Consider the following 288,358-nt stretch of genomic DNA (forward strand, 5'->3'; position numbering starts at 1 on the left):
TAATATCATTCGCCAGGAAAAGGAGCCAGGGCTTGTTGGAGCAAAGGCTAATTCTAGTACTGGGGCAGGAAATATGCAAGATGAGACAGAAGCATCTTATAGAAGTACTCGAAAACAACAACAACAATGAAAAACAAACCCTACACTGATAGGGAATGGTGTATGTCAAAGAATAACAGTAACAAGCTAAAAGAGCTACCAAGAGCCAAAGCTGATACGATCTGAGCAACAAAATAAAGTATTTCAAACCAAAAGTATACTATAAATATCAATCATATAGAGTGATATGAATAAATGACCAAGTGTGTGAGTAAGGACAAGAGAAAAATCTCCCATTCAGAAGAATTCCAAATAATTTGTGTAGGTATTCTACCCTCAAGGAAGAAGATAACTCCTGACTCTTGTAGGCATGGCTGCACATGGTGACTTCCCTCCAAAGAGTACAATATAGAAAGTACTGGAGTGGAGCATAACTTACAGTGGAGAAAGTGGACAAACACCACCTCAACCAGTTGAAAAAGGTCAAGATTAACTATCAGAATTTCTGTTGATAGAATATACCCTTGATATGATGTGATGAAAATGATACTTTACCTCTGTAATCTTCCTTTCAATGACCTGTTAAGTCTACTCTTATCATAAGAAAAATATCAGACAAATTCCAATAATGGGGTCTCCTACAAAGTACATTTGACCTGAATAGGTCAATCAACTTCATTTAATATTTATAGGATACTCCACACAACAACAGCAGAATAAACATTCTTCTCATGTTTACATAGAACATTCATCAAGATAGACCACATTCTGGGACATAAAAAACAATATTTAAAAGAATAGAAATCATAAAATGTATGTTCTCAGACCACAATTAAGTGAACCTAGGAATCCATCACAGATAGTTTGTATATCCCCAAATATTTGTAGATCAAACAACACACATTAACACATGTGTAAAAGAAAAAGTCTCAAAATAATCTTAAGAATATTTTGATCTAAATAAAAATGAAAATATACTTAACCATAATTTATGGGATGCAGTGAAAGTAGTGCTTAGAGACATTTATAAATGTTTATATTAGAAAAGAAGAAAGTTCTAAAACCAATAACCCAAGTTTCTAATGCAGGAACTGAAAAAAGAAAAGCAAATTAAGCCTAAAAGAAGCAGAAGAAAAGAAATAATCAATTTTTTTTGCAGAAAACAGTGGAATTCAAAACACAAAACAATAGTGAAAATCAATTAAATAAAAAAACTTGTTCTTTGAAAAATCAGTAAAATTGATAAATCTCTATCCAGACTGTGGTATTGTGATTAGTAGTAAGAAATATACATTTGGTCTTCATCCCTGTTTCTGACACACAGCTCCCAAAACTGTTGAAAATAAAAAAGGTATGTTTTGTTAATGAGGTGACTGTTGGATAGCACCTGAGGATGGGATTGGTTAGTTCCCCTAGCAACCAACCCCTTTCAGTCCCATCCTTCAACTTCTGGGGAGGGGAGAGGCTGGAGGTTGAAAGGCTTGCCAGTGGTCAATGATTTAATCAATTATTGCTGTGTTATGAAGCCTCCATGAAAGGATGCAGTTTGGAGAGCTTCCCGGTTGGTGAACATGTGGAGATTGGGGAGAGTGGTGCTAGGAGGGAGCATGGAATCCTGCCACCCTCTACCCATACTTTTCCCTATGCATCTCTTCCATCTGGCTCTTCCTGAGTTACATCTTTTTATAATAAGTCAGTAATCTAGTAAGTAGAATGTTTTAAGTTTGCTGAGCTCTAGCAAATTAATTGAACCCAAGGAGGAGGTCATGGGAACCTCTTATTTATAGCAAGTTTGTCAGAAGCACACAGACTTGCCACTGGCATCTGAAATCAAAGGAGGAGGTTGTTGGGGTCTACAGTCTATAGCCAGTCAGTCAGAAACACAGATGATAATCTGTGCTTGCAACTGGCATCTGAAGGGTATGTTGGAGGAGAGGGGAGAGGGTTGGGGGTGGTGGTGGAAGCAGTGTTGCAGGACTGAGCCCTCAACCTGTGAATCTGATTCCATCTCTGAGTGGATAGTATGAGAATTGACCTGAATTGTTAGACACCCAGCTGGTGTCAAAAATGTTGCTTGTTGGTGTGGGAAAGCACCTCCCACCTTATACACACATTGGTATTTGAGTGAAGAACCCAAAATGGAGGCTAACACAGAAAGAAAGAGAGAAGACACAAATTGTCAACATAAAAAATGAAAGAATCATCATTACTACTGATCCCATGGATATTAGAATATTTTGAAAAAATACTATGGGTCTTGTCAGAGAGGAGCTTCAAGATGGTGGAAGAGTAAGAAGTGGAGATAACCTTCCTCACCAAAAATACATCAGAAATACATCTACATGTGGAAGAACTCCTACAGAACACGTACTGAATGCTGGCAGAAGACCTCAGACGTCCCAAAAGGCAAGAAACTCCCCACGTACCTCGGTAAGGCAAAAGAAAAAAGAAAAAAACAGAGACAAAAGAATAGGGACGGGACCTGCACCTCTGGGATGGAGCTGTGAAGGAGGAAAAGTTTCCACACACTAAGAAGCCCCTTCACTGGCAGAGACGGCGGGGGGCAGGGGAAAAGCTTCGGAGCTGCGGAAGAGAGCGCAGCAACAGGGGTACGGAGAGCAAAGCGGAGAGATTCCTGCACAGAGGATCAGTGCTGACCAGCACTCACCAGGCTGAGAGGCTTGTTTGCTCACCGGCCAGGGAAGGTGGGGGCTGGGACCTGAGGCTCAGGCTCCGGAGGTCAGATCCCAGGGAGAGGACTGGGGTTGGTGGTGTGAACACAGCCTGAAGGGGCTAGTGTGCCACAGCTAGCCGGGAGTGTGTCCGGGAAAATGTCTGGAACTGCCAAAGAGCAAGAGACTTTTTCTTGCCTCTTTGTTTCGCGGTGTGAGAGGAGAGGGGATTAAGAGCGCGACTTCAAGGAGCTCCAGAGAAGGGTGCGAGCCGCGGCTATCAGTGCGGACCTCAGAGATGGGCATGAGATGCTAAGGCTGCTGCTGCCATCACCAAGAAGCCTGTGTGCCAACACAGGTCACTCTCCACACCTCCCCTCCTGGGAGCCTGTGCAGCCCGCCACTGCCAGGGTCCTGGGATCCAGGGACAACTTCCCCGGGAGAACACACGGCACACCTCAGGCTGGGGCAATGTCACACCGGCCTCTGCCACCACAGGCTCGCCCTGGATCCATACCCCACCCTCCCTCCGGCCTGAGTGAGCCAGAGCCACCTAATCACCTGCTACTTTAAACCCATCCTCTCTGAGTGGGAACAGAAGCTCTCAGGCGACCCACACGCAGAGGCAGGGCCAAATCCAAAGCTGAAACCATGAGCTGTGTAAACAAAGAGAAGAAAGGGAAATTTCTCCCAGCAGCCGCAGGAGCAGCGGATTAAATCTTCACAATCAACTTGAGGTACCCTGCATCTGTGGAATACCTGAATAGAAAATGAATCATCCCAAAATTGAGCTGGTGGACTTTGGGAGCAATGATATATTTTATTTTTCCTTTTTCTCTTTTTGTAAGGGTGTATGTGTGTGTTTCTGTGTGTGATTTTGTCTGTATAGTTTTGCTTTTACCATTTGTCCTACGATTCTGTCTATCCAGTTTTTTTTTGTTTTTGTTTTTTTTCTATACTTTTTAGCACTTCTTATCATTGGTGGATTTGTTTTTTGGTTTGGTTGCTCTCTTCTTTCTTTTCTGTTTAAATTACTTCTAATTTTTTTTTATTTTAAATAATTATATTTTATTTAATGTTTATTTTCTTTCTTTTTTTCCCTTTTATTCTGAGCCGTGTGGATGACAGGGTCTTGGTGCTCCAGCTGGGCATCAGGGCTGCGCCTCTGAGGTGGGAGAGCTGAGTTCAGGACACTGCTCCACAAGAGACCTCCCAGCTCCACATAATATCAAATGGTAAAAATCTCCCAGAGATCTCCATCTCAATGCCAAGACACAGCTTCACTCAACGACCAGCAAGCTACACTGATGGACACCCTATGTCAAACAACTAGCATGACAGGAACAAAACTCCATGCATTAGCAGAGTGGCTGCCTAAAATCATAATAAGAGCACAGACACCCCAAAACACACCACCAGATGCAGACTTGTGCACCAGAAAGACAAGATCCTGCCTCATCCACCAGAACACAGGCACTAGTCCCTTCCACCAGGAAGCCTGCACAACCCACTGAATCAACATTAGCCAATGGGGGCAGATACCAAAAACAATAGAACTACGAAACAGAAGCCTGTGAAAAAGAGACCCCAAATGCAGTAATTTAAGCAAAATGAAAAGAAAGAGAAACACACAGCAGATGAAGGAGCAAGGTAAGAACCCACCAAAACACACAAATGAAGCAGAAATAGGCAGCCTACCTATAAAAGAATTCAGAGTAATGGTAGTAAAGATGATCCAAAATCTTGGAAATAGAATGGAAAAAATACAAGAAATGTTTAACAAAGACCGAGAAGAACTAAAGAGCAAATAAACAGTGATGAACAACTAAATAAATGAAATTAAAAATTCCCTAGAAGGAATCAATAGCAGAATAACTGAGGCAGAAGAACGGATAAGTGACTTGGAATACAGAAAGGTGGAAATAACTACCGCAGAGCAGAATAAAGAAAAAAGAATAAAAAAAATTAAGGACAGTCTCAGAGACCACTGGGAAAACAGTAAACAGAACAACACTCGAATTATAGGGGTAACAGAAGAAGAAGAGAAAAAGAAAGGTACTGAGAAAATATTTGAAGAGATTATAGTTCAAAACTTCCCTAACATGGGAAAGGAAATAGTCAACCAAGTCCAGGAAGCACAGAGAGCCCCATACAGGATAAATACAAGGAGAAACATGCCAAGACACATATTAATCAAGATATAAAAAATTAAATACAGAGAAAAACTATTAAAAGCAGTAGGGGAAATACAACAATAACATACAAGGGAATCCCCATAAGGTTAAGAGCTGATATTTCAGCAGTAACTTTGCATGCCAGAAGGGAGTGGCAGGAAATATTTAAAGTGATGAAAAGGAAAAATCTACAACCAAGATTACTCTACACAGCAAGGATCTCATTCAGATTCCATACAGAAATTTAAAAGTTTACAGATAAGCAAAAACTAAGAGAATTCAGCACCATCAAACCACCTTTACAACAAACGCTATAGGAACTTCTCTAGGCAGGAAACACAAGAGAAGTAAAAGACCTATGATAACAAACCCAAAACAATTAAGAAAATGGGAATACGAACATACATATTGATAATCACCTTAAATGTAAATGGATTAAATGCTCCAAACAAAAGACATAGACTAGCTCAATGGATACAAAAACAGGACCCAAATATACGCTGTCTACAAGAGACACACTTCAGAACTAGGGACACATACAAACTGAAAGTGAGGGGATGGAAAAAGATATTCCATGCAATTGGAAATCAAAAGAAAACTGGAGTAACAATTCTCATATCAGACAAAATAGACTTTAAAACAAAGACTATTACATGAGACAAAGAAGGACACTACATAATGATCAAGGGATCAATCCAAGAAGATGATATCAATTATAAATATTTATGCACACAACATAGGAGCACCTCAATACATAAGGCAAATACTAACAGCCATAAAAGGGGAAATCGACAGTAACACAATCATAGTAGGGGACTTTAACACCCCACTTTCACCAATGGACAGATCATCCAAAATGAAAATAAATAAGGAAACACATGCTTTAAATGATACATTAAAAAAAGATGGACATAATTGTTATTTATAGAACATTCCATTCACAAACAGCAGTATACACTTTCATCTCAAGTGCTCGTGGAACATTCTCCAGGAGAGATCATAACTTGGGTCACAAAATCAAGCCTTGGTAAATTTAAGAAAATTGAAATTGTATCAAGTATCTTTTCTGACCACAATGCAATTACAGGAAAAAATGTGTAAAAAATATAAATACATGGAGGCTAAACAATACACTACTTAATAACCAAAAGATCACTGAAGAAATCAAAGAGGAAATCAAAAATTACCTAGAAACAAATGACAGTGAAAACACGATAACCCAAAACGTATGGGATGCAGCAAAAGCAGTTCTAAGAGGGAAGTTTATAGCAATACAATCCTACCTTAAGAAACAAGAAACATCTCAAATAAAAACCTAACCTTACAGCTAAAGCAATTAGAGAAAGAAGAACAAGAAACCACAAAGTCAGCAGAAGGAAAGAAATCATAATTAACAGACAAGAAATAAATGTAAAAGAAATGAAGGAAACAATAACAAAGATCAATAAAACTAAAAGCTGGTTCTTTGAGAGGATAAACAAAATTGATAATCCATTAGCCAGACTCATCAAGAAAAGAAGGGAAAAGACTCAAATCAATAGAATTTAGAAATGGAAAAGGAGAAGTAACAACTGACCCTGCAGAAATACAAAGGATAATGAGAGATTACTACAAGCAACTATATGCCAATAAAATGGACACCCTGGAAGAAATGGCCAAATTCTTAGAAAAGCACAACATTCCAAGACTGAGTCAGGAAGAAATAGAAAATAAACAAACCAATCACAGGCACTGATTGAAATTGTGATTAAAAACCCTCCAACAAACAAAAGCCCAGGACCAGATGGCTTCAGAGGCGAATTCTATCAAACATTTAGAGAAGAGCTAACATCTATCCTTCTCAAACTCTTCCAAAATATAGCAGACGGGGGAAAACTCCCAAACTTATTCTATTAGGCCACCATCACCCTGATACCAAAACCAGGCAAAGATATCACAAAGAAAGAAAACTTCAGGCCAATATCACTGATGAATATAGATGCAAAAATTCTCAACAAAATACTAGCAAACAGAGTCTAACAGCACAGTAAAAGGATCATATACCATGATCAAGTGGGGTTTATTCCAGGAATGCAAGGATTCTTCAATATACGCAAATCAATCAATGTGATACACCATATAAACATATTAAAGTATAAAAACCATACGATCATCTCAATAGATGCAGAAAAAGCTTTTGATAAAATTCAACACACATTTAAGATAAAAACCCTCCAGAAAGTAGACATAGAGGCAACTTACCTCAACATAATAAAGGGCATATACGACAAACCCACAGCAAACATCATTCTCAATGGTGAAAAACTGAAACTATTTCCACTAAGATCAGGAACAGGACAAGGTTGTCCACTCTTGCCACTGTTATTCAACATGGTTTTGCAAGTTTTACCCACAGCAATTAGAGAAGAAAAAGAAATAAAAGGAATCCAAATCAGAAAAGAAGAGGTAAAGCTGTCACTATTTGCAGATGACATGATACTCTACATAGAGAATCCTAAAGATGCTACCAGAAAACTACTAGAGTTAATCAATGAATTTGGTAAAGTAGCTGTATACAAAATTATTGCACAGAAATCTGTTGCATTCCTGTACACTAATGATGAAAAATCTGAAAGTGAAATTAAGGAAACACTTCTATTTTCCATTGCAACAAAAAGAATAAAATACCTAGGAATACACCTACCTAAGGAGACAAAAGACCTGTATGCAGAATACTATAAGACACTGATGAAAGACATTAACAAGGATACAAACAGATGGAGACATAGACCATGTTCCTGGATTGGAAGAATCAACATTGTGAAAACGACTATACTACCCAATGCAATCTACAGATAAAATGCAATCCCTATCAAACTACCACTGGCATTTTCCACAGAACTAGAACAAAAAATTTCACAATTTGTATGGAAATATAAAACACCCTGAAAAGCCAAAGCAATCTTGAGAAAGGAAAACGGAGCTGGAGGAATCAGGCTCCCGGACTTCAGACTATACTACAAAGCTATAGTAATCAAGAAAGTATGGTACTGCCACAAAAACAGAAATATCAATGGAGCAGGATAGAAAACCCAGAGAGAAACCCACGGACATATGGTCACCTTATTTTTGATAAAGGAGGCTAGAATATACAATGTAGAGAAGACAGCCTCTTCAATAGTGGTGCTGGGAAAACTGGACAGCCACAGGTAAAAGAATGAAATTAGAACACTCCCTAACACCATATAGAAAAATAAACTCAAAATAGATTACAGACATAAATGTAAGGCCAGACACTACCAGACTCTTAGAGGAAAACATAGGCAGAACACTCTATGACATAAATCACAGCCAGATCCTTTTTGACCCACCTCCTAGAGAAATGGAAATAAAAATAAACAAATGCGACCTAATAAAACTTAAAAGATTTTGCACTGCAAAGGAAACCATAAACAAGACTAAAAGACAATCCTCAGGATGAGTGAAAATATTTGCAAATGAAGCAACTGACAAAGGATTAATCTCCAAAATTTACAAGCAGCTCATGCAGCTCAATTTCAAAAAAAAACAACCAAATCCAAAAATGGGTAAATCTAAATAGACATTTCTCCAAAGAAGGTATACAGATTGCCAACAAACACATGAAAGAATGCTCAACATCATTACTCATTAGAGAAATGCACATCAAAACTACAGTGAGGTGTCACCTCACACCAATCAGAATGGTGATCATCAAATAATCTACAAACAATAAATCCTGGAGAGGGTGTGGACAAAAGGGAACCCTCTTGCATTTTTGGTGGGAATGTAAATTGATATAGCCACTATGGAGAACAGTATGGAGGTTCCTTAAAAAACTACAAATAGAACTATCATATAACCCAACAATCCCACTACTGGGCATATACCCTGAGAAAAGCATAATTCTAAAAGAGTCATGTATCACAATGTCCATTTCAGCTCTATTTACAATAGCCAGGACATGGAAGCAACCTAAGTGTCCATCGATGGATGAATGGATAAAGAAGATATGGCACATATATACAATGGAATATTACTCAGCCAGAAAAAGAAACAAAATTGAATTATTTGTAGTGAGGTGGATGGAGCTATAGTCTGTCATACAGAGTGAAGTAAGTCAGAAAGAGAAGAACAAATACCGTATGCTAAGACCTATATATGGAATCTGAAAAAAAAATGGTCATGAAGAACTTAGGGGCAGGATGGGAATAAAGACGCAGACCTACTGGAGAATGGACTTGAGGACATGGGGAGGGGGCAGGGTAAGTTGGGACAAAGTGAGAGAGTGGCATGTACATATATACACTACCAAATATAAAACTGATAGCTAGTGGGAAGTAGCCCCATAGCACAGGGAGCTCAGCTCGGTGCTTTCTGACCACCTAGAGGGGTGGGATACGGAGGGAGGGAGGGAGGTAAATGCAAGAGGGGATAGATATGGGTATATATGTATATGTATAGCTAATTCACCTTGTTATAAAGCAGAAAGTAACACAGCATTGTAAAGCAATTATACTCCAATAAAGATGTTAAAAAAATACTATGAACAAGTCTATCCCTACAAATATGAAAATGTAGAGAAAATTGAACCATTCCTTGAAGTATATATCTCTATGGAAGAAATATGGACGATGCATAAGAGTTTTGATACTGAACCCAGACAAATTAATGTGGATATTATTGCTCAATCCAGGTGAGAAATGATGAGGTATTTGTGGCCGGATAAGTAGAAATTAAAAGGAGAAGGTATGAGGAGGTTTGAAGAAGAGGGAACCATCAATTCCAATGATCTTACACTTTAGCATTTCTCATCTGCTCACTCCCTTGAACATATCATTGACTGCATAATCTCAATTTTAAGCAAAATTCTCTCTAACTACAACCTCCTGTCTTCCTAGCTAATTACCTCTTTACAGTGATTTTACAGTTCTTTGAATTTCCCATCTAGACTAACAGGTCTAGGGGAAATTTTTTTTTAATTGGGATATAGTTGATTTAAAATGCTGTATTAGTTTCAGGTGTACAGCAAAATGAATCAGTTATACATATACATATATCCACTCTTTTTTAGATTCTTTTTCCTTATAGGCCATTACAGAGTATTGAGTACTTTGTACAGTAGGCTGTGCTGTACAGTAGGCTCTTATTAGTTATCTATTTTATATATAGTAGTGTGTATATGTCAATCCCAATCTGGGGGAAAATTTTTAATAACACTCATTTGAGGCTTTTTACACCCATAATTTTGTTATTCTTACAGTCAACATGTTTTTCCTTAATGTACATCTAAAATTATTGCTGGAATCTTGAGGAAGAAAAATGGATCTGAAGGAACCAGGCTCTCTGACTTCAAGCTATACTACAAAGCTGCAGTCATCAAGACAGTATTGGCAGAAAAACAGAAACATAGATCAATGGAACAGGATAGAAAGCCCAGAAATGAACCCACATATCTATGGTCAATTAATCTACAACAAAGGAGGCAAAACTATACAATGGAGGAAAGACAGTCTCTTCAATAAATGGTGCTGGGAAAACTGGATAGCTACATGTAAAAGAACGAAATTAGAACATTCTTTAACACCGCACAGAAAAATAAACTCAAAATGAATTAAAAACCTAAATGTAAGATTGGATACTATAAAACTCTTAGAGGAAACCATAGGCAAAACACTCTCACATAAATTGCAGCAATATCTTTTTCGATCCATCTCCCAGAGTAATGGAAATACAAACAAAAAATAAACAAATGGGACCTAATTAAACTCAAACGCTTTTGCACAGGAAAGGAAACCATAAACAAACCAAAAAAACAACCCACAGGATGGGAGAAAATATTTGCAAATGAAACGACTGGCAGGGGATTAGTCTCCAAAATTTACAAACAGCTCATGCAGCTCAATACCATAAAAACAAACAACCCAATCAAAAAATAAGCAGAAGACCTAAATAGACATTTCTCCAAAGAAGACATTTGGATGGCCAAGAGCCATATGAAAGCTGCTCAACATCACTAATCATTAGAGAAATGCAAACCAAAACTACAATGAGGTATCACCTCACACCGGTCAGAATGGCGATCATCAAATAATCTACAAATAATAAATGCTGGAGAGGGTGTGGAGAAAAGGGAACTCTCCTACACTGTTATTGGGAATGTAAATTTTTATAGCCACTATGGAGAACAGTATGGAAGTTCCTTAAAAAACTAAAAGATATAGCTATCATATGATACAGTAATCCCACTCCTAGGTATATATCCGGAGTAAAACTTGGTTCGAAAATATACATGCACCGCATTGTTCATTGCAGCACTGTTTACAATAGCCAAGACATGGAAGCAACCTAAATGTCCATGGACAGACGAATAGATAAAGAAGATATGGTACATATATAAAATGGAATACTACTCAGCCATTAAATTAATGAAAAAATGCCATTTGCAGCAACATGGATGGACCTGAAGATTATCATACTAGTGAAGTAAGTCAGACAGAGAAAGACAAACATATATCACTTATATGCATAATCTAAAAAAAAATGATGCAGATGAACTTATTTACAAAATAGAAACAGAATCACAGACTTAGAGAATGAATTTATTGTTACTGGGGGGAAGAGATGGGGGAGGGAAAGATTGAGAGTTTGGGATTGACATGTACACATTGCTATATTTTAAACAGATAACCAACAAGCACCTACTGTATAGCACAGGGAACTCTATTCAGTATTCTGTAATCACCTAAATGGGAAAATAATTTGAAAAAGAATAGATACATGTATATGTATAACTGAATCACTTTGCTGTATACGTGAAACTAACACTACATTGTTAATCAACTTTACTCCATTATAAAATTTTAAAAATTTAAAAATAAAAATAAATAATGAAATTATTGCTAACATTCATAAGGTGTTTCATTTCTACCAGTAGGCATCTATGTGTCAGTCTCACTGCTCTCCTAATTCCACATGCAAGTGGAAATATGCTACAAAACTTTCATTGTGCTATGTATCTTAATGCAATTACACTAATCCTCTTGTTCTTGACTTATTAGTGACTAAGTGGTAAAATGAAAAAATATTTATCTCATCTATTCCATATAAGCAAAAACTAAAAGAAGCTGATCAATATTCTTACATTCAATTCAAGTAAATTTTATCTCTAGTTAATGAAAATTGGGAATAAAAATGAAAACTTTTTTCCATGAAATCATTTTCAATTCAAAAGTGGGTATTAGCATTTGAAAAAGATACGTTTATTAAATTAAAAACATAATTCAATACGAATCTCAGGTTGATATTCATACCCCTTAGAGGTAATGAATTTCAGAAAGGAATGTTTTAAGTAGGAAATACAATTATACTGTCACATATAATACATGATTTGAAAAATATAACTAAGATGAAGTGGCCTACCAAATTGTAATTCAGAACTAATCATTCTATTTGCTTCAGTGTTTCCCTTACACATCCTTCATTCCCTACCACCTCACCCACACCATAAAAAGATGAGAATATAAATGTTTTTCTGTACTCTCTGTCCTATTTTGTAGTTTCAGATTATGATCCTTTGGCAAATGGAAAATTATCTATTATAAATTTGATGATAGCAGCTAAAAGATATTTAAGAAAAATATTGAAAAAGTAACCTGTCTTCATGAATATTTCGAGGATTTTTTTTCAAAAACAAATAAACTCTTGGGTTTGTTTTTTTTTGTTTTGTTTTTTTTTTTTTTTACTATATTTGTAATATTTCTGAGGATTCCTTCCAGGAGATTGGATGTACAAATAAAGCTATTCATAAGATTTTCCCCACGTTCCCTATCTTATGCTAAAGGGATAAGCACAATTTAATACAGTACAATGGTAAATAAGCTTTTTTTCTTTTTAAGCAATATGCTTCATCATTATTTTATAAAGTAGGAATCTAACTTTGTGCCATACAACATGGCTAGATTCAGGGGCTTATACATTTTTTAACATGATAATACTTTGATATTAATATTTGGGTAAAATTAAGTAACAGAATTATCTTATTTTAATAGGTATACTCATATTAAACATTCAGGGAAAATTCTTTAGGTGTTTATATTTCTAAATTAATAAAATTTAACCCTTTATATCAAGAATAGATTTGTTGAGGCCTAATTCTAAATATTTTTGATATGTGTTTATCATATTTAATTTAAATTTGGGATTTAATTTAAAACTTACTTTAAATTTAAGTTTGGGAACTTACTGATGCTTTCATCCACGACAGTAATCCTTTAGGGATTCAAGATTCAACGTGTATAATATGATTCATTCTGAAGAAATACGACTAGCTCTTGCAAAATTGCCTTGCAGTTTACAATTCAAAAATATTTTAACATTTTAGTGTGGGTTAATACAGTCAAATAGATTACTTTTGTGTCATCATGGTATTAAAAAGGTGGGGATTCTCATTTTTTATTGTATTCCTTTTAAATGTTAAAATGTACTATTTATCCAAATGCCTGCTGGTGGTTTGCTGTCACTTTAAAATGAAAAAATGCACTCATCTCATTCTAAATCTGTTATACGTCAATCTTGTTTATTGTTAATGGCAACATAAGTGTCCTAAATTCTGGTCTTACCCATTCCTCTCCTTCACACTATATTAAATCAATCACTAAGTCCTATAGGTTTCTGATCCAAAGTGCCATAATAATTTCTTCTTCCTGAAAATTTTTGTAACTTCATTTCCTTAGCCCAAGTCTTATTTGCATTGTAAACTAAAAACCTCTTTCTGGATGCACTGATTCTCCAATCACAGTGCAAGTCACTGCATCCTGAACTATATTCGATATTGACTGTAAAATGAAGGAAGGAGCCATATGCCAAGGAAAGTTGTGGACAGTAAAAGCTGAAAAAAACAAAGACATGGATTCTCCCTTAGAACCTCCAAAAAGGAACACAGTCCATCCATCACCTTGAATTTTGTCCCAATAGACCTCTGTCAGACTTCCGACCTACAGAATTGTAGGATGACAATTTGTATCAGAGTACTTATTTTCATAAAGTGTTCTTTGAAGATATTAAGGATGTGACAGACAGATCCCTTCAGTTAAACCGAAGAGTATCTCAGAAACTTAAGGACATTATCCCTCAGTTATCTCAGCAAAAGGCAAAAATAGAGATGAGCTAATCTAGGAAATATTTGTGAAGGAGCTTCTTGTCTAATTAGTGAACACTGGGTCGTACACAGGAGCACTGTGGAAAAGTCTAGAAAGGTGTATTTTTTAAATGTCTTAGTTCTTCTAATGGTAATTCCTTTCATATTTATGTTTCAGATTTCAGAGATAAACCTACAGCAAGGTTTCCAAATGTTTGGTTCAAGGGTCCCAAGTATCACCTGTCTAAAATTATGTAGAAAATTAATATTTATGATGAAAGTGAATATGCATTCACTATATTGCACATAAAACTATGAATATATGTTGATGAGTTATAATTTCTAAATGTCATTTGTACTCATCAAATAAATCCTTAGGCTCTGCTGATTCAAATGACAGAATAAGGCAAAAATAGCTCTGTGATGGTTATAAATGATAGAAACAGATCCACAATTATTGGTCACTAAAATCTCAGTCCTCTTGAAGACAGGTGACTTTGACAATTTAATACAACTTTTTAGGCTGATAACATTTTGTTTTTTGTCTACCCTCCATGAAAATAAAGATGGGTACCACAAGAACAAACAAGCAGAGAGTCAGCTTGTTTGTCAGAGCCTCTGGCTCTCCAGCAGATAATGCAGTCAACAACAAAGATGTCAGCGTTTTGACCTGGAGCAAAAGACAATGTTCATCTGCATGTGTTAGCTTGAAGCACAACCTGGGGATCTGGAAGATCTTCCCCATGAAAGCTGTCCTAAAATGGCTCCACATAGCATGGAGACTCTGGAAAAAATTCCTTTGGGCTAACTAGTGTTTTAATCTGTTGACAGCATTTTAATTTTCTCTTTCTGAAGAACCTCTGAAGAGGCCCCGTGGAGAAAGGAAGTGAGTCAAGAGGAAATTAAAAGTGAAGATCTTGTTTTCTCACAACTAGGATAAATCTGTTAATTAAGCCAACCCAGAAAAATGTAAGCAATTTTTAATTTACAATCTGGTGAAAGCTTGCTATCAAATAAATTGATTAGTAGTAATCATAATCAAAAGCTCTGGATTAGTAGTTAATTTGTGGAATCAATTAATAGGAACATTTATCAAATATTTTTTGCCCTGTGTTTCTGCAGATAAGAGATTCATTGCCCTGTGTTTCTGAAGATAAGAAACCCTGGATTGTGGGATATGCAATGATTCCTAGGGATATGGCTCTGATGTGAGTTTGTTTTTTCTTGATTTCTTGTTTCAAAAATGTACTCTTGAATATTGTGATTTAATTTTTCCTTTTTATAAGCATAATATTAATTGATGATGTGTAAAATTATTTATCAGGTAGAATTTTTTAGTATTAATTTATTAAAGTGGTCTGTCCAACTGTTTGTCCTGGATATTTATAACTAATTCACTTAAGGCTGGATAAGTATTTTTCCAAATTAATAAAATTAGCAGTGGCTCAAGGCTCAATTATCTGCCGTTAAACCTCAAATGAACTACATCTCTCTAATTTAGAATTTAATGTTTGCTTGAAGGGTTTTTTTTCCCCTGAATATAAAAGTTTCATATAAATGCTTAAACCATGTAATATACTACCCTAATTTATAAGACTTTTTAAATAAATATTGGGTGTGTTACTGAAGGACTGCTTTTCAAAGGAAGTTCCTTAAGGCAAAATTTTAAAGTATTTTTAAAATACGTTTTGTAAATCAGTCATTTCCTTAAATTAGATTTATCATCCAAACTAACCTTACATCATTGATTTGATTATACATTAAGAGAGAAGATAGAGCCCTATTACTTGATCTATGAGAAAAATATAACCAAATAAATAATTATTTAACTTTTATTTTTAAACTTCAGAGTAAATTTGTTTATGCTCTCTTTTCTAAAAAGAAAACATATCACCTTAGCATATCTTCTCTTATTCAGTTCTTTTCTTCAAAGATAATTTGCAGCAGTGCCTGGTTAAAGGGTCAGTTATATATGATTATACTTGGGCCAAAATTTTTTTAAAAATTATACTTCATGTGTTATAAAGCAACATAAGGAATATGATATTTCTGTTTAATGCCAAACTTTACTTTCATTTGGAATATAATTTTACATTATCATGTCTGAAAATTCTTATCACAGTTTTAGCTTTCTTTATTGTGTACTAAAAATACTCCACAGTATTGCAAAAATGCAATTGGTTATTAAGCCAGAAGAGAAGAGTCTTCAAAAAACAAAATGACCCTTTAGTCATCATCAATTCATTCTGCCTAAATAGTCTTTGGTCTCATATTAAAACATAGTGTTGGCTCAAAATGACCAATCAGAGAGTTACCACTGAAAGGGAAAAGAAGGACTTGATCATCTAAAGTCATGTTCTGCTAATTTTAAGGGAAATGTATATTAACAGAGACCTCTATATCATATTCCATATGTCATATATATTACATGAAATTAACTTACATGAAATTTTTTATTAAAAATTGGGCATTGATTTTTAACTCCCAGGCAAGCTAGAGTAACAGAGACTGACTTTACACTCCTACTTGAAACAACTGAAAAAATAGACAAAATACATAAAAGAAGAGTATAGTTTTTAAGTCTATGGACATCAGGGAATTAAGGATAGTGATCCCTGAGAGACAGGAAGCAAATGAGGTAAGCTCTATGATTGCCTACTTTCCTGTCTAAAGAAAGTTTCCAGCTGGGGCAAAGATAGGGGACCCAGGAAGAGATTAGAGTTGAGGAACTGAAGCTGAGGGTCCTGAGAAGCCAAAAAGTCTAGAGTTCACAGTGTAGAGTACCAAAGAGTGAGCTATATAGATAGAGGATTCTGAGAATCTGCAGAGTAGCCCCGTGGAGTCTTAATCTGAGTATTTATATACATTTGGGGAAAATATTGCCCAAAGAAAGAACCACTCAAAATCATTAAAGAGAAAAATTTCCAGAACTCACACAGAGCCAGAAATAATACCAGTTCCTACAAGTCAGATTGGAAAGACTTACAGGGCATTGTGTAGAGTACTCAGAAGGGTAGTGCCTTAACTATAAGGAAAATTAGTCATTAACTGCATGTTGCTCTTATCTCACAATGCCTAAAAACAAGACCTGAAAAGATCAAACTGTTTCCAAGTAACTTAACTGCATGCTAGAATGAAGCCTAAGAATATTTATTAGAGTAAAAAAAAAAAAAAAAATCCAGCAGCCAATACTTTCATATTGTCCAGGATTCAGAAATTACCCAGAATGCAAATAAGAAAATGTAACCCATAGTGAGAAGAATAATCAGTTAATTGAAACAGACCCAGAAATGACACAAATGATGGAATTAGTAGACATGGCTGTACAAAGAGTTATTATAAGTGTATACTAAATCTTTAAGAAGCTAGAGGAAGGATTAACACATGAAATAGAGAAAAGAAAGATACAAAATAGGACCCAAATCCAACTTCCAGTGATGAAAGCTACAATATCTGAGAGAAAAAAAAATTAGATGTGTTGACAGTATATAATATAGATGTGTTGACAGTATATAATATACTGCAGAAAAAAAAAAGAACAAAGATTAGTGACCCTCAACACATATGGAAAGATACTATCCAAAATAAAACAGAGAAAAAAAAGGATGACCAAAAAAAAAAAAATAAGGTGAACAGAGGAACCATGTGACAATATCAGGCAATCTAATGTACATGTAATTGGAGTCGGGTGAGGCAAAAAGGGTGGGATGATGAAAAATGAAAAAAAATATGAAGAAATTATGGCAGATTTCCCCCCAAATTTGATGAAAACTGTAAAGCTACAGATGAAGACACTAAACAAAACCAATGAAAAGAAACAAGAAGGAAACTACACTAAGGTATATGACAAGCAAAATGTTTAAAACCAGAGGAAGAAAAATAATATCTTAATAGAAGTTCAAGAAAAAAGGATATATACAGAGAATACAGATAAGGGTGACAGCAGTGTTTTGGCAGGAAAAAGTGCTAGATAGAAGATATTAAAACAACATCTTTAAATAATGGAAAGAAATCTGTCAATTTATAATTTTATAACATGAGGAAATATTTTTCAAAAATGAAGATGAAATAAATACTTTTCACACATACAAATGCTGAAGAAATTCAACACTATCAAACTTGCACTATAAAAAAAAAGTGAATGGAAGAGCTTTAGGTGGAAAAAAATGATACCATGACAATGACATAAACATTAATTATCTGATTAGATGAGAAAGCAAGACCCAACTATATGTTGCATATAAGAAAGCCAGATTAAATAGAGAAACAAATAGATTAGTGTAAAATCAGAAGTTGTGAAGGACATGATATGTTACTACTTACAAGATTATATACTAGATGGATGGATGGATGATAGATAAATAGATAGATAGATAGATAGATAGATAGATGATAGATAGATAGATGGATATAGCTAAACAGACAGACAGACAGAAAGATAGATAGATACTAGCAGAAACTGTAGGTATCTGAGTCTGAGACCAGAGCTTTATCAAGTTGATCCCTCATTCCTAGTACTAGGCAGGTGACATGGTGAGAGCCAGATGAATAATCTTACTTGAATGGTGGGATCAAAGTACAGGAAGTAGACAATGCAAATATTAATCTGGGAGTTTATATAAGAGAAGAGTAATTGTTTCCCAGTCCCCTCCTTATAAAAGAAAAGAAGACTTTGCTCCCTAATGTAAACAAAAATTCTCTTCTGGAAGAGAAAGGGGAAGATCCTGGGTTCTTACACTTTGTAATGTAGATAAATGTCTCTAAATCATCCTCTAAGCTTACAACCCAGAGTTTTATTCCCCTTTGAAATATAAACACATAAGGAGACATGTCCCTACATCCCTATGGAATTTACTTTCAAAATTTGTCCCTTAACCCAGTACTCTGGAATGTAAGCATTTGGCTACAGGGGAGGTAAGGGAAAGTGTGTGTGCATGTGTGTCTGTGTGTTTTGGGGGTGCGTGGGTTTCTTGGTTTTTTTAATCTTCCAAAAAGAAGTAAATGCCTCTATCATGAAGAAAGCAAATGGCTGCAGGTTTGATATAAATGCCCTGTGAAGAGCAAACATTACTGGGAAAATGAAAGAAAACATGCTTTGTTACAGTATATCAATTTCCATAGCTCAGAACGTCAGAATTTTCTAGGAACACTGAGAAATACAAGGAAATTTTGATTTTTCCTCAGCTAAAAGTAAAATAATGGAAAAGGATATACAAAGTTAACACTAATCAGTGATCCAAAGATAGCTAGAGTGGCTATTTTAGTATTATACAAAATAATTTCAGAGCAAAGAATATTATCAAGAATACAGGGTCATTTCATAATGACAAATGGATTGTTTTGTCTAGAGGACATAATCATCTTAAACATTTAAACACATAATAGAATATATTAAAAATGCACAAAGCAAAAGCTGATAGAACCACAGGGACACATAGATGAACTTACAATTACAGTAAAAGATTTCAACATTATCTCTCAATAACTGATTAAAAAAAAAACAGAAACTCAATAAGAATATAAAAGACTTGAACCACACTTTTCATGAACCTGACTTAATTGACCTTTATATATACTTCTCCCTAAAACAGAAATGCATTCTTTTAGCCTCCTGGGAAAGACTCAATAATTCCAAAGGATTCAAATCATACAAAATAATTCTTTAAGCAAAATGTAACTAGTAGTAAAATCAGTAACTGAAAGATCTCTGGAAATACTCAAGTATTTAGAGACAACACAATTCTAAATAGACATGTGTCAAAAAGACATTTAAATTAATATTAAAAAGTATTCTTACTGAATGAAAATGTAAGCAATGTAGCAAAAATTTCAAGATTCAGCTGTAGCAGTATCTAGAGGGAAACTCATAGCACTAAATGCCTGTATTAGTGGACCAATTCCTTAAAAGAGAGAAGCCAGCAAAATTCACTCAAGAAGAAATAGATATCTTAATAACTCTAAATTAATTAAAATTGAACTTGCAGTTAAAAACTTTCCCCAAAAGAAAAATCAAGGCCCAGATAGCCTGACTGAGGAATTTACTTCTATTGTTGAAGGTGAATTGTCTGTGCTCCTAGCAAGGGCAAAATCTCTGTTGCTGCACTAGATCCCATCTTTTTAATATATCAAGGAAATCTTTCCACCAAGATTCCTCTATTTAACCTACACCATAAGTTCTCCTATTTTACTAGATCATCCTTAAAAGCACACAGACATACTTTAAATTAAAATCTTTACATCTTTTTCTCCTGACTGCCTAACTGCTTTCCTTCTTTTCACAGAAAACCTTCTTAAAAATATTGATTTACCAGTGCTGACCAACAGAACTTTATACAATGATGGCAGTTAAGGAGTTAGATACCATTTCATTTCTACAGATTGAACATAGAAAAAAATAGTCTATTAATATCAAGTGTTGGTTACATTGTGTTATAACCTGAGTATTTTTAACATGTTGGTAGTTATGGAAATCCATACAATGCTTTGGAGAAAGAGAAAATATTTAGAAGATGTTGTGCTATTTTCCTTGGCCTTACCATTATAGTATAAGTAAGACTGGCTTTTAGCCGCAAGTCATCTGCATATTTTTAACCTGAGAGTCTTTTCTCTGCTCACACTCACCCCAGGCATGCATGCAGGGCAGGCCAGAAGTCCTAGAGAATTAATGGCTCTAGGAACAGCCCTCAATCAATAACAGGTGAGTTAATGTATAAATACTCTAGTTCCCTCACACTTAAGGTTGAATATCTCTGAGTTTCAACCACATTCTACACTGGTTATCATAGTTTCTTAGTAAAATTAAGTGCCAGTTGCCCACAATGGTAACTTGCTTGAAAATTCATGCTTTATTGGCTGTCTTCCCTTCCTTATCTCACTTCCTTCTGGGATCACCTCCCAGATAAGTTACTCATAATTGACTCCTCATCTCAGGGTCTGCTTCTCAGGAACACAAGTTATGACAGACTTTTTCAAGTAAATTTGAAGATGTGCATATTGATGAAATAGCAATTTCACCCCTAGGTATTTATCTTAGAAGATCTATTGCATATGTGCACCAGGAGACATCTACAAAAGTGTTAATAGTACTCCCTTTTATATTAGCAAATAACTGGAAACAGGAGAAAGGATAATAAATTAGTAACTTCATACAATAGAAAACTCTGCAGCAGTAAAAATGAATGGATTTTAGCTTTAAGTACCATCATGCAAAAATCTCAGAACAAATGTTTATGGAAAAAAAAAGTATGTTGAAGAATGCCTAATGATTTGCATTTTATAAAGTTAAAAGTCTGTAAAATGAAAAAAGTGTTCAGGGGCACTAATATACATGATAGTATTCTAAGGAATTGCAAAATTTAATGCAAAATTTAGGATAATGGGTACCTCTGAAGAAGAAAGGAAGTGGATTGGAATAGTGCATAAAAGGTCTTTGAAGATGATTATAACAGTATTTCAAATTAAACTGTGTGGTAAGTGTATCTCTGTTCATCATTCTTTATAAATTACACAAATCTTATAAATGACATTTTGTGTCTACTTAGTATTGAGATTAGGAAATTTTAAAAAATGAAACTTTATGATGAGAAAGGTAGTTTCCCTACAGAAAATCAGTTACACACCTACTTAAAAGTTAAATATGTATTTGGTTTTACATTATGCAGGATCAATGAAAAAATCCAGTTTTCTATGAACATTGGTAAATGTTCTGACATTAGTTCTACTTTATAGGAAGATTGGAAAATTGCTGATTTACTAATTAGTGAAGGGTAATTGCATCTGAATTTGGGACTGATATCTGGAATTATTTATATTTTTACCAACAGCATGATCAAATTGAGTCATGTCTTCTCAAATGGAAAATACTATCCAGAAACACATTGGGTTGGCCAAAAGATTCATTCAGGTTTTTCTATAAGACGTTATGGAAAAGCCCAAATGAACGTTTTGCCAACCAAATACTTTGATTGAATAGTATACAATGTATAAAGGTGCTGAAAGACTACAGAATATATCAAGTATGCAAGAGAGTTAAGTAAATCAACCCTGGCCAAGAAGGACTTCATGGATTTAAAAAAAGAGAATCATAGTGCCATGTAGTGCAAGGTGATTATGGGTAAACATAAATTTTCTTCATTTAAAGGACTGTTTTTTGCTAAACGACCTGAAACATTTCAGTAAATGTAAACACATAATGTTAAATGCTCATAGAGTCCCTAGTGACACAGCACCAACTGCTATGCTATTTTTTCCCTAGTGCTGTGAAAAAGAGATTGTATTTTTTTCTACTTCTTAAGATTGCCCTTTCTACACTTTACATATTTTGCTGATTATCAAGTCTTCTTCATCTATAAAATAAGAAAAATATTGCCTTTACTGCTAAACATATGGTTGTATTGAGCCTTAAATAAGATAATAGATGTTAAAATGTTTTATATACAGTAAAACACTCTACATACAATCAAGGTATTTTGGAGAGTATTTTACTGACTTTTGTTGAGAGTGATGTGAAGGGACATTTGTCTTCTCTGTTTAATTCTCTACTAATGGAGAAATTAATATAAAATTTAGATATTTCACCTTACAAACAAAAAGTCTCTTTTTTAAATATTAATCTGACACTTCTAAGCTCAACACCTCAAATATAGAATATAGTGAATATTTGTTGATGGATGCTACTATTGATATTTTGGTCATATAGCATTCACTCCCACTTTCTTACATCACATCTCTTTTCTAATTTTATTTTCTGGGAGTCTGGTAGCTCCATCGTTGAGATGCCTTCCCATCTGGAGACCAGGGGTAAGCACATGACATAAACTAACAAAACAGACACAATTTTTCTAGTACTCCCTTTATGGAGCTAAGTAAAACAAAATTAGAAAAGTTGATTTGGAAAATTAACAGCTGCCTAAATTCCTCAAGACACCTGTGTTCCTAACTGTCAAGTCTTCCCCAGTTGGCACCATAGTCTTTTTTTCCATCCCTTGAAGTCTCAACCCAATAACTTAAGTTTTAAAAGAGTAGGTTTTTTTTTTTTTATGTGAACATATCAAAGATTACTTTAGCTGGGAATTTTATTTTTATTTTTTAATTTATTTTTTTTCTTTCAGCTTTATTGAGATATTATTGATATATAATACAGTGTGTTTAAAGTATACAATGTGATGATTTTATATATGTATTGCAAAATGATTACCACAATATTTCTGTCACCTCACATAATTGTAATTTGTGTGTGTGTGCGTGCATGTGTGTGAGAACATTTAAGATTTACTTTCAAATATTTAATACGGTATTAACTATAGCCACCATGCTGTACATTGGATCCTCAGAACTTATTCATCTTATAACTGGAAATGTGTACACTTTGACCAACATCTTCCCATTTCCCCCACCACCATTCTACTCTATATTTCTATGAATTTGGCTTCTTTAGATTCCACATATAAGTGAAATCATATTGTATTTGTCTTTCTCTGTCTAATTTATTTCACTTAGCATAATGCCCTCAAGATCCATCCATGTTGTTGCAAACAGTATGATTACCTTCTTTCTTGTGGCTGGTTAATATTCCATTCTACAGGTATACCACCTCTTCTTTATACATTCATCCATGTATGGACACTTGTTTCCACATCATGGCTATTATGAATAATGCTACAATGAACATGGGAGTGCAGATATCACTTCAAGACCCTGATTTCATTTCTTTTGGATATATAATCAGAAGTGGGATTGTTGGATCATATGGTAGTTTTTTCATTTATTTATTTTTTTTATGGTAGTTATTTTTAATTTTTTGAGGAAACTCCATACTGCTTTACATAGTGGCTGAATAATTTACATCCCCACTAGCAATGCACAAGAGTTCCCTTTTCCCCACATCCTCATCAACACTTATCTCTTGACTTTTTGAAGACAGCCATTCTAATAGGTGTGCGGTGGTCTCATTGCAGTTTTGATTTGCATTTCCCTGATGATTAGTGATGTTGATTATCTTTTCATGCACCTGTTGGCCATTGTATGCCCTCTTTGGGAAAAAAAAAGTCTATTCAAGTCTTCTGCCCATTCTTTAATTAGATTGTTTGATTTTTTGGTATTGAATTGTATGAGTTCCTTATACATTTTGGATAATACCCCTTATCAGATACATGGTTTGCAAATATTTTCCCCCATTCCTTAGGTTGCCATTTCATGCTGTTGATTGTTTCTTTTGCTGTGTAGAAGCTTCTTATTAATGTAGTTCCACTTATTTATTTTTGGTTTTGTGACTTGTGCATTTGGTGTCATATCTAAAAATATATTTGGGTGCTCCAATGTTTAGGTGTATATGTACTTATGATTTTTATGTTCTCATGATGAATTGACTCCTTTATCATTATATAATGGCTTTCTTTATCTCTTGTTACAGCTTTTGAGTTAAAGCCTATTTTGTCTGCTATAAGTATAGTTAACCTGCTCTCTTTTGGTTCCACTTGCATGGAATATCTATTTCCATCCCTTCACTTTGAGCCTGTGTGTGTCCTTGAAGCTGAAGTGAACCTCCTGTAGGGAACATATAGTTGGATCTTGTTTTTTTATCTATTCAGCCATTCTATATCATTTGATTGGAGAATTTAACCATTTACATTTAGAGTAATTATTGATAGGTAAGGGCTTACTAATGCCATCTTATTGTTTTCTGGCTGTTTTGTAGTTCTGTTTTTCTTTTTCCCTTCCTCTCTTGCTGCCCTCCTTTGTGAATTGATGATTTTTCATAGTGGTATTATTTGATTCCCTTCTCTTTATCTTCTGTATAACTACTGTAAGTTTTTGCTTTGTGGTTACCATGTGTTGGGGGAGATCATTGAGAAGATAATGACTGCCTGTTGACCGGAGAGCTGGACCCAGGCAGTTGGAGGCTCCCACTCTCTTCCCTGTCCTTGAAATGTGCATTTCCCTTGCCTCTCCTATTCCCAGAAGCTGCCCCAAGAATATGCTGCTGAGACCACCTGGATGGTATACATGACTGAACCCAGTAAACTCTTCTATATAAACGTTTAAGATTTTCTGGGCAGGTGCAAAAACATACTAATCTTGAGGCTGCCCAAGAAAAGCCTCATAAGTAACTTCCCTTGCTTATTAAACCTGCTTATTAAACCTCCACCTATCAATCTGGAGTAGTCTGCCTCTTTCTTTTGTCTCTCCTGTCCTCCATTAGTGTGGAAGCTGGTTTCAGATTACACCCTGGAAGTTCCCAAGGACACCATGAGGTGAAAACAGTAGTTTTAAGAGATTAACATAACAATAACGATAAATTGGAGCAAGGAAAAGAGTAGATTTTCTAAAAGCGATGAAAACAAACCAAAACCTATTTGGAGACATAGAAAAGCAACTAAACCATTTGGGTCAATAATTGTTTTGAATGCTGCAGTGTCCTCACTTTTGGTGTTCCATTTGAAAGTCACAGAGACTTGGGGTTTTAATACAGTATAAACACACTTTTCAAGTGTTTTCCACATAATTTTCTTCTCTAGGGAAATTTATTTAAACATTCATTTTCACATAGAATATTTAAGAAACATTAAAGTGTACACTGACATGACTAATAAGCCACTCACTACTCATACAAATCTATTGCTTGGGCAGTCAGGATATCAGGTAGTATAAAACTGCTTTATGGGAGATTTATCTTACTAAAGATGAAAGTTTATGCAGTATTTCTAAATTTTTTTATGAAAAATGAATTTACATGTCACCATTTCCAGCTCTTACAACCAAAGTGCAATCAAAATGACCCAGAAATGCCCAAATGTTTATTAAAATTGATTTTTCTGTCATTTGATTGCCAGTGAAAACTGTATGAAATACATATATTTCATTTAGAGGGTCAGTTTTCTTCTCTTAGAATGTCTTTAATAATAAGTTTTTTAATAAGAGAATGTCTCTAAAATGGGACAGGGCAAGGGAATTCTAATTTTTCATGGAAATCAGGCAAAAACCTTTTGTACAGATGGAGAGAAATGTTTGGACTTTCAGCTTGTGAGTTCTAATCTTTCAAGAGATGTGGACTATATTCCAATGCCCAATAATTGCCTTATTTCTCTTGATTTTAAAGATAGTCAAAAGTGTAGATAGTCATAAATTAACTAATAGCTAGATGAAAAACTATGGTAGAAGAAAAGAGAAAGACTAAATGACATTCTCCTTATTATCATATGGGAGCTTAAATGTCACAGAGAAGGAAGGACAAGAGGGAAAATGAGAAAGGAGATTAACTCTCAATCCACATAAATTAATAATAATAATTTTGTATTTTTAAAACCTTGTGTACTCAGAGAAAGAGGGGCTTTACACTTCCACAATCAGAAAAGTAGGGATATCATAAAATTACTGATTGCAAAATAAACTCAGCAATTTATTTTTATACAATGTGTGAGTTCTTAGAAGTTATCCTAATTAGAGATTTAGCTTCCTTCTGATTTCCACTGTTATTTATGTACCTCAAACCAGACACAAACATTACATAGTAACTATACTGAAAAATGTTTTGCTAGATTAAAAGAAAAATGCATATAAAATTAGTCTCATTACTGGATTCAGCTATTTCTATATTGCATATAAATTGGTTCTCTTTAAACAGAGAGGAACTGCCTCCAAAATGGTCTATAGGTGAGGGGTATAATCTATTATGGCAGGAAGCTGAGAGGGCACATAAGAATAGGAGATGTTCATTTAACAAGAGAATTTGACTTGACTGATAATGGGTTTAAAGAAAACAAACTGCTTGAAGTATTTATCCCCAGAATTATAAAAGAGTAAATTCCAACTGATCTATTATGAAATTCAGTTACCGAATGTAATGCCAGAATCCTTGGGGTTTTTTTGTTTGTTTGTTTGTTTTTACTTACAAACATGATAGTATTTCTCTATTGTATTTGCTCCAGGACAGCCTGTTTCCAAACTGAAAATGGTGACATGATGCTATGGTGCACAAGCATCTTCAGCTTCATTCCACCAGCTGCTTGTTTAGAGTTTTATCCCCTGGCAGTTTGCTTTGGCAAAAAGCCTTCAAGATTGTGTCAGCCACAGAGTACAATAGGAAAGACCAACATGGTGGTTTACAGAATTAACAAGAGCAGCTATCTTCCTTGACAGATTGCTCTGTTTAACGATAGCTGTTGGGGATTGAGTCAGCTGCTTGAAAAACAGGGAAAAATCAGAAGGTCATTAAAGCAGTCTGTTAATTTTCTGTCATGAGTAGCTGTATATCCATGATCTGCATATGCAGTATGGCAGAACACTTTCCAAATTACTGGCCTTACAACCCTTACGGTATTTTTTTTTAAATCCCTGTGGTAACTTAAGGGATAAGAAAACTGTGGTGATTTTGGATACACATTTATAGTAGTTAAAATTTACCAGGTGGAAAATATTTTTGTTCCAAAATTGATCCGAAAATATTTTTTAAAGAAAAAAAAGAATATAAATTCAATGCATCACCTTCTTCTGCCAAAACTATTACTTGTTCCAACATGTAACAAATAAAAGGCACATTATAGTCATTCCTTGGCCCATATTTTTCCTTGGAAGAACAGATATCTTTAAAGATATTAAAAGAAAAACAAAACTTCTACTCTCTGTCTTTCAGGTGGGACAAAAAAAAATTAATAATAAAAGCATCCATTCCATGTCAGGAAAAATACTGGAGCTGAAGTGATATTACTTGGTAGCCATGCAGACTCCTAGAGAATGGCACGAAAGGGCAACAAGTTTATGTAATCTTTTAAGAACATCCTGCAGTGTCATCTCAGCAGCCTCAGAATGCTTTAAGTACTTCTAAGTTCTGCATACCAATATGTGAAAGGCACTGACAATTAAGGACTAACACACGTTCTAAAAGTTCTCAGCTCTTGAAATACCTGCAATACACTATTCTTAGTATCTTAACACCAGCAAAGATCACTTCAATACAGGTTGCCTTTGGAATCTAGAGTTCTCTTCACAGTTGCTGAGATTGAATAATAAGCTTTACCAGAATTGAGAATTGAGTAGGGAGGTATATATCAATTTAAGGGAACTTTCTAATCTATGTGTCTGCCTATAGATAAGAAAACACAATCACTATCATTAAACACTATGCTCCCAAGAATGTGAAAGCACTTAAATAATAACTTGATAGGAGATAAAGAGAAAATTAAGAAAAATAGCACTGTGATGGTCTCATTATATCTAGAAGAAAAGGAAGAACTAAAAAATGATCTAGGTTCCTAGAATTTAATCTGCGAATTAAGCAATACAACATTCTCTAATAAATAAAATCATACCCATTATGGTTAAGGCTTCTTAAGTATATGTTTCTTTCTTTTTTTAATTATTTATCTATTTTATACATATTAGTGTATATATGTCAATCCCAATCTCCCAATTCATCCCACCACCACCACCTCCCACTTGGTGTCCATCTGTTTGTTCTCTACATCTGTGTCTCTATTTCTGCCTTGCAAACTGGTTCATCTGTACCATTTTTCTAGGTTCCACATATATGCATTAATATATGATATTTGTTTTCCTCTTTCTGAGTTACTTCACTCTGTATGAAAATATCTAAGTCCATCCACGTCTCTACAAATGACCCAATTTTGTTCCTTTATATGGCTGAGTAATATTCCACATCTTCTTTATCAATTCATCTGTTGATGGATATTTAGGTTGCTTCGATGACCTGGCTATTATAAATAGTGCTGCAATGAACACTGGGGTGCATGTGTCTTTTTGAATATGGTTTTCTCTGGGTATATGCCAGTAGTGGGATTGCTGAGTCATATGGTAGTACTATTTTTAGTATTTTAAGGAATCTCCATACTGTTCTCCATAGTGGCTGTATCAACTTACATTCCCACCAACTGTGCAAGAGGATTCCCTTTTCTCCACACCCTCTCCAGCATTTGTTGTTTGTAGATTTTCTGATGATGCCCATTCTAACCAGTGTGAGGTGATACCTCATTGTAGTTTCGATTTGCATTTCTCTAATAATTAGTGATGTTGGGCAGCTTTTCACATGCCTCTTAGTCATCTGTGTGTCTTCTTTGGAGAAATGTCTATTTAGGTCTTCTGCCCATTTTTTGATTGGGTTGTTTTTTTTCTTTTAATATTGAGCTGCATGAGCTGTTTATATATGTTGGAGATTAATCCTTTGTTCATTGATTCATTTGCAAATATTTTCTCCCAATCTGAGGATTGTCTTTTCATCTTGATTATAGCTTCCTTTGCTGTGAAAAAGCTTTTAAGTTTCATTAAGTCCCATCTGTTTATTTTTGTTTTTATTTCCATTACTCTAGTAGGTGGGTCAAAAAAGATCTTGCTGTGATTTATGTCAAAGAGTGTTCTGCCTATGTTTTCCTCTAAGAGTTTTATAGTTTCAGGTCTTACATTTAGATCTTTAATCCATTTTGTGTTTATTTTTTGTGTATGGTGTTAGGGAGTGTTCTAATTTCATTCTTTTACATGTAGCTGCCCAGTTTTCCCAGCATTATTTATTAAAGAGACTGTCTTTTCTCCATTGTATACCCTTGTCTCCTTTGTCATAGATTAGTTGACCATAGGTGCGTGGGTTTATCTCTGGGTTTCTATCCTGTTCCATTGATCTATATTACTGTTTTTGTGCCAGTACCATACTATCTTGATTACTGTAGCTTTGTATTATAGTCTGAAGTCAGATAGTCTGATTCCTCCAGCTCCATTTTTTTCCCCTCAGGATTGCCTTGGTTATGTGGGGTCCTTTGTGTCTCATTACAAACTTTAAGATTTTTTGTTCTAGTTCTGTTAAAAATGCCATTGATAATTTGATAGGGATTGCATTGAATCGTAGATTGCTTTAGGTAGTATATCATTTTGACAATATTGATTCTTCCAATCCAAGAATGTGGTATATCTCTCCATCTGTTTGTGTCATCTTTGATTTCTTTCATCAGTGTCTTATAGTTTTCTGAGTACAGGTCTTTGACCTCCTTAGGTAGGTTTATTCCTAGGTATTTTATTCTTTTTTTGCAATGATGAATGGTTTTGTTTCCTTAATTTCTCTTTCTTATCTTTCATTGTTAGTGTATAGGAATGCAAGAGACTTCTGTTTATTAATTTTGTGTCCTGCAACTTTACCAAATTCATTGATTAGCTCTATGAGTCTTCTTGTGGCATCTTTAGGATTTTCTATGTATAGTATCAAGTCATCTGCAAACAATGACAGTTTTACTTCTTCTTTTCCAATTTTTATTCCTTTTATTTCTTTTTCTTCTCTGATTGCCATGGCTAGGACTTCCAAAACTATGTTGAGCAATAGTGGCAAGAGTGGACATCCTTGTCTTGTTCCTGATCTTAGAGGAAATGGTTTCAGTTTTTCACCATTGAGAATGATGTTGGCTGTGGGCTTGTTGTATATGGCCTTTATTATGTTGAGGTAGGTTCCCTCTATGCCCACTTTCTGGAGAGTTTTTATCATAAATTGGTGTTGAATTTTGTCAAAAGCTTTTTCTGCATCTACTGAGATGATCATATGGTTTTTATTCTTTAATTTGTTAATATGGTGTATCATATTGATTGATTTGGGTATATTGAAGAATTCTTGCTTCCCTGGGGTAAATCCCACTTGGTCATGGTGCATGAGGCTTTTAGTGTGTTGCTGGATTCTGTTTGCTAGTGTTTTGTTGAGTATTTCTGCATCTATATTCATCAGTGATATTGGCCTGTAATTTTCTTCTTTTGTAGTATCTTTGTCTGGTTTTGGTATCAGGGTGATGGTGGCCTCGTAGAACGAGTTTGGGAGTGTTCCTTCCTCTGCAATTCTTTTCAAGAGTTTGAGAAGGTTGGGTGTTAGCTCTTCTCTAAATGTTTGATAGAATTCACCTGTGAAGTCATCTGGTCCTGGACTTTTGCGTGTTGGAAGATTTTTAGTCACAGTTTCAATTTCATTCATTGTGATTGGTCTGTTCATATTTTCTATTTCTTCCTGGTTCAGTCTTGGACTGTTATACCTTTCTAAGAATTTGTTCATTTCTTCCAGTTGTACATTTTTTGGCATAGAGTTGCTTGTAGTAGTCTCTTATGATGCTTTGTATTTCTGTGATGTCTGTTGTAGCTTACCCTTTTTCATTTCTAATTTTATTGATTTGATTCCTCTCCCTCTTTTTCTTGATTGGTCTGGCTAAAGTTTTATCAATTTTAGTTACCTTCTGAAAGAACCAGCTCTTAGTTATATTGATCTTTGCTATTGTTTTCTTTGTCTCTATTTCATTTATTTTGCTCTGATCTTTATGATTTCTTTTCTTCTACTAACTTTGGGTTTTGTTTGTTCTTCTCCTCTAGTTCCTTTAGGTGTAAGGTTAGATGGTTTATTTGAGACTTTTTTTGTCTCCTGAGGTAGGATTGTATTGCTATAAACTTCCCTCTTAGAACTGCTTTTGCTGCATCCCATAGGTTTTGGATCATCATGTTTTTGTTGTCATTTGTCTCTAGGTATATTTTGATTTCCTTTTTGATTTCTTCAGTGATCTCTTGGCTATGGAGTAACGTATTGTTTTGCCTCCATGTGTTTGTGTTTTTTACATTTTTTCCCCTGTAATTGATTTCTGATCTCATAGCATTGTGGTCAGAAAAGATGCTTGATATGATTTCAATTTTTTTTTTTTAATTTATCAAGGCTTGATTTGTGACCCAAGATATGATCTATCCTGGAGAATGTTCCATGTGCAGTTGAGAAGAAAGTGTAATCTGCTGTTTTGGATGGAATGTCCTATAAATATCAATTAAATCTATCTGGTCTATTGTGTCATTTAAAGCTTGTGTTTCTTTATCAATTTTCTATTTGGATGATCTGTCCATTGGTGAAAGAGAGGTTTTAAAGTCCCCCACTATTATTCTGTTACTGTTGATCTCTTCTTTTATAGCTGTTAGGATTTGCCTTATGTAATGAGGTGCTCCTATGTTGGGTGTATATATATTTATAATTGCTATATCTTCTTGTTGGATGATCCCTTGATCATTATGTAGTGTCTTTCCTTGTCTCTTGTAACATTCTTCATTTTAAAGTCTATTTTATCTGATATGAGTACTGCTACTCCAGCTTTCTTTTGATTTCCATTTGCATGGAATATCTGTTTTCCATCCCCTCATTTTCAGTCTGTATGTGTCCTTAGGTCTGAAGTGGGTCTCTTGTAGACAGAATATATATGGGTCTTGTTTTTGTATCCATTCAGCGAGCCTGTGTCTTTTGGTTGGAGCTTTTTATCCATTCACATTTAAGTTAACTATCGATATGTATGTTTCTATTACCATTTTCTTAATTGTTTTGGATTTCTTTTTGTACATCCTTTTCTTCTCCTGTGTTTCCCACTTAGAGAAGTTCCTTCAGCATTTCTTGTAGAGGTGGTTTGATGATACTAAGTTGTCTTAGCTTTTGCTTGTCTATAAACTTTTAATTTCTCCATTGAATCTGAATGAGATCCTTGCTGGCTAGAGTAAACTTGATTGTAAGTTTCCCTTTCATCACTTTAAATATATTGTGTCACTCCATTCTGTCTTGCAGAGTTTCTGCTGAGAAATCAGCTGTTAACCTTATGGGAGTTCCCTTGTATGTTATTTGTCTTTTCTCCTTGTTGCTTTTAATAATTTTTCTTTCTCTTTAATTTTTGTCAATTTGATCACTATGTGTCTTGGCATGTTTCTCCTTGTGTTTATCCTGCCTGGGACTCTCTGCACTTCCTGGACTTAGGTGGCTAGTTCTTTTCCCATGTTAGGGAAGTTTTCATCTATTATCTCTTCAAATATTTTCCTGGGTCCTTTCTCTCTCTCTTCACCTTCTGGGACCCCTATAAGGTGAACGTTGGTGCATTTAATGTTGTCCCAGATGTCTGTTAGGCTGTCTTAATTTATTTTCATTCTTTTTTCTTTATTCTGTCCCATGACAATGAATTCCACCATTCTGTCTTCCAGGTCACTTATCCGTTCTTCTGCTTCAATTATTCTGCTATTGATTCCTTCTAGTGTATTTTTCATTTCAGTTATTGTATTGTCCCTCTCTGTTTGTTTGTTCTTTAATTCTTCTAGGTCTTTGTTAAACATTTCTTGTATCGATCTTTGCCTCCATTCTTTTTCTGAGGTCCTGGATCATCTTCATTATTATTATTCTGAATTCTTTTTCTGAAAGGTTGCCTATCTCTACCTGCATTTAGTTGTTTTCCTGGGTTTTTATTTTGTTCCTTCATCTGATACATAGCCCTCTGCCTTTTCATTTTGTCTATCTTTCTGTGAATGTGGTTTTCATTCCACAAGCTGCAGGATTGTCATATGTTTCATTGAAACTCATTGAAACTGGACTGACCATGCATTAAATTGATCTCAAGGAAACCTATACTTTTCAAAATGGGTCTAATTTGCTATTTATATTCCATACTTAAATGATGAGTTCTTCCTTATTGAAAATATCTCCAAAGTGAATTCTAATCACATTGCTTCCTTTCTTCTTTTTATACAGTCACAATGGAAATTATTTATCTTCATTAATGGGTTAACCCTCCATGAACTGAAAGTAATAAATAACCCAAACACTTTAATTCTAAACACCTAAAGAGGTGTAGATTTTGAACACAGATATTTATACATGTGTTTAGTAACTTGATGCAACTCCATGCTATGAAGTTATTAAAAACTGAAATTTAGAATATTTTTGATGATATCCATGGTTAAATCAAGATTAGAATGAAGAAAGATGAACTCAGAGGTTCTAAAGTCTTATGGCTTTCCCCTCTCAGAAGGTTAGGAAGGAACTTGTTCAGGAACCTGAGTTATATCAGTAAAAGACAGGTTGGTACAAAATTCCCTTCTCTAACGAGTCGACTTTCTCAACTAAGAAGTTCCCAGTCTCCCAGATATCTCCTTCCCTGATGTTCCTATAAATATGCAGAATTTTATGTGGATTCATTCCTTCTTCTGGAGTCTTCTCCATGGTGTGTCCAGTTCAGTAATGCCTGGTTCAAGTATATGTCTCTGTATACTTAATAGGAAATAATTTGTTTTCTGCTCTTTTATTGTTTTAAATCTCCAATAAACCCTAATTCACCTTTACAACACATGGCTCCAATTGCTCCTTTGTGTATGGCACAGAAATATTGAAAACATGCTTCTGATGTAACTCCCTAAATCATTTGACATAATAAAGTATTAAGGACATAAATTTTCTACTATATATTCTGAAATTAGCTTCATTTTGGCTGAAAATTTTCATTTATCAGAATCTTAATCCACAGAACTCACTTTATTAAGGACAGAGACATTTGTATTGCAAATAATATTTGATTTTATAGACACATATGATACTTAAAACAAGGAATGTTATTACCCTGGTAGTAAATGATCTGGTCCTTAAATTAATAGGTAAAAACCTTTGCAAATAAGTTTCAGAATAAAAAGTAATAATCCATATGTTAATTAACGATGAGGTGTTTTTGCCTGAGAAGCTACTATTAAGTACAACTGGCATCTCAATAGAAGCATCTATTTAAGTATATGGTTACAAATAAATATTTTACATTAATATGTTAAGAAGAGAAAACATAATTTTTAATATCTATGGCAATTTTTCATGCCTTACTAAGTGTGACTTGAACTACTTTATACCAAAAACATAAAGGGTTTAACTAATACTTGTTAAAAATATGATCCCCAATTACTCCTTCAGAATCTATTTATTGTATGGAATTTGATGTAAATTACAAACTGTTATCTATCTATCTATATATATATATTAGAGAATAATTATATATATATAGTAGAAAATAATTATTTAGGATTTTCAGACTAATCAGTCTAAAATTTTTGTGAGAAGTCAAATATATTTTGAAAGAAGGCATTTTCCCTAATCAGCATACAGAGGGATGAGAAGAAGGAAGCGATATGGTTTAGAGATGTGTTCATTGAGTTGGCAACTGTGCAGAATATTTAAGAAGATTAAGTGTTATATATAAGTGGGGAAAGATGTTCCATATATAAAAAGAAGTAAGGGCAAAATAACCTTAGTACCTTTTGAAAACAAATATATAATTTTAGATCATGGTATTTTGAGGAATGAGGAGTAGTCATGGTGAAAGTAATGTTGATCGTAGTGAGAATAGCGATACGTGATGTTTATGTACATAGAATACAGGGACTATGTCTCACTCATATTTGCACCTTTCCTAGGTACTGAAGTCAATGACTAGAAAAGTGTCATCATTGTTAAATAATATTTTTGAAACATGAATTTTTTAAACTGTATAACTATAAAAAAGAGTGACATGAATAGATTTAATTTTAAAGAATTTCATGCAAAGGGAAGTGAAAAGGAGGATCGAAAAATATTGGATGTAAACCTAGATCAGAGCTGGGCCACAGGCCCTGACAGTGGTTCCAAGTGATGGTATATATTCATTAAAAATAGTACCAACAGATTTCTATTTCCTGATTGAATGGCAGTATTCAGCAAACACACTAGAAAAGGCCAAGATAGATTTGCTTTTAAAGTGTCTGTTTAAAGGCATCAAAGATTTTTGAAGCAATGAGGGATAAAAAAGACTAAAATTCCTGGTGAGTGTGAATCACAGTTCAATAGTTTCTCTTTCCTTGGAAGCATTTCTAGTTCTGATGAGGGCAAATGGATGAGAATCTAGCTTCATCTGGAGAGAGTGTCACAGCCGGGAACGAGCAGAACCAGGGGAACATTTAATGGTCCTGTAGAGCTGGAGTGACAAAATTGGTATGATAAAATGATAGGCTTCAAACACACCATCAGTTTACACCTCAAGACATTTACCAAATTCTAAAGCTGCAGAGCACAGAAGGTCAAAGAGCTACCTCAAACCTCTGAAAATTAGAGTTTTCCAGTAGGCAAAGATTTGAGTTTAGGTCCTATGTAAGGGAGTGGCACCTTGGTGAACATACCATGATATCACTTGAATGCCCTGATGTTCTATACCATAAGCAATGGGGAAATTTAGTGGTAGAGTAGTTCTTACCAAATTGAACCCAAGTCTTATCTCAGCTCCATACCTGATTGAATTAACCTGAAAAGCTTTCCCTCTATCAGCCTCAAAAAAATAAGAGAATAAATACTCACTAGAGAAAAATAACATCACCAATAAATAATTATTTCTAGTATTGAATCATGCATTACTAGGCATTTCAAAAGAGAGTACCATATGGTGGAAAACCAAGACAAAAACTGACTGAAACTACATACATGTAAGCCACATATTACAGTCATCAGACAGGATTGTGAAGAAAACAGAAGAATACAGAGGGAAAATATGGAAAAATATTAATTTCATAAGAAAATTATTTCTAAACAAAATATCAAACACTTTATAGTACAAAATACATACTTTATATAAAATTCAAAAACTGGATTTAAAAACAAACAGAGTGGGCTTCCCTGGTGGCGCAGTGGTTGACAGTCCCCCTACTGATGCAGGAGACATGGGTTTGTGCCCCGGTCTGGGAGGATCCCACATGCCGCGGAGCGGCTGGGCCCGTGAGCCATGGCCGCTGAGCCTGCGCGTCCAGAGCCTGTGCTCCACAACGGGAATGGCCACAACAGTGAGAGGCCCGTGTACCGCAACAACAACAACAAAAAAAAAAAACAGAGTACAAGGCACTATTAATGAACTAAAAAATAGATCAATAGATCACATATAAACCGACCCACAGAGACGGTCAAACTGGAAAAATGTGAAAAGGATGTAAAGACATGAGTGATGTAATTTAAAAATGTTTATACATATGTTTATTGGGGGTCCCAGAAAGAGAGGAAAGAATTGGATAGAAGTAATATTTGAAAAGATAATGAACAAAGATTTTCCACAATGGATGAAATATATTAAGCATAGATTTTAAAAATCTCCGTATACTCAAGGAATGATAAATGTGGCCCAAATAGAAAAAAAGTATAATATAAATATAATAAATACTTCAAAGAAGAGGCTAAGACTATGAGAATTGATTAAAACAAATTAAGAAACCAAAACAAAATCCAAAACACTCAACTAATATTTTACAAGGGAGCTAAGAATACTCAATAGGGAACAGATAGTCTTTATAATAAATGATGCTGGGAAAATTGGATATTCACAGACAAAAGAATGAAATTGGACCACTATCTTGCACCACTCACAAAATCTAACTTGACATGGATTAAACACTTAAATGTAAGAACTGAAACCAAAAAACCATAAAACCAAAAAACATTGGTCTTGACAACAAATTTTTAGATTTGACACCAAATGCACAAACCACAAAGCAAAAATAAGTGGAACTACATCAAATAAAAGGCTTCTGCACAGCAAAGAGAAACAATCAATGAAATGAAAAGAAAAGGCAACCTTAGGAATGGGAGAAAATATTTGCAAATCATGTACCTGATAAGGGATAATATCTAAAATATATAAGCAACTCATAAAACTCAACAGAAAAAAAACAATCCAATTAAAAAATGGAGAGAGGACTTGAATAGACATTTTTCCAAAGAAAACACACAAATGGCCAACAGGTGCATGAAAAGATAATCAACATCACTAATCATCAGGGAATTGCAAGTCAAAACCACAGTGAGATATCACCTCACACCTATTAGAATGGCTATTATCAAAAAGACAAGAGGTAACAAGTGTTGGTGAGGATGCTGAGATGTTGGTCAATAGGTACAAACTTTCAGTTATAAGGTGATTAAGTTCTGGGGATCTAAGATACAGCAAGGTTACTATAGTTAACAATACTGTATTATATACTTAAAGGTTGCTAAGAGGGTGGATCTTAAATGTTCTTACCACCCACCCCCCACCCCCAAAATTGTAATTATGCTGAGTGATAAATGTTAACTAACCTTTCTGTGATACTCATTTCACAATATATATGTGTATCAAATCATCATGTTATATACCTTAAACTTATACAGTGTTATTTTTCAATTATAGCACAATAAAGCTGGAAAAAATCCAACTGCATTTTGCTTATATATATAAAGACAAATAAAGACTAAAAGTAAAAAAGATGGAAAAACCTATACCATGCCAACAACCAACCTGAAGAAGGTGTGAGTAGCTATATAAATATCAAAGGAGATTTTTAAATCAAAAATCATTAATAGAGGTAAAGAGCCATTTCATAAGGATGAAAGTTTGGTGTAACAGGAATATGTATGTAATAATTGCACATCTGTATATAAAATAAAATGGCTTAAATATAGATAGTAAAATAGAAATCATCAATTTCATAAACTTTGTGTGAGATTTAGCACATTTCTCTCAGTGATAGACTAAGTAGACAAAGCTCTTGTAAAGATTTAGGAAATTTGAACAATACAATTAACAATTTGATCTAATTTACACTGTACCTTCAAACTGCAGAATGTAAAATATGCATTCTTTGCAAATACCTGAAATGAACACAAGCTGATTTGAAAGTCAAACATCAACGAAAAAATTGGTTTGGGTTGATGAAGTTTTCCATTGACTTTAATCACAGGGAATGATAGTACTAAGAGATGCCCTAATGGACCTCTTATATTCTAGACATACTCTTCCTTACCTCCATTGTGAAATAGCAGTGAATTTTTTCTTGGTAATCAGAGGAATCACCCCAGGAAGCAAATAGGAAAGACTATGTGAGGACAAGGCAAGAAGGCAGTCATCTGCAAGCCAAAGACAGAGGTCTCAGAAGAAACTAAGCCAGCTGATATGTTGAGCTTGGACTTCTAGCCTCCACAATTGTGAGAAAATAAATTTCTGTTGCTTATGCCTCTCAGGCTCTAACTTTTTGTTAAGGTAGCCCCAGAAAACAAATATGGATTTTGGTATAGTCTCCATTGGAAAAAGTAAACAACATTCAAGAATTGATGAGTAATATAAGGAGAGGGATATAACCTCTAAGAATCATTAAGAAATGTCTGATTTTTTTTTAAAGGTAACAAAAATGAAGAATACCTTTAGCATGCTTACCAATAGACTGGACACAGAATTAGTGAGCTTGAAATTATGTCAATAGAAACTTCCAAAACAAAAATGCAAAGAGAAAAATGAATTAAAAAAAAAATGCAACAGACCATCCAAGAACAATTACAAAAGCTATAACATATGGGCAATGGGAATACCAGAAGGAGAACAAAAGAGTGAATGAAGCAGAAGAAATATGTCAGTAATAATGGCTAAGGATATTTCAAAACTAATGACAGACACCAAACCTAGATCAGAGACGTCAGAGAACAATAAACAGAATAAATATCAAAAAATCTACACCTAGGAATATCATATAAAAACTGCAGAAAACTGAAGACAAAACAAAAGAATCTTGAAAGAAGCCAAATGGTTCAGGGAGACCAACAAAAACCTTACTTATAAAGAAATAAGTATGTACAAGATGTCAAAAAGACATAGGAGCCAACTGACAGAATTTTCAATGGCCCAAACTGAAACAATTTGAGCAACAAAATACATAAATAGCCAAAGTATAAAGTAGATATCCAAATCCCATACTGATAGAAATAAGTGATTAATGATATAAATAAATAAATGGGAGAGAATAGACAAATCTCTTGCACAGAAGAATCCTGAATAATTGATGTAGATATTCTTCCCTCAAGAGGTAGATCATAACTTCCTACTCCTCATGTGTGGACTACACATAGTGACTTTCTTTAAAAGAATATAGAATGGAAAGGGGAGAAAAAAAGGAATAATTTTATACATGGGAAACCCAGCAAACACTACCTCAGCCAGGTGGTCAAGGTTAGCATCAACACTGTTGCAATAAGAAAAGCATTTTATTTCTATGGCTTTCCTCCCCAAACTCCATAACCCTAGTGTAGTCATGAAAATTTCATCAGATAAATCCCAGTTTAAAACACCTGACCAGTACCCTTCAAAATGGTCAAGGTCATCAAAGTCAAGGAAAGTTTGAGGAAATGTCACAGACAGTAGGGAAATAATGAAACATGACCATGAAATATGATATATTCTGGACGAGATACTGGTATGAAAATATGACAGTACATAAAAACAAATAAAATATGAATAAACTATGGACTTATAGTAATGCTTTTTTAAAAAAAAATTTTTAACATCTTTAGTAATGCTTTTTTAACATAATAATTTTGAAAAAACCTGTTGCAAGATCATTCAAGAAAAAAGAGAGAAACACAAATGACCAAAAGAGAAATTTAAAAATATTTAAAAGACATTAAGAAGATATTACTTACAATTATATGTCAATAATTTTGCCAATTTGGATGAAATCAATAAATTCTTGAAATTATACAACTGATGAAATCCTGACACAAGAAGACATAGAAATTCTGATTCTATTGAAGAGATTGAATCAGCTATTAAAATATAACCTTCAATGAAAATTCCAGGCTCTTAAAATCCCCACATGGAAAGATAGAAGGGCAGTCAAGGGAAATAGTTGTGTCAGGCAGATGTTAAAATGTTTCCACTGAGAAGCTTTTTATATGTTAATGAGTTATTTAAACCAATAGATGAATATATCGTTAATTGCTTACTCATGTCTTAGTTTCAAGTACAAATATTCAAAGACATTTGTTCCAAAGGAATAAACTAACAAATGTCTACTCAAATCACCACTAGTAGGTAAAATTAAGGAGCTGACAAAAAAATAGAGTAAGAAGAAAAGATAAGGCTAAATTTATTCCCTCAACCCCTAATGACACCCACAGAAGGCATCCCAGTCCAAATCTGTAGGAAAACAATTATAATGGACTAAGCTAATCACCAGCATTCCTGTTTTGGGGGAGAGCTTTGTATCCAGGTCACCTCATCAGTCTTTGACAATGCCTGTCCTTAGTAAATATCTCTATACCTTGATCATGTAACTGCCCCTGGGGAGAGTTACATTACAGAACATATTTGCTTTAGCATGATCCTTCAGAAAAGAAGGGCAACTGGCAGGAAAGTTTTCTGTGAAGGAAGGCCATTTACATGTCAGGTACTAAAATTGGTAAATCCTATAAAAATGCATAGCAGATAAGGAAATAAAAAGTCCATGCTGTCAATAAACTCACAATCTGCTGAGGGAAAAGATACCACAAATTCTGTAATACAAGACCTCACATAAGGCTGCCTTAGAGTTGTTCATTACTGAGAGTTCAGAAGGACTTGTGTCTTCCTTGAATTTTTAATACAACTAAAATAGCTTTCAAAATTTTTATTGAACATAATAACATATATCAGAAGGATTTTTTTTGGTGGCCCTAATTTTTAAATACTACTAAGAAAACAGAAGAAAAAGAAAATCAGCATAACTTGAATGGATAGTAAGAGCAACCAATTGTATTTATTTTGTGACAAGCTTCCTTTTAAGTACTTTATAGATATTGATTCAGTTAACTTTCATAAAATCATATTAAGTATGTTTTATTATTTATGCCCAGTTTTACAGATGAGTAAACCTGAGAAAAGTGACGTTAAGTAATATGACCAATTTCATGTAACTACTGACATGGCGAGAAGTTGAACCAGGCAGTTTGGTTCCAGATCACAAGCTCTTAACCACTTTTTTAGTCTTACATTTATGCAAAGTTAATCTACAAAATAACTCAACGATTTTCCTTATAAGAGAGCCATTTATGTCTTGGGCTAGACATTACTAACAACCTTTCTGGTTGCAAAGAATAACCGAAAGAAATGAAAAGTAATAATCTTAAAGAGACCAAGACATGCCAAGTTGAATGCATCATATTCTATGTCAAGCAGGTGGCAGGCTAAGTAATCCATTTCAGGAAAAATTTGGATACAAAATGTTTGAGAAGTGTTGATTTTAGTAGAACAGTTCTGCAGTGAGATCCTACTGAATGAAATAAAGGAAGATGAGTATGTAGGACAAGGTGGCCCTTGTCCTATGTATCCAGGCCTTCACCACAAGTTCTAGAACATTCTGTCCAGAAGTTTCATAATAAGCTCTTAAAAGAAATATTGGGGGCTTTTTGCCCCTCATCAATTGTTTTCTAAATACACATTCTTTTCTGATATAATTCAAGACAACATAGGATGCTCAATAGGTGGCTATGCTAACAAATGTTCCCAGACAAAGCTTGACAGTACTGTAAGGTCAGTACATTTCTTTACACAAAATAACTCAAGACAAATTGAATGGCAAGTTCACTAGAAATGATTGTTATAAATGCAAAGACAAAAAATTGGAAAGATTTAAGTTATAAAAATAACAGCTGAAATCACCTGTTTTCTGCTTTTCTATTATGTTGGCTCATCTTTATTTTAAAAATCTTCTAGAAGGTTCAGATACTAATCATTTTTTAAAATTCTATAAGGATGGAGGTTTGTATCACATTGTTGAATGAAATTTAGAAAAAAACGTTCTTGAACTATTCCACCAAATTATTTGCTTCACTTTCTCCCACACTGAGCCCTTCAGGAATACCTTGCTTTTAATTCTTCTAACCATATGGTCATTAAGGTTATGGTCTTCATCAACCAGTTTCTGAATCTTTATTGTCTTGCCTTCATGCCACTCACATTGCTCTGTGACCTACAGGGACAGATACAGTGGCTTTTCCAATTGGAAATAGAACATATTTGTTTGTTGAATGTGCTCACAAAGTTAAAACTTATCTGCTTCATTCCTAAAGGAACATAAATTCCTCTGGATTTATTCTTAGATATATTTTTAATTAACCACCTTGTGATTTTGTGTTACAAAGGACATTCAAAATATATTTGCTGATTTATGTTAATCTGTTAAGGGTTTTATTTTGTTTTGTTTTTTTTAAGTCTGATTAACTAATTTGTAGAAGATTTTATGTTAAACTGTTACCAGCATTAAGAGACATTTATATTGATACACAGTATTGATATTTTATATTCATCAGTTGCTTAAAAGAATAACACTAATAAATAAAGTCTCATCTATCTCATGGCAATTAAAATCTTTAGGTGGTGTAGATTTTAGCAGGCGAGTTTGAAATTTTGTTCACAATAAGAACACTAAAAATAAAAGAAGAAAAAAATTATTCCTGGTGACTGTTGGTTGAGACATTGGTTGACAGGAGGACTGAGAGATCTACAACCTAATTTTAACTTATTGCACTGCAGTCTTCCCAGTGTTCCTAGGTACAAGTACTATATTTAGAAAAGCAGATTAACTCAAGATAACTTGGAACAGCACTCATATGTAGATAGCAAGAACCATAATGCTTCAGATATGAAAGTCACCTTTAGAGGACACTCTAGCCCACCCCCAATTTTACAGATAAGGAAACAGTAGTATAAAGAATCTAGCTAATTTGTAAAAAGTTACACATCAATTAGTGAAGGATCAAATGATGGTCTCCTGAATTAGTATTGCCCTGTTTTTACAGTACTGAGGCACAAGAAAGAGGAAGTAGGAGAAGCAGTAATTTAACTGAAGAAAGATAGCTTCTGTATTTTTTTTTCTTCCAAGGTTTCAGGCTCAAATTGCTATAGGCCTCACAGGTCTGTGCTGATCTTGTAGCTTGATGGGGTGTAAGGGAGTATGTAGAAGGCTTAAGGAGACATCAGGAACTTGGTCAGATTTTTTTAAGCCATTAGTTTTTTTGTTTTGTTTTGGTTTTTGTTTGTTTGTTTTTTAGTTTAATCCTTTTTTCTCCTCTTCTTTTAAGAAGGGAAGGTGTAATATTCAGCTGTAGGAAGAAACTTGTCTTGTATCCTCTCCTATCAGTTTGCCCTTGGCCCAGTGTAACTAAATGTTTTGTTCTGTTTGCATAATCTGTTGTCTATTGCTTGCCTGTTTCTCTCATGGCCTCTGTGTCCTGGATGTTAGTCTGGTTACATCTTGGTCTCACACATTTTGAATGAATCAATACTACCTCCTTCATTTTTTTCTATTGCTTTTTCCTCCCCCTTATTTACTTGCTCGTCCATCATTTCCTAGGGCCTCTTAACCCTACTCCATCCATTCAACACTTCTCCAGGTCCAAAATTCTCTCTCTCCTTTCCACTTTAAAACTCCTTTGTCTCTTAATGCATTAGCTCAGGAGTTAGGAAATAGTTTATTGAACTTAGGTCACATTTCAGTCTATATCACTGTTGAGCTAAAATTATTGTCAGGCTCATCACTGTTAACTTCCTCTGTTTCCTGCCTTGATGCATAAAATGGACTATCTTGGCACAAGTTCTCACTCTTTTCCCCACAAATATAAAGAAAGAAATAGTTCTTTTCCTGCCAAGTCTTAACCACTACCCCATCTGCTTTCTCTGAAAACTCACTCAAGTGAACCCCCCACTGAGGTTCTTTGCCCTTAGTTTAAAATGTCTCATCTTAGGGCACATGCACACACTGACCAAGACAGCTTTAACGTTCCCCTCAGCTTGATTAAACATTAGACAAGTTTCTTCCCAACTATAGGCACCTGATCATCATTTTCTTAGAACACATACTTTAGAAAACTTGCAAGCAAGCCAGGAATGCCTCTCTGGAGAACGTGCAGTCATCCTTTTGAAATGTAATCATCAAGAAAGATAGAGCCTCTATCTCCCAGTCTCTGTGAGAGGACAGAAGCCTAACTAAGTGACAATCAGCCAAAGCAGATATCTTTTTTTTTTTTTTTTAATGGTACGACAACCTTTATTGTTTGCAACCAGGAAGTGGAAGAAGAGGGGATACAACAGCTCCGGCTCCTGGGGCGGCTCCACAGACTCCTGTGCTGTCCTCCAAAAGGCAAAGCAGATATCTTAATGACATTGACTAATCTCTTTCCTAAAGTCATTCAGTACTTTTTCATTAGCCCAATCTTTAAGTCTTTCTGCCTTTTTTTCCTGCAGAGTTCAGTTCTTTCTCCCCTATTGCAATAGTCTTGAAGAAAATTTCCCCTGCCTGTATAATTTGGTCCAGTGCAATTTTTCTTTGAAAACACATACAGACACACACACTTTCTTAACATTCTAAATGTTCCTCTAGTTGCTATCCTATTTTTATAGCTAACATTCATTGTCGCAACTTTCTCACCTTCCAGTCACTCCTTAATTTACTACAATATAGCATCTGTCATTCCACTGACACTAAAGATACCAAGGTCACAAAAACTTCCTAGTTACTATAGACATTGGCTATTTTCAGTTTATATCCTACCTGAAATCAACACTAGACTCAAATTCAGCACCGCGCTTAACCTCTTTTTTAAATGCTCTCTTAATCCCTTTGTCTTTATAAAATTTTCATGGGGTCTTCTGTCGTTACTTCAGACATGTTGGTGTTTCACAGTTTTCAAACATCTTTCTTAATATTCTATAAATTATCTATGGGTAATTTAATTTTCATCCCTGTCATCATCTACCACATCCCTGCTGTGGATTCTCATACTGGTTAGTCAACTAGACATTTCCTCTGAGTTCCACACATTTATATTAAATGTTCCACTAGATATGTCTATTTGAAAATACCAGAGGAAATTTAATTTTAACATTTAAATTTAACTGATCATTGTCTCTCTCTAATTGGTCTTTATATATTAGTTAATCATCAGAGTGCAGGCTGCCAACATCTAGCTAGCTGCCCACTCCAGACATCTCAGGATTTCCTTCTTGATAACTTTTTATCTTTACCTCTTGAACCCAGTCAGACATCTTACCTATACTAACTCTTTAGTAACCCCAGAATATGAGTTCTTTCCTCAATCCACTGTCAATACATTTGTGCCAGGTTTATTGTATTATACTAGGATTACTGCAATAACTGCCTAATTGGCATCCCTCTTATCCCTTGGCCTCTTGTCTCTCCTTGTTTCAAGTCATTCTTCAAAAAGCTCCCACCTTTGTAAAACAAAAATTCACCTGTCATTTTCACTGCACTGCAGGATAGAATCCAATTCCATTACTGTAAAATATTGAGCCCTATACCAAGATTTGTTTTTTATTAGGTATAAGATGTTGGGTTGAGCAAGCTATTTACCATCTCCCTTTTCCATTTTCCTCATCGCAGTAATAAGTAACAATAATAATGACACCTTCCTCATAGTACTATTATTAAAACTGCTTAGCAAAGAATCTGTTACACAGTTACTGTCATTAATGGAAATGGTATGAGTTTTGTCCAAGAAATTGTAGATCACTTAAACTTTAAATGTATAATGTATCAGAATACAAATAGAGCACATCACTTTTTAGGTAAGGAATGATTTCTAAACCAGCAGATTTTACAGAAAATGGATGGAATTATCAACATATCTTAAAAAATAAAGAATGCATCAATAAGAAGTGGTTTTGATCATAAATGGAAGCAAAAAAGAAAAGAAAACAAAAAGAGAAAGAAAGGAAGGAAAGAAAGCAGGGAGGAAGGAGGAGAGAGATTCAAGAAAAATGTTTGTGCAGCAGATCTAAACATTTCCAATAGAGTATGATCAAGAAAAAATATATAACTCAGCCCCAGTGGCAGGAATATTCCCATGATGAAGACTGACACCACTAAATATCTGACTCTCATAACTAACTTTCCTTGTCAAGATTTCTTCTACATTTCAAAAGTTTTCAGATTTTTTCTCTCATATATTTTGTTTAAAGGGATAAAATAGTTTGGATTTTGGACAAGAAAAATAACTACCTCATGACAGTTTTATTTCTCAGTCTCTGGGAACTTGGTTAAAGGAAATCCACACTTTAGAAATGGATCCATTCTTAGCTTGCTAACAAGTCATGACTTTAAGTCTACAAGGTTAGGAATCAAATGTTGAACTATAGTGTATTTATCAAAGTCATACGACCTGTAAAGCTTTATCTAGGCAGCCACTAGGCCTTCCCAAGGTGACCCTTAGTCTCAGTGTAGATGTTTTACTCAATATTTCTACATAAACATAAAATACACATTGTCGCTGTTGTTTGAAATCACTAAGTAGTAAAATTTTCTAGGTTCCCTGCTTAAAGGGTAAGGTGTTTTTAATTGACCATTTTCTTTCTTTGCCTTTCTAGTTAAAATGTTTTATAGTTAAGAAGGGCTTCTGCACATGATGAGCTTTTCTGTTAAGGAAAAATTGGAGGCATTTTGGTCAAAGCCAAAGAGTACATGGTTCTATTACGTGTTATAAAAAAAATACATGTGATTTTGGATTTTTAAAAATCTTATTTTTGATAATACTGGGAGTCATTTTTCATTTACCATTTATTGAATTCTTACTATGTCAGGCATAGTTTTAAGTACTTTACATGGATTAATTTATTGGGAAAATGAAATAAAACTATCATAGGGTATCTGTAACTGAAAATTTGTGGATTTCAATTCTGAGAATTTACAGCCTAAATTGATGGTAGTGTATAGAATATCAATAAAATTAAATAAAATAAAAGTCTTGGAGGAGCAAACAGAGGAAGTCTAACTCCTAACTCCTAAGGGTGTGTCCTGTTGTGCTGATGAGAGGGGGATGGGAGTGAGAGCAGACTGGACAAAATATTCTACTAGTGGGGAGAATGACATCTAGAAAATCTTTTTGACAAGTTTTGCCAAGATCATGTATTCAATAAAACCACTTAAGAAACTGCCATTCAGTGTAGTCCTTTTTTGTTATTGTTTTAAATTCCTTCTGTTACCCTTACCTCTGAAGAATGGTCTAAATGTTAGGGTATACTTCACTAGAGGTATTTGTGAAATTAAATCAAAATGATATAATAGTTAAGAAAATAAGTTTGGAATCTGATAAAACAATTCCATATTAATATTTAAATTTACTAGCTGTTTTTCTTTGGGCAAATTACTTGATAAGAGAGGTAGTTCTACAAATTCATGTTTGTAAATTCTTTGATAATCCCCTTGATAATGGGATGGTTTTAGTGACTCATTTCTAATGACCACAGTGCCATAGATTTGACACAGTGATTTTCAAGGCTAGGTCATAAAAGGCAATACAGCATCCCCCTGGCTCTCTCTCTGTGGACTCCAGACACCATACAGCAAGGAATCCCAGACTAAATGGAAGGGCTTGGTGTGTGTGCCCCAGCCAACAACACTCTACTGAGATCTCAGCCTACAGCTGGCATCAATTGCTAGACATGGGAGAAAGTCTTTAGTATGACTCCATCCCAACCACCATGTGCCTTCAACTTCATAATGAGAACTACCCCACTGAGCCCAGTCAACTGCTAGAACCATGACAATGAATGATTGTTTCATTCCACTAAGGTGGGTTTATTATGCCACATAGAAAACTGGAATAATTTGTGAGCTGCAATTTTGTCATCTAAAAATATAAGTAACAGTACCTCCTTCAAAAATTTGCTTTGAGAATTAAGTGGGATACTCTTCGTTAAGGAGCAATAATGGCACCTGGCATATAAATTAGTGTAGTAAATGGTAACTTTCGCTCTTAATGATAATTTTGTTTAGAAGTAGTATCTTAGTCTGTTCAAGCTGCTGTATCAAAAATATCATAACAATAATAAACAAAATAAACATTTATGTCTCACAGTTCAGGAGGCTGGGAAGTCCAAGATCAAGGTGTCAGCAGACTGGGTGTCCCATGAGAACTCACTTCCTGGTTCATAGACGACCATCTTCCCTGAATCCTTACATAGTGGACAGGGTGAGGTAGCTCCATGGGGGGTTCTTTTATAAAGATACTAATCCCATCAGAAGGGCTCTGTCTTCATCACCTAATCACCTCCCAGAAGCATCACCTCCAAATACTATCACATTGGAGATTAGGTTTCAACATACGAAATTTGAGAGGGTGCAAATATTTAGCCTATTGGACTCTGCCCCACACCCCAAAATTTATGTCCTTCTCACAAAATTTATTCAATCCACCCCAATAACCCCAAAAGTATTAACTCATTCCAGCATCAACCTTAAAGTCTAAGTCTAAAGTTTCATCTAAATCAGATGTGGAGACTCAAGGTACTATTCATCCTGAGGCAAATTCCTCTCCAGCTGTGAATCTATGAAATCAAACAAGTTATGTGCTTCAAAAATACAATGGTGGGGCAGGTTTAAGATATACATTCCATTCCAAAAGGGAAAAATAGAAAAGAAGAAAGGAGTGACAGGTTCCTGGTAAATCCAGAACCTAACAGGGAATGTTCTATTTAACCTTAAGCCTCGAGAATAAGCTTTGGCTCAAGGCTCTGCCTTCCGGGCCAACTGGGGTGGCAACACCACCCCTACAGCTCAGCGGAAGACCCTGCAGTAGCTCTGTGCCTGGGCTACCTCCCTACAGTGTGCTCTGGCTGGGGTCACATGCCTGCAGCTCCAGGCAACTCCCTCCTTTGAAACCTAGCTATAAGTAATCATTTTGGAGGGAGACAAACATTCAGTCTATAGCAGATAGTTATAATAAAACATTATAAATAATTTGCATAAGAAAAAGAATTGTCAACCTTTTTGAATAAGTGTGACAAGAATTTGTTTGATTCCCTTAGAGCTAAATTTAAGCTCCTTGAGACAGGTAGCATGTCTTGTTTGTAATTTTATACTTCATAACAGGATAGTAGTCATTCTTGAAAGGTACAATAATTCAGTAATTACTTGTTAAATTCTATCATATGTTTACACACACACACATACTCACACACACACGGGCACATGAATACTTTAGTTCCTGATCTTTGGAAGAACAAAATGCTATGCAAACAAGATAATAGTTACAATGGGTACTTACATTAGGGACTTAATATAACTAGTTATAATGGGTACTTACATTAGGGACTTTATATATAGTGGTTGGATTGAGTTGAGATAGGTCCATGGTTTCTCTTTCTTGCTCATACAGTTTTCTGAAATTCATAACTCTACCTCATTGTATAACCACAGAATCAACCCCAAACTGTTCCTATACTGTCTCTAACAACACACTGAGTTGTTTTTTTGAGACAACAGAGTAAAACAGCAAGTCATGCAGCCCAAGCATATGCAGAGGAGAAGATTTTTACCACAAACAACACCCGGAACCCAAGGACAAGGACATGACTGGAACCTGAATGCTGGAACCCTTTCAGATGCAAGGGGTCCACTGTCCAGGAAGATCGATCCTGAAGCTCCCTTTACCATGCCTTACTATATAAATTGCCAAGCTCCAAAGCCCTCCAGTGGAAACCTGTCCCACCAGTGTTTCCACACACCATCATAAGAGTTTGACCCAACCCCAGATCAACCCCAGACTGGGGAGAAAGAGTTGAGCCCTGCCTCCTGTCTCCTTGCCAGTTGACTTCACAATAAAGCATTCTCTTTTCTCAAAAGCCAGTGCCATAGCATTGGCTTCTATGTGCATGGGGCAGTAAGCGCTTTGTTAGGTAACAATGGCATATAATAGATGTGGCAGTGAAGCCAGAAGAGTAGGAATAAATTTACTCTACTGCCCCTTTCATGGCTCCCTTCTTTTTGAATGTATTCTATTTTATTTCTACAGGTTGTTGGCATTTAAATACTCACGATATATTAGCCTGTTGCTTTACAAAGTGTGGCCCAATAGACCAACACCATTGCCATCACCTGGGAGATTATTAGAGATGACAAATTTGAAGCCCTTCTCCCAAACTGCTGAAACAGATTCTGTATCTTAAGCGATTTTTGAGGTGATTTATACTCACATTGAAATTTGCCAAACCCTGCCTACAGAATTTTGCAAACTTCTTATTATTTTATATTTTCAAAAAAGCAAAAACAACCACCATATTCTTCTTAAGTAAAATATTTAGTATTTTGAACTTAAGCTTCATTTGCTACAACAGAGGTATAAACTGTCAAATGAATATAAAGGCTCTAAACATTTGGTAACCTATTTAATTCTCATCATGAACACTGTTCTTATCACTTCTGCACAGTTATCAAGACCTGCACAAGAACAGAATCCAGAGGCTAATCACTTTTCTGATGACATAAAGAGTTCTATTCCTGGTGAGGTTAATAGTTTCCCTCTTAAACAAGCTTCATAAATTGTAGCTTTGGAAGAGAATTAAAAATGATCCCTGACCAGCCATTTATTGTTATTTCAGGTATTTGGTCCTACCAATGACAAGTAGGTAAAGAGCCATGACTTTGATTCAACTTCAGGCATCCTCAGGGACAATTTTGGATAGTAATGTTCAATCCAGTAATTAGTTGTAGATAGAGGATGAGATTTGTGTTACAGTATTATTAAAGGAATTTTCGAGAATAGGGAAACAAACATCCCTACTCCTTTTATATTTATCAAAATATTTCTTGTGCACCTAAAATTTATCAGCTACCCTTCGAGGCACTGAAGTAAAAATAGTGAATAAAACAAAGTTGTTTACTTATACTTTATCTCATTACCATTTTAGATCAAAAATTATGGACACATTTCTTTGTATGTGGAAATTGTCTTTGGTATTTAATCATCTTTAAGTCAGAGTCTGGTTTCATTTCACATACTATGTCTACTGGTAATTTCACTTTTGGAAGATGTTTTCACTGGATGTAGAAATCTGAATTGACAGTTTTAGTACTTTAGTAATTCTCTATTGTTTTGCTTTTATCAAATTCATTGATTTCTTATGTTTAAAATATCTTTCCTTCTACCTTCTTTGGTTTTGGTTTGCTTTTTTTTTTTTTTAAGATTGTTAAGGTGGAATCAGATCATTGATTTGAGAACTTTCTTGTTTTCTTTTATAAGCATTAAATATATAAATTTCCCTCTAAGTACTGATTAAGTAGCATAATAATACAACTTTTAAAATGCTGTACTTAAATTTTATTAAAATAAAACTTTTTTGTAATAGTCTTTGAAATATGCTCATTCCCCATGGGATTAGAAGTGTTTGGGTAAAATTTTAAATATTTGGAATCTTCCAGATATCTTCCTTTTTTTTTTTTTGGTATGGCATTCAATGTCTCTCTCCCACTTTATTCTGCCACATGTAAGCCACGGTTTTCTTCATCCCATCTCTCATTAGAAATAACTGTCTTTTCTAGATTTCAGGGTACTTACTTGATAGATTTCCTTAGCTCTTTGATGGTGTCAAGAAAAGTTAGGATTTTGTAGATTATCCAGCAGTTTGATTGTTGTAGAAGTATACTGAGACTCCTTCTGGCTTTCCATATCCTAGGCAGGAGTGAAAACCTTTTTAAGTTATTTTTTTAATTGAAATACACATAATGTAAAATTTACCATCTTAACCATTTTTACCTTTTCAATTATTTCTAACCTGGCCCTAATCATAGTGTGGATCAAATGTTTCCAGCTTTTCTTTTAAATTTATGTTATAAATGTATGTATTAAATATGAAATTGCAACATATTTCTCAAAATTATCATTTTTATTTCCTACAAATTAATATAAGTAGATGTATTACTGTCTCTAATGATTTTTTCTATTTTTAAACTTAAAAGCTATTCATAATGTATTTTAAATTTTAAATGAAACCATACTAAACATCTTTTTATATGATGTTTTGAGTTACTTCCTGAACGGCATGATAGAAATAAGAGTGATAATGCCTAGGATCAAAGTGGTATATGCCAATATTTAATGAAAACTATATTTCAAATTATATGCATTTTTATATGATGAAAAGTTGTGGAATTTTTGAAAAATATAGTGCTTGGGTATATGTTTGATTCATTATATTTGGTATTTGAATAATTAATTTTAATATTCATATTTGATAATTTGAGTAATCAATAGAATCTGTTTAAAAGTCCAAATTTGTGCTTTAATAATGCAAAATATACTTCTCCTATTTAAGAATTTTTACATTCCATTAGTAACCTTAAAGTGAGTGGTGTTAAAAACACAGTACATGCATATTGTCATTATTTTAGATATTCCCATAAAATAAATTGAATTACTGTATTATGGAACCTCAGAATCAGTTAATCCATAAAAAAGTTGGCTCAGCATTTTTTGGATTATGGTAGGATTGCAAACCTGTATATTTGAACTCTTGCTCTGAGGAAATATTTTTTTTCACCTTAAGGAGAAGATGAAATAGTTTGAAAATAATAAAGAGGACTTACAATTAATTCCTTAGGCATGAAATTTTGTCTACATATATTATAGGATTCCAACTAGGGTTGGAATTATTAATAATGAATACTATGATGCATTTATCTATAGATTTCAGATTTATAATTTAATTTAGTCCTTAAAACAATCTTAGGAGTTAGATGCTATTGTTATCCACATCTTACATAAAAAAGAATTGAAGCACAAAGATTTTATATTATTTGCCCAAGATCACAGAATTAATAAGGTGCAGAGTCAAATGGAAATCTAGATATAATCTAAAGTCCAAGCTTGTAACCATTTGCTTAATGGAGAAAACAATGTTAATTCTTGATTCCAATATATTTTAAATGAAAAACAGTATTCTTATGCATGTATTCACATGTTTTTAAAATGTTATATTTTATTTCCTAAGGAAATTTAATACTGGGAGAGGACACATTTGGAACTTACCACAAAAGAAGTTATTAGCTACTTTCCTAAAGCCACCTATAACAACTTCACAGGTAATAGAAAGGACTGACAAGATTTCTCAGGGTGTCAAGGGAGTAAACACGGTGTAGCAGTAGAAAGAAAGCACAGGTAAGCATCTGGAGCCCAACAAATTTCCATACACAGTTACATAGGCTACTGTCTTAGTTTCACAGGACATATTTTGCCTCAGGAGTATGAACCATGAAGATCCATGTAAGAAATCTTGGTTTTAGGAGAGCTTGAGCAAGAGTTTCCAGGGGGATCATTTATGTCCCATTGGTTATATAGCCAAGAGAGAATTTGTAACTGACTAAACCAGGTCTAAGTCATCAATCTACATATCTCTAACTCTAAACAAACTAGCCCTGGGGACTGTCTTCTAGTTTCAAACTTTAAACAGCACTTTATAAATTGTTAGATAGCCCATATTAACCTTATCTTGGACAAAATTCCATACCACGGCATTCCTGAAAATAAGTATGTCCAGCTGTAAGATAACTCTATCTTACACACCATCAAAATCTACATTCTATTATAAATGTTTTTATTTAAAGTGTAGCAAATGTATTTTCAATAGCTGAAAAACATTTTTGATTAAGACATTAATACAGAAAGTGATATCTAAGAGATACTAATGTGGAAGATATGCCATTCAAGTCAGAAATCTGAAACCTCAAATGGCATCTGGAACACAGCGAAAAAATAATCATGTGAAGTATTTAGCTAAAAGATCTCCATGACTAAATGAGGTAAATAGTTATATCAGAGGAAATAAGACTTGCTGTATGGCTGATTGGAATTCACCCCTGCAATTAGTTTTCATGACTTCCCTAACACAGTGTTCAAATAAGCATAATGTCATAAAACTACATTGATCACAGAGTAGAAAGGAAAAAAGTAAAGGAATTAGACGAACATACACACTTAAATCAGCTCAAATTCTGCATTATATTATTGTAGTCTGAATAGTGATGTTTATTGAAAAGCATCCATTTTGCATGTTTAATTCATAATGGAATCCAGCACATGAGCAATGACATATTTGAAAAGCAGGTAGTTGGAAGAAAACAAGTGTTCCAAACATACAATTAATATTCCATTCTTCATACTGCAGAGAGAATAGAACAGCTTTAAATACTGTTCATCTAAATTAGATTTTTAAATAGGTAGAAGAATTGGTTTTTTAGACAATATATATTTTTTTAAACCATGATCCTTGATGACACTACCAGCTAATTCACTGCCAGTCTTTTTATGAACAGCCTATTTTTTTGAAGGGTCTTTTATATAAAATGGCTTAAATCAAGAAGAACCTGCTGTATAAAAAATAAATTAAATAAATAAAATGTTTAAAAAACAGCTTACACCACCAGATGTGGACCTGCCCACCAGAAAGATAAGATCCAGCCTCATCCACAAGAACACAGGCACTAGTCCCCTCCATCAGGAAGCCTACACAGCCCACTGAACCAACTTTAGCCACTGGGGACAGACACCAAAAACAACGGAAACTACGAACCTGTAGCCCACAAAAATGAGTCCCCAAACACAGTAGGATAAGCAAAATGAGAAGACAGAAAAACACACAGCAGATGAAGGAGCAAGATAAAAACCCACCAGACTTAACAAATGAAGAGGAAATAGGCAGTCTACCTGAAAAAGAATTCAGAATAATGATAGTAAAGATGATCCAAAATCTTGGAAATAGAATAGACAAAATGCAGGAAACAGTTAACAAGGACATAGAAGAACTAAAGATGAAACAAGCAATGATGAACAACACAATAAATGAAATTTAAAATACTCTAGAAGGGATCACTAGCAGAATGACTGAGGCAAAAGAACAGATAAGTGACCTGGAAGATAAAGTAGTGGAAATAACTACTGCAGAGCAGAATAAAGAAAAAAGAATGAAAAGAACTGAGGACAGTCTCAGAGACCTCTGGGAAAACATTAAGTGCAGCAACATTCGAATTATAGGGGTTCCAGAAGAAGAAGAGAAAAAGAAAGGGACTGAGAAAATATTTGAAGAGATTATAGTTGAAAACTTCCCTAATATGGGAAAGGAAATAGTTAATCAAGTCCAGGAAGCACAGAGAGTCCCATACAGGATAAATCCAAGGAGAAACACACCAACACACATATTAATTAAACTATCAAAAATTAAATACAAAGAAAACATATTAAAAGCAGCAAGGGAAAAACAACAAATAACACACAAGAGAATCCCCATAAGGTTAACAGCTGATTTTTTAGCAGAAACTCTGCAAGCCAGAAGGGAGTGGCAGGACATATTTAAAGTGATGAAGGAGAAAAACCTACAACAAAGATTACTGAACCCAGCAAGGATCTCATTCAGATTTGATGGAGAAATTAAAACCTTTACAGACAAGCAAACCTGAGAGAGTTCAACACCACCAAACCAGGTTTACAACAAATGCTAAAGGATCTTCTCTAGGAAAGAAACACAAGAGAAGGAAAAGACCTACAATAACAAACCCAAAACAATTAAGAAAATGGGAATAGGAACATACATATCGATAATTACCTTAAATGTAAATGGATTAAATGCTCCCACCAAAAGACACAGACTGGCTGAATGGATACAAAAACGAGACCCATATATATGCTGTCTACAAGAGACCAACTTCAGACCTAGAGACACATACAGACTGAAAATGAGGGGATGGAAAAAGATATTCCATGCAAATGGAAACCAAAAGAAAGCTGGAGTAGCAATTCTCATATCAGACAAAATGACATTAAAATAAAGACTATTAGAAGAGACAAAGAAGGACACTACATAATGATCAAGGGATCGATCCAAGAAGAAGATATAAAAATTGTAAATATTTATGCACCCAACATAGGAGCACCTCAATACATAAGGCAAATAATAAGAGCCATAAAAGGGGAAATCAACAGTAACACAGTCATAGTAGGGGACTTTAAGACTCAACTTTCAGCAATGGACAGATCATCCAAAATGAAAATAAATAAAGAAACACAAGCTTTAAATGATACATTAAACAAGATGGACTTAATTGATATTTATAGGACATTCCATCCAAAAACAACAGAATACACATTTTTCTCAAGTGCTCATGGAACATTCTCCAGGATAGATCATATCTTGGGTCACAAATCAAGCCTTGGTAAATTTAAGAAAATTGAAATTGTATCAAGTATCTTTTCTGACCACAATGCTATGAAACTGGATATCAATTACAGGAAAAGATCTGTAAAAAACTACAAACACATGGAGGCTAAACAATACATTACTTAATAATGAAGTAATCACTGAAAAAATCAAAGAGGAAATCAAAAAATACCTAGAAACGAATGACAATGGAGACATGATGACCCAAAACCTATGGGATGCAGCAAAAGCAGTTCTAAGAGGGAAGTTTATAGCAATACAATCCTACCTCAAGAAACAGGAAACATCTCGAATAAACAACCTAATCTTGCACCTAAAGCAATTAGAGAAAGAAGAAAAAAAAATACCCCAAAGTTAGCATAGGGAAAGAAATCATAAAGATCAGATCAGAAATGAATGAAAAAGAAATGAAGGAAATGATAGCAAAGATCAATAAAACTAAAAGCTGTTTCTTTGAGAAGATAAACAAAATTGATAAACCACTAGCCAGACTCATCAAGAAAAAAAGGGAGAAGACTCAAATTAATAGAATTAGAAATGAAAAAGGAGAAGTAACAACTGACACTGCAGAAATACAAAGATCATGAGAGGTTACTACAAGCAACTCTATGCAATAAAATGGACAACCTGGAAAAATGGACAAATTCTTAGAAAAGCACAACCTGCCAAGACTGAATCAGGAAGAAATAGAAAACATGAACAGACCAATCACAAGCACTGAAATTGAAACTGTGATGAAAAATCTTCCAACAAACAAAAGCCCAGGACCAGATGGTTTCACAGGTGAATTCTATCAAATATTTAGAGAAGAGCTCACACCTATCCTTCTCAAACTCTTCCAAAATATAGCAGAGGGAGGAACACTCCCAAACTCATTTTATGAGGCCACCTTCACCCTGATACCAAAACCAGACAAGGATGCCACAAAGAAAGAAACCAAAAGGCCAATATCACTGATGAACATAGATGCAAAAATCATCAACAAAATACTAACAAACAGAATCCAACAGCACATTAAAATGATCATACACCATGATCAAGAGGGGTTTATTCCAGGAATGCAAGGATTCTTCAATACATGCAAAACAATCAATGTGATACACCATTTCAAAAAATTGAAGGATAAAAACCAAATGGTCATCTCAATAGATGCAGAGAAAGATTTCGACAAAATTCAAAACCATTTATGATAAAAACCCTCCAGAAAGTAGGCATAGAGGGAACTTTACTCAACATAATAAAGGTCATATATGACAAACCCACAGCCAACATCATCCTCAATGGGGAAAAACTGAAAGCATTTCCCCTAAGATCAGGGACAAGGTTGCCTACTCTCACCACTCTTATTCAACATAGTTTTGGAAGTTTAGCCTAAGCAATCAGAGAAGAAAAGGAAATAAAAGCAATCCAAATCAGAAAAGAAGAAGTAAAGATATCACTGTTTGCAGATGACATGATACTATACATAAAGAATCGTAAAGATGCTACCAGAAAACTACTAGATCTAGTCAATGAATTTGGTAAAGTAGCAGGATACAAAATTCATGCACAGAAATCTCTGGCATTCCTATACACTAATGATGCAAAATCTGAAAGTGAAATCAAGAAAACACTCCCATTTACAATTGCAACAAAAAGAATAAAATATCTAGGAATAAACCTACCTAAGGAGACAAAAGACCTGTATGCAGAAAATTATAAGACACTGATGAAATAAATTAAAGATGATACAAATAGATGGAGAGATATACCATGTTATTGGATAGGAAGAATCAACATTGTGAAAATGACTCTACTACCCAAAGCAATCTACAGATTCAATGCAATCTCTATCAAACTACCACTGGCATTTTTCACAGAACTAGAACAAAAAATTTCACAATTTGTATGGAAACACAAAAGACCCTGAATAACAAACACAATCTTGAGAATGAAAAATGGAGCTGGAGGAATCAGGCTCCCTGACTTCAGACTACTCTACAAAGCTACAGTAATCAAGACAGTATGGTACTGGCACAAAAACAGAAATATAGATCAATGGAACAGGATAGAAAGCCCAGAGATAAACCCACGCACATATGGTCACCTTATCTTTGATAAAGGAGGCAGGAATGTACAGTGGAGAAAGGACAGCCTCTTCAATAAGTGGTGCTGGGGAAACTGGGCAGGTACATGTAAAAGTATGAGATTAGATCACTCCCTAACACCATACACAAAAATAAGCTCAAAATGGATTAAAGACCTAAATGTATGGCCAGAAACTATCAAACTCTTAGAGGAAAACATTGTAAGAACACTCTATGACATAAATCACACCAATATCCTTTTTGACCCACCTCCTAGAGAAATGGGAATAAAAACAAAAATAAACAAATGGGACCTAATGAAACTTCAAAGCTTTTGCACAGCAAAGGAAACCATAAACAAGACAAAAAGACAACCCTTAGAATGGGAGAACATATTTGTAAATGAAGCAACTGACAAAGGATTATTCTCCAAAATTTACAAGCAGCTCATGCAGCTTAATAACAAAAAAACAAGCAACCCAATCCAAAAATGGGCAGAAGTCCTAAATAGAAATTTCTCCAAAGAAGATATACAGACTGCCAACAAACACATGAAAGAATGTTCAACATCATTAATCATTAGAGAAATGCAAATCAAAACTAAAATGAGATATCATCTCACACCAGTCAGAATGGCCATCATCAAAAAATCTAGAAACAATAAATGCTGGAGAGGGTGTGGAGAAAAGGGAACACTCTTGCACTGCTGGTGGGAATGTGAATTGGTACAGCCACTATGGAGAACAGTATGGAGGTTCCTTAAAAAACTAAAATTAGAACTACCATATGACCCAGCAATCCCACTAATGGGCATATACCCTGAGAAAACCATAATTCAAAAAGAGTCATGTACCAAAATGTTCATTGCAACTCTATTTACAATGGCCAGGAGATGGAAACAACCTAAGTGTCCATGGACAGATGAATGGATAAAGAAGATGTGGCACATATATACTATGGAATATTACTCAGCCATACAAAGAAATGAAATTGAGCTATTTGTAATGAGGTGGATGGACCTAGAGTGTGTCATACAGAGTGAAGTAAGTCAGAAAGAGAAAGACAAATATATATATATCAAATCTAAGAAAAAGAAATGTCATGAAGAACCTAGGGGTAAGACAGGAATAAAGACACAGACCTACTAGAGAATGGACTTGAGGATATGGGGAGGGGGAAGGGTAAGATGTGACAAAGTGAGAGAGTGGCATGGACATATATACACTACCAAACATAAAATAGATAGCTAGTGGGAAGCAGCCGCATAGCACAGGGAGATCCGTCAGTTCTTTGTGACTACCTAGAGGGCTGGGATATGGAAGAGATATGGGAACATATGTATATGTATAACTGATTCATTTTATTATAAAGCAGAAACTAACACACCATTGTAAAGCAATTATACTCCAATAAAGATGTAAAAAAAAGAACAAAGTCACTCTCCCGGAGCTCTGGGGACTCGTGGATACAGAGGCTTAGCCTGATGGCCCCCTGCAGTGCTCGGCCATCTTAAAAAAAAAATAGCTTAAATCAGTCTAACTATGATTTGTGTATTTAAATCTTAGTTTACTGGAAAATTGTCTTTATTGATTCATTTTTAAAAAAAATAACTTTAATGTTTAAAGCAGTTTTAGTTTCACAGCAAAACTGAGTGGAAAGAACAGAAAGTTCCCATATATCCCCTTTTCCCATACATGCACAGTCTCCCCTACTATCAACATCCTGCACCAGAATGGTACATTAGTTAACACAAATGTATAGGATGAACCTATACTGACACAAAATGATCACTCAAAGTCCATATTTTATATCAGGGTTCATTTTTAACCTGATACATTCTATAGGTTTGGACAAATGCATAAGACATATATGCGCCATTATAGTGTTATACCCAAATCTTCTGTGCTCTGCCTATTCATACCTCCCTTCTTCTCCCAACTGCTGGCAACTACTGATCTTGCTACTGTCTTCATAGTTTTGCCTTTTCCAGAATGTCATGTAGTTAGAATCCTACAGTATATATAGAGATAGCCCTTACAGATTGGCTTCTTACACTTAGTAATATGCACTTTAGATTCCTCCATGTCTTCTTGTTTTGATAGCTCATTTCTTATTAATGCTGAACAATATTCCATTGTCGTACCACTGTTTATATATTTATCTATTTCATGTATTGAAGCACATTTTGGTTGCTTCCAAGTTTGGGTAATTATTAATAAAACTGCTATAAACAACAACGTATAGGATTTTGTGGGGACATAAGTTTTCAAATCCTTTGAGTAAAAACCAAGGAGCGCAACTGCTAGATCTTATGGTAAGTTTTGTAGAAACTGCCAAACTGTCTTCCAAAGTGACTGTACCATTTTGCATTCCTACCAGCAATGAATAAGACTTCCTGTTGCTCCCCATCCTGACCAGCAATTGGTGTTGTCAGTGATTTAGATTTTAGTCATTCTAATAGGTGTGTAGTGGTATCTCATTGTTGTTTTAATTTTCAATACCCTAATGACATGATGTTGAACATTTTTTGAATTCTTATATGACATCTGTATATCTTCCTTGATGAGGTACCTCTTCAGGTGTTTTGCTCATTTTTTAATAGGGTTGTTTGTTTCCTTACTCTTGAACTTTAAAAGTTCTTTGTGATTTTGGATAATAGTCCTTTATTAGATGTGTTCCAGCAAATAATTTCTCTGGCAATTCATTTTGTTTCATGAATTATATTTTCTCATGTCTATTTTATTTGTGACCATGATGACTTTTTTATTCTATACTTTCAAAGAGGTCTTTTTTTACATGAAGAAACACATAAAATATATACTTTTATGAGAATGTATTATATGTTAATTTTTGACTGTGTTTGCTTTAGTTTTCATGACCTTCTTATATGAAATGTGTTTTTACAATTACAAGTGTTCTAAACTAGGACTCTAATACATGATTTAGCAAAAAATAGTATTGTAAGTATCATTTGACTTTCATGGCAGATTTCACATGCATATTTACTGAACATCACTTCAACAAATTTAGTTAAATTTTTGAGGAAAAAACAAAAATTTTACTACTTCAATACTAGAAATACTTAAAAACTGTATTTAAATATGGTAGTATACAGGATAAAAATTACAAAGGGATGAAATGTGATCAAAAATGTAAGGGTAATGTGCCATGCAAAATATACCCAACGTTAAAATTTAATGACACCATGGTCTCCTGGATTTTTTTTTTTTACTCAACTTTGTCTTAGACCTTTTGCGAATTCCTGCTATTGTCCTCAACCTCTTAAAAATGAAGTGCCCTGGGGTTTAGTCCTAGGTGCTTATCTATTCTCAAGCTCCACTCACTTCCTTGATGAACTAATTCATTATCATAATATGAAATGCCATCTATAGGCCAGTGATTACACCCATTTTTTCCAGCTCATACTTCATCCCATGCCCTGACCTCATAAATCCAACTGCTTTCAGGATATCTCCAATTGGATATTTAGAAGATAATTCAAATCATCTCATGTTGAACTGAACTCCTGATCTTCCTGATCAAACTTTCTCCTCTGTTAACAATCATCATCTCATTTGACAGTATCTTCATTCTTTCAGTTTATAGGCCAAAAAAATGAAGTTCTCCTTAATGCCTCTTTTCTCTCACACCTCATATCCAGTCCATTAGGAAATTCTGCTGGCTCTGACCTAAAAATACTATATGTAGAATGTAACAATGTGTCATCACCTCTATTGCTACCTATCCTTCTCTGAGCCATTGTCTTTATCCTTACTTGCCTGGATTATTGAAATAGTCTTTCTACAGCTCCTTCTGTTTTTGCCCTTCCCTTCTTACTTTCTTTGAAGCACAACAGCTACAGTGATCTTTTTCAAATGGAAGTCTATTTACCTCCCTCCTTTGCTCAAAACATAGCAATATTTTAACTCAGTATAAAAGACAGTTTCTAATAATGGCCTGTAATGGCCTCAGGTACTCTCTAACCTCATATTATACTACTCTCCCTCAACCACTCTGCTTTATACAAAAGAGCATCATTGTTGTCCTTCCTTTTAACATATCAGGAATACTCCAGCCTTGCAGGAATCTGTACTGTTTTCTTCAACTGGATTCTTCTTCACTCAGTCACTTTTGTGTCTACCTAAGTTTTTTAAGTCTTAGTTCAAATGCTGTATTTCCAATAGGGGTTATCCTGATCACTCTGTTGAAAATTTCAGTCTGCTCCCTCTCCAGCATTCCTAAATGCACTCTACACTAGTCTACTCTTTCCTTTGTCTACAGCATTTGTTGATGTGTTTACCTCAGTAATTTTTATTTTGTACTAATCTTATTTTTTAACATCTGCCTTCTTCCACTGGAATGCACACTCTACAAGAACAGGAATATTTTTGCTTTTTGTTCACTATTCTATCCTAGAGATCTAGCTAAGTACCTGGATGTATTAGTTGCTTAACAAATATTTGCTGAATTAATTAATTATAGAAAGTTTAAGAGTAATGTATCTTTGGCCCTGGATCAGAATCACAGATACAAATGTAAGTTTCCTTAAATTATATTTTAAGTTATGTTAATACATCATCACACAACAACACTGAAATTATTTTAACTGTGTAATGAATTAATTACCCACCTGTAATGACCCAATTGGTAATCTCTCAATTGAATCAAGACTAGTTCTGTGTATAGCAGAGTCTGTGCTGATTGAATAAAGTAGCAAATATGTATGAGATAAAAAGATAGTCAAATGGAACCAAGTTAGCTGATAGCAAAGGCATTAATCTCTATAGCTGTAAAATTATTACAAATAAAATCTTCTACAAGCAGGACAGTAGAATTTCATTGCAGAAATACAAGCACTTTTTCATTCAAACATATGTGTTAATACATTTCTTAAGTCTTCCAAGAAGAATTGTTGAAACAAAGACAGAAGGAATCATGTCAGGAGTGTGCCATTTTATAAAAAGAGAATAGTAAAGGGTGAGTGCTCATAAATCAGCTCATCTTTCCAAGATGTATCTTATGACTTTTGTCTCCAGAGCAAAGCTAAAAGTGACTTATTACAAAACTGTACATAAGAGCAAATTTTTAAAAGTTTGCTCTTGTGAAAACCCATTCCAGTGTGCTTTCCTTATTAACAGAACCTTAATATTGCTTATGTATCATCCAGCCATATTCCCCAGGGGATGAATTTTGATTAGCTCAAGCTAATCTGGTAAACCTATTTCCTTGACAGGGCTAGTAATGTTCATGAAAAACCATTCTGGTCAATTATAAAGGAGAGTAATTCTATTGGAATCTTCTGATAAATTTCTCTCACTCTAAAAGTAGAATTTATAAATTTCAAAAATTTGTATATTAACATAGATAAATAGGTAGATAATTGACATCTTTACAATATTGATTGTTCCAGTATATAAATACAATATATCACTCCAATACTCTCCAGAGGATATTTTACAATAATTCATTAAGCATAATGTTTGCTACAGATTTTTTTAGATATTCGTAATCAGGTTAAAGGAGTTTCTGTTCATAGTTTGCTGTGTTTTCAATCATGAATGGATATTCTGCATTTATTGTATCTATCATTTGATTTTTCTTATATTCTGTTATTATAATGAATACAAACCTTGTATTTCCAAAATAATTATAATGCATTATCAATTTTATACATCAATGTCTTTCATTTGCTAATCATTTGGTTAGATTTTTATATCAAGATTTTTCAGGGAGACTGGCATACATATTTTGCTATCAAGTTTATTCAAACTGCATCAAATCAATCACAAGGATTTTTTTTCCCTTTCTGAAAGATTTCTTTGACTTTGGTGTTATGGGTTTTTTTGTTTTTTTGTTTTTTTTTTTGTTCACATTTTTGGGATCCAGCAGTGAAGATGTGAGGTCTTGGAACTAAGTTTATGGAAAAGTTTTTAAGCATGGATTCAATTTATATAAGAGAGAGAAGATTTTTTTCAATGAATTTATCAATTTTAGTTAAAATTTAATATTTATTGGCATGATGTTGTCCATGGTATTATCTTTAGAATCAACAGTGCTTTTCTGTGTAATCCTATTACTGGAAATTGGTGTCTTTGTTAGCCTGAGTCCTGGGACAAACAACCACTAAGACAGGATTCTATGTTGAAATAGAATGACTCACTTATCATATTGATAATATTTAGTATACAGACTTTTAACAGTAATGGACTGACAACTGTCTCATTTGAATTTATTTTGAAATCTAAGGCTAATATTCTTAGAGACATCTCCTTTCCTCCTGTGACCAAACAGAACACTTATTTTCCCAGCCACTCATATTTACCATACCCTTGCAGATGCCAGCTCCTGCAGAGAAAATGATACCTCACTCCACAACAAACAGCAGGACTTCCTTCTCAGAATGCAATGTATCATAAACACAAACCCTCCAAGACGTCATCAAGAAGAAATCTACCAGGACTCTAATGCATCTATCATGAGTCAGTGACTAATGTGGTAATACTCCCTCCTGCTATTTATATTCTAGTCTACAGTTCTTTAGAATGGTTTGATATTTCTCATTTTGTATCCAGGTTCTGTATATTCCCCCATCCTAGCTAAATCTTTCTTTGTGTCTTTCAGAATTTCTGCTGTAAAAAACTTTTTAAATTCTCTTGTTTCTTTACCTCTGAATTTTATTTCCATCTCTGAGCCTGAAATGACAATTGGCTTTCAATAACACCATTTACTTTGTGCTTCCTCAAGTGTAAGCAGTGCATTCTTTCACATCTCATATACATCAAGATCTTGATTCCAATGTCATTCCAATTATATTGATGTCTCTTTCCCTGCTCCACTGAGATTCATGGTTATACAATTACATTCTCCCTTTTACTTCTGTCATTTACATAGTTTCTTGTCACTTTTCCTCACTGTATAAAAACTTCCGTAACAGACTCAAATTCTCTTCCTCCCCACCACAATTTTTCGGCCATAATCCTAGATGTATTCCAATTTCACACTGATGATCTATCCAATTCAAATCTCTCATTTCCTTGACCATTTTATCTCAATGAAATTATCCTTCCTTACAGCTTGGACCCTACCAACAGTCAAAACTTATCACCACAAAATCACTAATTAAAATAGCCCATTCTCTGGAAATGGTCTCTTATTCTTCAAATTCTCAAGGCATTGTTTGAACCCTTCAAGGCCTTCTTCTCACTCAAGAAAGAATATTAAGTTCTAAAGAAATCCATTTCTCTGAGAAATTACACTTGCATAGGTTTCAGATATTTTCTCTGGGCCTCAGTTCTCATAATCGGATATCCTAGTTTATCTTCAGGCTTAACTGATTCAAGGACTCAGTAATGTTATCAAAGACCCAGGTTCTTTTCATTCCTTTGGGCCACCATCCTTGGTGTGGCTTCACCCTCAGGCTGGTTGCAAGATGGCTGATGGCTGCAACTGTTTCAGGCGTCGCATTCTGCACACAAGGGGGAAAATGGAACATCTTTACCTGCACTCGCTCTAAGGAATTCATCATCATTTTTTATTTGGAGTATTGCAATAACCTACTAACTAGTTTCTACCTATGTAATGTTGGCTTCTCCACTCCAATAACTGTACATGGAACAGTAGATGAAGTTGCAAACATGCAGATATTTCCATCTGACTCACTTGCCTGCAGACTTAAATGATTTCTCATCACAGCTTCCAAATTCTTAAAAGGTCTAAAGATACCTTTAAAACATGCCTCCTACTAAACATCCTAGTCTTGTCACAAAACAATCTTCCTATTGCTTACTACCTTCACAAGCCTTCCTTGTTTGTTTGTTTACTTGCTTGCAAACAAACTTCTTTCTATCTCCAGTGCCTTCATACATGCTAGGCTTTATTGCTGAAATATTCTTTTATCCTTCCCATGGTATTTTTTTTTAAACTGGCAACTTTTTCACATCAGTTTTCAGAAAATTACTCTAGGATAGGTCAAATATATATACTTCATGCTCTCACTGTGCCTTCAGACTTTCCTTTGAGGCACTTATCACAACTATAAGTGAATAAGAAGTTGTATAATTCCTATCCTTAAAAATATCTATTTCTCACTGTAAATTCTAAGCTTCTTGAGCACAAATGCCATCTATCTTTTTCTGCTGTGTTTTCAGAAAATAGCAATATATGGTACATAGTAAAACACAAATATACACATATATGCTGAAAATAGAGGTAAAGGAGTTAAAGATAATTTCTACTTTCTATAGTACTAAAAAGATAATTTCTATTTTTGCCATATACACTTTATGTTTATCACACTTCTCACACTCTTTCTACTTTTACAGCATATAATTTGGCCCTACTTCACATAGAAATGAATGGGCAACAGGCAAGATTATTTGTTTTTATATCTCTTCTTTATTAGTTTCCTCTTTAGGGTTAGAAATCCTATTTTTTATAACACCAAGTAAGGATATTGTGTAATTTTCTCCAGCTGCATTTAGCATTCATGTGTAAAAGTTGAAGTGATGAAACTTGAGTCAATCAGGGAAAAAGTTTTCCTTGATGAAATAATGGCAGTCCAGAGAGTTAAGGAGAATAGGTTATTAGCAAAACAGCCTTTGGATTGACAGTACATGGAGGCTTTTGCAGATAGGGAAAAAAAAAACAGTACATCAGTAGAATGTAGGAGATAGTGTACAAATATAACTGGAATGAGGATAAGACTGATAGATATAATGAAATGGCCAGAGAAAAGAAAAGTTGTAGAAATGGATGTTAAGAATGGAAAAATTCTGGTTGATAACAGGATCTATAATTCTAAAATTGATGTGTAGGCCAGAGGGGAGTGCAGTTAATTGACCAAATGGTTAAAATACATATAAAATTTATTTATAATATGCATAACATTATATTAAATATAATATATAAATATATAATGAATATATATTAATTGTGTGTGCATGTACGATGGGCCTAGAATATGAAAAAATTGCCAAGTTTTAAAAATAATACTGGAAATTGACCAATCTGACCGCATGGTGGTATGGAAACTTTATTCTATACTTAGGATAATATTATCTTCTATAATTACTAAAGTTTTTATTGTATGTAGAAAGAAAAACTCTCTAGAGACTTCTCTTTTACCAGTATAAAAGAAGAAAAATGTCTTTGGGGGTTTTAGGGATGTGCGACTGAGGATCCTACATTAATGTTGCAACACTCTTCCTCTACAGTGACATATTTCCCTAGAAGTCACCAAGAGAGTGAGTTGGTTTCTTTGTGTTGAATAATGCTCCCTTTTACCTAACTGTCATTGAATTGACCCTATTGTGTTGTGATATGAGCTGTCCCCATAGCAGTAGAGGAAATTGGAAAGATAATTTGTATATCAAGACATCAGTATGAAAAAGTATGAGTTACATTCTGTACTTAAATTAATACTGTGTGGTTGGAAATACCTGCCTCATAATAAACAGATTTCATTTAGCTACCTCGCAGTCATGTACAACAACTATCTGAAATCCTCCTTTATGGAAGAACCTCTCAACTACCATGCCAAAACACCAAAAGATTTGTAAATATCAATAGCAGTGGGGTAAGTGGAGGACCCATCTTCCACTGTTAGGTCCTAAAGTGAATGGGTTGTGGGAAAGTGCATCATACAAGGAAGTAGTGACTCAGCATACAGTCAGGGTCCAATTAGACCCCAAAGTGAAGGAAACTTTCAGAAAAGAAATTGAAGACACATGGTGCCTTTAATGATGACAGACTATGAGCTTCAGAGGCCAGTGTGAGTAGATTTGCCCTGACTGGAAATTAAGTTTAATAGGGCTAAATTAGATAATATGTGAAACTGTTTGTCGATAAGTGTCTCTGTGATAATGAGTGATCTAGGAAACCTGGGCTTCTGATTAAAACAAAAGCAAACAGAAATGTAAGAAAACAAAGACAGCCTTATAGATCTCAAAGGTAAAAGGTTTTTTTTGTTTTTTTTCTAAAATCTTTATTGGAGTATAACTGCTTTACAATGTTGTGTTAGTTTCTGCTGTATAACAAAGTGAATCAGCTATATGCATACATACATCCCCATACACATCCTCTCTTGCATCTCCCTCCCACCATCCCTAACCCAGCCCTCTAGGTAGTCACAGAACACCAAGCTGATCTCCCTGTGCTTTGTGGCTGCTACCCACTAGCTGTATTTGGTTCTGTATATATGTCAATGCCACTTTCTCACATAGCCCCAGCTTACCCTTCCCCCTCCCCATGTCCTCAAGTCCATTCTCTACGTCTGCATCTTTATTCTTCTCTGGCCCCTAGGTTCATCAGAACCATTTTCTTTTTTTTTTTAGATCCCATATATATGTGTTAGCATATGGTTTTTCTATTTCTCTTTCTGACTTACTTCACTCTATATGACACACTCTAGGTCTATCCGCCTCACCACAAATAACCCAATTTCATTTCTTTTTATGGCTTAGTAATATTCCATTGTATATATGTGCCACGTCTTCTTTATCCATTCATCTGTCATTGGACATTTAGTTTGCTTCCATGTCCAGGCTATTGTAAATAGTGCTGGAATGAACACTGTGGTTACATGACTCTTTTTGAATTATGGTTTTCTCAGGGTATAGTTCCAGTAGTGGGAATGCTGGGTCACATGGTAATTCTATTTTTAGATTTTTAAAGAGCCTCCATACTGTCCTCCATAGTAGCTGTATCAATTTACATTCCCACCAATAGTGCAAAAGGGTTCTCTTTTCTCCACACCCTCTGCAGCATTTATTTTTTGTAGATTTTTGACGATGGCCATTCTGACTTCTGTCAGGAGATACCTCATTGTAGTTTTGATTTTCATTTATCTAATGATTAGTGATACTGAGCATCCTTTCATGTATTTGTTGGCAATCTGTATATTGCCAACTTTGGAGAAATGTCTGTTTAGATCTTCTGCTCATTTTTGGATTCAGTCATTTATTTTTATGATATTGAGCTGCATGAGCTGCTTCTATATTTTAGAGATTAATCCTTTGTCAGTTTCTTCATTTGCAAATATTTTCTCCCATTCTAGGAGTTGTCTTTTCATCATGATTATGGTTTCTGTTGCTGTGCAAAACCTTTTAAGTTTCATTAGATCCCATTTTTTTATTTTTGCTTTTATTTCCATTTCTCTGGGAGGGGGGTCAAAAAGGATCTTGCTGTGATTTATGTTATAGAGCGTTCTTCCTATGTTTTCCTCTAAGTTTGATAGTTTCTGGCCTTGCATTTAGGTCTTTAATCCATTTTGAGTTTATTTTTGTGTATGGTGTTAGAGAGTGTTCCAATTTCATTCTTTTACATGCAACTGTCCAGTTTTCCCAGCAGCACTTACTGAAGAGGCTGTCTTTTCTCCATTGTATATTCTTGCCTCCTCTATCAAAGATAAGGTGAACATATGTGCGTGGGTTTATCTCTGGGCTTTCTATCCTGTTCCATTGATCTGTATTTCTGTTTTGTGCTGGAACCATACTCTCTTGATTACTGTAGCTTTGTAGTATATTCTGAAGTCAGGGAGCATGATTCCTTCAGCTTCGTTTTTCTTTCTCAAGATTGCCTAGGCTGGGAGCTTCCCTGGTGGTGCAGTGGTTGAGAGTCCGCCTGCCGATGCAGGGGACACAGGTTCGTGCCCCGGTCCGGGAAGATCCCACATGCCGCAGGGTGGCTGGGCCCGTGAGCCCTGGCCACTGAGCCTGCACATCCGGAGCCTGTGCTCCACAATGGGAGAGGCCACAACAGTGAGAGGCTCGCGTACAGCAAAAAAAAAAAAAAAAAAAGATTGCCTAGGCTATTTGGGTTTTTTTGTGTTTCCATACAAATTGTGAAATTTTTTGTTCCAGTTCTGTGAAAAATGCCAGTGGTAGTTTGATAGAGATTGCATTGAATCTGTAGATTGCTTTGGGTAGTAGAGTCATTTTCACAATGTTGATTCTTCCAATCCAAGAACATGGTATATCTCTCCATCTGTTTGTATCATCTTTAATTTCTTTCATCAGTGTCTTATTGTTTTCTGCATACAGGTCTTTTGCCTCCTTAGGTAGGTGTATTCCTAGGTATTTCATTCTTTTTCTTTCAATGGTGAATGGGATTGTATCTGTAATTTCACTTTCAGATTCTTCATCATTAGTATATAGGAGTGCATGAGATTTCTGTGCATTAATTGTGTATCCTGCTACATTACCAAATTCATTGATTAGCTCTTGTAGTTTGCTGGTAGCATCTTTACTATTTTTTATGTATAGTATCATGTCATCTGCAAACAGTGACAGCTTTACGGCTTCTTTTCCAATTTGGATTCCTTTAATTTCCTTTATTTCTCTGATTGCTGTGGCTAAAACTTCCAAAACTATGTTGAATAAGAGTGGTGAGAGTGGGCAACCTTGTCTTGTTCCTGATCTTAGAGGAAATGGATTCAGTTTTTCACCATTGAGAACAATGTTGGCTGTGGGTTTGTCATATATGGCATTTATTTTGTTGAGGTAAGTTCCCTCTATGCCTACTTTCTGGAGGGTTTTTATCATAAATCGTTGTTGAATTTTGTCAAAAGCGTTTTCTTCATCTATTCAGATTATCAAATGGTTTTTATCTTTCAATTTGTTAATATTGTGTATCACATTGATTGATTTGCATATATTGAAGAATCCTTGCATTCTTGGGATAAACCCAACTTGATCATGGTGTATGATCCTTTTAATGTGCTGTTGGATTCTGTTTGCTAGTATTTTGTTGAGGATTTTTGCATCTATGTACGTCAGAGATATTGGCTTGTAGTTTTCTTTTTTTGTGACATCCTTGTCTGGTTTTGGTATCAGGGTGATGGTGGCCTCGTAGAATAAGTTTTGGAGTGTTCCTCACTCTGCTATATTTTCGAAGAGTTTGAGAAGGATAGATGTTAGCTCTTCTCTAAATGTTCGATAGAATTCACCTGTGAAGCCATCTGGTCCTGGGCTTTTGTTTGTTGGAAGATTTTTATTTTTATTTATTTATTTATTTTTCTGGTACGTGGGTCTCTCACTGTTGTGGCCTCTCCCGTTGCGGAGCACAGGCTCTGGATGCACAGGCTCAGCAGCCATGGCTCACGGGCCCAGCTGCTCCGTGGCATGTGGGATCTTCTTGGACCGGGGCACGAACCTGTGTCCCTTGCATCGGCAGGTGGACTCTCAACCACTGCGCCACCAGGGAAGACCTGTTGGAAGATTTTTAATCACAGTTTCAATTTCAGTACTTGTGATTGGTCTGCTTATATTTTCTATTTCTGATTCAGTCTCGGGAGGTTGTGCTTTCCTAAGAACTTGTCCATTTCTTCCACGTTGTCCACTTTATTGGCATAGTGTTTCTTGTAGTAATCCCTCATGATCCTTTGTATTTCTGCAGTGTCAGTAGTTACTTCTCCTTTTTCACTTCTAATTCTGTTGATTTGAGTCTTCTCCCTTTTTTTTCTTGATGAGTCTGGCTATTTGTTTATCAATTTTGTTTATTTTCTCAAAGAACCAGATTTTAGTTTTATTGATCTTTATTATTGTTTCCTTCATTCCTTTTTCATTTATTTCTGATCTGATCTTTATGATTTCTTTCCTTCTGCTAACTTTGGTGATTTTTGGTCTTTTTTCCCTAGTTGCTTTAAGTGTAAGTTTAGGTTGTTTATTTGAGATTTTTCTTGTTTCTTGAGGTAGGATTGTATTGCTATAAACTTCCCTCTTAGAACTGCTTTTGCTGCATCCCATAGGTTTGGGGTCATCATGTTTTCAATGTTATTTTTTTCTATGTACTTTTTATTTCCTTTTTAGATTTCTTTAGTGATTTCTTCGTTATATAGCAGTGTATTGTTCAGCCTCCATGTGTTTATATTTCTTAAAGATGTTTTCCTGTAATTGATATCTAGTCTCATAGTGTTGTGGTCAGAAAAGATACGTGATATGATTTCAATTTTCTTAACTTAACCTAAACTTGATTTGTGACCCAAGATATGATTTATCCTGGAGAATGTTCCATGAGCACTTGTGAAGAAAGTGTATTCTGTTGTTTTTGGATGGAATGTCCTATAAATATCTATTAAGTCCATCGTGTTTAATGTGTCATTTAAAGCTTGTGTTTTCTTATTCATTTTCAGTTTTGATGATCTGTTCATTGGTGAAAGCAGGGTGTTAAAGTCCCCTACTATGATTGTGTTACTGTTGATTTCCCCTTTCATGGCTGTTATCATTTGCCTTATGTATTGAGGTCCTCCTATGTTGGGTGCATAAATATTTAAAATGTTATATCTTCTTCTTGGATTGATCCCTTGATCATTGTGTAGTGTCCTTCTTTGTCTCTTTTAATAGTCTTTGTTTTAAAGTCTATTTTGCCTGATATGAGACTTGCTACTCCAGCTTTCTTTTGATCTCCATTTTTTGTGTGTGTGTGAATTAAGTACGTGTTTGTTCTTTTTTTTTTTTTTAACATCTTTATTGGAGTATAATTGCTTTACAATGGTATGTTAGTTTCAGCTTCACAACAAAATGAATCAGTTATATATATACATATATTCCCATATCTCTTCCCGCTTGCGTCTCCCTCCCTCCCACCCTCCCTATCCCACCCCTCCAGGCGGTCACAAAGCACCGAGCTGATCTCCCTGTGTTATGCGGCTGCTTCCCACTAGCTATCTACCTTACGTTTGGTAGTGTATATATGTCCATGCCTCTTTATCGCTTTGTCACCGTTTACCCTTCCCCCTCCCCATAGTCTCAAGTCCATTCTCTAGTAAGTCTGTGTCTTTATTGCTGTTTCACCCTTAGGTTTTTCATGACATTTTTTTTTAATTCCATGTATATGTGTTAGCATACGGTATTTGTCTCTCTCTTTCTGACTTACTTCACTCTGTATGACAGACTCTAGGTCTATCCACCTCATTACAAATAGCTCAATTTGCATGGAATATCTTTTTCCATCCCCTCACTTTCAGTCTGTATGTGTCCCTAGATCCAAAGTGGGTCTCTTGTAGGCAGCATATATATGAGTCTTGTTTTTGTTTCCATTCAGTCCGTCTATGTGTTTTGGTTGGAGCATTTAATCCATTTACCTCTAAGGTAATTATTGATACATATGTTCCTATTACCATTTTCTTAATTGTTTTGCGTTTGTTTTTGTAGGTCTTTTTCTTCTGTTGTGTTTCCCACCTAGGGAAGTTCCTTTAGTATTTGTTGTAAAGCTGGTTTTGTGGTGCTGAATTCTCTTAGCTTTTGCTTGTCTGTAAAGGTTTTAATTTCTCTGTCAAATCTGAATGAGATCCTTCCTGAGTAGAGTAATCTTAGTTGTAGGTTTTTCCCTTTCATCACTTTAAATACGTCCTGCCTCTCCCTTCTGGCTTGCAGAGTTTCTGCTGAAAGATCAGGTGTTAAACTTATGGGAATTCCCTTGTATGAAATTGTCGTATTTCCCCTACTGCTTTTCATAGTTTTTCTTTGTATTTAATTTTTTATAGTTTGATTAATATGTGTTTTTGCATGTTTCTCCTTGGATTTATCCTGTATGGGACTCTCTGTGCTTCCTGGACTTGATTAACTATTTCCTTTCCCATGTTAGGGAAGTTTTCAACTATAATGTCTTCAAATATTTTCTCAGATGCTTTCTTTTTCTCTTCTTATTCTGTTACCCCTATAATTTGAATGTTGTGTTTAATGTTGTCTCAGAGGTCTCTGAGACTGTCCTCAATTATTTTCATTCCTTTTTCTTTATTCTGCTGTGTGGCAGTTATTTCCACTATTTTATCTTCCTGGTCACTTTTCCGTTCTTCTGCCTTAGTTATTCTGCTATTGATTCCTTGTAGAGAATTTTTTATTTCATTTATTGTGTTGTTCATCATTGTTTGTTTGCTCTTTAGTTCTTCTGGGTCCTTGTTAAACATTTCTTGTATTTTCTCCATTCTATTTCCAAGATTTTGGATCATCTTTACTATCATTACTCTGAATTCATTTTCAGGTAGACTGCCTATTTCCTCTTCATTTGTTTGGTCTGGTGGGTTTTTACCTTGCTCCTTCATCTGCTGCATATTTCTATGTCTTCTCATTTTGCTTAACTTTCTGTGTTTGGGGTCTCCTTTTCACAGGCTGCAGGTTTGTAATTCCCATTGATTTTGGTGTCTGCCCTCCATGGGTAATGTTGGTTCAGTGGCTTCTGTAGGCTTCTTTTTGGAGGGAACTGGTGCTTGTGTTCTGGTGAGTGGGACTGGATCTTGTTTTTCTGGTGGGCACGTCTGTGTCCAGTGGTGTATTTTAGGGTGTCTGTGAACTTAGTATGATTTTAGGCAGCCTCTCTGCTAATGGATGGGGTTGTGTTCCTGTCTTCCTAGTTATTTGGCATGGGGCATCTAGCACTGGAGCTTGCTGGCCATTGGGTGGAGCTTGGTTTTAGCGTTGAGATAGAGATCACTGGGAGAGCTCTCACCAATTGATATTACATTGGGCTGGGCGGTCTCTGGTTTTCCAATGTCCTGAACTCAGCACTCTCACCTCAGAGACTCAAGCCTCACATCAGGCTGGAGCACCAAGACCCTGTCAGCCACACAGCTCAGAAGAAAAGGGAGGAAAATAAGAAAGAAAAAAATTTAAAAATAAATTAATTAAAATTTAACAATTATTAAAAACAAAAAAGTGTTTTAAAAAGTAATAAAAAAAGAAGAGAGCATCTAAACCAATAAAGAAATCCACCAATGATAACAAGCACTGAAAACTATACTAAGATAAAGATCAAAATCAGAAACAAGTCAGTCGCAGACATCAAACCCCAAGTCTACAGTTGCTCCCTAAGTCCATCGCCTCAATTTTGGGTTGATTCATTGTCTATTCAGGTATTCCACACATGCAGCATACTTCAAGTTGCTTGTGGGGATTTAATCCTCTGCTCCTGAGGTTGCACAGAGAAATTTCCTTTTCTCTTCTTTGTTCACACAGCTCCTGGGGTTCAGCTTTGGTTTTGGCCACACCTCTGTGTGTAGGTTGCCCTCTGGCTTCTGTTCCTGCCCAGACAGTACTGGGTTAAAGCAGTGGCTGATTAGGGAGCTCTGGCTCACTCAGGCCAGGGGGAGGAAGGCGTAGGGTAGTTATAATTGGAATGCAGGATGAGCCTGCAGTGGCAGAAGCCAGCCTGACTTTGCAACAGCCTGAGGCACACTGTGTGTTCTCCTACGGAAGTTGTCTTTGGATCACGGGACCCTGGTAGTGGTGGGCTGCACAGGCTCCTGGGGGTGTCAGGGGGGTGTGTGGTTAGTGACCTGTGCTTGCACACAGGATTCTTGATGGCTGCAGCAGCAGTGTTAGCATTTCATGCCCGTCTTTATGGTCTGAGCTGATAGCCTGGCTTGCTCTGTCTCTGGAACTCATTTAGGTGGTGCTCTGCCTTATGTGGGCAGACAGGGAAGGAATCCCCTCTCCTCGCGCACCCTGAAACAATGGTCTCTTGCCTCTTAGGCAGGTCCAGACTTTTTCTCGGACTCCCTCCTGGCTAGCTGTGGTGCACTAGCCCCCTTCAGTCTGTGTTCATGCAGCCAACCCCAGTCTTCTCCCTGGAGTCTGACTCTGAAGCCTGAGCTGCAGCTCCCAGCCCCCACCTGCCCCAGTGGGTGAGCAGACAAGCCTCTCAGGCTGGTGAGTGCTGGTAGGCACCGATCCTCTGTGCAGGAATCTCTCTGCTTTGCCCTCTACACCCCTGTTGCTGCACCCTCCTCTGTGGCTCCAAAGCTTCTCCCCCTCCACCAACCCCCCTGTCTTGGCCAGTGAAGGGCCTTCCTAATGTGTGGAAACTTTTCCTCCATCACAGCTCTCTCCCAGAGGTGCAGGTCCCATCCCTATTCTTTTTTCTGTGTTTTTTCATTTTTCTTTTGCCCTACCCATGTACGTTGGGAGTTTCTTGCCTTTTGAGAAGTCGGAGGTCTTCTGCCAGTGTTCAGTAGGTGTTCTGTAGGAGTTGTTCCACACGTAGATGTATTTTTGATGTATTTGTGGGGGGGAAGGTGATATCCACCTCTTACTCCTCCGCCATCTTGAAGGTCTCCTAACTGTTTCTTAATCAGTCCATTCTACTTTAAGTCATTTCTGCCTTGGGTCCTGTGTACTGTGTCCAGATGGTCTCAACACCACTGTGCTCTCTCAGGGCTGCCTCCTTGAAGTAGCTCCCACTGTGGAAACTGGGCAAAATGTCTAAAAGCTGTTAATCAATAAAAATGAGAAGTCCCAGTTTTCGTAAAGAGTTCAGATTCCACATCTCCTCTTGAGAAAGATTGCTGTCCTTAAAATCCTGTTCTTCAAGTACTCAGGCATAACCAATGAGCTTCAATTAAATATATTCCTCTCATATTTAAAGTGATACCTGGAATGAGTTTGATAAATAGACCCAAATTTTAATCTCTCTCTCTCTCTTTTTCACACACACACACACACACACACACACACACACACACACACACTACAACTTCACTTTTACTCATGTACACTCACATACGCTTTTGTAAGTGGAATAGCAATGGTTATAACTGAGGAATACAGTATCACTAATGCTCTATTATGCTCATGTAAAGGGGTTTAATTGTTGTAAGAGAGCCCACTGGACCTAGAACACTAGAATACCTGAGTTCAAATCCTGTTTCTGCTGCTTAATAGCTGCATAAATTGGTAACCAGTTAGAACCTTTCGATGACTGAGTTTCCTCTCTTGTAAAAGAGTGATGGTATTGTCAACATGTTAGTACTGTTGCTAGGACTAAATAACATGAAACATATAAAGCATCTTGAACAGTGTCTTGAATATGTTGACATTCAATAAATATTATCTCTTAATTGTTCTATATTAGAAAAGATTGAGATCTTCTCTCATTGACATTTTCAGTGACATGGAGGGAAGCTGTATAAAAATTATAGAGGTTAAAGAGTCTAGAAAGGTATTTAGCCTATTTTTAGCTTGATTTCTTCAGTTACATAAGGAGCTGTGATAGATAACTTCTTTCAGCTCTAAGATTCTATTATTCCATCACTACGTTTTTGTCTACAGGCAAAACAGAGAAGTGATTCTAGACAAATTACTGGTTTATTATTCAGTATTTGAATATACTGATTCAAAAAAAAAAAAAAAACTAAAGCAAAAAGGCAAATTACTTAACAGACACAGATGTCTTTTCCAGAATCATGTGAATAACTTTTTCAATGATCACTTTTTTTTACAGGCATAATAAATGTCATACTATTATATTAAGTTGTAAAACTTAGGAGAAAGTGCAGAGCATATTAATGCATTTATCAGACATAAGAACACCTTGTTTTTATAAGTTGCATGTTAAGCAAATCTTGAGGCATGCCTTATGCTAGCCCAGATCTTTCATCATCAATTGAGGTGAAGTAGGTTAATGTTTTCCTAGTATTATTTTGCATTCCTTCTCTCTAAGCTATGTATTAGCTACCATTAATAAATTAGTTTTCATTTCCTTTTTATATATAATAGTTAAGCATTTATTTCCAATTTGTCTGTAAGATGAGTGTTATTGTCCTTAAGCTATGCCTCTGGCTTGATCTTTTAATATTTTAAAAAATATAATCTTCACAATATTTTTACTTCCTTGGGAGGTATCTTAGGTATTCCTTTATTAAATATTAATGAGTAAAAATATATATGTATATATTCACACATATACATATATATAATTTTTAAAGTGTATCACTGTTAAATCTTATCTAATAAACAGATGTCAAGGGACTATGATAAATATCTTTTAAAAATAAATCACTACTGGGACTTCCCTGGGTCCAGTGGTTAAGACTCCATGCTCCTAATGCAGAAGGCATGGATTCGATCCCTGGTAGGGGAATTAAGATCCTGCATGCTGCATGTCCCCCCCCCAAAAAAAATCACTATTGTATAATGCAATGAAATGAATTAATCACATATAAATTTATATTATCTTTTACATGGTAAACCAGTTTTTCAGCTGGCCTACAGCAGTGCTTCCCAAACTTTTGTACTTTATGGCACACGGAGAAAATGACCAAGATTTTTTAACCCTGGATTGAACTGTAAGAGTTGTCTACATGTTGTTGAACATTAAAGTTCATTTTCTTTTGAGTATATTAAATGTTTCCAAGAAAATGAAATATAAAAATTATTATTGGGATAGCTGAGTATGTGCCATGAACATAAACATAAACCTTTACATCTGATTTTATGCTTAAGATGGCTATATTCAATGTTTACCCAGATCTTTAAGTGATATATTCAGTCTTATTGGTAACTATCTTCAAGAAACTCTGCATACGTAGATGATAAAAAAAATTATAAACCGATATGTACCGCCATCCAAAAATATATGAGGAAAAGTGATAGTTAAAGAATCCATATTTTTTTCTTAGTCTTCAGTTAGATAAGAAATGTTAAATATTGATAGCATGATTAGACTTTGAATGCAATTGAAGTATTGCCCTAATTTAAGGAACTGACATGTAGTTGTAGAGTAATACCCTTAAGTATCTGCCTGTTCCCTTTCTCTCTAGTCCCCCCTCAATCCCACTGGCAGTCAGTTGGACAGTTCACCATGTATTTAATATTTTTAGGACCCGGAATACCCTCTGGCAGCAGTATAGACTCCTTGCTATGAGAAGCAAGGGAACATCTGCAGTTGTTTAATGAGGTAGGTGTTCAGTTCATAGATTCTCCTTGGCCATGCATCAAAATGGTGGGTACTGGTTTGCTGCTCTTTGTATTTTCAGCCTACAGGTGATGTGTGTGGCAAATTCTGCTTGAGCTTCCCTCTTTGAAGCTCCTTATGAAGCTAGAAGAAGCTGGCTAAGGTCTGAGCTGACCCCTGAAGAGAGGCAACCCTGTAACATATTTGTGGCATATTACTGGGGAAGCTCATGTCCATTGTAAGTCAATCATGGAAGAGAATAAAACTTCTACAAAATGAATGATGATTTTAGTTACACTTTATCCGTAGAACATATGCTTTCCTTTTTTTTTTTTTGTCGATTAAAATAGAATAGTCTTAGAGCAGAAAACTTTCCTATTTTACTAATCTTCAACATTCATCAAGTATCTGACTCCTTACATGCTATATGCTAGGACCTATGCTAGTCACTGAAGTTAAAATGGTAAACAGAAATAGTTATGACAGTGATGAATTTACAAGGTGTTGTTCTAGCTTATTTATAGCATGTGACCATTAGACTATCATAAAGCTAACAGGTGCATAAAGAAATAAACTCTTAGTCTCATTGGATGGCAGTAGAACCAACTAAATTAAATAGCACAGAGACAGTTTGATTGAAAAGCTAATATATGACTTTACATTTATCACAGCACAAATATCTTCTGTATCAAACAGGAAAACAATTTATTTGGTTAAAATTTTGTATGAGTGGATAAAATACTGCAAGGTAATTCAATTCTGACACTGATCACCAAGGATTAATACCAGACTCCACAGGTTAAAAAACAAGGGTCCCTAATCAAACTTACAAGCTTTTGCACAGCAAAGGAAACCGGAAACAAACAAAAAAAAACCACTACAGAATGGGAAAAAATATTTGCAAATGATGCAAGTGACAAGGGATTAATCTCCAAAATATACAAATAGCTCATACAACTCAACAACAAAAAAACCAAACAACTCAATCAAAAAGTGAAAGTGGGCAGAAGAACTAAATAGACATATCTCCAAAGAAGACATACAGATGGCCAACAGGCACATGAAAAGATGCTCAACTTTGCTAATTATTAGAGAAATGCAAATCAAAACTACAATGAAGTACCACCTAACACTGGTCAGAATGGCCATGATTAAAAAGTCTGCAAATAACAAATGTTAGAGAGGGTGTGGAGAAAAGGGAACTCTCCTACACTATTCGTGAGAATGTAAGTTGGTGCAGCTATTATGGAAAACAGTAAGGAGGTTCCTCAAAAGACTAAAAATAGAGTTGCCATATGATCCAGCAATCCCACTCCTGGGCATATATCCAGACAAAACTATAATTCAAAAAGATACATGCACTCCAATGTTCATAGCAGTACTATTCACAATAGCCAAGACACGGAAACAACCTAAATGTCCATCAACAGATGAATGGACAAAGAAGATGTGGTGTATATATATATATACAATTGAATACTACTCAGCCATAAAAAAGAACAAAATAATGTCATTTGCAGTAACATGGATGGACTTAGAGATTATCATACTAAGTGAAGTAAGTCAGAAAAAGACAAATACCATATGATATCACTTATATGTGGAATCTAAAATATGACACAAGTGAACTTGTCTACAAAACAGAAACAGACTCATAGACATGGAAAACAAGCTTGTGGTTGCCAAAGGGGAGGAGGTTTAGGGGAGAGATGGAGTGGGAGTTTGGGGTTAGCAGATGCAAACTATTATATATAGAACAGATAAACAACAAGGTCCTACTGAATAGCACAGGGAACTATATTCAATATCCTGTGATAAACCATAATGGAAAAGAGTGTTAAAAAATATATATATATGGGCAGGCACTGGCCATGAGGACCAACTGTGCACCGGGCTCCAGCAGATTGGAGTGGTGACAGTGGAGGGGACCTGCAGGCTGGCAGACCCCTGCACCTGCTGAACTGGAACACCCGAGGATGTCTGCACTGAGAGAGGCCTGCCCACCAACCAAGGCCCTGCCGTAGCAGCCCGTTTACCAGCAGCTTCCCGTGAACACCCAGCCTGCACTGGCTCTGCCACCATGGGGCCAGCTCAGGTTTTGCCCTGCAGTCTGCAGAAGCATTGCTGTATCTTACCAGACATGAACACAGCTCACTTATAGTAAGACAATTTTCTTAATTTGTCACTGCATTCATCTCCATACCTGGAAACTGAAAATATTCACAACAATGGCAGAAGACCACAAGAAGTTCTGTTACTATTTACATATTTACTTTGTCATTTTGAATCAAAAATATTGAAAAATGAAATTAAACACATATAAAATTTTTAAAATATATATATATATATATGTATAACTGAGTCACTTTGCTGTATAGCAGAAATTAACACAACATTGTAAATCACCTATAGTTCAATTAAAAAAAAGCAAGTGTCCCAGGGAGACTGCCCTCACTCCAGATGCTAGGTGCAAGTTCAGAGGTCCCCAGGCCACCTGAACTTCTAACCAACTGGCTACAAATCTTGGAGGTTCCCACAACCCCCTCAGGTTCTATAGTTCACTAGAACAACTCCAGAACTAGGAAAGTGCTTTAGTTATCATTACAGTTTTATTTTAAAGAATGCAAATCAGGACCAGCCAGGTGAAGAGACACAAAGAGCAGATTTGGGAGGGTCCTGAACACACAGCTTCCATGCTCTTTCCCTGTGCAGTCAGAGTATATTAACCTCTGGGCACACTGTTGTGTTCACCCTCAGGAAGCACCAACAAGCTTCAGTGTCTAGAGATTTTATTGAGGTTTCATTACCCAAGTATTATTGATTGAAACACTGACCACATGTTTGAACTCAACCTCTAGCCTATACTCTCCCTCCCCCAAGGGAGGTATCACATAGACTGATATCACATAGCTGAGAGCCCACCCTTCTTTGTGACATGACCTGCCTCAGTCTTTGACATAAATATCTAAAGGCCCACCAAGAATCACATCATAGTATAAACTATCAGGGCCCACCATGAATAACAAAGGCACTCCTATCACTCATGGAAGTCCAAGGTTTCAGTTTCCCGCCCAGGAACCCAGGACAAAGACTAGACAAATTTTATTATACCAAGTAAACTTTAGCAGTAGGGAAGCAAAACAAAACTGTTTCCTTCCAATACAACTCCAACACCAACGTATTCATCCATCATGAATAAAAGAGCTTTTGGGCTTGTAAAGTAGCATGTGCCACTTGGTACAGGTAGAGAACTATTACAAGATGTTTCCTGCAGTGGGTCGGACAAGAGTCCAGGAGGCATTATAAAGGGACTGGGGGATGTGTGTCATGAAGTTCATGATTAGGACCTGAACATGGTGGATTCTAAGAACTCAGCCCTGAAAAATTCCTGGGGAAAATAAAGATTGTCTTCAGGGAGCAACTCTACTTTTTCTTGCTCCAACTAGCTGAGGAAAAGCTAAATATGTTGGTTGAGTCTATTTCAGCCCAGAGGAGATTAGGGAAGCTGAGAGGTTTCCTTCTGGTGCCTGAGTAGGAACCTGACAACCTGATTCTGTTGATTTGCTCCAATAAGATTAATACATCTGGGACACAGCTGAAATTGGATTCATCAACACATGATTAAGTTTTCAACAGTCAATATTATTGTCCAAGAAACATCTGTCTCTTTTAAGCATAAATTTGGTACTTAAATATGGATATGATAAGAATCACTACACCTGCATGTTCAAGTGCTTTAGTGGTGATCCCAATCTCTCCCATTCTCCAACAGAACATGATATATCTTCTGAAAGATCATTATGATAAGAAGAGAATGATCCAGGGATTTCCACTTGAGTTTTCCTATCCTGATGACCCTCACTCCATGATTCAGGGGTAAGGGGTGAGGACTCTGCCATTCATTGTAAATCTGTATGCACTATGCTAGTTACTGAGGTAATAACTCAGTAAGAGGATGAACAGGGTGGATTCATAGTCTCATCTATGCCACTGGAACCAACGTGAGACAACTTGGACCAAAACTACACTTATTACTTAAATTCCATAAGTCTCCTCTCTGATAAGTGTACCAACATGGCATTCAGAATCTCTCTAATCATCCCCTAAATTTTTCTTATTTCTCTTACATCAGTGCATAGTTATCTTGATAAAGACCACAGCTTCCTTTGAAGATGAGTAAAAGGAATATTTACAGAATGCAGGTATGATGTTATTAAGGCCACATCTCAAGTGTAATTGGCCTCCCCTTCACTCAAAGGGATCTTGATATCTTAAGAGCTGATGGTGTCCTACACTGCATCTTTTGTCCAAGTTGAAATCAGTAAATCAACTGCAATGGCAGCGTCTTCCATCTTTATCCTCAGACTATAGAGGATGAATACTCTTTTCCATGTCACTGAAGATATTTTCAAGGATGCTTATACTCACTTCTCCAGTATATTTCTCAAGGGTTTTTTAAAAAAACTTTTCCAGAGACCACAGTTAACTGGTGGATAAGAGGGTACTCCTTAAACTCAGTGTAACATTCCCATGGACATACTTTTGCAAATCCATTCTTTAACTGGCACTTCATGAACTTTGTCACAACATGACAGCACAAATAGAAAGTGATAATATTCTTTGTAACACAGGGCATCCAGCCACCTCAAATCTCACATTCTCTCCCATCTCACGGCCTGAGAGGACAAATATCTTTGTATACTTATATTTTAACTGGAGCAGATTTGTGTTTTACACTAAAACAAAATCAAATAATTCTGTAATCTCAAATTCATTCTTCATAGACCACCATAAGTCTAGACTTGACCACTCAACAAAATAAAAAATGAGATGCATTCTTACCACCTAGGTTAATCCAGAGTCTTGGGTAAGAAATTCAGTCTCAATTAGGATTTGTCCCATCTTCTTTTTTTCAAGTAAATTCAAAATTCATATTTGTACATCTTCTTCAAGTTCAGTGATTTAGTTACCAAATTCTCAGTTTCATTCCTCTCAAGGGAGTATACCAAGTTTGTCCCTTGGGTATGCAATCATCTGACTTCAGTTATAGGTCTGGAGGTAATGGTAAGTGGCAGTGGTGGGGCATAAAGGAAGTTGGTATCTTCTTGCAAGGTTACTGAGTTAGGTGTGGTTGTTACATGATATTCCATCAAGACAGGACCAGCATCCTCAGACAGGTGAGAAAGGGCCAATTCTGTCACTAATGGGGGCTCAGGGGCATCTGGGAATATGGGGTACCTGTAGTTGTCTCAATTCTTCTAAATGTCACAATTCTTCCTAGTGGGTTCCAATGTTTCTTATTCATTTTCTGTTTTTTTACATAAGGAAACCGAAAATGATAATTAAACTTTATGCATGGAAGATACAAACCTTTTCTAATATTAGTTCCAGTACCTCTGAAACAAGTGATGAGTTTCATTCAGGGTAAAAAACAACCAAAAAAAAAACCCTCCATTGTTCTATGACCCAGTAAGCTAAGAAATTAAAACCCTGAGCCTAGTAATTTCCTCATATAACTTGCTCAATGCAGGTAGTAGTACAAACACTCCCACCATGGCCAATTTCAATCCACCAACATGATAAAGTACAGAAGAAATATGCACAATAAGCCCTGATCAGCTGACGTGAGGTGGCTTCAGCACATCACTGAGTGTTTCCCAAAACCATGCTATTCAACTGGCAAGACAGGAGAGCCGTGATCAAGAACTTGAGGAATCAGGAAGGTGCTGTCAAAGCTGCAAACTCCAAAATCTTACTGCATCTGCAAAATCTTATGCCAGCAAAATGGATGCTATGCATACAATCTATCTCCCAAATCAGAATACTAGTTACAGATGAGTCAGGAAAATGTACTGTTAGCTCTTTATCTTCTTCATTATAAGAAATTATGCTTGACCTGTGTTAGAATTATTATGGAGCTAACCAATGTAAATTATATATCACACTCATTAATAGGGGCTTAGACTGTTTTACATAGATATTGTACAGTGAAGATAAGAATTATGTATTTGTATCTATGTGTGTAGATATATGAGCATGTTAAAAATACCAAAGAATATACACTGGGTTGTTAACTCAGGTTATATGGCTTGAAGGAAGATCAAGAAGGAGAGAAGCAGGGAAGTCATTTTAAAAAGTAAAACAGGGGACTTCCCAGGTGGTCCAGTGGTAAAGAATCTGCCTTCCAATGCAGGAGACACGGGTTGGATCCCTGGTCAGGGAATTAAGATCCCTTGTGCCACAGGGCAACTAAGCCCATACTCCACAACTACTGAGCTCGTGTGCCTCAGTGAGAGAGCCCACGTGCTGCAAACTACAGAGCCCACACGCTCTGGAGGTCACGCACCACAACTAGAGAGAGAAAACCCGCATGTCACAACTAGAGGGAAGCCTGTGCACAGCAACAAAAGAGCCCACATGCCACAAAGAAAGATCCTGCATGCCTCAAGGAAGATCCTGCGTGTTGCAACTAAGACCCAACAAAGAGAAAGAAAGAAAGAAAGAAAGAAAGAAAGAAAGAAAGAAAGAAAGAAAGAAAGAAAGAAAGAAAGAAAGAAAGAAAGAAAGAAAGAAAAAGGAGGGAGGGAGGGAGGGAGGGAGAGAGGGAGGGAAGGAGGGAGGGAGGGAGAGAGGGAGGGAGAGAGGGAGGGAGGGAGGGAGGGAGGGAGGGAGGGAGAGAAAGAAAGAAAGAGAGAAAGAGAGGAAGGAAGGAAGGAAGGAAGAAAGAAAGAAAGAAAGAAAGAAAGAAAGAAAGAAAGAAAGAAAGAAAGAAAGAAAGAAAGAAAGAAAGAAAGAAAGAAAGAAAGAAAAAGAAAGAAAGAAAGAAAGAAAGAAAAAAAGATTTAAAAAGAAAAACAGAAACAGCAACAACAAAAATCTAAATTAATCAACATAGGCAATCCTATAAATACCTAATTATGCACAAAAGGAAATAGAAAATACTGTGTTACATCTTTATCTACTAACTTGTAAGAATATTCATGAAAACATGATCAGATAAAAAGTAGTATTCAGAAATAGTTGTAGTATAATTCAATTTTGTAAAAAATCCACAAACAAACCACCCAGGTAAGAATACATGGTGTGAGTATGTTTGTATGATTAAAAGAAAGACATGAAAGGACATAAACTAAGCCCTTATTGTTAGTTGAACTGTGTGTTTTATTTTTACTATAATAATATACTAATTTTATAATTAAAAAATTAAAATATAGATAATTCAAAATTCTCTTATGAGATTCCATCTCCATGATTGGTTGAGTCACATAAATGAAATGAAAATTAATATTGTTCTACTATTTTGTGAATGAAGTTTCAATAGTATATGCATTTTCACAAGAATGAATCTTATTTGAGCCCCCAGAGAGCAAAAACAAATTGTAAATAGTAAGAAGCAAATAGAATAAATTGCTCCAAGAGAGTTTTGATTAGATAGTGAATGAACATTCTCAGGGTAAGGGAGGTCAACAGCTTCTATTAATGCATATGAAATATATTCAGCAAATGACACAATCGGAGAAGAACAAAAATTGTTTTGCAGGAAGCCATGGTGACATGAGCAATCTTTTCTTTAACTGACTATGTATTGTATTACGTTACATCTTCACTCTTCAGTGTTACAAGTATTGATGGAAATGTTTTTTTCTGGACTAGTATTATCCTGCTGAGATTTCTGAATAAAGAAATAAGTAAAATGCTTATAACTAAAATATATCAGATCCTCTTTTCCATTATTTAGAGAAGATACTATTCTAACAAGGAAGCCCATTGTATTTTTATCTGCATTTCCTGGCATGGTATGGAAAAAATGTCAACTTCTTCACCAGTTTCCTTCTTCTCACCTCTTTATTGCAGATGTTTGAAGTTTAAAACCTTAGATATGCTGAGGAAAGAGTACATTACACTGAATACACCATCTCAACAGGACAACTAGTGTGTCCTTTGGATATAGGACCTGTCCTCACCTCTATGGCAGTCACTTAATGATTCCTACAGTATCAGAACCAGAAGGTAGAAGATAATCCCATTTTATAAGATATACTTGGGATTCTTTAAGTTTTAGAATAGCAGGCCATATGGCATTCTCTGGTTTGATTTAAAATCATGAACAAAACATATATCCTTTATTTCATTTTATTATTTTTTAATACTTTTAATTTGATGCTGGTGTATTAGGAATGTCTGTGATGCCTCAAAATTTTTGAGGTAAATATGTAATAACCAAAAAATATTTATAGCCATAATAATGATAAATAGAAGTGCTACAACAGATTGTATTCGGGAATAATAAAGATAGGCATATGTCTTACAAATTGCGGGAAAAATACATAAACACCCTGTAGCATATTGTTTTTCAGCAAATACGGGAAATAGCACAATATTAATAGAAGACGCTTATCAAGGCAGAAACCAAACTGTCATTTGTTCCAGCTCAGGATACCACCAGTTGGTACATTTTTTAGGTGGGAAATAGCTGTTCAGGTACGTCAAACAGGCTGTGAGGCAAAAGTAGATTATGAGGTTTTTTATTCATATGTCGTTATAATTTTAATTCCTTCATCCTCTTTTAGTGTTTTGGAGTCTCCTCTGCTTTAAGTGCACATTTTATGTCTATCTATCTATCTATCTGGGTTTGGAGTCTTTTCTGTATCTCTTACCTAATATGAATACATAGGTAGATGATAGAGAGATAGAAAGAAAATTTGAGATTCTTTTGGTCTCATATGTATTAGTAAATTAGCCATATATAAATAAAAAGTAGGCCCATAACAGATGCATTGAGAAAAATGAGAGCAATTTAGACTAAGGAAGTACTTTTCTCTAAGAATAGAAGTTGCCACCAATGTATGTGCTGATTTGTGAGGTTGGAGAAGGGGCTCTTTTTTGGAGGCTATAGATAAAAGTTTGAATTATCTCCTGTCAAATGGAGTTCCTGCCTTGACAGAAGAGATGGACCAAATAACCTCTAAACCTAACCCCTGCATCAGACTCTATGGTTGTACTTTCTATTCAAATTATCATAATTCAAAATCTATTATTATAAGCCCAATGAGCTAAAATTTATGTGAGAAATGAATACATCATGGTGTACCATACAGAGAAATGCAGTGTTAAAGCACAAAGAAATACACCTGAATCCTACTCTTAGATTCTTAATTTTTCTGCCACCAAAATTCTATGAGTGTAGGGAAGTTTCTTAAGTATTCTGAGGATTATTTTAACACACACACAACATAAATGCATATACACATAAATAAATTCTAGGTTAGTCTAGGCAAACATCCAGGATCCAATCAAAATCCATGCATGACATTTGGTTTTAATGTCTCGTTTGCTTATTTTGATTTAGAAAGGTCCAAGCACAACTTTTTTTTTTTTTTTACATCTAAGACAATGATGATATTGACATTTTTAGAGTCTAACCCAGGTATCTTATAGAATGTTCCACAGTCTGGATTTGATGGATTGCTAATAATTTGCTTCAGATTAAATATTTTGGCAAGAATTCCATATAGGTAATGTCTTATACTTCATATTACATTCTACCAGGAGACACACAATATTAGTTTGTCCCATTTTGATGATGCTAAATGGGATCCCTTGGTTTAGGTGGCATGCACCAAAGATAAGGTTCATTTTTGGTTCTACAATTAATTAATGATCCATAAGTGATAGTTGAGACCATGTGAATATACTTGGCCTTAACAGCTTTTAATCAAGAGTCTACTGACTATCCTTATTTGTATCCTTAAGAGTATCAATTATTATACTGGTGAATGTAAAATAGTGATTTTCTAGTTCCATAATTCCCTGTGCCTTTGTTGGTATTGTTCTGAAAAAAGGGTCCCTCCAACTTTAATTCTGAGAATTGTAATGGATTCATGAATTATTATAGTGTTAACTATCCATTACCATCATTTATTCTTTTGGATACTCTCCTTGCACAGATTTGGCCAGTGGGAGCCCTTCAAGCCAGTTCATCTGAACGTTTTGACATGGCTCTGCCAGTTTTTAAGAATTCTTTTGATTATTCTCAAAAGATATACCCAACAAGGACTCACCTTGTTTTTTCCCTATCTCAGACCTGGTATTAGTCATTTCTTCAAGGAGTCCTGGTTCCTTTTCAGTAGGGAATTGTATTTAGGAATATCTAAGCACTAGTTATGGCTGTTGCTATTGTGGTGTCTTTGCATTTAAATTTTGAGATACTTTTGGTGAAATAAGCTAGGATTTATATATATTGATATAATCATATTGCTACAGTATTGTATGTATATACGAAGACATTGCTAGAGTATTGTATATATATATATACAAAGACCTATCTAATAAAATGTTTCAGAAAAACTGACTATAGAGAAAATAATGAGCTTTGCTTTTCTGAGCCAATCTGAGAATCTGTTTCTTTAATATGTGAATAAAACCCATTCACATTAATGGATAGGACTGAAATAGTTGCTTGAAACTCTACCATATTATTCTATATTACTCTGATTCTTTCTCTGTGTGTTCTTTTTTGTTTTGTTTTGTTTCTTGTTTTTTGAAAGTGTTTCTAGTTTTATCCTGGTTGTTACCTTTACATTTTTATAATGCTCTCAGTTTACCCCTTCCTTATTTTGGCTTCTACAAATTGGATTGCCATATTTAAATGGTATCCTTTGGCTCCCACCTATTACCTAGTTATGTTGTTTTATTTTTTTCAGAATATATAGTATTTACATAGTATTTTTCTGCCCTTGTTCCCATCTTAGTGTTAGCCTTGAATCTCCAATTGAATGTATTTAATTCTCACTAGGAATACCTTTGCTGAAGTTTCCCCAGTCTTGTCTTGGTTGGATAAAACTCATCCTACAAAATATTCTTCAGGAAGGCTTCAAGAATACAGTATTCTTTGAGTTCTTGTACATTATTTTTTTCCTTAGTCTCAGGTAAAAGCCCAGCCTCACATACATTGATATACTTTTAATTTTAGCCATATGTACAATGGACAGGTGCACACAAGCTCAGAGTCACCTTACACTGAGAATTTGGTCCCAAAGCGCAAACAATGTATGTATTTTCATCTTCTCCCCCAGACTTTCCTTGATGTTGCAGTCAGCATACAAGTACAACCAAATGGCAAAAGAAATAATACCTTCTCCAGCTAAAGCTCTACCAAAGGACAATGGAAGCAGTGGATATATTTTCCACCCTCCCCTCCTCAGAATACCTCTGGGAGGTATTCTGCACACCCCTCAGCAAATGTGGTGAATTACGTGCTCACTGCTCATAGAAGTACTTCCCTATTGCACACTTAGTCTTTAACTACTTCCCTAGTTATTCTCCCAACTCCCTCCCTCCAACTTTATGGAGTCACTTCCCAAATAATTAAAACTGCACTTAAGTGCTTATCTCAGGTTCTGTTTTCAGGAAAACTCAAGCTAAGAAAGTTGGTACAAGAAATTATTCTAAAAAGCACACTCTATGATGGGGTTCTAGAAAAGAATCACTCATCAGTCATGTGACAATAAATACTGCCTTGTTTGTAGTGATAATCCCTAGTGTGTTATTAAAGGGATCTAAAGCCTCAAGGTGGTGAGGTTGTTAAACTGCTTTTTTATTCGAGACCAAAGAATTAACCTACTGTATTCATTAAGAGGTCTCAGAGGACATTCCTTTTATCAAATCAATAATGAAGGAATTAATGTGACAGCATATTTGAGAAGCACTGTGGTGGCTGCCACCTATAACTCAAAATTGACAGAAAGAGATGATACCTTGGAACTGATCTCATTAGTTTAATGTGAGTCATAGAACTCTGGATAAGAAAAGTGAAAGCACTTAAACTACTCATGTGTCTGAGGCAAGGTGGATATAATTGACATCATGAGTAGTAAGGTTGAAATAGAAACCAAGGATCCATTAATAAACATGGTACACAATGAGTGGATAGTCAACAAGGGTAACTTTAATTGTTTTTCCCGGAAAAAAAAACTAGTGAATGGAAGTTCCATCTAGTTTCTAACTCTTGGTAAGTACTGAGTCAGAGGATATGAACTGAAAAGGAAGTTGATTTCCCTTGAAAAAGAGCCCTGTAATATCACCACAAGTAAGTATTCTCAATCCTTCTCCAAACGTACTTGCTGACATTTATCAAACTAGCTGTATATACTGGGGAAGGGAGATCTAGATTATATCTAGATTATTATTATATATATATAATCTAGATTATATAAAACACTATGGTGACCACTAAGTTAGACTGGCACATATGAAGTACAGTTGATAAATGTACTGTTGCCAAATTTGTCTGACAGAGAGTCCAATGAATCTGTAGTTTGTGGTTATTTACCTAAGTTCTGAGTATGGAATTAGTATAGATACACCTTTCAGCTAACAGAACCCTCACTTTGGTTCCTGGACCTATAGAAGAAAAACATTAGTAACAGTCAAATGGAAATGCCTTAAACTGGTCTCTCCCTAGCCAAAAGAAGCTATACTATATCAGGGTGGCATTGTAGAGAGTAGAACTACTTTCAGTAGTTTGGATACAGGATGGTGGTTCCCAGAATATTCCTGTTCATTTTACCTGCATAACCTCTGTAAAAATAGATGGATCATAATAGACTAAAAGGGACTATGATGTTAATTAATTAAATGGCAGCCCCAATAGTGGATATTGCACTGGTTATAGTTTCTTTGTTGAAACAGATAAACACAACCTCTGGCTCTTTTAATAAGGCTATTGATTGGAGAAATTACCCGCACCTGACCGAAGAAAGAGACATCCATCCAATAGCCCAGAGAACTTTTTAAGTGGTTTGAATGAAGAGTGGGGGCTCATCTACTTACGATATTAGTGGAAGCAAAAAAGAAAGCTTTTATATCTGATGTATTTTGGCTAGATGAACCCAATTTTGGACATCCCACCAAGATGGAAGAATTTTGGAACACGCATATTTTCACAGCATCTATCTGTTTCGTTGCCAAGATTCAATAAATAGTTTGAATTCTAAATGAATAAATTTAAAAATAAATAACATCAAAAATATAAATTAGTTATGAAAAGAGATGTGGCATCATAAATACTTAAAGAAAAACAAAACTAACCAATTACCGTTGTTGAATAAGAAGCAGCCTGCTTTTCAGCATCTATTAAAATGTCATACTATAATGAAAGCTAGCAGAGCCCAAAGGAAGGTGTAACACACAGTATAAATTAAGAAATTTGTCTCCGTGTTGAACATAGAGCCTTCTGTTCAATCAACAATCATCATTCATTAAAGAGTAAACTACATCACACTGCATGGGAAAGGCAGTGTTATTCATGAAGGATTCCCAAACCATGTGAACTGTCATTTTACATATAACCTCATTAGTAAGGAAATCTAATTATATTATTCACTTGACCAAATTAGGCCAGACGCTTGGAGAATAAGATTGGTACATATATCCAGAATCATAAGATAATCTTCAGAGCCCCAAACAAAAAATAACAACTGTTTTCCAAAGAGTAACATCTGGGGTGCCTCATAGCAAAATCCCCATAACAGTGAAAATGGGTACAATGTCCAATTTTCATCTGTTGTATGTGCTAATTCTGAAAATACACGTGGCCTAATTTGCTATTCCAAATAAAAGTACTAGAGCATCTGTTCAGGTAAATCCATATTCAGGGAAGTTAACTGTGTTCCTTGGAGCCAGATTTTATGTTCTTTAAATAAATATGATTTCTACTTTAGAGAGTCTTTTATCAACAGTATTGGAAGATTTTGCTTTGCTAAGAAATTTTTCCTAAGGATTATGTCCTATGAATCTTTCAATACTGACAACATAAGGAAGGTCTGTTCACAGTGATATTCTGATTATAAATAGTGTGACTTTATATTAGTGTGAGTTTTATTATAAATTGTGTGACTTCACATTTTTCCATGTGAATAAAGACAATATGGGCGACTTCAACTCTCTTCCATACTTCCTAGTTGCTTGTTCTTTTTGTTCTTTCCCTAGGCTTTAATAATTCTCAGGTCCCTCCTTTCATTATAACCATACTTACTCTTGATCCCTCTTTCTCAACAGACATCAGAAACTAAATCTCAAGACTAATAAAACATAGTGAAGCCAGTCAATTAATAGTTAAGCATTTTTACATTTGCTTATTTTTGTCATCATAGATTATATCATAGGACAATAGCTCAACTTCTCAATTACTGGACCTCCTAACTCCCAATGACCTTGTCTCTACCCCATCTTAACTACCATTCACTAGATCATGTCACTGCTGTATCACTTCAATCTCCTAGCTGCTTCCTAGGATTCTTCAAAAATAGTTTTTATTATAGCTCATCTCATAGTCTACAATTTTGTCAGACAAAGCTCCCAAATACTCTTCATATTTGGAAAGATTTTAAACTCAGTTTTTTGTGAAATACAGGAACAAAAAGTACAAATAAATATAATTAGTGACCATTTATTAGAGACTTCATTTAAGCCAAGCTTTGCATGTTGAATGCAGAAAAATAAAACTATAGTACAGTGTCTTCATACAGTAATTTTTATTTATTATTATTATCTTTAGCCTTATGATATGCAGTCACAACACTGTTTTCTAAAGTTACTTAGGTCACTGCCTACTTTCTTCCACATTCACTTCAATGTTGTTATGTGATTCATCGGTAATACAGTTAGATACATATGTCACAGTCTACATTTGATCTTTTGCCTTATGACCTGGTATATTTTTATTGTTTTTGTTGTTATTTGAATGTGTTAAAAATTATTCTGTGACATGCAGTTCGATGGGTTTTGACAAATGAATGGAATCCTGTATCACCAACTAAGTAACTTTGAAAACAGTTCCATCATAAAGCCTGCCTTTATGAACAATTCTATCCCCCACTCCTAACATTTTTTCAGTATTTTAAAGGTATTTCATCACTATTTCCTTGCTCTGTTGTTTGCCATGAGAAATACTTACTGATCTGCACCTTAGTTCCTCTGTGTACATCTTTTTATTTTTCCTGGCTGCTTTAAGATTTTCTTTTCATCACTGGTTTTGAGCAATTTGATTGTGACATACCTTGGTATAGTTTTCTTCATTTTTCTTGTGCTTTGGGTTTATTGAGGTTCTTGGATATTTGGGTCTATCATTTCCATCATGTTTGGAAATGTACCGGCCATCATTTCAATTTTTTTTTCTGTCTAATCCCTCCCCACTGAAAGTCTACAGTTACATATACAGCAGTGTGCTTGAAGTTGACCTACAAACTACTGATGCTCTTTTCATTTCTTTAAAGTTTTTTCTCTCTAATTTTATTTTGCATAGTTTCTATTGTTATATCCTTACAGTCCTTAATATCTTTATCTGTAATATCTGATATGACATCTATACTATTCAGAATTTTTTACCTCAGATATTATGGTTTTTACATTTCAAAGTCTGATTTTTTTATTTTTTAATTTATTTTTTTATATTAAAATGTTTTTAAAAAATTTTTATTGGAGTCTATTTGAGGAAGCTTGATTTTGATCTTTTTAAAATATCTTCTATGTCTCTACTTTTTATTATAATTTTGACAATTGTTTTAATGACTTTTTTGATAATTCAGACATCTGTGTCAGTTCTGGGTCTTGATTGACTTTTCTCCTAATTTTGGGTCTCTTTTCCTGGCTCTTTGTATGCCCAGTAATCTTTGATAGATTCCTGACATTGTGAATTTGACTTTATTCTATAACGGATAATTTTTTTATTCCTAAAATTCATCTTGAACTTTGTTCTAAAGTGCAATTAAGTTACTTGGAAATGGCTTGTTCTTTTGGACCTTGTTTTTATGATTTGTTATGTAGATCTAGAGCAGTGCTCAGTCTAAGGTTTGTTATTCCCTACTTCTGAATCAAGACCTTCCTGGATACTCTGTTCAATGTTCCATGAATTCATCAATTTTTCCAGTTTATTTGGTAGGAAAAGACACTGTTCACGGTATCTTGCTAGAACATCAGGTACTATTCTCCTTTTTTTATTATTATTATTACATGGTTATTTCCCTGACCTCAGGTAATTTCCTCACATGCATATGCTGAACAGTAATTTGCTGGACAATTTAGATGGACATTCTGCAAGTCTCCTGTAGTCTCTCTCTATGGTGTTCTCTCCTATGACTCTATCCTGTGAACACTGGGTTTCTTGGTCTCTCCAGACCCTCAGCTCTGTCCCCTCAACTTAGGGAATGTGCTAGGGCTCTACTTCAGTTTCCACTCCCTGCACTGTAGCTTGGAAACTCTTTCAAAGCAGTAAGCTGGGCAGTAGTAGGGCTAGCCTTATTTGTTTCCCATCTCCCTTTTCTTCATTGCTTGGTGTCCACTGTTTTGAAAACCATTGTTTCATTTTTTTTCTGTTTTATTGTTCTTGCTGTTGTCGTTGTTTCAGGCAGAGTAAATTCAGTCCCTGTTACTCCATCTCGGTCAAAAGAAGAATTTTCTGGTCATGACTTGAGATACGAGAAGGAATCCATTTTGGCCACGGGCAGAGTATTCTCAAATTCAATTTACTATCTTAGTATTTGGGTCATTCAACATCCCCTGAGGTAAAATTCTAAGCTGTCTCTTATTTTTTCTTGCATAATACATACAAGAGGCTGTGGTTGTTGCTAGAGATTGGCCTCTTGAAGGAAGGAAGTTCTTATGAGGCATTAACCATATATCCCCAGTTCATCACAGGCTTGATGGCTAAGCTCTAAAGGATTAAGAATGGAAAAGTCAGGGGATTTTATTTCTATCATCATATATTCTTTTTTTTTTTTTTTTTATGTGGAGGGCTCTCCAACAGGATAGAACTACTTGTCATTCTTTCCAGCTCTGTCTCCTCCTCAAGACACAAGGGATCATTATTTGATTGATGAGTTTAGGTGCCAGAACTCAAACCTCTTTTCTCCTATTCTTTTCCTATTAGCTTATCTTTGGAGCATACTCATATGCTTGGATTCTCTGTGAAGTAAGCTTTACAAAGACATCTCTGCTCTTTATTTTTCCTGAGTTTTCACTACATGATGTGTTATGCAAATCTGTGGAGCAAATCTTCTTAAAGGAAAACCAACCAACCAACCAAATTCTCTACCTGTATATTGTTTTATTCCATTGATCTTTTTCCTCAACACACTTTAAAAATTTGTATAAATAGAGATCAATGCTCTGGGCAGAAAATTCTGTAAACAAGATAATTGGGTGAAAAAAATAGGGGAAGGAGAACTTAACTCAGTCCTTTGCTACCCCTTGGCCTCTCTAATATCTATTGCTAGAGCATTTCAAATTCTTCTGAGCCTCTGGAGCATAGAGGCTAGAGGCAGTCCAAATAGAGACGTAACCAAATTTTAGTTAGAGACACACTTATAAAATTAGTTTTAAAGCCTGTTCTGAGATTTTTGTCTTATTTCAGAGAGCCTGGGGACAACCAGTGAGTACAGTCATTTTTTACAACAGGCAATGAGGAATTCCTACATCCATTCATGGCTAACAAAAGAGCGTTTCAAAATTTGAGATAAAGAGTACAGATGCTGACAATGTTTGGAAATCCAAACAGGGATGGATGGTGATGAGTGGGCAGTTTCCAAGATGCTACACTCATATTAAGCAGTAAAAAATTTAGCTTCTGGCAAGAGTAAGGAAGGGCACTGTAACAGTGGTGTTCACCAAACCTCCCATTTCCTCCCTTACCAACCCCAGCCTCCCTGGCAGTTAGATTGAGGTCATGTGGCTGGTTCTGGCCAATGACACATGAGTAGCAGTGATTTGACACTTCCTGGTTAAGGCACTGAAAGACCTGTCTCTGATTCCCTAGGTTTATCTTTCCACACCTACATGATGGAGAAAGCTACTTATTCCATAATCACCCATGTACAGGGTAGTGGTGCTAATTCACTGAGGATCTGAGTACTCTGTAGACCGAAGCACCACATGACCCATGTGGAACTCATGGTGTATAGCTGAGCAAACTTTCATAGCACTGAGCCACTGATATTTTGGATTTGTTTATTTTCACAGCATAAATTAGGCTATACTGACTAATACAGGCCTCAAACCTAGAGAGTCAGAGGGTATAAAACAGATAAATAGCAAGAAGTACACTTTAGAAAAAAAAAGGATAAAGCTAACAAAACTTGTATATAAGATCAGGATTGAACTTAATATTTTATCCCAGAATTGTAGATGCAAGCTTTGTATATATTTCTTGTCTATATTCAATATCATTTTAATCAAAATATTAAATTAAGGTTCAAAGGACCCCAAACTGTGAGGGTAGGAACATTATATAAATTTAGTTCTAAGTAAAGTCTGGTTAAGAATAGTGTGCTAGGGCTTCCCTGGTGGTGCAGTGGTTGAGAGTCCGCCTGCCAATGCAGGGGACGCGGGTTCGTGCCCCGGTCTGGGAAGATCCCACATGCTGCAGAGGGGCTGGGCCCATGAGCCATGGCCGCTGAGCCTGCACGTCTGCAGCCTGTGCTCCGCAACGGGAGAGGCCACAACAATGAGAGGCCCACGCACCAAAAAAGGAAAAAAAAAAAAAAAAGAATAGTGTGCTATAATAACTATAATATTATATGATATTATATTAATAATCAAAACATGTTTTTAGAGTGTGTGATTAAAATGCAAGGAAACCCATTTTTATGATGAATTTTGCAATAAACATGGTTTGTTTTGCTAAAACATTAATGTGCATACACTTCTCGAAAATTAAGATTAGATATTCCTTTTATTGTAACTCACTTAAGTTAAACTTTTAAACAATTCATGACTATCTTCTTCTTGAAGAAAGACCTGCAATACTTTCAGTTCCAACTGTCCTAGAAAACCAGGGTTTCAGCACTATTGTTATTTGCTTTCTTAATCTGTAGGATAGTGGTAGGATAGGATACTAACCTTGTCAGTTTTCATTTATTTTTTAGAAAAAAATGAGTTGAATACTGGAATCTTAATGCACTCACTTTCATTAAAAGTAGCTTAGAATAATTATATTTCTGTAATCTTTAAGCTACACTTAACATTCTCCTTCAGATTTATTCATTATAAAATTAACCATTAATCAGTAGAAAAAATGTGGTATGGGTAAATTAAACTCTTTGTAATAATGAATCTCACAAAGTAGACAGTACTAAGGCATTAATTCATATCTCTTAACTGCCTTAAAGAATATAGTAGTATCACATAGGAGGGAAATTACCCTGGGATTAAAATAGCCAAAAGAAACAAAACTTTCTGAGTACGTTTCCTATCACTGTAAATACACTAAAGACAAAATAAGGACTCAAATATTTAGTCTTCTCCATCCCTAAATTCACCTGGGTATTCTCATCCCTTCCTAACTTCTAAATAGTTATCTAAGAGAATCTTGCCTGAGTTCAGGGAACTGGTCCACACCATAGTGTCTGAACATCACTGTCTTTCTTCCCACTCTTGTTGGTTAACATGAAATCTATGGTTTCTGCTAATATTAAAGCTATATTATATGTGAGACAGCTGCTGTGGACATACAAGCTGAGGAGGTTGATCCCCAGGATCATAGACACAGACCAAGGGTACAAGTGTTCAATGGCAAGGTCTTGAAAGAGCAGTGGTAATAGCACCCTGCCTGCCACTGTGCTTCTGACCGACATTGTAACCAGTCAGACTGACAACACTACTAAACAGCCATCCTGGGTACTAGTCATTCTGTGCTATCGTAGATAAGTACTTTAGCTCATCCTGTAAGTATTTTAGATTGTCTATGCATTACTACTGTGAAATTCTTGCTGTGGCACACAAGTATGGACTTATCGAATAAAGTGAGCAAATAGTCAGTGATAGACACTAATAATGTATCTAAATTACTTCCCTTTTTTTCTCTTGATTCAGTCTTTAGTTTCAAAAAAGCAATTTAAAGAGATGCTTTACTTTTTGCAGATTATATTCTAATTCAGTAAAAGTTTCCATGTAACCTAAAATTTGTGTCTATCAAACAAAAATATTACATCTTATAGTTTGTACTCTTTTAAATTTGTACTTTTATATTTTAAAATACAAGTAAAATTTCTGAGTGATTGTATTGAGTGATAGAATTGAAGTAAGCTTGGTTTATTTGTCTTGAAAAACACTGTACTACCACTTTTTTAAATCCAAAACTACTGATTAACTTTAGCAAATTGTAGAACTACAGGAGTTGGATATATAAACTGTATCAGTATGAAGATGGAGTAATTTCAAATCATTACAAATATGCTCTAGAAATGAACACAGGTAACTGAATCTGTGCATGTCAGGGATTGAATATACTTTTAACCAGGCGTTCTCCATATTAACTTTCACGTTACATACAATGTTTCTATTCAGTGCTAATGGGTAACGAATGAAAGTAAGTACAAAATAAAATACAAAGCAATAATAGATAATAAAATTAAGTTTTAAGAATTTCAAAAGCTGATTTGATATTACATATGGCACAAACTGCAGCAGTTGTCTTTATAATTTGAATAAAAATTTATTTTTCAAGGAGGAATAATTTCTTATGTATGATGTTTAGAATTTCCAGTGCATGGGCCATAATAAAAACCAGAGTGGGTAATAGTTGATTTAAGTATTTTCAAATTTTCCACAGATGAGGAACCACCTTTTCAACTGCACTAAGATACATTAATTTGACTGCCTTGTCCTTGGCACAAAACTGAGTTTTATAAAGTGAGAAAAAAATGCAATATTGTTATTGGCTATAAAACAAGAAAACTGGGCTTCTCTGGTGGCACAGTGGTTGAGAGTCCGCCTGCCGATGCAGGAGACACAGGTTCGTGCCCCGGTCCGGGAAGATCCCACATGCCGCAGAGCAGCTAGGCCTGTGAGCCATGGCCGCTGAGCCTGTGCATCCGGAGCCTGCGCTCCACAACGGGAGAGGCCACATCAGTGAGAGGCCCACGTACCGCAAAAAAAATAATAATAATAAATAAAAATAATAAAACAAGAAAACTTTTGAAAACAGCAGAAATGCCAACAAAATTGTAAATGCTTTTATATTGAAACTCAACAACAGCAAATATTATCACCAATGGTTCTTTGAATTCTGAAGCTCCATATATTGCATTTTTCAGCCAATTTGCAGTAATATAACTGGGAATATTGGACAATTGAATTATCCATGCATGAGTACCTCATTTGGTTTTGCTGGTGGTAGACTTCAGGAAAGTGTCCAAGTGATGGGCCATGGGGGATGAAATCCAGCCTACCCTATGCTTGCTAAGCTGCAAACTCAGACATATGAACGCATCTGCCCAGAGAAAATGGCACATTGTACTAATTAGCATAAAGACATCTATTTTCTTAAGGTGCACCCCATGGGGCTGCATTTATCCAGAGGGTGTACCATTTCTGCTTTGTACAAACATTCCCTTTAGACTACTGAAATATCTGTAACTAAGAGACTATTTTAACCTCTAATTTTCTCCAGATCAATTTCTTAGATAGAAATTCACCCAGTATTTTATTAAAAATCCTTTCAACTTTTTGTTTCCTATGTAAATCATATAATAAAGAATCAAATAATTCATGCCTCTTGTCCATCCCTCCAATTATGGAGAACCAGTTTTAAATCACTATTTTTTGACACTTCTAATGAATAACTTCATATCAATAATATTTCTTTATATTTTCACATTTCCCATTACTCACTGCATGCTAGAGGAGAATGTACTTTCTAACACATTAATATTTTCTAATAAATTTATTTATTTATTTTTGGCTGTGTTGTGTCTTCATTGCTGTGCTCAGGCATTCTCTAGTTGCAGCGAGCAGAGGCTACTCTTCGTTGCGGTGAGCTGGCTTCTCATTGTGGTGGCTTCTCTTGTTGCAGAACACAGGCTCTAGGTATGTGGGCTTCAGTAGTTGCAGCATGCGGGCTCAGTAGTTGTGGCTCATGGGCTCTAGAGCACAGGCTCAGTAGTTGTGGCTCACAGACTTAGTTGCTCTGTGACATGTGGGATCTTCCTGGACCAGGGATCAAACCCATGTCCCCTGCATTGGCAGGCGGATTCTTAACCACTGTGCCACCAGGGAAGCCCCACATTGATATTTTGATTGTCATCTTTGTACAGTTCTTCTTCGCCTCTTGAGTATCTGATCTTCTCCCTACTGAGAGACATCTATCTGGCTTAGAGAACATAAAAATTTGTTGCAGAAATAAAAAAGAAAAAAAGAAAGAATAAGGTAATACTCACCTTCTTATATGCTAAATAGGATTATCCAAAAAGACTGCCACCTTGAGATCCATGCAATTGTCTTTTAAAAAAACTTCTAAATTGATTTCACCTCTTCGTTGTCCTACCCTTGCATTCTTTCTTTATCATGTCAATATAGAGTTCTCCAAATGTATAGAAAAAAAATATGCCTGCTTCTAATAATGGCTCAACAATAAAGGTGAAGGCAGGAAGGAGAGAATGGCATACAGGAAATCTCTCTATTGGATTCTGGGAGTTAAAGGGAGGGGAAATAGTGAGAGAGGGATAGGAAAGCAAGGCTGTCAGACAACTATGCTTCCCGGAAAGGAATTACATTAGAAATGTAGTGGAGACAATTAGCACAGAATGGAATTTTAGCCTTGGCTCCTGTAGTAGGAAGAATGGTCTCCCAAATATGTCCACATCCTCATCCCTGGAACCTGTGATGATGTTACCTTACTTTGCCAATGTGACTAAATTAAAGATTTTGAGATGGGGAAATTATCCTGGATTACCTTTGTGGACCCAGTATAATTACAAGGGTCCTTACAATTAGAGGGAGAAAAAAGAGAGCAAGAGATGTGAAAATGTTATTCTGTTGGTTTTGAAGATGGAGGAAGAAGCCAAGAGCTAAGTAATGCGGGTGGCCTCAAGCATGCAGCAAAGGTAACAAAACAGATTTTCCTGAGAATCTCCAAAAGATATGCAAACCTGCTGACACCCTGATTTTAGTAAAGTGAAACCTATTTCAGACATCTGACTTCTAGAATTATAAGATAATAACCTCATGTTGTTTTAAACCACTAAGTGCCTGGTAATTTGTTACAGTAGCAATAGGGTACCAATACAGTTCCCCTCAGAACTCAGGCAATGACTGCAGGGCCACCCTCCCACCATATTATTTTAACACTGCACCATCTTATTCAGGCAAACAGAGTCTAAAATTAGGCTTTGCAAGCCCCCTGCATTTTAACTGTGGAATGGATGCTAAATAGATAAGTAATGGATTGGCAATGAGGACTCCCAGATGAGATATTCCACATCAGAGCCTGGGCATGGGGTGCCAGATTAGCAGAAAGGATACACAATGTGGCTGCAGCTCACAGTTTTCAGCCAGAGGGACCCAGAGTGAGGCCATATCAATCAGGAAGAGGTATCAGGCTCTGAACAAGCTGAGAGAGAAAAAGCAGACTCTGCATTTAATCAGCCATAGAATCAGAACAGCAATCAGAAACTAGGTGGGAGGCCCAGGAGTGAAAAAAGAATAGTTTAAGACATAAAGGTTTTTTTTCTTCTGTACATATGAGTCGTGATGCAGATGTGTTTATGACAAAAGTACAGCTACTTAAATTAAACTCCATCTCTCTCTATTCCTACCTCCCCTAACAGTTATATTGGCATCCATATTCTTTCTTCTAATTACCTCTGCTTCTTCAAACAACTTCAAACATTTCTTGCTCTATAAACTGCAGACATTATCTTTTGACTCTCTACATTATTAGATGAGAACCTTAGCATCTTCCTCATTCCTTTCACTTCTCCTCACATCCTTTCATCTTCTAAATTCTTTACTTTCATATCTTCTTCTAGTAAACATAGTTTTCTGAAATTGATTCTAGAAACTTAAAACTAATAACATTATTCAGATAACGTAGATGACATAAATAAGATTTTTTAATGCAGTGCCAAGTTAAAATATAATCCTATTGCATCTTAATGTGACCCTAATTCTGAACTCTCAGATTATCCAACAGATAATGTACATAGCATCAAGTTCAAGTGAATGTCCATTTTCACCATCTATCAATTGCCTTCATCCTAAGTTGAGGCTTTTCAAAATTCTCATTCTGCTATTTCTTTTCAAAGGCTGCTGTTTATATATGGTTTTATAATACCTCTTCATTTTCTTCTAGGTTAGATCTAACATTTATTTTCATATCTTCTTTCTTGGTTTATTGTCTTGTTTTGTTGGAAATAAATTTTCCACTGAATTCCTTAGTAAAACAACATTCAACATAAATGTAATGAATATCACATGACTGATAATGCCTTTATTCTTTCCTTACATTAACTGTTTCATTTGGAACAGAATTCTAGGTAGAAAATAATTTTCTTACTAAAAGCTAAATGCGTCAATCCATTGTTTTCTAATGTCCAATGCTACTGATGAGATATCTGATACTATTCTTACTCCAGTTCACTTGTATTTAAATTTTTGATTTGTTACTGTTTTAGTTTACTTAGTTTTAGTACTTTTAATGCCCTCAAAGAAGCTTTTAGGTGTTCCCTTTAACTTTTTGTTGTTGTTTTAATTTTGCATAACGTACATTCATTGCACACAAGGTTCTAAGTTGACTCTTTTAATTTGAAGATTGTTTTCCTTCAGATCCAGAAATTTCTCCTTCTGTAATCTCTTCGACAATATTACCTCCTCAAGTTTTTCTGTCCTTTCCAGAATTTCGATTAATCTGATTTTTTAAATCCTAGATTGATTCCTTATATCTCTTTCCTCTCTTCTGTTTCATCTATTTTTTCCTACTTAGCTTAGGTTTCCTCAACTTCATGTTCCAATTTTCTCTTGATTTAATACCTTATTTATAAAGTATACCACAAATAAGAATAGTTTATAAATCATAAGTGTATAGCTTAGTGAATCTTCACAAAAATACCTGTGCAACTATCATGCTGGTGAATAAATAGAATATATCTCCCAACTCAGTAGTCCTGGCCGTGTCCCCTATCAATCACTAGCCTTTCATATGTAAACAGTATTATGATGTTTTTTTGAATTTCTGAATTTTAGTTAATTTTTTATACAGCAGGTTCTTATTAGTTATCCATTTTATACATATTAGTGTATATATGTCAATCCCAATCTCCCAATTCATCCCACCACCACCCCTCCCCCACCACCTTCCCCCCTTGGTGTCCATAATTGTAAACAGTATTATGATTTTTAACAGCAAATATTACCTAGATCTGGTACAGAAATTAATAAATTTGAGTATTATAAATGTATTCTTTTCTGTCTGGTTTATTTCACTCAACATAATTTTTGTGAAATTTACCCATTTTATTACATATAGCTGTAGTTTATTGTATTGTAAAATTGTAATTTTCTGATAATAAACTACTTTGCTTAATTCTGTGATCAGCATGTGCATGTGAAGAAAGTACCTAAGGCCAAGGAAAGAGTCATCCCAAAAGCACTGAGGGAATATTTGCAAACAGGCTCTGAACAGTGCCTGTCCCTTCTGTACACTGCCAAGCATGTGACAGGCACTTCATACATATCTATTGAAAGAGTCACAAATTTTACATCAACAATATTGGAAAGTAAAAATGAGTTATTTTTAGAAAACATTAAATAAGAGCAAATATAATTCAAAAGAAATAGGTTACTGTGAAGATAAATAACCATCAATGAAATCACATTTGTAGACAGAAATAAAAATTCTCTTAACCCAAAAAACTTCTGCTAGAATATGGGAAATAAGAATTTCCTTAATCAACTTGTAGAAAGTAAATTGGAACCTCTACTTTGAAGAATAAATTGACATCATCTAATAGGCTTGAAATAGCCAAGGACTGAGCGATACTGATCTTAAGTATAAAACTTAGAGGAACTCTGGGTCTTCTAACATGTGTCATCATCAGGAAACAAATCTAACTTAGGTCAATGCAGAATTGTTTCTAATAGAGCAAAATGAGAACAATTCAAAGGTCTACTTTAGGTAAATAGATTAAAACTTATGATGTAATCAAATAATAAAATAATATAGAGAAGTTAGGTTTATATGTACCCACTTGGATAATTCTTGAAAATATTCTGTTAAATGAAAAATATGAAAGAAGGATGTTTCACCCGATTCTTTGTACAATGCATTTGAGTAAATTAAATAAACATATGCAACACTATATATTGGCATGGATTCATTTATATGAAGTAAAATTTATAAAAAGGACTGAAAAATAAATGGCAAATATATGATATTTGAGATATGATATGATCTTCTACAGAAAAAGGAAAGTGAATGCCTTGGGGAGGATGGCAAGTAAAAATTAGGTCTTCAACTTTATCAGTAATGTTTTATTTCTATCACATAAAAACAATCAAAGAAATACTTATAAGGAAAACTGGCAAACTCTTACTGTTTGTTAATGATGTTTGTATACATAGATATTTGTTGTTTCATATTTATTTATTTTTCTGAATTTAATCTATTATCCTAAATTTTATTACTTAAAATTAAAAAAATAAAAATATATAATGTTCAAATGTCCTGTATGTTTTTATTTATCATTTATATTTTTAATAATCTTAACCATATAGAACCAACCTTAATATGCAAAAATAAGATTTGTTTGAAGTACGGTACAGTCATGCAAAGGTAAATAGTTGTGTTTTTTTTTGGGTTTTTTGCGGTACGTGGGCCTCTCACTGTTGTGGCCTCTCTTGCGGAGCACAGCCTCCGGACAAGCAGGCTCAACGGCCATGGCTCACAGGCCCAGCATGTGGGATCTTCCCAGACCAGGGCACGAACCCATGTCCCCCTGCATTGGCAGGCGGACTGTCAACCACTGCACCACCAGGGAAGTCCAGGTAAATAGTTTTTAAATGATATTATAAGGAATCACTTAACAGCACTGAAACGTTTCCACAGTATATCGTATAGCTGGTCACCCCTCCAAAACTTAACTAGCAGCAAGAGCACTGAAAATTTTAATTTACTCTTGTTGATGTTGTTGACAGTTACTATGAAAAAGAGATGTGTGTGGGAAGTAGGCGTTAGAAGGTAGGTGTTGGAGGATTGAATCAAAAGGAAGTTATATAGTTATTTTCCACATATTTCCAGAAATGGAAAATCTGTCCTTGAGTTTGTAATGACTGTGTTCTTTCCCTGCCTGGAAAGATTATACTTTTGTTTTTTCTAAAGCTCTTGATAGACTTTCCAGTTCTATTGTGAAAGATTATTAGAGGAATAGGATTTTTACAAAGGAGGTGAGTACCCTGAAGAGAGACTAGGATGAAGGGGAGTCCGGTTTAGGATTGTTCTAACACATTGTTCCATTGTGAAGATAGAAGAGCTTATCTATGGCCAGAGAAGCATCAAGGTTAGTGGGGAATATCATAAATTGTCACTCAAGACTCAAGGTTCTCTGCCTGGAGGATCCAGGCAGATGTACCAGGGCAGGTGATACACACATAAAGGTGGTTTGATGCTCTCAGTGATTTAAAACCTAGACTGCAGATTACCTGGTTATCACATGAATTGCTTCAATTTCCAGATTGTTATTTGAGACTCCACATGTCACTCATCATGCTTCATAGGAAAGGTCTACTAATTAAACCTCAGGATACTTTTAAATTCTGGGAAACCACTGTGCACCACTCCATGAATTATTTTTGGAGGAAGAGAAACTGCCTGCTGCAAAACAAGTCCCTTCTTTGAAGAGTCATCTTTATACTCACCTGGAAATTTTTTGAACTAAATAAAATCAGGATTTTTAAAAAATCCTACCTTTCACATGCTGAAAATTTGCAAAAGTTATGCATTTTATACTTTAAGAATTCTCTTCTCTCCTGTTAGTCTGATGATCAATTCAAATTCAGTATCTTAATTGAACTGTGGTTCTGCTACTGGAAATGTGATATGATTCAATACAGAAACTTCAAAATAGAAGATTATGTTGACTCCTATGGATGCAGGTTTATCTAACATACCAGTGGAAAGAAAGCCTTATTCAAACCAAACATAATTTAGCGTACATGATAGGCTTTCAATATATAAAGAACTCTATGAAAAAGAAAACATTTGAACTGAATCAGAAAGGATGCTAGAGCATAGGCATAGGCATCACTGGAACAAAGGCAAGAAGGAAGAAAAGCATGTTTGTGAAATCAACAGTTCCAATTATTCTGAACTCAAACAAGAATAAGTTCCTATTTCCTTGTGTATAACTGTGGGATTTTAAAGTCTTTCTAATAGTTCTAAAAATCTTTAGAATAGTACATTTAGTAGATTCATCTTAAGCATATATAGCCTTTCTAAACATATATTCATTTATTTGGAAAATAATCACTTTACGTTTGTCTAATTGAGTGCTCTATGATTTTTGCAATGTCTCATTAATGATTGTATTTGTGCAATGTTATTATTTATTTTATATGTGAGGAAATTGACATTAAAATATAGAGATGTATATGTTATTCTCTATATTTCATTTGATTCTTATTGTTGTGTAGAATTCCATTGGAGAACTGTGCATCAATACTTTATTCTGTTGGCATAAGGATAGTTTCAAGTTTGGGGCAATTATGAACACCACTGATATCAACACTCTTATATCTGCATCCCAGTGTACAATATTACCTAAGAATGAGATCAGTGGGCCTTAGGGTATTCATATTTTTAACTTTATGAAAAAAAGGTACAATTAAAAATGTTTAAAAGGAAAATAAAAGAAAGACTATCTTTATAATTTCAAAACTAAGCCAGGAATTTATGTCAGAGTATCAGTGTGTTGAAAATTTTAATAATAATTGAGAAAGTGACTTTCCTAAGTCACATGACTAACAACTGTCAAAGACACAACTTGGGACTTTTTATTCCAAGCCCAATAGTAGAATTGGGTCCAATTACCCTTTAATCAATAAGTTGAATGAAAACCACATCAGGATATAAGGAAAATGAAAAGTTACCTATTAATTCAGTGTGGTATTGAGCCAGCTACAATTCATTTGAATCAGTATTTTTAACCTAAATGCAGATGTACATTCTTTTGGAAAAACAGCATTTAACTATCAGATTAGTTTCTTTATCTTCATAATCATATTTCCTAGGTTGGTAAACATATTTAGAACAACAAAATAATGAATCGTTATATTATAGAAAGCAATTCTCATTACTTATTGACCACTGGAGAAAAATAAAGCTACTAGAGGATTATAAAACCTGATTCATTTTTGATAATTTCTATTTAAAACCACTAAGCTTATAAAATTACAGGGTAAAAATAATATAAGGATATTTTACTTGTGACTGAATTACCAAATAATAGAATACCACAGAAAATAAAGCCACATTTTTGGTAGGTGAATCAATGAAATACAGATTTTTTTAAAATCAGAGTACATCATTTCACTAATGCGATTCTTGGTTTTTCCAAGCAAGATTGAATTTAAGAAACTAGGAAAAACATGTCACTAGCTTTTTTATTTAAAAGACATATTTTAGTCGTTACTTACTCTCTGTGTCCTTCTATCTTTGCAGAAGATGGGCTTTCTGGAGAGCTGGAAAGCTAACATCAGATATATTGCTCAGGAAGGGCAAAGGCCTGACAATGCTTTCTCCCCTCATCCAGCCTTGTTGGTACCATTTGTTCAAGATTAAGAGGGCCTGATGTCTGTAAACATTTCTATAAAAGAAAAAGCAAGGAATTTAAGTTATTTGCAGAGCCTTGGATAAATATATTGGGACTAGAATCTAATTTTACTGGGGATAGATAATAGATATCTACAGTCCCTTCTTACCAAACTCTTACCCATTCAGACTGCTATTTTCTGTTTAAATTTTTAAGTGTTTAGTTTTAAATGTCTTAACTTTCTCCATTAAACAGAAATATTATAAATGCTTGTGAAAAAAATCACAAAGCTTTTTGTTAGGGGGGAGATTTACACATGAATTTTAGTAGATTTAGGCATTTGACTAAAATTCTATCTGTTTTCTCAGCAATGTTCTGAATATTTCCAAATTCTCATTAATAGTTTTTCTTCAGTTATTGCTCCCAATTAACCTTTACAGCTTCTTTAATACAAAAACACTGCATTTTCTATCATTTGCATTTATATCTTGCTAATAACCTTCTCCATCTCCATCTTTTGATTTCACATCTAATTATTTTGAGATTTCTATCACCTAAGTGTTGTAAAACCACTGTTATCATAACTTCTTTTCATTAAAAAATTCAAATTTACCTTATCATTGTTCATTGCTCAACATCCTGCTATATGCTGTGACCCTGAGTGGCTTTATAAACTTGTCTGTTATTTCCGAAGCCTTAGCCCATGATGCTCTAACTATATCCTGATAGCGCTAGATGAGTTTTGATTTAATCAAGCTGAAGAGTTTTACGCCCATCAATATGCACCCAGAATTTAAGTTTTTCCATTTAAATAGTCTATAAATACACATGTCAAAACAAAGCACTAGCATTCCCATGTTTGTAAACACATACACACACACACACACACACACGCACACACATACACAAAGTAAACATTTAAAGAATAATAATAATCATATCTAGTTATTTTCCAGGAATTATGCTAAGCTCTTTGAAGTAAAGAGGATTACTTTATTTAATCTTTACAAGACTCCATGCAGTAGGCATTATGATTTATCCCATTTTACAAATAAACTAACTCTTTACGTTATCTGTGTTCACCACCCCCACTCAGTTACTTCTCTAAATTTATCTCCTTCTACTTTCCTTTCTTCCTGCAGTCCATACTCCCCAGCTTTCCTCCATCACCCTAACCCAAGCACCAGCACGCAGTTCTGCAAACTATCTAACCATGCTCCCACCTCAAGGCCATTGCACACTTATTCCATTACTTCAAAATTTAAACATCTGTAACAGAATCCACTTCACAACTGTTTTTATTGACAATATTCTTATCGGTCCAGAGTTTGAAAAAAGATATGCCACTGTCAACATACTGTTTTTGAAATACAATAAAGTAGATCTCAGGGATATCTCCCCACAAAAAGCAAGAGGGTCATTTACCATCACAAAAAATCATGAAAAAGAAGAAATTCAAATTGAATACAGTCGACCCATTAAACAGAATTTTATCCCCTGACAATTATTGGGACTTGACCAATAAAAGCAAATTTAATTTTCCTATCTAGGAAATGGGTCACTTAGTGTTATTTTTTAATAAAAATGACAATAAAATTGGCGAAACCAATTACTGATCTACATATGATTTGGCTCTATGATAAAAATAGGATAATTTTATAAGTGCACCAACAATGATAAATCAGAAAATCAATTGTATGCAATTTAATTTAATATATTACTATATCTACAATTTTAGAAATATCATCTACATAATTCCTACATTATTTTTACAGAAAAGTTAGAAATGAAGAAACCTCTTTGTCAAAATCATGGACGGGTTTCTTTGTGCAATATTTAACTGCTCTCTTCAAGGATATTTGAAAAAAACAATTTGGGTTAACTGATGGCTACTTTAGAAACAGTTTCATGGTTTTCTGTTGATTTCTCTTCTCTTTTAGTGAATTTCTGCTGTGATTGCACAGGCACTAGAGTTTAATTTATTCGTTGTTATAATGACTGGTGCAGAACAAATATATTTTTTCCTTCTTGAGGCACTATCTTATAATGGTAGAGGAAAAACGTTTACATGCTGTTAAAATGTATAAACTTATCCGTACTTCCCCTAAAGGTCTGTTCATTTGATCTTAGATAAAATTATTTTATTGTGAAAACATCTCATATTTATTTCTAATGCTGGTTAAATAATTCAAAATCAACTAAGTCAATTTCAATCAGAAGTATATTTAAAATATATTAAGAATATATGTTGATATTTTTAATAAAATAACCCAATCATTTCTATGACACTTTTTTTCTTTGTGATAACTAAGATTAATAAATACTGAATTGGAGGGCTTCCCTGGTGGCGCAGTGGTTGAGAGTCTGCCTGCCGATGCAGGGGACACGGGTTCGTGCCCCGGTCTGGGAGGATCCCACATGCTGCGGAGCGGCTGGGCCCGTGAGCCATGGCCGCTGAGCCTGTGCGTCCGGAGCCTGTGCTCCGCAATGGGAGAGGCCACGACAGTGAGAGGCCCGTGTACCGCAAAATATATATATATATATATATATAAATAAATAAATAAATACTGAATTGGAGTTTCTTTTTTAATAATAATTTCAAAATGTATCCATCCAATTCAGAATTGTCATTTATAGATTCACTCAGAAAACTGGAAATCCTATTCAAACAATATCGCTAAATCTTAGTACATTTCAGAAGTGTTCTTGTGGATTTATCACCAGAGCTATAAACTTAAACACAGAAACAAAACCAATCCTCTATTTTAAAGTACAAATACAGCTTTCATTGTTCTTTTTTATTTTCTCCTTTCTTCCTACCATTTAATTGAGTTCATCTCCATCCACCCCATTTCCTTAAATTCTTCCAGCCTCAGACTTAAAAGAGTTTACACTGTGGAGTTATATGAACTACATGAAATAGAATGACTGAAGAAAGTTAATAAACATATGGTAGTTACATGATAAATGTGGTTAGTGATAACATGGTTGTAAAAAGTAATATAATTAAATTTCCAGAGTCAAAGGCAGCTTGTGTAGTCTATACAAGGGCAGTGTAATGTAGTGAATGAATCTTGCTTTTATTTGAAATAGTTTGATTGATTTTCAAATATTTTTTAAAGCAAAATTAGAAAATGTTAAGTCAAAGTACTCTGCAAATGATAAAAGACAATTATCAAAGATAACAGCAATAAAAAGGCAGTACTTAAACTTAGAACTTCATGTTGAAAGCTGTGATCTCACCATGTGAAATATTTTAGAAAATGTCATCAAAACCTGCTACCTTAAAAGGTGAGCAGACTTTGAAGAAAATGAATGCAAAATAACATTTAGACGAACAGTACAGCAGCATAGGGAAACTGATTTCAAAAGACAGAAAAAACAAAACAGACAATCCTCGATCAAGTATGTATTAGAGTTCATGAGACTAGAAGAGCAAAAATTGGCATGCACTGTTTGTAACATACAAACCATTCTAGATGAAGCAATTTAGATCTCTGATTTCTTGAACCAATTGAATTTTTTAAAGAATTATTTATTTTATATTTATTAGCCTCATCTTGTTTAGTCGTAGCTTCATTTTAGAAATTCTTTCCTCTTCAAAAGAAATGTTTTTCCACCTTCAAGATGGCAGAGGACTAAGTTGTGGAAATCACCTTCCTCCCCACAAATACATCAAAAATACATCTACATGTGGAACCACTCCTACAGAACACTTTATGAATGTTGGCAGAACACCTCAGACTTACCAAAAGGAAAGAAACTTCCCACATACCTCGGTCGAGCAAAAGAAAAAAGAGACAAAGGAATAGGGATAGGACCTGCACCTCTGGGAGGGAGCTGTGAAGGAGGAAAGGGGAAGCTTCAGAGCAACAGAGGAGAGTGCAGCAACAGGGGGTCAGAGGGCAAAGCAGAGAGATTCCTGCACAGAGGATGGGTGCCGACCAGCACTCACCAGCCTGAGAGGCTTGTCTGCTCACCCACTGGGGCAGGTTGGGGCTGGGAGCTGAGTGAGGCTCGGGCTTCAGAGGAGTTCAGATCCAGGGAGAGGACTGAGGTTGGCTGCGTGAACACAGCCTGCAGGGGCCTAGTGTGCCACAGCTAGCCAGGAGAGAGTCCAGGAAGAAGTCTGGACCTGCCTAAGGGGCAAGAGACCATTGTTTTGGGGTGCACGAGGAGAAGAGATTCAGAGCACCACCTAAATGAGCTCCAGAGATGGGCTTGGGCCGTGGCTATCAGCACTACACCAGAGAAGGACATGAGATGCTAAGGCTGCTGCTGCAGCCACAAAGACCTGTGCACAAGCACAGATCACTATCCACACCGCCCCTCCCTGGAGCCTTTGCAGCCCGCCACTACCAGGGTTCCATGATCCAGGGACAACTTCCCTGTGAGAACACACGGCTTGCATCAGGCTGTTGTAACGTCACGCTGGCCTCTGCCGCCGCAGGCTCGCCCCACATTCCATAACCCTCCATCCCCTGGGCCAGAGTGAGCCAGAGCCCCCTAATCAGCTGATACTTTAACCCCATCCTGTCTGAGTGAAGAACAGATGCCCTCAGGCCACCTACACGCAGAGGCAAGGCCAAATCCAAAGCTGAGCCCCAGGAGCTGTGCGAACAAAGAAGAGAAAGGGAAATCTCTCCCAGCAGCCTCAGGAGCAGCGGATTAAATCTCCTCAATCAACTTGATGTACCTTGCAACTGTGGAATACCTAAATAGACAACAAATCATCCCATAATTGAGGCGGTGGACTTGGGGAGCAACTGTAGACTTGGGATTTGCTATATGCAACTGACTGATTTCTGGTTTATGTTTATCTTAGTTTAGTATTTAGAGTTTAATATAATCTGTAGATTCATTTATTGATTTGATTGCTCTCTTCCTTTTATTTTTAACATAGATATATTTTTTTCCCTTTTCTCTTTTTCTGAGTGTGTATGTGTATGCTTCTTTTTGTGACTTTGTCTGTATGGCTTGGCTTTTACCATTTGTCCTAGGGTTTTGTCTATCCATTTTTTTTGTTGTTGTTTTTAGTATAGTTTTTAGTGCTTGTTATCATTGGTGGATTTGTTTTTTGGCTTGGTTGCTCTCTTCATTCTTTCATTTATTTGTTACTTTTTAATTTTTAATAATTTCTTTTAATTTTATTAACTTTATTTCTTTTTATTTATTATTTTCTTTCTTTCTTTCATTGTTTCTCCCTTTTCTTCTGAGCCATGTGGCTGACAGGGTCTTCGTGCCCTGGCATGGTGTCAGGCCTGTGCCTCTGAGGTGGGAGGACTGAGTTCAAGACACTGGTCCACCACAGACCCCCCAGCTCCCCATAATATCAAATGGTGAAAGCTCTCCCAGAGATCTCCATCTCAATACTAAGATCCAGCTCTACTCAACAACCAGCAGGCTACAGTGCTGGACCCCCTATGCCAAACAACTAGCAAGACAGGAACACAACCCCATACCTTAGCACAGAGGCTGCCTAAAATCATAATAAGGCCACAGATACACCAAAACACACCACCAGACATGGACCTGCCCACCAGAAAGACAAGATCCAAACTCATCCACCAGAACACAGGCACTAGAGGCCTCCACCAGGAAGCCTACACAACCTTCTGAACCAACCTTAGCCACTGGGGGCAGACACCAAAAACAATGGGAACTACAAACCTGCAGCCTGCAAAAAGGAGACCCCAAACACAGTAAGTTAAGCAAAATGAGAAGACAGAGAAATGCACAGCAGATGAAGGAGCAAGGTAAAAACCCACCAGATTAAACAAATGAAGAGGAAATAGGCAGTCTTCCTGAAAAAGAATTCAGAGTAATGAAAGTAAAGATGATCCAAAATCTTGGAATTAGAATGGAGAATAAAGAAAAAACAATGAAAAGAATTGAGGACAGTCTTAGAGACCTCTGGGACAACATTAAATGCACCAACATTTGAATTATAGGGGTCCAAGAAGAAGGAGAGAAAAAGAAAGGGACTGAGAAAATATTTGAAGAGATTATATTTGAAAACTTCCCTAATATGGGAAAGGGAATAGTCAATCAAGTCCAGGAAGCACAGAGAATCCCATACAGGATAAATGCAAGGAGAAACATGCCAAGACATACTAATCAAACTGACAAAAATTAAATACAAAGAAAAAATATTAAAAGCAGCAATGGAAAAACAACAAATAACATACAAGGGAATCCCTATAAGGTAAACAGCTGAAATTCTGCAAGCCAGAAGGGAGTGGCAAGACATATATAAAGTGATGAAAGGGAAAAACCTAAAACCAAGATTACTCTATTCAGCAACGATCTCATTCAGATTTGACAGAGAAATTAAAACCTTTACAGGCAAGCAAAAGCTAAGAGAATTCAGCACCACCAAACCAGCTTTACAACAAATACTAAAGGAACTTCCCTAAGTGGGAAACACAACAGAAGAAAAAGACCTACAAAAACAAACGCAAAACAATTAAGAAAATGGTAATAGAAACATACGTATCAATAATTACCTTAAAGGTAAATGGATTAAATGCTCCAACCAAAAGACATAGACGGACTGAATGGAGACAAAAACAAGACTCATATATATGCTGCCTACAAGAGACCCACTTCAGATCTAGGGACACATACAGACTGAAAGTGAGGGGATGGAAAAAGATATTCCATGCAAATGGAGATCAAAAGAAAGCTGGAGTAGCAAGTCTCATATCAGGCAAAATAGACTTTAAAACAAAGACTATTAAAAGAGACAAAGAAGGACACTACACAATGATCAAGGGATCAATCCAAGAAGAAGATATAACATTTTAAATATTTATGCACCCAACATAGAAGGACCTCAATACATAAGGCAAATGATAACAGCCATGAAAGGGGAAATCAACAGTAACACAATCATAGTAGGGGACTTTAACACCCTGCTTTCACCAATGAACAGATCATCAAAACTGAAAATGAATAAGAAAACACAAGCTTTAAATGACACATTAAACACGATGGACTTAATAGATATTTATAGGACATTCCATCCAAAAACAACAGAATACACTTTCTTCACAAGTGCTCATGGAACATTCTCCAGGACAGATCATATCTTGGGTCACAAATCAAGCTTAGGTTAAGTTAAGAAAATTGAAATCATATCACGTATCTTTTCTGACCATAACACTATGAGACTAGATATCAATTACAGGAAAACATCTTTAAGAAATATAAACACATGGAGGCTGAACAATACACTACTAAATAACGAAGAAGAAATAGAAAACATGAACAGACCAATCACAAGCACTGAAATTGAAACTGTGATTAAAAATCTTCCAACAAACAATCGCCCAGGACCAGATTACTTCACAGGCAAATTCTATCAAACATTTAGAGAAGAGCTAACACCTATCCTTCTCAAACTCTTCCAAAATACAGCAGACAGAGGAACACTCCCAAACTCATTCTACGAGGCCACCATCACCCTGATACCAAAACCAGACAAGGATGTCACAAAGAAAGAAAACTACCATCCAATATCACTGATGAACATAAATGTAAAAATCCTGAACAAAATACTAGCAAACAGAATCCAACAGCACATTAAAAGGATCATACACCATGATCAAGTGGGGTTTATCCCAGGAAGCAAGGATTCTTCAATATACGCAAATCAACCAATGTGATACACCATAATAACAATTTGGAGGAGAAAAACCATATGATCATCTCAATAGATGCAGAAGAAGCTTCCAACAAAATTCCATACCCATTTGTGATACAAACCCTCCAGAAAGGAGGCACAGAGGGAACTAACCTCAACGTAATAAAGACCATATATGAAAAACCCACAGCCAACATCATTCTCAATGGGGAAAAACTGAAACCATTTCCTCCTATGTCAGGAACAAGGCAAGGTGTCCACTCTCACCACAATTATTTAAAATAGTTTTGGAAGTTTTCATCACAGGAATTACAGAAGAAAAAGAAATAAAAGGAATCCAAATCAGAAAAGAAGTAAAACAGTCACTGTTTGCAGATGACATAATTCTATACATAGAGAATCCTAAAGATGCAACCAGAAAACTACTAGAGCTAATCAATGAATTTGGTAGAGTAGCAGGATACAAAATAATGCACAGAATCTCTTGCATTCCTATACGCTAATGATGAAAAATCTGAAAGAGAAATTAAGGAAGCACTCCCATTTACCACTGCATCAAAAAGAATAAAATATCTAGGAATAAACCTACCTAAGGAGAAAAATAACCTGTATGCAGAGAATTATAAGACACTGATGAAAGAAATTAAAGATGATACAAACAGATGGAGAGAAATACCATGTTCTTGGATTGGAAGAATCAACAATGTGAAAATGACTACACTACCCAAAGAAATCTACAGATTCAATGCAATCCCTATCAAACTACCTGTGGCATTTTTCACAGAACTAGAACAAAAAATTTCACAATTTATATGGAAACACAAGTGACTCCAAATAGCCAAAGCAATCTTGAGAAAGAAAAATGGAGCTGGAGGAATCATGCTCCAGGCTTCAGACTATACTACAAAGCCACAGTAATTACGACAGTATGGTAGTGGCACAAAAACAGCAATATAGATCAATGGAAGAGGATAGAAAGGCCAGAGACAAACCCATGCACATATGGTCACCTTATTTTTGATAAAGGAGGCAAGAATATACAACAGAGAAAAGACAGCCTCTTCAATAATTGGTGCTGGGAAAACTGGACAGCTACATGTAAAAGAATGAAATTAGAACACTCTCTAACACCATACACAAAAATAAACTCCAAATGGATTAAAGACCTAAATGTAAGGCCAGACACTATAATACTCTTAAAGGAAAACATGGGCAGAACACTCTATGACATAAATCACAGCAAGATCCTTTTCGACCCACCTCCTAGAGAAATGGAAATAAAAACAAAAATAAACAAATGGGACCTAATGAATATTAAAAGCTTTTGCACAGCAAGGAAACCATAAACAAGATGTAAAGACAACCCTCAGATTGGGAGAAAGTATTTGCAAATGAAGCAACTGATGAAGGATTAATCTGCAAAATTTACAAGCAGCTCATGCAGCTCAATATCAAAAAATAACAAACAATCCAATCCAAAAATGGGCAGAAGACCTAAATAGACATTTCTGCAGAAAAGATATGCAGATGGTCAACAAACACATGAAAGGATGCTCAACATCACTAATCATTAAAGAATGCAAATCAAAACTACAATGATGTATCACCTCACACTGGTCAGAATGGCCGTCATCAAAATATCTACAAACAGTAACTGCTGGAGAGGGTGTGGAGAAAAGGGAACCCTCTTGCACTGTTGGTGGGAATGTAAATTGACACAGCACTATGCAGAACAGTATGGAGGTTCCTTAAAAAACTAAAAATAGAACTACCATACGACCCAGCAATCCCACTACTGGGCATATACCCTGAGAAAACCATAATTCAAAAAGAGTCATGTACCACAATGTTCATTGCAGCATTATTTACAATCGCCAGGACATGGAAGCCACCTAAGTGTCCATCGACATTTGAATGGATAAAGAAGATGTGGCACATATATACAATGGAACATTACTCAGCCATAAAAAGAAATGAAACTGAGTTATTTGTAGTGAGGTGGATGGACCTACAGACCGTCGTACAGAGTGAAGTAAGTCATAAAGAGAAAAACATATACTTTATGCTAACACATATATATGGAATCTAAAAATAATAATAATAAATAAAAAAGGTTCTGAAGAACCTAGGGGCAGGACAGGAGTAAAGACGTCGACATATAGGATGGACTTGAGGACACACGGAGGGGAAAGGGGAAGCTGACACGAAGTGAGAGAGTGGCATGTACTTATATATACACTACCAAATGTAAAATAGATAGCTAGTGGGAAGCAGTCACATAGCACAGGGAGATCAACTCATTGTTTTTTGACCACCTATAGGGGTGGGATAAGGAGGGTGGGTGGGAGACACAAGAGCGAGGATATATTGCGATATATGTATACGTATAGCTGATTCACTTTGTTATAAAGCAGAAACACACCGTTATAAAGCAATTATACTCCAATAAAGCTGTTAAAAAATGTTTTTCCCCTCTAAACCTTTTTTTACATTAGTTTATTTTCTTTCCCTTCAATTTTGCTTACTTTAATGCCCTTTCTGGCTGACTCCAGTGCTTCACATATGTTATTAATTTGTCTGACTTGTTATCTAAATATAAGAGAAATTAAAGAATGAGAAAATAATTTTGCTGCTGAGTTCTTGGACAAAATATAAATCTATTAAGCCTTTCCCTGCTCTCTAGCCTAATTGTGACAAGATACACCAGGACACTTTGCATTGCTTTTCCTGCAGAATACACATGTGATGTCCATGTGATGTTTAACTGATTTGTAGTAACATAGGTGTTCCACTAACGTATTTGTGAAGAAATATCAATTTGTTTTTTGTGTCTACTGCAGAAAGTTATGATCTACTTGCCTAAGATTAAGGTTTATAGACTTCAGTTAAGAATGGGTTATACTTATTGGCATGTTGGTACACATGCATCCTATGAGATTGAGCATGGCAGAATTAATAAAGCACATAAATTGATACAGAATTTGCAAATTATCATACTTAATTTAAATTTTTTTACTGTAAAATAACATATGCTTTTAAATTCATTTTAGTTTAAGAAGTGAATAAAAGTTTTTCAGAAAATGGATACATTTAAGTTTCAGCTTAGGTTTTATCACCCTCAGAAAAGTTTCCTGACTCCCACAGAAGGCTTCTCTGTATTTCAGTAAGGTTTTCTGTATAATTAGAATTTTGTAATGACTCTTGCATATATAGATTATCTCATTTCTTTTAATTTTCATTAGTAGACTTTGAGCTTCTTTAATATGGAGACTGTTTTATTCATCTTTGCATCCCCAGTGTTTGACATGGTGCCTGGTACATAGGAAATGTTCTGCTGATGCTTAGTAAGTGTTGAGAAAATTAAAAATAGACATCTCTGAAAAGAAAAAAAATTATAGTCACATATTTCTTTTATAAATTAGATTAATGCTAAGAATTAAACTGAAGATAATTTATAAGGTGATATTTAACTTATTTCCCAGTAACAAAATAACAATAACAAAACTGTGGAGCAGTTATGAGAAATCAGTTTAACATCACATGGCCATTTTTAAAAAGAACGTGTTTTTTTCCTCAACATGAAGAAATGGTGCCGATTCCAAAGAAAAAACAAACTCTGTCATAAGGTTTTTACATGAGCACTATAGAGACTCTTCTGCTATCCCATAAACACCAGATAATTTGGAAATATAGAAACATCATATCTCCAGTTGTCACAAGGCATTTGAAAGTAACAGAGCACTTCAGGGCAAGTTTTACGGAATGAAAGATAATATACATGCCCTATCATTACCACAGAAATGAATCTAAGTAAGGTGCTTATCTACAGAACCATATTTAGGAAAATCACATAGAAAATTGTGGTGTATGATGAGCTCATTTCACCATGAAAACTAATGAATCTATGATTATGACTAAAATCAGGGGTAAGCTTGTGTCTATTTCCCAAATATCAAAAAAAAGTTAAAATGGAAAGTAGGAAACTATTTCCTTCATTTAGCATATGTCCATGAAATAGCTATTATTATTGCTAAGTACTGAAAGATACTAACAAATATGAAACAGTTCTTACCTTTAAGGGTAAGCTTTGTTTCCACTGGAAGAGAACACAGGAGCATGCACCAAGATACTTTTGATATCCGATAGCGAATGATAAAGTTTAGGGAAGCAATGCAACAGCTCAACACAGTCTGTGTTCCTCCCTTTTTTATGGTAACAATGGGTTTGATGTTATAAATTCTGATTAGTGAAAGCCATCATTAGTAATCCTAGATTCACTGCTAGTCCAGGAATCTAGGGTTGGACCAGTACATGGACTCAGTACAAGGATTTCCCCTCAGTGCTGGTTTCTGGTTCAGTAGGGCATGTGAGCTAGGCTGGCATAACTACACTAATGGGAAGGGATGGGAAAGAGGTGTTCTCACTTTCCCTACTGACAGAGGTGAACTAGGCAACCTGTAATCCCATGGCAAGTGACAGCCTTTCTACAAACAGCCAAAGAAATAAGCTGTGGAAATTTACTATACAAACAGCAGACAGAGCAACTGACAGAATTTGGGCCTTTGATACTCTTCTTGAGAGCCACTAGATCAATAAGCCAAGTCTTCCCTACATGTTATATGAAACAATACATTATATCGTTGTTTAAGCAATTTGAGTTTTCTTTTACTCACAGTCAGAGACATCCTAATGAAAAAAAATCATTGGTTCATTTCTGGCATCACATTTTGTGATTATTTTTCATCCCTCTCAAGTACTATATAATGACCACAATAACTCAGCAAAATAACTGACCAAGAAATAGTTTGAACTTATGAAAAATTTAAAATAAAATACCCCCATTGTTTTCTCTCTACCCATATAAAACTGTAAGTAGATAATGGGAAAATTAATTCCAAAAGGAAAAAAATAATCAAAATTATTCTGTGAGAGTACTCAAGTGCCATTGGAAAAAATACATGTTTATATTCAGAAAAACAGTGGTCCTTTTCCATAATCTGAGGGAATTTTCACTAACTCCAAACTCAATGGTAGTGGAGGAAAAATACTCTTGTAGGCTACATGTGCTATAAAACAGAAAAGAGCATGCTTGAAAATAAACAAAACAATCCCTTCTCCCGGCTCAGTGTCTGTTAGTTAGTTTAGACATTGAAGGTCTGTATCACCCAGAAAATGCATGAGTGGCCCTCTATCCTGGGTCCAACTTTATGTGAGCCAGAATCTGGAAACAGAATAAGATTTGTTAACAGAATATTGTAATTCCTTAGAAAATCAATCTATCCAGAAAACACGTTACAATGTTTGCAGAGCAATACCATTTTAGATGAAGGTTAGACAGATGATTGGCAGAAACGTGGAAATACATATTTACTAAAAAAGTAAATCCATTTCTGATAAAAAGCAAAATAATAAAATACCCAGTAATAGGAGGAGAAAGATGCTTTTTGGAAATAATACACCTCAATAAATATCAATAATATGAATAGGGAATAAGAAATATTTCATTCAAGTTAGGGGCATAAAATTACACTATTACAAGAAACAATACCCATTGTACTATGACAAAACACAACAATAAAATGAATAGCTATTGGAAAATATGAGACAGAACCAGGTTAATATAATTGTCTTTTAGTAATACTGAAGAGAATCACTATAAATGAAACCAAAGTTTAGTTGGTCATTTACTTAGAAATACCGATTGCTTTCAAATATACCAGTAAAAAAAAGTTATAAAATAAAGTAAATCTGTTATTTATTATAATAAGTGATGTACTTGATATAAATAAACTTAAGTCAGATCAAGGATCTAAATGAAAAACATCAAACTTTACAGAGAGATATTATAGAAGATTGGAATGAGTACAAAGATGTTTCTGGATGGTAAGATTGAAATTTCATTATTCTTAATATAAATTATATGTCAAATTCATTTACAAACAACATATTTAATGTTTGTTGATTTTTTCAACTTAATTAAAGAAGTGTTTATAAAAATTCATAAGTAATAATTTAGAAATACTTGGAAAAAATATTGTTGATAAAATTTGTCTTTACAACATAAGGCTTACACCAGATGGGCTCGAAATGTGTTGGTCATGCTTTAGTTCTTATGTTAGGTGATGGTTAGTTACTAATTATATTACACATTATGCCTGTTATTTATACTGTACTATACATTATTTTGTATGTGTGTATATAAGCACTGAAAAAAATTGCTATCTAAGCAAATGGACAAATGGCATGGTTAAGAGAAGACAGACATCTGGTAAACATATGCAAAGAAGATCAATCTCGCTAGTGATTAAATCCATGTAAATTAAAACATAAAGACAATCTATTGTTAACTCATTGAATCTTCAAAAGAGAAACAATGAAATATTGGAGACTAGGGTTTAGTGAGAGGTGCACTTTTGAGGATGGCTGGTGGATTATAAAAATGAGTCCAATTTTTCTGAAAAATCACCTTTCAATATGTCTTATGAGTTTTTTAAATGTCCATTGTCTTCCAGGGCAGTGACGCTTTGTTTATGAGTCTACTTTCAAGGGGAGAAAAAAAATACAACAACACTAACAAGTTAAAGGTACAGGCAAATATTTATGGACCAGCATGTTAGAAGTGGATGTTTTCTGTTCAATTTCCTTCTGAGACATTTAAGATAATAGATGCCAGGTTTCAAAGAGAGATATTAGATCTCTATACATATCTGAAAAGAATGTTGTAGAAAAAAAATGTTGTACATGTTTAGCTGACCTCCTGCTTTCACTCAAAAAGTGGTTTTGAAGGGCTGAAAAAAGAGGGCTTGGAGATCAAAAGACAACAGGTAGCACCTAAAATGTCATTTTTCATCATCTGCTAAGATCAAAGGGCACTAACGTCAATCACCTTGACACATTCATCAGGAAGAACAATCCTGCTCCCATACTCCTTCCCCCACATGCTTTCCTTCTTTAAGTCATCACAGGTCTAAACACTAGAGAATGAACACCTTAAAAATCAACCATGTGCTTCTCCCAACTATAGTTTTCTGGCCTACGACAATTCCACATGGAGGGATAGGGAGGCCTCCAATTTTTTTTTATTTTATTTTATTTTTATCTTTGGCCGCGTTGGGTCTTCATTGCCGTGCACAGGCTTTCTCTATTTGTGTGGAGTGGGGGCTACTCTTCGCTGTGGTGCACAGGCTTCTCATTGTGGTGGCTTCTCTTGTTGCAGAGCACAGGCTCTAGGCACATGGTCTCAGTAGTTGTGTCTCACAAGCTCTAGAGCACAGGCTCAATAGTTGTGACACATGGGTTTAGTGGCTCTGTGGCATATGGGATCTTCCCGGACCAGGGCTCAAACCTGTGTCCCCTGCATTGGCAGGCGGATTCTTAACCACTGCACCACCAGAGAAGCCCGAGGCCTCCACTTTAAATCAAGAGGGAGTTTTGATTAATACTTGGGAGTAGAAATTTTAATTATTGAACTGAATATTTGTGTTCCGATTTGAAATGAAGTACAACTTTTTATTACTGAAGAGCGATTAGCAAGTCATCATGGACTTGTGGCAGGGAAAGAACTATTTACTCAAATTCAAAAGGAAAGTCAAAGACTAAAATAAAGTTACCTCATTATATCACCTTTTAATATCATTATATTAAAACCTTTACATTATTGCAGTCTTATTATTAATATATAGGAAAAATATTAAATATTGTACAATAGAAAAATTGTAAATAAATTATACCTTTTCATATGAATATAATACCAATTTAGCCATCTATAGAGGATTTGGAATTCTGTTAATTCCTTAAGTTTTAAACACATCCTTTTTTATATAATACTATTATTTGATAGTAGTGAGCAAAGTTGAAAGACTACAATAGTAAATCCTGATAAAGAATAAGAGGTTTGATATTTCAGCATTCTCAAAGATACTCAACATTAAATAAGTGGTAAATGCATTAGTCAACCCTGCTTTAAACATTTTAAAATATTTGTAACTTCTAAAGGGTAGGAAGGAGCAAGAAAAGTGAACCAAAGCAAGATAACACAGACAAGAAATGAGATTGAGACCAACATTATATCACAGAAAATTATTCTCTATAAAAATTAGGATGGCAATTTACCCAAGCATATTTAATAGGCAAAAACAAACATATCCACTCTCTATGGGAATCAATCATAAATCTGCTCATCAAGAAAAATTATCATTCAAATACCCCCCAATGCCAAAGAAATGTATGCTGAAGGGAAGAAGAGACATGTTGATGGCTAATAATAGAAACAGCCCTCTAGGATGCTTATCTTTAAAATAATGAAAGAAGAGCATAATTAAATAAAAGATATTAGCAGTAACTCAATTAGAGCAAAACATAGCTAAATAATATATGTGTGCTTTAATTAACAATTTACTTGACAAAACGTTATCAAAGCATCAGTAATAAATATAGAAACTATTAAGTAATTTAAGTCAAAACTGAATTTATTCAGAAACACATAAACAAATGAGAAAAATACATTGGGCCCTTTAATTATCCCAACACCCAACCCTTCTATACAATGGCTATTTATAAAAACAATACACTTTTAATCTTATGGGAATTTTTGATTACTGCAAAATGTCAGTAGAGAAAATACCTGGAGTGTTTATAATGGAAAAGCAATGCTCCAAGTACACGAGCATTTCCCCTTGCTGCAGCCCTCCAGAGCTTTACTTGGGCAAGCTTAGGCATTAGGTCCACATGTCAGGAAGCCATCAATGGCATAATTAAGGGAAGCTCAGCATTTCCAGCTTTATTCCACAAAGCCAAATTAAGCTATATAACTAAGCTACACAAACTTTAATGAGGAGAATGCTTCAGTCTTATCCAATTTGTGGCATTTTACAGGCTCAGTCATATATGTTAGTACACGCCATAAAAGACAAATGACTCCAATAGCAAGTAAAAGAGAGGTAGGGAAGTTGTTGTTTTATATCAGAATACTGTAGGAGAGAAAACTCAGTGACAGCATTGTTAGAATTTCTTCATGTTCTGGCTTGGTATGATTTATTTCTGAACTGACTCTTTTTATTACTTTATATGAATAAATGGAACAACATAATTATTTACAAGTATTGCTGATAGAACTCTCTTTGTATGCAAATTCTATTTGTTAAAGCAGCAACCTTCAGAGTCTTCTACACTAAAGACGGCGAAGTGAGCAGAATCAAATTTCTGAACTTAATGACAATGTCAGTGTAGCTTATGAAACCATAACAGTGTGAGAAGAGACATCTGGTGTGCACCATGCATGTAATGTATGGTTAGCCTCAGTGACTCTTCTGAGTTCCCTCGTGCTGTAATATACATGTGGCACTCTGCCACTCAAACTAAGTAGAATCATTCAACTGTCTTGAATATAAAGAATACAATGCTTGACTAGGTAGGCTAGTTGCACATGACTTTTGATGCAGATGCCCAGTAAAAATGTTTCTGATAACTTTCAGTAGAGAATATCTGAAAGAATCAACAAAGAAAGGTTTATTTCTAGAGAACATACAACTGTGTTTATGATAAAATCATTTCAAACCCAAGCACAAATTTTATGTTACATTCCATCAGTACACGGGGACTGATGGCTACAAGGGGCATGGTAACTGATACAACCAAAATAAGATGGGAAGTGGCATATATGTGTGTGTATAGAGAGAGACAAAAATATGAATTTTACCTGTGTGTATACATATTTGCATGTATGCTTTGAAATAACATCACCATAGTTATACAGTCCCCAAAGAGAAAAAAGACACATGTCTGGACTTTAAATAAAATGCTATGATTTTTAAAATATCACTTGATTTTAACCTGTAGTTTTTCCTCTCTTATTTTTTCTTCCTAATTAATGGACTCATGGGTGAGAATCTTTGAGACAATAGTGAACTTGAATTTTTCTCACTTCCCTCCCTCCCTAATCTGAATTCCTCTCTAGAGCAAAGAAGCTACTGGTCCTGTTTGTTGACTACTGATTGATAATAATAGGTCTCTATGGGAATCCCATTACTTTCCTCCCTTTAAGTCAGCAGATAATGAATCAGAGAACTTTCCATTACTAATGAAATCTGAGGCAACGATTAGAATGCTGGGGATTCTGGAAAGAGTTTGGCCTATAAAACCATCATCCTTTGCGGGTAAAGTTGGCACTGCCCAACATGAATGGGTCTGGCCTCACAGGCCACCAAGAGCCCAAGGAAAGACTAAGAGAAGGGGCTAGATCCTTGCTGCTCCTGGGGAAAGTCCTAGAAGACTGGGGAGTAGTATGACTTCTTCCTGGTACCTTCAGGGAAGAATAGAAGCCTGCCTATGGATTCCCTTCATTTTGAGTCATCAACCCCAACTGACTAAATAAGTAGTGTTGACATAATTGACCACTCCTTTGGGGGAAAAAGTTGGGTTCACTTCTCACATGATGTATAAAGATAACTTCAACATTAATAAGATAATCTTTGGAAGACAGTAGGAAACTACATGAAAAATAATTGAGGTATACAAGGTTTGATGTATTTTGAGTAAGGAAAAACAAGATCTAGAATAACTCATACAAGTAACTTATTTTTGTCATACATTGACACCTAAATCCACTATATTTATAAAAGCCTTAATAAGATTATACTGACAAGTAGAAAAATACATAGGGAAGCATACTAGATTACTAACATGGGTTACTTGATGTGAGAGGAGGAAAAATCGAAGGTAAGAGAGAAAGAAAAAAGACTGCTTTAACAACATTACCTCACATCTGTTATAGACTTTCATATAATATACTTAAAATCTAAAATATATTACTGAAATAAATTACTTAAAATGGTTATCCTAAATGAAATATTACAGTGCATTTGTAAAATATAATATATTTATATAAAATATAATATATATTTATATATAATTATAAATATATATTTAAAATATAATATATATTTATATAAAATATAAGATTTTAAGTATATTCATATAATATACTTAAAATCTAAAATATATTGATATTGAAATAAATTACTTAAAATGGTTATCCTAGATGAAATATTACAGTGCATTTGTGATTTTTTTAATTACTAAGAAAAAATAACATGCATAACTAAGATTTACTAAGGAAAATATTCATCAAATCACAACATTGAAAAAAATAGGACCTCTATAGACATTCATAATACTGATGAATACACAAGGTAATATCTAAAATCTTTTCAAGGTGCATAATGGGTATTAATTTCAGAGCCCAAAATCTTGACAGAGTAACTCCAACATAAGCATTATGAAAATATTACATGGACAAAAGAGCTATAAAGATAAAAACATGAAAGCAGTCAGAGAGATTTTAAAGATCCATTTTATTGCCACATTTATACCTCTTAATGTGGGTAGCATATTGTAGTTCTTTGAAAGTCTCCTACACCTTCTCCAGCTCCTTTAGCAGTGCCAATATTGTTAGATATAAAAAGAAATTTGCCTCTCCATCCTTTATTCTACCTCCACATTTCAAAATAATTATTTTGAAAATGCACACTCAAGAATCACTTGCTGACTACTCTCTGGACAGTCACCTATATGGTTGATATTTTAGGTATAATTAAAATGAACTTTCAGAAATGTGTGTGCTTGTTTTTCCCTAACAAAGAAAATGCTAGCTTCTTTGTTACATTTAAATTATTGTAACAACAGAATAATTTCCATTACTGATTTTGAAAAAAAGCTTAGTCTCTTTACTTATTTTTGCAGAAGTTTGCAACAAGTTTAAATAAAGGTAATCATGACTAATAGTTTCTAAGTCTAAACACAAAACAGTGTTGTTCATAATTCAACTAAACTCTACAGCTGTAAGAGTGAATAAGATAGGTTATTACAATACATTGGATATAATCCACCCACAAAAAAACTTAATCACTACACTGTACATCTGAAACTAATGCAATATTGTAAATCAACTATACTTCAATTAAAAAAAAAAGAATGGATAAGATAGATATGCCTTTGGGCTCAGAGAGTTTAGAGAGCCATTCACAGTTAAAAAATAAAGAAGCTATGGTCACAATGATAATTCCTATGAAAGTTGGGGGAAAAAAACAAGTGTTGTGATGAAATATAATGAGATGTATGCGAGTGAACCTCATTTAACTGGGGTGTCCATTAGCGTAATATCAAATGTATCAGGGTAGGGAATGTCAAAAGTGATAAAATTACTTAGTAATATCATTAAAATAAAGTTGTTGTGGCAAGATTAAATGATAGTGTAAGCACCAAACTGCAATTCAAGTCCCTTAATCTCTAACCTCAGAAAATTAAAGGGTTTGTAGTCAAGAATATGACTAATTTCCATATTAAATGGGATATTATCTATGAATCTCAAATTAACATGGTATCACAAAAATATAATAACAATTTGTTAAATTACATTTGATATCTAAAAGCCAATTCTTTTAGTTATTTGTGTAAGCTTGAACTCTGTTAAATCCTAAGAAAAAATATTAAAAAATTTTGACACCTCTCTAAAGTTAACCTCATTTTATAATAATCTTCATACACAAACCACTTTTTTTCTTAAATTAAATGAAATGTTTATTTGATTTGGCTTAATTCAAATGCTAAAAAATAGGAAGCATTTTCAATTATTTGGCTTAAAATATACTTCTTTATTTTAGCCATTATTAAGTAGGCTCTAATTTATTTGTATAAGGAAACCAATAATTCTTAAAATCTTAAAATTAATCATTTACCAAAAAAAAAGTCAAAGAAATATCTCATAGATTCATGACAGAAAAAAGAAACATACTTATGAATCAAATATATTTAAAACATATTTCAGAGGGAAAAAATATTTCAGAGGATGGCAGTATATTTCTGCCATCTATCACTAATAATTTATTACCTTGCAATATAAAGCTATTTTATTCATTAAGGAAATTTTCCCATTTAGTTAGTTGTGCAATAATAATAAAAATGATACCTATTTATCCATATATATATATATATATATACACACACACACACACACACATATAATTCTTACAGTTTCAGTTTCAAGAATAAAAACCTAAATATTCACAGGAGTACAGAGATATAGAGATTTCTTAAATGGCTTTCAGGAGTATGATTTAGTCCAACTTTAGCAAATTGTTTTAAAAATCCTTAAAAGTATTCATTTCCTTCACTCCAGTAATACCATTTCTGAAAATGAATCCCAAGAAAATAATGTAGGATGGTAACTGTAATTATGTGATTAAAAAAAACAATGTAAATGTGCAAATTAATCATCACACTGTGGATACTTTTCACCTATTAAAAATTATTTTGGTCACTAATATTCATTAATATAAAAAGACCTTCATGACCTGCCTTTCCATATATATAGGATGATCTGTAATTATACATAACAACTGTGATTACCTCTGCACTGGGAATTTAAAGGATTTTTCACTGTTTTTAAATAATCTATCTGTATCTCTTAATTTTTGATAAAATGAACATGTACTGTTTTTGTAATGAGGAAGCCATTCTTAACTATACCAGAAATAATTGATGATTTCTGATGGTAGTAAACACCACTATCCTCCTCTTAGATGTATGGATAATGTTATATAGTTTCATTGCTTTATGATGATGAAAATATTTATCAATAAATTGATAATGGCAATTATTTAAAAGCCTAGAAAATAAGCTAAATATAAAGGAATCTTCTATATTAACTTTTTCTTTAGGAGTGGGGAGAGTTGTGGTGTTTGCTTTGCAAAATTTTAAACAAAGGAATTTCCTACTTTTTATTTATTTTTGTCAATTGCTTTTCCTCTCTAATTTCCAAGGGAAAGATTTTACTATGTTATCATTTGTGGGTTTTTTGGCACCTGACTTCCTTTCAAACGTTTAAACAATTGTTCAGAATAATCAAGAATTTCCTCAAGGGCTTCCCTGGTGGCGCAGTGGTTGGGAGTCCACCTGCCAATGCAGGGGACATGGGTTCATGCCCCGGTCCAGGAAGATCCCACATGCCACGGAGCAGCTGGGCCCGTGAGCCATGGCCGCTGAGCCTGCATGTCCGGAGCCTGTGCTCCGCAGCGGGAGAGGCCACAACAGTAAGATGCCCGCGTACCGCAAAAAAAAAAAAAAAAAAAAAAGAATTTCCTCAAAAAACTTTGCTAAAGGGCCACAGGCTTTAATCATTCTCTCTGAGAATAATCTTATTTTTTACTCTGTCTCTTGCTTCTTCTCTTGACTCTTAGATACATAGTTCAGAGAGACAATCTTACCCTGCAATCTACCCCTCAGTTTATCTGTTTGGGTGAGTTACTATTCCCATTTTATTATTTTTTTAATTTAAATCTTTTCATTGTTAATTTCTACTCCTCTTGCTTATATCCACTGTATTTGTAAAAGTCTTGAAATATGTATGTATTTTTCAAAAAAATATAAAATTGAATTATGTTTGTTTTTTTCTTTTTTTCTTGAATTTATTTTGAATTATATCATACATATAAAATGACTAAAAAGCACAATTCATTAGGCCAATGTAACAACTATAAAATTGTGTTCATGAAATAAACGGTCTAAATATGTATTACAAAATTTACGGAAATATAATGACTAATCAACAAATCTGTCATCATTCTGAGGGTTTTTGACACAATTGTTTCAATTATTGTTCCTTTAAGCATAAAGAAGTAAACATACAGAGAATTTGAAACATGTAATTAAGCAATTTAATAGGCATGTTAAAATTATGCATCCAGGCATTAGACAATATAACCTTGTCCAAAAGCACTTGGAACATTTAAAACTATTCATGATATGAGAAGTCATGGCTTCTGATCTTGAAATATAGGGACATGAAAGGTTTAATGCAATTCCCTTAAATGGAAACTGATTTAAGACCCAGTACACACACATTAAGAAGATGACAAGGGGACCTTCAAGATGGCAGAGGAGTAAGACGTGGAGATCACCTTCCTCCCCACAAATACAACAGAAATACATCTACACGTGGAACAACTCCTACTGAACACATACTGAACGCTGGCAGAAGACCTCAGACTTCCCAAAAGGCAAGACAATCCCCATGTACCTGGGTAGGGCACAAGGAAAAAGAATAAACAGAGACAAAAGGATAGGGATGGGGCCTGCACCTCTGGGAGGGAGCTGTGAAGGAGGAAAGGTTTCCACACACTAGAAGCCCCTTCACTGGCAGAGACGGGGGTACGGGGGAGAGCTTCAGAGCCACAGAGGAGAGTGCAGCAACAGGAGTGTGGAGGGCAAAGTGGAGAGATTCCTGCACAGAGGATTGCTGCCGACCAGCACTCACCAGCCTGAGAGGCTTGTCTGCTCACCTGCCAAGGCGGGTGGGGCCTGGGACCTGAGGCTTGGACTTCGGAGGTCAGATCCCAGGGAGAGGACTGGGGTTGGTGGCATGAACACAGTCTGAAGGGGCTATTGTGCCACAGCTAGCCAGGAGGGAGTCTGGGAGAAATTCTGGACCTGCCTAAGAGGCAAGAGATCATTGTTTCAGAGTGAGTGAGGAGAGGGGATTCCTTCCCTGTCTGCCCACAGAAGACAGACCACCGCCTAAATGAGCTCCAGAGAGGGGCGCAAGCCAAAGCTATCAGTGCAGACTGTAGAGATAGGCATGAACTGCAAACACTGCTGCTGCAGCCACCAAGAAGCTTGTGTGCAAGCACAGATCACTATCCACACCTCCCCTCCCAGGAGCCTGGGCATCCTGCTACTGCCAGTGCCCCATGATCCAGGGACAACTTGCCTGGGAGAACACACAGCACACCTCAAGCTGCTGCAAAATCATGCTGGCTTCTGCTACTGCATGCTCGTACTGCATTCCAATTACAGCTACCGTACCCCTCGCACTCCCCGGCCTGAGTGAGCTAGAGCCCCCTAATCAGCCGCTGCTTTAACCCCATCCTGTCTGGGTGAGAACAGAAGCCTGAGGGCAACCTAGATGCAGAGGTTGGGCCAAAACCAAAGAGGAGCTGTGCGAACATAGAAGAGAAAGGTAAATTTCTCCGTGCCGCCTCAGGAGCAGTGGATTAAATCTCAACAATCAACTTGATGTACCCTGCATCTGTGAAATACCTGATTATACAACAAATCAACCCAAAATTGAGGCAGTGGACTTTGGGAGCAACTGTAGTCTTGGGGTTTGCTGTCTGCGACTGACTAGTTTTTTATATTTACGTTTATCTTACTATAGCTTTTAACGCTTGTTATCATTGGTGGATTTGTTTTATTGGTTTGGTTGATATCTACTTTTTATTTTGCTATATACTTTTTTTATTTTAATTATTTATTTTATTATATATTTTTTTCTTTCTCTTATTCTCCCTTTTCTTCTGAGCCATGTGGCTGAGAGGGTCTTGGTCTCCAGCCTGGTGTCAGGCCTGACAGCCTGAGGTGGGAGAGCCAAGTTCAGGACATTGGACCACCAGAGAACTCCTGGCCCTAAGTACTATCAATTGGCAAGAGCTCTCCGAGAGATCTCTGCTGCAACGCTAAGATCGAGCTCCACCCAAGCTCCAGTGCTGGATGCCCCATGCCAAACAACTAGGAAGACAGGAACACAACACAACCCATTAGAAGAGAGGTTGCCTAAAATCATACTAAGTTCACAAACACCACAAAACACATCACCGGACAGAGCCATGCCCACTAGAAAGACAAGATCCAGCTCCACCCACCAGAACATAGGCACCAGTCCCCTCCATCAGGAAGCCAACACAAAACACTGAACCAACCTACCCCCTGGGGGCAGACACCAAACAGAATGGGAACTACAAACACGCAGCCTGCGAAAAGGGGACACCAAACACAGTAAGTTAAGCAAAATGAGAAGACAGAGAAACACACAGCAGATGAAGGAGCAAAGTACAAACCCACCAGAAGAAACAAATGAAGAGGAAACAGGCAGTCTACCTGAAAAAGAATTCAGAGTAATGATAGTAAAGATGATCCAAAATCTTGGAAATAGAATGGAGAAAATACAAGAAATGTTTAACAAGGACCCAGAAGAACTAAAGAGCAAACAAACAATGATGAACAACACAATAAATGAAATAAAAAATTCTCTACAAGGAATCAATAGCAGAATAACTAAGGCAGAAGAACGGAAAAGTGACCAGGAAGACAAAATAGTGGAAATAACTGCCACACAGCAGAATAAAGAAAAAGGAATGAAAATAATTGAGGACAGTCTCAGAGAGTTCTGGGACAACATTAAACACACCAACATGCAAATTATAGGGGTCTCAGAAGAAAAGAAAAAGAAAGGGTCTGAGAAAATATTTGAAGAGATTATAGTTGAAAACTTACCTAATATGGGAAAAGAAATAATCCAGTCCAGGAAGGGCAGAGAGTCCCATACAGGATAAATCGAAGGAGAAACACGCCAAGACACATATTAATCAAACTATCAGAAATTAAATACAAAGAAAAAATATTAAAAACAGCAAGGGAAAAGCAACAAATAACATACAAGGGAAACCCCATAAGGTTAACAGCTGATCTTTCATCAGAAGCTCTGCAAGCCAGAAGGGAGTGGCAGGACATATTAAAGTGATGAAAGGGAAAAATCTACAACAAAAATTACTCTACTCAGCAAGGATCTAATTCAGATTAGACAGGGAAATTAAAACTTTACAGACAAGCAAAAGCAAAGAGAATTCAGAACCACCAAACCAGCTTTACAACAAATGCTAAAGGAACTTCTCAAGGCAGGAAACACAAGAGAAGGAAAAGACCTACAAAAACAAACGCAAAACAATTAAGAAAATGGTAATAGGAACATACATATCGAAAATTACCTTCAATATAAATGGATTAAATGCTCCAACCAAAAGACGTAGACAGGCTAAATAGATACAAAAACAAGACCTGTAGATATGCTGTCTACAAGAGACCCACTTCAGACCTAGGGACACATACAGACTGAAAGTGAGGGGATGGAAAAAGATATTCCATGCAAATGGAAATCAAAAGAAAGCTGGAGTAGCAATTCTCATGTCAGACAAAATAGATTTTAAAATAAAAACTATTACAAGAGACAAAGAAGGACACTACATAAAGATCAAGGAATCAATCCAAAAAGAAGGTATAATAATTGTAAATATTTATGCACCCAACATAGAAACACCTCAGTACAAAAGGCAAATGCTAACAGCCATAAAAGGGGAAATTGACAGTAACACAATCATAGTAGGGGATTTTAACACCCACTTGCACCAATGGACAGATCATGCAAAATTAAAATAAATAAGGAAACACAACCTCTAAATGATACATTAAACAAGATGGACTTAATTGATATGTATAGGACATTCCACACAAAAACAGCAAAATACACTTTCTTCTCAAGTACTCATGGAATATTCTCCAGGATAGATCATATCTTGGGTCACAAATCAAGCCTCATTAAATTTAAGAAGACTGAAATTGTATCAAGTATCTTTTCTGGCCACAATGCTATGAGACTAGATATCAATTACAGGAAAAAAATCTGAAAAAATACAAACACATGGAGGCTAAACAATACACTACTAACTAACCAAGAGATCACTGAAGAAATTAAAGAGAAATCAAAACATACCTAGAAACAAATGACAATGAAAATATGATGACCCAAAACCTATGGGATGCAGCAAAAGCAGTTCTAAGAGGGAAGTTTATAGCAGTACAGTCCTACCTTAAGAGCAAGAAACATCTCAAACAACCTAACCTTACACCTAAAGCAATTAGAGAAAGAAGAACAAGAAACCCCAGAGTCAGCAGAAAGAAAGAAATAATAATGATCAGGTAAGAAATAAATGAAAAAGAAGTGAAGGAGACAGTAGCAAAGATCAATAAAACTAAAAGCTGGTTCTTTGAGGAGATAAACAAAATTGATAAACCATTAGCCAGATTCATCAAGAAAACGAGGGAGATAACTCAAATCAATAAAATTAGAAATGAAAAAGGAGAAGTTACAACAGACACTGCAGAAATACAAAGCATCCTAAGAGACTACTAAAAGCAACTCTATGCCAATAAAATGGGCAAACTGGAAGAAATGGACAAGTTCTTAGAAAGCTATAACCTTCCCAGACTGAACCAGGAAGCAATAGAAAATATGAACAGACCAATCATAAGTAATGAAAGTGAAACTGTGATTAAAAATCTTCCAACAAACAAAAGTCCAGGACCAGATGGCATCACAGGTGAGTTCTATCAAACATTTAGAGAAGAGTTAACACCCATCCTTCTCAAACTCTTCCAAAAATTGCAGAGGAGTGAACACTCCCAAACTCATTCTATGAGGCCACGATCACCCAGATACCAAAACCAGACAAAGATACTACAAAAAAAGAAAATTACAGACCAATATCACTGATGAATATAGATGCAGAAATACTCAACAAAATACTAGCAAACAGAATCCAACAACATATTAAAAGGATCATACACCATGATCAAGTGGGATTTATCCCAGGGATGCAAGGAGTCTTCAATATACGCAAATCAATCAATGTGATAAATCATATTAACAAATTGAAAAACAACCATATGATCATCTCAATAGATGCAGAAAAAGCTTTTGACAAAATTCAACACTGATTTATGATAAAAACTCTCCAGAAAGTGGGCATAGAGGGAACCTACCTCAACATAATAAAGGCCATATATGACAAACCCACAGCCAACATTGTTCCCAATGGTGAAAAACTGAAAACATTTCCTCTAAGATCAGGAAGAAAACAAGGATGTCCACTCTCACCACCATTATTCAATATAGTTTTGGAAGTCCTAGCCACAGCAATCAGAGAAGAAAAAGAAATAAAAGGAATACAAATTGGAAATGAAGAAGTAAAACTGTCATTGTTTGCAGATGACTTGATACTATACATAGAAAATCCTAAAGATGCCACCAGAAGACTACTAGAGCTAATCAATGAATTTGGTAAAGTTGCAGGATACAAAATTAATGCACAGAAGTCTCCTGCATTCCTATACACTAACAAGGGAAGATAAGAAAGAGAAATTAAGGCAACAATCCCATTCACCATTGCAACAAAAAGAATAAAATACCTACGAATAAACCTACCAAACGAGGACAAAGACCTGCACTCAGAAAGCTATACAACACTGATGAAAGAAATCAAAGATGACTCAAACAGATGGAGAGATAAACCATGTTCTTGGATTGGAAGAATCAATATTGTGAAAATAATATACTACCTAAAGCAATCTACAGATTCAATGCAATCTCTTTCAAATTATCAGTGGCATTTTTAACAGAACTAGAACAAAACATCTTAAAATTTGTATGGAGGCACAAAAGACCCCACATAGCCAAAGCAATCTTGAGGAAAAAAAACGGAGCTGGAGGAATCAGACTACCTGACTTCAGACTATACTACAAAGCTACAGTAATCAAGACAGTATGGTACTGGCACAAAAACAGTAATATAGATCAATGGAACAGGATAGAAACCCAGAGATAAACCCATGCACCTATGGTGAATTAAACTATGACAAAGGAGGCAAGGGTATAGAATGGAGAAAAGACAGTCTCTTCAATAAGTAGTGCTGGGAAAACTGGGCAGCTACATGTAAAAGAATGAAATTAGAACAGAGGGAAGAACACTCCCAAACTCATTCTGTGAGGCCACCATCACCCTAACACCAAAGTCAAAGTTGTCACAATAAAATAAAACTACAGGCCAATATCACCGATGAACATAGATGCAAAAATCCTCAACAAACTAGCAAACAGAATCCAACAGGACACTAAAAGGATCATACACCATGATCAAGTAAGATTTATCTCAGGAATTCAAGGATTCTTCAATATATGCAAATCAATCAATGTAATAACCATATTAACAAATTGAAGGATAAAAGCCATATGATAATCTCAATAGATGCAGAAAAAGCTTTTGACAGTATTCCACACACAATTATGATAACATCCTAAAGATGCTACTGGAAAAGTACTAGACCTAATCAATGAATTTGCTAAAGTAGCAGGATACAAAATTAATGCACAGAAATCTCTGGCATTCCTATATGCTAATGATGAGAAATCTGAAAGAGAAATTAAGGAAACACTCCCATTTACCACTGCAACAAAAAGAATAAAATACATAGGAATACACCTACCTAAGGAGACAAAAGACCTGTATGCAGAAAACTATAAGACACTGATGAGAAGAATTAAAGATGATACAAACAGATGGAGAGACATAGCATGTCCCTGCATTGGAAGAATCAACATTCTGAAAATGACTATACTACCCAAAGCAATCAACAGATTCAGTGTAATCCCTAACAAAATACCACTGGCATTTTTCACAGAACTAGGACCAAAAATTTCACAATTTGTGTGGAAACACTAAAGACTCCGAATAGCCAAAGCAATCTTGAGAAAGAAAAATGGAGCTGGAGGAATCAGGCTCCCTGACTTAGGATTATACTACAAAGCTACAGTAATCAAGACAGTATGGTACTGGCACAAGTACAGAAATATAGATCAATGTAACAGGATAGAAAGCCCAGTGATAAACCCATGCACATATGGTCACCTTATCTTTGATAAAGGAGGCAAGAATATACAATGGAGAAAGGACAGCCTCTTCAATAAGTGGTGATGGGAAAACTGGACAGCTACATGTAAAAGAATGCAATTAGAATACTTCCTAACACCATACATAAAAATAAACTCAAAATGGATTAAAGACCTAAATGTAATGTCAGAGGCTCTAGCACTCTTAGAGGAAAACATAGGAAGAATACTCTATGACATAAATCACAGCAAGATCCTTTTTGAAACATCTCCTAGAGAAATGGAAATCAAAACAAAAATAAACAACTGGAACCTAATGAAGCTTAAAATCTTTTGTACAGAAAAGGAAACCATAAACAAGATGAAAAGACAACCCTCAGATTAGGAGAAAATATTTGCAAATGAAGTAACTGATAACGGATTAATCTACAAAATATACAAGCAGCTTATGCAGGTCAATATCAACAAAAACAAACAACCCAATCCAAAAATGGGCAGAAGACCTAAATAGACATTTCTCCAATGAAGATATACAGATGTCCAACAAACACATGAAAGGATGCTCAACATCACTAATCATTAGAGAAATGCAAATCAAAACTACATTGAGGCATCACCTCACACCAGTCAGAATGGCCATCATTAAAAAATCTACAAACAGTAAATGTTGGAGAGGGTGTGGACAAAAGGGAACCCTACTGCACTGTTGGTGAGAATGTAAATCGATACAGCCACTATGGTGAACAGTATGGATGTTCCTTAAAAAACTAAAAATAGCACTACCATATGACCCAACAATCCCACTACTGGGCATATACCCTGAGAAAACCATAATCCAAAAAGAGTCATGTACCATATATTCATTGCAGCACTATTTAAAATAGCCAGGACGTGGAAGCATCCTAGGTGTCCATCGACAGATGCATGGATAAAGAAGATGTGGCACATATATACAATGGAATATTACTCAGCCATATAAAAAAACAAATTTTCTGTAGTGAGGGTGATGGACCTAGAGTTTGCCATACAGAATGAAGTAAGTTAGAAAGAGAAAAACAAATACCATATGCTAACACATATATATGGAATCTAAAAAAAAAAAAAAAAGGTTCTGATGAACCTAGTGGCAGGACAGGAATAAAGATGCAGACATAGAGAATGGCCTTGAGGACACAGGGAGGGGAAAGGGTAAGTTAAGACGAAGTGGGAGAGTAGCATTGACATATATACTCTATGAAAAGTAAAATAAATAGCTAGTGGGAAGCAGCTACATAGCACAGGGAGATCATCTCAGTGCTTTGTGACCACCTAGAGGGGTGGGGGGTGGGATGGTGGGGGTGGAGGGATACACAAGAGGGAGGGGATATGGGGATATATGTATATGTATAGCTGATTCACTTTGTTACACAGCAGAAACTAACACAACATTGTAAAGCAATTATACTCCAATAAAATGTTTTAAAAAAAAATAAAGCATTAAAATCTAAAATAAAAAATGTTTTGTCATAATTAACACAAATTCACAAGTTGTCTTAAAACTCTGGCCTTATTGATCCTAAGGGTTTCCAAAATAAATGAGAAAACAAATCATAAAGAAAATCTCAACAAATTTTAAAAATTTGTGTCATACACACTGTTCTCTGACTATAATGACATCAATTTAATATCAATAATTGAAAGGCACAAAAAGATAAGCATAGTTTTCTAAATTTAACAATAATATTTAAATAGCTCATGTGTTGAATATTTTGAGCTGAATAAAAATTTTAATATTCTATATCAAAATTAAAAATTATGAATAAGTGATATTTTGAGGAGAAACTATGTCCTTGCATTGTTACGTTAGAAAAGAAAAAGCCTGATAATTAGTTGAGTATATAAATAAAGAAATAAGGAAGAAGTTGAACCATTACATGCTTTAAGGCTTAAAGGCTTAAAGGCTTAAAGGCTTTAAGTATGACTTTGGGTGGAAAAATTAAAGAATGGAGCAGAAATTAATGGAAAAAAATGTTACAGTAGAGATGATCAAAATATACATAGTTTCTTTTTCTTAAAGACTAGTAGTAAAGTCCAGTATCTGGTGTTATTGGTGAATGATTGAAGGCACAAATAAATCAAGTTGAAAAAGTTATCAAAGATGAAAACTATATGATGGATAATATTATGAAACAATTTGTTCCAATACTTTTAAAAACATATAAAAATCTTACAAAGAATTAGAAATCAAATAATCACAGAGACATTAATGAATTGAAGAAAACAGTTAAGAATATCAACTGAAGTTGGTTTGAAGGTGAATTCTAGCAAAATAGCAAACAGATAATTCTGGTCTTACACAATCTCTTCCTGATAGGAAAGAGAAATAGGAACTCCATCTTGAGTCTTTCTGAGTTAAAAATAATCTTGTTTGCAAAAGCAAACTAAATTATAAAGTAATTTCACTAATGAAGATAGATGGAAAACTTTTAACAAATATTAGTCCACCCCACCTACGATTACTTTCAAAAAACAATGAAACCATTAAAAAGTTTGTTACTGATTATATGACAAGCTTAAGGAGAAAACAAATCATTTTGATAGATTTAGAAAACATATTTGATAAATTTCACCATTCTTTCTTAAAAATAAGCAGACAAATGAAAACTTAGAAAACAGTAATAAAAGGTGACATTCTTAGTCTGATAAAGAGTAGCTACCAAAACCTACAACAATTACTACCCTTAATAAATAATATCTGAAGTTTTTCTTTAAAAACAGGAAAAGTCAATATCTGACATAGATTTTATAGAACATGCATTGGTGGACCTAGCCAAGTAATAATAGGAAAATTAAATAAAAGGTATAAAGTTTGGAAAGGAAGTAACAAAACTGTCACTATTCACAGATTAAGTCATTTTCTAAATAGAAAACCTCAAGGGAATTATGGATTTTATTACTAAATTATGGATTTTATTACTAAAAATCCATATTACTAATAAATCCATATTTATTACTAAATTATGGATTTATTACTAAAATTTCTCAGTAATTTTATAAATTATTGAAGAAAAGATCAATATATCTATTTACATTTCTAAACATTAACAAAGACATTTAAAAACATAATTAAGAATATACTACTTAAAATATCAATGGAATTTTGGCAGTATTCTTAGACATGTTTCTCAATTAATAGTCCTCTTCAAATTTGTCTAGAAATTGATTCAAATATTTACTTCTTCCAAACTAAAACCCAGATAGAACCTACTATTAAGATTTTGAACAAGGTCCTTATATGATATATCCCCTCCCAACAGGATAATTATATCACCCTCTCCCCATGATCAAGTCCACCTGTGAAAGCCCTCCCATAAATTTCACTTCACCTCTATGGAAATTATAATATCAACAATCTTTTTCCTAAAATGTTAAATAGGATGATAAAACTTTTTGACAGCCAGTAACTCTAGGTATATAAAACTCTACCCCTTCTAGGGGCACAAGCCTATCACCAGAACATTTTGAGAGAGAACCATTTGCTGAGGAGCCCATTCCAGTATTGGATCATGTCACTTTAATCCATTCCAAGTATCCTAGATTATCAATCCCAATTTCAGAGCTCATGGTTACCCTCAAGTATATTTAGCCTGTACTTCACTGTTCTCTTCTGAACCCAGATTTTATGATTCCCTGTTTTGACAATCCTGTCTTGACAATCAATATTAAAAATAAAAAAGAACTAGAATACTCCATATGGGTGGTTCTTGCCTCATGTTACCACAGATGTCAGTCCAATTCCAGCATCAAGGAGAGCTGACATTTCATTCTTTGAGGGTGTTTAACTGTACCAGTGTTCCATGGAGCACGTTTAGAGGAGTCTCATAAAAAAGAATTTTAGTGAACTCAGACCCACTCCAACTCAATGTTTAAATAGCTGTACTGATCCATCCACAACGAAACTCAGTGTGTGGGCACCATATAAAAAGCTATCCTATGATGTATCTCTTTTGGATGAATGACTCAATCTGCTCTGTCAGATTCATACTTCACCTTGTTTCTATGTTCTTAGATTTCCAATGCACTGGCTTCACTGCTTATTCTGCTGTTTGCCTTCCCTCCAGACCTCTTCTGATTGTGAACACAGCTATTCTCTTGAATAAAGCCTTGTGTCTTTGTTTCAGAAATATACTCTTGATTTTCTTTTGGAATGCTACTCCACATGTGACTATCCCCTGTAAACTTCCAAATAGCAAGTGACCCTGAGGTCCACTCAACTGGTCTTTTTGTCTCAGAGACAAATCCTAAGTAGTGAAGAACATTACTGCCAGAGTGAACAAACTTAACAACTAATCAGGAAGAAGAGTTAGTGGGAAAGAGAATCAACTTTGATGTTCATTTCTTGTCTTTCGAAGTAACTTGAGGTTTAACCCTGATACTCAAAGAGAATAATGAGGGTTTTGAAAGAGGAGAGTTTCTGACTGAGACATTTTACAAAACAAGTCAATCTAGAGTGATGCAGAATATAAATTAGAAGAGAAAGTTGGAGGAAAATGAAATCAGAAAGACTAGTACTTACCAAAGAAATGCTTCTGCTTATGAAGGAAGTGTTAGACTTAACAGCTCATTGAATGATGACAAAGAATTAGGAAAATTGTAACTTTTCCAAATCATGTTTTAGAGAAATTCTATAGTGAGTAATGTGTTTCTGTGGACTACACAGGCCATTGCTTTGGAAAATACAGATTGTGCCTGACATTTCCACTAATTAAAAATATGTGAAAATAATATGAAAATGAATCTTAAGATTTGTGATAATTTTGAGTATTTAAAAATAATACAGAAGTGTTATTTAGTGTATGATCTCCCACTGAACGAAGTGATTTTTTTATTGTCAAGACAATGATTATATTAACCAACTCATCCTTGGTATCTAAAAAATGGTAAATAGAGCTGCATCGTCGGAAGAAAAAGGTGAAACAAATACTGTCATGCCAGCTGATGGCTGAAAGAGATTCCTGTCACAGAGAAGGTGGTAAGTCAGCAATTACGGCCTTCACTTATCCACCAAAGTGTACTCGGGCTCTAAAATTATGTTCTAAAACACAATTTTTCCTTTCATGGAAGAGACAGAAGTAAGAAAATCTATTACCAGAAAAAAGACAGTATAATTCAGCTTTTTTGTCATTGCAACAATGTGTAAAATCCCTCTAAGCAAATACATTTTCATCTATATGTATATATCCATATATGTATGTATGTACATGAACGTCATGTGTAGGTGTATACATTTTTATATGTGTAATTCTGAGAAGTCTTCTAATTTTAAGTCTCAATCCAGCTAATCAACACATTTGTATTAGGATATGATCAACAAACATGTCTTTAAAAGTCAATTTTTACAACACCAAGAATGAACGATAATGTAAACTATGTACTTGGGGTGATTATTATGTGTCAACGTAGGGGATGTAACAAATGTGCCACTCTGGTAGGGGATGTTGATAATGCAGGAGGCTATGGCAGAAAAGGCTATATGGGAAATCTCTGTACTTTCTCCCCAATTTTACTGTGAACCTTAAATCACTCTAAAAAATTAAGTCTTAATAAAAAAATAAATAGAAAGTCAATATTTCCCAGAATATCACATATATCAGCTACTCAGCAATCAGTAGATCATTTGCTTAATCCTTCAATCATTTAAGCATATTGAATGGCTATTTTATTTAAGCACTATATTAGGTATCTGGATTACAGAAATCAATGATAATTGTCCCTTTATTTGATGCCCTTATGGTCTATTCTATAAAGTAGTTCTCTGTTCAGTGAATAACACTGATGTCATGTCTTTGAGTGAATGTATTCAAAGAGAAAACACAGCAGATTGTTTATGAATTCTGAAGTCAGACTGCCTGGATCAGAAGCCCACCAGCATGATCAACTAATTTTACACTTTTATTTTCTCAGTGAAATATGAATGTAATATTACTATTTCTTCAGCTTGTTAATTTAATTACCCAGTCTAAAACTGGGTAAAACTTTTAGAATAAAAGTTTTTATTCTAGTAAATAAAGTAAAACTCTTAGAATAATACCTGGTGCATTCTAGTAAAGAATGTTTATTATAACTATTAGTAAGAACTATTAGTGTTCTGTTTTAGATATATTTTTCCCAAATGTTTAACTAATAATGATAATGTAAATAGATATCCTTCTACTGATGAATATCCATATTGTGATTAATATTTTTAAAATAATTCTCATAGCATACTTCTGAAGAATATCCCAAGCGGTCATCAGATATACTCAAATTCATAGCTCCATAACCCGTCTGCTTTGGTGTTTATTACTTAATACTAACTACAATGTGCTCAAGATCCAAGACAGAATATTACACATTTGCATCTGCTTGTTTACACAAATGCAAAATATGTTTGATTGGCAGCATATGTTAGAGTGAACACCAATCTGTTATGGTAATAATTTCATTGTTGGCTGTATTGCAGAGGCCTGGTCTACAATGTATTTTATTAAGATGGATGTGCTTTAGTTTGTTCAACCAGTCATAGTAAAATATTTGGCTAATGTTTTTATTGCATGCCATCTGTGTGGGCAGTAAGGTTGTCTAATAACACATGAAATGTCACTGTTTTGAATAGGCATTTAATTGAGATTTAATCAGACGGATATTTTACATTAATCAAATGCCAGCTTATTAATGAAAGTGTATTTTTGATATTTAATAACTATGTAAAAATGACACATGATTAGCTCAGAATTCCATGCATTATGCACAAAATGTAGACATTCTCATGAATACGTGCATGCAGAACAGTATGGTAGAATCTTGATGCATTTAAACAGCATTAAAATAAATGTCACCCTAATTTTTAAGAAATAGCAAGCACTATGTGTTTGGAAATGATTCTCTCTAATATCTGGATCTCTTTGACCCCTCCTTGTACTGTCATAAAGCAGCACATTTTTTTTTCTCCACAGCCAGGAAGAAATTTAAGTGTACCCACTTGCACTGAGATAAATAATCAGTTCCATATATGCAAACCTAGAAGCAGTATTAACTATCAAAATGATTGTAAGAATCATAGGAGAACAAAATCGGGCAGATGTTTTGAAAAGAAAACAACTTGCTGAAATTTAGCTTCTCTCAGGAAAATTCAGAGAACTGAATAAGCTTCACTCTCTATTTGTCTTCTCTTGTCATTTTCCATCTTATCTCCTGGAAAAGCCATTTTGTTCAGTCTTGCTATATTTCACTGTAGGTCCCCATCTCAAGTTTATCAAAAAACAATTGTGTATGTGCATTCTCCCTTTCCCATGAAAGATGTTTCCTTCCTTGAAACTACAAAGAAAATTCTGCTCAGAAGAGAAGACAGTTCTTACATGCCATTCTCTCATCGTTTATATCAACAAAAGTCACTTCTCCCCTCTTTGCTGGTGTTTTCCCTTCAGATTAAAGAGAAATCAAGGTATAGAATTAAGAATTGGATACATGTTAGACAGAATCAGGCCCAGGACTTTCCCTAGAGTGGAGTCAGATTGCCAGTGCCTCAGAACACTCTTTTCTTCTAGGTAACACTAGGTAAAGGGAAGTTTGGATTTTCACGTTTAGTATCTGTAGGCCCTGCTCATCGTTGAAGCCATGAATAAAGACAGAGATGTTATATACACCTGAGCATTTGTCCCACTTAATGTCTGTGTGACACTTGAGGGCCAGAGCTTTTTCTTATTTTCTGTCTTCAGTGACTAATGCACTATCATTTAAATACTCCATATTATCTCAAACCTTTAAGATGGATTTCCCTTTCCACATATTTGTAATGAGATGATAAAATTAGACAAATGTATCATATGACCACAGTATAAATAAATTAGCTTATGGCATTCTGTTTCTAATCAATATTCCATCTAGCCCAGGAAATTTGCAAGGTTTAAGAATTTTCAAGCATCCTCAACTTTGTGCAAAAACTGGCTAATTTGTGAATTAATTTTAATATTTTTGAGTCTATACTTTTAGCCTTCAATAGCACTTTGGTTAATGATAGTATTAAGTTTGCCACCTGCTGTAGTTTTATTTGACTAAAAACTACTTATTTTAGTGCGAGCTTTTAGTTCTGTTATTCTTCATTTTGTGTGAGTGTGTGTGTGTGTGTGTGTGTGTGTGTGTGTGTTTGTATAGGTAAATCCATTTGACAATGACTTTTATGACCTTAAATGTGTCATCTAACCTCCAATATTTTTAAATTATTATACCTAGGATTTTACTATTTGTACTCTATTTTTCTATCAACGTTTAAAAATACAGATAAGGCCAAAAAAAACGTGGCTTATCACCATAAGCATTGCCATTGACATTTTGACATCTAGATGTAGGGACTCTTTTTAATTCCTGTCTCTAAGGAGTACACATGATAAAAAGAATCCTACCAAATAGAAATATTTCATAAGCTTTGGCAGAAGAGCAATGTCAACAAGACTTTTGGAAATTCTCGATAAATTAATTTAAAAATAAAAAGCTTAGTAAGGTTTACTTTTTCTTATAAAATTCAAGTTGCTGTTTCAAAATAAAAAACGATCTATAATCCACTCTTTTTTATGTATCCCACCAGCTTAGGCACCAAAGAATCAACGCTCAACACGTGTTTAAAGAGTGTCTTCTAGATGTCTGGCACACTGGCAGGCTTTTTGCACCCTGACACTGCAGCTTTTGTTCCAACAGGTAATGCACTTTGGCTAACAATTTCACCGTTTCACCGTTGAGTTCTTTCAAAACCAGTAGGGAAATTCCATCTGGTCCTGGGGATTTATTTATATCCAGATTCCAGATTTTCTTGTGATTTTATTACTTTTTAACTAATTATTTTCTCATGTTATTTTTTTCTGTATTTAATATATATTTATTGGAAAGCAACACTAAAAAACAGAAGATGATGGCATCAAAATGATAATTTGCAAAACATAATTTATCATAGCTGCACAAAACTCTTCAAACTTATAAAATATTACTAATATGTTTTCAAATTTTGGAATTTTTCAAGTGGAAATGGAAAATGCATTCATATTTTCAGGGAAAAAAGAATCCCTTTCCCCCCCATATAGACATGAGCACATTGCAGATAAATATCCATAAATTTAAGGCAGTTTTCTATAGAAAGTATATAATAGAGATTATTAAAAGAAACTTGAATTAATAACGCTCCAATTTTTAAGCAATTTTCTACTACTTACTCCGTACTTCTCAACACAGTACACATCAAGCTCACTTATGTATTAAGCCTAGTTAATTATTCTTAAAATAAAAGTTAAAAATAATTTTAACTGTTGGACATTTCAGATCTAGAGTGATTTGGGCCCTAAATAATCTTATTGATACTTCCTTTAACAATTTCCCTTTAAGCTCCTAACTCTGTGATTATCCAAATGTGGCATTTAAAGTAAGATTCTAAACTAAGAAAATTATGCTTTACATAAAAAGGTATGAATTAAGTAAAAACATTTAATGATATTAACATTTTGATAAAGTTTCAAAACATTGACCTAGAGAGCATTTGTGTTAGACCAATCATTTCATAAATGTTCCAAGTATATTAATTTTCATTTCAATATCATTAAAGACATGTATTTAACTTCACCAGCCCACTAATTCTATTTATTATGCAATCTGATTTCCATTTTACACATAAGAAAACTAAAGTTGATATGTGATCAGCATCACACAGCCACAGATATCCAGGGTCTAGGTCTGAACCCAGAACTGAACACTCTTTCCATCATGCTGCATTCCCTCCCTCTATTAATCTCACGTTTCCTTTGTAGCTATTTACTACACTAGAGGCCCCTTATCTCCAGGTGTGCATGGAACATGTGATTGGGAGGCAGCAAGAGAGAAATTAGGTAAGATGGAACTTTTTTTTTTTTCCACGAGCAGAATTAGAACAACCACCTTTGTTTTTGCATAGGGTGGGTGTGAGTGTGGATTAAGGGGGATAGTCTAAGTATCCTGGAAAAAACACTAAAAGGCCTCCATCAGAATGTGGTTCTTTAGGAAGGGAGACAAACTGGTAACTAGGATGCACATCCAATCTCATCAACTCTTTAACTTTTCAATATGTTCTGGACATTTTATTTCATGTATCATTTTCAATCCTGTGTTTCTGGTTATCAGATTCCCTCCACAGATTAGAGCCAAGCAAAACTGAAAGACTGATGACTTGCCTCTAGAAAATTTATTTTAGTTATAGGGCCTCCTTGAAATGTTGAACAAGAGGCTATCATACAGAGCCTGGTTATATTATTCAAGTCATCAGCTGTGAAATTAGTGTATTTTGTTTAAATCACTCAGTTCTCCTCAGAGGCTCTCTCTTTCATTCATGGAGATTTCTGTAAAGCATGAATACAACATCACAAGTCCCTTACAGATCTAAATTGACTGGCTCTATTGGACAAGTGTAACACATATAAGAACATTATTTTAGAAAAAAAATGTAAGTAAAGACATCAGACTGGGATTACTAATTTGTTAAGTAATTAAGGAAAATGTTCTGTTTCTGTTCCTCCTCTTGTATTTTCCATTTCAGTGAATCACAAAACCATTCAGCCCACAGAAATAAACCTGTGAATCTGATCACATCTCTCCCATGTCTTGTCTTCCTACATTTAAACATCAAGTCCAGTAGTGTAAATTTCTTAATATTCCCCAAATCTTCATCATTTCCCACTTTTTTCAACTATTATTGATTTAGTCTCTTTCTTGCTTGGCTTTCTGCTGTGGCATGCTATTTCATCTTCAAGTACTGTACAATCTAAACTATCTTCAACAGTCTAGCCAGTGAGTTTTTAAATTACTGGTAACATCAAATTTAAAATATTTCCATTGTTTCTTATGATTTTTTGGATAAATTGCAAGTTTCTAAACATTTTTCATAAAGTATAGCATGATCTGGTGCCATTATCTGGTGCCTAGTATCGTATGTTTGAACTTTCTCCTGTTTTATCCACTTCCCCTCAGCCTCTGCCTCACTTCATTTGAGGCATATAGAACTTGCTATTTCATGAATCTGTGCCATGCCATGTCTTCCTGTTAATTAGCAATAGAGCAAAGATTATTAAACAAAACACTAACTTTCCTTTATTTTTTTAATTGTATAGTTGACATACAAGATTATGTTAGTTTCAGGTGTACTGCATATGATTTGATATTTGCATACCTTATGCAATGATTACCTCGATAAGTACAGTAGCCAACTGTCCCCATATGAAGTCATTGCAATATTGTTGACCATATTCCTTATGCTGTATATCACATTCCTGTGACTTGCTTATTATATAACTGGAAGTTTGTACCTCTTAATACCCATTATTTACTTCAGCCAGCCCCTCCCTTCTGGCAACTATCCATTTGTTCTCTGTATCTATGAATCTGTTTTAATTTGTTTTGTTTGCTCTGATTTTTAGATTCCATGTATGAGTGAGATCATGTGCCATTTCTCTCTCTGTCTGACTTATTTCACTTAGCACAGTACCCTCTAGATCCATTCATGTTGTCACAAATGGCAAGATTTCATTCTTCTTTATGGCTGGGCAATATTCCATTGTATATATGTGCCACATCTTCTTTATTCATTTGTCTATTGATAGACAATTAGGTTGCATCCATATTTTGGCTATTGTAAATAATGCTGCAGTGAACGTTGGAATGCATATATCTTTTTATTATTTTTTTTTACTTATTTTTTTAATAAATTTATTTTATTTTATTTATTTTTAGCTGTGTTCAGTCTTCGTTGCTGTGCACAGGCTTTCTCTAGTTGCAGCGAGCGGGGGCCACTCCTCATTGCAGCGCATGGGCCTCTCATTACCGTGGCCTCTCCTGTTGTGGAGCATGGGCTCTAGAGCACGGGCCCCAGTAGCTGTGGCACACAGGCTCAGTAGTTGTGGCACACAGCCCTAGTCGCTCCATGGCATGTGGGATCCTCCCAGGCCAGGGCTCGAACCCGTGTCCCCTGCATTGGCAGGCAGACTCCCAACCACTGCACCACCAGGGAAGCCCTCTGGAATGCATATGTCTTTTAAATTACTATTTTTGTTTTCTTTGGGTAAATACTCAGAAGTGAAATTGCTGAATCAAGTAGCAGTTCTATTTTTTATTTTTTGAGGAAACTCCATACTGTTTTCCTTAGTGGCTACACCAATTTACAATACCACCAGTAGTGCATGAGAGTTCACCAACACTTGTTATTTGTTATCTTTTTGATAATAGCCATTCTGACAAGTGTGAAGTTATATCTCATTGTGGTTTTGATTTGCATTTCCCTGATGATTAGTTATCTTGAGTATCTTTTCATGTGTGTGTTGGCCATCTGTATCTCTTCTTTGGAAAAATATCTGTTCCAATCCTCTGCCCATTTTTTAATTGGGTGGGGTTTTTTCTGATGTTGTATGAATTCTTTGTACATTTTAGATATTAGCCCCTTGTCAGATATATCATTTGTAAATATCTTCTGCCATTCAGTAGGCTGCCTTTCTGGTTTGTTGAGTTTCCTTTGCTGTGCAAAGCTTTCTAGTTTGATGTAGTCCTATTTATTTACTTTTGCCTTTGTTTCCCTTGCCTGAGGAGACATTCCAAAAAATCACTGCTAAGATGATGTTAAAGAGCATACTGCCTATGTTTTTTCTAGGGGTTTTATGGTTTCAGGTCTTATATTTAAGTTTTTGGTCCATTTTGAGTTTGTTTTTGTATATGGTATGAGAAAGTAGTCCAATTTGATTCTTTTGCATGTAGCTGTGCAGTTTTCCCAGCACCATTTATTGAAGAGACTGTCATTTCCCCCATTGTGTATTCTTGCCTCCTTTGTCATACATTAATTCTCCATATAACTGTGGGTTTATTTCTGGGCTTTCTATTCTGTTCCATTGAACTATGTGTCTGTTTTGTGCCAGTACCATACTGTTTTGAGTACAATAGCCTTGTAGTAGTTTGAAACCAGGGTTTGTGATACCTCCAGTTTTGTTCTTCTGTGTCAAATATGTTTTGGCTATTTGAGGTATTTGGTGTTTCCATATAAATTTTAGAATTATTTGTTCTAGTTCTGTGAAAAATGCCATCGGTATTTTGATAGAGATTGCATTGCATATGTAGATTGTTTTGGGTAGCATGGACATTTAACAATATTAATTCTCACAATCCACAAACATCAACTTTTAAATTCCATTTCTTTCCTGAACTCAAGGGCCAAGATATAGGGAAGCTATGGAGAGAAGTGTTTGAGACATTTTCAAATTTGTAAACATACAAGTTTTGTTTTTTGTCATAAACAGCATTCCTTTTTCAGCAAATAGAGTTGTGAGTAATTGGGAACATTTTTGTTCATATTGGCATATTGAAAAAAATTAGTCCACATGGTCAGGTGGTGAGTGAGGGAGTATAAGTCTAATATGAAGACTGGGGCCTAATTCCTAAGATCTCAGCAGGAGATCTTTGTTTGTTTGAGTGCAGAATCTTCTAGAAATTGTAATTAAATATAACAGATCATAATGGATCATAAATTCTAGAGTTAGAATGTTGTCTCCAATAAAGCACATGGTACCTGTGCATGTGCAGCCTGCTAACACCTCGGCGGTTTGCCCTGAGGAGTAATTCTCTGCCTCAGGGCAGTTCCAAGACTCTCTTGGTAAAATCATACAGATATGAGTACAAGCCTATGACAGATGAAAGAAGGACAGTCACCAATGTGCTAATGGTATCATCTCTGAGATATGGGATTTCAGCACACAGAACTATACTTGGAGTGGAGACAAGATGGCAGAGTAGAAGGATGTGATCTCACCCCTCTCATGAAAACACTAAAATCACAACTAACTGCTGAACAGCCATCAACAAAAAAAATGCTGGAACCTACCAAAAAATATATCCTACATCCAAAGACAAAGAAGATACCACAACAAGATGGGGGCAGAGAGCAGAAGCAAGAAGTACAACCCTGCAGCCTGCATAACGGAAACCTGCATAACAGAAACCACAATCACAGAAAGTTAGACAAAATGACACAGCATAGGAATATGTCCCAGATGAAGGAACAAGGTAAAACCCTAGAAGAACAACTAAGTGAAGTTGAGATAAGCAATCTACCTGAAGAAGAATTCAGAGTAACGATAGCATGTGGAATAGTTCAGTCCTCTCTCGGCCTTTTCTTAATGTGGTAGAAACTGATAGGTAGACAACCACAGTAAACAGTGATAGGATTAGTAGGGGTGAATGTAATGGAAATACCTTCAGCTACAGTTACAACTACGCTTGATCCTATTTATTTTATGACTACTATATGTATATATGTATAAATACATAAATACACACACATACATAAATACATATGTGTGTGTATCTCAAATATTTTTCCCTATGCATATATAGTTCCCACTATAAAGATGAGGAGCCTACAAGTCAGAGAGGTTAACTAATTTCCCTAGGCTAATAGACACCCATTAAACAGCTAAATATCAAAAATGTAAGGATTTAAGCACATATTTTACTGCCCCAAATTTACTACTACTTCCACCATTTAATATATTACCTAGCATTTTAATTCTCACAATATTTCATAAAAATTGTTCTTTCCTACATATTATATATTTCTCATTCTAGCATTTCCTGAATTATTAATTCCCCCAGACTTTGTCTGGAATCAATTCAAACATTTTCACTGTCTGGTTTATTTTAGTCATTGTTGGGCCCTGATGGCCAGGGTGATCCTCATGCAAGTGGAAAGCTGTCATTTCTCATTAGCCCCTGCTGTTTATCACAAAATCAGCTACAAGGTTAAGCAGTGTACACAGTGATCACTGAGGTTTGTCCTTGCTTTTTGCATTTGATGGAACATTTATGAACATGAACCAAAGCTAGGCATTCACTATTATTTTACTATTCTTAACTACAGGAAGAGTATAATTTAATACAACCAGTAAAGTAATATATTTCAGGTACACATACCATTATGATAACAATCACACTTCATTAGTTGCTTCTAATTAGAAAATAAAGGGAACTCCTGTTTCTTTACAGGGAAAATCAGATTTGTTATAAATCTATTTGCAAGCCTGATATAATGAGCATGTTACAGTTAAGCAGTCTGTTTAATCAGGTGTAACAAAATATGGTAAGCCTCAGGAAATCAAGATGATTGCCTTAGGAAGGATGTTGATGGTGAAACACAGGAAAAAGCATTAAATCTGAGATTACTCCTAATGCATACAAAGGCCAAGTGGTTATCAATAATAAAAGATCAAAGCAGGCTGCTTTGGGTCTATAAAAAGGAGCAATAGAGACTGTAGTGAAGTGAGGAGCTCGTGTCCTTATTAATGGGGCAGTCATAGTTCATGTGCAAATGTTGCTAGTATTGTGAAAACTTGAAATTTTGTGGGAGAAACCAGAAATTCATATTTTTTTAAGTCTCCCAATTTTTGAATGTTGGAAGTGGATTCGATTTCTTTTGGAAAATAGAGACCAAGTCTGACATTTGTGATCTTTATAACAGTGTAGCTTTTTAAAGTTGTCAAAAAGTGTAGAATACGGCCAGTTTCCTTTCAAAAGCCCACAAATATCTATAAGCACAGTAGCCAAGATTTGTATATCATATATAAGCTTGAAGTAACTCATAAGGTGTCAAGTCACCTCTGATTTTCCTCATTGTAAAAATTTGTGCAACAGGAATTATAAATTAAAGTAACGATTGTATGCATGGTAAACATAATGGGATACGTTTTTTAAATAGAAGAGATATTAGAAAATTCTTTAAGATAATTTAAGCACTTATATTAAAATCAACCATAGCAATATGACCAGCAGAAAACAAAAGCAAAGGATAAAAGATTCCAATATAAGAACCTCAGCTATCTATATAATATATAAAACCTATACTATATATGAAACCTTTATATTCAAGAACCTATGTCTTTAAAGTAATGTTTTATATTACATGAAAAATAATCTGAAATGATATACACCAATTTTTACAATCTCTGTATTTAGCATTTGGTGTGTGCCCTTGAATTATTTTTCTTATCTGTATTTACTATTTTTTCTAGCTACATTGAAAAGATTTTCAAATTATTAAATTGTTTTATTTTCTATTTTTATTCTGATTATATGTATTTTAAAAGAGAGAGCTGCCTGATTGAAATTATACCAAGTGCTTCCAAACTCTGAAAATAAATACTTAGAATGAGACAAAACCTAACCATTTGGGAGAAATTTTTTTACTTTAAATACAGTGAATTATACAAACAAAGTTATCTCATATCATGAAAGACACTTCATAAATACTAAGGCAGAATTTTGCATTCAGCATAAAAGGGAACTGAATTGAAGTCATTAATGCAAGACAATTTATCAGTGCTTTCTCTCAGGTTACCAGAGATCACAGTAAAAATGGTAAGAAGCATTGCATAGAAAATATCTGAAGAACCAGACTCTCAGCCAGAGCTCAGCTATGGGAAATTTTACAATTAAAGGCTAGGAGGAAAATATCATTGGAATGATTATGACATAATAGGACAAGTGTTCCCTTCGTTCCTCATGGGGCAAGAGATGAAGCCTGTCTTCTTCTAACCACATTTTGAGAGTCCTTTCATAGTTATGGACCTGTTGTCAAAGGGTGGACACCCATTCTTCATTAGTTGTGGAATTCTAATGAACTCAGTGATTCTGGGAATCATCTGGAAAAGCATAGATGTTGCACTTTTCTTTTCCAGATTCTAAACATGCTTTCTAATGAGGGAAGACACCAAGCACAACATGCTCAAAATTTATGGCCTTTATATACCAGTCAGTTTTCAAAGCACAGAGCTACCCATAAAGATACTGGAAGGAATGTGATATCAAGACAACACTGTAGACATTCAAGTGGGCCAGCTACACTGAGTGTACCATGAATCATCAGAAAAGACTTTGAAGTAACTAGCAAATTTTCTATGTACTCCAGGGAAGTATTACTTTATTTGTTTTGTTTGCTTTTGCACAAGAGATTTATTGCCAAGCCCTAGATATAGAGCTGTAGGGATTCAACAGGATGGGAGAAATTTGCCATTAAAATTAACCACTCCTAAATCTATTGTTCCTAAATCTCTGTTGATGAGATTCCGTTAAATTTTAATAAGAAAAATTATTAAGTTCAAAGGTATTTATAGTGAAAAATAAATAAGGTAAAATGAAATATAAAACAAAAATTAAAAACTAAAAAGTTAAAAAAATACATTACCCAAAAAGGGAAAATTTAAGCTTAAATCCAAAATAGTTAATGAAAGTTTTTTAAAGGAAATAAGAGAAATGAAATGTTAGTGTTACAGAAGAAATAAAAATTAAAAATAAAGAAAATGATCTAAAATATTAGGAAAAATTGAAACTAAAATAATTGACTAAAAACATTTTAAAAATAATTTTTAATAAGAATGAAGGACAAAGAAATACAATAGTTTATAAACTTTAAACAAGTGCTAGGAAAAAGTAATGCAAGCTTAAAATCATGTGACCTTACAAAATGATAAGAGAATTTTTAAAGTTTTATAAAATAAATAATATTAGCTAACATTTATTGTGTGCTCATTTTGTGTCTGGTTTTGTAAGCATTTTACATAATTTATATAGCTTCTGGCTAACAAAAGTTCCTAATAATATTGGAACATTTTACCCATTTTTTTTTTTTGATTTAGCAGTAGACTCAGACTGTGAGCCAAGGTCATAAAGTAAATAAATGGCAGAGCCAATACAGTCTAGTCTCTCTTCCTCCAGATCATGGACTCTATTCACAACAGTATGGTAAAAAAAAAAAAAAAAGATGGGGGGAAGGCTTGGCTATAAAGAAAACAATGATAGTGTATAGCAATCATACTGTATGTAGAACAGGATGGCACTGGCAATTAGCTATTTATGTATGCTTAAGTTTATTGTTAAGTTTCCTGTAAGTCGACTTTCTTAATTTGCAGCACTTATAAATTTCAGTATAACAAAAACAATGACATTGACATTGCAGACACTGCCTTGGTGCCCTACTTTCTTCAAGATAGTCTCAAATTGCCTTCTGGATTCACAGTCCATTCTTAGCACACCTCATTTCAATGGCACATATTTGTAATCATTTTGCTTTTGTGCACATTTCCTACTCATTTCACAGTTATCTCGAGGCTTATTCCACCATAACTTTTAGCTGACTCCGACAACAAGTTTCATAGCCCCTTCACATGTGTGTGTATATGTGTACACATTACATGTATATTTATAAACCCTCAGAGGGTCCCTGTTCAGGTTTATACAAATGTGTAAGACAACTGTTGAATCCACCTGCTCCCTAAAACCATTTCAAATTATAGTTGGTGAGGTAAAACCATTTTTCCTGTTCTGGGGAAGAAAAATGTGGCATAAGAGAGCACCATTCTTATATTCAGCTTCATAATAGATATTTGGAATGGAATTCCATTTAGTAAAATTTTGAATATTCAGTTTTTAAAAAGAGATTTTATATTAATTATAACAGTGACAATACATTAGAAATATGATATGATACTTTTCACTAGAGGCTGATTTGTTTTTGACCCCATTTGAAGAAGTTTTACCCATTAATCCACAACAGAAATATCAAAAAATATGATTACTTAGTAACAGGTTCTGTATATTTGTTTGTGTCCAAGGAAACCACAAGAAAGGTTTGTGAAAGAGAGTATCTAGCAATCTTAATTTCTCACAGCTCCTGGAAGAAAAGAGATCTAGTGGATCAGGGGAGACATCTTGACACGGGAAGAGCAGCAATACCTCACATAGAGTCCAGGGCTGGACTGAAATGAAAATTTGGATTTTTTGAATTCCACCAAGTCTCTGGATTGGTCTCTGTTTACCATAGAGCAGTCATATGGGCTTTCACATTAATGACTAGATGTTCCTGAGCCATTTATTTTCACTTCTTTTGAACTCAGACTATACGTAGATGTGTTTTTTCTTTCTACACATGTACATCAGTGTTAAGACCCAAAAGATGAGTTTACCCTTACACATACGGTCTCTTTGATGTTAGAATTTTACATTTTGTTTTGTTTTTGCCTCATTACTTCAGTTATGTGAGGGAAGGAAGCAAGATATTGGGAAAAGAGTACCTCTTTTTATATTCAATAGGAACTCTTTCTCTCTCTCTCTTTTTTTTTTTTGCCTAGCCTCTTCTCTACCACACAAATATCATTTTCTTTCCTCCTGAAGCACAAATCTCTGTGCTCCTCTGTTCATTAATTCATTATCTACTGAATAACACTGTGGGGCGCAACACATTGCTCCCCATGGTGCTTTTCAATAAATAATGAAAGTAACCAGATGACTGGGGCTTGCTAACACCCCAGAGGAGTGAGGAGCTGAGCATCTGTGAAAGTCACAGAATTATTTTTTGAAAGGAAAATTTTTTTCATTGGTTCAGTGCTGCAGCTTTGGGCTCCCTTATTTTCCCTCATGGGGTTCCATAAGATTTTAGCTCTAAAGTTTTATTGAGGAACACAACTGGGGACTTCTACGGGAACCACACTGATCTTTTCAACTGCCTGTGTTGTGAAATTGGTGAGGGAGTAAGCCCAGGAGGGCTGTCAGCAGCCACAGCATCAGCTGAAAACAAAGCCAACAGACATGTCTGTATCAAAGGAGTCACGTTTGTGACTGATAATAACCTTAGACTGATTTTCTAATGTCTTATTCATAGCACTACAATGAGGAAGAGGTGTTTATGTTGACTGGGCTCCATTTGCAATTTGTTTGGCAAGAGCCTGATTTGTTGGTGAACATTTCGACACTAATCATATGATTCTGCTGATTTAAAAGATGACATCATAATTTGTACCAGCTTAATCAGAAAATATTCTACTATGTTAAACTCGATATATAAAAGATGTATTCACCACACTTTATATCTCTAGAATTTCACCAGAAATTAAATAACAATAAAGTAAATAACTTGATAAGAAATTAGATTAAAGAAGGAGCATCTGTATTTGCAAATTCCTCTCTCTATGCTCAACATCTACTCACCTTTTCATGTTTTGTTTATCATGTTTTATTCATCAAGAGATAAAAGGAAAAACACAATAGGAAATTTTAGAATAAGCCTAGAGGAGTTGCAAATATACACCTTTGTTTTAAAATAAGACTGCACTCAAAACTTCCTGAGGGAAAAGATAGCCTCCCACTTTTGTTCTGAAAAATAAGAAGCAATTTAAGTCACACCCATAATTTCCTTTTGCTACTTATCTTAGCATTGTACAGCCCTTAAAATCATGGTTTGCTTCCTGAAACTTACAAAGAAACTGATGAGTTAAATAAAGTATCTACTTTTCTTGTCTTGGGTTTTGGTTGAATTAAAATAGCAACCAATAGGTTCCCACATAAGATCAAATTATGTAAGTCCAGATAGATCCTCCTGGGACCATCATCACTACCATCACCATCACCTTCTACTCCTCACCCCTATAACTTGTGCCTTTAATTTCCCTAGAAAGAAATCTCGGGAAGAATAGAAGTCACAAATCAGTATAACCTAGGGAGTTTAGAACATCTTCTGAATATACAACATATTGAAATTTTGCCCTGAGAATTCTGTTCTTGTTTCTGATCAAAAGCCCAATGTACCCATGTTTAAAAAGGTTTGATTTATCTCAGTCTCAGCAATTATTTTCCAAAGTTGATGTGGATGGGGAGAGTATGGGAGGAAGGAAAATATAGGTGTGACTATTCTGTTTAATTATGTTTTAATGTCATCTGAGATTATACAATGATTAAAAACATGGGCTTTTAAGAAGGCTGACTTGAGTTTGAATTCAACTTTGCTGTATACCTTGAATAAATTACTTAAATTTCAATTTTAAATTCCCACAATTTAAATGGAGCTAAATCCATCTATCTGTATGATTCCTGTTAGGATTAAGAATAATTCACACAAAGCACCTAGCACAGATCTTGGCATCTAGGAAATGTTCAATAAACTGTAGCTAACCTTATTATTCTTTTTATCATCCCTTTAGAATGTTATTAATCACCTAATTTCAGCTACCAATATGAAATATAAAGACACTTTTCTTTTTAAATACGAGCTTTAAAATTATTTATTATATATGTATGCATTTTAGAAATAACTGAAACAGTGATTTCTTTATTCTTAAAATGTCTGCCTCCTTGTCAAATAGCAATTTACAAAAACAGAAGTAAGATACTTCTGCCTTTTCTCCAAGCATTTATTACATTTGTCCTTTTCAGCATTTAGCTATAAAAGTGATTTATGTGAGTTGAAAGTTAAAAGCGATAGCTTAATTTCTCAAACAATCACTCAAATCTATGCAAATTGAAATGTCCAAATGTGATGGGAGATGTAAAATGCTAACTACAAGTGATATTAAGGAGGCTATTCTTTTAATAAAGACTGATGCTATCAGCATTGCTAACAAAAGACATTTAAGAACAGATTCTTCCACACTTTGTTTATCTAATCCTACATAAAGTATGGCAAGAGACTAGCCCAGCCTCAGCTCTCACCACATTGCTTCAAATGGCAGTCCCCAATTTAAGAAAAGAGACCCTACAAAAAAGTAACAAATGTTACAGTCATCTGCATATTCCTGTCTTTTTAAATATGATGTTAAAATGTACTTCTGGTTTTCATTTGTTCATCTCATGCACATAACATAAAGATTTTACATAACAGTATTGTAACAACATTGCACTAGAGACAGTTTTATTCATTTCAGTAGCTTATACTGACACTCCTTTTAGAAAAACAGCCATTTTGATGGTTAAAGTAAAAAAAAAAAAATCACATATTGAATATGAACATATGAGCAGCTGAGAGCAAATTCCTTGTCATGTTTGTCAGGAACTGAGAGGTACAGTCAGAGTTCTTGGAGCGAAGGGCAGATGGAAATGTGTGGTTTCTCGGTGAGAGACGTCATTAATATTCAAACTTGTAGTGGATGTTAAAAGACACTACAATCTAAGATCTGGGCCATTTGTACCAGAATTCGTTTAGATTTTTTTTGAATATTGTCACCAAGGAAATGTAGAATATTTTTCTTTTGAGAATCTTGAAAGAATTCATGGGGAGAAAATACCAAAAAATAAGTTTTGAGTTTTACATGTTAAACTTGCTCCTCCTTTTTCACAGAAAATTTGCAGCAATTAATCAGTAGATTTTTAAGAGTTGCCAATAGCCTGAGAGATAGGAACTGAGGAATTGTAGCAGCTCTCTTGTGTTTGAGATGAACTGTCACATACTGCTTTACAGAGGCTTATCTTTTTACCAGAAGGTTCTGTTTCTTAGGTAACTTGAATACAGTTTTACAGAGGTTAGCCCAATGCAGAAGTCAACCAGGCTGAGAAATGAGATCATATATGAGAATACACAAATACACACACACACACACACACATACACACTTTTGTAGTAATTTAGGATGATTGTTTTGGTGTGTCTCTTCCTAACTCTTATCATCAACCTCACTGAATGAACATTCAAGTAAAATCTAGGAATTTTCCATTGTACTATACGTAATGCCTAAGAACAAAGGTGTCAAGGTTTCTTCTTCAGTGTACATATGTTTAAAAAACCACTGGCATTCACAAGACATCATCAAAGTGATCATAAGAACAAATGTGGGAATTCTTAATTTGTTTTAAAAAGTAAATTTTTTAACATGGTCAATATAATTGCAACAAAAATTAAAACAAAGCTTGTATAGGTTAAGTGCCATAGAAAAAAATTTCAAAATACTTACAAGTCATAATTTTCACAACCATCATTCCAAATTCAACCATCATTGAAAGACATTGCCTGAAAGACACAAGTATGTGAGAGTTTTTCCAGCTTATTGACAAAATAATGTTAACAGTCCCATACATTCTCATAAAGAAAGAAAACACTCACAGGAAGACATGAGTTGAATGAGGCAAAGTTATAACTGACTATATATATATCTTAACTATTTGCACAGTAGACACATTTTTAAAATGTTTTTCATATTCAAGTTTTAAAAGAATTAAGATCTAATAATGGATTTCTACTCACATTTAAATTAACTGAACCTGCATTCTAAGTTAACATCACTATAAGATAAAATGCTTTATGTTATTTGAGGAGATATTTGGTGGGAGGGGAGAGGTGGGGAGAGAAGGAAGGAAGGAAGAAAAGAAGAAGAAAAAAATGAAAGTTATCTCTTGACCAGGTATGTCTGATGAAGAAAGAAAAACATGTATCAGGGAAAGAAAATGTTAGCTTTAGGTTTTACAAGATGATTCAAGGAGAGAATAACCTAGAATTTTGAAAAATTGCTCAGTAGGATGTTACCTTTTAGCCCCCTTCTGTATATTTAAAAGAAAAATAGGTACACAAAAATCTTATTTTATAACATTCTTAAAAATAAATACCTGATATTTTAAAATATTTGTATCCTACTTTCTTAATCTCACCTGATTGCCAATAATTAACATTAAAATCATGTACTTTCTCTCATTTCCCCATAATTTTGTATTGTTTCCATGAAATAAAACTATGGATACACATAAACCAGCTGTGCTCTCTTTAATAGCCCATATGTTATACAAGAGAATTGATCCTGACAGGTTATTTATTGTTGGCTTTACTCCAAGGATGCAAAATATTATAACACTGCAAAAAAATAATATATTGGGAAAGGAACACTAAAGTAAAGAAAAAATAGAAAATAATTATACTGTAATTGTATTGTCTTTTATAATGTGCATAGAACATTCTTTGCTAAAGTAAATACAACTCATGATACCAGAAGTTTGTTGGAATTTATATTTTGAACTTTTCTTCTAAAAATTTAAATTTTGGTTATGAGATAAATTTCATTCATATTCTAATTATTTGGATTAAGTCAAGAGACTATTACTATCTATATTTCAGTAAACAGAATGATTTCCCACAGATTTAAGTAAACAACTTTGTTTCTCTCTAATTGAAATTTTAAAATAAATATCTTGCCTATCTAACAATGAATGACAAATAACATGAATTATTTTTATTAATTCTGACTTTGCTCCTGTAATCCAAATTGGTTCTAACAGGTTAACCAAGATGAATGCTTTCTAAAGTTTTCTATAGCATGGTTTCTTAAGCCTTTGATAAACTTGGATTCCTGTCTGTTCTAGTAATTAATGGGAAGAGAGATTGCTATCGTAATAGAAAAATCAAGAAGTATGCCAGATTACACACATTTTAAAAAATCTTCTGCAGTTATTCTTCTCTAGTTGTAATTTTAGATGAATGAAATCATATGAATTCTTTTGTCTTTTTTCTTCAAAAAATGTTGTTCCTGAAGTTCAACTATAGTTTAGCCTATGTTGCTTATTAATTTTTTGCTTACTTTTGCACTGAATGAACATATCATAGTTATCCATTTTACTGATGATATATGTGTGTATTATCAAATTTGAATATAATAAACAAATATGCAAAGAAAATACTTATTCATATATCTTGAGGAACATGTACAGAAGATTTGTATTTATGCTTAGGAAAAGCATTGCAAGATGAGAGAACTTGTGTGTCTTAAAATTTGCTAAATATGCCAAACTGTGTTCTAAGGTGATTGAAGCAATGTACATTCTTAGTAATAGAATATGAAGATACTAGATGCCTACAGCCTTGCCAATAGTTATCATCACACTTTTCTGATTGGTGAGTAATGATAACAATACTGTCTTCTTTAATCTGCATTTTCCTTATCAAAATTGAAAATCTTTTCATGTATTTATCAGCCATTTGCATTTCCTCACACATGAAGTATTTATTCTAGTCCTACTTACTTCTCTTTTTCTCATTGATGTAGGCATTCCTTATATATCCTAGGTATTAATTCATTGTCTGTTGTACACATACAAGTCCTTCCCCCACTTGGAATCTTGCCCTTTCTGTTTGTAGTCTCCTTTGGCATTTTGCAGTTTTAGTAAAAGTTATTATTATTTTAATTTATATTTAGTGTATTTTTTGCCTCCTCTCAGAAATCATTCTTTGCAATAGATTATTGGAGATGATTTTCTACAGCACATTTTAGAATATGTTCAGTTTTGAATTTCACATTCAAGTCTTTGATCTGGCAAGAGTTTACTTATTTTGTGTGAGGTAGGGGTCCAATTACATTATTTTTTCCATATGGATATCCATTTAGATGAGCTTTTTTTTTGTTAAAATGTTATCATTGGCCCACTGCTTTGCAGTACCATCTCATTATATTTCAATTATCTGTGTATGGGTGGATCTACTTCTGAGCTCTCTACTATATATTCTATCAGTCTATATATCTATCCTCAAACAAAAACTATGCTGTCTTCATTACTATAGAGATATCTTTAGTGTTTATATTTGATAATGTAAATATTCTTTTGTCTTCTTTATGACTAACTTGGCATTATTTGTCCATTGCTTTTCCATATGAATTTTAGAATCAGCCTGTCAATTCCACAAAAACATGTTGGGATTTTGAGTAGTGCTCTATTAAATCTAGAATTAAATTATAGAAAATTAGATTTTTTGAAAACTAAAAATTCTAATATATAAACATACTACATCTATTTGGTCTGCTTTATGTCTCTCAGTAATTTATTATTTTTCTTTTGCACACATTTCTTTAAATTAATTCCTAGGTAATTTGTATATTTGATGTTATTAAAAGTGATATTTTAAAACTTTACACTAAAAACCGATATATAAAGTTTAAAATATCTAAAAATAAAGATAATTTGAAGGGCAAAAACTTTCTAGGACCAGTAACAGATGCTTGCTCTCTCTCTTCTCTTTCTCTCTCTGAATTTGAACTAATATCCATGATAGAAAAGAAATTATTGTGTTATTTCAATTCTCAGGCAATTCTATTTCTCAGCACCTGAGTAATTTCTTTGGAACTTCTGGCTTAGTTTGAGAAATGGAACTACAGTGACATATGTAAGAAACAATGATATAATCTGAAAGTAAAAATGGATAATTTTGATTATGATGAAGTTGATGGGCTAACTTTAATAGTCTCTGGGGTTGTCAATTTACAATAGATGTGGTCATATTATATTATTAACTTACAAACCTCATATTGCATATTCATTGTCTAATTACATATGTGTATATGTATTATATATGTATATATGTGGGTATCAACACAGATTTGCTATGGTTGTTTGGTTAATTCTGAGTATCTAACTGCTTACAATCAATTTATAATCTCAATCTTCTGTTCCTAACATAGGGACCTCTTAAACTCAGTTATCATTTATTTAATAAAAATATATTCTTTTATTGAGGAGGAAAACATTTCAGGCATACACCTGAAACAAAAAGAAACAAAACAAAAATATATGACAAAGGTTTATAAGACACTGGACGTTGTGCAACAAAGGATAGTAGGAGATAGGAAAAAAATGAGGTTAGCCCTAGGAAAGTCCCAGCTTCCGGACTTGAAAAGTTTATAGGTCCTGGCACAAGGGAGAGCAATCAAGGTGGAGCTCAGCTCACTCCTTGAGTTGAGGAGATGGAAATTAGAGTCCTCATAGACCAAGGTGGCCAGAATTTATAAGACAGAATACTGGAGAGGAGAAAACTTCACAGAGAATCTAATATCTGCAGAGATTGTCCCTTGATTATTCAGCAGAGTATTGATGTGTATGTGAATATGAGGAAATTACTCAAGGCCAGGGAGAGAAGCATCCAAAAGGATTAGAAGGAACAGTACTCAGGGATCAAACAGAGACAAGAATAGTATCTATTTCTCCCAGCCAGAGTAGACAATCTAAAAATTTAGTGTTGCGCAGAGTATTTAGAAGGGTATTGCCTCAGCAGTGGTGTATACTTAACCTTAGACTAAATGCTCCTTTGGTACTGTCCTGCCTAACAAATTTTAACAACATCATACTGTTTACAAAACAACTAAACAAAAGGACCATACTATTTTCAAATGCTAAATTGATTCCAGAATAAAGCTCAAGACTTTTTATAAAAATACAAAAATATCCAGCATACAACAATGTAAAATATACAATATCTGGATCAAATAAAAGATTACCAGGAATACAAAAGAGAAGGAAAATATCTCCCAAAGGGAAAAGAAAATCAATAGTTTAGAATAGATAAGGGTTGATCCAAATATTAAATTTAGCAAACAAGGGCACTTAAAAAGTTATTGAACTAAATTCCATATGTTCAGAAAGTTAGGTAAAGACATATAAAAAGACCCATATCAGGGCTTCCCTGGTGGCACAGTGGTTGAGGGTCCGCCTGCAGATGCAGGGGACATGGATTCATGCCTTGGTCCGGGAAGATCCCACATGCCGCGGAGTGGCTGGGCCTGTGAGCCATGGCCGCTGAGCCTGCGCGTCCAGAGCCTGTGCTCCGCGACGGGAGAGGCCACAAGAGTGAGAGGCCTGTGTACCGCAAAAAAAAAAAAAAAAAAAAAAGCGACCCATATCAAACTTCTAGAGTTGCAAATTACAGTCTGAAAAAATATAGTGGATGAGATTAATTACAATTCAACAGTGGATTAATTGGTAACTTTAACAACAGTAATACAAACTAGAAAAATTAAATTCTGAGAGAATTTTAAAGTGAAATAAGCAATAGTAAGTTTTGGAGCTATTTTAATCACCCTAATATATGAAGGAGGAGCAAAAATATTTAAAGAAATAAAGGTTGAAATGAGTCCAAATTTGATGAAAACTGTAAACCCAAGAGGCTCAACAAAAGTCAATCATGAGAGATATGAAGAGAGACATATCATAGTCAAATTGCTCAAAACCAGAGACAAGAAGAAAATCTGTAAAGCAGCACGAGACAGACATGTTATTTACAAGGGAATAAAGACATGGATGACAGCAGATTTCTCTTTGGAAACAATGTAAGTGAGAAGCAGTGAAGCCTCATCTTTAAATTATTGCAAAGAAATTCAATTTAGGATTCCATATCCAGAGAAAGTATCTTTCAAAAATTTGAGGTACAAACTTACAAGCTTCTGTACTTCAAAGGAAACAATAAATAAAATGAAAAGACAACTTATGGACTGGGAGAAAATATTTGCAAATGATGCGACTGACAAGGACCTAATTTCCAAAATATACAAACAGCTCATACAACTCAGCAACAAAAATCAACCCAATCAAAAAATAGGCAGAATAACCAAAGAAGACATACAGGTGGCCAATAGGCACATGAAAAGATGCTCATCATCACTAATTATTAGAGTTATGCAAATCAAAACTACAGTAAGGTACTACGTCACAATGGTCAGAATGGCCATCATTAAAAAGTCTACAAATAATAAATGTTGGAGAGGGTGTGGAGAAAAGGGAAACCCTCTTACACTGTTGGTAGGAATGTAAATCGGTGCAGCCATTATGGAAAACAGTACAGAGTTTCCTCAAAAAACTAAAAATAGAGTTGCCATATGATCCAGCAATCCCAATCCTGGGCATATATCTAGACAAAATTATAATTCAAAAAGATACACTTCTATGTTTATAGCAGCAGTATTTACAATAGCCAGGACATGGAAAAAAATGTCCATCAAAAGATGAATGAATAGGGCTTCCCTGGTGGCACAGTGGTTGGGAGTCCACCTGCCGGTGCAGGGGATGCGGTTTTGTGCCCCTGTCCAGGAAGATCCCACATGCCGCGGAGCAGCTGGGCCCGTGAGCCATGGCCACTGAGCCTGTGCGTCCGGAGCCTGTGCTCTGCAACAGGAGAGGCCACAACAGTGAGAGGCTTGAGTACCACAAAAAAAAAAAAAAAAAAAGATGAATGAATAAAGATGTTGTGTGTATATGTACACACATATACACACACTGGAATATTACTCAGCCATAAAAAAGAATGAAATAATGTAACTTGCAGCAACATGGATGGACCTAGAGATTATCATACTAAGCAAAGTCAGAAGGAGAAAGACAAATACCAAATGATATCATTTATATGTGGAATCTAAAATATGACACAAGTGAACTCATCTATGGAACAGAAACAGACCCACAGACATAGAGAACAGACCTGTGGTTGCCAATGAGGGGTGGAGGGGGAAGGGAAGGATTGGGAGTTTGGAATTAGCAGATGCAAACTAGTATTTATAGGATGGATAAACAACAAGATCCTACTGTATAGCACAGAGAACTATATTTAATATCCTGTGCTACACCATAATGGAAAAGAATATGAAAAAGAATATATATATATATATAATGTATAACTGAGTCACTTTGCTGTTCAGCAGAGATTAACACAACATTGTAAATCAACTATACTTCAATAAAAGTTTTAAAAATTTTGTGGGGTAAAATAGACTTTTTCAAACACACAAAATTTGAAAGAATTCATCACCTGCAAACCAACATAACAAAAAATGTTAGAGTAAATCTTTCAGGCAGAATGAAATGAGAGCAGATTAAAATATAGATCTCTACAATGAAATAAAAGCACAAAAAAGGATAACTATATGAATATATGTATAGGATATTTTTATCATTAATTAAATCTTTTAAAAATATAATTGATTAAACAAAAATAATAATATCCAATGGAGTTTATAACATATGTATGTATGACAACAATAATGCCAAAAATCCCCATGAAATATTATAAATACTCTTTTTGCTTTGAGTAGTTCCTGTATTCAATATAGATGAGAAATCATTATTTCCTGAAGTAATTCAGTATAAAGACACTCCTGTATAATACATTTATAATAACTAAATGGTAACTAATAACTAATTGGTAATAAACCAATATTAAATGCTTACTGCAAAATTTATCCTATGACATTTGAAATTGAAACTGAAATTGAAACTGAAAATGGAAATTCATTAATGAGAACTGAATATTAAACCATGTTACTTCAAATGTTTCTCAAACAATATGAATAAATTAGAAATTGACATAGAAAAATGATGAATATTGGTAAGATATATCTATTGTGTTTTCTTAGTATGATGGGGAAATTATTCTACTGTTAAGTGTACATAAACATAAGGTCTTAGTGAAGATGGTAATGATGGCATTTTACATACAGGTGATAAAATCATTGTTGGTGATATGGTGAAAATGCATATTCTGTTAATTGCTCCCCTCAAACAGCCTGCCTTTATCAGTGAGCAAGAGATTCATGGCCTTTTACACAACTAAAGAGGGATTACTTAGTCAGAAAACTAGGTTAATGGGCCAAAAAACAATGGAATACTCTTTTAAAGGTTTTTAAAATGACTATTGTAATACTATTTTATCCCTAAGAATGGGTTCCATCATTATCATGAGATGTCCAACTCCAGTTTGATGAAAACAGCAGTAATATTGCTTCATCTCCAAGATCTTCAAACAACTGTAATAAATGCATACTGCATATATATATGTACAGATATAATGTAGCTTAGATTCTATATGTTTAGAAGTTCTACTAAACATATTTCTTAAAAATAAGAGTTCTAGTATTTAAGGTTTATATTTATCCCACTATTTCACTTATCAATTTAGCAAAATATATGAATAAATAGTAACATATATAATAGACTTTATCAACAGTGTTAATAGTTACACATCTTGCTAGGAAATATTAATGTTTATTCATACAAACAAGCTGTTTATTAATAGAGTGCTACACTAGACATTATTGAGAATATTACATAATTTGAAAATATATACTCATTAAAACTCTAAAAACAAAGCAAATGATAAATTCTAAACCATATCTGGCCTGAAAGACTTCAGATTTGATACTCTAGGACTATAATTTTTTATCATAATTTGTATGGTCCATCTTGGGCTGTCATTTTGTTCTTCTAGTCTCTGGAAGAATATCTATATGAAAGAGTTTGTTCTCTGAGGAGTTTGTTGATCTTTATCTGTATCTTGAGGGTTTCATTTTTCTTTCATTATTATAGATCTAAAATTTTCCTTTGATCTTCTTGAAATTTTTATGGTAATTTACGAATACTAGTAGAAAAATATTTATTTCATCTATCTTTTTTTAACTTAAAAACGTAATGCTGTTCTGAATTTTTTCCCCTCTCCCCTCTCCTTTCTCTCTCTCTAATTTCTACTGTATCTATAGTTAGAGAAAACTCAATCAAGCCCTTCTATTTTGACATATTTTACCCTTCTTATTGTGTCTTCCATATGTCTTAATCTTTCTTGAGTACATTTTATCTCTTCATCTCTCTGTTCTAGACACAGTAAGTCCCCTACATAGGAACCTTCAAGTTTCGAACTTTCAAAGATGTGAATGTGTGTTTGCATGTCCAATCACTTAGTCCATGTGTCTGGCATACATTGTCACATACGTGCATCCTCTACAAGTGGTTGTGCTTTTGTATACTTTACTGTACAGTACTGTATAGATTACAGTAGTACAGTACCTTTATTTCAAACCCAGTATGTCCGGAAGCAAGCGTAAAAGCAGCAGTGATGTAGCTCGTACTGCTAAGAAGTGCCAAGCAATAATGATGGAAACAAAAGTGAAAATAATTGAGAGAGTGGAGCAAGGTGAAAAGATGGTAGATGTTACTCATTCTTATAACATGAATCGTTCAACCATCAGCACGACTCTAAAGAACAAGGACAAGATCATGGAACATGCGACATCAGCTGTGCCAATGATGTCCATAATAATATCAAAGAAGTTTGGAAAAGTGATGGAGGAGATGGAGAAAATTCTCAGTGTGTGGATGTAGGATCAGCATCAGCTTCAAGTTCTGCTCAGTCTGATTTAAGAGAAAGCTAAAAGCCTTTATGAAGACTTGAAGAAAAAGCACGGTGAAGAATCAGAGGGCACATCTTTTAATGCCAGCCATGGCTGGTTTCATCAGTTCAAGGCTAGAGCCAACCTTCACAATGTAAAAGTAAGTGGCGAGCCAGCGAGAACAGATACAGTAGCTGCCAGGGAATTTCCTGAAATGCTTCTTCAAGAAATTATTGATGAAGGCGCATATTTACCTGAGCAGGTTTTTAATGTGGATGAGACAGGACTATACTGGAAGAGGATGCCAGACTGAAGTTACATCAGTAAGGAGGAAAAGTTGATGCCAGGCTATAAAGCAGCAAAGGATGGCTAACTCTGCTGTTACTGTACTGTAATATCAAAAATGTTTTCTTTATTTTTTGTGTTTGGTTTTATGTATTATTTGTGTAAAAATTATAATAAACCTATTACAGTACAGTACTATATAGCCGATCATGTTAGTTGGGTACCTAGGTTAACTTTGTTGGACTTACAAATAAATTGGTCTTACAAACATGCTCTCAGAATGGAACTTGTTTGTATATAGGGGACTTACTGTATTTTGAATAACTAATTTTCTCTTAAACAATGTCTAGTATTCTGCACATTTCATTTTAATGTCTATATTTTCTAGAATTCTCATTGTCATTTTTCTAAAGTTTACCAGTTTTTTTCTTAATAGGTTGTTCTTTTAAAAAACAGATATAATACTATTATAAATTGTTTATAAACTATTAGATATAAACAGATATTAGTATTATAAAAAATAGCAATGACAGATTTCTTTCTGTCCCATGACACAATAGTATATTTTAATTCTTTCTGTTGCTTAGTCCAGTAATACTTCTCTGGTTGCCTGCAACATTTAGGACTTCCTACTTTTCTTTCACTTAGAGGTAAAACTGCAGCAGTCAAACGTAAAATTTACTTGCAGCTCTGCTGTTATCAAGACCACATTACACTGATTCTTGGTATCAGTCCAATAAAGTGTTTGAGCATGAGGCATTTAGGATTTTAACTTACTAGGAACAGCAAATGTTTAGATTTTTAGAAATTAGTTTACAACTCTTCAAAAATGTCCACCCACTTTGTATCCATAGGCTTATTTTGGTGGACCAGCTATTTACAAATCAGGTCCTTAACAATGATAAACCATCCCACAGACTATCCATGTCTAAAATGTCCATCATTTATAAATTCTTATAAACATACTACATGTCATAATAAGTTTAACCCTTCTTTCTCAGGGAAAATGGTTCTAAAGCACAGAGAATTATTTGAATTTAGGAAAATTGAAATTGGATTCCAAATAAATGTTTCTTTTCTAATGGGCTCTCTAAAGTGTCTTTTAGATGACTCTGTTATGTGTTCCCAATTATTTTGTTTGTTGTGACAGGTGACTTTCCCTTTTAGTGATTCATTTCTTTCTCTACATTACAATTCTGTTTCCTTGAGCTTATCTTCAACATGGGCTATATAAATTTTTTTAAGGAAACCCACATGACCTTAACTGAAAATCTCTTATCCTGAAGAGTTTTGCAACAGATTTTTCCAGGGTTCAAGCAGCTTGCAAGGTCTGGGACAAATTGCTATTTAATTTCTCAGTTGAATATTTTTATACCATATGAACAATGTAAATATAGACTCTAAAATGATACTTAAGATTTTAAGTCTCATTAAAATGATACTTAAGTTTTTTTCTTTTTACAAGTGATTTTTATTTTTCTTTCAATCCAAGGCTTGGGGAAGAAGACAACGTACTTTATGATATACCTGAACAAGTGAGCAAAGATTTTTTATTTTTTAACATCTTTATTGGAGTATAATTGCTTTACAACGGTGTGCTAGTTTCTGCTTTATAACAAAGTGAATCAGCTATACATATACATATACCCCATATCTCCTCCCTCTTGCATCTCCCTCCCACCCTCACTATCCCACCCCTCTAGGTGGTCACAAGGCACCGAGCTGATCTTTCTGTGCTATGTGGCTGCTTCCCACTAGCCATCTATTTTACATTTGGTAGTGTCTCTATGTCCATGCCACTCTCTCACTAAGTCCCATCTTACCCGTCCCCCTCCCTGTATATTCAAATCCATTCTCTACATGTGCATCTTTATTAATGTCCTGCCCCTAGGTTTTTCAGAACCTTTTTTTTTTTTTTAGATTCCATATATATGCGTTAGCGTATGGTATTTGTTTTTCTCTCTCTGACTTACTTCACTCTGTATAACAGTCTCTAGGTCCATCCACCTCACTACAAATAAATCAATTTTGCTTCTTTTTATGTCTGAGTAATATTCCATTGTATATATGTGCCACATCTTCTTTATCCATTCATCTGTCGATGGAAACTTAGGTTGTTTCCATGTCCTGGCTATTGTAAATAGAGCTGCAATGAATATTGTAGTACATGACTCTTTTTGAATTATGGTTTTCTCAGGGTATATGCCCAGTAGTAGGATTGTTGGGTCATATGGTAATTCTATTTTTAGTTTTTCAAGGAACATCCATACTGTTCTCCATAGTGGCTGTATCAATTTACATTCCCACCAACAGGGCAAGAGGGTTCTCTTATCTCCACACCCTCTCCAGCATTTATTTGTAGATTTTTTGATGATGGCCATTCTAACTGGTGTGAGGTGATACCTGGTTGTCGTTTTGATTTGCGTTTCTCTAATGATTACTGTTGTTGAGCATCTTTTCATGTGTTTGTGGCCATCTGTATATCTTCTTTGGAGAAATGTCTATTTAGGTCTTCTGCCCACTTTTGAATTGGGTTGTTTTTTTGATATTGAGCTGCATGTGCTGCTTGTAAATTTTGGAGAACAATCCTTTGTCTGTTGCTTCATTTGCAAATGTTTACTCCCATTCTGAGGGCTGTCTTTTCGTCTTGTTTATGGTTTCCTTTGCTGTGCTAAAGCTTTGAAGTTTCATTAGGTCCCATTTGTTTATTTTTGTTTTTATTTCCATTTCTCTAGGAGGTGGGTCAGAAAGGATCTTGCTGTGATATATGTCATACAGAGTTCTGCCTATGTTTTCCTCTAAGGCTTTTATAGTGTCTGGACTTACATTTAGGTCTTTAATCCATTTGGAGTTCATTTTTGTGTATGGTGTTAGGGAGTGTTCTAATTTCTTTCTTTTACATGTAGCTGTCCAGTTACCCTAGAACCACTTATTGAAGAGGCTGTTATTTTTCCATCGTATATTCTTGCCTCCTTTATCAAAAATAAGGTGACCATATGTGTGTGGGTTTATCTCTGGGCTGTCTATCCTGTTCCATTGATCTATATTTCTGTTTTTGTGCCAGTATCATACTATCTTGCTTACTGTAGCTTTGTAGTATAGTCTGAAGTCAGGGAGCTTGACTCCTCCAGCTCCATGTTTCTTTCTCAAGATTGCTTTGGCTATTGGAGGTCCTTTGTATTTCCATACAAATTGTGAAATTTTTTGTTCTAGTTCTGAAAAATGCCATTGGTAGTTTGATAGGGATTGCATAGAATCGGTAGACTATTGTGGGTAGTATAGTGATTTTCGAAATTTTGATTCTTCCAATCCAAAAACATGGTATATCTCTCCATCTATTTGTATCATCTTTCATTTCTTTCATCAGTGTCTTATAGTTTTCTGCATACAGGTCTTTTGTCTCCCTAGGTAGGTTTATTCCTAGGTATTTTATTCTTTTTGTTGCAAAGGTAAATGGGAGTGTTTCCTTAATTTCTCTTTCACATTTTTCATCATTAGTGTAGAGGAATGTAAGAGATTTCTGTGCATTAATTTTGTATCCTGCTACTTTACCAAATTCATTGATTAGCTCTAGTAGTTTTCTGGTAGCATCTTTAGGATTCTCTATGGATAGTATCATGTCATCTGCAAACAGTGACAGCTTTACTTCTTCTTTTCCGATTTGGCTTCCTTTTATTTCTTTTTCTTCTCTCATTGCTGTGGCTAAAACTTCCAAAACTATGTTGAATAATAGAGGTGAGAGTGGGCAACCTTGTCTTGTTCCTGATCTTAGAGGAAATGGTTTCAGTTTTTCCCCATTGAGGATGATGTTGGCTGTGGGTTTGTCATATATGGCCTTTATTATGTTGAGGTTAGTTCCCTCTGTGCCTCCTTTCTGGAGGGTTTTTATCACAAATGGGTATGGAATTTTGTCGGAAGCTTCTTCTGCATCTATTGCGATGATCATATGGTTTTTCTCCTTCAATTTGTTAATATGGTTTACCACATTGACTGATTTGCATATATTGAAGAATCCTTGCATTCCTGGGATAAACCCCGCTTGATCAAGGTGTATGATCCTTTTAATGTGCTGTTGGATTCTGTTTGCTAGTATTTTGTTGAGGATTTTTGCATCTATGTTCATCAGTGATATTGGTTCGTAGCATTCTATTTTTGTAACATCTGTGCCTGGTTTTGGTATCAAGGTGACGGTGGCCTCGTACAATGAGTTTGTGAGTGTTCTTCCCTCTGCTGTATTTTGGAAGAATTTGATAAGGATAGGTGTTAGCTCTTCTCTAAATGTTTGATAGAATTTGCCTCTGAAGCCATCTGGTCCTGGGCTTTTGTTTGTTGGAAGATGTTTAATCAGAGTTTCAATTTCAGTGCATGTGATTGGTCTGTTTATATTTTCTCTTTCTTCCTGGCTCAGTCGTGGAAAGTTGCACTTTGCTAAGAATTTGCACATTTCTTTCATGTTGTCCATTTTATTGGCATAGAGTTGCTTGCAGTAATCTCTCATGATCCTTTGTATTTCTGTAGTGTCAGTTGCTACTTCTCCTTTTTCATTTCTAATTCTATTGATTTGAGTCTTCTCTCCTTTTTTCTTGATGAGTCTAGCTAATGGTTTATCAATTTTGTTTATCTTCTCAAAGAACCAGCTTTTAGTTTTATTTATCTTTGCTACTGTTTCCTTCATTTCTTTTTCATTTATTTCCTTTTGGACCTTATGATTTTTTCCTTCTGCTAACTTTGGGGTCTTTTGTTCTTCTTTCTCTAATTGTTTTAGGTGGAAGGTTAGGTTGTTTATTTGAGATGTTTCTTGTTTCTTGAGGTAGGAGTGTATTGCTATAAACTTCCCTCTTAGAACTGCTTTTGCTGCATCCCATAGGTTTTGGGTCATCATGTTTTCATTGTCATTTGTCTCTAGATATTTTTTGATTTCCTCTGATTTCTTCAGTGATCTCTTGGTTATTTAGTAGTGTATTGTTTAGCCTCCATGTGTTTGTATTTTTTTACAGATATTTTCCTGTAATTGATATCTAGTCTCATGGCATTTTGGTCAGAAAAGATACTTGATACGATTTCAATTTTCTTAAATTTACCAAGGCTTGATTTGTGACCCATGACATGATCTATCCTGGAGAATGTTCCATGAGAAATTGAAAAGAAAGTGTATTCTGTTGTTTTTCAATGCAATGTCCTATACATATCAATTAAGTCCATCTTTTTTAATGTATCATTTAAAGCTTGTGTTTCCTTATTTATTTTAGTTTTGGATTATCTGTCCATTTGTGAAAGTGGGGTGTTAAAGTCCCCTGCTATGATTATGTTACTGTCGATTTCCCCTTTTATGGCTGTTAGCATTTGCCTTATGTATTGAGGTGCTGCTATGTTGGGTGCATATATATTTACAATTGTTATGTCTTCTTCTTGGATCGATCCCTTGATCATTATGTAGTGTCCTTCTTTCTCTCTTGCAATAGTCTTTATTTTAAAGTCTATTTTGTCTGATATGAGACTTGCTACTCCAGCTTTCTTTTGATCTCCATTTGCATGGAATATCTTTTTCCATCCCCTCACTTTCAGTCTGTATGTGTCCCTTGGTCTGAATTGGGTCTCTTATAGACAGCATATATATGGGTCTTGTTTTTGTATCCATTCAGCCAGTCTATGTCTTTTGGTGGGAGCTTTTAATCCATTTACCTTTAAGGTAATTATTGATACATATGTTTCTATTACCATATTCTTAATTGTTTGGGGTTTCTTATTGTAGGTCTTTTCCTTCTCTTGCGTTTTCTGCCTAGAGAAGTTCCTTTAGCATTTGTTATAAAGCTGGTTTGGTGGTACTGAATTTTCTTAGGTTTTGCTTGTCTGTAAAGATTTTAATTTCTCTGTCAAATCTGAATGAGATCCTTGCTGGGTAGAGTAACCTTGGTTGTAGGTTTTTTCTTTCATCACTTAAAATATGTCCTGCCACTCCCTTCTGGTTTGCTGAGTTTCTGCAAAGGATCAGCTGTTAACATTATGGAGAGTCCCTTGTACGTTATTTGTTGTTTTTCCCTTGTTGCTTTTAATATATTTTCTTTGTGTTTAATTTTTGATAGTTTAATTAATATGTGTCTTGGTGTGTTTCTCCTTGCATTTATCCTGTATGGGACTCTCTGTGCTTCCTAGACCTGACTATTTCCTTTCCCATATAGGGAAGTTTTCAACTATAATCTCTTCAAATATTTTCTCAGTACCTTTCTTTTTCTCTTCTTCTTCTGGGACACCAATAATTCGAATGTTGGTGCATTTAATGTTGTCCCAGTGGTCTCTGAGACTGTCCTCAATTCTTTTCATTCTTTTTTCTTTATTCTTCTCTGCTGTAGTTATTTCCACCTTTCTGTCTTCCAGGTCACTTATCTGTTCTTCTGCCTCAGTTATTCTGCTATTGGTTCCTTCTAGAGAATTTTTAATTTCATTTATTGTGGTGTTCATCATTGTTTGTTTGCTCTTTGGTTCTTCTAGGTCCTTGTTAAACGTTTTTTGTATTTTCTCCATTCTATTTCCAAGATTTTGGATCATCTTTACTCATTATTCTGAATTGTTTTTCAGGTAGACTGCCTATTTCCTCTTCATTTGTTTGGTCTGGTGGGTTTTTACCTTGCTCCTTCATCTGCTGTGTGTTTCTCTGTCTTCTCATTTTACTTAACTGACTGTGTTTGGGACCTCCTTTTTGCAGGCTGCAGGTTTGTAGTTCCCATTGTTTTTGGTGTCTGCCCCCAGCAGCTACGGTTGGTTCAGTGGGTTGTGTAGGCTTCCTGGTGGAGGGGACTAGTGCCTGTGTTCTGGTGGATGAGGCTGGATCTTGTCTTTCTGGTGGGCAGGTCCATGGCTGGTGGTGTGTTTTGGGGTGTCTGTGGCCTTATTATGATTTTAGGCAGCCTCTCTGCTAATGGATGGGGTTCCTGTCTTGCTAGTTGTTTGTCATAGGGTGTCTAGCACTGTAGCTTGCTGGTCATTGAGTGGAGCTGGTCTTAGCCTTGATGTGGAGATCTCTGGGAAAGCTTTCAACGTTTGATATTATGTGGAGCCAGGAGGTCTCTGGTTGGCCAATGTCCTGAACTCAGCTCTCCCACCTCCAAGGCTCAGGCCTGACATCCGGCTGGAGCACCAAGACCATGTCAACCACATGGCTTTTGGGAAGTCTGAGGTCTTCTGCCAGCGTTCAGTAGGTGTTCTGTAGTAGTTGTTCCACATGTAGATGTATTTCTGATGTATTTGTGGGGAGGCAGTTGATCTCCACATCTTACTCCTCCACCATCTTGAAGGTCTTTCTCGTGAGCAAAGATTTTAAACTTTTTTTCTTTTCATAAGTGTCATAGTCTTTGAAAGTTCTTGATTTATGAAAGCTTCTAATTCTAGCCCCACTTTGTATAGGTGCAAAGCCATATCTTGTACTTAACAGTTGGGTATTTAAACTCTAATTCCATATTCTAAAACCCTATATCCTAATTTTCTCCCCACACCATCCTTAGCCACATTGTATTTGTTTATGCAAAGCACTCACATCAAATTCCCTCCTTTTTGGGGAATGTAAGGGATGTCTTTTTTGTCTTTTGTTTACTTTGTAGCTACAGCCACATTTCCTTATATAGGCTGACTAGTAGATTGGACTTTTGCGTATTGTCGCCAGCTTAACTCTGAAGCCATGAACGGTTTTATTTCTGTTTTATAATGTTAGATATTATTGAACATTTCATGTCAGCCCAGGATGCCATCTTTCCAACTACTGACATTGTTATTCTACTATATCATAAATTTTCAGTTTATCTGTTCTTGTTTGGAATAAGTAAAGATTTAAAAATGGGATCCTTAGGATTTTTCTTGAAATCAATTTTTGTCTTATTATTCTCTTTTTTCTATTGTATGCATGAAATATTTGGGCTGATTTTCCTCTATATAGCTACCAATGCTTACTCCAATCCTTATAGATTTTTTATTAAAACTGGATACAAAATAAGATACTCTTTCTACCTCATCTTTTCTTTGGTATAACTGAACACAAACATATGAATCCTTACATGTTAATAATTTTACCAGTTATTATTACAAGGAAATAAAACAGGAATAGTTATATAATAAACAGGAGAAATTGACAAAACTTAATATACCCAAAATGTTCTTACAATCATGGTCTCTGACCTCTATTTCCTCACTTCCTTCTCTGATTTCACTTTTGTACTTATTTATAGATGTAGTATTAATAATATCTCAATCCTTATTTATTCCATGAAATTCCTTCTTCTAAACTTAAAGCCTCAACATTTAAATTTATTTAAAACAGCAGTTTATCCCTTATCTCAGTTGTGTAATTTGGAATTTTAAGAATTCAAAATTAAACCTAAATTTTTATATTAGAAATTATTATCTCTTGACACTTTTTCAAAAATTCCTAGAGAGACTGAAAGATAAACCAATCTACATGGACCTTACTTCTGCTAGCAAAAACTTTTCTTTAAAAGTCAGTAAGGTAGTAGGCAAGCCATTTCAAAACACATGATCAGAGATATGGGAACATATGTATATGTATAACTGATTCACTTTGTTATAAAGCAGAAACTAACACACCATTGTAAAGCAATTATACTCCAATAAAGATGTAAAAAATAATAATAATAAAAAAACATTAAAAAAAAAACAAACACATGATCACTTTTTGGAGTAGGATAAAGCCAGTACCAGAAATTTCCAGGAGAGACAAGTAAACCTATCATAAAACTCTTCCAAAATTCTGACCCACAATATAGTGATCTATACAACCCCCTATAGTAACATTTATGCAATTTCCAAAGTTGTCAAAAGTTAGTGTTTAACTACGGCAGGCATTAGGGTTTTAGTCAGTCATGTCCCTAGTCAAGGAGCTCTTAAAAACTCTTAGATCATACTTGGGTACTGTATCAGCATGTTCCTGATTCTATTTTAATTTTATCATAGATACTTTATTCTTTGCTCATTTTGTTCTTACTCCTGAATTATACTTAGTTCAAAAAAGCCTTTGTCTAGATTTTACTTTACCTCCTCCAACTCTATCCTCAGCATTCCCAAGTCAGGCTAAGAATACCTGATGCCCTATCTTTTTCAGGATCATGGTTTTGCTATGCTTCACTTAACCTCAGACTTCAATCTTCACTATTGTTTACTTTCTACAGCTGCATTTCCTGACATATGTTGATAGGTTGGGTTTCTGTGTATTGTTCTTGCTTGACTCTGAAACCATGACCCCTTTATGTTTCAAGATTTGAAAACTGTCACCTATATCTAGACATCATAATTATTATATTAGTAATAATCATGACAATAGTAATAACTAAAATATACTTTGTCAGCTATGTGCCAGTCAGTATGCTGGATTCTTTGGATGCCTTTTCTCATTTAACCCTCATAAACCTGTGAGTTGTGTATTCTAGTGCTCATTTTCTGTGAGAACGTGCAGTTTCAGACAGTAAGTAGTTTTTTTTTTTATTTATTTTTTGCGGTACGCGGGCCTCCCACCGCTGCAGCCCCTCCCACTGCGGAGCACATGCTCCGGAAGCGCAAGCCCAGCGGCCACGGCCCACAGGCCCAGCCGCTCCATGGCACACAGGAACCTCCCGGACCAGGGCACGAACCAGTGTCCCCTGCCTTGGCAGGCGGACTCTCAACCACTGCACCACCAGGGAAGCCCAGAAAGTAAGTAGTTTAAATAAGGTCATACAGCTAATAACACTGGAAAACAATTTGAATCCAGCTGTTTTGGACTCCAAATCTCAATCATATCACTTTTATCATTTTTCTGATTGGGTTTTCACCATAAGTGATTTTTTTAAACCCCTAGTCATAAATCCTAACTCACCACTTCACAATCTTGCTTCTGACCATATGTTGGGTATCAAATGTCTTATTTATCAAGTAGAGTTACACTGGGAGTTTTTTTCAGTTCTGATGAACATTAGGGGGTCAATGAAATAGCAGGGCCAGAATCCTTATCTTGATTTGTTTTTAAAGTGATTCCTCTTAGCCTAGCTACTGTTTCTGGGGGATAAATTTAGTGAAGCTATGGTATAAGCTCAATGCCATGTTTAAAAATTATAGGATCTTTCTACCAAGAATATATTTTCTATGCCTCTATTTTCTATGCCATTCTTAAAATAATAAGCAGCCAAAATCTAAAAGAGTGTTCTTAAACTTAGATCTTCACCTAGATCTTAGTCCAAGTGATTAGTCTGCATGCACATTCCCCCATTCTCCCTCATTTTCTTCTTTCCTTAATCCATCCAGAACTAGCCTCTGCCCTCTCTTTTTCAAATCGAAATAACTTTAAGGAGTTTCTTTCATCACTATGTCAGTGGAAGTTCTACCAACCTGCACACTCCCAGATGGCTAAGAGATACTTTCAGATCATTTTAATCATCTGCTTTTCATATCCCCAATGACTCTGAGTTTATAAGAAGATTATATTTCATGAATTGATTGTGTTAAATGCGAAGAAGTTATTATAATTACATTTTTTTCTTTCAACCGGTTCTCATAACTATGGCTACATTTAGAATAAAATGATTTGTTTCTATACAGTTTATGCATGAAACCAGGTTAAGGAAGAGAAGGGGAACAGTAATTATTGCCTATTGCAAAATGGAATGATGCTAACACGGTCAAAATACGATCAGCTTTAGGAGGCATGACTTCAATTCTATTGAATTAATCAGCAAGGGCATGGGTGAATGTAGTCAGTAGTATCTACCACTCAATAAGATTCATATTCAAAGTTCCAATCTCAATGGACTTGAGGATATGGGGAGGGGGAAGGGTAAGCTATGACAAAGTGAGAGAGTGGCATGGACATATATACACTACCAAACGTAAAATAACTAGCTAGTGGGAAGCAGTCGCATAGTACAGGGAGATCAGCTCGGTGCTTTGTGACCACGTAGAGGGGTGGGACAGGGAGGGTGGGAGGGAGGGAGACACAAGAGGGAAGAGATATGGGAACATATATATATGTATAACTGATTCACTTTGTTATAAAGCAGAAACTAACACATCACTGTAAAGCAATTATACTCCAATAAAGATGAAAAAAAAGAAAAAAAAAAAGACCAAGCCATGATCAGCTTGGAAATTTCATCCCCCGTCTCCATCCCTGAGAGAAGGGAGAGGGGCTGGAAATGGAGTTACCTGCCTACGTGAAGAAACCTCCATAAAATCCCAATAGTGCAGTGTTCTGGAAGCTTCCAGGTGGGTGAACACATCCACACTGGGAGGTGACTGCACTCCAGTTCCATGGGGACAGAAGCTCCTGCGCCTGGAACCCTTCCAGACCTCGCCCTCTGTATCCCTTCATTTGGCTGTTCATCTGTGTACCTTATCATATCTTTTAATAAACTGGTGAATGTAAATGTTAAAAAAAAAATGTTCCAATCTCAGACTTTATACTCTGTGATCTGAAATATGCAAATGGAATGATTTTAGCTTACACTTTATGTGATAAAATGACAAATTCAAGGATATGGCATCATATAAAAGGTCAAAAGTAAAGAACACAATTTTCAAATTAATCAAATTCCTAACAAAATAGAGATTGTTATGATGCATGACATTTTAAATTTTGATAGAGGATCGTTGGATAAAAAATCATTTAAAGGGCTCCCCTGGTGGCGCAATGGTTGAGAGTCCGCCTGCCGAGGCAGGGGACACGGGTTCATGCCGCGGTCCGGGAGGATCCCACATGCCGCGGAGCGGCTAGTCCCGTGAGCCATGGCTGCTGAGCCTGCGCATCCGGAGCCTGTGCTCCGCAACGCGAGAGGCCACAGCAGTGAGAGGCCCGCGTACCGCAAAAAAAAAAAAAAAAAAAAATCATTTAAAATAATAGATACAAGACTATTCAATAGTCTGCAACACTATGACTATTGGTAACTAAGGTAGCCAACAAAAAGATGCAGGAGAAAATTAATTTTATGTAATATCAGTGTTCAATAAAGATCATTTAATAAGATATTTGTGTTGCAATTTTATAACCAAAGCATTTAAACTTGTTAACTCTCTGTCTCTGACTGTCCTGTCAAAATTTAAATGTCTGAACATTTTCTGCAAAGTTTTATGAAATAAAACTATAAGCCAACTCTGAAAAGAAATTGCAGTATATATTTAAATATCCAGTTCCCATCTGGTGTCTCACAGCTTGGCTTTTGTTTCAAGGTGATTTTTTTTAAAGTTTATGTTACATAGAAATGTCAACGAGTAATGATCCATAACCACATGTTGACTATGCCACAGTGTGTGTTTATGCTGCAAACACTCATTTGAGAAAGCAAGAGAGAAACATTACTTTATGTTCACTTGTTACAGAATCAAATACTCTATAGCTACAGCATTATGTCCATTGAGTCAAAGTAACACACAATAAAATGATCTTTTAAACATTTAATGAGAATATAGTCAGTGAAATCATATATTTAGAGATAATTATTTTTAGAAACTTATTATAACATGGCAAATCAGAAAAACACTGCTAAATCAGCTATAAAATCTAGAATTGTTGCCTAGCTCATGATTCTTTAATCACCTCTCATATCTTACATATTTAATTTTAGCACACACACAAATTGTTATCTACATATGCATACATGTATATGTGTATGTGCAATACATCCATTGCATTATTTTATTATCCCTGTTTTCATAAATAAGGAAATTTAACATAGAAATCATTATAAAATACAAGTAGAGAAGACTTGATCTGCTAATCCTATGAGTTAGCATATTCTAACTTAGAAAACATATCTGAAAAAATTTAAAACAACATTTAAATTATTAAAGATGGTAGCACAGCTTTTAAATATATAGATTATCTAAAAATTCCAAGACACTTTATACTTATCCTCCTTAATGTGAAACAAGGATGGATACAGTTTTTTCCCCTTAATAAAATAAAATGGCTATTCTTTACTTGAATACAGCAATCAACAGCTTTTAAAAAAGCTTTTTATAAACACTGTGTTTTATAAACACTTCCAGAACACTGCAGGATATTTGCTTAATATATTAATGTATTTTTCTTTCCTATTAAAACCAAGATCAAATTTAACAGTAAAATGTCCGACATTCCTAACAATGGTTTATATAGAAAATTTGTCAACCTGACTTTTAAGCAAACAATTAAAAATTAATATTTAGAAATGACAGATTCTGACATTTTAATTGTGAAAGATAACTTCTGTTTAAATGTGTGTTATATACAGTTTATGGTGGTGAAAATTGAAAAATTTTATGTGGAAAAGACAGCCTCTTCAATAAATGGTATTGGAAAAACAGGACAGCTACATGTTAAAGAATCAAATTAGACTACTCTCTCATGCCATGCACAAAAATAAATTCAAAATGGAATAAAGACTTAAATGTAAGACTTGAAACCTTAAAACTTCTAGAAAAAAAACACAGGCAGTACACTCTTTGACACTGGTCTTAGTAATATTTTTTGGATATGTCTTCTCAGACAAGGGAAACAAAACTAAACAAGTGGGATAACATCAAACTAAAAAGCTTTTGCACAGCAAAGGAAACTATCAACAAAATGAAAATGCCACCTACTGAATGGAGGAAGATATTTGTGAAAAATACAACCAATAATGGGTTAACATCCAAAATACACAAAGAACTCATACAACTTTACATCAAATAAGCAACCCAATTAAAAAATGGGCAGAGGAACTAAATAGACCTGTTTGCAAAGAAGACATACAGATGGGCAACAGGCACATGAAAAGATGCTCAACATCACTAACCATCAGGAAAATGCAAATCAAAACCACAAGATATCACCTCACACCTTATCAAAAAGACAACAAATAACAAGTATTGGCGAGGATATGGAGAAAAGGGAACCCTCGTGTACTGCTGGTAGGAATGTAAACTGGGGCAGCCACTATGGAAAATAGCATGGAGATTCCTCAAAAAATTAAAAATAGAACTACCATATGGTCCAGCAATTCCACTTCTGAGTGTTTATCCAAAGAAAACAAAAACACTAATTAGAAAAGATATATGCATCCTAATGTTCACTGCAGCATTTATGCAATAGCCAAGATATAGAAGGAACCTAAGTGTCCAACAACAAATGAATGAAGAAATTGTGGTATGTGTATACAGACACATACATACACACGCAAAGAAATATCACTCAGCCATAAAAAGAATGAAATTTTGCCATTTGCAATAACATGGATAGACCAAGAGGGTATTACACTAAATGAAATTAGAGAAAATATTGTATGATTTCACTTATATGTGGAATCTAGAAAACAAAACAAATGAACAAACATAACAAAACAAAAACAAAGTTATAGATACAGAGAACAAACAGGTGTTTGCCAGAGGGGCGGGTGGTAGGGAGAGGAAAGAAATAGGTGGAGGAGATTAAGAGGTACAAACTTCCAGTTGCAAAATAAATGAGTCATGGTTATAAAATGTACAGTGTGGGGAATATAGTCAATAACTATAACATCTTTGTATGGTGACATATCATATCTAGACTTAACCTGGTGATATTTTGAAATGTACAGAAATACTGAATCACTGTGTTTTATAATAGGAACTAACGTAGTGTTGTAGGTCAATTATACTTCCAAAACAAACAAACAAACTCACAGAAAAAGAAATCAGATTTGTTACCAGAGATGGGAGCAGGGGGAGGGAGAACTTGATGAAGGCCGTCAAAAGGTGCAACCTTCCAGTTATAAATAAATAAGTACTCAGGATGTAATATACAACATGATAAATATAATTTACACTGTGGTATGTTATATACGAAGGTTGTTAAGAGAGTAAACCCCAAGAGTTTTCATCACAAGGAAAAATGTTTTCCATTTCTTTAATTGTGTATCTATGTGAAATGATGGATGTTAACTTAAACTTACTGTGGTAATCATTTCATGATGTATCTAAATCAAATCATAATGCTGTACACCTTAAACTTATACAGTGCTGTATGTCAAATATCTCTCAATAAAACTGGAAGGAAAAAAAGAAAGTTTTGAAAGATTTTTTTTTAAAAAAGAAAGAAAACTGAACAACTTTGGAGGAAACCATTTGGCATTAAAAATTAAGAGCCTTAAAACAATTTGTTCCTGGGCTTCTCTGGTGGCGCAGTGGTTGAGAGTCCACCTGCTGATGCAGGGGACACGGGTTCGTGCCCCGGTCCGGGAGGATCCCACATGCCGCGGAGCGGCTAGGCTCATGAGCCACCGTTGAGCCTGCGCGTCCGGAGACTGTGCTCCGCAACAGGAGAGGCCAGAACAGTGAAAGGCCCACTTATCGCAAAAAAAAAAAAAAAATTTGTTCCTTTTACCCATTAATTTCAATTCTGAAAAACCAGTCTAAGAAAATATATATAACCACCTCTCCAAAGTTTAATGCACAAAGATGCTCAATTTCATAAAAATAAATAATAAAAAAGCATAAAGCTCTAATTGTCAAACAGTTGGGGAAATGCTAAAGGAGCTAAAGTATTTTCTTCTTTTGTTTGATGATATAAAAATCACAGAACATATCAACCAAGAACAAGGGAGAGACTCTTATCCTTAATCTTTGGTGAGTGAAGCTACTGTTGCTCCTTCCCTGTGCCCACATGATCCCAAGAGATGGGCATCTCCACTGGTGGCCTCTTTCCCTTTTTATAAAACTTGATTCTCAGGACCTTGAGTGAAGCTCCCAAAAGGAATAGGAATCTGTATTAACTAAGGATGGAATCCACAATCACTGTCTCACCCATACCCCTGTCTACCACCTCTATCCTAAGTCCTATTAGAATCCAAGGAAACTGTGAGTAAACAGGATATTCTCCCTCCTTCCAAATCTCAATATACTTGGCCTATTCCCATTCTTCTTTAGGAAAAAAAAAATCAATTTAGTTTACTTAATGAACTTAGACATCTAAAAGAGGTCTCCTTAATGCCCAATTATACCAATGAAATTTATGGTTTTATTATTAAATGGCAACTCTCCATTCAATGGTCTCAGATTTATGGACCTAAAAGAGGAAAGGAAGAATATAATTCATTAAACAAATTTCTTTTTGTGGGTGATAGATGTCAAATACTGTTTTAGACATTGAAATTACAATGCTGAACCAAAAAGGTGTTTACTCAAGGATTTTATTCTAATGCTGGAAGACATTTAATTAGCAAGTAAAGTAAATGCCTAATATTAGAAGGGGATGTTTTTATTTCCCTTGTGATGAGCCTAGAACTGAAAAAAACTAAGACATTTAATTTCACAAATGGTTCTTCTATATAAAATTCTAAAATGGCCTAAGAGTAAAATATTAAGAATAAAAATTTATACACAATTTTTATAATCCTATTAAAATTATAGAAATATCTTCTTGTTTAAAATGATATCTAGCATTTCCTATGTCAAGTTCCAATTAAAATAGTTTTGAAGACAGAAGAAACTATATATATATTTGTGTGTATATATATATATACTGGTAGTCACCTTATAGCTGGAGGAAGCCATAATAACATCAAGAACAATGGAATAAAATGAAAAATTACAATCTAATTGCTGGTATACTAGTCAATCTAAAATTCAATCTTCCTGATAAAAGAAATGCAAGAGATTTTACTCCTTTCTCTGTTGCTTGAACTTTTGCTCAGAGAACCAGTCATATAACAACCACAAAACTAGACTGTAAACCTGAGAATATTGCATCTTGTATAAGGATGGTTTTTGAGGTGGTCTGTCAATATTACACTTTCTATAGACATTTGTAGATTGATATTCCTGGAAAACAACTGAACACCAAATGCGGGGGGCAGGGAATGCCTGGTTTTGGGGAGGTGGGTAGCTGAAGAGAAGGGGAATTATTACTGCTAGCAAATCTTTATCTGGGATTTTTAGTTCACATAAATTAAGCACTCAATATAGAATAAAAACAGGAAGAGCCTTTGTGGCATTCATGCTAATAGCTCTCATTTTTTTTTTTAATGTCCTTACAGTTTAGTGTCTTAGAATCAGGAGTGAAGGTTAAGGAATAGCCCATTTCAACTCCTTTCAGTAAAGCTATGCTAGATGAATGCCTGCTAGGTATGGGGCATGGATAAAACTTTGAAATATCACTTGATACTTTAATTTTAGTTTTAATAAAGATTTTTATCTAAGTTAAAAATGGAACATAAGCAAGGCAAATCACCTACTGGCAAATTCCTGGTCTAGATAAATCTCTTTTCATCACAGAATAATTAAGTAAAAGAAAAATCTAAGATTTTATTGTTAAAAACTCACTAAAGGGCATGGAAATTGGAATGGTTTCCTAATGTCTCAAAGGAAGATCTTAACTGAGATAAAACAGTTAACTAAAAGAACTTTTCAATAACTCTTTGGAATTCTTAACATGGAGACATGGGATTCAAGAAAGATAATCAAAGCCACAGCAAAATATAAGCTGAGATTTAAATATGAATATATATGACAAATAAGTATGTCAAATTAAAAAATGGTTTAAGAAAATTAAATCCTAACTGCAGAATTCACCTTTTAGTAAAGTATATTACTGGCATAGAAGAAAAGTTGAGAAATTCTTCTCAAAATTCAAAGTGAAGGAATAGAAAAATGAAAAAATAAATTTTAAAGGAGAAGATATAGGGAATACATAAGAGAAGTTCAAAATTTAACAATTTTGCCTAAATACAAGAGACCAGAAATAAAAATGATAGAGAAGCAAAAGTAAAAGCTTCTAAAATATCCAAAGCAAGAAATCTGAATGTGTGTATTGAGAGGGTATTAGTGATTGCTAGGGGAAAAAAAAATGATAAGAAAAGAAAAACTAAAATCTTGTGAATTACAAAGATTAAAAACAAAATCTTTAAGCATCCAACTACAAAATAAAGCAGGATGCCCTAATTTTCTTCTGTAAGATTACTTTTTTATAAAGCAATAGAGCAAGAAATTTGGGGCATAAGAGTTGCTAATCTAAAAACACTCCAGTGAAAATTTAATCAACCAATAACAACTATTTCATTTGTTTTAAATAATAACTTTTGCTCCCAGGTGTGATGGAGTAGTTTGTGGTACATCAATGCTCCTTTTGAGAGCAACTAAAATGGATAAATATACAAATGTATGTCTTTATAGGCTTTGGAGAGCTAATGAATCAACCTGGGATAGAGGAAATGAGATTCCCCTCAGGGGAGCAGCTTTTTCCCCTTTAGGTATTTTCTGATTCTGGCCACTAGGCAAGAGTTGGACAATCTGGATTTTGCCTGGGCAGAGTTCACTGTTGGGAAGCAGAGGTAGAATAGAGTTTTTAGTTCACTCTGGGGGATATAAAGATTTGAGAAGCAACAGAGAGGAATAAGACTTTAGCCTAGTGAGAAGTGAGGAATGAGAGCTGAGCCATCACTAAACCTGTTTTCCCCTCAACATTTGCTGAAAAGTAGAGGTGTGAAGTTAACTAAGTAGCCTCTGGAAAGCAAAGCAGTGAGTTTTTCAGTACCATCAGACTAAGACAAGGATTAGAGTTGAGAACTTTTCATGTGAAGAGCCCCTGGTGAAACCAGATGGAAGTCCTGCAAGGTTTGGCCCATACATGAAAGCAAGTCAGACAGGATGGTTGTGGGGACTATAATTCACAGGAGGGTGAGAGCAGCATTCACAATGGTTGATGTTTCTCGGGTTGAAATAGATGTGCAGTCTAATAACATTTTACTTGAAGTGTAACTGACAAAAACAAACAAACAAAAAACCTTTATAGAGGCATTGTTACCCAAAAACTCGATTTGCTTCTTGGTGGGTATTGAGCCAAATGACACAACCAAGTCAAAGCGTGGAAGAAGGAAGGATTAACTACTTACAGCAAGTAAGGAGAACACCGAAGATCTTTCCCAAAGCAGAGTCTCCCTGAACAGCAAAATTGGGGAAGTTTTATGCTAAGGATACATGCATATTTATGAAGGGGCTTGGGCAGTGTATGCATATTCATGAAGGGGCTTGAGTAAAGTAGAATTCAGCATAGAATTGGGGCAAAGGTTGACAGAGTCCAAGGTTTAGTTGATTGAAGTCAGCAGGGTCAGAAAAGGTCAACATCATTATTCCTTTAGTTCTGACCAGTTTGGGGTCTCAGCATGATCCTCCACCTGGGTGGGGCCTTAGTTCCTGCAGAACTCAAAAGTATGTATCAGGTTGTTATGCATATCCCTTGGGGAGGAATTAGTACTCTGTTTTATTGCCGAACTATTGTTGGTTTCTAGATTGCTTTTCCGTTGTTCCTGACTTCGTTTGTTCCTTAAGATAATTAATCACGGAGTCCTGTTCAAGCACAAGCATTGTGGCCAGGCTTACATCACAGAATGACTTAGGCCTAAAATGGCTTATCTTATATCAAGAAAGCCATGCCTGCTTCTCTTTCTCTGGGGATCCCCTACCCAATCTGCTTATAGCATTTTGTTTTGTTTTGTTTCTGCAAACTGAGAACCTGAATCACCACAAATGTAGTCACAGCAGGATGTCTGTGCATTAAGAAAAGGGAAATGCCCAGACTTTTCAGAAATTACTAGACTCTGAACTGACAATTCCTTAGAACCCAAAATGTTATTTTGGTTTGCCATTCAAGTAGGCACTAGTGGGTTCAGTTTATTAATGAAGTTTTGGCTTAGGTTCATCTCACGGTAGGCTTAGTGAGATTCCAAATACATCTGTGGTTATTTTCTCAGTTCTAGAATGCACAGTGGCTATATACCTATTTAATAACTAGAAGAATCCCCTTGCTGGTTCCCTGGCATATGGAACAAGAGCTCTTATGGTAGAATTTGCCAATGGAAATGTCACTATAACTGCTTTCCCTATAAAAGTAGTAAACCCATACCGAAACTAACCCCCTAGAAAATTGGCAGAGTTGTGTGCCACCATCCAAGACTTAAAGGAGAAAGCGAGGCTGAGTCCTACCACAGCCCCACTTAACTTGCATGTTTGACTGTGAAGGAGACAGTTGGATATTGCAGAATGACAGTGGATTACTATAAAGTGAATCATGTTTTGACTCTATTTGCAGTTCCTTTGCCAGGTACAATATCTTTACTGGAGCAAATCAAATTAGTCCTGATACCTGGTATGTAGCTATTAATCAAGCAAACACACACACACACACACACACACACACACACACACACACACACACATATATGATCTGTTAGTAAAGACAACCAGAATTAGTTTGCTTTCGCCTGACAAAGGTAACAATATACATCAATATATATATTTATTACCTTTCCTCAGAGCTATACAAATTCATGTCTAGCTTTGTCATAATTTACTCAAGGAATTTTGCACACCATTCTGATACATTTCATTGATATCATTTATTCTGATGTACAAGGTAAGCAAGAAGTAATGAATGCTGATACACCTTCACATAATACATATGCCAGGGCAGGGACCAAGGTAAGACAAGGGAGGGACTCTCCAAAGAAGCAAAATTAAAGAGGTCACCAAAATGCTCAGTAATTGAAATAAAGACTATCTTAAAGCAATATTTAAAGAAATCAAATTGATTTTTTAAATCCATGACAAAAAAACTAAAATTCTGAATAAAGGCAGGCTCAGTACTAATGATTTTTCCTTTTGACTAATACTCTGCTATGGCGTGTCATGGTACTGTTATTGATCCTGAGCAGTAAAACAGGGCCAACCAAAATTACTACAGTCAAAGAGCTTTATTATGGGAATTTGAGTTTGCACAGATATGGGAGAGACTGGAGGAATAAAGACTTAGAAGACTGAAACTCAAGGATTATAAAAACATAGTCCTCTACATCAGCCTGAAGCACTAAGTAGGGTAAGAAGTCACTGCAGAGTATACTGGGACTTCTGGTTTCCAAATCTACAAGTAAGGAACTTGAAATTTGCCACTCTGTCCTAACAACACACAAAAAGCTCAACAAACTGAAAAATCAACAAATCCTCTTAAATTTCTAAGAGAAATTAGGTCACAGGGAAAACCACTGCCCACAGAATTAGAGAGACAGATAGGCAGATACAGAGAACAACTTACCAAAGCAGAGACCTCTGTGGGAATTAGTGCTGGGGTAGGTAAACTTAACTGTATTTGATGAATTGTCAAAGGCTAGGTGTGGACAAGTTAAAAACTCTGGGGGACCCAGTCATAGAAGTGCTCCCATGCTTTTTTGAGTTTTACTTATATGAGCTAGAACAAGTTCTCATGATAAATATTAGGGAAAAATCTTCTCCTCCTTCCAGCATGGGGAGGGGAAAAGGAATGATTATGAAATAAGTCAAAGCACTCTGCTCTACATAACAAGGGCTGTTCTCAGGGGGAAACTAGTCAACCAGACCCTATCATTCTGGGGTATTCTCAGCTCCTAAATGACGTGGGGGAAGGGAGATACTCAACTGCAGTCCACATTAGCCCTCCATGTGAGAGATGGGAAATACCTAACTGCACACTATCTAACCATCCTGTCCCACCTAAGGGAAGAGAAAAACAAAACTGAGAAACACTTGTGAAGTTCACAGTCCAGAGGCATAAACTCACTAAAAGACTGAGACCTAATCATAGGACTATAGAATTCTTCCCCTCCCCACACACTACATTCACCACCACATTACTAAAAACCTATTTACAGCAGTCTGTTTTACTCAGACATCATATCCAGTCATCAAGGAAAAAATTACAAGGCACACCAAAAGGCAAAAACACAGTTTGAAGAGAGAAAGAGAGCAAGCCTCAGAATCGGACATGGCAGATATAATTATCAGACAGGAAATTTAACACAACTATATCTATTATGCTAAGGCTTCTAATGGATAAAGTAGACAGCATGCAAGATGGGTAATGTACATAGAGAGATGGAAATCCTAAGAAAGAATTAAAAACAAATGCTACACAATTTTTTCTTAAAGTAAAAGAAATGAAGAATGCCTTTGATGGGCCCATTAGTAGACTGGACATGCTGAGGAAAAATCTCTGAGCTTAAGCATATACCAACAGAAAACTTCAAAACTTAAAAGCAAAGAGAAAAAGACTGAACAAATATAACAGAATATCCCAGAACTGTGGGAAAGCTACAAAAGGTGTAACATATGTGCAATGAGAATATCAGAAGAAGAAAAAAGAGAGAAAGAAACAGAAGAATGACTGAGATTTTCCCAAAACTAATGACTTAGAAAGATCAGAGAATACCAAGCAGGATAAATGCAAAAACCCAAAAAACAAAAACTATACCTAGGTATATCATTTTCAAATTACAGAAAATCAAAGATAAATAAAAAGTCCTGAAAGAAGCTACAGGGAAAAAAATACTTAAAGAGGAGCAAAGATGAGAATTACATCTGACTTATCTTCGGAAACAATGCAAGCAAAAGAAAGTAGAGTAATATGTTTAAATTATTATTTATAAATATTAACAAATTAATACTTTTTAGAGAAAAACCCACCAGTTTAGAATTCTGTACCTGAGAAATTATCCTTCAAAACTGAAGGAGAAAAAAAGACTTTCTCAAACAAAAATTGAGCGACTCTGTGGCCAGTAGACCTGCCTTGCAAGAAATGTCAAAAGAAGGGTTTTTATTCTACCATGAATGGGTATTGGATATTGTCAAATACTTTCTCTGTATTTATTGATATTATCATGTGATGGCTTACATTAATTGATTTTTGAATGTTGAACCAGCCTTACATACCTGAGGAAAATCCCACTTGGTCATGGTGTATAATTCTTTTTATACATTATTGAATTTTACTTGCTACTATCTTGTTGAAGATTTTTATATCTATGTTCAACAGATATATTGGTCTGTAGTTTTCTTCCTTGTAATCTCTCCTTACCCCAAGTCCTTGGTTCTGTATATGTATCCTGGAATTGTAGCATGGTTTTGGTAGGTATTTTGACTATTCACTTCATATGGTTTACTTATACCTTCATACTTTCTTCTAAATTCTCAATTTTCCTCATTAAATAAAAGTTTCTTTCTCTTTTTTTCTTTTGAAGCATTCCCCCCTTTTTTGCCTTTTCGTAGAAGTATCTCAACTGTTTCACTTTTATGGCATAGTCTTTTATATCTCTAGACTACCTTATATTTGCATTATATACTATGTCAACTCTGTACTTACTTTTTTCTTATAAACTATTTTTTCTGAGATCATACATAATATTTCATTAAATAACTTTCCTTCAACCTAAGAATCAATTAATGCTGAGAAAAATAATATAATTAGCTTGTTTTTCCTAATTACCCTTATAGCAGAATATTTATAACAATTTTAAATATTTCCAATTAAGTGTTTATTGTCAGCTACTCTATTAAAAAAAAGTCATTTTTGTCAAAAACAATGCTTTTTCCTTCTTAAACCATTTCTAAAAGTAGACGTTATCTTTTGACCATATGTTATCACTATATAACAAATACTAGTCATAGCCTGAGATGGCTATTTTCCTATGTCGTGTTTATAATGAAAAGATATTTATTTACAGGTAGTTCAAATCTCTGAATGCACACAGCTATTTACTGTTGTGTTTTTGTATTTGGCAATACACTAGGTTAAACTACATTTTATTAGTTTAAAGAAATTAAGTATTATATAAAATAATAGGATAAGTAATATGTATCTAATGTGTCTATAGGATACATCTAATATTAAATATGAAAATTAAAATATGACAGTGTAAGTCATAACAAAAAAGATGCTGAAGCAAACTTAGCTGGTCATTATCCTTTGCCAGGAACATCTGAAACATTTAATTACTGATGGAAAGTTTACGGTGAGTCAGAGTTGAGGGGGACATCTTTTCCTTCTAATAAAAGACAACTTAAACACCAGCAATTTCAACTGAATTGCTATGACTGGGAAAATATATCAGTACTGACAACCTCCATAAACACATTCTCTCAAGAGATGTTACAAAGTATTATAAGTGTTATCATCTTCCTTCTTTCCTGTCTTCCTTCTTTCCTGTCTTCCTTCTTTCCTGTCTCTTTTCTTTATTTGGTGTCTCTCTTCTTTATTTGGGGCTTATGCATAGCTTAAAAATCTGTGTTTCTCAGGAATGTTTTCCAGTTGACTTGCTCTCTATTTTGACATATGGTTTCAAATCAACTCCTCCAACCTCCACAAGGTCTTTTTAAGTACCTAGTAGAATGGACCAACAGGTCTGCTTCTTAGTTGGAGTTACAAACTCTCATCCACTTTCCTCAACATGTGTTCTCCCAAATTCTAGGTGGTTTCCCAGGTCCTTCAAGTCTTCACTTTTCCCATAAATTCCAGCTTTCTGCTGCCCTCTCCTGGCCTGCGATGGCATATAAGCACTTACAGATCCCGAGTTTTACATTAGAAGGAAGTAAAACAGTGATTCTAAAAATTTACCCACCAAAATCTTTTGCAGGTTTGCATTTAAGCCTTTATTTAAAGTCCATTTTTAATTGATAGAGATCAATTTAAGAAGAAATTTGGACTTCCTTTTAAATAAAGTCAAAATCTGGCTCTAAGAAGCCCTTGTGGTAAATCCAGTGCCGGATCCTTTCTAGAGCAGAATGTACGCAAATGTAATGAGTTACAAAATGGTTATACTCTTACACCCTCTCTATTAGGGAGAACAAACCCACATTTGTTAGAAAAGTTTTCAAAAAGCACTTTTGTCTCGAGACCATTGGAAAAGTAAGCTTGTTAAAGCCAGAGTCAGGGATCTATGAAGAGGAAAATGAAGTATATTAAGGTAAAATAAAAGGAGATAGTGGGAGGTTATTATTTCCAGAAAACTATTACAATCATAAAATTATTGGTTCAAGGAATCTTTTCTGGAAAACAGTGAAGAAGCTGCTTATTTCCACAGGCTAGGAGAGAGCAGCATGGTGACAGTGGACAACATAGGCATGCTAACTATAGACAATTTTCCTGAAATTACAAGGTGACCTTAAGATCCTTGAAGATTAAAAAACAAGTTTAAATAGATCTCTGAATCTCAAGGGGCTCCAGTTTACAACTGGTTTACTGACAAATTACCATAGAATTTTTAGATTTCATTAAATTCATTTACTTCTATTTTGTTATACAGCACTGTCACTGGTAGAGTATAATTCACTGAAACAATTCCTCACACACACACGTTCTAAAGAAGTGTATTTTTAAAGTGGCCTTAACTCCCTAATGAAGGCTTGGGAAAGGAGTTTTGTTGAACCTTGATATTATAATCTGCAGATGCTAGATCACCAAGTTCCAAAACCTCTAGTTTAAATTAGTGAGTGCAAAATGGAGTAGGGAGCTTGAAGTAGGGAGTAGAAACATGGGACTATATAGAATCTTGATATAAATGAAGATTATAAATGAAGATTATAAATGAAAAGATATAAATGAAATGTTTGTCCATTTTATAACCACTTTACATCCACTTTCAGAAAACTCTTCCCTTTCCAGGTGTATTTTATCTCTGTCCTCCTCTTCACATCTAATTTTTATAAAAGATTTATATGTATTTATAGTGTCCATTTTTCCCTTTTCTATTCTTTATTCAACCCATTGCATTTCTTCACTCCCCATTAAAATAAATTTTAACAAGGTGATCAATGACTACCATGTGGCTAAATCCAATGTTTTTTTAAAAAAATTTATAATGTTTTTCTTTATTTTAGAATTGAGGTTGTAACACTCAACCTCAATTGACTTTTTTTTCTACCTCCTCCTATTTCTTTTTCTACTTTGCCAATTCATTTTCACTTACATTATATTTAGATTCAGGACCCTAGTTCATAGGTCTGCACATTATGGCCCATGAGTCAATCCAGCTTGCTTCCTGATTTTGTGAATAAAGTTTTATCAAATCACAGCCACGCTCATTCATTTATGTATTGTCTATAGCCAGTTTTGCACAACAATGGCAAAGTGCGTAGTTTTGACAGAGATCATAGACCCTGCAAAGCCTGAAATATTTACTGTGTAGATGGCCAGTCACAGAAAAAAATTATTGACCCCAGTCCTAGGTAATACATCTTAGGTCATTTTCTAATAATTTTTTATAGATTACACTGACTGCCCTGCCCTGACTCCAATTTGTACCTATAAACAGGATGACTTTCAAATTTGTATCTTCAATCTAGACAATACTTTAGAATTGCAAACCTTTATATCCATCTGCATATTTACTAGTTCTAATGAAATGTCTCACAAATATCTCAATCTCAGATTCAAAACTGAATTTATAATCTTATATGTACATGTAACCCTGTCCTCATCAGCTCCCTTTCCTAGTGAAAGGTACCACCATTGATTCAATTGTTTAAATCAGAAGCCTGATATCCATAACACCTTCCTCTCTTCACTCCATGCTTAAGGTAGCCCATACGAAGTCTAATCAGTTCTACTTTTTGATATTCTCAAAGTCATCTAATTGTATTCATACCTATTAACTCCAACTTCATATAAGCACCTGGACAATTGCAATAACCTCCTGACTGGTCTCCCTGCATCATCCACTTGTATTTCTACTACTCTATCTTCTCTATAAAGAATACAGGGATTTTTTTTTTTTGAAATGCAACCCTAAGCCTTAACTGCATTCTATAAGATGTGATTATAGTTAACATATTTCCTAACATATTTATGGCAGCTGACCCACATGCATTCCAATTTGATTTTTTTTTTTTTGCTTCCACTGTGGAGGAATATATATGGCTTATATTACTTAGCTATATAGGCAATCTCTAAAATAATTACACACTGATAATAAACCTTTTAAATCACTACCTAAATGATCTAGTGATATACTGAACTGTAAGTTCCATGTATAGCTTACATCCCATTCATGGTAGAATGCTTCATTTATAAAGCCAAAATACCACTGCAAACTATTCTAACAGGCATTATAAATTCCCCAAATTAAACCCTTCTGGATTAACCTTAGCAACCTTACTCTTTCAGACTTGTATTTTTGTAATAAGCTATTATATATCAAGTGCAAATGTAAAGGACTTAAAGGTGCTCTGCCCAGGATTCTGTCCACAGTGTTGGGACACAGTTTTAAGTAGACTAAATCTTTGTATTTGTCAGTCCAGCCACCCCCTCATTTCCCCCAAATCTTGACATATAATTTTATCTGTGTCAGCCTGTTTCTGAACTCCCACATCATTTTCAGAAAATAGCAGCTTCTAAATCATACACTGAGATCTGGGTAAGTCTCTTCAATAATGCCACAAAATAGCATGCCATTCAATGTTTAAAATGCAAAGTAAACAATTTGTCAGTTACATAATGAGTTTAAACATTTATCCCTTGTGACCTGCTATGCAGCACCACCTAACACCAATTCTCTTCTAGCTTTGCCTCTAAATTTATCCTAGCTCTCACCAATCCCCTAGGGACAAGCATTGTAATATTTAAATGGAATGAGTCTATTCCTATGCCTTCAGCAATCAAGTCACCTGCCTCTCCAAATGCTGACTTAAAACATATGCCTGATGCTTGGAAAATCTATAGCAGCTACAGGAAAGGGACGGAGACCAATTGAACCCCCCCATATCAATAGTGGATCTAAGCCTCTATATTAGTTTAACTCCTTAATTATTCATTCACATATATAGTATGTTGAGTTATACTATGTGCCAAACACTTTTCTAAATTTGAGTGTAGAGCAATGAAAAGGAAAATAGGGAGAAAGAAAAAAATCCCTAATTTCATGATGACACTGTGAAGAGAATGAAGAGACAAAACAAAGACTTGGAGAAAATACTTGCAAAATACATATCTGATAAAGGACCTGTATCGAAATATATAAAGAACTCTTAAAAGTTGACAACAAGAAAGCAAATAATCCAGTATCTTTCAGAGCACAGGAATTTATCATTTTAGTAAAGTCCAGTTTATCAGTTTTTTCTTTCATGAACCATGTTGTTGGTATTGTATCTAAAACCTCATCAATCAAACCCAAGATCTCTTAGAAGTTTCATAGTTTTGATTTTATACTTAGGTCTATAATCTATTTTAAGTTAATTTTTTTGAAAGGTGTAAGATCTGTGTCTAGGTTCAGTTTTTACAAATGGATGTCCATTTGCTCTAATACTGTATGTTGAAAAGATTTTCCTTTCTCTAATTTTCAAGGAAATTTCAATATTCTTGAATTGATTTTACACTTTTTTGAAAATCAGTTGAATATATTTGATTAAGTCTATTTCAGAGCTCTCTATTCTAGTGCATTGATCTATACATTAATTATTTTGCCAGTATCTTGAACATTCTATACTGGCCTTGAAATCAGGTAGTATGACTCCTGTTTTCTGCAGCACTGTGTCTTTTGGTTTCCATGTAAACTTTAAAATCAGTGTGTTATTATCTACAATATAGCTTGCTGGCGTTTTGATTGGAAATGTATTGAGATTGTAGATAAAATTGGGAAAAATTGATATTAACAACATTGAGTCTTCCAATCCATTGGAATTATTTATTTGAATCATCTTTGATTTCTTTTATCAGTATTTTGTAGTTTTCCATATTCAAGTCCTGTACTTATTTTGTTAGATTTACACCTTAGTATTTCATTTTTTTGGTGTTATTATGTGGTATTTTTAAAATTTCATTTCAAATTATAATTATCAATGCTGGTGTACAAGAAAGCAATTGACTTTTATATATTATCTTTGTATCCTTCAGGCTTGTTATACTTATTAGTTCCAGGAGTTTTTGGTGCATACTTTGATATTTCTAGATAGACAATGAATAAAGAGTTCCATTTCTTCCTTTCCAATCTGCACACCTTTTTTTTTCCTTATCTTTGCACTCTAGCTATTACTTTCAATAAGGTGTTTAACAGGAGTGGTCAGAAGGAAAATGCTGACCTTGTTATTGATCTTTGGGGGAAAGCATCCAGCCTCTCACCATTAAATATGATATCATCTATAATTTTTTTTACATGTTCTTTATCAAGATGAGAAAGTTTTTCTTTTTTCTAGTTTGCTGAGGTTTTGTTTTGCTTTTTATTATGAAACGGTGTTAGATTTTATCAAATTAGTTTTCTTTGTCACTTGATATAATAATATGATATTATTCTTTGGCTTCTGTACATGGTAAATTACTTTAATTGATTTTCAAATGCTGAACTTCTGGCCTTACATATGTAAACCTTATTCATTGTGTATAATTCTTTTTAATATGATGTTGGATTCAATTTAGTAATATTTTGTTGAGGAATGTTACATCTATGGTCATGAGAGATATTGGTATATAGTTTTCCTTTATCTGCTTTTGATATTGTAAGCTACTCTCATAGAATAAGTTAGGAAATGATCCCTCAGTTTCTATTTTCTGGAAGAGATTGTGGAGAATTGAAATATTTCTTCGTTAAATGTTTGGTAGGATACACAGCTGAAAGCATCTGGACCTGAAACATTCCTTTTTGGAAAGTTATTAATTATTGATTCAATTTCTTTAATAGACACAGGGATATTTATGTTATCTACTTCTCCTATGTCAAATTGTGGGTTATCAAATTTGTGGGCATAGAGGTGTTCCTACTATTCCTTTATTATCCTCTTAATTTCCATAGGATTAGTAGTGATGACCCTCTTTCATTTAGGATATTGGAAATTTTTGTCTCCCTTCATTTTTTAGGTTTATCAGTTTTACTGATCTTTTAAAACACTAGTTAGTGGCTTTGTTGATATTCTCTCATTTCTTTGTTGATTTCTGTTCAAACTATTATATTCTACTTCTGCTTGATTTAAGCTTAAATTTCTCTTTTTTCCTCTAGTTTCCTAAGAAGAATGGTAAGGTTGTTTATTTTATAGCCTTCTCTTTGTAATATATTCATTTAATACTATAAACTTCCCTCTAAACACTGCTTTCTCTGCATCCCACAAACTTTAATAAGTTATATATTCAAAATATTTAAAAATTTCCCTTGAAATATCTTCTTTGACCCATGGGCTATTTAGAAGTGTATTATTAATTTCCAAATATTTGAGGATCTTCCAGTTATCTTATTGCTATTGATTTCTAGTCTAATTCTATTGTGATCTATGAACATACTTTGTATGAATTTTATTATTTTAAACGTGTCAAGGTGTTATGGCCCAGAATGTGGTCTGTCATGGTAAATCTTCCAAGGGAACTTAATATTATTGTATTATGCTCTTATTTAATGAAGTATTTTACAGACATCATTTAGATCACATTAATTGATAATTCTGTTAATGACATTTATATCCTTACTAATTTTCTTCCTGCTTGATCTATCAATTACTGACAGAAGAGCATTGGAGTCTCCAACTATAATAGTGGATTTGTTTACTTCTTTCAGTTCTATCAATTTTGCTTTATATATTTTGAGTTGTGGTTATTATATTTATGCACATTAAGGGTTGTTATTTCTTTTTTGAGAATTGACCCCTTTATGTAATACCCCTCTTTATCTCTGATAATATTCTTTGTTCTTAAGTCTACTATGTCTGAAATTAATATAGCTACTTCAGTTTTCTTTTGATTAGTGTTAGCATGGTATATCTTTATCCTTTTACTTTTAACGTATTTCTGGTTTTATGTTTAAATTCTTTTTTTTTATATAACATTCAATTGAGGCATTGTCTTTTTTTTAACTCTGCTTAGTCTCTGTCTTTATTTGATATATTTATACCATTCACATTTAAAGTGATTGGTGATATATATTTTGATTAATATGTGCCATTTTTGTAGTTGTTTTCTATTTGCTGTATTTGTTTTTTCTTTCTTTATCCCTCTATTTTTCTGCCCTCTCTAGCTTTAATAGAGTATTTTATATGATACTATTTTATCTCCTCTTTGGTCATATCAATTATACTTTCTTTTACAAATAATTAGTGGTTTCCTTAGATTTTACAATACACATTTTAATTTAATCTAAGTTCACCTTCAGTTAACATTATACCACTTCAGGTGTTGTACAAGTGCCTTATAACAAAGTTTTCACAATTTCTCCCATCCATCAATTCTAACATTGTTTACATTCATTTCACTTGTCCATGTGCTATAATCACCCAATAAATTCTCACTATCATTATATTAAACAGTTATCTTTTAGATCAAAAAAAAGAGGAAAGGAAAGATTTTATTTTACTTTCATTTATTCCTTGTCCAAAGTATTTCTTCTCTTTCTAAATCCAAATTTCTGAACTGTATAATTTTCCTTCTGCCTAAATAACTTAACATTCATTTCAGGGAAAGTCTGTTGGACATGACTTCCTTCAGTTTTTATTTATCTGAAAAAAAATATATTTCTCTTTAACATTTGAAAATAATTTCACTAAGTATAGAATTCTAGATTGCTGTTTAAAAAATAATTTTAAATATATTACTCCATTCTCTTCTTTCTTGCATTGTTTCTCATGAGAAATCTGCTCTAAGTCTTTTTCTTTTTCTTTTATTGGTAATATTCCCTACCACTCATCTTCCTGGCTTCTTCCAAGAATTATCTGTTGGAATATGATATGCCTATGTGTGGATTTTTAGGTATTTAACCCACTTGGTCTATTATGACCTTCCTAGATCTGTGGTTTTATGCCTTTCATTACTTTTGGAAAGTTTTATGCCATTATTACTTTGAGTATTTCTTCTGCTTCATTTTCTATTGTCTTTCTGGTAATCTGATTATGTGCCTGTTACATATTTTGAAATTGTCCTAAAATTCTTTTTTTCATTCTTTTTTCTCTTTATGTTCAGTTTGAAAAATTTCTATTCACCTGTCTTTAAGCTCACAAATTCTTTTCTAATCTATGTCGAGTTTACTGATAAACCCATAAGACATGTTTCATTTCTCTTGCAGTGTTTCTGATTTCTAACATTTCATTTTTATTATTTTTTAGAGTTCCTCTCTCTCTTCTCACATCACCCATTTCTTCTTGCATATTATATAATCTTTCCATTGGAGCCCATTTTTTGATATTCAAAAATATTTCTCCAGTGGTGTAGCTTTCTCCCCTTTGTTCTCTACTTCCTTCTGTGACTGTAGCATTCCCAATCTTTCCTTGAAGCCCTGATATCTCTTGACTATGTTCCCCCTGCCACCTGTTAGGTAAGACAAAAAGGCTAGAGGAGACTGAAGTGGGAGTCATTCCCTTCCTCCTGCTGAGATAAGGCTCTAACAAAGTCTTTTCTTCTGGACAGTAGTCTTTAGTTAAGGAGAAGTCTCCAGGATATTTAACAAGATATCTCTTTCCATCTCTGAGATCTTTCTTGAACCTTCACCATGAGAATCTGGTGAGGTTCTTTGAAATAAAACTAATGAGACTGTAGAGGCCACCCCAAAACTGAAGTCCATGGGAGCTTCTCACTCCCATTATAGTCTACATTCAGTCTCCAGCACATCACTAAAATTACATTTAAGTGCTAATAAAAGTTTATGGCACCAGTGGGATATGTTCCAGGTAAGCAGGTCCTGATGGTGATTTTCTGGATATGCCTGTCTTTTCAGATTCTGTGGTGGCAGTCTTACCTGCAAACTAAGTTCTCTTATGTGTCCAAAAAATATTGCTTTTCAGTTGTCCAGGTTTTTCTTGTTTTAAGGATGGAAATGAAGACTTCTAAGCTTTTTACATGTTAGAAATGAAACTAGAATTTGTACTCTTTTTAATTAAATAAAATATGTCCACATATTAAGTAGCTCTTTAGTGATAGACTTCATGGATTTTTTTACTTGGTTATATACATGTTTAAATACATTCCCAATTTCCTTCATTGAGCATCTAAAAGCATTAACAACAATGGGGCAAATAGTACACATTTATCAAAATAATATAATATGAAAGTATCTCTGGGAAAGTGTATTTAGAGCAAATCAACACATAAAAAATAATAGTATGCATTTTAAGGGCAAGATGTTTTTATCTCTTACATAAAAATGAAAGATTTTATACCTTAATTTATCTCTGTTTTTTGATAAAAAGAGACTATTATTCATGTGTCTTTAGAGTTTGTTTCTACCATATTACTGCCCAGTTAAAATGTTAGTTAGTTTTATCCATAGATTTTGTTTCTTTTTAAACTATTGTTTCCCAGAAAATAAAACTGAGGTCAAAGTTACTGCATGTACCCAACTCAATGGAAAATACATAAGTACTGAGCAGAAAGTGGAAATCTTATAAACTAGCCTATATACATTCTGAAGTCTGATGCACATCTTGGTTTCTGACTATCACTCTTTTCCTTTCCCATTGCCTTTGGAGATTTTTTTATATGATCATGGCACTTCCATATGAATACCTGATTCCAGACTTTACTAGCTGTTTCAGATTCTCTTTACTAAATTAATGACTCTCTTTACTTATTTTGCACTGGTGATAATATGATCATCGACACTCCCCAATTACTAATTCATTACAGGGCTTCTTTTGAACCAGAGTGGAAAATTATGAACAACCATTTGTTTTGTCATTAGGTGTCATAAGCAGAGTGAGTCTTCTAAGTATGTATTATATCTTGTCATGTGGTCTATAATCCAAAAGAAGTTTACTCAAAGGGAATTTAGATTTCATATTAAGAATAGATTATTTCTGGGCTTCCCTCGTGGTGCAGTGGTTGAGAATCTGCCTGCTAATACAGGGGACAAGAGCTCGAGCCCTGGTCTGGGAGGATCCCACATGCCGCGGAGCAACTAGGCCCGTGAGCCACAACTACTGAGCCTGCGCGTCTGGAGCTTGTGCTCCGCAGCAAGAGAGGCCGTGATAGTGAGAGGCCTGCAAACCGCGATGAAGAGTGGCCCCGCTTGCCACAACTAGATAAAGCCCTTGCACAGAAACGAAGACCCAACACAGCAAAAATAAATAAATTAATAAACTCCTACCCCCAACATCTTCTTTAAAATAAAAAAAAGAATAGATTATTTCTATGTCTACAATTTATAAAATAATGCAGTGACCTTAGATAAACCAAATAAGACATTTTAGTCTAAATCTTAGTGAGGTGAGTCTGCTGAATCAAGCACTATTGTTTCATTTGTCATTACCTCAGCTAATCAGCAGTATGAGATTTTGTGAAAGTGAGGATTGTTCAATATTTCAAATCTTAACAGAAGTTTAACAAGTTGTAATATTAAAGGTATATGTATAACAACAGACTTTACTGGTTTTATATTTGTCCCAATAATTGCTTTAAGTTGAAAGTCTTACCATTTGTTGTTTCATTTAATAAACATTGATCATCTAGTAAGTACCAGGTAATATAAAGTATTAGGAACACAATACTTGTCAAAACCAATATGACCTCTTCCCTCAAATTTTACAGTCTAGGTTGAAAACATATACAAAGGAAATAAGCAATTAAAATTACTCTAAGTGCTTTTACAGGAGAGATAAGAGCTCATTTACATATGATTTTCATTTTATAAAACATTCCTAATGATAAAGACTATGTAAATAAAAGTCACAGAAAACCATATGGAAAAATCTCCTTTTCATTTGCAAAAGTGAAGATATATGTCCTATATTATATTACACTGAAATACAAAATATATTTTAGCAAGCCAATATAGATTAAAATGATATGCTATCATCCCACTAGATCTTATTTAATTACATAGAGATGTTTTAAAGTAGCCAGATAAAATAATTACATGAATACATAATCTAGATATATGAACATATTTTCTGTTCTGAATTCTGTTAGCTAATACGAAACAGAAGTCAAAACTAGTTACATAATTTACATTATTAGAAAGGCAAAAACTAGCCAATTCTATAGAAAAAGAACGTTATATTCTAGGGCTAATGATAATGTATCATATATTTTTAGAGGAAAAATTTTTGTGGGGAAAACACTGCAGTGAATTTTATATGTTTAATGTTTGAACTATATTTATTGCACATTGGTAAATAATGGAAATAAACTTTAAAATAAAAAAAATTTGAGATATTTTGTATGTTCATAAATATTAAAATTAGCATAGATATAGACTGTGATGAGCTGATGGAAAGAAGTAAATATTGGACCATAACTGAGAATGATAGGAATATGTGGTTGTTTTAGGCTTCTCCATGGAAGTGAATTTTAAACAGAAATTCAAAGAATGAGAATAAACTTGTCATTGGGACAAACGCAAAGGAAAACATCAACAAAACTAAAAGACAACCTACAGAATGGGAGAAGATATTTGCAAATGATATATCCACTAAGAGGTTTTTATTTAAAATATATTTTTAAAAAACACATACAATTCAACAACAACAAAACAAAAATCCCAATAAAAATTGGGCATAGGAGCTGAATGGACATTTTTCCAAAGACAACATACAGATAGTCAACAGGCACATGAAAAGATGCTCAATATCACTAATTGTTGGGGAAATGTAAATCAAAACCACAATGAGATAACACCTCACACCTGTTAGAATGGGTATTATCCAAAAGGCAGGAGATAACAAGTGTTGGTGAGGATGTGGGGAAAAGGGAATCTTCATATACTGTTGGTGGGAATGTAAATTGGTGAATTCACTATGGAAAACAGTGGAGATTCCTCCAAAAATCAAGAATAGAACTACCATGTGATCCAACTATCTCACTTCCAGGTATTTATCCTGGAAGAATATAAAAACACTAATTCAAAAAGATATATGCACTCCTATGTTTATAGCAGCATTATTTACAATAGCCAAGATATGGAAACAACCTAAGTGTTCATCAACAGATGATGTGGCATATATATATATATATATATATATATATATATATACACATACAAACAGACACATATACATACAATGGAATACTAGTCAGCCATAAAAAGATGAAATCTTCCCATTTGCAACAACATGGAAGGACCGTGAGAGTACTGTTCTAAGTGAAATAAGTCAGAAAAAGACACTCTTCTATGGCATATAAAAAACAAACAAGCAAATTTTAAAAAAGAAAAGAAATGAACAAACCAAACAGAAACAAACATGTAGATACAGAGCTTAAAAATAGTTTACTTGAACAGATAAAATGACCTAAGATAAGCAGCCAATGTAACAAAATACTAGTAATAAAAAAGCAAGCAAGTAAGCCATAAAAGTTAAAAATCATTGAGTGATTACTGTATAAAAAAAAACTGTGATAAGGTATCTTATTTAAATTAGTACAATCATATGTCTAATGTTCCAGGCACACTCCTGGGTTTTATGTGTTGCTCTAGCATAATAATAGTACCTACATACACTGTCAAATTTGTCATGGCTTAGGTGATAAACTATGTTTACCAAATTATATTTAATCCATATCTGACAGGTATCGTTATAATCATTCTCTTTTTTTTATAGGAAGTAATTGAGGCATAGAGAGAACTTATCCAATGTCCACACAAGTGGTAAAGCTGAGCTTCAAACATATGGAGAAATAAAGCTTTCCTAGGTTTCTCAGTGTTCCTATAAAAAGCCCTAGCCTACTGAGACACTGAAATGTACATAATATAAAGATAGAGAATATCCTTAGTAGAAAAGTAGGAAGAAAATGAATAAGACTCTCAATGTGATTCATCTGTAGGTATATTATCACTTCTGATAACATCAGAAGTGATGATACCCCTATTTCATAGGGGTATTTTTTTTTCTTTCCTGGAAGAAAAGTAAGAAGATACCAGTGAAAATTTCCAGAGAGAAGCGTTGAAACTGAGACCTAAGGTAATCAGAGTTAAATTTCCAGGCATAGAAAAGGGCATAGGAGAAGATCCAGATGTGAAAGAGCATGAAGACCTTCAAAAATTAAATAAACAAAACCATGAGGTTGGCTTACAGACTTGTGTGGGGGAGGGTAGAGGCTTCCAGGAGATGGGTCTGAAAAGAAAAATGGTTCAAGATAGGTCTTATATGTTTTGACATCTGTGATATCTTTAGACTTTTATTCTCTTACCTTTTATCTATTTTATTTATTCTCTTACCTTTTATCTGGCATTTATGTGATGAACTTCTTGATGTAATCACATATGTTTCTTATTATTTATCTTAAAATTTTCAAAAATCTGTTCTATCTTTTGGGAGATTTTCAAGGTTTTATCACTTAAGTTCTGTTATGAGTATTATCATATTTTTAATTTCTAAGAGTTCTTTTTAATCTCTAAATGCTTGTTTTCCATTAAATATGCTGTAAATTTTTATACCTTTGGTTTTATTTTTATCAAAGTAACATGTAAACATAGTTTTATGAATTGATAGAAATAAAAGACAAAAAATGGATGTCCCCTTGTGACCTCTTTCCACCTTTTCCCCCACATTATCTGGAACACTGACTCACAAATTTTTTGTTATTTTTCTACTTTCATATATGAATAACATGCATATACTATTATCTTTTGATTTATCAATTTTAGAAAAATATATTGACTTCCTGTTATATTAGATGAGATTTAGACTTTTGGCAGTGCTATTCTTTTTGCTTTTATTTTCCCATTATCCTACTGTGATCATATTAAGTTTCTATTAATTCAATATTGAATGCTTATGTTATTATGTCCATTCAAATATTATTCATAGCTAAACATTTTAGTGTGCTGTGATTACAATTTTTTATTACATTTTTTTGGTTTAGCTAATAATTACTTTATTTTATAATTTATTCAATTTTCTTTGTACTCATTGTTGACTTCTTACATATTTTCTAATAGTTCCTTAGTATAATTTTTCTATGTTCTATTCCAATCACGTAATTGATGGATGTATTAATTTCCTAGAGCTGCCATAACAAATTACCACAATCCACGTGGCTTAAAACAGGAGAAATTTATTGTCTTATTGTTCTGTAGTCTGTAAGTCAGAAATCAGGGTGTCAGCAGGGCCATGCTCCCTCTGAAACCTGTAGGGGAGAATCTTCCTCACCTCTACCCGCTTTTGGTAGTCGGCCAGCAATCTTTGGTTTCTTGGCTTGTTGTAGCACTTCAGTCTCTACCTCCTTTGTCACATGTGTTCACTGCCCTGCCCCCACCCCACCCTCTGCCATGTGCCTATGTCTCTGTGTCTCTACTCCTCTTCTTATAATAACACCAGTCATATTGGAGTAAGAGCCCATCCTACTTTGGTATGACCTTATCTTACTAATTATATCTGCAACAACTCTCTTTCCAAATAAGGTCATATTCTGAGGTCCTGGGGGTTAGGACTTTAACATAATTTTTTTGGAGAGGGAGGTGTCACAATTCATCTTATGATAGTGGATCTCCTTCCCCTCTCCCACCCCCACCCTTGGAAACATTCCCTTTGGGAATCTCAGTTTCCTTCTGTCTGAATTACTTTCTTTCAGATCTATTATACAGCTATCATCCTGGGACATTTTTCTCCTGTCATCCTAGAGAATTCTCCTTTGTCCTTCTCCTGGGTTGGATTATAGAGCTCTCACGACTGCTTCCAGTGCCTTCATCAGGTCTGCCCCATGATTCACATTTGCTCTAATTAAGTAGCAACAGCAATAGCAGCAGTACAGATAGCTCAGTAGCACAATTGGCACAGATGAAAAGAAAATTAACAGTAATGTCAAAAGGAAAAAATCTTCCCAAGAGTCAACAATTGGAGAAAATAAAATAGAAAGCATGGGAGAAAAGTTAAGAACCTGGGAAACTGTTCCAGAAATGACAATATCTAGTAAATAGAGCTTTCAGAAAGATAGAATAGGAAATGAAGCTAGGTTAAAACTCAAGGAAACAATAGAGGGAAAGTGTCTAAAACTGAACAAGACACATCCTCAAATTAGAAGAACCCTCCTAACTTATAAGAAATGTTAAAAAACAAACACATTCTTTGGTGAAATATCACAACACCAGGAAGTAATGAGAATATCTAAATTGTTTCTAAACATTTGTCATAATATATATTTGTCAAATAATACCTATTTGGAGAATGAGAATTCTCCAAAAATAAGAATAAAGTAAGAATTCTCCTATAAGGAGTATAGTAAAGGGCATAAGAGAAGATCCAGATCCCCTATAAACATCATAGTAGAAGAATTTAATATATGTCCCTCAGAAATTGGGAGATCAAAATGACAAAAAATTAATGTATGGAAGACATGAATACACATTAATAAAATTGATCTGACTGTAGATATGTAATTCTGTATCCCAAAGAATACACATCCTTTCAAAAGCACATGAAATATTTATTAAAAATGGCCATATATTAGATCACAAAGTTAACATCAGTAAATATCAAATAAGCTTGTGTAATAAGGACATATAATTTTAGAATTTAAGTTCTAATATTTTTGATCTATTGTTCTATTGGAGAAACAAAAATTGCTAGTTTAAATTTTATGGATATTTTAGTTGTTTTTGAAAAGACTATATTTATACATATTTCTATAAGTATCAATGTAATTTTATTGTGACTTTTGAAAATTTTGGGTCTATCCTTTTTGTATTTGCTATGCAATAGTCAGTATTATTGCATTGTTATTTTAATTTGCATGTAACACACCTTGTACATTTTACCAATTTCTAAAGTATGTTATTTCTTATTCTGTGGACTGCTTTTCTTAAAATGTTTTTCTATTGTTTGCATAGGCATTATTTAATATTACTCTCTTACTTGGCATTATATCAAGTATTTACTATATCTTTACTTCATAATATATATTTTTTTGCTGTCAAATTTATCATTTTTCATCTTTACAATTTATTTTATACTTCTTAAACTTAAAATTTACTCCTTCCTATTTAATGACTATTCAACTCAGTTGCCCTAAATCTTTTTCTGTGGTTTAATTCATTAAAAATATTATAAAATAATATACAAGGTGAGTATCGAATTGATATTTTCAAAAATGTTGAATAGTTAATACAAATAGTATTTTAAAATTCTGCCAATTTAAAATGAATCACTCATTTTTAAAATTCTCTTATACTAATATCTATTTCTTGTTCATGTATTGGCTTGGCCAAAAAGTTCGTTCGGATTTTTCCATAAGCTATTACAGAAAAACCTGAACAAACCTTTTGACCAACCCAATGTTTTGTTCAATTAATCTCCCTTATTTTTGTTAAATTACCATACTAATTTTTTATTGCAGCTTTGTGATATTTTTAGTATTTTGTAAGAGAGGAATGTGGTTTGACAGATTCTAGAATTGCACCATTTGGATTTGTTGAGTTTTTAATAGTCATCTTTATTAATTTTATCTTAAATGTGCACATGAGATGTTCTGTCTAAGAGACTCATTAGTTATTATAATTATGTAAATAATAATGTGTCAGTTTCCTTTACTCTAATCCTTACCTCTAGGGTGATGTGATGAAAGCCAGATGGAACAAGTCCCTACATAAGTGAAAGTCATTCCATAGGCAAAGGATGGAGAAAACTGGATTTTCTCTACTTACCAAGGAGAGAGGCAAGTTCATCCTCCTCCCCTTTCCTCCTTGGAGATAGGATGGAAAGAATCCTGGTTTTCGCTTTAACCTTTTGGAATGTAAATACATCCTTCCAAGGTCCAGATAAGCTCTAGTGTCTCTCTGGCTTTTCTGACCTAGAGATGTCTCCAAGGTCCTGAAAGTCATTCCTTTTTGCAATTTAAATAACTAAGGTGATAGTGCTCCCAAGTTTCTGAAACTTGAGAGCTTAACTTAAGGGTCTAGTCTAGGATGTAACCATTTGGCTTTCTTGGGGAAATAATAGAAATTTTACTATCCTTTTGAATCAACATAATTAACTAAACAAATGGCTACAGATCTAATCCTCACAGTATGTTAAAAATAAAATCTTTCTAGGTGATACCCCTATTTGAGCACTTATTAAGCTGTCTTGTTCATTCTAGTTTATATCCCAACCTCTGACTGTAATCCTCACAAAGACAAGGAATGTGTCCATATTCTATGTCATGCTGGGTTCTACATATTTTGTTTTCATTTAATAAATGAATATTCTAGCTGTAACTGTGGAGCAAACTTCTCTTAGACACTGAAATGATAGACATAAAACAAAAAAACAAACAAAATACTTATATATTGCTGTTCTAATTTAGTCATACTTTGCTTTCAGTTTCAGATGTGAGAAGATCATGGATTTTTTTTTTTTTTTTTTTTTGCGTATCTTCATAGCATTGTCAGATGGCCTGATATCTTATTTGAAATTTAATATCCAGTGATAAGCTTAATTTTCATATTACTTCCATTATCCTAATTTTCTCAATTTCTTACATAGATATTATCATAATCGTAAGCATTCCTTGTCCCTACAAGCTTATTTTTTCCATAATATGAAATAATTTGTTTAAAACTAAATTTTTAAAAATGCTTTCAGAAATTTTTCACTTTCATCATGTTTGCCTCAAAGCAGTAGGTTCTTTGTGCTATATAAATAAAAAGTAGACTACAATATTAATGAAAGTTGATTATATATGTGATATCTGTCTAGTGTTTATCGACTGTAGGCATATTTTAGGTGGTTTTTACAGAACTGCTAAAGGGTATATTTCCTATATCATTCTTTAATTTTCAAATCAGTAGTTCATGACCATTTGCCTACATTTGAAAATAACATACATTTTGTTTTCTGATTTTAAAAGTATAATACTCATGTCCAATTACTGAGAAAAAAATCAGAAGTGATAATATCATCTACAGATGAACAATATTTAGAGTCTTATTCTTCAAATCATAGGGTAAAATAATTTTAGAATTTTTCTTGTAATCTACACCCAAAGTATTTTTGTTAATTATTCAGAAACTATACAAAAACTTTTAAAAATACATATAGGAAATTCATTATAATTTTTCTTTTAGCTGATAATCGTTAATATTTTTGTATGTATTAATTTCTTTGAACAAAAAGATAGGTAACAAGAAAAGTATTATGTTTTTGCACCTCTGTCAAAGCTTTTGCAGTCTAGTAAATCAGATTTAAATTCAGATCAAGTTCTTAGAATGTCTGCTTGCCACTTGGGAATGGTATCCCTCGGGATTCTGCAGACAGATGGAGAGACTGATATAATGATAAAGTGTTCTCAGGATCTCAGTAAACATTCTTGGATGGAAACAAAAAGAAAAAGATAAATAAATAGTACCTGTTTTGAAAAGAAAAAGAAAGAAGCAGTACTGAAAGTGCATGTATATCTAAGCAAGTAAAATATACCCCAATTATCTAGCATTCTTTAGAATCACTATTTCAACAGTTGAAAAAGAACTCAAAAGTGAATTTCAGGGATTATTCTTCATTAATACCTTTTTTAAGTAATTACCATCTTCATTTACCTCAACAGTCTGAAAATTTGTTGTTCACAGTTCAATGTGGTTCCTAACATGGACATAACACGAAAAAAAAAGTTCAGAAATTGAATATCTTTTCAATGTTATCATTTTAAGATTTCTATCAGAAGACTCAAGAGTTTATTCAATTTAGTCATGAAATTAGTTTTCTATAGATTTGTAGGTAATGTTGATATAGTGGGCTTACATATTAGGTGTATTATATTCTAAACATTTTAGTTTATGTTTTAAATATATTCAGGTGAAACATTTATTTCCAGGATAAGACACACATTCAATATGTCTTAAAATATATTTTTATTAATTATTACTAATTTTTACTAAAAATAAATCTATACCACTCTTTATGCCTAATAAATGCTGTGGACCACAGTTAACGTTATGATATTTTCCTACTTTAAATAGAAATATATTAAATAATTTTGTAAGCTCTCTCTTTTAGGAAATTCTGGCTAAAACAAGCCATTTAAAATCTTATATATTTTTAGCTTACCAGAGCCTATCACAGCTCTTTTCTACTGCCATATTTTATCTTATGGTATTAAAAAAAAAAAGCATAAAGAAAATTCCAGATTCCTGGGTCTTCCCTGGTGGTCCAGTGGTTAAGACTGCGCTTCCAATACAGGGGGTGCAGGTTCCATCCCTGATAGGGGAACTAAGATTCCACATACCATGAGGTGCAGCCAAAAAAAAAGAAAAAAGAAAACTCCAGATTCTTAAATGTGCTTCTAGCCCTTGTGTATTTACTTGAAATGCAGGGCAATTTAAATTGACTCCTTTAAATGAACCACTTGGGAAAGTAACAAGGACTAACTCCAAATAATAAGAGGTCAAATTCTGTCAGGAAAAAGTGTTTGCTATCTTATGTTTTTAAAACTCTCTTTTTAGAAAAGTCTGTTAGATAGGGGAGCAAGTTAAGTGACATGTCAAAAGTGGAATAGGAGAGCTTCTGTCAGAGGCACAGTGGTAAACTCTGACTTCAACTGAATCCATGTATGAAAGGAAGCTGGCATCACAACCTGTATCCTCTGCCCTGACAGGATGCAACCTTTTGAAAATGCTTGAAATGCCCAGTGCAACATTTATATCAGTGAGGAATGCTGAATTGTTAGAAAACTTCATTTGCTTATTACAGTGGGACTTCAGTTAAACGCCCATTAATTCTCAAGATTTTACTTATTAGATTGTCTCTGAGTTTAAACAAAATCTCAAACTTAAAAATGCAGGTCCACTCATATCTGATTAATTACTCTACAGTTAGGATAGAATTTCTCATTTTCAAAGTTACCATTTGTTTGTTTATTTCCACATATTTTGCTTTCCTCAAGATCTATAATATTATAATGTTTCCAAAAGTGCTTAGTATTCATGTATATGAAAGCAATGTAATTTAAGGGCTGAAATCCCATCTCCAGCCAGTTCTGCCATATTTTTGCACATTCACATATGCAACCTTTCAATGGGCTATATTCAGAATGACACTCACTACCAGATAGATTTCCAATATTATTTTGCTCTTTAGCCAATTGTTTTGTTAATATTGACATTAACCAGGTTCATATCAAAACATAAATGCATTATACAACACTGTAAATCAATTCTACTTCAATAAAATAAAAAACAAAAAAAATAAATGCCTTTAGCAAATTAATTGAGCTACAATTGTTTGTGTTTATACAGTTAAGGATAATCCCTTATTTAATGAAGGTTATCTATTGATCACACACATCAAGAATGTGAATGTGCTGGTTGATCCTAGTTCTTCTCTACTATGAGACGCAAATCATGAGTAGCCCAAATGTTGAGGCCTCACCAACATATGAGTAAATATAAAGTCATGCTTTCATATTATAAAATTTGTGTTTCCCCCTCATAATGCTGCATCTCAAACTAAGCAAAATAGAATGCTCTCTTGTTATTTACTGGGAGTCTAAAAAAGGAGAGTATCACTTGTTCTCATAATGTAATGAGTCCCCTGTAGTTGCAACTCAGGGTCTGCCTTTCTTTGCTGCTTCCCCAGCTCCCCCTGTGCATTGTCATTGCCCCTTAAATCATCCCAAAGGGATGACCTATTTCCACCTGTCAATGGAGTTTCTTAAGGAATAAGTAATGTCCTTTCCAGGGATGTTTTTCCTGGTACTCCAAAAATGTCCCACTCTCTGGTATAAGAATAGGGCCGGTTCTGAGTGCAGGCAGAAAAAAAATGGCTATCTTTTCAACTCTGAGCTAAAATTTTCAAATGTGTCTCAAACCACAGTATTTGGGTCCAAAATTTCAACAAAATTCTTATGAAAGTTTTTTTGCCTCTTCTCTCAATTATTCATCTCTGGCAAGTAACTCTCAAAAATAAAAATGAACAACACAAAAACCACCCAGGAATAAAAATCAACAGCAAAAACCACTCATGTCCTCACCAAGAAAATAACTCTCTCCATTCAGCGCACACAAAAATGTATTTTTCCATTTTCTCACTTCACCTCACAAACAAATAAAGCAAACATCCTTAGACATATTACTCCAGTACATCTACACCTACCAATATATATTACCTCTGGTATAGCTCTTGGTTAACAATTTTCCTAACAACTGGCTAAATCCAAAGTTCATTGAGGTGATTTGCCTAAAATAAGGAAGCACCCTGACCCCAATGTAAACTGAAATCTCTACCTCTAGAGACAAAAGAAAATACAACTTTTAAATGATTATTTTTCCTACCCTTTGTATCAAAAATAATAGGCTACAGTTTCATCCAGAGTGCCCCATTGCATCTGAAATCCAAATGCCCTTGTGAAATGTAAAACAATTTCATTGGCTATGACTACTCCTGGTTAACTCTAGAAGTCTGCCAAACACATGTTTACCCTTGAATTAGTAAAACACCAGTTCAAATCATGTGTTATAAATTGTTGTATTGCAGTACAATATACCTAACAACTTGATTATTTTTTTCAGGAGGATTGTACTAAAGACATTAAATGGCATTCATCAAATATGTAAGCATGTGTCAAACACTGTATAATGGCTTTACAATATTATGAAAAATCTTGAGCATAATGAAAATGAGGATTTGCAGAACCCGGAATGTAGAGGGTATGAGAAATTGGAAGTTCTTAGCACACAAGAAGGAGAAAAAATGCACACAGAGTAACCACAGAAATCAACAGAAAAACAGCATGAATGTGAACTTATGATTGTTGCCTCTAACACAACTGCACCAACAGCAAACTTGGAAAGCCTAATATAGGCTATGGACTTTTTGTGATTGTTTTTGACTTAATAAATTCCGAACCAGTTCCCTTCCTTGAAGCACCATCTCACAGAACCTCACCTTGAAACACTGCTTTCAGTTTGTCCCACAGCTCTCTGATGTGCTGGTCTTTTATTTAAGTCCTTTTTCTCTCTGCGTTTCATTTTAGATAAGTTCTATCACGGTTTTCAACTTCACTTGCCATATTTTTCTTCAATGTCTGGTTTGCCATTAATCGTACCCAGTGTATGTTTTATCTCACCCATTGTCGTTTCCCTCTTTAAAAGTTCAACTTAAATAGTGTTTAAATCTTCCATTTCTCTTCTTAACATGTTCAATCATTCCTCAAACATCTTGAATGTATAAAACACAGTCATACTCTTTTAAAGGCCTTTTCTACTAATGCTATTATTGTTATCAATGTCAGTTGACAGATGTGAGGGTTATTTCTTTGGTTTGTTTTTTTGCACGCCTATAACTTTTTGTTGGATCTGACATTAAAAATTTTGCTTTGTTAGATGCTGAACATTTCTGTATTTCTATAAATATTTTTGAGCTTTATTCTGGGATATAGTTAAGTTTCTTGGAAACAGTGTAATCTTTGGGGGGCTTGCTTTTAAACTTTTTTGGATGGCAATATAGCAGCATTTATTCAAGGTTTCATTTTTTTTCTCACTACTGAGTGCTCTACAGTATGCCCCATGAGTTATGAAGTTCCCCACTTTGACTGATGGAAAAATGAACTATTTCTGGCCATGTGTGAGCTCTGGGGATTATTCTTCTAATCCTTTCTGGCAATTCTTTTCCAGGTTTGGGTAGTTTCTTCATACTTGTGTCCTGAGCAGTGCTCAGCTGAATACTCATGGGGTATTTGCAACTCCAGAGTTTTCTCTCTGTGCCTTTCTCCTCCTTCTGGTACTCTGAAAGAAACTCTAGCCATCTTGGTCTTCCCAGACCCCCAGTTCTATCTCTTATACTTAAGGAGACTTATCAGGCCTCATCTTGCTTACTTTCCCTATTCCAACATCTGATACTTGCTTCAGGAAGTAAACTGGAGCAACTGTAGATTTCATCTCATTTTCTTCCCATCTCTGAGAGATCATGGTTCTTTTTTGCCTATTTTCAAAGTCTTGGGAACCATTCTTTCATATACTTTTATTGTTTTTGAAATTGTTTTAGCTAGTGTCGTAGACTGAATGTTCCCCCCAAATTCATATGTTGAGGTCCTAACCCTTAATGTGGCTGTATTTGGTCATGTGATCTCTAAGGAAATATTTAAGATTAAATGAGTTCCTGAGGGTGGGGTCCTGAGCCAATAGGAATAGTGTCCTTATAAGAAGAAACACCAAAGTGCCCTCTCTCTCTCTCTCTCTCCACCCCACAGAAGCACAACAGAGACATCACATGAGGACACAGAAAGAAAGCAACAACTTGCAAGCCAGAAAGACATACCTCACCAGAAACCAAATTTGCTGGTCCCTTGATCTTGAACTTCTGGTCTCCAGAACTTGGAAGAAATAAATTTCTGATGTTTAAAGCACTCAGTTTGTGGTATTTTGTTATAACAGCACAAACAGATTAATACAAGCAGATAGATAAATCCCATCCCTGTCACTCTATCTTGGCTGAAACAGAAGCTGCAGTTAACCTTGCACCCAGGACACAAAATTCAGAGGTTATCGTGATACAGAGAACATGGAAGTGAAAGCACAGAGCTCATATCAGCAAGGTCCAGTAATATTAGTATTAGTAACATTCATCAAGTACTTAATATGTGTGAAGTACAGTGCTAAGGGCTTTAATTTTATTATATCATTTATTTCTCTTCAAAAACCTCGAGAGAAGTCTAGAACTTCTTCTACTCAGAATAACACCAATTCTCCCTACACCCTAAACCACCATAGGCAGTAGTGAGGAGGAATCTTGACAGTTCTGTGTACCCCAGTCACCTGGCAAGATCCTTATGCCTGTTTTTCTCTCTCATTCTTAACACCAAAATTCTGCCTTGAGAATAGTAAACTAGATGTCAGATCAATAGAAAATATTGAAACAGGAGTAAAGAGAGAAAAAGAATGGAAAATATAGAAAAAGTCATAAGAGACTGGTAGGACATAGTAAAAGTTCTATATATATGTATGCAGATGGAGAGGTGGAAGTGAGTGAATCAAAAGAATTATATGAAGAGAAAATGTCTGAAAATATTCTCCAAATCATGAACACATCAAGCCACAGATTCAAGAAATTCTGTAAGTCCCAAGAAGATAAAGAAAACCACTCTAATATGCATCATAGTAAAACTGCTGGAAACCACAAGCTAAAAGAAAAATGTTAAAGCACCAAGAAAAATGGGTATTTTATCTTCAAAGGAGCAGCAATGACAGCACGTTTCTCAATATAAATTATGATAGCCAAAAGATAATAGAATGACACTTTACAATGCAGAAAGAAAATAACTGCCAGTCTAAAAAGCCCATGATTGTATTCACCATTACAGTAACATACAAAACAGGTTCACTTCCCTAAAGTTCCCTTTGGTCCTCCTATTCATCTCTCCTCTCTCTGCCACTCCCCTAAACTCCTGGCAACCACTGTTCTTTTTACTGTGTCTAGACTTTTGCCTTTTCCAGAATGACATGTATTGGAATCATACAGTATGTAGCCTTTTCAGATTGGCTTTTTCCACTGAGAAATATGCATCTAAGTTTCGTCCATGTCTTTTTATGGATTTATAGCTCATTTCATTGTCATTGAATGATATTCCATTGTATGGATGTGTCACAGTTTGTCCATTCAACTACTGAGGGACAGCTTATTTGCTTCCAAGTTTTGGCAATTATAAATAAAGCTGCTATAAACGTTCAAAACAAATAAAAATAAAAAGCACATGATCCGGCTTCCCTGGTGGCGCAGGTTGAGAGTCCGCCTGCCGATGCAGCGGACACGGGTTCATGCCCCGGTCCGGGAAGATCCCACATGCCACAGGGCAGCTGGGCCCATGAACCATGGCCGCTGAGCCTGCGCATCCGGAGCCTGTGCTCCGCGACAGGAGAGGCCACAGCAGTGAGAGGCCCGTGTACCGCAAAAAAAAAAAAAAAAAAAAAAAAAAAAAAGCGCATGATCAATAAAACAATGGATAGCTGGTGGGAACCTGCTGTATAGCGACAGGGAGCTCAGCCTGGTGCTCTCTGGTGACCTAGATGGGTGGGATGGAGGTGGGGTGGGAGGGAGGTCCAAAAGGGAGGGGATATATGTATACATATAACTGATTTGCATTGTCGTACAGCAGAAACTAACACAATATTGTAAAGCAACTATCCCCCAATTTAAATAAATCAATAAATAAAACAATCTTCAAAACTACAGGTGAGATAAATGTTTTCAGGCCAACAGAAGGTAAAATAACTTTTGCCAGAAAAATTGCACTTGAAAACAAACAGACAAAAACCCATTGAAGTGAGTTCTGTAAGCAGGAAGAAAACGATCCAGAAGGAAATGAGGAAATGAAAGAAGGAATGAAGAGCATAAATAATAAGTAAATACAGAAAAATATTAATAGGCATGTATTGGTCACATTTATTTAAATATATGACATCTCCTCTGGAATGAGCACCCATACATCAAATTTTTGTCTCAACATCTCCTAAGTTTAATATACTTCTCAAACTTAATATGTATAAAATAGAAATCATGGCCATCCTTCCAAAACTACTGCTGCTTCTATAATTGTCAATATCTTGGTAAATGGCAACTCCATCTTTCCAATTATTCAGGAAAAATAGCTTGGAGTCAACTTTACTCCTGTAATTTTTTTTCCACATATATATCCAAACTTTCAATAAATTCTATCTTTATGCTATTTCTGGAACCAAATGATACCACTTCCACTATTACCATTATGGTCCATCTTTTACTTGCATAATCCTAATAGTATCCTAAATAGTTTCCCTGCTTCTCCTTTCCCTCCACACATAGTTTATTCTCAAAACAACAGCTACAGACATCTTTTCCCAAACCTAAATCAGATCTTGTCACTGCTAAAATTACCTCCAGTAATTTTCCATTGCATTCAAAGTAGAAGTAAAGTTTTTCAGTGGCATACAAGGTTCCCTTACATATGCTTATTATCCTGTTACCTATCTGGCTCTATCTCAAAATATATCTATCTTTTGCTAACTGCTCCAGCCACAATGTTCTCTCTGCTTTTTTTCTCAAAACTCTAAGACCATGTCTGACTCAGAGTTTTTTTTTTTTTTTTTAACATCTTTATTGGGGTATAATTGCTTTACAATGGTGTGTTAGTTTCTGCTTTATAACAAAGTGAATCAGTTATACATATACATATGTTCCCATATCTCTTCCCTCTTGCGTCTCCCACCCTCCCTATCCCACCCCTCCAGGCTGTCACAAAGCACCAAGCCAATATCCCTGTGCCATGCGGCTGCTTCCCACTAGCTATCTACCTGACTCAGAGTTTTTGCAACTGCTATTTCCTCTGCCTAGAATGTTCTTCAACCATATAAATGTGCAGCTACCTGCTTCACCTCCTCCAACTTTTGAAAATCTATTCTCAGATGTCTTCCTATTGGTCAGGCCTTCTGACCACACCATTTTTAACAGCAACCACACTCAGCACTCCCTATCTTTCTTTGCTGTCTTATTTATACCCCAACACATCACTATCTGAGAATCTATGTATTCTACTTGTTTTGTTCTTATTTGTTTTTCCCAAATGAAACCCAAGTTCCATGTAGGCAGGTATTTGACATATATCTTATTGCAAGTAGTGTACCCATATCATGGAAATAGAGCCAGGGAAATTTCAACCCCCAACCATATTTGTTCAATGAAAAGAAAGCCCTTGCAATACTTGAAAGTATTATTCTTATAATACATATTTTACCAATGTGAAAAACAAAGTAAATAGTTTTGTCAGGTTCACCAGCAAAGAAGAACTGAAATCAGGAGTAATACCCAAAATATCACAGTTCATAATCCTTTCTTTTTACAACTGGACTATATTATCTCTCCAAACCTCACTTCAAATTTCTGATAAAAAGGATTTAATCAGTCCTTGTTTTCCAACTGAGGAGAATCTAAGCTAATGCACACAGGGAGCTTTTAAGACAGCAATGTAGTACCCATACATTTCTTTTAATACACTTAATCCTACAGAGCTGTTCTCTTAGAATACCTCTGCTGAAGTCAATGTCTACTCATTGGGACCTTTTAAGAAGAGAAGCAATAAAAGTTACTTGAGGGACTTCCTGGCCTTTAGCTGAATTAATCAGAAAACTTCACTAGGATTTTTTAACTTCAGATGTAATTAATGGAGTCTAAAATTTTAAGGGTTATATCTTGAAAGAGATAGTAGCCAGGTTCCCCACAAGAGAAGCAAAGATGGTCTTTAGAAAGAAAGCTAAAGATGAAGACGAACCAAGGGAACAGAGTGAGAGTCCTTTGATCATGTTTCCAGTGCATTATTTTTCTTATTGATTTTTAACAAAACGTCATAAAGATTTTCCCATAAGATAACCTAAACGTTTTCAAGCTTCTTTACTTTTTAAGTTTGTCTTGAGATCTATTTCTTTCCATTGCGTAAGGGAATATATAATTCTATATATATATGAAAGTCAATTGGCAAAATATCATTCATTAACTTGTTTATATTTTAACAGTATGATTTGAGGTGACTCCTTAAGCAAACAATCTGTATAATACAATAAGTTTTAGACATTTTAGTGTGATATGCTTTCTAGATTAGAGTTGAGGTATTGGTTAGGAAGAAGCATACTAAAGTTTTTCCTTATCTTTGGGCATACCCATGGCTGTTTTTTGCCCTAAGAACTTCAAAAAACGTGTATCAGGGAAAAACGTATTTTGAAATTACTGGACGATAATCTTACACATTATAAAGGACAAGCCATTTTAACTTTTGACCTGTTTAATAAGTACATTATATGATTGAATTTATCCAAAAATAGTAAAATGAATATTTTATTTTAAATAAATTGCATTGTAACATTTATGATATATTCTCACAATAAATAGGTTAAAACTTAATACTTACTAAAAATGTAAATTAGTCAATAATTATATAGTAGTGACAGGCTTGTTTCTATGTGTGAGATTTCTGATAAAATCTATATTTTCTTCCACTGAAAAAATTATCTGATTTCTTATTAACCCAGGTATGACATTTTAAAAGTAATAATCAGGGCTTCCCTGGTGGCGCAGTGGTTGGGAGTCTGCCTGCCGATGCGGGGGACGTGGGTTCGTGCCCCGGTCCGGGAAGATCCCGCATGCCGTGGAGCGGCTGGGCCTGTGGGCCATGGCCGCTGGGCCTGCACATCCGGAGCCTGTGCTCCGCAACGAGAAGGGCCACAGCAGTGGGGAGCCCGCGTACGGCAAAAAATAAATAAATAATAAAAGTAATAATCATAGAGGGAAATAGTATAGAGTTGCATATTTCTACAGTTTTTCAGTATATATCTTATGATTTGGGAGAGAATAGTTAGAATATTGTTGTAAGTTATATGAATATTCCCTTATTCGATAACAACTGTTCTCTATTTGGAACAGTATTTCTTAGTGTTTAAAAAGAATACCACTTACTAAGAAGGAACAGTTTTTCTACAAATAATATTGCTTCCTAGACATCATTCAGGAAAGTATTATTTGAGTATACACACAATAAATAGATGATAACAATCTGTGGTACAAAATGGAATATGACATCTCATCTGTAGATTATTTCCATCTCTCTTTACTTTATACTGTTGTCTATCTATATTTTATTTTAAACATTGTAGAAGTGTATGTCAATGTTCTTAATACGAAGAACAATTGATAGCCATTCTTGTGTGATGCTTCTTTTCCTTTCTTTCTTTATTCATTCTTTATTTTATTTCTCAAAGATTCACACTTTTTCTTGTTTTTATATCAATAAATATATCACTTATTACCTGAAGATTTAATTAATTTCCATTTGCATCACTTTGCAGATCATTAATAAAGCTAATGTTAAGAATGATCTATATATCAGGTCCCTTCAACTTGACAGTCTGCTATTTTTTATTATTCTTTGTTTACTGTCCTTCAGAATATTGTCAGTCTTGCTGACAACCCTCATAGGGCAGGTATGAGTTAATTTTTCAAGCAAGATAATATGAAAAATAAGAAACAACTTTAAGTGCCTTCTGATAATTGGACTCTCCTAAAGCAAAATTCTACCACTGTTTACAAAATTTATTTATAGAATTATTTATCATTAATATGAAGAGATTATAATCATAATTATTAATCTAATATATTTTAGTATTTTCTGATCTAATAGATATATAGTAAAATAAGTTGGAATGTGATTATAAATTCCATCAAGCCATTTAAAACATTTTATGAAAAGTCTTTACTCTTATTCCTTTGTAGTTATTCCAGAATAAAAACTGGTTCTATTTTTTTGAGTTCCAGTTACAAACTAGCCCCAACTAGTTCAATATGATTGTTCAATCCATCCAAAATATTTGCCAATTTGCTAATTGTGTATAAAAAATTGTACAGCTCATTTCATAGAAAGACTCACAGAGTACTCTAAACATAGGAGAAATCTTTTATTTAGTTTAGAGGAGGGGAAATATTTAATGATTAATGTACTGTCAGTTTCCTCTGGACACTTCCTATAGACTTTAATCAATATTCATTAGGTTTATTGGTCAACCAATTTTGTTTAATTGATAAAATTTTTCCTAATATCCCTGTAACCATCTGTCTTTTCAAAGATAAGTTTTGTTAATATAAAAATAGGTCTTTCTTTTTCTCTTTTAGTGATATAAGGTTTTATGAATTTCTTTTTTTTATTTTTTTCAGATAGATATTTCTACTTTAATTTACCAAAGAGAAGAAACACTGGTTTTATATGATTTAACTGTATTTGAATAACAATGTATATAATATTATGGTAATATTGATTCACAATTATACAACAATTCCGAAATCTAAATTAATGATATTAGTCCAGGCATTGACAAATATTTTTAAGACATAGAACATATTTTTCAAATGATATCACAGGAATACCTCAAGCTATATGACAGATAAAGCAGAACATCTCTGTAAAATAGATTCAAGGGAATGGATGTCTGGGGGTCTGCCTCTGTCGGTGTATCCAGACTTCTATGCTTCCCCACCTCACACAACCTCAGGCACCTCCAGAAGAAGCTAATATGGTGAGAAAATCAACTCAATTCCTTGGGAAAATGGGCATGGAGATGTATGGATTAAGAGATACACATTCAGAGGTATTGAATGGCCAACACAAAGTGTTAGTAGAATGGTGGTTAAACACCCACGTGCTAGCGCACACACACACACACACACACACACACACACACACACACATTTATTCTTAAAATCTGAGAGTATTCTACAGATATAGAGCTGCTTCTATGGAAGATTCTACTCTATTAGCTGGGATATACCAAATGTACTTTTCTAAGGGATCTGAAAATCTTCTTTTATAAAGCCTACTTGTAATTAATTTCATATTGTGGTTTACATATGACATACGAATCATTTTTGTGTTGCATTTATTTTCCAATTGAATTTAATGTGCTTGACATGATAATAGGTTTCATATATCATTGGAATAAACTGTTACTCTAAGATACTTTGTGAACAAAATGTATTTTCCTCATTTTTCAAGTAGCGGTACTAGAAAATCTTAAGCTATCCTTGAGCTAATGCAAATAAAGAAATAAAGCACTCAAGAAAAGGACATTTGTGAGGTAACTTCTCTGGTTCTTTTGAAACTAGAAATATGGAAAACAAATTAATTCTTCATTAAAGTAAAATTAAATCAGAAAAGGTATTTATATAATGAGGTTATATAAAATATGGTTCATTCTCATATAAAAGTAAAATTATATACTTATTAAGTAGTGGTATATTCAAAGCCTCTTTCAAAATATTTCAGCAATTTCCAGATCATATAGCTTTGCAAATTTAGGTTGTTGAAAAACTATATTTCAATTTTCACGGAAAGTTAAACACAGCAAACTTGGCAAACTAAAAATGTTCTATTACAACTCATGTCATTTGGTATGTTTCTTTCCTGGACACTTGCTTATTATTTATATTTGACAAAGGTTTAAAACTTGGTGTACTGTTTGTATAAATGCACATATTAGGCTAACGATTTTAATTACTCAGAAAGAAAGGTGAAAATTTCTTTCCACTTAATCATGGTTATAATTTAGAAGTAGAACAAATAATCAGTCATTTGATTGAGGGCTACTTGACAATATTGTTAAGTCTGAGATTTTTAGGCTTATTACAATCTGTGCCTCCTTTGAACCCAGAGAAGATAGATGCCTGGTTGCCCTAGGACTGGTGCTTTAGAGGGCCCAGATCTGGCTCTCCCATGACTCTTACTATGTCCCTCTCTACAGTGTAAAGAGTCTTAAGTGTCAAGGAGATGACACTCCTACCTGAGGTCCTAGTTCCTCCTGTCAATCCATTCTGTGGATATCCAAAAACCTGGAATTTCCTGTCCCAAAGGACTGTTGCCAGGGCACTCTAACTACTACAAAGGTTTGCACACCTCTAAACCTGAAGGTAGGTAGAAGGCAACTGCTGTAGGGTCAGGGTGGTGGTGTAAAGCCCTGGGAGGATAGAAAAGTGAAAAGGACACGGTAGAAGATCAGAGAATTTCAGAAGCATTACTTCCCTTAACATTACATTTCACCATAGAACTCTGAGGAATCCAAGAAGTATAAATTCAAATCTGAACCTCTAGGTTTTTATGAAGATATTTATCAATGTAAAAGTATAAAACATATTTTATATTGTAAATTGTTGCTTTAATTTGTAACTTTCAAATGTTTATAAATATATTATGTGAACATCTATCTGTACTCTGGCCCTACAACATAGGCATCTCAATATTGGACATGCACCTAATTACGATGACAGTTTCTACACATCAAGTAAAAGAAGAAACACATTAAGAAAAAGTCATCTTAAGTGACAACAAATTTGAATAATTTAGTTTCCAAATATTTGGTTTTAGCTTGTTTTCCCATTCTGGGTGAGCCAAATTGGCAGTCCACATGGTCTAATGCAATGACAAAAATGGATCATTGCTCAACCTCCCATTCTATTTGGGGATGGATGACAATTAAATGAATAATAAAAAATTATTCTTTTTTGTTTTTTATAATAATATATCATAGCATACATATATCATTGAAAAAGTACAAATATACATGTATGTAATAATAGTTAATATATTAGTTAGTGGTATATTTTAGAATAGTATATTTTAAAAAAAATTTAAATATACTAGTATATTTTAACATATAGTATATTTAAATATAAATATACTAGTATTTTATTTTTAAATAAATTTTTCATAAACTTTAGTTTAAAATTCTAAATAAAATTACCTTGATCCAAATGGTACATGACACTGAGGAAGAAAATCACACTTTACATGAAGTCTTATGTATGAAAATAGAAGACTCATAATAAATTACTTATATGTGCCCCAGCAGATATTGAGTTACTCAGAAACTTTAAAAATTTTTCTTATAAATTACTCATGAGGTAAATATATTTTCTTAACATAAGAACTCTGAATGATGATATAAATACTTCTAGTCTCAAAGAGTATAGAATAATAGGATTTTGATGATCATGAATTATATATATTTTCATGCGTATTGTCTGAGCACCAATTTCATGTATGATTGATTCTTAAAATATGTTGAATGGAATATATTTTCAAGGTTCATTTATTCAAGATGAGGTTCAAGTCACATAAATAAAATTTCTTATAAATTGTAAAGACAAAACAGTCCCCTAAAACACCAGAGTTTACATGGATTCCTATAGTAGAGTTCTTTTATATTTTTAATCAGTTCTTTTTACAGAGGCTAATTAAGAAAAAAGTATACTCTATAATCTGATCATTCAACTTAATGTCCTCAACCAGCATTCAAGGGAGGACACTTTTTCTCCTGAACTTTTCTGCACTGAATGGGTGTAGCAAGCCCTCTCCATCTCACTCATTCATTTATTCACGTACATATTCATGTATTCAACCACCACTTACTAGACATTATGCTAGGTACTGAGATAGAAACACATGTATAGCTTCGGAGCAACTAAGCCCGTGAGCCACAACTACTGAGCCCACGTGCCACAACTACTGAAGCCCACGTGCCTAGAGTCCATGCTCCACAACAAGAGAAGCCACGGCAGTGAGAAGCCCATGTACCACAACAAAAAATAGCCCCCACTCGCCGCAACTAGGGAAAGCCTGCACACAGCAACAGAGACTCAATGCAGTCAAAAATTAATTAATTAATTAATTATAAAAAGCAAAGGTACATTGTACAGCACAGGGAATATAGCCAATATTTTATAATAACTATAAATGGAGTATAATCTTTAAAAATTATGAATCACTATGTTGTACACCTGAAACTTATGTAATATTGTAAATCAACTATACCTCCAATTTTAAAAAAAGAAAGAAAAAAGGAAAAAGGGGGAAAATAGGCAAAAGATCTGAATAGACACACCTTGCCAAAGTAAAATATACCAATGACAGCTAAGCATATGAAAAGGTGCTCAACATTATGTCATTAGGGAAATACAAATTAAAACAACAATGAGATACCACTGCACACCTAGTAGAATGGCCAAAATTCAAAACACTGACAACACCATATCATCGTGAGGATGTGCAGCAATGGAAACCTCATGCATTGCTGGTGGGAATGCAAAATGGTACAACCACTTGGAAGACAGCTTGGCAGTTTCTCATAAAACTAAACATAGATCTATATTTCTGGTTTTGTGCCAGCACCATACTGTCTTGACTGTAAGTCAGAAAGAGAAAAACGAATACCATATGCTAAAGCATATATATGGAATCTAAAAAAAAAAAAGAAATGGTACTGATGAACCTAGTGGCAGAGCAGGAATAAAGACGTAGACATAGAGAATGGACTTGAGGACATGGAAGGGAGGGGGAAGCTGGTGCGAAGTGAGAGTAGCATCGACATATATACTGTACCAAATGTAAAATAGATAGCTAGTGGGAAGCAGCAGCATAGCACAGGGAGATCTGCTCCATGCTTTGTGTCCACCTAGAGGGGTGGGATGGGGGGAGGGAGGTGCAAGGGGGAGGGGATATGGGGATGTATGTATGCACGTGGCTGATTCACTTTGTTGTGCAACAGAGACTAGCACAGTATTGTGAAGCAGTTATACTCCAATAAAGATCTATTTAAAAAAACCTAAAAATACACTTATCTTGTAATCTAGAAGTCACATCCCTGGTATTTACCCAAATGAGTTGAAAACTTATGTTCACACAAAACCCGTACACAAATGTTTATAGCAGCTTTGTCCATAATTGCTAGAATTTGTAAGCCACCAAGATGTCCTTCAGTAGGTGAATGGGTAAATAAATATCCAAACAATGGAACATTATTCAATGATTAAAAGAAATGAGTTATCAAGTTACAAAAAGACATAGAGGAACCTTAAATGCATTTTGCTAAGTGAAAGAAGCCAATCTGAAAAGGCTGCATACTGTATGATTCCAACTCTATGGAGATAGTAAAAAGATTTGGGGAAAGTAGGGAGGGCTAAATATATGGAGCACAGGGGATTTTTATGTTAGTGGAACTATTCTGTGTGCTACTGTAATGGTGGATACATGTGTCAAAACCCATAGAAAGTACAACAAAGAGAGTGAACCCTAGTACAAACTAAAACTTATATCTATACTGGTTTGTTAATTGTAACAAATGTACAACAGTAATGCAGGGTGTTAATAATCGGGGACACTGTAGGAGAGGGATAGGAAGTATATAGGGACTCTGCTTTCAGCTCAATTTTTCTGTTAACCTAAAATTGCTCTATAAATAAAGTCTATTAATTAAAAAAAAAACACATGCACATACACGTATAAATGCACACACACCAGATTATTATATGAAGAAGTTAAGAATATAAAGAGGAAGACAGATAAGTAATTGAATTTAATATGGATTGTTAAGCCTTGTGATAGAATAAAGTTCCTGTGTGAATATCTCTATCTACTAAAATAACCCAGGTAACCTCACGTTCTCTTCAACATAGACAATATGATATCTTTCAGTATATTAAAGTTACTTTACAGTTGTATATATTCTATACTTAAATTCTGTACTTACATTTACACACCACAACCCCAAAACAAATGAATCAACTGAAATCAACTGATTCAGAATTGACAAGTTAAAAATTAATGACAAGGACAGTAAAACAGTTATAATAATTCCATTCCCTATTGTCAGAAGTTTAGTAGAAACATGGAAGTTTTTTTTTAAAAACTTGTAAAGATGAAAATTTCAATATCTGATATAAAACATATTATTAAATGGGATTAATAGTGGATTAGACATTGTAGAAGCAAAGATAAATGAACTTGAAGACATAGTAGTCCAAAATGAAACACAGATAGAAAAAATACTGAAGGAAAAATAAATACAGCATTTGTGAGTTGTGGGACAAATTTAAATGGCTTAAAAACTGTGTAATTGGAGTCTCTAAGGGAGACGGTTCGGGCGGGAGGGGGGGAAGTGTCAGGGAAAAAAAAATACATGAACATTCTTTTAATATAAAGAAATTTATAGATTTAAGGATTTAAAAAATCCCCAAGCACCATGAATAGGAAGAAAACTATACCAAGGCACATCATAATCAAATTACTCAAAACTGATAATTTTGGGAAAATCCTAAGACAGGAAGAGAGAAATAAACAAAAGTACATATAGAAAAACAAAGATAAGGATGACAGCAGATTTCTTGTGAGAAACATTGCAAGTGGGTAGACAATGAAACAGCATTTTTAAAGTACTGAAACAAACAATCCCCATAAACCTGGAATTCTATATCCAGTGAAAATATCCTTCAGAAACAAAGGTGAACTAAAGACTTTTTCAATATTCCAAGGCTGAAAGAATTTCTCTCTAGCAGGTGTGCACTAGAAGAAATATTAAAGGAAGTCCTTCATACAGAAAGAAAGTTATAGCAGATAGAAATATATATATAAACAAAAATGAATAAAGAACCCTGAACATGGTAACTATATAGATAAGCATGTACGTTTTTTCCTACTATTTAAAAATCTTTAAAAGATGATTATTTAACAAAAATAATAACAATATATTGTGGGACTTATATGTTGGATTTAAATGTATGATGACAAGAGCAAAAAGGCTGGGAGAGAAGGAATGGAATTATATTGTTGGGAGGCTTTATAATATATATGAAGTAGAATAATATCATTTGAAGGTAGACTCCAATAAATTAAAGATATATAGGATAAACCTTAAAGCAACCACTAAAATAACAAAATAAGCATTATAGCTAATGTGCTAACAAAGGAGGTGGTTGGAATCATAAAATGTATTCAATTGAACCAGAAAAATAAGGAGGGGAAGAGGAAGAGTGAAAAGCAAACAAAGAATAGATAGGGTAAATAGAAAATAAATAGCAAGATGAGTTAAATATAATTATATTGATAAGTACTTTAAAGGAAAAAATTATCAAACCATCACACTTGAAAGGCAGATATGATCAGATTGGATAAAAAAGGTAAGACCCAACTATATGCTGCCTAGAAAAAAAAGCACTTTAAAGACAGGTAAAGAGCAAAAGTGACATATATTGCTGGCTCCTCTGAAATGCAAATGTTTAATAAAACTTGCCCTTTTTTAACAGGAAAGATAGAATCTGCAGTTCACTCTAGAACACATTCCCAGGGGTGAATGTCAAGCACATAACTGGCAATTAGATAACATGGGCCCTTTTCTGATAGTTCCAAGTGGATTTAAATGGATTTATGCATAATCAGGGTTTGGCTCTTCATACTTAGTGATTGAAGCCAATGCTTCATATACTATAAAGGACTGAAACCAAAAGTATTATGCCAGTTTGGAACTCTTGGGTCCATTTCATCAGATCAAGGCACTCACTTCACTGCCTACTCAGCACAATGGGAGAAGAAATACTACAGTCAGTGGACTAATCATATTCCTCATCACTCTCAAAGCAATGGCTTAATAGCGAATTGGAATAGACAAGTGAAAATCTGCTATTAAAGATAGTGGGGGATGGTAGGGAGAGACAAAGAATCAAAGAGCTTGTCTATAACCCTCTAGTGTTGTGCTTTCCAACTTAACATGAGAGCAACTACATTGTGTAAATGATAAGATAGATTTACATTATATAACTTGTTATTCTATTTGGTGAAATGGGGGAACATGGGGTTAGAAGGTGATATAGGAACTTAGTAGAAAACTTTCCTACAGTACTACATCTTCCTTTTTCAATGCCAGATCCAATAGTCCCTGGACCAAGATACTGTTAAGGATCCTAGAGGCTAGCAATTTTTCAAAATAAAATACTTTGTCTATAACTAGCACTCTAGTTTTATCTGAATTTATAAAATAAGGCTTTTTTTCATTTTTGAATTTAAGTATATACAACACAGTCAATTAATACCAAGTAAAAAAATATGAATCTATCCCACTAAAAGTATGACAAAAGTCATAACACTGAAAATTTATATGAAAATTGGTCTGTGTGTATGACACAAATTAAGCATTTAATAAAGTAAAAGAACATAAGCTTTGGGATGCAAAAAGCACTAGTGATGGTCCCAAGTCCATTACTCAGTAGCTCTTTTAATTTATAAAAATTAAGATTATGATATTTTATTCAGCCAATTTTACATTCCAAATGCAGTCACAACTGAATCCCACATTGTACATGCTCTTTTGCAATGGGACTTTGCTATTCTACCTTTGAGAGGTGAATATGGGCTCTCCCATGAATACAGCCTGGCCTTAGTGACTTGCTTGTAACCAATATCAGGCAGCAGAAGTAATAGTACATGACTCTTGAGACTAGGTCACGAAGAGGCTTATGGCTTCTGCCTAGGTTCCTCGGAAAGCTTGTTCCATGCTTGAGAAGCCTGAACCTCATGAAGAAGGCACACATGAGATCTCCAGTTGACAGCCCAACCAGCCTACACTCCAACTCATCCCAGCCCAGGTGCCAGACATTTGAGTGAAGTCCCTAGAGGTTTACCACCCCCACCAGTTCAAATCACTCCTCCTATTCAAGTGGGAAGCCATCCATCGAGGCCTCAAACATCATAGTACAGAGACAAACCCCCATCTGTGCCCAGTCTGAATTCCTTTTTTTTTTTTTTTTTTTTGCAGTACGCAGCCCTCTCACTGTTGTGGCCTCTCCCGTTGAGGAACACAGGCTCCAGACGCACAGGCTCAGCGGCCATGGCTCACGGGCCCAGCCGCTCCACGGTATGTGGGATCTTCCCAGACCGGGGCACGAACCCGTGCCTCCTGAATCAGCAGGCAGACTCTCAACCACTGCGCCACCAGGGAAGCCCTCCCGGTCTGAATTCTTGATCCAGAAAACTTGTAAACATAATATAATGGTTGTGGTTTTGTATCATTAAGTTTCAGGTAGTTTTGAAGATGGAAGAATTTATAATAAGGTATGAAGAATAAACCCAATTGTCAGCCTCAGTAAGGGTTCATTTCTTCCTTCTATTTCTCCTTAGCGCAAGAGTTCAGAGAGTCAAATTAGAGTTGCTAATATACCAAAACTGTGAAAAGTCCAAAAGAGAAATGGTAAGATGATAAAATATCTTATCATCTTTACCTTTGAATAAAGCACTTCACATTTTACCTTTGGATAAAGCACTGTGCATTTTTTTAATTACTGTTTTAATAGTTTATAAGCCTGTTATTTTAAAGTATATAGAGTGAATGAAATAAAAATTCAACTTAATATATTCAATTTTTCTATGTGGTTTTGTTCCTTTTTTTTTTTTTTTTTTTTAAGGAAAGACTTGTTTTCTTTTGACTGTTAGCACCCAGTAATAATGAAGACTTTATTAGTTCCACAGTGAGGGAAGTAAGCCTTGATTCATAGGAACATAAGTCGGGAACCTGCAGCTTTCTCAGCATGATCTTCGTGTAGTGAACTCTTCAGGACAACATGCAATTTCATTAAATCATTCCTCTTCCGACCAGCTTAACTACTACTTCATCACACAGCTTTCCCTAAAAATGTAATCATTCAGTTACTTTCTATTATATATACTTCCAAATAATGTGTTGAGCTTTCCTAAAAAATCAAATTAGGTAGCACCAGTTTTGTTCAGGATGGTACAGTAGTTCTAGGACAAACATGGACTGTTCGTCTATAAAATAGGACATGATAGCCTGTCTTTTACTCCACTCATATTCTGGAGCCACAATTAAGTTTGCACTCCCCAGAAGCATGTTATAGCAGATGTGAAATTACTGCTGTTTATTACATTTGAAGTTTAACATTTTATGCATAATGAAAAGGTTTTAATTTCCTAAACATGGATAAAATGAAATGGTAAAAAGATTAAAACTTACAATGAAGTATATAATGATTGTTAATAAACATTTCCTAGCCCACCCCATCTTAGGAATAAAAATCAAACCACCATAATGTTTTTTAAAAGTATATCTCAAAAAATTGTGGGAACACTAGTTACCTTAAAATTCTTCCAAATGATCCAGAATGATATAAAGGCTTCCTGGCTATGATGTGATATTTAACTTTTCTCCTTAATCATGTTGGCTGTAATTGTGACATTTAATTACACTTTTTCCCCCCAACAGGCCTAGATTTTGCAACAAAATGTTTTTCAACATATCTAAAAGATAATTTTGGGGGGGAGTATATCACATTCCTCCATTGGACCAGTAGAAAATTAACCTTTTCTTCAAAAATTTGAAATAGATTCTTATTTAATTACATTTTTTCTACATTTATAAGCTTCTTTAAAACACTTTAAATATGTATGAAATACTTTATCAGGCTGAAGCTCACTTGGAGAATTTGTATCTGCTTCCTTAGAGAGACTTCCTTTTAGTCTTTTCACATGTTCAATAAGCTTCATTTATTTTGCTTTCTGAGTGTGTGTAATGTCTGGAGGGAGTAAAACAGTTTTTGTCCAAGTTGTACTGGTTTATATTAAAAACTTCTAGGTCCTAGTAAATGGGAAAGGAGAGAGACTTCATTTTCTATAATTTCTTTTGCCAGTTAAGAGGTATAGCTGTCTGTAAGAAACAGGAATTAACCACAGTTAGAGAGTTTTCTTAGCAGGCAGTTTCACAATATAATGAAAATATCCATATTTTTTTTTGTTTGCTTGCATGCTTTTCTGTTTTATTATAGGCTCACATTACTTGAGGCATTAGCTCCTTTCTATATTTTGCACAACTGACCCTATTAGGAATCATTGCACCAGCCCTCACCATGCCTTCCACCTCACTCCCACGTACAGTTAAATTATCCTGCAACTTATGCTCTGCTGGAAATTGAAACTGAGTCCTTTGACCACTCACAGTTTCTTTGCTGTTCTGTTTCAGGCTATTAGCGAATTTCTGCTAGTAAAATTATAGCTTCAAATGCTCAAATTAGAAGAGCAGAAATATCTAAAATAGAGTATCTTTGTTTTAGTCAGTCTGGGTGACTACATCAAATTACCAACATTTATTTCTGACAGTCCTGGAGGCCGACCAGTCCAAAATCAAGGCACTAGTAGATTCAGTTCCTGGCGAGGACCTGCTTCTTGGGTCACAAATGGCCATCTTCTACCTCCATCCTCACATGGTGGAGACAGAGCGGAAAGAGAGGAGTAAGTTCTCATGTCTCCTCTTATAAGGGCACTAATCTTGAGGGCTCCACCCTCATGACCTAATTACCTTCCAAAGGCCCTCCTAATACCATCCTAACACCATGCTATTATCTCCTAATGCCATCACATTGGAGGTTAGGATTTCAACATATGAATTTTGGGGGCATACAAATATTAAGTCCACAATATATTATAATTTAAGCAATTTTAAAAAGAACAAAATTAGTAAGTGGAAATAAAAAAGAGTAAAGATGAGAGTGAAAAATCAAAGAAATAGAAAACAAAAAAGCATAGAGAAAAGCAATAAAATTGCTCTCTTTGAAAAGACTAATAAAATTGATAAATCATTAAAAATACTAATAAGGAAGAACAGAGAAAAGACTTTTTTAATAATATCAAGATTGAGAGTTATTACAGTTTCTTTAGACATCAATAATGTGTTAATATTATGAACAAATTTATGCCAATAAATTCGGAATTTTTGATGGATTGGATGAATTTCTTGAAAGACACAAACTATGATGGTTCAAAAGAATCAGAAAATCTGAATAACTCTATCAATTAAAAACATTGAATTCATGATTTAAAACTTTCCCACAAACAAGGCATGGATGTCTGCTCATATTATTTCTATTCTGCATTGTATTAGAGATTCTAGTCAGTATAAACAATGAATAAAGTACACAAAGGAAATAAAAGTCATGCAGAATGGAAAAGAAGTAGATAAACTGCCTTTTTCACAGGTACATGGTTAACTATAAAATCCCAAAGAATCTACAAAAGAAGCTTCCACCATTAAGGCATGAATTTAGGAAGGTCACAGTGTACATGATCACTGTGTGTTTGTGTACTAGTAGAAAAACTGAAATATGATATTTAGGAAAAAACAGTACTTAAACAGTAACATCAAAAATACACATTGGAGGGGACTTCCCTGGTGGTGCAGTGGTTAAATGTCTGCCTGCCAATGCAGGGGACACAGGTTCGAGCCCTGGTCCATGAAGATTCCACATGCTGCAGAGCAACTAAGCCTGTGCACCACAACTACTGACCCTGCACTCTAGAGCTCAAGTGCCACAATTACTGAAACCCGTGAACCTAGAGCCCATGCTCCACAACAAGAGAAGTCACTGCAATGAGAAGCCTGTGCACCAAAACAAAGAGTAGCCCCCACTTGCCACAATTAGAGAAAGCCCGCGGACAGCAACAAAGACCCAACGCAGTCAAAAATAAATTAATTAATTAATTAAAAAAATATATATATATATATACACACTGGAATAAATTTAACAAAAGGCTTGTGAGCCCCCAAACTGAAAATACAGACAATTTTGCTATGAGAAATTAAAGAACATTTAAATGAATGGAAGGTTATACTATGTTCATGGATTGGAAGGCTCAATCAATAGTATGTAAATTCTTTGCAAATAGTTCTATAGTTTCAACATAATCTTGATTAAAATATTAATAGGCGTATTTATAGATAAGTTGATTCTAAAATGTATTTGCCTGTGACAAGGACCTAGAATAGTCAAAATAATCTTAAAAAATAACACTGTTGGAAGACTTACACTATCCTATTTCAAAAGTTAATTAAAGCTACAATATTCAAGACAGTGCATTGGTGTAAGGATAGATAAATAGATCAATTGAAGAGAACATTAAATCCCTAAAAGAACCTACACATATAAAATAAGTAGATTTTTGACAAAGATTCCAAAACAATTGGAAAGAAGCTGGGGAAAGACACTCTTTTCAACAAATGTTGCTGGACTTCCTGCATAAAGATAAGGTCATAAACTTCTGCTCATCAAAGTCACCATAAAGGAAATTTTTAAAAAAGAAGTGACAGACAGAAATATTTACAATACATATATTTGACAAAAGACTTTTATCCAACATGTAAAGGATTCCAATAAATCATTTTTTTAAATCAAGCAATTTTGGATAAAAAGTTAAAAAGATATTTTACAAGAAATATATTTAAATGGGGAATAAGTACATGAAAAGCTGCTCTACATCTTTAGTCATCAATGAAATGACATTAAAAATACAATGTCATACCATTTTACTCCTACTAGAATAGTTAAAATTAAATGTCAACAACAATCTTGGCAATTCTGTGGAGCAATTCACACATTGCTGGAGCAAGGTAAAATTGTAAAATCATGTTGGAAAATTGGTGGCTTTTTACTAAGCCAAACAAATTGACCCAGCAATTCCCCTTGTTGGCTTTATCCCTGACCCAAAATAAAACATACATAAGTAAAATAATTACATATAAAATATTCTAGTAGCTTTATTATTAATTGGCATAAAAACAAATATCAATCAACACAAATGGATAAAAAATAATATTCACAGGGGAATATATTTTAGAAAAAAATCTGCTGAATCATGCACCAATAGGTCTAAATCTCAACATTATGTTAACATTATGTTAAGCAGGAGAAGCTTAACACACAAATAAAAAACACATATAGCATAATTACAGTTATATGAATATTGAGAAATGGCAAAATTAATATATTTAATAGAATCAGAAGTGTGATTGTTTATAGAGGTTGAGATTAATTTGTAGAGAAAAGGAACTTCTGGGGTTGATAGAAATATTCTATGTTGTAATACTTATCAAATCACATCAAATTATACAATGAAAATATGAGTTATCATTGTATACTAATCTAACCTCAAAAATAAAATTATACTAAAAGTCCCAGTGTTGGTGAGGATGGAGGGTAACTGTACTTCTATACACTGCTGATGGAAGTGTAAAATGGAACAACTACTTTGGGACACTCTTTGCCAGTATCTACTAAAACTGAACATACTTACCCTATTACTTAGCATTTCCACACCTAATTATTTATCCAAAAAATATAAATTCAGATGTCTCCAAAAGAGATATAAAAAATACTCAAACTATGTTATTTATAATTGACATAAAAATGAAACAAGCAAAATATCTACCCAAAGGAGATTACAATATAGTTTCTCAAGAGTGGCAATTCTGACATTTTAGATCAAATAATTATTTTGGGGGGGAACTATCAAGTGCACTGTAGGATGTTTAGCAGCATCTTTGGCCTCTGTCCAACAGGTGTCACTAGTAAACACACAGTTATGACAATCAGAAATATCTCCAGACGTTGCCATAGGTACCCTAAGGAAGGAACCTTATCCCCAATTGAGAACAACTGAAATAAACAAATATGGTATATATTCAGTGGAATATTACTCAGCAATATAAAGGAGCAAACTATTAATAAACATGCACAAATGTTAGACAAAGTAGTATGTTGGTAAACATTAATAGCTGCTCCCTGAGATGGGGTGAGGGAGGCTGATAGGTAGCATTTGCCGATTTCTACTATTTCTACAACTATTTCAAAAGATAGCCTTTGGGGCTTCCCTGGTGGCACAGTGGTTGAGAGTCCGCCTGCCAATGTAGGGGACACGGGTTCGTGCCCTGGTCCGGGAAGATCCCACATGCCACGGAGCGGCTGGGCCCGTGAGCCATGGCCACTGAGCCTGCACATCCGGAGCCTGTGCTCTGCAACGGGAGAGGCCACAACAGTGAGAGGCCTGTGTACCGCAACAACAACAACAAAAAAGATAGCCTTTGAGTGCTTTTAGATTTATGTTTTTAGGGAGAACATTTCTATTTAGACTGTCACAAAATAGTTGGAAATGTGAAATACTTCTATTAGTGAGTTTACAGATACCATTTGACTATTTATTGAGGATATTTTATAAAATCTTATGAATCCATAAACATTGGGGTTGTGTAATTTTGAGATTTTGTAATACTAACATTTCTCCTCAGTATTTATTGCTTTTTTCCTGTTTAATTTAGGTCCATTCCTAAATGGATCTCAACTTTCAGTATTTATATTTTTAAATATGTTCCATTTATATTTATTTACAGATTTAAAATGTATCATTTTATCTAAGAAGAAATTACTTTATATTTTCATAAAATAACTATATTTAAATACCTATATGTGTATAAAAAGAGGTTTTTTGTCCTTACAAGTAAGTAAATGTCACACACAAAAGTCTCAATTAGAATTCAAAGATAATACCGGGACCAGAGTAATTATTTTCCTTGAGGCTATGGTGCTGGATTGCTGATAATAAGGATATAAAATCTGACACCAGATTCTTCTACTCTTTAGAGATGTACCAACAATAGTAATGAAGAAGGATTCAAGAAAGTTACCAAGACTTTTGACTCCAGAAGGAAAGATTTGGCATCAATTTGTAGCTCAAGTTGAAGCACCAGCAAGCCACTGCAAATTCCATAACATGGCTATAATATTTAGATTTTAAGTAAATATCACATGTGAATTCTTGACATTTGACTTTTCTTTTTCATCCCTAGTTCACTATTATTTTTCCCTGAAGACCCAAGATGGATGCTGATTATAAGCTATGCTTAATGACTAAAGAATTATTCAGCAGTCCCTAGATTGAGTCTTTAGTATGTCATATAGTAATACAGTCATTGAAGTTACCAATATTAATTTGAAAACTTAGGAGTACTTGGTTTTAGCACTCCAAATCAATGCCATTCAGTAATTAGGGGGAAACTACTCTCTGTAAACTGCATTCACTCACATCACATTATGTACAATTTCTTAGAAAAAGAAGGAAAGTAAATACTGGTCTCTACTCTTTTCCTCATGTTAGTTGGAGAATGTAAATTAAATTAATATTGGTAAAATGGAAATTTACTTGTAGATGACACTTGAACATCTACTCTACATCCTTCAGTAAAGTTCAAAAATATTTAATTTCAAAAGCATTTCACAAAAGTTCTTTACACTTTCAATGATGGTTTAGGCAGTGGTTATATCTAGTCTCATATATGTTAATTTTAAAATTCCAACTCCTCACCAGCCTCCCCTTTACAGTTAGCCTCTTGGGCACTAAATAACAATCCAAAATGTTTTAGGAAGCAAGGAAATTGACATTGTTCTGGAAGCAACACAATATATGTGATGTATGGAGTTACAGCAAAGCTGTTTGTTGTGAGAGCAAATCAGCTGCCCTTTTCAAATAAGGGAAGATAAATTATTACACTTGGTTATAGATATAACAGTATGCATTTGTTAAATAACATGAGTTCTCTATGGAGAACAGTATGGTGATTCCTTAAAAAACTAAAAATAGAGCTACCATATGATCTTACAATCCCACTCCTGGGTATATATCCAGAGAAAACCATAATTCAAAAACATACATGCAGCCAATGTTTATTGCAGCACTATTTACAATAGCCAGGACATGAAAGCAACCTAAATGTCCATGGACAGAAGAATGGATAAAGAAGATGTGGTACATATATACAATGGAATACTACTCAGCCATAAAAAAGAATGAAATAATGCCATTTGCAGCAACATGGATGGACCTAGAGATTATTGTACTAAGTGAAGTAAGCCAGACAGAGAAAGACAAATATCATATGATACACCTTATATGTGGAATCTAAAAAAATGATACAAATGAACTTATTTACAAAACAGAAATAGACCCACAGACATAGAAAACAAACTTTTGGTTACCAAGGGAGAAAACGGAGGAGGAATAAATTAGGAGTTTGGAATTAACATATACACACTTGTATATATAAAGTAGATAAACAACAAGGACTTACTGTATAGCACAGAGAACTATACTCAATATTTTGTAATAACCTATAAGGGAAAATAATCTGAAAAAAAAGATATATATGTATGTATAATTAAATCACTTTGCTGTACACCTAAAACTAATGCAACATTGTAAATCAACTATACTTCAATAAATAAGAGAAGCAAATAAATGTGTTCAATACCTTACTTAAATCTACAATGAGTAGGTTGATTTCTTTAAAAAATTATGCCAGGTAATAAGAAATCTTATTTCATGTAACTATGAATTATAAATATGTATTAATTTGCACTTCTGTCATTGCATGCCTAACACAATTATTTAGCATTTCCTAAAAGTTTATAAAATTCACAACCATTTCAAAATATTCCCAAAGATATGAAATGCATTGAACTGTTTTATAATTCAGAGCTAAATGTAATTTGCTTTATTCAGGGTCTTTCTGCCTCAGTTATTCAAAATATGACCATAATCTCCTATAATTATGAAGTACTTCATACGTTGAGCAAGTTTTACAGCCCACTAAAAAGCTAGTTAATGTTAAGTTCAAACTGGTTCTCTCACACTGACATTGCTGTGAGAAGTTGGCTTGGCTTAAATATAAAGTGTGCTTTCCTTTGACCTTATGTAACCAAATGCAAGGGTAGCTCATTAAGAGAATTTTAGCATTTCTCTTCCATGGATATTTTAGTCATGCTTGGCTTTCAAAAGCAAAAAAGAAAAGTGGAGGGAGGGGGTGCAAACTAGTGAAAGTTCAGCCAAGGTCAAATACCACATGCAGTTTAATGCCTCTCTTAGTTTGCTCTTGACCTTGGGCGGGAAGCAAATCTCTAGAAGTCAGATGTCATAAGAAAAGTGCTTATGCTTTCTTCCCTCTAGTAATCTTTCTAATATTGGTTTTAGGGCATTCAACCTATGGTTATTTAACCTTATTGAGAATTCACACAAAGCAATATTCTTGCCATGTCTTCCAAAGAAATGCATTTAAGTATGCGTATAAGATTCATTTTATGGTCACTTCAAATCCTCCTGGCCCCACCTCTTCCTCCTGTCAAAGTTCTGGTCATCATTTCCTCACAGACTTTGACCAGTTTTGTGAAAATGCACTTGACAGCACCTTGCTTCATGCCAGTGCCCTGTGCTTCTTCTTTCCTACTCTAGGATGCTTGGGTTACATAGAAGTGTGGAGAGTTAACCTCCACGAAACCACTCTTCCTAATGATAAAGTCTTCACCCTTTCTTCCAAGTGTAAGGAGTCATGAACTAATTTCATAAGACTCCTTAGGAGGTCCACTGGATAGAGCTCAGGTGGCCAGTAACAAATGCCAACTTAATATTGCATCCTTGGATGGTTTTCTCACTTCCTGTTTTACTTCTCTACTGCTCCCTGGGATCATTTTCCAAATAAAATACCTACATGCCAAACTTTCCTTCCGTTATGGCTTTCAGGAACTTCAGACAAGATATAAGCAATGGACACATAGAGAGTTTTTATTAAACATAATTGTCTCATGCTTTATGATATGATAAATATTCTGAGAGTAATTTTTAAGTTTCTTGTTTCACTAAATGGGATTTTTTTTTTACATACAGGACTAACATAGTACTGTCAACTTTTTAAAATAGGTATGGATATTTAAAAACAAAACAAATATCTTCTTAACATACTAGGTTCCAAAATTTTGCCTACACCTGAATCTAAGAAATCCTGCTTGTTCAGGGTATGACTTTGGCAAGCTGTTAACATCCCTGAATCTCAGTTTCCTCATCTTTAAAATGGGGATAATAACAGCATGCTAGAAAGTTGTGATAGTGACATAATAGGTAATGGAGTGTATTAGATATATCTTGTTGCATAACATGCCAATCCCAAAGTAAGTGACTTAAAATATTAACCATTTAACTTGCTCAGGATTCTGCAGTCTGGGCAGGGATCAGCAGAACAGTTCTTCTGGTGCTCTCTCCCCTGGGATTGTTCATAAACTTATCATCTGGAAGTTTCACTAGAGCTAGGTAGTTCAGGTTGGCCATCTTCATATACCTGGTGGTTAGCTGGGGTACTTTGATCTATCTCCCTCCTGTGGCCTCTTTGGAGGACCCCTGATGTTTTTTACATTGAGGTAAACAGCATTCCAAGTGGGAGAGAGTGGAATCTATACAAGCACTTTAAGGCTGAGGCTGGAGAGTAACAAAAAAAAACTTCTCTCACTTTCTATTGGTCATAGCAAAACCCAGGGATTGGAAAGAAAAGGAATAAACTCCACATCTTAGTGAGAGAAGCAAGAAATGATATGTGGCCCTTTTTAAAGGTAGTCACCACAGGAGTAGTATTTGTAAGTAGTTTAAAACAGTGCCTGGTACATAGTCTCTGCCAGTTTAAAAAAATAGATATTTTCACTACATATTATTTCCTTTACTACTATTTTGTAAAAGAACAATTTATTTTTCTTAAAACTGTATGAAATTCATGATCTGAAAATAAAGAATTCTTCATATTTAATAAATGTAGTATAATTAAAATAGTATATATTTTCACATTTCCCACAAAATATTAAGTACATATTTAAATATACATATGTGTGCATACACACACACACACACACACACACACACACACACACACAAAACTAACCCTAGTCCCAGCACTAGCAGCACCAGTGTTTAGTAATTACTGGTCAAAAGCATCAGTTTTCCTTTTAAAATTCAGTCATAAGGGGTCTAGTTTACCTACTTTTTGAAAAAAAAGTTTTTATCACAACATGGCCATCCCAGGATTTCCATATAATTTTCTACGTTGAGAAGCCAAATACAAGGAGAGCACATCTATTCTGTTTGAGAATTGAATACAATTACAGGTTGAAATTATGTGGTTTCCTGTTCCACAAATGTTCCTAAGCTTCATGTGTGAGTTCAGGCATTAACTTAATTCTAGTAACGAGCACAAGACCAGTATGAATCTTCTTCCTCAGAACACACGGCCAAGTGTCAACCTCCATTCTTATCGTGACTTCTTATTACTTCCTTCAATGTAAGAATGACATTTTCCTTGGGTGGTTTTAAATATTATATGAAATAATCAGGGTGTGTGATGGCTTTGGACACATTTTATTATTTATAAAGTGATTATAGAAAAGTCGAAGTTATTTTTACTCTGCAACTATAATATACTCCATGCCTAACCAGAAACTGCTGACTACTCAGACTCCTGACAGGAGACTTTGACTGAACAGGGAATGTTGGTTCACCAATGCCTTCCATGGGCATTTGATTTCTGCATCACTTGGTTTGCTGAATTTCACATTTCATCTCTGTGTGCCTGACTGCTTCTTGTGATGTAGAACTGACCTGTAGCCAAGATAACCTATTTTATCTGCTACCTTCCCCTCCCCTTCCTGACTTTCCCACTTCCACCATGTGACCTATCATTGTTGATCTATGCTGAAAGGATTACAGTGACTGTGACAATCAGGGTAGTTGAACTTGCTGCTCTACTACTTACCTACAAATATCTGTTTGAGGTGAATAGGATCAACTACACAAAGATTGTCTCTAAACAGCAATAAAATCCAGCAGACACTCTAATTCCTACCCTAACATCATGTACATTGTGATCTTGGTAGGATGCAGCTAAAAGCTTCTATAACATGAAGAAACCACCTTACAATTATTTATGATCAGAATTTTTCCAGGACATCTGTACCTGCTTTCCAGAATTGATATAAAGCTGATAATGTATAAACTCCAAATTATGTGTGCCTAATCCACCTGGGTCTTGCAAAAAAAAAAAAAAAATGAAAGAGCCATGTGACTCTAAGTCCAAATCAGCTACAGTATTTCGGAAGGTACTATGCACTTTCTACTTTGAGTGGTTACTTGGCAGGATTTGCTTATTCAAAAAGTTGAACTTCGTGAAAAGAGTTTAGAATTCCTACAGTTTTCAATGATTCTTATTTTATCTGGTATATATTTTCAAACTTCATAGAAATCATATGGATCAGATTTTCTAAGTATAATTTGTGTTGATAAGGGAATTTTTAATATTTAGGGAATACTAATTGAATAATACCTATTGTAGTGTCTTTACAAAGAACAAATGAGGAAAGAGATGAAAGAGCTAGCACTTCAAATCATTTAAACACTCAGGTTAAGAAATCTAACTATTTACAAATTATTCTTAGTTATCAATAGCTAGGTCTTAAATGGGTTTTAGTTATTGAAGGCAAATTTATTTAAAAGCTTTGTATTATTTTCCAAGCAACATTATCAAGGAAAATAAATAATTTATATCATGAATAGTCATATAGTCTTATGTAAGAAAGGTAAACAAATGTAAATGCAGGTGGATAGCAGAAGATTAAAAAGCGAATTCAGCAATTCACCATGTAGGCATTTCTGTCTAACAACCTTTGAACTGTCACTTACGTAAATGTTTCTGGAGCAGAAGGTGGTTTAAATTTGAGATATAAAAAAAGCCACATGAGAACATTTGCGTTGTTTTTGAGAGAATTTGTTTTCCCTTGTTGGGCTTACTCAGGAATAAAATGTGTTCTTCTAAATACAAAAGTTTTTAAAGGAAAAGAAAGGATCTTTTACAGGATAACTGGAAACAGAAAATAAAATTCCACTACAGAAATCAAGGTTACAGAAGGAGCAGATGACTGTAGAATGGAAAAGAAAGGATTAAAGTAAATTTTAAGTTGCTTGGGAGAAAAACAAAGCAGCATGGAAGAGAAGATTGTGCAGAAGTAAAAATTCGGAAAAAGTGAGTCTGGAAAACTATGTTGCAATTGTTAGAAAACCTTACAAATAGTGGTGATAACAGAGCACTGAGGTATTTGTTGAAGCAGCATTTCAGCCCTCTGAAATAAGACAAGAGGAAAGACTACAAATAAATCAAGACCGTTCTTGAGGGACCGTTATCACACTCCCAGCGAGCAGCGTTTGGAGGCCAAAATTTAACTCACCCTTCAGTACCTCTGTAATTGGATTTGGAACATCTGAAGTGATAAATAGTCTAGTAAAAAATATTGATTGGAAGAACAGTGCAAAATGGAAAGATCTAGGAATGTCAATGCGACCAAAAACCTGGGGTTTAAATTCCAGCTCCAGTTCTTAATAGCAATGTGACCCTGAGCAATTATTGAATTCCATGCACCTCAATTTCCTTATCTGTGAAGTGACATTTTAACTGTCTTATTCTGTTGTGAGTAAAATTATTAAGTCTTATAAATTGTAATAATTAGAAATGCCCTATCTGGGCACTGCTTGGAGGAGAAATACTTATTCTTGAAGGTCTATAATATTCCTCTAAATCAGTGCTGTGGTGTCCATCACTGTAGAGCTTCTCTTCCCTCTTATTTCTTAAAATTAGGAAAGTTTGAATAAAAGTGATGGAAATGACTGAACCTAATATCGCTAACATCGTTACAGTATTTAAATTTGTAGAATGATAATTTTATTATAGAATTTAAAAGAGATTTTAGGAATACTAGGCAAGAAACTACTTAAGTCTTTATTCCTTTTATAGTTTAGCCTGTAATGCAGCAATTTCCTATTTTATTTTCTCTGTTTTATGCAATATTCTTAAAAGATAATTGAGCATTAAAAATTCTATTAAATAGTTGAATAATTAATTTTTGAAGGTTATAGTCCCACTCTCTACTGTAAAACTTTCAGAATCATAGCAACTTAAATTAAGTAGAAAAAGGCATGTTTTTTCAAATTCATAAACCAGATGTTAACCTTATGGAGAGTTTCTTAGAGTTTTTCTTTTAACTCATCAGTATAAATTAACCAAACAGCCCAGAGATTTTCCTCTAAGAGAACGTACTTTTTGTTCTTTAGTCACCACCCACTCACCAGCACTTCCAGTTGAGAAAATAAGAACCATTAACTTGAGAACTACTTCCATACTGTTTATTCATCACCATAATGGAATTTTGGTGATTCAGGAAAGGCTCATGTAAAGATTATTAGGATGTGACATGATCAGATCTATATTTTTGTCTTTTAACTGGGGGCAGTCTTCAGGGCTAATTAGACTGGCATGAAAATGGGTAAAACGAGGCCAGAAAGGAGATGACACTATAATCCGGGAGGGAGGCAGACTAAACTATGAGATGATTCACAGCATAAGCAGCATACTACTCAGCCTTGTGTTTCCCTATACACATTCAATATAGCAGTTTTACACTAATGTAAGAAAAGACTGAGCTAGGATTACTTGAGTGGGATTGGTAGGAGATTTAAGAAATGGTAGAATGCTTGCCAGCAGCATCTGAAAAATGGTTGGCTATAGAGACTCATCAAATGGGAAAGACAGAACTATGAAGGTTCAGGAACATATAACTAGGAGAATCAAGTGAATTAAGAGATTGACATTAAGAAAAAAAGAAGTAGGAGTAAATTTGGGAATGGAGGATGAACTATTTTTACTGGTTGAATTTGAGGCACTGTCAAGACATTGGGCAAAAGTGCCCTGCATGGAGTTGGAAAAAGTTTAAGACTGCAGAAATGTCCTTACAAAGTTAATTTATCTAGTGCTAGTGATTTAAGCTCCTTTAATATGATTCAGTGCTCTTGAACAATCTCCTCAATGGTCCTGGGATTAATTTCCCTGTTATCATGATTAGTTTCAGACTACCAGTTCCTAGTGGAAAAGTTGGAAGGAAAATGAGAACTTATTCTAAAACAATATAATGTGGTTGGCTCAAGCCACAGTTTTCCCTTCTTGAACCATGTCCAAAGGATAAACATGACTTTCTTTTTCAGTTTAGCACTATCAGTGTCTCACTCAAATATAAAGTACCTTATATTAACCAAAGCAAACACTCTTTTTTCAATATTATATAATATTTATGTCTATCTGTCAATACTGCTCCCATTATCCTTCTTTCTAATAATTTCCAGATTTATTGAGGTATAATTAACAAAACTGTAAGATATTTGAAGTATCTATTGTAGTGATTTGAAGTACATATATATTGTGAAAGGATACCCACCACATAATTAACATATCCATCACCTCATATATTTGTCTTTTTTGTTGTTGATGACAACATTCAGTTCTATTTATCCCCTTTCCATTTATCCGTAACTTACTTTGTACTCAGAGAGGCCTACTTATATGAACCAAACCATTGAGCTCTCTTGCCTTTTATCATCACATTGAACCAGAGATGGGGATGGTAGGGCATGAAGGGTATTTATTCTTTCTTCTTGCCAAGTTACTGTAGATTGGCTACATCTACCTATCAAAGACCACGGCTCTGGTTGGCAATTCTTCATATAGTTACATACACTAGGTCCTAGTAACTCCATTTCCCCCTTCAAGCTTAGGGCTGGTAAAGACCCCCTGCTATGCTAGCCCTATGCTATAAATACCCCTTACTTAAGTATTTTCAGCTCTCCTTATATTACTTGTCTTGAATATGTCATTACTTTCCTGTTGGCACACAGAGAGTAACTGATGGATTAAATGAAGTAATATATGTCAAGTGCCTGGCACAAAGTAAGTTCTACAAAAAGTGTTAGCTATTATTAATATTCCTATATATTTGAAGTGCTTCTATGACATAATTACAGCTGATAAGAAATAAGTTCTAAATGATTAACATAAAATGACTAATTTAATACCATAATCCTAAGAGGTAGCTTCTTTTATACTTTACCAAAGAGTAAACTGAGTAACAGAGACACTAAGTAACTTGCCAAAGAACGTACCTCTAAGTAAGTGGCAAAACCAGAATTTAACCTGCCAGTCAGCCTCCAAAATATTTGCTCATAACACTGCCTATATTGTTTCATCTATGCCCTCTAGTGAGCCAGTCATTCTGCCAAGATACCAGTGCTGGTTACTGCGAGCCCCTACCCCGCTTCTCTTTCACAGCCACCTTCCCAGGGATCAGGCCCAGCAGATTCCCCTGTGATCCCCGTAGGGCGAGAGTGAGCGGGGACTCCCAAGAAGTGACCCACAACGCTGAGGGAGCTGGATGTCCACTCTAGGCTCTCTTTTCCCATTGGAGGAACTGTAAGCTCAGGGGAGACCTCCATCACAGTATGGTGCTAGCCTGGGGGAGGGACAAATGCAGTCAGTGTGTAGCTGCTCCTCTTACCTTTAGAATGCCATCTGCCTTCATCTTTGTAGTTCAAAGGGTGCTTCAGCCTCGCCTTGTGTTCTAGGATTTTCTCAGTGGCATCTTGTCTATGAATAGTTAGCTGTTGGTCATTCTCCTTGTAAGGAGAGCAAATTCAGGAATGACCTACGGCACCATCTTGGTGATGTTGAAACTGTGGGTTATCATTAGTGAAATCCGTTTTACCTGTAACCTGCCTTCACTAATCAAGGTTGTTTTAATTGCTGCTATAAAAGACTTGCCTGTCCTTCAGGCAGCACATAGCCTAAACAGTAAGATGTTTGCCTGAGTTGTTTTCCAGGAACTTGGAGTCAGCTGTGTCTGGTTTGAGCTACAGAAACTAGACACAGCTTACTATAATAGTTACACAATTATTGCTCCCTTTTCCAACACGTTTCCACATGCTCCCCACACCTCAACCTGATTCTTTATCCTCAAAATACCCCGAGCCCCTTGCCTTCAGGGAGGCTGATTTGAGGCTTATTCTCCAGTTTCTTTGCTTGGTTGCTTTAGGAATCAAGCCTCTCTTTGCAGTAAACCTCAGCGTCCCAGCGTTTTGGCTTGCTGTGCATTGGGCAAAATGAACCTAATTTGTTAACAGTATCACTCTCCTCTGAGCCAGTCATTTTGAAGTCTATTTTCATTCTGATGTGTTTTTAGTTCAATACAACTCTGTTCCTCTCTTCACTTATCTATACACACACACACACACACACACACACACACACACACATCTATCTTGTTTCCATCCACCCTCATAGTTGATTTTTGGACTGATGTAAAATTTCTTGACCAAACACTAGATTGTCTTACCTCCTAAAAAATCACTTCACATGAATGTACATAGGCATGCACAATGCACCAAAGAATAAAAGCAAACTTAAGAACTTAAATGCTCATGTTTTAGTGATGCAACTTGAATAAAACAAAAATTGATATAACCTTAAGTGATGCTAGTACAGAGGAAAAGGGATAGTTACTGAGTTAAATCAAGCATCTTAGAGAAAAGTATTAGGAAAAAAAATCTCCAAATACAAAGCATCTCTTGCCATTTCAAAATATTAAACACAATAACATAATTGTAAACATAATCCCCAAACTCAATTCTAATACCTTACTGTTTTGAAATAAGGATATTTTTTAAATTTTTCTTGGATTTAGCTTAAATAAGATATAATTATCAAGTAACAATATGTTTATAGTACATATTCAGCATTATTAATTTAAAAATATAATCCTTTAACTTTCTATGTTAATTTGTACTATGTTTGTGTCTCCTAACAATGGTGCTTTTTGTTTTTATCAGGAGGAAACAACTTGACATTTTGGATATTAAGAAATACTTGCTCTTATGAAATAACACTTTACTAAAAATATAATTAATTAATTTTTAATTTAATAGTCAAAACATATAAATATATATCATTATAATCTTTAATGAAAATCAATGTATATTAAAGACCTACTATGAGCCAGATATTTTGCTAGTTACTGTGATAAGAAAAAATGAGATCCAGGATCTGCTTCACAAAGCTTAACACCCAGTAGGGAAACTTAGATATAAGAATAAAACATTTCAATAAAGGAAGAATGAGACATCCTGAGGGATCCCCCAAAGTGAGAGACATGAATAGTGATTGGAAATTATCCTGGAAAGTTTAAAGAAGAATTAATCATTTGAGCTGTGTTTTAAAGTTTAAAAAGTTTTCAAAAAGGAGAGAGCATAAAAGGGAAGAGAGAAACATGTCTAGTGGAAAGAACTGCTTAACCTCAAGGACAATGACAAGGAAATGAAGGGCATGTGCAGCTTCACCAAGCTCACCTTCCTCTAGGGCATGACGCATACCAAGTATGACAGTGGAGAGCAAGCCATGAATGGTAAGGCGGTGACAAACTGAGTAGATTCTTGAATGCCAGGCAAGGAGTTTAGATTTCCTTGCCTGGCATTCAAGAATGCCAAGTGTTTCTGCTTTAGAAAATGTAAAATGTCATCAGTGTGTGGAATAAATTGAAGGTATGAGAAAATAATGGCAGAGAGACCAGTAAGAAGACAACTGCAATAGTCAATGCAGGGAGCAATAAGCACTTGAATTCTTATGATGTCTTTGTGAATTTAAAGTAGGAGAAATACGTAAGAAACACTTGGTATGTCCAGATCAAAATCGTCCATAGAGCCTACATAGAATAGACTAGCAAATTTCTTCCCAATAAAGAAGTTTATTGTTTGACTAGGTGACTTTCTACTTTTTATTTGAGAACTTTTATGAGTAAATAGTTTGTATTTACTAAGACACAAGTAAACAAAAACTGGATAAGATGTAGAGAGCAAAGTTTTGGAGACAAGAAACAGGCTTAAGTAAAGGGGCAGTTATTACAAAGAAGAATTCTAACGTACTTACCCAAGAACTGAAGAGCTCCCTGCAAAGAAGGGAAGACTATGCTGTAGGAAGGGCTGTGCATTTACAGACACTGACTTGGGTGCCTTGAGAGCACTCAGGCCTTGAGAGCACAGCAGCTGGGAAGTTGCCACTCAGGCTCCCTGTACTTCTGTAGGATTGGCCCCTCACCTGTTGACAACCACAGTGATCCTGACCCACATGTTCTGCATGAGCCCCACTGCTGGCTTCAGCACTGTATGCCTACTCTCAATACCCATCCAAAGTGATTTTCCCAGACTTCCATTATCTTCCAGCATTTAAGGAGTTGGGGTTCTGTTTATACCAGTAGATTGTTCCGGTGGTGAATGCTTTGCTCTAGACCAGGCCTAAGACACTTAGAGCAGAGCAACCCCACATCCATTAAAACACAGAAGGCAGATAAAAATTGTAGTGTGATTGATGAGCAAGAGCATTCTTGACATCCAAACAAGTTTGTATTTCTTAGGAGGGAAGTAGGCTGTGGGAGTTTAAATACCTACATTAAAAAAAATTCCACCAAGATATGGTGTTATCATCTTCGTGTGCAAATTTTTTAAATCACCCAGAAGTTTAATGTTTATGGAAAATTTATTCTCATTTCTTTATATTCATAATAATACGATGTATCAGCTGTTCATTCATTACAGACAGTTGGTTCATGATCAGTTTGGAAATAAATTTGAAAAATCATGGTGCTGGTTAACAACAATAACAAAAAAAGAATATAACACATAAACTAAATTTCTGATAAATGCATACTGTTTTTTCTTAAATAATTTATTTTAATTAGTCATTCATAATGAAAGAATATTTAAGTTTCCTTTATTATGGAAATATTCAATCAGAATATTTTCCATAATTTTGTAAGTACTTAACTTCTTAAGTTTTATAATCCCCAATTGAGCTGTTGTTTTAATACAGTTTAAAATTCAAACAACACTTTAAAGATGACCTTATTCCTCAAAAAGCAGTTGTAATAATATTTTATTATTACCACCATTATCAAGATTGAATTCAACACATCGGGACAGATGAAAATAATTTGTCCCAAAAGATAATTCATTTTGAGCCAAAGAGTAGACCTCATTTGAAATGAAAGATTAAAGCAAGGATTTCTACCCACCAAAAGGGATGTATTTGCTAAAATAATAGAAGTGAAAGAACAATAACTTTTACATCGATTTTCATTCATAATTCTCAAATTTACAGGAATTGGAGGGTGGAAAATGGAAGGTAGTTGTACATAATTCTTATGTATAGACATATGAAAAAACAATAAAATAATATGTTTCTTAAAAGAGATTAATATACATTAGAGTAGAACCTACTACCATTTCCCTCAGAATCTTACACACATAGTATAATCATCAATAGTTACAGTAGAAACATAAAAATAAAGTGATTCTTCAAGACTGGTATACAAAAACTAAAAATCTTAATATTTTGTATTTCCAATTTTCTAGTAATATATTCTAGGACTTATGAATATAAAAAGTTTACTAAAATTCTTTGAAAATTAAAAGGGATCACATTATTAAATAGGGGACAGATTTTCAGTGTAAAAATTTCATTTATTTCCCACTTTCTAATATAAATATTCTGAGGAAATCCATTAATTCTAAATGTCCTTGTATGAGTTTGTCTAATGTGCAAGATTTATATAATTTCACTCTCTAGAAATAAGCTAGGAAGAAGAAAGTAATATATGGTTTTAATTTTATAGTGAAAAAAATTCAGGAAAATAGTTTAAATAATGATATTTTAAAATAGCATAATATAGCCACTAATAGAATACCTTACAAATTATTGAAGGGTAAAATAGAAAAGAAAATTAATACTTATAGTCAAAGAGAAGAAATACAAGAAAATTAAAAACTCAAATACGTAAAATGACAGACCAACATCAGTTACATCAGTGCATGTAAATATGTAAGAATCCCTTATTTATAAAGAAGCTCTCAGATTGATCTAAATAATAAAGCTATACACATTATATAAGAGGCAGATCTAAACAGTACAGGATTATATCACTATGAAAGAAGAGGAAATGAAATATCTAATAAAAAGGGATCAGTTGAATTCATTATACCTCCACAAGATATACTCATTAAAATCATGTCCTTGAAGAAAATATAAGGTTATAGGAAAATGTCCCAAATATAATGGATAAAAAAGATATTCTAATATCATAATGGATATTCTAAATATAATACATATAAATATGTCTTGATATTAAAAATAGCTCAATATTTAGATATTAGCTATTATAGCTAGATATTATAGGTAGCTCAGTATATAGAGATATAGAGATTATAAATAGTACAATATAGAGAGATATATTATATATTTACATAACAAGGAAAACAACAAGGATACACACCAAAATATTAATAATAATTAAAATTAAAAAATAATTAAATTTAAAAATTAAAAAATAATTAATATGATATTGCCATCATATCTGCATAATGTGATTGGTGGTAGTCTTCAAATTTTTGGTATTTTCCAAATTATGCTTCCACCAGATTTTGTTTTTATAATAGACTAAAGGGTGAGGAAGGTAAGATACATTTGCTTTGTTTCTATTTAAAAAAAATGGGTAATCATATAAAGAAAGAATTTTAGTCACCTCCTAGACTCAAAATTCATTGACACTATTTTGTTTTGTAGGAAAGCATTAGTTAATGTTTAAAAATAATTAGAAAGAAACAAATTACATGTTATTTTGCCCCAGATTTTTATTTGTTAATATTTGGCAATGTTAGATTCCATTATATAATTACAACATTCTAGATTTCTTGTGTTAGAACATTACTTCAGTCTAAGAAGATCAAATTTAACTATAACAGTTTAACTATCATATGCTTACTAAAGGATCATTTGGTAATGTTTTATACTTCATGTTGCACCCTTAGGTTTATGTAGAGTTATTCCAGCTTATAAATATCACCTTACACCAGGGTTTTCCAACACTGACACTATTGACTTTAGACTGGATAATTCTTTGTTGTGGGGTGCATTTCAGACTTGCCAGTCCTCACAAGCCCCAATCATGTGAACCAATTCTCTCTCTCCCTCTGTGAGAGTGTGTGTCTCCTATTGATTTTGTTTCTTTAGAGAATGCTGACTTATACAGAGCTTGGTACCAAGAACAGTGGTTCTAGAGGAACAGAATCTTAAGAATGAGTTTTTAAAAATTGGTTCTGTGATTTCTGGAATTGGTTCTCTAATCAGATTAGATTTAAAGGCACTGATGACTATATTTCCAGTGGTAAAGAGACCAGTGATTAGAGAGATAGAGACAGAGGCAGAGATAGAGTTATTATAGATATATCTTATTTTTTCTCTTTCTCTGGAGAACACTGACTGTTACAGTAGCCTAAAATCAAGATTGCAATCAAGTTGGGATGGGAAATGGAAAAAATGGTGCAGGAAGATCCAGTTGCCTTTGATATTCTCTCCACAGCCCCCTCTAGACTCTAAGATCTGAATAATTAAAACCCTGGGAATTAACCCTTAGAGAAAAGGAATTTCAGAGAATGATGGGAAATTCCACTAGAGACACAGTCATGTGGATTGTCAAAAATGGAAGTATATATTCCTATTTCAGATTCTCACCATCCTAATATGCCTTCCTCATTCATCCCCCACTCTAAACTTATGCAGAAATGCACCAACCAAGGATCAAACTTTAATCCACCTTTGCTCTTTTCCTAAAAGGAATATAATCTAACCAGAAAAACTAATGGGACCTCCAAAGAACACAAACCCTAGAGAAGAAAGACAACAAACTGAGTAATAATAAAAGATGAAGAAAAATTAATGAACCTGAGAGAATAAGAAATTAAAATAAGCAAAATAAATCTCTTCCTTGAAGAGATCAGGAAGGCTACTGTAACATGGAGTGAAGTCAGATCTTTATAAAAAAAGATAGTCCAACTGTTATATATAAAATACAGAATATCTAAAATGAAAATATCAAGTATGAATTTAGTGGCAAAAAAGCAAGTCACTAAGTTAAAAGATCAGGTCAAGAAATTCTCCTAGAAAGTATTAGAAACAGATAAATAATGTGAAAAAAAGTTAAAGATATAAGTGGTAGAAGTAGATGCAGCAATATTGAAATGATAGATGTCCTAGTATGTGAAGAAAAAACATAAAAAGAAGGAAATATTTTAAATAATAAAAATTCACAGTTCCTAAGAATTAAGGAAAGATAAAAACTTCAAAAGAATCTCTCAGTCATGCACACACACACACACACACACACACACACAATCTAGATAAATTAGAGTGAAATTCAAGAATATCTAAAATAGTGTGGCAATTCTCCAAGCTTAGAGAGTGGATCTGACTTAAAAGCAAGCATCAGATTGATAGGATGAATCACTGACACTGTAGGCAAGAAAACAGTGATACATCATTTTCAAGTTACTGGGGAAAAATAAAAATAAGTTAATGGCATAGTTTTATACTAGCAAATTCTCATTTAGAGAAATAGACAAAATAAAACTATTTTCAATCACACAAAGTCTCAAAAGTTTTAAAATAAAAAAAAAACTACATGAAATTATATATGGAGGAAATAGCCAAATAAGGACAGAAATAAATCCAAAAGGATGCTAATTAATAAAAGTTTATTAACATTATTAATGATGTAAGGGTGAGAAAATAACTTACTAAATTGACTACTATCTAAATATGCAGTAAACAAAAACGGTTCAAAAGAACACATAACTAAACTCAAAATAATACCAAAATTGTGCTTTGGGAGGTTGGGGTAGAGAATAAATAATCAGGAAATACCTGCATGCCAGGTATATGGAGAAGGAAGAACATTTTATATCAAGAATGTTATAAAGAAAAAATATTTAAATGACCTTAATAAATTAGATACCAAGTGAAGCACAAAAAGTAGAATTTATAAATTCTATATACCTGCCAAAGAAAATTGTATCTATTCATTTATTAAAATAAATATAAATGAGTTAAGGTAACTTACCAAAATAGAAATTCTCAGACTGAATTTATAAAACCAAGATCCAGCATTATGTAGTAAACAAAAAACTTTGAAGGAAGTGGGATTTTAAAAAGCTTGATAGTTAAGGAACGGAAGAAGATATGCAGAGAAATAAACCAAAGGAAGGCAAGAGTAGAAATTTTAACACTAAGCCATCATGAATGACCAATAATAGAAGGAGCTCTTAAATATAAAGCACCTGTAAATAAATTGGAGAAAATCTTTATGACCTTGGGGGTCACAGTTTTCTTTGACAAGCCACAAAAAAATCACTAATCATTAAATTAACATTTAGACTATATAAAGAACTTTTACAATTCACTACTTAAGACAAACCCAATTAAAACAAATGGGCAAATTCTTGAATGGACACTTCAAAAAAGAATATATAAGAATGGCCCGTAAGCATATGAAGTATGCTAAATATCATTAGTAATCAGGGAAATCAGTTAAAACTACAAAAAGATGCTACTTCAGACGCAGTAGAATGACTAAAATTTTAAAAACTTGACAACACCAATTGTTGGCAAAGATTTGAACCAACCAGACTCTTGAATTGCTATAAATTGTACAACTATTCTGTAAAATTCTTTGGCAGTTAAGCACCTATTATATGACCAAGCAATTCCACTCCTAGATATTTACACAAGACAAATAAAAACATATGTCAAAAGAAGACTTCAAAAAATGTTCATAGCAGGTTTATTCATATTTTCCCAAACTGAAAATAGCCCAAATGTCCATCAACAGGAAATGGATAAGCAAATTGTGGTATACTTATTTTATGGAATATTATTCAGCAATAAATGGGATCAATTACTAACACATGCAGCAATATAGATGATTCTCAAAAATATTATGTTGAATAAGAAGTCAGATACAATAAAGAACATACTGTGTAATATCGCATTATGCATCAACTGCCTCAAGTGACAACAACTTCAGACAAGGAAGGGGCAACACTATCAGATAGGGAGGGGTTGCCTCTCCTGCCAAGAGAGGCTCAGTGACATTCAGACTTCAGGCACTAAGATGTATCTGGATCCCCCAGAGTACCCCATTTCAATTCTTAGAGTCCCACTGTTTCCCAACAGACGCCCCACACTTAAATAAGACATTTAGGGGGGCTATGAATTCATCTAACTTTGTATCGATAATTTGGCAACTCAAAGGATCAGACTGTTTCTGGTTTTTGTATGTTAATATTATGCCTTCAAGGATCGGATTCTATTAGGGGCACCATAGAAGACCTCTTATCTTCTGATAATTCAATGAGCAAGGATTTTTAAAGCTCTAAGCTTATCATTTTATTTTTCCTATAAATCCTCTAAGGAAGCTAAAAATATCCAGCTCAACCCACAGTCTTAATAATAACTTAATAAGCGCTTCATTCTAAGTGACTTCAGGCAATAATATAAGTAGAATTTTCACAAATATGTACCATATACTACCATTGCATAATTCTCTGGTCTTAAATTCAAGTATCTGGAGGGATATTTACTATTTTTAAGCCCTGCTAGCAATCTCAGCCTTCTATTTTCTTTAGAGTCTGACCTTTAGCTAATATTTACTCTATCTATATTTAGTGCAAGAAGAAAGAATCCATTCTAGCTAATTAAACAGAAAGGGTTTTATTGCAGGGTATTAAATGGCTTAGAGAATTTTTGGAAGGGCTGATGAGACAGATTTGGGCCTGAGGAAGGAATGGGCCAAAAGCCACCCCAAAGAATCAGGCCTCCAACTGCTACTCTAGCCAAGATCAGGTGGCTGCCTATCGAATTGGAAAGCTGCCACAACAGTATCCCCTGCTACAATGCATATTACCATTGCATGAATGAGCTTAAATAAGATAATAAGAAAAGTATAGTATAAAAACTGCATTAGTTTATAAGAATTTTTCCGTTTGTCAATCCTTCACACCAAATGGTAACTGAAGGCAAAGTATATGAATACAGTCTAGTGCAGCAAGTACCAATAGGTGGCACTCTTTCCCTGAACATAATACCATTCACTCCCACCTTTCTCCTGGGCTCAGTCTGCCAGGTATTGGAAAGGCTTAATGTGTGATTTTCTCCTATCTTTGTATATGTTGCCCTTACCTCAATAAAATAGCATAACACATGATTTTGAGGAACACATCCATCACCTTATATCAAAAAATTCTGTCCAACGGCCCCTGTTAGAAACTGCATTTTTAAAATGCATGTCACAAGACCAACCATTCTATTCATTGCATGATATGCTTCTTATCGCAAGAACCTAAATCATATCCAGAACATGAAAAGCAAAACAGCTGGGCTAAAGTAATTTTAGGTTTTCTTAGTTTAGAAAGCAGTGGGAATAGTTGTAGAATCAACCAGGCTAAAATATCTATCAAAGAAGAGGCTCTTGGCAGCTCAACCAAAGATATATAAAGTTACAAGGAGAGAACTCTAAAAAAAAAAAAAACAGAAATAAACAAACAAAAATCCTCACCAAATGCTTCACAATAAAAAAAAAAAAAAAAGCAGGAAATTCTCCACTTGCCTTGCAAATGAATCCGATGCCATGTTACCATTAACTGGTCATTTAAGATGTTTCCTGGCCTTTTACTTCCCTTCCACCACTTCTATCAATTCTGAAAGAGCCCTCCCAAACCACCCAACCCACTAATAAAGCAGCTAGAGAGTAAGAGAACAAATGTGGCAAGAAAGAGAGATGTCAAACATTAACTGCTCCTTCTATTGAAGATGTCTAAGTCCAGGGTAGGCTTTCCCCACTAAGCAGGGGGAAAGATTTGAATTATGTAAAGGTTTAAGTTTCCTATTTTATTATCTCAAGTTGGCCAAAAAAGTATGGGATATGTCTGATATTTCACCCTGAGCCAAGAAAGAGGTTTCTACATAAAGAAATCACAACACCTGAAGTAGGAAAAAAAAAATTGTCTTTTGTTTGAATTCTACTGTGTACATCTCATTTAACAAACCGCTTACCTTACCCTAGGTGATACTTATCTTAGATGCTAGGCTGTTTCCAATTCTTCACTTTTCAATGATATGATCACACAACTATGGCCATGGTATAGCTTTATTATGGGCAAAATATACTTGCCCTCATCTTGACATTGACTTGAACATGGAATTTCTTCAGCCAATGGGATGTTAGTGGAAGTTGTAAGTAGAGGCTTGAAATGTGATTGTGGAGTTTGGCTTGGCTTCCTTAACCCTAGTCATTTACCATGAGATGAAAATGCCCTCAGCAAGCCACTGTCTCTCAAGCTGGATTGCACAATAAGATACATGGAGGTGGCCACATGCACTGGGTAATTGCTGGACCCAAAAGATTGAGCATGATAAGGTACAGACCTGAACCTGAGCCCAATCTATAATCTAGAATTGGGCGCCTGGAGCCTACTTTCTAAAATACAGCCTAGACCAGCCATGATGCAGTCACTCAATGACTCATGAATATGAAAATTAATTTTTTTAATTTTTAAACCACTGAATTTGTGAGTGGTTTGTTATACAGCATTATTGCAGCACTAGCTGACTGATACACACCTAAATTTCAATTAAACAATTTTATTCCTGACTATAATACATTGCTATGTCTCATCTAGCTTAGCAAAATTAACAATGTATTGATATTTCGGGTGAGGGGTTGTTGAAAAATGTTAAAACCACTGTGAGAGAAATAATTAGAAAATGATGATTTTCATAATTAAAATAAAATATGGAATAAGATTTTAGCATACCTGACAATACATTTTCTAACCTTGCACAAATCTATCTTGCTTTTGCACAGTTTTTCCCTTTTTTGTTTTTTTGAAAGCTAGGTGAAAATGTCTTCATGAATATAAAAAATCTAAACTATTAGTAAATTTATAGGGCGAATTCATCATTTGCTAGAATTAATTTTATCAAAAATAGTCTTTAGGGCTTCCCTGGTGGCGCAGTGGTTGAGAGTCCGCCTGCCGATGCAGGGGACACGGGTTCGTGCCCCGGTCTGGGAAGATCCCACATGCCGCGGAGCGGCTGGGCCCGTGAGCCATGGCCGCTGAGCCTGCGCGTCCAGAGCCTGTGCTCCGCAATGGGAGAGGCCACAACAGTGAGAGGCCCGCATACCGCAAAAAAAAAAAAAAAAAAATAGTCTTTAACTAGAACTCATATTAATTATACCAATCATCAAAAATATTTATGAAATAACATACATGCAAATTTCATGTATAAACTGTTTAATATATGATTTCTTTTGACCCTTATTACAATGCTGAGAAGTTCCTATTTTAATAATTATTTCTTTTTTACAGATAAGAAGACTGAGGTTAAGATTTTGCTAAAAATGTTAACACTCAAAATTTATTTGTTTACTATTTAAGTAAAATATGCTTTTAATATATTTAATAGATATAACTGAAAACATTTAAAAGTTTTAGAACGGATAATATTATTTTCCCTCACTATTTTAAAACCACCTATCTCAGCCACTTTCCTAAACATCAGTACTCTACATGTGTCAAGGTGATGGTGGGTAAAATGCAAGGCTAAAATTGCCATCAAAGAATTCCTTAGAAAAATCCTTCAAAGTAAGAATATAAACCCTATTCTTTAAAATGGAGACTACAAGAAGAGCAGTCTATTAAAATTGGTCCCCTAGAAAACATGTGTCCCCTAATGTACAGAGAACATTTTAAGGAAATAAATACTGCTAACACCTTTGTTAAACGTAACAAGCAGATTACTCCATGTACTAACAGCAAAGTAACAGCAAAGGGAAACAAGAATGGCAAATTATGTAGGACCAGTGTAATTGCTGTGTGTGAGCTGAGAACAGTAAGGTCCTTTGCCTTTGAAATGTAACTACAACACTGTCTTGCTCTAATACCCCATAGGCAGCAGAATGATTGGAGCCAATATTAACTTAGACAGTTCTGGGGAGTCTCTGTTTAGCAACAGCTGTATGACTAGCACAAACCTAATATTGTAGAACTAGATAGATAGTGAAACAACACATAATCTTTTCGTCACAGGGCACTATTACATAAATGCATCTGTGTTGTTCATCTGAATGCTGCCAGCAATGGTTTGTTAGATTAAAACAAAAGGACTAAAGTAAAAACTACACAACATGCAATTGTAATGATCTTACACTCTACACAGGTGTGTTAGTGTGGAGCTTTCATCCACTAAAAGCCCGCTTCTATTTCCTTGTGAGGCAATAGATCATAGTGCTTAGGATTTGGGGAATTAAAAATCTGAGTGCAATTCTCAACTCAACTACTTACTACTGGTCTGACCAAAGGCAAATATCAACTTCCTCAATAGTAAAAGGAGAAAAACAATTGTGCATTCTTCAAAGAGTGCTTTGAGATATATCAACTAATATATGTTAAGCCTTTAACACAATAACTAAGACATGGTAAGTACTTGAATATACTTTGCCTTATTATTTTATAACCAATATCATCACTAACCCATTTTCTTATGCTTTTTCTCAGTGTTTGATGTTCCTCTCACTTCATGCACTAGACCACTTAATTAGAATACACGTATATCTAATGTGCTTAGGAAAAATGTGAGATGGACAGAAACGATGAGAAGAGGAGAGAGATATAGAAGAATCCAATAAAGAAGAAAGGTTAGTGTAAGGGCCAGTAAGGTTTTGCTGAGTTCAGAAAGTTGAGCTGGTATAGTAGTTTAATAGGCCTAGAAATCAATCAGCACAATTCTCTCATTAAAACCCAATACAATATTGTTTGTTTTTCCTGCACAGAGAGACAAAAACCACCATTACTGTATTCATGTAGATCAGTGGTTCTAAACTCTGTAACAAATATTTTCTAAAGTTCCCTTTACTGCCTAAAAAGACATTTATGGAAAATATAACCTGAAACCACACATTAGAATAATTCAATCAAACATTATTAATGCAAATTTATTCATTATATTGATACAAGAGAATCAATATAATCTTCTAACTGTAAAGTAAAGAAAACATAATTTATAGTAAAATAATTGGCTACAATAAAAGACTTAATGAAGTAATTAGATTCTTGTACTCCCTTATAGTAGGTTTGGATTTAAGAGGAGCTTACTCTATTAAGTGCAGGAAAATTCAAGAACAGAGATGTGTGTGAATACTAAAATAAAACCGATGTTAGGCTAACTAATAGTTGTTAATTGTTGATAAGACTACTAATAACATCAATATGTAAGACTGTAGACCAATGGTGTCCAATGTGGTAACTACTAGCCCCAAATGGCTATTGAAATATGGTCAGTGCCACTGAAGAACTGAATTTTTAACTTTATTCAATTTTAATTAAATTAGGTTTATATTAAAAACTAAATCAGTGTAAAATAGCTCAATGATGTTTACACTATTAATTACAGGTTGAAATGATAATTGGGGGATATAGTATGCTAAATATAATATGTAATTAAAATTAACTCCCCTTGTTTATATTTACTATTTATAATATAGCTACTAAAAATTTTGAAATTATATATGTGGCTCTCATTTGTGGCTTGCATTGTACTTGCACAGCACAGCATTGCTATAAACAAAATGAGTAGTAAACCTCTGAGGATAATAGCAGAGTAAAATGGATTAACAATAAAGAATACCCCCAATTTGTTTCAATTTGTAATTTCTATAACCAAGATAAATTATTTCTATATGTAATTTCTACAACCTAGATTTATTTCTGCATTACAAAAATTAAATTACCTATATATACGATTTTAAAACAATCTTTATTAATGAAATTCAGTGAGAAACCTAAATTTTATCTATGCTATTAAAGGTGTTCCAAGTATGTTAAAAAGAATCTCATGTTTCCTCTGCTACAAATATATGTATTGATATTGGTCCTTTTGCAAGAATTACACTACAGCCCTGGCAGCCATTTCAACCAAATATGTTGTTAGAAATCTAGAGTAAGTTTTTCTTTCTGAGGAAGTGTGTATAAGTTTTCAAAGCATCCAAAACCCTTCATAATCAAATTGAATGAAGTGTGCTTTGGCCCCAACATTGGTTTTCAGCTCAATTAAATTTTTCTGAAAATTTTGGTTAACATGTTCTTCATCCGTTTCAAATGGATTAATTACCCAGTCCAGTTTTGTAAATTAAACCAAAATTTAAAAAAATCTAATCATCCTCTCTTTCTAGTAGCCATTCAAATGAAAGCAATCCATTTGCATTTATCTAACTTCTGCAAAGATGAAAGCTATAAAAATGTTCGATGCAAAAACTAATTTAGAATAATACATGTTCGTTGACAAATCCTACAATAATTCCATTCACTATGAGATTGATCTTCATTTCTAGCATCTTATAATGGATCCCATTTAACTTTGCAAACATAAATATATCTGCAAGATATATTATTTTTTGATATTTGAATTGTGATGCTTAATTTTTCATTTAATGAATTCTTTGGTTATTTTAAATAATAAAAACATGTTTAACTTTACATTGAAGTCACCTTACTTCCAATTTCAAAATTCTTATTACCATTGCATAGTTTACTCTTAATTCTATTTGTAACATCAAATACAACATTCATTGATTTTGAAGTATTTTTTTAATATCCCTGATGTCAGTAAATAATATAATGAATTACTAAACTACCTAGAGTTATTAATATCAGCTCTACATCTACTTTGTAGACCGCTCATAGCTGCTATTGAAGCAGTGGTATTTGGAAAGCAAACATGTTTTCACATGAGATTTTTAAGAGCTTTGTGAATTGACAATCTCTTTGTATCCATCCTCACTAATTTTGAAAGTAACATTTCTTTCACAATTTTTTAATCTTTAAGAACCTGACATATATATGAGCAGTAATGATTCATTTTCACATAGGATACTTCATTCCTTGTATGAAAATTTGCTTGACTGCTGTTCATTATACAGTGGATCTTCAACATTTTTCACAATCTCATCAAGGCTTCTTGATACAAACTCATTGCTCAGTAAAACACAAGATTTTTTTTTATTTGAACTTCTTTCTATAAATAAAAATAACAGTCTCTTAAAGAGCTGGAAAGATTAATTTACTTTAATATTTTTTGTTTCATATGTCTTGTAATACATTGTGTTATTCTATAAGAAATAATGAAAACTTTAGTCCTCTGAGTAGGATATATTTAAAGCAGTCTGGTGACAGTAATACGGTTTTCAAACTTTTTCTATAAATTTCAGAAATATGCTATATCCTTGCTAATTTAATCAGTGTGTTTCTCTGCAAAATTTGCATTAAATTTCACTGGTTTTTATTGTTTCATTTAAAAATGGGTTCACAGACTAGGAATATGAGAAAGTGCTCAATTATTGGACAAACTACAAAATCCAATATTACATAATCAGCTGAATACCATTGATATGTTTTCTTTATATTTGACATTTTAAGTAAGAATTTTGTATGTATATTTACATAAATAACCTCTGAAAATGTAAAAATTATAAATACAAACTGAAAAATTATGTTACATTCGTGACTCGAATATCACAAGAAACATTGTCATGGTAAAGTAATTTTCCAAAATGCAAAATGACTTTTGGGAAAATTCAAACAAAAAGATGGACAATGTCCCTTTGATATATAGATGAAATCCAGGAAAATTTGGTATATATTAGAACCATGAAAAATATCTTGTATATGCCTATAGTGAGTTAGTTTCTAGGCTCAGCTAATTTTAAACAGCAATGAGAGACAATCAAAATTTGTCTCCAGAGAATTTTTAAAATATGCAGTACTTCTCCATGCTTTATAGAGTGTCTAGAATTCTTGGTCTCTATCTACTAATGCAGAAGCACCTTTAATAATTTAGTGATCAAAGAAATGCCTCCAATAAATCTCCAAAAATTACCCGAGTGGGTGTGCTTCTGCCCCCAAAGAGAGCACTGAATAAGATATAGAACAGTGAATTCTGCTATCCATGTGAAAACTATTGCCACACTTGCCTCTCATCTGCTATTGTGTCCTTTTATATTCAGTGAGTAATTTTTGCTATATCTCAGCCTCTTTCATAAAAGCAGGTATTATTAAAAATTTAGCCTTTGAAGAGACTTCGGGGTTTGTCACAGAAAGATGATATTGGGAAACTTTTTACAAGTTTATGAGAATGAATCACATTTTAGCAAATTTATGAGAATGAATTATTTTTCTTTCACTTCTTATATGTAATGCTCTAATGCTAGTTTCATATTTTTATACTATAATACATAATATATGGGTTCATCTTTACATATCTATTATACAAAGAAAATAATTTTAGCAAATGTTACAGTGACCACTCTATATTTTATCATTAATAAACTCCACATAGCCTTCCTCCATGACACAAATATAAAAAAGGAATCATTGACTTGCTTCTGCAGCTAGCATTTGTGTCTTTGCCTCGAATGGAGAAGGGAAGCTAACATTTAATGTGTGCTTAACATTGGCAAAATACTAAAGTAATTGTTTAATCCTAACAACAATCCCAGAAAGCTACTTTAAAATGAAGAAACAAATCTCAGGAGACTGAATGACTTTCTCCAAAGCATAGTGAAAGTCAAGTTTAGTTAAGTCTTTTTACTCTACCACCTTGCCCTCCATCTTAGCCTGTATGGTCAGGGAGTGCTCCAAACTTATCCTTTTAAAATGACACTTTATTACTTATAATAAATATCATAATTTTTTTCCCCAAACTATCAGAATGATTTTGGAAGTTGTGTTTCAGTGCATCAATTATTATTTTAATGTTCTGCCCCCTTTACTTATTGTCACTATACTCAACTTGTCCCCTGTTGAACCATCCTGCTAGTCTTAATTATGTGCCCTTCAATGTAATGAGCATGGTGGTTATGGAAAAAGTGATATATACATACTTCCCCTAAAATATGTTTGGTATAGTCTATGAATTAACAACATGGATTTTGAAAACCAATAAGCCAAGTTTACTGTGTTTTGCATTTACATGAAAATACTTATTTTCCTTAAGCAGGTAAGGTTAAAATTTATACTATGATGGAAAAATTTTAAGGATCTTGAGGGTTTCATAATTAGAACCATGGGAAACTCCCAGTTCTGAAGGCTCATCAGAGGTATCGGTGTGAACTAAATCCATTTAGTTCTTTTTTGACTAGTGTTTTTCAGTATTTTATTCCCCTAAGATTCTGTCTGTAGTCACATTTTCTTTTGAATACCCACAAATTATCTATTCTACTCACATTAGTTCCATTGAAAAGCAGTATTTATAATGTGATAACTTTGAAAGCTATTTATCATCTCACTCAGGCTTTTATCCCTCTCTTACTTGTATCAACATTTCTTCTCACCTTTAAAGAGACAGTTTCAGCCCAACCAGGATATTCATTAGTCTTTGATGTAAACTTGCTTAGTCCACTTGCTCCTGTGACGATTTATACACTTTCTTCTGCAGTTTTACTTTGATAATTGGTCCAGTCAGTCTTTCTTCCCACAGCTTCTTTTCCAATTATGTTCCCTTAAATTCCCCACCACAGTGTAATTTTCCAATGTTAGAGGATAATCAACAAGTCCTTCCCCTGATTCTGCTGTAGATTCTCCAATAGTTAAAATATGCTGCGTTATATTCCTAGGCAGAATTCTTAACCTTAAATTAAAAAATAGACTTAGAGCCATCTGTGGGGGCAAAAAAAGAAAGTAAAAACTTCCTGGCCTGGGTATGGGTACATATTTGGTGTTTATAAGAGTTGAAGACTGCCTTCAAGACCCCTTATTCTCATCAATATCATGCGCTCTGTTTTCTCATTTTCCTCAACACTTCAACAATCTCGCAAACCTACCTTAGAAATAAAAGTTCCTAACGTTAATGTGGGAAAGCTGCATAAAATTGTCTCTTTTCCTCATTCTTATATTGAAAAGCTTTAAGTCTCTGTTTGTGGATGTGAACATCATGAGGCCAGATAATTGCTTTTTGTTGACATAAAGTTCTTTCACTCAATGAACACTCCATAAATGTTTGATTTTTATTAAGAAATTAGTTTGTATAACAAATACTAGTAAAACTTGAAAATAGCTGCTATTTTCTACCTTAAAAATACATACATATAAATTGGATGCTGCATGTATGTTTTAGTTTATGTGATGCTGATTGGGATGCGAGAAGGTGATAGGTAGAAATTGAAGGGAAAAAGGCAATGTCTATGATTTTTAGACATAAGAGGAGAAACTAACTGGAAACAGAACTGACACTGCCTGTTTTGACCATAATACAAAGCAAGTAGCTTGATTAAAAGGGAGAGAGTAAGAAGAAAATCAGATTACTGAACTTATAAATGAAGTATAATATCAAATTCTTTAATAGGAACAAAAAGTCTCATGCATTTAAGATATATAGCAAAAGGAGGTATAAAATTCTGAAAATCAAACTCACATTTATTAAAATCTAATATAAGGAAGTTAAAAGCAAGAATCCAGAAAATAACAAGTTATACACATAGTACAAGAGTAAAATAATCCTTAAAAAAAGAAATATCTTAGGGCTTCCCTGGTGGCGCAGTGGTTGAGAGTCCACCTGCCGATGCAGGGGACACGGGTTCGTGCCCCGGTCCGGGAAGATCCCACATGCCGTGGAGCGGCTGGGCCTGTGAGCCATGGCCGCTGAGCCTGCGCGTCCGGAGCCACAGCAGTGAGAGGCCCGCGTACCGCAAAAAAAAAAAAAAAAAAAAAAAAAAAGACCCTTAAGTGTAACTCACTTTATATTTGCAAACATGTATATTGGAATACTTTTGTATAATTAGAAATAATGACTGAAAGCAATTTTAAAACATTTTACAGATGGCTGTTCATAAAAGGGGGACCATAGAAAAACAAACATTCCAGTACAGATCCTCCACAAATACACTTTTACTAAATCACTTCCAATCCTTGCATCCAGGGCCACTGCAGTTTTCATTGATTTCTATGGAATAGAGAAACCACATGTCTGCCTGTTAAGGTACACCTTATTACAGTGACTACTGGAAAGTAGCATGCTTGAACAAACAAACATACACAATATGTTCAAAATGTTAAATCTCACTACAAAAATAAAACAGAAAAAGATTCAATATCACTAATTCAATAATAAAGATCTAAATGTTTAACATCACAAATAAGTACATGCACATTAGAACAATGGGATAGCATTTCACCTTATAAAATCAACATTTAAGATATGCATTAGTTAAATTATTTAAATGATTTATTTATTTTATATGACTCTAAATAATATGTTTTCAAATATATGTCATTAAAATAAAAATTTAACTGTCCATAATATCAGAGTTTTTAAAAAAAATTGTGTGAGCCTACAAAATTGATGCAAGTGAAAATAATAACCCAGTGACCAAGGAGCCCATGTGTTCTGGATGATCTCTGAGCGGCTGTGGAGCAGAGCCCTCTGATGATCTATTTTGAACATATATCCACAGAGAAAATTCAATGTTGTGTTGAGACACTGAAATTCTGAGGAATTACCTATCATGATTCAGACTCCATGAGAGTTTCAGTGTATATGTGGACATGTACCTCTCCAATCAGAAGATCCTGGCCTCTCCTCTCAAAATATATCACTTTCATAAAAGAGCAGGGCTTACTGAGATCACTGATATCTCCAAAGAATAGGGATTAGAGTTAGACATAAATTTAGGGTTTAGATTAAGTTTTAGTATTTATTACTTAATAGATTATCAGGGAGCAACAGCCTAAGAGGTGCATACTTTCTCCCAGCCTGAAGATGACTTATAATATTGAAGAAAAATACAGTTGAGTGGATAGAAAAATAAATTTTAGAGTCAAGGAAATCCTAATTCAAATATATGTCTCACCAGTTATTGGCAGTGTGAACATGAACCAGTTATTAAATGTCTTCAACCCCACTTTGCTTGTCTGGAAAATTTATTCCCAGAGTTGTTATTTGGATTAAATGAAATACAGAACAAAAGCACATGGGACAATATCTGGTGTATAATAAGAACTAGCATTATCATACACTTACTAAGTGCTAAATAAATAAAAGTTAGCATTAACATTACCTTTATATGGTGGAAAGGATCACTTTTTTTCTCCTGCTTTTGTCTATTTTCTTCTCCTCAAAATTCTGAAAGAATATTAATTTTTTCATGTAATTCTAATATATACTTCTGACCCGATTATATTTGTGATTAAATATTTAATTTAATCAAAGCTTTACAAAAATTAACCACTATTTAAGTTTTGACCTTAATACAGTGCCTGGCCCATAGCATGATTCAAAAAGTGCAGCTTTATAATTATTGTAACAAATCACTCAATATTTCACTCATATGCAATTTTAACACATTGAATAAATGGACACAAATCCTCTCTTTCATCATTCAACATGATCTCAAAATCTCAATCAAGCTAAACACTTACTCTCTGGACTTTAGGTTATAAGGGTGGAACCAAGCAGGAGTGCTTTTTGAGAAATGAGAGGCAGCTGAAGGAATGCTCATTAGTGCATTTATGATCTCTAACCATTTTCATGTCTTCCCCAACAAGCGTCTCTCCCAGTTTGCTACTGAGCTAATATAAATCCCACTCCTCTTCTGAGACCTGCTTTACAACAAACCAAATGTATCCAACTCACCGTTGTCTTCCTCCTACACTATTCTCATTTATCACTGAATTTTCAATGTTCCATGTCATGCACTCTCTATGTAACAATCTAGTGCTCTTTTTTTCTACAAAGCTATTTAAATTCTCATATTATTCTAAATGGTTTTATTTTGCTTCCACAAAACTCTTCTCATATTTCAAATGGGCTCCTTGAGAGGAAGAATCGCAAAAGTCGTATTTTTTTTTCTTACTATAAAAGTATGATTTTTAGATGGCAGCGTGGTATCTCTTGAAAATCTGCTCTATATTGCAAGAGTTTAATGTCAAATGAGTTTGTCAACAGAATCTGGCAACACCCTGGGCTATGTTGGGTGTTTGTAGTGAGATATAGTTCTGAAACACTCTGGGAAAGCAATCACTTCTGCATTGTCTAGCCTGAGGAATCTGGACTCCGCTCGCTCCTGTAGCTCACAGATCTCACCTGCTGGCTGTCACTTTAGGAAGGGCCTTGATTGCAAGTGGCCTTAGCTGCAGGGTAGTTCTGGAGATATATATTTTTCCGTTTTAATCTATTTTGTCTACCTTCCAGTTTTTCTGCTTTTGACTCCTGGGAACAAGAAGTATATATATATATTTACATTATATTTTGTTAAGAATTTAAAGTATCACGTGTTTATATGATCCCCGAGAAAGGTTTTACTTTTTTTCTAAACTCATAAAACCAATGTTCTGTTTTGATTGACCCTCTTCAACCTGAGTTATTTCGCTTCTTTTTAAGTACATTAGAAATTACAAAGCTTTCCGAATCTCTCTTAAGAGAGATCTTAAGAGATCTCTCTTAGTAGAAAACACACTCAACAACTGCAACTAGGTCAGATAGAAACTCCCTGGAGGAAGTAGGAAATATATCTATCATTTTCACATGCTTATTACTAGGAACCCATCTGAAATCTTATTAGTGCCGAGTTTGGGGATTTTTTATTTCCCTTTCCCTTCAGCTAATGACTTATTTACATATTGACTTGTTCCATGAGATTTTTTGGGAAAAATAAAACAATAAATGAGCACTTGACTGGAGAATAAAACTGTATTCAAAAATATGTTCTTCTTATGAAAATCCTTCTTGTGTTGAATTAATAACTTTGAAAGTATCACTGTGTCATGAAATAATCGCTAAATGACATATGGCTCCTTAATCAGCATTGTTCACTGCTGACAGGATCATAGAGTCATTGGACTTGCAAATGCAGGTTTTGACTTAACGTAGCTTAGTGTAATGTATGAAAATTGGTGATGGGGTGTTTCAAACCAAGAAAATTCAACTCTGATTTTACGTGCATGGATAGTACTGGCCTGAGTGGCAAAATGAAATCCATTACCCATTTTTCTGTTTTCTATTTTTGGGAAGTTTGTTTTGGATTTTTGAGTGAGATTTTGTATGGAATAAAAGATACATGCTAAACTTTCTTTTAAAAATTCTGTATATTTGAAGATAATGCTGCTAATGATGTAGCTAAGATTATTATAGTTCTGATCCTCAACTACATCCCTCATGTGATTTACAGAAATGCATCTCTCTCCAGAAAATACCAGCTCCCAATATTACTCTGCCACAATGACTAAGGTTTTCATAAATAAAAACACTGGTTTTTTTGTTGTTTTTTTTTCAGGCTCCGTACGCACAGGCTCAGCGGCCATGCCTCACGGGCCCAGCCGCTCCGCGGCATGTGGGATCTTCCCAGACCGGGGCACGAACCCATGTCCCTTGCATCGGCAGGCGGACTCCCAACCACTGCACCACCAGGGAAGCCCAAAAACACTGTTCTGAGTTAAGATATTATCTCCATAAAATCAAATTTTTACCTGGAGACAGTAAATATTAGAATAAATTAAAATAATATCTTTTTCTAATAATTTGGTGCCAAATATAGAGTGCTATAGTTTTGTTTATGGCAGCTATATTACCAATATCAATAGATTTTACAAATATACATTACTGATTTAAAAGATATTAAAGATTATATCAAAAAAATAGCATCACATATATATTTATTACAGGTGAATAGAAACTGCCAAGCACAACACATATATATTTTGCTTGCATTACAGATACAACAAAGTTGCCTAAATTAAATTGCAGTGAAGAAACATTTTTTTGAGATAGCCTGAAAAACTGAACATGTGCCTTCTTTCACCTGTTTATTTTACTCAAATTTTAGTTATAGCACCCTGAGAGAGTTACTTTCTATTTTACAGAAAAATAAACTAAGTCTCACAGAGGTAAAATGACTTTCAGAAGTTCAAACAAGTAGTCAATGAAAGAGCTAACATTATAATTTTTTCTGTCTTCTATTATGGTACATTTTCCATGAGTCTGTTGCAAATTGAAGAGAGTCAGATCAACCCATAATAAGAATATATGTTAGGTCTCTGATAAACGAAGCCTACATTTCCATTATAATCTCTAAGAAAAGTATCTTTGTATAATGAGACAAATTTTGGCTTGCTGGCTTCCTGATTCCTGGATTACTTTGTTGCAATGGATCTCAAAATCTCAATTCATTGCCATGGTTGAGAGTAATATCTGGACACATCTGCCGCTCCCTGGGTTTGTTTCAGGGCTACAGTTCGGCAATCTCGGGTTTAAGAGATTGACCTAAGATTACCTAAAACCTGTAATAAATCAAGAATGCCATTATGGTTAGCCTTGCTCCTAAGCTTAAAGAAAAGGAAGAAATAAGATAAGAAGCCTGTGACTTCTTACCCTTACATTATCATTCTACTTATTTTTAACTAATGATCTCTCAGACACCATAGTTCAAAATATTTATCTTATCTCCAGTAGCACTTGTGCACACAAATCACCGAGTCCTTACTGATCACATGCCACTAACAAAACCTTTCTTTTTATGTGTCTTTTATCTCCTGAGTTAGATCAACTTGATACCAGAGTTATGCCTTTTGTCATTCATAGTACAGCAAGGAAGAGTCTTTACAAACTAAATTTTGAATTATTTCCTAATTTTTGATTATTTGATTTATTGGGTTTGACTTAACCCATGTAAAGTTTTAAAATGTTACCAACTTTAGAAACATTGTTTTTTAATGTATGTCCAGATAAAATTGTTTAAATCATAGCACCTATTTTTTCCAATGATAATTCTTTCCATCTGAACTAAACACTGTACTCTAGTTGTTTCTCACAGGGGCATGGGTTAACAAGTCTGAAAAGACTGCATATGTATAGTACCATTAAACAAATAAGTAAATAATGGTGAATGCTGTGAGTTAAGCTTATCACTATTAGAGAGTGAGTCACATGTAAGCAAGGAGAAGGGGGACTAGAATGAAACATGTGGTAATGGATTAGAGTCAGAGACAGCTTTATGGATCCATATTTAGCTTGATATAGATACAGATATACAGATAGATAATTATACATATCTGTGCACATGCAAATTAGTATACATATAGAATTTCCTAGTTGTGTCATTTGAGAAGGCCTGAAAGCAACAATGACAGAAAATTGAGCTTACCTAGCTCCCAGATCCTTGTTTATAAAACCATCCTCCAGTAAATGGTATCAGGGCTCCTGGGAGAAATGGCTTAATCTAGGGGTGGGGCAGGGAACATACAGAATGAACCTGGAGCATCTTGTAATGCTAGAAAGTAAGGAAATGATAAAAAAAAAAAAAAACAGAAGGATTGGTGAATGCCGAATGGACACAGGAGCCTAACGGAAAGAGCTCCCAGTAGCCAAAGCTGGGAAAATTTGAACAATAAAATAACATAGTATTAAATTATAACACAAAGTATAAAATAAATATCCATAAGTCCATATTAATATAAAAAACTGAATGAATAAATGGTAGTGTATATATGTCCATGCCACTCTCTCACTTCGAGATCAGCTCAGTGCTTTGTGTCCACCTGGAGGGATGGGATAGGGAGGGTGGGAGGGAGACGCAAGAGGGAGGGGATATGGGGATATATGTATACATATAGCTGATTCACTTTGTTATATAGCAGAAACTAACACAGCATTGTAAAGCAATTATACTCCAATAAAGATGTTAAATAAATGAATAAATAAATGGGAGAGAAGAGATAAATCTACTTTACCTAAGAATTCCAAATAATTTATGTAGCTATTCCTCCTTCAAGGAGGTGGAGCTTAACTTTGCCATACACCTTGAATGTGCATTGTACCAAATAGTGACTTGCTTTCAAAAAATAGAATACGGAAGAGTAAGAAGTGCCTTTGTAGTGGAGAAACCTGTCAAACACTACTTTGGCCAGGCGATAAAGGTCAACATCATCAACGATGGCATGTTGCATGTGTCTTTGATACGATGTGAAGAAAATGATACTTCACAATCTGAAGCTCTTTTTACACAATCCATTTTCTTTACTGGTATTGGACGTACAGTGGCAACATGGAGGCTTTTCTTACATATTCCTGATGACTCCCTTTTATTATTCACAGGTGTTACATGAGTAAATATTTTGAGCTTCTATCTCCGTCTTGGGTAAATTTTCTGGTGAAATCAAATGACACTATTAATTTAATAATTGATATGTTTGGGTTTAATTCTACTAAAATAGTATTTTCTATTTGCCTGTCTGCTCTCTCTTACTCTGTTCATATTTTCCTGACATCTCTAGAGTGAATAGATATTTTTAGTATTCCATATTGTCTCCTCTGTTGACTTTTTAGTCATGTCTCTCTGTGTTATTTATTTTGTGGTTTCCCTTATGCATTTTTAATTTATCAAGTCTACCTTCAAAAATAATCTACTGCTTTATAAACAATGCAAGAATCTTACAAAAGTGTACTTCAAATTACCAACCTCATGTTCTTTGTGTCCTTATCATATATTTAATTCTACATATGCTATAGATCTCACAATCTCTTGTTATTTAAATCAATAGTGTCTAAAAGATATTTAAAGAGATAAAGATATTGATATATATGAAAACATGGACATAGATGTAGATATTTAGAAATATATTTACTTATATATTTGCTTTTTCTGGTATTCTTCATTCATTTCCTATAGCCTGAAGAACTTCTTTTAGCATTTCTTGTACTGCAGGTTTGCATCACATGAATTCTTTAAGCTTTTGCTTATCTGAACATATATTTATTTCAACTTTATTTTAACTATAGAAATCTTTGTGCATGATATTTATTTTCCACCACTAAAAGCATGCCATTCCAACATTTGGGGTAGTAATTTCTGGTAAGAAATCAGCACTACTCTTCATATTGTTCCACTGTATGTAATGCCTTTTTTTTTCTCTACAGCTCTTTTTACTATTTTCTTCTTTCCTTTGGTTTACCACAGTTTGACTATGATGCGCCTATATCTAGTTTCATCATACATATTATGCTTAACCTCTGAATTGATATATTAACAACTTTGCAAATATTTTTGCTATTATCCCCTTAAATAGTTTTTCTGCTAGATTTTTTTTAACATCTTTATTGGACTATAATTGCTTTACAATGGTGTGTTAGTTTCTGCTTTATAACAAAGCGAATCAGTTATACATATACATATGTTCCCATACCTCTTCCCTCTTGTGTCTGCCTCCCTCCCACCCTCCCTAGCCCACCCCTCTAGGTGGACAAAAAGCACTGAGCTGATCTCCCTGTGCTATGCGGCTGCTTCCCACTAGCTATCTATTTCACATTTGGTAGTGTATATATGTCCATGCCACTCTCTCACTTTGTCACAGCTTACCCTTCCCCCTCCCCATATCCTCAAGTCCATTCTCTAGTAGTTCTGTGTCTTTATTCCCTTCTTGCTCCTAGGTTCTTCATGACCTTCCATATATATGTGTTAGCATACGGTATTTGTTTTTCTCTTTCTGACTTAATTCACTCTGTATGACAGTCTCTAGGTCCATCCACCTCACTACAAATAACTCAATTTCGTTTCTTTTTATGGGTAATATCCACTGTATATATGTGCCACATCTTCTTTATCCATTCATCTGTCGTTGGACACTTAGGTTGCTTCTATGTCCTGGCTATTGTAAATAGAGCTGCAATGAACATTGTGGTACGTGACTCTTTTTGAATTATGGTTTTCTCAGGGCATATGCCAAGTAGTGGGATTGCTGGGTCGTATGGTAGCTCTATTTTTAGTTTTTTAAGGAACCTCCATACTGTTCTCCATAGTGGCTGTATCAATTTACATTCCCACCTACAGTGCAAGACTGTTCCCTTTTCTCCACACCCTCTCCAGCATTTATTGTTTGTAGATTTTTTGATGATGGCCATTCTGACCAATGTAAGATGATATCGCATTGTAGTTTTGATTTGCATTTCTCTAATGATTAACGATGCTGAACATCCTTTCATGTGTTTGTTGGCAATCTGTATATCTTCTTTGGAGAAATATCTATTTACGTCTTCTGCCCATTTTTGAATTGGGTTGTTTGTGTTTCTGATACTGAGCTGCATGAGCTGCTTGTAAATTTTGGAGATTAAATCTTTGTCAGTTGCTTCATTTGCAAATATTTTCTCCCATTCTGATCGTTGTCTTTTGTTCTTATTTATGGTTTCATTTGCTGTGCAAATCTTTTAAATTTCATTAGGTACCATTTGTTTATTTTTGTTTTTATTTCCATTTCTCTAGGAGGTGGGTCAAAAAGGATCTTGCTCTGATTTATGTCATAGAGTGTCCTGCCTATGTTTTCCTCTAAGAGTTTGATAGTGTCTGGCCTTATGTATAGATCTTTAATCCATTTTGAGCTTATTTTTGTGTATGGTGTTAGGGAGAGATCTAATCTCATACTTTTACATGTACCTGTTCAATTTTCCCAGCACCACTTATTGAAGAGGCTGTTTTTTCTCCACTGTATAGTCTTGCCTGCTTTATCAAAGATAAAGTGACCATATGTGCATGGGTTTATCTCTGCACTTTCTATCCTGTTCCATTCATCTATATTTTTGTTTTTGAGCTCGTTCCATACTGTCTTGATTACTACAGCTTTGTAGTATAGTCTGAAGTCAGGGAGCCTGATTCCTCCAGCTCCATTTTTCCTTCTCAGGATTGCTTTGGGTATTCGGGATCTTCTGTGTTTCAACACAAATTGTGAAATTTTTTGTTCCAGTTCTGTGAAAAATGCCTTTGATAGTTTGATAGGGATTGCATTGAATCTGTAGATTGCTTTGGGTAGTAGAGTCATTTTCAAAACGTTGATTCTTCCCATCCAAGAACATGGTATATCTCTCCATCTATTTGTATCATCTTTAATTTATTTCATCAGTGTCTTATAATTTTCTGTATACAGGTCTTTTGTCTCCTTAGGTAGGTTAATTCCTAGATATTTTATTCTTTTTGTTGCAATGGTAAATGGGAGTGTTTTCTTAATTTCACTTTCAGGTTTTTCATCATTAGTGTATAGCAATGCCAGAGTATTGTGTGCATTAATTTTGTATCCTGCTACTTTACCAAATTCATTGATTAGCTCTAGTAGTTTTCTGGTAGCATCTTTAGGATTCTCTACGTATAGTATCATGTCACCTGCAAACAGTGACAGCTTTACTTCTTCTTTTCCGATTTGGATTCCTTTTATTTCTTTTTCTTCTCTGCTTGCTTTGGCTAAAATTTCCAAAACTATGTTGAATAATAGTGGTGAGAGTGGGCAACCTTGTCTTGTTCCTGATCCTAGTGGAAATGCTTTCAATTTTTCACCATTGAGAATGATGCTGGCTGTGGGTTTGTCATATATGGCCTTTATTATGTTGAGGAAATTTCCTTCTATGCCTACTTCCTGCAAGGTTTTTATAATAAATCGGTGTTGAATTTTGTCAAAAGCTTTCTTTGCATCTATTGAGATGATCATATGGTTTTTCTCCTTCAATTTGTTAATATGGTGTATCACGTTGATTTATTTGCATATATTGAAGAAGTCTTGCATTCCTGGGATAAACCCCACTTGATCATAGTGTATGATCCTTTTAATGTGCTGTTGGATTCTGTTTGCTAGTATTTTGTTGAGGATTTTTGCATCTATGTTCATCAGTGATATTGGCCTGTAGTTTTCTTTCTTTGTGATATCTTTGTCTGGTTTTGGTATCAGAGTGATGGTGGCCTCATACAATGAGTTTGGGAGTACTCCTCCCTCTGGTATATTTTGGAAGAGTTTGAGAAGGATAGGTGTTAACTCTTCTCTAAATGTTTGATAGAATTCACCTGTGAAGCCATCTGGTCCTGGCTGTTGTTTGTTGGAAGATTTTTAATCACAGTTTCAAATTCGTTGCTTGTGATTGGTCTGTTCATATTTTCTATTTCTTCCTGGTTCAGTCTCAGAAGGCTGTGCATTTCCAAGAATTTGTCCATTTCTTCCAAGTTGTCCATATAGTTGCTTGTAGTAATCTTGTAGTAGCTTGTATGTAGCTTGTAGTAGCTTGTATGTAGCTTGTAGTAATCTATGTATGCAGCTTGTAGTAATCTCTCATGATCCTTTGTATTTCTGTATTGTCAGCTGTTACTTCTTTTTCATCTCTAATTCTATTGATACCCTTTTTTTCTTGGTAACTCTGGCTAATGGTTTATCAATTTTGTTAAACTTCTCAATGAAACAGCTTTTAGTTTTATTGATATTTGCTATCCTTTCCATCATTTCTTTTTATTTCTGATCTCTATGATTTCTTTCCTTCTGCTAACTTTGGGGGTTTTTTGTTCTTCTTTCTCTAATTGCTTTAGGTGTAAGGTTAGGTTGTTTAAGATGGTTCTTGTTTCTTAAGGTAGGATTGTATTGCTATAAACTTCCCTCTTAGAACTGCTTTTGCTGCATCGCATAGGTTTTGGGTCATCATGTTCTCATTGTCATTTGTTTCTAGGTATTTTTTGATTTCCTCTTTGATTTCTGCAGTGATCTCTTGGTTATTAAGTGGTGTATTGTTTAGCCTCCATCTGCTTGTATTTTTTTACAGATTTCTTCCTGTAATTGATATCTAGTCTCATAGCGTTGTGGTTGGAAAAGATACTTGATACAATTTCAATTTTCTCAAATTTGCCAAGGCTTGATTTGTGACCCAAAATATGATCCTAGAGAATGTTCCCTGAGCACTTGAGAAGAATGTATATTCTGTTGTTTTTGGATGGAATGTCCTATAAATTTCAATTAAGTCCATCTTGCTTAATGTATCATCTAAAGCTTGTGTTTCCTTATTTATTTTCATTTTGGATGATCTGTCCATTGATGAAAGTGGGGTGTTAAAGTCCCCTACTATGATTGTGTTACTGTCGATTTCCCCTGTTATGGCTGTTAGTATTTGCCTTATGTATGGAGGTTCTCCTATGTTGGGTGCATAAATATTGACAATTTTTATATCTTCTTGGATCGATCCCTTGATCATTATGGATTGTCCTTCTTTGTCTCTTCTAATAGTCTTTATTTTAAAGTTTATTTTGTCTGATATGAGAATTGCTACTCCAGCTATCTTTTGGTTTCCATTTGCATGGAATATCTTTTTCCATCCTCTCACTTTCAGTCTGTGTGTGTCCCTAGGTCTGAAGTGGGTCTCTTGTAGACAGCATATATATGGGTCTTGTTTTCATATCCATTCAGCCAGTCTATGTCTTTTGGTGGGAGCATTTAATCCATTTACATTTAAGGTAATTATCAATATATATGTTCCTATTCCCATTTTCTTAATTGTTTTGGGTTTGTTATTGTAGGTCTTTTCCTTCTCTTGTGTTTCCTGCCTAGAGAAGTTGCTTTAGCATTTGTTGTAAAGCTGGTTTGGTGGTGCAGAATTCTCTTAGCTTTTGCTTCTCTGTAAAGGTTTTAATTTCTCTAGCAAATCTGAATGAGATCCTTGCAGGGTACAGTAATCTTGGTTGTAGGTTTTTCTCCATCTTCACTTTAAATATGTCCTGCCACTCCTTTCAGGCTTGTAGAGTTTCTACTGAAAGATCAGCTGTTAACCTTATGGGGATTCCCTTTTGTGTTATTTGTTGTTTTTCCCTTGTTGCTTTTAATATGTTTTCTTTGCATTTAATTTTTGATAGTTTGATTTGATTAATATTTAATATGTGTCTTGGCGTGTTTCTCCTTGGATTTATCCTGTATGGGACTCTGTGCTTCCTGGACTTGATTAACTATTTCCTTTCCCATATTAGGTAAGTTTTCAACTATAACCTCTTCAAATATTTTCTCAGTCCCTTTCTTTTTCTCTTCTTCTTCTGGGACCCCTATAAGTTGAATGTTGGTGCATTTCATGTTGTCCCAGAGGTCTCCTAGACTGTCCTCAGTTCTTTTCATTCTTTTTTCTTTATTCTGCTCTGCAGAATAAAGAGTTATTTCCACTATTTTATCTTCCAGGTCACTTATCCATTCTTCTGCCTCAGTTATTCTGCTATTGATCCCTTCTAGAGAATTTTTAATTTCATTTATTGTGTTGTTCATCATTGTTTGTTTGCTCTTTAGTTCTTCTAGGTCCTTGTGAAATGTTTCTTGTATTTTCTCCGTTCTATTTCCAAGATTTTGGGTCATCTTTACTCTCATTATTCTGAATTCTTTTTCAGGTGGACTGCTGCTTATTTCCTCTTCATTTGTTAGGTCTGGTGTGTTTTTGCCTTGCTCCTTCATCTGCTGTGTGTTTCTCTGTATTCTCGTTTTGCTTAACTTACTGTGTTTTGGGTCTCCTTTTCGCAGGCTGCAGGTTTGTCGTTCCCGTTGTTTTTGGTGTCTGTCTCCAGTGGCTACAGTTGGTTCAGTGGGTTGTGTAGGCTTCCTGATGGAAGGGACTAGTGCCTGTGTTCTGGTGGATGAGGCTGGATCTTGTCCTTCTGGTGGGCAGGTCCACGGCTGGTGGTGTGTTTTGGGGTGTCTGTGGCCTTATTATGTTTTTAGACAGCCTCTGTGCTAATGTATGGGGTTGTGTTCCTGTCTTGCTAGTTGTTTGTCATAGGGTGTCCAGCACTGTAGCTTGCTGGTCGTTGAGTGAAGCTGGGTCTTGGCATTGAGATGGAGATCTCTGGGAAATTTTCTCCGTTTGACATTACATGGAGCTGGGAGGTCTCTTGTGGACCAGTGTCCTGAAGTTGGCTCTCCCACCTCAGAGGCACAGCCCTGAAGACTGGCTGGAGCAGCAAGAGACTTTCATCCACATGGCTCAGAATAAACGGGAGAAAAAATAGAAAGAAAGAAAAGAAAAGAAAGAAAGAAAGAGGAAGGAAGGAAGAGGAAGAAGATAAATAAAGTAAAATAAAATAAAGTTATTAAAATAAAGAATAATTACTAAGAAAAAAATTTTTTGAAGTAAAAAAAACGGACGGAGAGAACCCTAGGACAAATGGTAAAAGCAAAGCTATACAGACAAAACCACACAGAGAAGCACAGACATACACACTCATGAAAAGAGAAAAAGGGAAAAACATATATATATGTTTGCTCCCAAAGTCCACCTCCTCAATTTGGGATGATTTGTTGTCTATTCAGGTAGACCATAGATACAGGGTACATCAAGTTGATTATGGAGATTTAATCTGCTGCTCCTGAGGCTGCTGGGAGAGATTTCCCTTTCTGTTTGTTCGCACAGCTCCCGGGGTTCCGCTTTGGATTTGGCCCTGCCTCTGCGTGTAGGTCGCCTGAGCGCGTCTGTTCTTTGCTCAGACAGGACAGGGTTAAAGGAGCCGCTGATTCGGGGGCTCTGGCTCACTCAGGCGGGGGGAGGGAGGGGCACGGAGTGTGGGGCGAGCCTGCGGCGGCAGAGGCCAGTGTGACGTTGCATCAGCCTGAGGCGTGCCGTGCGTTCTCCCTGGGAAGTTGTCCCTGAATCACGGGACCCTGGCAGTGGCGGGCTGCACAGGTTCCAGAAGAGAAGTTGTGGATAGTGACCTGTGCTTGCACACAGGCTTCTTGGTGGCGGCAGCAGCAGCCTCAGCGTCCCATGCCCATCTCTGGGGTCCGCGCTGATAGACGCGGCTTGCGCTCGTCCCCGGAGCTCGTTTAGGCAGCGCTCTTAATCCCCTCACCTCGTGCACCCGGAAACAAAGGGGGAAGAAAAAGTCTCTTGCCTCTTCAGCAGCTCCAGACTTTTTCCCGGACTCCCTCCCGGCTAGCCGTGGCGCACTATCCCCTTCAGGCTGCATTCTCGCCGCCGGTCCTCTCCCTGCGCTCCGACCGAAGCCTGAGCCTCAGCTCCCAGCCCCGCCCGCCCCGGCGGGTGAGCAGACAAGCCTTTTGGGCTGGTGAGTGCCGGTCGGCCCTGATCCTCTGTGCAGGAATCTCTCCGCTTTGCCCTCCGCACCCCTGTTGCTGCGCTTTCCTCCGCAGCGCCGAAGCTCCCCTCTCTGCCACCCGCAGTCTCCACCCGCGAAGGGGCTTCCTAGTGTGTGGAAACCTATCCTCCTTCACAGCTCCCTCCCAGTGGTGCGGGTCCCGTCCCTATTCTTTTGTCTCTGTTTTTTATTTTTTCTTTTGCCCTACGCAGGTACGTGGGGGAGTTTCTTGCCTTTGGGGAGGTCTGGGGTCTTCTGCCAGCATTCAGTAGGTGTTCTATAGGAGCTGTTCCACATGTAGATGTATTTGTGGAGAGGAAGGTGATCTCCGGGTCTTACTCTTCCGCCATCTTGAAGCTCCTCCCCCTCTGCTAGATTCTTACTTCTTCTTGGGCTCCAAATATATGTGTTAGACCATTTTATATGGTCCTATAAATCTTGCAGGCTCCGTTCTCTTTTATTCACTCTTTTGACTTTTGCTATTTAAATCTGGAAACTTTCTTTGACCATTTAAGAACACTGATTTCACTGATTCTTTTCTCTGCTGTGGCCAGTCAGCTGATAAGCTCATAGGAAGAATTTTTCATTTCTGTTACTGTATTTTTCATTTCTAGCATTTATATTTGACTATTCTTTTATAATATCTAACCCTCTGATGATACATACTATCTGTTCATTCTTGTTGTTATCTGCCTTTGCCCTAGATCTTTTAACATATTTATCATAGTTACTTTGAAACAGCTGGCCTTTTCCATGAGACCCTTTAAAATTTCTATTTTGGTTATTATTAAATCACTGGTTGATAATTCCAACATCTCCTGACTGCTTCATTGTTGATGATAGGTCTCATTTTCTTTCTTCTTTTCTTGTCTAATAAATCTCTCTTAAATGTCATAAAATTGTAAAAAAAAAAAAATAGAGACAAATAAATTATATTTATGTCTAGAAAAAAGCATGCCCCTTCTTCTGAATCAATCTTGACTGTAGTTGAGCTTGGTCTAGAATCTGTTATTGCTTTTGTTAGATTTAGTTTACTGGTTTCAAATTACTTGAAGGTAAGTTCAGAACCTTTCTTTTAGTAGACTTGGGATCTGAATGCTTACAGCATTGTTTCGCTGTCCTTAGACTTCAGTAGGTCCCATTCTCATGCACCTTGGAGAGTTTTAATTCATTTCTGTTCCCCACACCCACTCACACATGACTTCTGCCTCATGCTCATTGTAAGACTCCGAGTGTCTGTGGAGAGTCTATTCCTTCTTCTGCATGGTTCCCAGCCTTCAGGAATCTCTGTGCACCTGTGTCTGAAGGGTTACTCTCAGCTCTCCTCCAAGCATAAACAGATGTTGCCCCCTACTCAGTAGAAGGTGTGGAGGGCTGGAGGCTTTCTCTGTTATCCTTCCCCTGCATTCACGTTTTAGCAGGCCCATCGCACCAACACACAATGAGTACCTGAAGTGCACAGGGGTTTTCTCAGTGCTCCTGTCCTCCCCTCAGACTTCAGCATTCTCTGCATACCTGAATCCCAGGTAGAATCTGTCTCAGCTCTGCGGTGCTGCTAACAATTTTCTCATGAGTGCTCAACAAAGCTTGTGGAAAAGATTTGGCAGGTGGTTGCAAATTTTCTATCTCTGCCTCCCTGGGATTCTAAACTGTCATACCAGCCCATTATCAGTCTTTAACAACTTATTAAAAGTATCTCTTTTCTCCTTAGTCACAGCTATGATGGCTTCTTCTTCCTCCTGCTGTTTCACCAGATAAAAAAGTAGCCATGGATCACTTCTCTTCTAGGTCAAGTTAATTACTCTGTGGTTTATAATTCAGTAGGTTTCTTTGCATGCTCATATCTCTGACAAGCTTAAGAAACTATGACTTTAAGGTTCTTATTGCTAAGGTGGAGGAACATTCTCTTGCAACTCTTTCTATATCCAAAGTGGAAGCAGAAGTCCTCATCACAAATTTTATTTCTAATGGACTATTTCCTTCAATAGTCTCTTTGAACAATGACTAATGAAAGATGTTTTAAATTTTTTTAATATTTGCGATTCATTTCTCTTATTCCTAGAAGTTTTTTACTTTTAATTTCTCTAAAACTATTGCGATGCCCACCATCAGGACTTCTCAGAAAGATATAAAATTTCTAGGTTCTGGATTTATTAAGCCTCAAGTGATGAATCCAATGTACAGTAGTAGCTGAGGTAGCATACACGGCGAACTGCTAAGAGAATATTCTGATTCCCACAAGAATTATGAGGAATATTTCCCTACATGTAAAACTAGAACAATATTGCTACAGAACTAAAAGTTTATGAATTTTAAAGTATAACTACGAAAGTCCAGGTGAGATTAAGGTAACTGTGAGGACATAAGAAGTCATGTTGAATACAAAGATTTATTGCTTAAGCCTAATCCTCAGAGTAATAGAAAACTAGTGCAATTCATTGAAATAATGAAGGGTCCATTTACTGGACTTTATATAAACAGCTATTTGAAGCTTAAGGGAAGCAAAACAATATTCTTGACATAACCTTAATATAAAATATTATCTGCATTTTAAGAGACAATCACCTTGAATACAAGCTTGAAAACTTCAAATTGATTTTTTAAAAGTACTGATAGGTGGTTTTATCATCAAAATAGATATTCAATAAATTCCAAAATAAATATAACCATCCCAATGTAATGAATTGATATTACTGTATTCCAGCAATGCATTTCTAGTTTAAAATATATATAATTGTCCAAATAATCAGGAAAGTTCTGAGTTAGCAAGCAGGAAATTCAGAAATAAAGGGAAGAGAAACAAATACTTTATTAAATATTAGTATAGATAATAAATGTTGACTAAAAATTACATTTGTTATTAAAAATCTCTCATGAATTATCCTTCAATACAAGAGGACTAATTATAACTTCAATATGGGTGAAAGGGAAGTAGAGAAACTGAACTTAAAGTATTTACTATGTGCCTAGCACTGGCACTGTTACATCACAACTTTATTTACGTATCCCAATGTGCATTTTATAGAACTTTTGGCTCAGCAGTCAGTATCCTGGCCTAAAACAAATACTAGTAGGGCTTAGTTTCCAAATCAAGCGTGGTTGACTTTTAATTCCATGTTCCGAGAAAAAAAAATTGGAGGTACTATGATAAGAAGGATAGGTAGAGGAGGCCTAACTTCAAAGGTAATAAGTTCTCTGTGAAACCACAGAAAGCAGACATCAGAATGGGGAGAGCCATCAAACAATAAAATTCTCTCAGGAACCACTAAATCAATTCTTGGCCACAAAGAAAGGAATACAAATATTCCGGCAGCTCTCCACACTGGTTATCTAATAGTGAAACAACTTAGGCAGGGATTTAAAATATTACCAAATCACTAAGGTCTATGGCTGGAAGCATCAATCAAAGGAGGCATAAAAATGCCTCATAGGTGAGCCGAGGGACTCCTTATAAAATAAAGTTTGGTTAAAACATAGCTAGAGATCAGCAAATAGCTTGAATATCCTTCAGCAATGCTCAAGGCAGTGAAAGAGTTGACTTGTTCATTTACGCAGCTCCAAGATATCCAAGCAGTGGTAAGGCTGGCAGTTTAAAGACACAGAGTGATCTTGAAAACCAAATCAGCTGAAAAGGAAACAGCCCTCTACTTTTCTGAATAATTGTCTTCCTCATGACACTTATTGCCCCCAGAATATTCCATATGAAATTAATTAAGGATTAACTTTACACATGTTAACTTTCTAAACTCAACCCACTAGTCATAATCTTCATAATATACAGTAGCTCGAAAGAATGCTCTGCATTTGGATCACAGCATTTATTTATGCCATTTATACATAGCTGTTTGAAAGAGAAAAATTAAGAGCTTTGTATCTGACAAAGGACATAACTGACTGGAAATAGAATTTTGCATATTAGAATTCAAACAAATAATAAATATGCACATACATGCATGAAGTCAAGTATAAAATTAAATAGAGATTATCCTATCGTGCTGAAAAATATGTAATACAGCTATGAAATATGGAAGTTTAAATACTATCTTGTAAGGAGGATTATTCTCTTTAAAAGCTTTGCCTATGAAAATCAGCAATGTAGGTCAGTAAGTATAATGTTTCTTCAAAATGTATCCCAGCAGAATCAAACCTAATAAGTTATTGGCACAGTTCTTTTTCTCACATAGAAAACCTGTTAATATAGATGATACTAATTATCGAAGTCTATGGATATATCTGTGAAGCTTTAATTTTTAATCATGGTGAATGATTTGTCTGCAAGTAATAGAAAAAACAACAAAGAAGCAAGAAAATATTTATTATTTTACCTAATGAGAACCTGAAATTAAGCAGTTACTCTTTCCATTATGTGACTTGAAAATCAAGACTCTGAATCAGCATCAGTGTTAGTTTAATTTGGGATTTAAGGGACAGGAAACCCCAAAATAAAATGAGGGTCAAAAACATGGAAATCTAATTATTTATTACGTAAAAGTTCAAGTACATGGTCTGTGGCCAGAAAGATGCTCCACAGAATTGGAGATCTAGAGTCTATCTTGTTGCACCACTATTGTATCACTTCCATTCCCAATTCACCTTATAGTATAGGATTGCTTTAGCCAGAGCCATCTTATTTTCATTCTAGACAACAATAGGAGAAAAGGGAGAGAAAAAAACTATCAGAATTTGCATATCTTTGGTCAGAACTTAATGACCTGACAGCAACTAGCATCAAGAAAATTTGGTACATGTTAGCTTTATTTCAAGCAGCTATGAACATAGCTAAAATTCAGAACGCCAGTTATAAAGAAAAGTGTGGAACACCTGTTCCTTCTACAATATTCCTGCAATTTTCTTGTTTTCCCCAAGATATCAATTTTTTTCCCCAGTACTCCCACAGGAGACCTCCGATTACAACTCATTGGACAGAACTATGTCACGTGCCCACCTGTAATTACAAGGACACTTGTGAAAGCAAGGATCTGTTCCGGTAAAGAAGATTGGTTTGAATGATCAAGACCAATGATAATTAATCTTCTCAGACTAGGAACATTCATGTCAAAACAAAGTTCAGTGGCATGTACATATATACACTACCAAATGTAAAACCGATAGCTAGTGGGAAGCAGCTGCATAGCACAGGGAGATCCGCTTGGTGCTTTGTGACCACCTAGAGAGGTGGGATAGGGAGGGTGGGAGGGAGGGAGACGCAAGAGGGAAGAGATATGGGGACATATGTATATGTATAACTGATTCACTTTGTTATAAAGCAGAAACTAACACACCATTGTAAAGCAATTATACTCCAATAAAGATGTTAAAAAAAAAAGTTAAAGTTTTGTTAGCAAGCAAGACTGGAGTTTAGCTATTGACTGAGTAAGCCACAGTGTTTGTCAATACAGCAATGTTTTGAGTGTGCTGTTAAAAATGCAATGACATAATAAAGCCAAACATAAAAATACAAAGCACATACTTTTCAGTTTTGGAAAGTAGTATTAGTGAAATCAGTGGAATTGATAGGGAGGAAGGAAGGAAGGAAGGGAGGAAGAAAGGAAGGAAGGTAGGAAGGAAGGAAGGAAAAAAGGAAGGGAGGGAAAGAGAGAAAGAAGGAAGATAGAAAATCAAAATTTTTTTTGTTTCTAAATATTGTTTTGTTTAAATAGGAAATCTAAACATATTATATACTATTAGAATTGACTAAAACTGGGAATAAAACATATAAAATAATATGTGATACAGCTGAAATTTTTCAGAAGAAAATGTCTTAAATGTCTTATGGGAAAATAAGAGAGATTGAAAAATAAATAAACTAAATATTCAATGTTTGAAGTAACAATAACAATATATCAAATCAAAATAAAAGAAATATGCAAAGATGAAAGTGAAAATTATGAGGTAAAATTCGAGAATGTTTTAGAACTAGATATATATTAACCTAATTTAATATTACATTAAAAGATAAAAATATATAAAAACTTCTTTAGATACTAAAAAGGAATTGGGAACAATAAGTATACATTCTTGATTTAAAAAAAATAATAATCATGTGACAAACTAAGACTAGGAGAAATTGCATTTAATCTATTAAAGACTATCAGGAATCAATAAGAAACTCCTTATTAAGAATGAACAAAGAAAAAAAGCCCCAAATCATCAATTATTATCCACATTATTCTTCCAATAAATATAGTAATAAAATTAGAGAATTTAGTCATCTGAATAATAGAAAGTTAACACAAATGATAATAATCACTGTTATCATTAATAATAAATAGGTACATTAACTAACATAGTAACTAAACTTATGAGAAAACTCATCAAGATGCAAGACAAAACACACATAGTCTATACCATATCCTTGCTCTATACCATGGGTCTATAATATTATCAGATATAGCCAGCTTTTTAAAAAGGTAATGTAAAAGTATTTTATTCACAATACAAATAAAATAAATCAGAATAAAACAAACTCAAAATTAATCAACAAGACTTTTATAAAGAAATAATAAATCTTTACTTAAGAAATATCAAACATGGCCTGAATAAGTAGAGAGAGATCACGTTCCTGGACAAAAGAATCACTGTGTAAAAGAGTTCACTTCTCTTCCAGCCTACATAAACACAGTACAATTAAGTTTCTATCACCCAGTAAAACCTGGATAGATGGCTTTCCCTAGAATATAAACTTTATAGAGTTCCTGAACTTCAAATTGGAAGTGCTGGGAAGACTTCAATAAACAGCTGATCTGAGAATCAGCAAAAAACTTTGTAAGACTTCCAATTTCAAAAGATAGACATGAAAACATCATGGTTAGACAAAATAATCCATGATTTCAATTATCACTCCCCCAACACAGAGCAATGAAAACCACAAGCCCAGTTGGTTCATATTCCCTGTAATAATTTGAGATATAGCTGCTGCTCACAGTAGCTAGCTCTAAGTTGAGAAGCCAAAGAACTTATTTCCAATAGTGGCTAATAGTTATACTGAGCCAAGAGAGAGAAAC

The sequence above is a fragment of the Lagenorhynchus albirostris genome, chromosome 1 (assembly GCF_949774975.1).
Source record: "Lagenorhynchus albirostris chromosome 1, mLagAlb1.1, whole genome shotgun sequence".
In the NCBI taxonomy this organism is placed as follows: domain Eukaryota; kingdom Metazoa; phylum Chordata; class Mammalia; order Artiodactyla; family Delphinidae; genus Lagenorhynchus; species Lagenorhynchus albirostris.